Source organism: Pseudopodoces humilis, chromosome 27 (assembly GCF_049639895.1).
Source record: "Pseudopodoces humilis isolate 2021_Gansu_Grassland_sample_001 chromosome 27, ASM4963989v1, whole genome shotgun sequence".
NCBI classification, from domain to species: Eukaryota; Metazoa; Chordata; class Aves; order Passeriformes; family Paridae; genus Pseudopodoces; species Pseudopodoces humilis.
Window position 1 is genome coordinate 1,773,134 of NC_142226.1, and position 282,987 is coordinate 2,056,120.

At 46.7% G+C, this 282,987-nt stretch overlaps 11 protein-coding genes and 1 non-coding gene across 20 annotated transcripts; 8 read left to right on the forward strand and 4 right to left on the reverse strand.

Annotated features, from left to right (window-relative positions):
• Positions 1–80,196: 80,196 nt before the first annotated feature.
• Positions 80,197–82,353, forward strand: CITED4 (Cbp/p300 interacting transactivator with ED-rich tail 4). Its single transcript, XM_014258584.2, has one exon. The coding sequence runs from the start codon at positions 80,510–80,512 to the stop codon at positions 81,122–81,124; it is 615 nt and encodes a 204-aa protein (XP_014114059.1). The 5' UTR covers positions 80,197–80,509; the 3' UTR covers positions 81,125–82,353.
• Positions 82,354–95,879: 13,526 nt separating this feature from the next.
• On the forward strand, positions 95,880–109,665 carry STX12 (syntaxin 12). The gene is made up of 9 exons (XM_005529871.2): positions 95,880–96,005; positions 99,441–99,510; positions 101,309–101,408; positions 103,151–103,288; positions 104,215–104,258; positions 106,029–106,134; positions 106,577–106,649; positions 106,820–106,902; positions 108,236–109,665. Exons 1-9 carry the CDS (start codon positions 95,894–95,896, stop codon positions 108,323–108,325), a joined length of 816 nt encoding a protein of 271 aa, XP_005529928.1. The 5' UTR covers positions 95,880–95,893; the 3' UTR covers positions 108,326–109,665.
• Positions 109,666–110,936: 1,271 nt separating this feature from the next.
• PPP1R8 (protein phosphatase 1 regulatory subunit 8) lies at positions 110,937–129,345 on the forward strand. Of its 2 annotated transcripts, XM_005529872.3 has the most exons (7): positions 110,937–111,045; positions 118,533–118,593; positions 121,089–121,242; positions 121,845–122,065; positions 123,822–123,966; positions 125,102–125,166; positions 126,781–129,345. In XM_005529872.3, exons 1-7 carry the CDS (start codon positions 110,990–110,992, stop codon positions 127,132–127,134), a joined length of 1,056 nt encoding a protein of 351 aa, XP_005529929.2. In that variant the 5' UTR covers positions 110,937–110,989; the 3' UTR covers positions 127,135–129,345. The 2 variants fall into 2 exon arrangements, with proteins under 2 accessions (XP_005529929.2, XP_087923575.1); XM_088067449.1 differs by lacking the exons at positions 110,937–111,045; positions 118,533–118,593; positions 121,089–121,242; positions 121,845–122,065; positions 123,822–123,966 and adding an exon at positions 124,643–124,990.
• LOC148182525 (small Cajal body-specific RNA 1) lies at positions 120,339–120,503 on the forward strand. The gene has a single exon (XR_015774612.1).
• Positions 129,346–130,714: 1,369 nt separating the features above from the next.
• SMPDL3B (sphingomyelin phosphodiesterase acid like 3B) lies at positions 130,715–137,300 on the reverse strand. Its single transcript, XM_005529914.3, has 7 exons — positions 136,976–137,300; positions 135,487–135,584; positions 134,856–134,999; positions 134,134–134,306; positions 133,808–133,988; positions 133,088–133,221; positions 130,715–132,046 (listed from the first exon to the last, which is right to left on the reverse strand). The coding sequence occupies exons 1-7, from the start codon at positions 137,266–137,268 to the stop codon at positions 131,660–131,662; spliced, it is 1,410 nt and encodes a 469-aa protein (XP_005529971.3). The 5' UTR covers positions 137,269–137,300; the 3' UTR covers positions 130,715–131,659.
• A 452-nt stretch (positions 137,301–137,752) lies between these two features.
• Positions 137,753–142,217, forward strand: RPA2 (replication protein A2). The gene is made up of 9 exons (XM_005529873.3): positions 137,753–137,860; positions 138,005–138,117; positions 138,190–138,291; positions 138,379–138,492; positions 139,184–139,258; positions 140,300–140,413; positions 140,671–140,781; positions 140,867–140,961; positions 141,611–142,217. The coding sequence occupies exons 1-9, from the start codon at positions 137,845–137,847 to the stop codon at positions 141,693–141,695; spliced, it is 825 nt and encodes a 274-aa protein (XP_005529930.1). The 5' UTR covers positions 137,753–137,844; the 3' UTR covers positions 141,696–142,217.
• An 831-nt stretch (positions 142,218–143,048) lies between these two features.
• XKR8 (XK related 8) lies at positions 143,049–145,871 on the forward strand. Its single transcript, XM_005529874.3, has 3 exons — positions 143,049–143,344; positions 143,920–144,116; positions 144,834–145,871. The coding sequence occupies exons 1-3, from the start codon at positions 143,049–143,051 to the stop codon at positions 145,565–145,567; spliced, it is 1,227 nt and encodes a 408-aa protein (XP_005529931.1). The 3' UTR covers positions 145,568–145,871.
• Positions 145,872–146,779: 908 nt separating this feature from the next.
• Positions 146,780–189,058, reverse strand: EYA3 (EYA transcriptional coactivator and phosphatase 3). Of its 6 annotated transcripts, XM_014258644.2 has the most exons (20): positions 188,984–189,051; positions 186,522–186,641; positions 184,703–184,869; positions 175,818–175,912; positions 173,873–173,916; positions 171,754–171,833; positions 168,821–168,887; positions 167,991–168,133; positions 163,662–163,799; positions 159,002–159,084; positions 157,432–157,615; positions 156,519–156,658; positions 155,674–155,757; positions 155,016–155,105; positions 153,642–153,700; positions 152,477–152,634; positions 151,796–151,910; positions 151,310–151,431; positions 150,943–151,043; positions 146,780–150,074 (listed from the first exon to the last, which is right to left on the reverse strand). In XM_014258644.2, exons 4-20 carry the CDS (start codon positions 175,848–175,850, stop codon positions 149,994–149,996), a joined length of 1,722 nt encoding a protein of 573 aa, XP_014114119.1. In that variant the 5' UTR covers positions 175,851–175,912; positions 184,703–184,869; positions 186,522–186,641; positions 188,984–189,051; the 3' UTR covers positions 146,780–149,993. The 6 variants fall into 6 exon arrangements, with proteins under 6 accessions (XP_014114119.1, XP_014114118.1, XP_005529932.1 ...); XM_014258643.2 differs by lacking the exon at positions 184,703–184,869; XM_005529875.3 differs by lacking the exons at positions 184,703–184,869; positions 186,522–186,641 and having other exon boundaries at positions 188,984–189,058.
• A 1,687-nt stretch (positions 189,059–190,745) lies between these two features.
• Positions 190,746–200,819, reverse strand: PTAFR (platelet activating factor receptor). 2 transcript variants are annotated; one of them, XM_014258639.2, is made up of 3 exons: positions 200,405–200,819; positions 196,424–196,610; positions 190,746–194,211 (listed from the first exon to the last, which is right to left on the reverse strand). In XM_014258639.2, exon 3 carries the CDS (start codon positions 194,154–194,156, stop codon positions 193,101–193,103), a length of 1,056 nt encoding a protein of 351 aa, XP_014114114.2. In that variant the 5' UTR covers positions 194,157–194,211; positions 196,424–196,610; positions 200,405–200,819; the 3' UTR covers positions 190,746–193,100. The 2 variants fall into 2 exon arrangements, with proteins under 2 accessions (XP_014114114.2, XP_087923587.1); XM_088067461.1 differs by lacking the exon at positions 200,405–200,819 and adding an exon at positions 200,189–200,319.
• Positions 200,820–201,786: 967 nt separating this feature from the next.
• On the reverse strand, positions 201,787–212,162 carry DNAJC8 (DnaJ heat shock protein family (Hsp40) member C8). Its single transcript, XM_005529877.3, has 9 exons — positions 212,025–212,162; positions 211,002–211,103; positions 209,217–209,273; positions 207,560–207,626; positions 206,838–206,932; positions 205,946–206,017; positions 204,703–204,794; positions 203,690–203,765; positions 201,787–202,574 (listed from the first exon to the last, which is right to left on the reverse strand). Exons 1-9 carry the CDS (start codon positions 212,085–212,087, stop codon positions 202,452–202,454), a joined length of 747 nt encoding a protein of 248 aa, XP_005529934.1. The 5' UTR covers positions 212,088–212,162; the 3' UTR covers positions 201,787–202,451.
• A 105-nt stretch (positions 212,163–212,267) lies between these two features.
• On the forward strand, positions 212,268–213,076 carry ATP5IF1 (ATP synthase inhibitory factor subunit 1). Its single transcript, XM_005529878.3, has 3 exons — positions 212,268–212,396; positions 212,571–212,683; positions 212,800–213,076. The coding sequence occupies exons 1-3, from the start codon at positions 212,301–212,303 to the stop codon at positions 212,936–212,938; spliced, it is 348 nt and encodes a 115-aa protein (XP_005529935.1). The 5' UTR covers positions 212,268–212,300; the 3' UTR covers positions 212,939–213,076.
• A 5,357-nt stretch (positions 213,077–218,433) lies between these two features.
• Positions 218,434–240,790, forward strand: HNRNPR (heterogeneous nuclear ribonucleoprotein R). Of its 2 annotated transcripts, none has more exons than XM_014258637.2 (11): positions 218,434–218,540; positions 224,648–224,813; positions 227,093–227,211; positions 227,634–227,741; positions 228,244–228,357; positions 232,744–232,920; positions 234,821–234,956; positions 236,037–236,242; positions 236,947–237,096; positions 239,169–239,290; positions 239,468–240,790. In XM_014258637.2, the coding sequence occupies exons 1-11, from the start codon at positions 218,466–218,468 to the stop codon at positions 240,078–240,080; spliced, it is 1,986 nt and encodes a 661-aa protein (XP_014114112.1). In that variant the 5' UTR covers positions 218,434–218,465; the 3' UTR covers positions 240,081–240,790. The 2 variants fall into 2 exon arrangements, with proteins under 2 accessions (XP_014114112.1, XP_005529936.1); XM_005529879.3 differs by having other exon boundaries at positions 218,435–218,540; positions 224,645–224,813.
• Positions 240,791–282,987: the final 42,197 nt, after the last annotated feature.

Below are 282,987 nucleotides of genomic sequence, written 5' to 3' on the forward strand. Positions count from 1 at the left end.
GCCAGAACATCACTTGAGAGCTGACACTGGTGGTTGGATCTGAACTAATCCAGGTGAACTCCTTGCTTTTTCTCTCCAACTGCCAGTGGCAACTCAGCACATCCAGGTGGTATCTGGAAGGACAATGCCTGCCCTTCCAGAAGGATGTTAAAGTCATTTGATAGATAATTTGGCTCATTATCTGCTGAGTCCCTGGGTGTCATTTCAGCAGCTCGTGAGAAATAAATGACTTCAGAGCAGTGTACATTGCACACAGTTGCATGGAATTCTTTCCCAACCTTTTTTCCTTCATAGGAATCACAAAAATGCTGGATTTTTTAATGACTAAATGAACACTGCAACAGCAGAGATTGTCTGCCATAAATAAATGCCAAGACTAATTAGATTAGACACAGGTACAGTGATGAAGGCTTCAAAATCCACTTTTCCACGGGGTGTCCTCCTGCAATGTCATTGTTTTCAGACGTGACCCTCTGCTGACACAGCACAGGTGCTGTCCCAGGGCTATGAAGTTCCTCTCCCTGCCCCAGAACGTGAAGTTTTCAGAGAGGAAATTGCTGGGATTCACATAAAACCGTGTTAGTAACAGTTCATGGGTGTTTAGTGGATGCTGGATTTGCACCTATCCCCCTCCTCACCATTCATAAATATATGCACAAGCGTCATTTTATTCACACAGATTTTGGCAAAAGGCCCACTGAATTCAGCAGGGAGAAGTCCATTGACTTTGGTAGACTTTGCACATTGCGGGTGAGAACAGATGGAGGCTCCATTCACCAGTTGCCACTCGTTAGTTAAAGCTTATTATTGCTGAAGAGTTTTGTTAATGCGTTTACAAACGGAGCCCAGTGATGCAAGCACTGCTGAGAGCTGGAGAGCAGCAGATGTGCTCTCCCAACACGGGTGGAGTGAACAAAGGACACCCCTGCACACACAGGGCTCACAAACTGGAGTCTGCTGGCCCATCCCTCTCAGCCTCCAGCAGTCCTGCAGCCAGGGCCACTGGCTCAGGAGGAAAAGGCACTTTGGAACAGAGTGAGACAGCACAGACCTGGCATGGGAGCAGGAGGAAGGCACATGTGAGACTCTGCTGCCTGAGGGAGGTCCCAGGGGTTTGGGCAGGAGCTGCACTGAGCCTCTCACAAGCTACAGAGTGGAAACTCCCTTTCTGCAAGAAATAACATTTCCTGAGCACAGGCAGGGGAAGGGATGTCTTCTAGAGAACAAGATCTCCCTATGTCACCTTGAGAATCAGGCCTTTCAATATTGTTTTTGTAATTTTTAGCCATTTTCCCAGGAAAGTAACTATAAACATAGGTGTTTATACATTCCATTAAAGATATACCTTTTGATGGACGTCTCTCATGGCCAGTGTGGTTGGGAAGGTGGTGACCTGACTATCCAATCCCTGATCATTGTCAAAAACCTATAAATACTGAAAAAACAAAATAAACTGTCTTCTTTTTTCATCCCACTTCAAACTACGTCTGTGTGAATCATTTCACATCCGACAGTGACATCCCTACACGTGGCTCCTGCAGCTTTGGCCAAGATCTTCCCTCCAGAGACCCCTCACCATTGTGCTTCTCAAAGCTGGACCATGGAGCTGTTTCCATGGAGCTCCACAACTCCATGTGGCAGAGAAGGGAAGGTGGGGACTGCCCAGTGGCCCATGGGCAGACAGTGCTCAGCAATCAGCTTTTGCAAAAGGTGGGAGAATTTACCCTGCCCATGGAGCCACGGGGTTGTAACAGCCTTAAAATCATATAATGCCAGCATGGCTTGGTTTGGAAGGGACTTTAAAATTCATCTCATTCCACCCTCTGCCATGGGCAGGGACACCTTCCACTCGACCAGGTTGCTCCAAGTCCCATCCAGCCAGGACATTTCCAGGGATCCAGAGGCAGCCACAGCTTCTGTGAGCACCCTGTGCCAGGTCCTGCCCACCCTGACAGGGAAATGTGCCAAGGTCTGGCTGGGACAATGTAGAGCTGACTCACAAAGCTCTCATGAAGAGCTGACTGCCCAGAAAGCTCCTCACGAGGCATGGGTGAGCCAGTAAGAGCTTGTTGCAGTGGTCAAGCACTGGGACAGGGGCCCAGAGGGACCATGGAGGGTCTGTGCTTTAAGATTTGCCTCCACAAACACTGAGCAACCTGTGCCAGCGGGGCAGTGAGATCTGTCTGATCCCTGCTGGGACTTTGCACTCTATATTCCACATCAGAACTGAAATCCTTGCGTGGAATCATGCCAGAGCCATGGAAGATGAGCAAAGCCTGCTGTTTCTGCACTTCTTAAAATGGTTCAGGGAAGAAAGTGAACACATGAGTTTAGAGGAACTGGACCTTCCCATCCCTGCTTTTTCTTTCTGATTCAGGGCTTTTTGTCAAGACTACAGGAACAGCATCTCTCGGGGCAGAAAATGGCTTGAAGGGCTTGTGTTGGGTGACTTTTTTCCATCTCACACACATCCTTCCAAGGCTGGACTTTGTGCTGTGTGGCTTCAGCCGTGGCTAATGAGCACAATTCCATGGAGCTGATGTGTGTGAATGCCCTCAGCACAATAATTGAAGTGTGGATCTCTCAGGCTGACTGTAACCAAGCTCATCCTACAACAGAACTTTGGTGTCTCAGGCAGGTTACCTTCACCTCAAGTCTCCTCAGCAGTGAGCTCTCTTTACAACATCTCTTCTTTAACCATTTGGCTTGGCCAGGTACCTGCTGCCTTCCCCCTGTGCTATCCCACACGTCCTGCAGCCCACAGAGCACCTACACACATCATGCTTCCCCACCCTGCTGGGTTATGGAAGTCTCTGTCTTGCTTTTTTGGGCAGGCCCAAAAGTGGTACTGGGAAAACCATTCATTTCTAGCCAGGATTAATAATTCATATGCTCAAAAAATATCCCTTTGGTCTCTAAGGCCACGTCTGGCCCAGGCAGGACTCTCTCCATCACAGTCCCTGTGCTCTTCTGCACCCAGTGCAGCTTCTCAAAACTCATGGTCTCCTTCCAACCAGCTCCTGAAATAAAGGCAGAGGGAAAAGTGTTTCTTCTATACTATTCTATAATGCCAATTCTTTATAAACAAAGCATACAAAAATTCATGACCCCAGCCTCACCAGTGAAACCAGTTCAGGCAGGAGAGGGCCACAAGGTGCTTTTCTCCCAGGAGGCATCACTGTGCCAAGCTCAAATCCAAGTAGTTCTCAAGTTGTCAGGTTTGGGTGGTCGGATTTAGTAAATAAAACTCAAAACTTTCTGCTGCAAACAGTTATCATAAAAAAAAAGAAAACCAAGGTAAAATCAAACTCCTGCATTTTTGGGAGAAAATGTTGCAAAAGCCAAAGACAGCAGCTAATGCCTGTGCAGAACTGGCTCTTCTCACCCATCTGCCCTCGTGCTCCAGCACAGGGGGGCAACGTGGGCACAGTGACCCCTGGCACGGTGGCTATCGACTGGCACAGCTCCTGGGAGGGTCACAGCTCCATCTCCTGCTGCTCCTCTCCACAAACATACCCATCTGTGAGGCCAAACCAGACCCAGGGAGCACCACTGAGCCAGGAGCGAGGTTTTGCAGCTGTGAGTGGCTGTGGAAGAGCAGCCTGGCTCTGTAGCTGGTATCAGTTACTGTGTGCAGAGCCTAAAAATAGAGACCCTCTGCTCTCACAATGACTCAGAGATGCAGAAGGGAAACCCACAAGCTCAGTGCTTGGCTGTCCCCTGAGCTGATTGAAAGTTTGCATCTAAAACGTTGTTTTGACACAAAATGGCTTTTTGAAAAACAAACTAACAAAAATAAAAAAGGAAAAGAAAAGAAAAACCAAACCTCCTCTCTCACCACCAGAGCTGCTGGGAATTCTTCTCGTTTGGTCTAAGTTTGGAAGAGGTTTTGGGCAGTAAAGCATGGCGTTTTGTAGTTTTTAAGTGCTAGTTGGCAAAGCCCCTGCAAGCATTTACTTGCTAAGCTTTTTCTTGCAGACCTTTGAGAGCAGAAGACATGGTGCAAGGTGTGCCAGTCCTCTGGAGCTTTCATGGGAATACAATTCCTTTTCCAGACACATAATGGCATGAATGCTCTGATTCCAGCTCAGGATGAGCACATCCACCAGCTTCCTTGCTGAGTCCCATGGGGAGGGGATGCTTTAACTCCCTCTGTTTGTCCTGTGCATTGGGGGTTCCCACCCAGGTTCTGGCCATGCCATGGGTGATTGTAGCCTGGAGGGGAAGCAGAAGGGAACAGGGTTCCCTGGGGAGGTCATTACTGCTCCAGCCCTATCCTGCCCAGGATAAGAACAGGTCCTTCCTCCCCTGTGCCTGTTTACTTGCCCCTGGTCACTTTTGGGACTGGTTCAGCAGCTGGAATCCTGGAGATGTGCTGCACAGAGATTTTCTGGACAAGGCCAGGAGCGTCCTGCCCCGTGTTTGGCATGGGAAGTTGGATTAGTGACCTCCAGGGATCCTTCCAGCCCCGGTGTTTCTGTAGTGTCTCCTCTCAGGCTCTCACACCTGGTGGAGCTGAGCAGACACAGCCTGAACTCTGAGAGCAGAGGAGCAGAGCAGGCCAGAGCTCCCTCAAGCCTCCTCTGCTTCCACCTGGGCTCATTTGGTCCTTCCCCAATTGGAGGTGAGGGAGGAGAGGCAGTGCTGAGACACTCCACACTGGACACTCCACAGGACAAAAACCTCCCAAGGTGAGCCCTGTGTCTGCTCTGGCAGCTCCACCTCTGCAGAGGACCCTGCCACCAGCCAGGCTCTTCATCTTCTGCAGTCCTGGAAGGCCAGGTGGGCTCTGTGCATCCATCCCCGTGGCACACACAGGGCTGCAGAGGCACAGCCCAGCTCCCTGAGCCAGACCTGAGCTCCCTGAGCCAGACCTGAGCACACAGAACTGCTCTGAAGTGCATTCTGTGGGAGACAGCAGGTATTCACCAGGTAGGAGCGAGTCAGGGGTGTCCATCCTGCACTTCACACAGCCTGGAAACAACCTCGCTGCCATGAGCTCACGCACCTGCAGGAGGTCACAAAAAGCTCCATTAAACCCCTGCACTGCCAAGGACCTCAGGGAAGGGCTGGGGGGGACCACAGCAGGAGCCTGGCTCAACCCCTGGCTCATCCCTGGGAGGGACAGCCCAGATGTGGCACCAGAGCCAGCCTGGGCAGCCCTGGTCCCCCAGAAAGGGGCTGCCCCAGGTGCACCCACAACTGGAACACGTTCCCAATTCCAGCACATCGCCCTGCCTCGGGCACGGGAGGCAGCGAGAAGGAAATCCACCCATAGTGATGAGCTGCCAGTAATTCCCACATACAGCTGGGAGGAGAAAGACCTCAGGAAGCCTCCCCCCCTTCCCTGCCAGGATCAGCCCTACCTAAACTAATGGACCATCTGCCTGCTGGGCTGGCCTGTGACCCCAGCTAGGGATGGGAGGGAGCTGGTTCCTCCAGCTCAATCCAGAGCTCCCATGCTCAGCACCAGCAGCTGAGATCTCCCCACTGTTTACTCCTGCTGGGCCATTCCCTTCCCAGAAACCCATGCCCACTTTTCCCAGCCCTGGCTCTTGTCCCAGGGAAGCTGGTGAAGGCAGCAGGTTGTCCCTTGTCACCACACACAGAAGTGTCCCCTGTGTGGCAGTGGTCACTGCTCCCATGACCTTGGCGTGGGCTTTGCCATGTCCTGCTGAGCAGCACCTGGAGCTTCAGCAGGTCTGCCAGGAATGGAATGGCCTGTCCTGAGCCCACCTGGGAGCTGGCACTGCCACAGGCACCTGCCACTGAAGGAACAGCACGTGGTGAGCCCAGCTCTGGCTGGGAAGCAGCTGTAGGACCCTTGGCCACCCTTCAGCTCACCTGTGCCAGTGCCTCACAGCCAGTCTCTGCTCAGGACAGCCTGAGGTTTGTGACTCTGAGGAAAGCCAGAGTCAATTTCTGCCACAAGAACAACCAAATTATCAATTAAATCATTGAAAATTATTTCACGGTCAATTCAGATCTAGTCACGTTTATATTCCCTTCCTCTCGCCAGCAAAATGCTGTGTTTGAGATTAGCCAGGGACATTTTGTTCCAAAAATGCTGAAATGCTGAAACAAAACGGGGCCTCTGTACCCAAGTGAAGCCCTTGGCCCTTGGAGGGTTGGTGCACTTTAACTGAGACCCCAGGGCTCAGGCTGCTGAAGGACACTGGGTGTTTGGGCTGGGTTCTGTCCTGCATGGCAGCTCTGGAGATCCCCCTGAGCCCCTCACACCTCTCTCCTGGAGAGCCAGGCAGGGCTATAAACCCCAGGATGGCAATCTCACTCTCCAGGGGCCACTAAATACTTCATTACTCTTCACAGAGCAGAGAAGAGGGGCGATTTTCCACCCCTGGCTCTGCACACCCACGGCAGGACAAAGGCACTTCACAGCTCCACAGCTGTGGGAGTCCAGCCCCAAACATCTTATTCAGACCAAAAGGGCTTGTCCAGTTTCCTGTGACTATCACTGGCATTTCCACAAATGCCACTCACTGAGAGAAAAGTCACTGCCTGTTAATAACGATACTTGAGTTGGTGGAAAACACTGGGAATTTCTCCCTCATGAGATGAAATGGTATTTTGTTTTGATCTGAATCAAGATTTTCTTTTCATTTTAGTCTGAAAATTTTGGATTTGATGGCTCTGTTACATTCCTAACTTCTTGTCTGTTTTTCCTCTGAGCTGCCAACCCCCAGGGTATCCTGGATAAACTTCAGAAATTTGGCAATACAGGGCAGGATTTGGATTGTCAGTTGCATTTAAATGTAACATTTTTACAAATAACCAGAATAAATGTGTGAGGATCTGCTCTGAAATAGGACACTGGGCCAAAGAGAAAAGCACAGTGTGCCCAAAGTGTTCATGATGAATAACAGTGCAGAAATGTCACTGCTCCTACACACCAGCTCATCATTAAATACTTCCACTTTAGTGAAATGACAAAAAACCAGTTTGAGGCTTTCAGCACAGAACATACCAAACTCTATCCACATCTGCCTTACAGTGTCAGATTCATGCAGGAAGCAGAAGTGTTCCTGTGAGATTATCATCTCTGTCTAGAACATGTTTGTGAAAGGTGAGAACACAATGCCAGCACAGTGCAAGGTTCCTGTGTATTTTAATAGTGATATCACTGTTAAAATGAGATCTAATGATCTTTACTTCACTTTTTTTTAAAAAAAAAAAAAAAGACTCAAAGGAGTTTCTCGGCACTTGGTCAGAAATTTATTCATCCTGGACCTTAAAAGAACCCTTCCAACTCAGTCCTTCCAGACCACAGAAGAGCATTGCTGTGTGATGGTTAATACCCCTGTGGTAGCACTCCAGGGCTTTCATTCTGCCACCACTGTTTATCTAAATTCCCACAAAGAAATGGTGATTTCCAGCTCTGAACAGTGCACAGTGTGAAAACTCGAAGAATTTAAAAGTCTGCTTATTTTTAGGAGTTGATCCAAACTTCCCAAGTGCAGGGAAAGGAATCTAAGAAGAGAAGCAACAATAAGTTCTTCTGTCACCCTGAGAGACCAGAGGGGCTGTTCTGCCTCTGCCACCTTCTCCTCTGGCTGAGGGCAGGGCCAGGCCCTCCTGGGGCCAGTGATGTCCTTTTTGAAGGGTTTAAATCAGGCTCTCACCTTTCTGCCATGGCATGAGGTCTCCCTCCAATCAGCTCCTGAAGTAAAGGCAGAGGGAAAAGTGTTTCTTCTACATTCCAATGCCAATGCTTTACAAACAAAGCCAACAGCCTGGTGGTTGAGAGGCCTCAGGGGGACACACAGAATTTGGGATTATGTAGAAACACTCCTTTCCAAAGAGCTGCTCCAGAGTCTTGGCCAGGTGGGTGTCCTGTGTCCCAGAGCTCAGCTCTCCCTCACTGTGGTGCTTGTGGCAATACCCCAGCCTTGAGCAGCTTTGGTGGGTTGAGTTCTACCTGCAGTGGCCAGGAAGGTGTGCTCAGGCTCAGAGAAGTTGCTGTCCCACATCATTAATCAACAGGAGCACCCTGGGGACTGACTCCATGTCTTGCATTCCCAGGGGATTCTTTCCTGCCTCCAGCAGCACTGCAGGTGTCCTCTACCTGCCTGGCCTGTCTCTCAAACCCAATTTCAGCCTTTACAGATCCCAGGCATCAGGAGAAACTTTGGATTCGTGCTCATGAATGAATGTCCATCCATACACGAGTATAGATCCAGTGCAGGAAAAGCCAGGGGTGTCCTCCTGAGCATTCATCACCTCAAACCATTGTTTTTCTCCTTCCTAGGCTGTCTCATGGGAGATAGGAGAGCCAAAACACCTATAGAAGATTACTTTAGGAGCCATGGATATTTTATCTAGAGCAATCTAGTGGGTTAGGGAGGTATTCTGGTTTTGTAGGCAGCACTCGTGGACTGGGCTGCCAGTTATGGTGCCTGTGTTTCACAACAAATGTGGAAAACTTAGTACTTGCCTGGGATTGTTGGATTTCTTTGAAAATTTGCATCGAAAGTATTTTTAAAATACCCTGCATTCTTTATCTAGAAGAAAAAAAAAATAGTGTGGGGCGGTAAGCTGTGACGCCTGCTGAGTGGTAAATTACCTGACTCCTTCTTGTGGCTTTTCCCCAGATCTGCTGTGACTCAGTTGTCCCACACATGCCAGAAAGGATGGCCAGCTCTGAATTCCCTTCTGGGCTTGGCTGCCCTGCTGAGCCCAGGAAAAGGATTCACTTGGGAAGTTTCTGAGCGCTGCTCATCCAGCACCGAGCATCCTGCTGGTCCCTCTGCTCTGCTCCTTCCATCCCTTGTCACAGCCCAAGATAAACGGGCTTGCATCAGCCCAGAGGAGCTGAGATGATGCAGCTTGTGGCCCCACCAGCCTGGCTGAGCAGAAACATCTGGCCACATGCAATGGTCACAGTCTGGCACAGAAATCTGCCATTTCCAAGAGCTTCACTTCCATCCATAGGCAGCTCTATATTTAGTAATTCTGTTGGTGGCAAAGGCCCAGCCTCCAGGATGTTGATTCAGACACCCAGACACTCAGCCACTTCCTGTTTGGATGCACTAAAATTATTTGCATCATTTAAAAAGTGATGTTGGTTAAGGGAAACAAAGTGTTATTGTCAGAGTAGGCTGAGCTGGGTTAAGTGCCCATGCACAATGGAAAATAAAAAAAGGCAGAACAAAACGCCTCCATCTCCCAACAGCAGCACACTCAGCATGTCCTGGGAGCCACTTTCACCCCTTTTTTAGCCCAAAAATGGTGCTGTTGGCACACCAGTGCAGCAAAGCACTGGGATCCCCTGCCCAGCCTCCTCCCAGCATGACCCAACATCACCTGTACCTAAATCTCGGGGGCAGGGACATATCCTGGCTGGAACAGAACCTGCTTTCCCTGCCAGCCAAGCACCCACAGCTACAGACAAGCTTTTCCACTGCCACACAGGGCATAAAGGTGGCCCCCGAGATCTTCACAGACTTCTGGTGCCTCGAGGACCAGGGCATGGATCTGCACCCTGAGGTTTGGGTGGTGGCCGTGTCTGTCAGCTGGACTCAGCCCTGTCCCCTCTGTGCTTCTTGTCTTGCTGCAGAGTGAAAGGGCAGCCAGCACTCACTTTGGGCCAGCTGCTGCTGGGTGAGGGGTGATGGGGGACCCCTGCCCAGCTCTGCCAGGGCCTGTGTTTGTCCCGTCCACAGAGCCTGGCTGTGCCCCAGGGCCACCTGCTGTGGTGTCACCCATTGCTCAGCCAGGACATCTCCCAGGAGCTGCAGGCACTTGGTCCCCTGCCCTCCCAGCCTCTCATCCCAGCCTGTGCCTGCAGCCACTGCAGCTTCTCCACCCCCAGAAGAGAGGCAAGAAACAATTTGCAAAATACTTCCAGGGAACCCTTGCAAGTGATTCCTTCTCCAGTGCCTGCAGGACCTGTCTGATAACACCCAACTCCTCCATGCTCAGCTCCTCACAATCTCCCAGACACACAACACCCCCAGACATCTACATGAAGGGAGTTGTCCTGGATGCTTCACATCCCATCTCCAAAATATGATCAATTTAGCCTTTCTCCTGTTTTTTTAAAGCCTTACTAAGCTATTCCCAATGTCTAGGAAGGCTGATGACTCAATAGGTTTTTCCACACGGAGTCTGGACAAGCAATCTCTTGGCAAGGGTTGTTTGTGACTTAGCTGCAGATGGATTTACCTATCCTGCCTTCTTTTTAGCACAGATGTAATTAGTCATGTGGTCTAGGAACTTTAGAATTGGGTGGGTATCTTAGCGCCTCGACTTTCACACCCACCTTAAAAACATACAGCTGGACACCTAAAAGAGAAGGTGACCCTGTTCCACTGTCCTTTCTAAAATTCTTTGTCAAAGTGCATCCTCCAAGCCCAAACTAGGTGAGTGCACAGTTTAAGCTGAGGAATAAAAGGCAAATTACAAATAACAAATCTCAAGCAGTGGGTTCTGAGTCACCCTCAGTCAATGACAGCAGCTCTGAAATCAGCATTTAGGTCATAACTGCGTTGCTATTGTACGTCCAGGAATATCATCTGGCACCCACAGCTGTAGCTGTGTTGAGTCAGCAAGGCAAACAAGAGTCAAATATAGTTAAAATCTTATTTTGGTTTCTGGATTTAGCAACTGCTTCTGACTATCTGTCACAGCAAAGCAAACCTGCAAAGTCACATCCCTGGATTTCTCAGAAGAACTTTGATTGTTGCAAAATGTTTTAAACATCAGGTCAAAAGTTCCCAGTTTGTGGCATCCCAGAGCTCTTCAGGTTTGAATTCACCTTTTGATTTCAGCGTCTGATAGCAAAATGTCAGGACAGCACTGATCATACCAGAAACCAGCAGTGTGAGGAGTTGAAGCTGGAGCAGGGCAGTCCTTGTGCTGTTTAGCAATCCTAAACCAGCCTGCTACAAGCCAGGGGTGATGGCAGGAGCTTCCTGAGCAAACCTTCCCTGGATCTCAGCACTCAGGAGGGCTCAGAGAGGTGCAATGTCCAAACTCAGATTGCCAGTTCCAGCCCAAACTGCACGCCCTGAGTGCTGCCTGCACGTTTCCCTCTCCTTGTGCAAGGTGAGACTTTGTCTTTTCAGCTTCATCTGCTTCTCCTTCTCCCAGCACACACACTGGACCTGGGAGCATGCAAGCTGACCACACTGCTCTCCAAAGATAAGCCTCTGATTGCAGAGCTGAAAATAAAAACGTGGGAAAATACAAATACAAGGGCACAAGGCAAGGGTAGGGCCAAGACCATTGCTGGTTACTGTCCAGACTGTTTTCTGGGGAATATCCCAGCCTGTGATCCAGCTGCCATGCACCTGGACACTCTCTGCAAGAGCAGGGTCCTATCACATCTCCCTGCTTTTCCCATCACATCTCTTCTATTCATTTCCTTTCTGTTTGGCTCATGTTGGCATTTGATGCAAGTGCACAAGGGATTTCTTCTTCTCCACTCAAGTCTCCCTGCCCTTGCAGAACTCCTGATTTCTCTGCTGAGTTCACTCTTTCAGGCTTTAAACACCTTCTTGTTGCCTGCAGGATGGTCACACTAAACTCTCAAGGAGCCTGCATCGCCCTCAGCATCACTCTGGTTTTCTCCAGAGTTCTTATCTGTGCCCACACAGCTGCATCAGGGGCAGCCAAGAGCCTTTTGTCCAACAGCTTCCCCCTCCTTCTGCCACTTTGGGGGCTGCACTGTCACCCTGCTGGCACATTCCCTCCCCAGCAGGCTCAGGATGGAGGAGCTGGGTGAATTCCCGTGTGTTTTGAGCAATTGATGCATGCTCTGGCTTTGCAGGACTCCTGGGCTCAAGGCAAGCCAGCAATAACAGCACAGAGAAGCTCCCCAGGCTCCCAGCAGGCTGAGAGGAGCTGGGGTTGGACAGGGCTTGGGGAGGTCTGTGGATGCCACAGGCACCGGTGGAGCTGTTTGTTGAAAGAATGTGCAAATTACTGCAATTGATTAAGTAATTGTGCAATCTGCTGATTACAGAGAAAGGGGTGATTAATCCTCCAGACAAGCCTGGTAAATATTAGGGAATATCCCTGTCAAAATATTAGGGAAGATGCTGTGGAGAAGAAAAAGGTGTGTTAGTCACACCACACCTGACTGCCAGCTCTGCTGAACGAAGGATTAAAATGGTTCAGTGTCTGATTTGATCCAGACATCCCCTGGAGACCACTGGTTGGAGATTTCTCTCCCTCTCACCTGAGGATCGTGTTACAAACCATGGTGGAGTTCAGGTCACCCTCTGAGGCTGTTAAAACCAGGCTTCAATCTGATATTTAAGCACTGCTGTGCCCCCATCCATCAGTGGAGTTTAGGGGAAGCTGGAGGTGAACTTCAGGGTGAACTGACCTGCTCTTACATCTCTGCTCTGAATTAATCAGCTCTCCCAGAGCTCCTGGCTGATGGGAGACACTCCCCCTGACCCCCAGCCGGCTGTGATCACAACTTGAGTCTGACCCCAGGTGTTTTGGGAAAGGAAAGAACCTTCCCAGCCCGTGTCTCTCCTGCCCTTTTGACTTTCCCAGACCCCAAGATACACTGGCAGCAAAGCTCCTGTTCTCACCAGCAGGCACAAGCTCAGGGCTGACTCAGCTCTCAGCCTTCTCTGGCTGCCTGACCCCTTTCCTTTGGCAGTGTGTCCATCCAGGAGCGGGGATGCTCAGCTAGAGCCCCCCACACCCCAGACTCCCTGCCTGCACTCAGGGCATCACCCCTCTGCCAGAGTCTGTACCCAAGGCTCACAGGGACCAGGTGGCACCTGAAGACCAAAAACACAACCCAGACCCACCCTGGGGACACCCCGAGTGCCTGAGGCGCCCCAAATCTTGGCATTAACAAGCCCAGGGGCGTTATCCTCCCCTGAGCAGAGCAGGGACAGATAAAGTGCCGCAGCCTGCCCGGTTAATCTGTGCTCAGTTCTTTATCCTGTCTGCCCAGATTTAACCTCCCTCGCATCCTCCTGCATCCACGGGAGGGGGGAGCACACGCCAGGGGTGTGGGGGAACTGCAGGGAGCAGCTCCAGGCTGCTTTGGGTGGCACTGCCTGCTCTGGGGGGCAGATTTGGCATTTGGGGCAGTCTCAGAGCAGGATGGAGGTGGAAGGAGAGATGCAGAGCACAGGGGAATGGGGTAAAAAATGAACTCATGGAAAAAAAAAAAAAAGGGGGTTAAAAAAAAGCACTTGTAGGGGTAAAAAATCCATACAAATGGGAGATTTGTCTTCCCACAGAGAAGCTGGGAGTGCCACTTTGGATAGGGGAAAGTGATGGAATCTGTGTCGTTATTGTGTTGATAGGACATTTGTGGTTGGGTTTTTTCTCTTTTGGATTGACATTGATGAGAGAGAGGTAGATTTTTCTTGTTTGGACTTGGTTGTTGTTTTTTTTTTAATCTCTATTACATGTATCCAAGGTATAAGGAGTTACGTGTATTAAGATGTAAAATGTTTAATAAAAGGTGTAAAGTAAAATAAAAGGTGTTTAGTAAAAGGTGTAAAATGGTTAATAAAGATCTTTTTCAAGGTTTTTTATATGTTTTTTTGCTCAATTAACAAATGTCAAGTAAATTATTTTTCTTAGTGTCTTAATGACTTAATACTTGTGTGTTGCACTGCAGCATTTTTTATCTAATCACTTATTACTACTCAAAAACTTTTAGAAGAAGATGAAGAAAGAAGGAAAAGAGACAACACCCTAATTCTTTTATTTTGCTTTTTATTTTTTAAACTAGCTTAAATCTCAAAGTTTAACTTTCTCACTCAGTGACTTAAGAAAACTCTTTAATTTACACATTGTACTCTTAGTTCTTTTATTTAACTTTAACAGTTGTTTTCATGGTGTTATATGAAATTTAGTGTATCAGAGATAAGGGCACACTCTTTGTGTCTGCAGGGGAGGAATTGGGGTCCCACTGCAGGATATGAGTCTTCCTCACATTTGCAGGCACAATGTCCAGTGCAAACCAGTTTAAATCCTCACCACCTGCCCACCTCCAGTCCCCACCAGAAATGAAAAGTGATTTTTTTTTTGGGACTATTGAACGCTTTTGTTTTTCAGGACAATGTGTCATTTTTTTCAAAATTATTTTTTATTATTGTTAATAAAATATATAATATGTATATTTAAATATAAATAGATATAATATTTCTACTATGTAAATAATATAATATAATATTATATTATATAATATAATATAGTATAGTATAATATAATATAATATAATATAATATAATATAATATAACATAACATAACATAATATAATATAATATAATATAAATAATTATACATATAATATATAATTACATATATTAGTATATTATATTATATTATTATATAATATTATGTATTTTATATTATTATATAAAATATTATATATTTTATTTTATATATTATATACATTATACATTGTATATTGTATATTCTACATTATATATTGTATATTCTAGATTTTATAATATCTATTATCTAGTATATATTATATCATATCTATTATATATTGTATAATATCTATTATGTATTCTATATTCTATAAGATCTATTATCTATTATATATTATCTATTATACATCATATATCTTATATCATATATCATATATCATATAATAAATATAATTATAATTTTTTAAAATTTATTATTATTTATGTGTGTGTGCTTCATGGCACACACAACAGTGTGGAGCTGGCTGAGAAGCAGCTGGAAGAAAGCCTCAGCTCCCAGGGTGCTTCCTGTTGGAGGAGAAAGAAGAGAAATGCCAGTTCTCCACGCTGTCAAGATGGAGTTTTAGAAAATTCCCTTTCATCCTCACAGACATGTTTCCTATTTAAATATTGATCCTTCTACTTTGAATGTGCTCTGTACTCGCTTAGCCTGCTCCTCTGATGGAGTTGAGACAAAATGCTCAAGGCTGATCTCTTAATATGCTTAAAATACCCCAAAAACCGTGGTGTTCCTTGTCCGGGGTCTGTCAGGGGAAGGGAAACTGAGGCAGTGTCACCCCATCCTGCAGCCCCAGGGGAAAGGCACCTCACTGGGACCTGAGAGCTCCTGCCACAGCCTTGCAACAGCCCATGGTGGCAGCAGGGCAAGCCCCACCAAATCCTCTTTTCTTGCGCCAGGATTCGTGCAGGCTTTGTGCTGCTGCTTTAAATGCATTTCCAAAATGCAGATAGCACCAGGGGGGCTGGCTGGGCCCATTCCGACAGCCCTGTTTAAAGTAAAGAAGGTATAAACTACAAACTACCCTCACATTATGAGGTAATTCCTCATTAGACAGAAAACCCCAAAACTAAAAAACAAACAAACCTCTCTGCAGGCATCTCCAGGGAGAGAGGCACTGCACGGGGAGGGATGCAGGGTGGATCAGGGGATGGACAGCAGGGTTTTTATCACAGCCACATTCCAGGAGATCATCCCAGGACTGCCTGGTGCCTGCCAGAGGGGACAAACCACACCAGGACAAAATGTCAGCGTGGCTGGGAGCGCACCGTGCCGTGCACACAGAGAGAGGCAAATCATTTCATACAGGTGAAATCTGAAAGTTGCTCTGCCCCATCAGGAAAAGGGACAGGACAGCTCCAGACACCTGCATGGGTCCAGCCTTCCCACCCCCAAATGCTGCATCAGGCCATGTCCCTGTGGCACTCACATTATCACACCCTCCCTTCTTATGGATGTTCTGGGAAAGGGGAATTTGGGGTTATTTCTGATAGCTCAGTCCTTTTTCTTGCCTTTCAAGAGGCAACCAGGCAGAGCTGGCTGTGGGCCTGTGCCATTTATGCTGTGTGACATAAATGGCTTTGCTGGCCTTAATGCTCCAGAGCTGACAGCTCCTGATCCATGGACAGCCGTTCTGCTCAGCTCACTGATGGTTAGACATGGTTAGACAGGTGTTATAAACGAGAATAGTATTTGGAAAAAAAATTATTTAAAAGGTTGTGAGCTTTAATGAAAGCTGAATACTCAGTTAAAGTTTGTGGGTTGTAATGGAAATTAAATACTTAGTTAAATTGTATATCTTGGTAAAAACTGAACTTCTGGTGATTCTTTTGCAGATTCTGAGTTCAAGAAGCAGAGCATTCTCCCAGGTGTTTAGTAAATTCGACCCCAAAAAGAGAAACAGGAGGGGAAACCAGTTGACACAGAGGGAAGCTCGAACCCCTGCAATGAGGTAGGTGGTAAGAACACCAATCCAGGGCAAGGAGAAAGGGAGGCGAGACCGGGTAAGGAACAAGAGACATGAGTTCTCTGAACAAGAATAACAACAGGCACCTGGGGAGCTGAGAGACAAAAATGACTTTGTGGTCCTATCCTCCTGCCACCATCAGAAGAGGTCAGGGGTGTCCCAGCCCTCTCCTGAAAGCCCAGCTTCTGCTCCCTGCCTCGGTGCTCAGGGAGCAGGAAAGTCAGGCTGACCCATGAGCGAGTGCTGGGTTAAGCAAGAGGTGCTGATGGCATCTGTCCAGGAGCCAGCAGGTAAGTCAAGAATTTCCCCAGCACATGCCTCAACCTTGGAGCAGAGCGAGCCAAAGTGTTGTAACACCTCCTGCAAGCTCAGGAGACACATTAAAGGAGTTCACAGGATGGAAGCACTTCTAGGCCTGTTGCATAATCCAGATAAGTAGATAAGTCTGTAATATTTGCACAACATCGTGTCCCTTCCTTGGCCTTGTTACTGGTCTCGTTTTGCAGGACTTAATTCAGGGGATCTGATGGATTGAGGACACCTTTCAGGTCATCGATTCCTTGGGAGGTGGCTGTGACTCAGCTCCAGCATTGTGACATTGTGAGCATTAAAGGGACAGGGACAGCTTGCTGACACCTGGGCTTTGTGCTTTGCAAATCTGTCCCAAAGGCATTTTGGAAATGGCATTATGACACCTCTTGGGAAGCTTTTTGTGGAAAACCACCAGGGAAAAAGAAAGGTATCCCACCAAAGATGAAATAACCTTTGCATACACACACAAATACACACAACCTGAGCATATTCACAATTTTGCAGGATGTGGGAGTTGAATAGAGTCAGGACTCAGGTGCCAGAGAAAGAGGTGGGACACTGTTGAGTGCATTGACTGAGTACAGAAATGGTCCAGAGCCTGCTGGGATCTGTCTTGCTTCAGTTCCTCCCCTCTCTGGGATTTACCAGGCAGCCCGAGGCGAGGGCACGGCAGCATCTACCCAGCAAACGAATGGCATCACCTTGCACTTATCTCTGGACTGTGGGTGCAGGGAGGATGCAGCCAGCAGGCTCCAGGGACATGCCCTGAGCACAAAGGCACAGAACTGAGCAATCAGTGCTCTTATCTGGGCACTGGCACAGTCCTACAGCAAAACAAGGAACAGTGTTGTGCCAAATGCTGGTGCCAGCCTTCCTCCAGGAGCTTTCTGCAAGTCACTCCCACAGCTCACACTGGAAGGGACTGGGAGGTCCGAGCAGGAGGTTCAGGACTCGCTGGGACCCTTCTCAAAGCTGCCCAAGCCCCAACATTGTCCATGAGGCTGAGCTGACAGGCTGAGGAGCAGACAGAGCTGCATGTGCAAACTCTGACCCAAGGACCCCAGCCTGGTTTCAGGTCACACCAAATGGATTTTCACCTGCCAAGTGAAAATCTTCCCCATTTCTCTGTTCAGAGCCTGGGATGCTTTGTTCTTGAGTACAGATGATCTTCTTCAGGGATCTGCAGCGTCTCTAAATTGCTGCAGCATCCCAGGAGAGACCACATTGCTCCTCACAATTCTCAGATTCCCTGTGCCTGTGCTTATCCAACGCTGTTCTCCCTGCCTGTAAAACCACTGCTCTTTGCCCTTCCTTCCACATCCTAAACATGAGGCATCTCTTCTCCTTGCCTTGTTCCCCACCTCAGCCTGATCCACCTGCTGTGGGCACAGCCTGATCCTGGAGAGGAGCTCAGTCCTCTCCAGCTGCAGGAGATGAAGAAAGGAAGTAACAGAGCTGCCTCATGGTGTGGGTGCAGATATCTCCCTATCTTCCCCAAAATCTCTTCCTGGGGAAGTGCCAAGCACAGGCTAGACAGGAAGAAGACTAGAAAGGAAGGAGTTGGCATAAGTGATGGTAAAAGACTTTCCACTTGTTGCTTTTCCTTCTTAGTAGGGATTGCAGTGCTATTACAAGATTGCAAAATCCATGCTTGGGATGTTTTTTAAAATGCTAATTCTGGATATCCAATCTTGAGCTGGGCAGGGGGCCACACTGAAATAATAAAAACCCATTTGTTCTCCTGAGGGGGGAACTAGAAGCTTGTTTGTTTTTCTTCCACATCAGAAAGTCAGATCTTGTAGGTCTAACTTTCTGAATTCTTGGATGAAAAAGAGCAGGTGGTTTTGTAGCACCAGATGCACCAAGAAAACGTAGTCCTATTGCTTGAGTTGTGACAAAATGGTTAAACATGTCAGTCACTGTTGTTTGCTTCACTCAATAACTAAACAAACAGCTGGGAGGAAAGGTTAGTCCTCTGAAGTTTCAATGCTCGTAGTGAGGGTCAGATGAAGCTCATTTTCTGCATGTGGGGCTTCTAACAAGTCCTACAGGAAACCCAAAAAATGTCAGATGTGACCTTCCTGACAAATCAAATGTGAAAAACAAGGAAGCCATCCTGGGCAGGCTTTTTACGGAAGTAGAAAATGGGCACAGCCCATTTGTTTTTCCTCAGCAGATCTCTCTGAGGTCATTATACTCCTGTAAACTACATCTCTGTTTGGCTGATAAGAGAATTGAATACTCTGTGGCATTAGTCCTGTGTGGGTCTAAGTTCAGCCAGAGGAGAGCAGAGCCTTGGAGAAAGAGCCATGAACCTGTGTTGGCTGTGGTGGGGAGCATTAATCACAACCTCCTGGTTCTAGCCTCACCCAAACCCAAAAGACAGAGTGTCTGGGACTGGACCCAGTTAAAAAAAAAAACAATCCTGTGTGTTTACAGGAGCCAAACATCTTTTAGGGGTCCTCATTGTGAGGATCCAGCTTCCAACCAGGGGTGCAAAACTGGGTGTCCTGCCTAACTGCCCACGTTGTCTCCCCTTTTGGCCATGTTCCTTTTCAAAGACTCCAACGTGTCAGGATGTTTTGTGCTAATTAAAGTTGTGGCAGTCCCATCCTGGATGAAAAAAAGCCCAGAGGGACTGTCTGAGTCACCCCTGAACCACAAAACAGCCAAGACAAGATGGGCAGGGAGGTCACGAAGTGCAGGAATCTCCAGGGCTGGTATCTCAGGGGTTGCTCGAACTCTTGTGGGGCACATGCACTGCTGACCAGAGCAGGAGGAGGTACCCAGAGGGGGAGAGATGGACTGTGTCCCACACTGCCTGTGTGGGGAGGCTCCCAAAACTCAAGGAGAGCCACCCTTTGGCAGATGGATCTCATGTCCTGTGGGATGTGCAGCTTTCACTGCCAGGACACTGTGTGGCTGTGCTCTGCCTTTGCCTCAGCCCTCCTTGACTCCTGCAGCTGTTGGTCTCATTTTCTCCTGTTGGTATTTAGCAAGAGCAGTTGTGAGGACCAAATGCAGGATTTCTGCAGCTGGAGATGCTGTTGAGACAGAGAAGCAGTGGCAGAACTCCCTGACCACTGTGAGCTCATCCCCAGGGGAGCAGAGAGCTGCAACAGGAACACCACAGGCACAATGGGAAGGTTTGGATCCCCACAGAAACAGTGTCCTGCTGCTGGGATGAGCAGCTAGAACCAAGAAATGACCACAGAGAGGGAAAAGATGCAATACAAGAATAAGGCAGGAAGGATGGTGCTCTGATATTCAGTAGTCAACACCGAGGTCTGTTCTCAGACCCACAGGGAAAACTGCATCTCTTCCATTTGGGGTTGTGGCCACACAAGCCAAGCCAAGACTGGAGTACAGGCAAAGCTGCACCACAGAGGACGCTGGAGACACTGGGAGCTGTCTGCAGAAGCCCAGCACCATCCTCCCTCCTGCCAAGTGAAGGGTTAAACTCTCACCCTCAGCACAGAGGCAGCTCCCAGTCTGCCCATCGTGGCACTGCTCCCTTTCCCATTTATTTATTTATTCCCATTTATTCCCTTTGACAAAAGCAGAGCTGCTGAGATACTTTACCATGGAGAGGAGTAGTTGGGGCATTCCCTGAGTGCCAGGGAGGCTGGGCTGGCTGCAAGCCAGGGAAAGCAGTCACAGGAGTGACAAGCTCAGGTTCTCCTGTGTGATGCACTTAACCATCAAAATCAAAAAGCAAAATGATGCCTGGAACATGGAAGGCTGTCTTGGAGACAGAATGGACAGAATATCACAGAAATCCTGGAGCTGGCATGGCCCTGCTTTAACCTGGGATGGGTTTTGGTGCCTGTTTGTTGGATTTGGAAACACCTCAGGTCTCCAGTGGAAGTTGCATTATCTCATGCTCCTGGTGAAGTCTCCTAAAAGAATCCAAACCCCTTTTTGACGTCCAAACAATAAAGTTTTGTCTCTTAGTGGGGCTCCTTTGTCTCTTGGAGGGTCCCCTCCCTGTGGGGCTGTGTCCTCACTCAGCTGGAAGTGCTGCTGGCATTACCCAGAGCTGTCCCTGTGCCATGGGCAAGCAGGAGCATTTACACACAAGGAGATTTTTTTTTTATTTCCTCTGAAATTTGTTGTTTCAAATGAACAGAAATTGCAGTTGCTGGAGGGCAACAACCCAAGCCTCACTCAAAATATTTTTTTTTTTAACAACCCATTGTCCTAAGAAACTAAACCATTCAATAGTCAAAAAAAATCACTTTTCATTTAGACCTTTCTGGCAATTTATAATTTAAAAGATTTCTTTAAAAGGCTGGAAGAGATAAAATATTTATAAATTATTCAAATGAAATGTTTATGTTAATTCAAAGCAAACCAAATCCTTCTTTAAATGGCCTCTTCAATGACATTTTCAACAATTTGCCCTAATTCAAGTAGAAAAGGGCTTCAGATACTCATGAACTATGGGATGGGAAGTGAGAGCTAGTGAAAATCAGCTGCTAATTTCTTGTCTAAATCACTTGGCAAGGCCTCCTGAAAAAACAAGTCAGCAAAAGGAATGAGGATGGGCAAGATAAGGAGAAGGATTCAAGAGGCACACGGATGGATTCTGGCCTGCAGAGGCTTTGGTGACTCACGGGATTTCCTTGTCTCCTCTTTTTGGCTGATGCCAATACAGTCTGTGGTCTTTCCCCTGCTGGTTCTCTGGAAGCCCTGGCTCTGCAGGGCTGGTTCCAGCTCCTGCTCTCAGAGTTGGACACAGCCCACAGGAGCTCTGAACCGAGGTGGTTCCAATGGGGACAAGGAAAATTTAGAAAGCTGAGGCACAAGGAGGAAGCAATGAGGGAAGGGAACGTTCCTGCTGCCGTTTTCCTCCCGTGTCTCACAAAAGGAACGATGGATTTGTCTTTACAAACAAACTGTGGGTCTGCTGATAAGTAAAACTGGATACTGAGAGATGAAAGAAATGATGGGAAGAACCATAAATTCCATGGGAATGATTGGCACAAGGAGAAGGAGAAGGAGAAGGAGAAGGAGAAGGAGAAGGAGAAGGAGAAGGAGAAGGAGAAGGAGAAGGAGATGGACATGATGGAGATGGACATGATGGAGATGGACATGATGGAGATGGGCATGATGGAGATGGACATGGAGATGATGGAGATGGAGATGGAGATGAGATGGAGATGATGGAGATGATGGAGATGGAGGGATATACATTAGAAGGAGGTCTGTATTAGGTGATTGGAGAAGTCTGTACCTTTCAAGTACCTCAAGCAATGAGGAAAGAAAGCAGGACATGCAGCTGGGAAATTGGGATAAAAAGGAGGCTGTGTCCTCTAATAATTTGAGAGCCCAGGGGAAATGCCCCATGGCCTCTCCCTTTATTCAAATAAAGTTACAGGACTCCTCTGGCTGCTTTCTGAACATAAACCTCTGGTGTTTGTGGGTTAATTTTCCTGACACTGGCTGGGCAGTGCACGGTGCTGTGGGGCAGAATGAGCACTGATGGTGCCAGGAGAGCCCTCACTGAAGGGCCACGTTGGTGGCATCCCCCACTGCCCCCATTTCCTGCTCCTCCTGCTGGCTCCACTTCATTCTCCTTGGATCCCCCTTTGTTGACCTCTTCCCATTGCATTTTCCACTTGCAGCCTACAATCATTTCTGCATTCACTTCACAGGTCAGGGGTAAAGGAAAAACAGGCCAAGATACCCAGATACCCCAGAAACCCACTTAACTTCCCTGCATCCACTGCAGAGATCCTCCAGAAATTCCCCTGGCAAGGTTACCCTCTAGTCTGAGACACCGTGACTGCTGCCTCGGTTTTGATGTCCCTTGCAGGGTAACTCTCCATCCTGGCTGCTGGGACCCCTCCAACTCTGTGCTGGCTGTGTTCTGCAACCCAGATATTCCAGCAGGAGAGCTGTCCCCGGGAGCAGTGTCTGTGCTGAGCCCTGCGCTAGGTGCCCTTGTCTGGCTTAATTCAAAACAAAGCAGAGAGGGAGCTGCAACAACGGGGGTGTCAGGTCTTCAGCTACAGCCTGCCAGCTCCCACACTGAGCTTTCATTCCCCACCTCCACACTGGGGTTCCACAGGGAGATTTTAAACAGTTCCAAGTCTTGACCCAGGACAAAGGAGGCACTGAGCAGCTGGAGCTGGACAGAAAAGTTCTGTGCCACGATGCTGAGCAGTCAGATCTGACACTGGCCAAAACCTTCATCCTTCAGATCCTGTCCTTCCAAGTAAAATAAACTACAGCAAGAGCTTAAAAGGCATCACCTCCAGGTAAAAAAAGCCAGACCATAGCTGGCATAGTGGCTGAGAACAACGAGTTTTGGTTAATGGCTGGATCCTAAAAGTCTTTTCCAACCTAAGTGCTTCTATACTCTGATTCTAAGATGTGCAGAGCCCACAGGAACTTGCTCCTGTGCACCTCCTGGTTCCAGTATTTTTCAGTTAGTTCTGTCTGCAGAGGGTATGAAACTGCAGAGACATCTGAGCACTGTGTAAAAATGAAACTAATAAACCACATGTTTTTAATCAGAGGGTAATAGCAGCAGGTGAAAACAAAACAGTTTGCATCTCCTTTGAGCCTAAGGAACTGAACTGGCAACACCTGAGAGGCCCAGAGATGCTGGCTGGCACCCAGTGATTCCCATTCCAGGGGATGCAGACATGGACAAGCTCTTCAGGCCACAACACAGCATCCAGCAGCAAGTGATCCAGGATAGTTCCCAGCTGGTTGGGGCTCACAGAGTCCTCTGGTTTCACAGGGAGAGGCAGTGGGCCGTGCCTTCCCCACCACCATCATCTCACATTGCCTGGTCTGGTGATCTGCCACTGCCTGGGGCCACCAGTGACCCTCTGGACCATTTCTGGCTGGAGATGTAGAACTTCAGTCACTGAGAGCCCAAGGTCCAAAGTGTAAAATACCTGCATTTTGTATCATCCTCACTGGGATAAACTATCCCTGCTGATCACAGTGCCCCTCACTGCAGCTGCTGCTGCGATGGGTTTGATTTACTCCTTCCTTTCTCTCACTGGGGAGGGAATATTTGTCTTGCTCAGCTCTCCTAGGCAAGTAAATCTCAGAACTGCACAGTGAAAAGGAAAGGGGAAGACCAAGCCAGGAAGTGGCAAATTATTTTCCTGTGTCTCTGCAAGTCATCAACAGAAAAGGGGAACATCACTGGCCAGTGGCCAGCACAGGTGGAACCGCTCAGCCCATGGCTGGAGAGCATCCACATCTCCCAGGGAGGCAGGAGTCCAACCAGGCTGCCCAGAGCAGAGCACAGGAGCTGTTCAGCACCTGACAGACCACACAAGGTCAAGCCCTGTGTCATCAGAAGATGGCATTGCTCTCAGCAGCTTGTGGCTGTCAGTGGGGCACCCATGGCACAAAGCAAAATCCAGCAGCACCCTTGGTGCACAAACACCCCTGGAAGCTGCTGGCCCGGGCACCTGGGGGTGAATGCAGTGTTGGGTGGGAGGCAGAGACCCTCTCATGTCTGAGGGGGGTTTGGACACTGGAACTATGTGACAGCAGCACTGGAAGGGCATCTGGGCAGTAGAGGGCTGTGAGGTGACACTGGGGTGAGAGGTGCTGCCTGTATGGCCCAGCTGAGTAGAAAAGGTACAGCTGTACTGGTAAGAACACCCACAGCAAGGTACCCTCAGTGAGAAGGCAGGGCCCAGCACCTGGGGATGTTGTCCATGGGATGGAGAAGATTCCAGCAGCCACAGAAGGACATTGATGCTGTTGGCCATGCCACGCTTTCAAAAAAAAAGAGCTGGGTTTCAAAAGCTCCAAGCACTTGTCAGGATTCATCTCCCCTCCACTGGCAGAGAGGGATTGCCTGGCTCAGTGCAATAGCACTGCTGGTGCTGCTATTGCTCTTTCCCCTACTTCAAGCCTTAGAACACAAAATATTAAATAAATACATAATAAAGAGATCGTTTTCATCACAGGAAGAGGACAGTGAGGGCACATCTGCTGCCAAATATTTTTCTGTGCCTGCTGTGTCACTCCAAGTTGAGGCAGGTGCATTTAGAAAAACAGAACCATATTTGTGCACTCTTTAAACTGTCACTGAGCTGTGTTTAGGACCCAGCAGGAAACTGAAACTCCTTTTTTTGATGTGGAGGCTACCGATGTGTAAGTAAACCACACATTATCTGGTTCATACCATCAGAGCCAGGGAGTCCAGACAAGTCTGGGTTAAACAGTCCAAACAGTAGCATCCACATAATTACTATAACATTTTATATATATATAACTATAAAGAGAGTAAAGATGCAGGGAGGTTGCAGGTGGGTGAGGGCTTTCTCAGAGTAAAGAGGGCACAGAGGTGCACCAGTTACCCCAGCAGAGACATCAAAGGGGTGAAGGAGGGAAGTTCCCTGCAAACCCCCAGCCTGCTGCACCCCACCAGTGAGAGCAGAGTGATGCTGCAGGTGGATTGGCTCAGTGGAGCATCCCCAGAGCACAGAAGAGACCCCAGCCCCATGCTGGCAGAAGGGTCAGGCACACAGCCACATTCTGGCTTAGCCATGCAAATACACAGTTTTATTACAGGAAGCCCTGGCCAGCTGAAACTGGCCACAAACCACTTCATCTATGTGCCCACAGGGTATCTGTTAATGCCTCTGCCCAGAGAACCCATGGGAAAACACCTTCCCTGCAAAAGTCCCTTGCAACCTGCCACGGTCCCTGAGCTGCTGGAGGACCTGGCTGGGATTGTGGCTGCCCAGAGCCAGCCCAGCACTGCAGAGCTGACCCCGGCGTAAGGACCTGTCCTGTGCACAGGTGTGAGCATTGCAAAGCCTTTGGGTTTTGCTGTACCACTACTAACCCCTGGTGCACCCTACCTGTGCCCAGGGTTATGATCCAAACCGTGTCTGCCTCCCTCAAGTCAGAGCCCAGCAGCATCCACAGGGCCAGAGCTGTCACCTGCCTCCTGCAGGAACACAAACACAAACAGCCACAATGAGAAATAGCCCTGGAACTCACTGCAGAATGCCAAAATTGCAGCTGCAGCAGGAAACTCAACCCAGGATCACCTCAAGAGTGGATTTCATTTTTGACCAAGGTGATTCAGCTCACTGGCTCTCTCCTAGGGTTTCACCCAGCGTTCTTTCATGTTCACATACAAGAGCTGTGTGTCCAGGCAGCCTGGGCAGGTGGTGACATGGGAAAGGAGAGACACCAGCTCCCAGTTCCTCATCCACCATGGTGGATTCTGCTCAGGTGGGTGCCCTGGTTCTCAGGCACATGTTCTGTGGGAACAGACATGATTGTGGTCTTTTGGCTCTTCACTCAGTCCTGCCTGTGAGTCATGAGGAGCATGATTTACTCAGCTGGTTGGGCTCCTTTGGGGTGTGATCTCTCCTTTGTTTTAGGCTGTCCTTTGTTTTACTGCTCCTGTTGTCCTGAGAAGCTCAGGCCAATTGCTCTGCTCTCCTGACCTGCTGATCAGGCAGATCAGCACATGCCATTCCTTTAACCCTTCCCCTCGCTGTTTCTCCTGCTGCTTTCACACCCAGACATCTCCAGTCAGGGCAATTTTAAGTTTTTGTTACAAATCTCCACAGCCTGAGCTGGATTCCAAATTGCTGACACAAACATTACAGAGACTCCTGAAAGCACAGCAGGTTTGGGTCTCTCATTGCATTGTTTCACACATGGACAGCTACAACACACTTCCCTCTTTCCAGCTCCTCAGAAAACCCTGTCATCACCATTAAAAGATGAATTTAGCAATTAATTCTCTTTGCAGAATGATGGGGGGCACTGAGTGTACCACAGAACTGTCTTGTTCACCAGGACATTTCCTTTGCAATCATTCCTTGCACCAGTTCAGTGAATTCCTGAAATAGTCCCACGTTTTCTTTGCTATATTTTGTTGGAGCCCTGCAGCTTTGAAACTCCATGTTCAGTTGGATATGTGCACAGACAGAGAAGATCTGGTTTGTTTAAAAAGGATGAGATCTGACACAACTCTTAGATCCAGGAAAGGCTCTGAAAGCTCATATACAGCCTGTAGATGAGGCTCTTTCTGTGTGACATCTCCTCTCCTGTCTGATATCACAGAATCATAGAAAACCAGCTTAGAAGGACCTCAAGGATCATCTTTGATCCTTGGCAAAAATCAAGGACTAGACAAGATGGCCCAACACCCTGTCCAGCTGAATCTTGAAAGTCTCCAGCACTGGGGAATTTACCATTTCCCTGTGGAGATTATTTTCCTTGTGAGAAATTCTCCTCATATATCTCATCAGAGTAATTTGCACCTATTGCCCCTCATCTTTGCCATGTGGCTCCTGCTAAGAAGGGAGTCTCCACCTTCTTTGTAGCCACTCTTTAAACACTGTAAAATGGTGAAAAGGTCTCTCCTAGGCCTTTTTTTCTCAAGGCTGAACAAACCCAGGTGGCTCAGCCTTTCCTCAACTTCCCAGCCCTTGGATCATCTTTGTGGTCCTTCTCTCACTCCATCCACTTCTCTTTGTGTAGCAGAGGCCATAACTGTGCACGTTATTCCAGGTGTGGCCTGACAAATGCAGAGTGGAATGGGACAATGACTTCTCTGTCTGTCGGTGATGCTCTTCCTGCAGGCTGGATAATATATCCATGCTCAGGATTATTCCAGCCTCTCCCAACAAAGCTCTTAAGTGTTCCTACACACAAAGCCAAAAGCAGAAGACCCAGGTGGATCAAGGAGGATCAAAACTCAGCCACATGGGAGAGCACTTCCAAAAACGACCAACGAAAAATGAAGCTGCAAAGAAAGGAGAGACCAGAACAGGCTGAGGGAGACCACAAATGTTTTCAAGGAAAGGAATGTTTTCACAAAGGAATCTGAAGAAAGTACCATGCTGGAGCAATGTTTTTCCTGCTGGAAAGGGGCTCCAGCAGCCCAGGAGCAGAGTCACTCATATCTTATCCCTCAGCAGCACTGCTCAGACACTGCTGGGCCCTGTGCTCTGCAGGTCTCTCTCTCCTGGCCTGAACCCCACGAGGAGCCTCACAGGAAGGTTGTTCTTGGCTGGGAGGTGAAAGGAGGATGCACTGGGGACTGCACACACAGTCTGGAACACCCCTGAGCAGAAGGGAAAGGAATGAGGTGCCCCCTGAAGCCATGGAGGTGCCACATGAAGCCAAGCAGCTCTAGGGACTCTCCTGTGAGAAGGTGTAATGGTTTAGGTTTGCAAAACCAGCACAGAAGAGAGGATTAGGAGGATACAGAAAAGGGGAGATGGCCTTAGGCTGAAGAAGGGTAGGGTTAGGTTTGATATTGGGGAGAAGTTCTTCCCTGTGAGGGTGGTGGGGCCCTGGCACAGGCTGCCCTGAGAAGGCCAATTCCATGGATCCCTGGAAGTGTCCAAGGACAGGTTGGACGGGGCTTGGAGCAGCCTGGGATTGTGGAAGGTGCCCCTTCCCATGGCAGGGTGTGGAATGAGATGAGCTTTAAGGTGCCTCCAATCCAAAGCAGCCTGTGATTCCATGGCTCTAACACGTGATAGGAGGGTGGGTTGGAATATCTGCAGAGGAAGGGTGTTCACTGGCAGGGATGGGCTGTAAGAAAGGAGCTGTCCTACAGGATGCATGTGGAGATTGAGGCTCATGGAAGGACATCGTGGTCCTCCCCTCCAGCTTTTTAAGGACAGAAGAGCGACAGTCATCAGTGGCCCAACTCCAGCCGCCCCATGAGGAGAGCAGAGAGCAGCTCAGAGCTGCAGAGACTGCACCCTCCATCCCCTGTGTCCTCAGGGCTGGCACAGAGGTCAGGGGGTCTCTTATCCTCCTTTCTGCTTCTCAGTGGAGACACAGGACTCACCCAGAGGAAGGTGGTGGATCTCCAGGGCTGGTGTCCCCAAACTAACAAAGGAGCTCCTTAAGCCAAGCTCTCCTTTAAACCCCACCTGGCCCAGTGCTCCTGTAGCACAGCTGGGGCATCTCTGCTGGTCTGAGCAGCACAGGCCCCACCTGGGCCATCACAGGGACGTGTCTGTGCCACCAGCAGCTGCTGCTCATGGAGCCACTGAGTGCCTGAGCAGCTCCCACACCTCCAGACTGAGCCAGAGCTGCCAGAGCTGGTCCAGCAAGCCAGCCTGGGTTGCAAATCCACAGCTGACAGGACAAGCCCAGAGCAGACAGGACAGCATTCCTGGGCTGCAAGCAGAGCCTCTGGCACCCTCCATGAGCTGTTCTCCAAGAGATTATGTTTGCAAATGAGCTCAGCAGGCTGGGCTCACACAACAGCCCCTGTGCAGCCAAGGGACCATTCCCTGCTCCACTCCCAGCGTTTGGAGATTTCAGAGGGGGTTGTCACAATCAGATCCCACCCTGGCCCCTGCTCCCCTGGCCCCAGCCATGCGAAGGGTCTCATCAGGACAGCTCTCTTTCCCTGCCAAAGAGCTTTGCTCTTTGCCTCATGTCAGGTGCTCACACAGCTCCTGGCAAGGGCAATCATCTTGATTTTTTTTTTTTTCATTAAAGATTTTCCTATTTCATCTAGAAGTTCTCCTGCTCCCGTAGAACTTAGAGAAATGGGTCTCCTTATCTGCAAGCATGAGCTGATAGCACATGAACTCTGGCAGCTCTTCCAGGAGGGTGTGTGCAAGGTGATTTCAGCCATAAACCCATTTGTGGGTGGGGTGGGATATTTTTTTTTTACCCTTCTCATTCTCCAGTTAGAAAGTGGCACTGATCTCCAGATTCTCTGTGCCCCCGTGGGTTTATATGTGCTGAGGGACATTTGACTGTGAAAGCACCTGGTCTGCCACATGCTCAGGAGGGGTGTCCCCTGCAGGGTGCATCCAGTGACTCCAGACAGGCAGCCCAGCGTGGTGCTGCAGTTTTCCTCACAGTCCCCAGGCACTGAGCTGTGCTGTGATGGGGGGACAAGGAACCCAGCATCCCAGGGGTGTGGAGAGCCCCGCTGGGGAGGCAGGCTGAGCTCCAGGTGCTGCCAGTGAGCAGAGCAGGATGCAAGGGGAGGGCAGGAAGCCCCTAAAGAGCCCTTTTGGGGTGTGAGGGGTGAGAGGATGGAGCAGCAGGAGGGGTCAGGGCTGCTTCCTGCAGAGTGGGAGCTCGGGCAGGGCCGTGGCCACCCGGACACCCCCTCTCCCCGGCAGGAGGATGCCTTTGTGAGCGGTTTATGCATAATGGATCTTCCGAGGAAAGAGATACTGTCTCCTTGCTCCAAATACAATTCCAATTAGATGAATAGCAGCGTAATCCCATAGAGGCACTCAGCTGGGAACTGACCATGTGAGAGGCAGCCAGCCCTCCCCCAGCCGAGTGGTGAAAGGGGATCCCCCCCTCAACCTGCTGGCAAAGAGGCCCCGAACCCTCCAACAGGGACCATCTGCTCCTGCTGCAGCCCCTCCTCCCGCAGCCCCCAGAAGAAAGAGCCAGGGCTGCCAGTGCCTCCTGAAACAAAGGCAGCGCTGAGGGACCGGTGCCTTCGGCCCCTGGGATGGAGGAAGAGGAGGGAGAGCCCCAGTGGCTCCCTTTGGGCAGGCGGAATTGGAGGGAATGCTCCTGGAGAAATGGGGAGAAGCTGTTGTCCCCCTGCACCAGGTGATGCCAGCACAGGGGAAGGAGGACACATCACAGGGATGCTCCAAGCTCTCCTCCTTTTCTTCCTGCTCTGCTCCTGGCACATCCCAGGCCAAGGACTTGCTTCCCCTGCCATCCTGGCCAAAGGGCAGAGCTGCTCCACCATCTGCCAGCGACGAGACAGCAGCAGTGCAAGCATCGAGCTGAGCACTCTCTTTCCTCTGAATATCTCTGGGCTCTCAGAGGGAATTTCCTCTTGCATCGAAATTTTCAGACTTGTCCCTTATTGCCAGAGAGGTAATTTGGGGAAAGTCTTGAGAAACCCACATTGTGCAACTGGGAGTTTAAAGAGATTTTCAGCCCACAAGGCAACTGACTCCACTTTTGGCAGCAACTCTTACCAAAGCCCTCTGTTACAGCAACCCCTTCCCAGGCAGGAATGCACTTCACTGGCTACTCCGCAGCAGATGTGCTCCCTGGGATCAAACCACCAGACCCTTGGCTTTGTGGTGTCAAAAAGTGGTGGTGATCCACACGTCCCAACACCCTCCAGAACAAATCTCCCTCTCAGGGGCACCCTCCATCTCCTTGCCTCAGGACAGAGGGGAGAGCAGCTGATGAAGGAGCATCACCCAGCAGAAGGGGCAGCCTGGCAAGCTCTGCAGGGCAGCAGCAAGTCATTTTCTTGCTAAAGTCAACAGCTCGGAGCCTGAATACACACAGCTGGGCACAAAGTAGCTGGAGATCACATCTGCTGAATAAGAAGAGGCCATTGTTATGCTTTGTCACCCGTTTCAGAGCAGATAGCACTTTAAAAGCCATTTGGTGTTGCACTCTGAATAGTTAAAAAGGTCAGGCTCTGAGCATGGGCAGTGGGGTGTTTTCCCAGCGCTGGAGCGTGATGAGAATATTCCCAGGTGCGAATATTTGTCTGAACATCCGCTGCCTTCCCAGTCCCTCAGCTCGGGAGGGGAGGAGAGCTTTGATCTCTTCCCCAGCTGAGACCTGGAGCACGTTGCGCTTTCCCTGTCCCCACTCACCCTCTCCACAACCTGTTGCTGTGGAGCAGGACGAAATCCAGGACTAAACCCAGGACTAAATCCAGTGACACTGAACCACAGCTCTGCACGGGGGGGACCCAGGGGTTCAGCAGTGGGTTTCACCCAGCCTGACCCTGCAGTCAATGCCTTGGTGTGCTGTTGATGTAAGATACAGCAGAACATGCTCACAAAAGGCCGGGTTTTGGTTGCCAGTGGAAGGGATGCTGTTTTATCCCAATTTTGTGTCCTGGGATGCTGCTGGAAGCACAGCGGGCACCCACGGCCAGCCAGGCGTGCGCCCCACCACGCTGCTCCCACAGTGCAATCACAAAGCCAGACATAAATCGTGGTTAACCTTTGCTCTCTTCTCCTATGTTTGTCCAGAGGCTACAGAAATATTGCACAAGACACGTGATAGCCAGAGAAACAAAAATAACATTTATTAAACTGTCCCAGAGTGGGAGGGGTGGGGAAGATTTTAGAAAGCCAGTGTTTCTCACAGTAAGGGAATGCATTGGGGAAAATAATGCAGACCAGGTAGTCCTTTATCAGCAGGTAAAGGTATGTGTTGGGATCTCAAAAGGGACAGACACACCTTCTCGTGACTCACCTGCACTAGAGCTTTTTACTCTGACTCTGACTTTGACGTCTTTGCTAAAGCAAAACAACTCCTTTCCCATCAGCTCAGCTCCTTCCAGCTACCCTGACTTTAATTCTGACTAAAATGTAATTTTATTCCTGCTGATTCCTTTTTTATCTCCCCTCTATCACCGCTGCAAAGCAAAGTTGAACGTGTCCTAATACCTTGTTATTTCTGAACAACGCAGGATTAACCAGAAGAGAACCTGATTTTGCAAAACCGACTGAGATTTCAATTGCCAGAAAAACAAACACTTTGCTTTGCCCGGTACGGAACTGGCTGCGAGATGTTTGTCTACCTGCAGAGAGAGATATCACCCATCTGTACATGTATTTGTGATGCTAAAACTGGAGTCATACGGGCTGATAATCAGGGCAAAGAACATTCCTGTAGGCTGAAACCCATGAAAAGGTGGCAGAAAAGCCCAGTGAATATCCAGGCTGAGTTTATAGAGAGGAATCATCTGTACCAGGGCATGCAAATACAGTCTCATGCAGCTTTTTGTATTCACTTGCCACAAACCTGCGGCTGAATGAGTTTCACCAGCACAAACGTTGGAGGAAAGTGAAGTTCAAAGCTGCATGCATGAGTAACCATGGAAACAGAATTTTAAATTTGCACATGTATTTGTATCCAAAGTACTTTGTGCGCTCGGCCAATGCGGGGAGAGGGACACCCCCATGTCACAAGCGGCCAATGGCGACTCAGAAACACGGCTTGAATTTCAAATATCACCTACTTACAGCAAACCTCCCTGTCCCGAGTGGAGGAAAAAAGGAATGTGAAAAAACCTGCCTGGAATTGCCATCTGCTCGTGAATATTCCACAATTAGCAGGGACGGCGGGATTCATTGGATACATTATTCATTGTGGATTATTCGCCCAGATCTAACAGCAATAGTGGAAAGGGCATTTAAATATTGTGATGAGGAGCTATTGCAGACATAGAAGGTGTATGTGACTGTCCCCATGAATGAGTATGGATGTGCTCCTCTCCTGCAGGAATCTCTGGGAACAATAAATGTGTGGTAAATACCTTGTCTTCTGCACCAAGAGAAAATCTAGAACTCTGTGATAAACAGCATTTTTTAAAAAATCCCTTTTCCTGCTCATTTGTCCTCTGCTTCAATCCCTCTTCCCTCAGCTGGGCTACTCATGCCCCAAAATCAACTTCATTGCCATTTCAGCAATAAAGGCACTTGCTGTTTCCCTTGCTGTGGCTCAGGCTATGGAAGAGCTTTGGTGAGACAACGTTTTCCCCATTTCCTCCCCAGCCTCCCAGTGGGACCCACGTTAGGGCCGTGAAAATCCTAAAAACAAAACACAACAAAACCCTCCAAGTGCAAGGCTGTGTTCACACTTGTGGCTTTCCCAGGAAATCTCCGTGAGCTGCCTTGCAGCACAGATGGGTTTTTGGACCCTTTGCAGGTTCAGCTTTCACAGCACAGAACCAAATAATCCATCAGTGGCAGACTGACCCTTGCAGACCCGTGTGCCAAATCACAGCGAAACAGAGACACCCCAAAAAACCCCTCAGCTGAAAGTGCTGACCAGCAGGCACAGAAAGAAGCAGCCTTGGGAAAGGGGCAGGTTTGGAGGGCTGTGTGTGAGGCTGGAGCAGCAGGGAGCTGATACCATTAGGCTGTGCCAGGTTTGCTTAAGTAGAAGCAAACAGAAGCAACACAGAGAAAAAGAAAGAGGAAAACTGATAAGAAAAAGAAAAAAAAAATCCAAAAAACCCCACAAAACATACAAATCTAATGAAAGAGTCCAAAGTAGCACAGGATGGGGTTATGCAATGTCAATTTGTCCAGCGCTGCTCACAGACAAACACTCCCTGCAGCAGCAGGGACTTGTGCAAGTGAGGGTTGTGAAATCCCCGTGCTCTGCCAGCTGTTGCCCAACGCTGCTGGGTAGCAGGGCTGCACTCCAGGATAATCCAGGATCCTACAAACACCACAGCGAGGCTGAGCAGGGGTGGCAGCACTGCAGTCCTCTGCCTCTGCTGGGGTCTCCTGGGAATGGTGCAACCATCCTGCAGGAGGAGGTGGCCAAGAGCAAACAGGACAACCTTCCTGCTGTTACCAGCAGCCACTCCCAGGCTGCTCCTGAGGAAGGCTCTGATGGGCCAGGGTTCATACACAGGCACGAGGTGACTCCCCAGGTGATTATTTCCTTCCCCATCACCAAAAAAATTGTCTGCTGTGAAATGGTAGAATGTGAGGAACTCCCGTCCAAAAGGATTTGTTACATCCAGGACTGTTTGCTCAAAGCTGGCAAGGGAACCAACCTTCCTTGGGGGGCACAGGTACATCAGGGCTGATTTTTTGGTCCCCAAAGGTTTGAGACAGAGGGTAAATCTTGGGTCAGTGCACTGACATCCAGGTTTAAAACCTTGAACAGGATCTACTGAACCCACACAGGCCAGATAAGGATCTGGAGATGTTCCTGCGAAGGCAAAAAGGTAAAAATCATCATAGTGGGCTCCAGGAGTCTGGGAAATCTATAAAGGTTTCCTCTCTCATCTGTGCTCTTGGGCTGACTTGGGTGCAAGGTGCACAGATGTGCTCCTTCACCATACTCTGCAGGGATGAGGCAATTAAACAGCGATTTGGAAAATAGTTTATTTGCTAACAAAATGTGATTTATTGAGGTCTAACTTGCTGTGTAAATTTGGTTGAAGGTAATTTTTATTACCTGGACTTGCACTGCCTGAGGAAAGGGACAGTCCCCTTTCACACACACATTTGAGGAGCCAGCCAGCCAAGGTCAGGGGGTCTGAGCCCCATTTCACTGCCACTTTCCTTCATTCTTCAAAACCCACATGGCAGGGTTTATCCATTCCACATGAGCAAATTCAACTGGCATTGCCCTAGTGAGCTCTGCTGCCCATCTCTTACCCTAGGAGGAATTTCTGTTCTTGCTCAGAGCTGGATAAAGAGCTGCAGTTGCATTTCATACATTTGCAGATGTTTGCTTCATTTGTGCCAGGTCTGCAATGCTCCAGAGCCCCTTTGGAACGAGCCAGGGAGAAAGATATGATTTTAAAAAGAAAAGGAAGAGAAAAGATGGGTTTTGGAGAGATCTTATAGCACCTTAAAGGCACTAAAAGAGCTTTGAGAGGGCTACAGAGAGCAATTTTGGACAAGGGCCTGGACAAGGGGGAATGGCTTCCCACTGCCAGAAGACAGATATAGATCTGATATTTGGAAAAATTCTTTACCATGAGGGTGGTGAGACCCTGGAATCCATTTCCCAGAGCAGCTGTGGCTGCCCCATCCCTGGAAGTGCCTGAGGCCAGGTTGGACGTGGCTTGGAGCAGCCTGGGGAACTGCAAGGTGTCCCTGCCATGGCAGGGTTTGGATCCAAGAGGAGCTTTAAGGTCCTTTCCAACTCAAACTATTCTATGGTTCAGTGCCAGGGCAGCATCAGACCCACCTCAAAGAGCCCTAGAGCACCTCCAAGCCATGTCTTGTGCCACACAAGCCAGTGATTCTCCTGTCCTACAGCACTGAACCTCAGACCCTCAGCAGCCCGCAGAAGCAGCAGGCAAAGACAATTTGGCTCTGGGGCCAGATGAGGGGCACAGGTTGAGTCTGGAACCACAACAAAGAACCTTGGAGAGGGGAGATGAACACACAGCACATGGAGAGAGGCATCAGGTACCCAAAGGGATCAAAGCAGCAGCTCCACATCTCACCTGCTCCTGCTCCTTTTCCTCTCCAGTGCTGAGGTCTTCCCAGGTGCCAGTGGCACTCTTCTGCCTCTCTTTGCTCACCAGGCAGATAAAACTCCAGATGATCCAAAAACAGCTGTAACATGCCCAGAGTCAAGGAGAACCTCTCCAACACAAGGACAAAATCCACCAAACCCATCATCCTTCACCATCATCCTCCTCTGCATAAGCTGCAGCTGCAGAGCTGTAGTTCATTTGAAACTGGAGAGAGAATTAGTCCATCATTTTGTCCCCCTCTTGGAAAAAATCTTTGACCACACCCATGAAGGTAAAGGGTTGGGGAAAAAAAAACAGGAGGAATGATGAGAAAAACAACACATTCCAGAGAATTTAATGGAAAAAGAGGAAAGGGTGTGAGGGTGGAAGTGATGGGTTCACTGAGTGCCACCTGAACTTAGCACTTTCAAAGCTAGCTTAGGCCATGCCAGAGGGTGGTCAGCAGTGAGTTCCTGTCTGAGACCTGCGCACCTCAATAAGTTCCTGCTAGAAATACAGTTGGGCCAAAATAGAAATTTGATGTTGGAATGTGTCAATTTAGATCACATTTTCTACAGGAAAAAAAGTCAAAATAAATCAGTACATTTATCTCTTCTCGTTTCAGTGAGGTAGAAAGTTTCATGTGACCATGATTTATTTCATTTAAACCTCCAAAGCTAAATAACCTCTTGCAGAAGAACAACATAAATGAATCAGTATTAGATATCCACCATGTAAATCTCGCTACAATGAGCCACCAGTCCCAAATTACCAAGTTCTGCAGTCCCCTACACTTTGCAACTACTCTTTTCCTTGGTGAAACCTTCCAATTTGTGCACTGATGTGAACTCATGTGTATTTTCTTATGGCTGAAGCAACCTTGTCTAATAGGATCTATCCTAAAACCCCACCAAAGTGCACTTGGGATTGGATCACTTGATGAGCCTTCAGAATGAGCAGCATTTGCAGGACTTACCTGTGATTCAATCACTCCCCAAAGGTAACTAGGCAAAGTCCCAGCACATAAAAAGTTTTACCCTTATGAATCCATCCTGCTCCAGTGCAGACTGAACCAGACTGGTACACAAATCACAGTTAATATTCTCAGAATCCTCATGGTATGCAAAAATCATCTATTTAAATCTGGAACTGAGATTTGACTTTGTGGAGAAAGACTTTCCAAGCCTTGGGAAGAAAAAGGTTATTGCTGTCTCGTAGGAGACTTGTAGGAAAGCTTTTCTTTGCCCTCTGATCCAGGATTTCTGGGCCAGCTCCTCTCAGGGCTATTCCCTACAGGGAGTGCAGAGGAGTCTGCCCCAGGTTTGGTTCCTGTTGTTGTTCCCAGACCTCCACTGTCCCAGACACAACCTGACTTGTCCTCCCCCACCCACAGGAATTGCTGTGACTGTCCTGTTCCAAGCACAAGCCCTTTGGGACTAAAGCTGTCTTTTCACATGTGTCTGTACAATGACCTGGTAATTATAACAGAAGCTAAATTACTGCTAAAATTAGGTGCTTATTAACATCATCGCCTCTGGGCACCAGCACAACACTTAATAATGCTGCAGTGTAAGAGGAACCCAGGACCTATCATAATCTTCATGAAAAACTGTCCTTAGGGACAGTATTTCTGTACCAGGTCTCAGTATTCCATTAGGTCACATTTTCCTCATGGAAAAAATATCTGTTCAACTGCCTGAGGATTTCAGTTCAGCTCAATGGTTTCAACTGCAAGGTGAAGGCATGCATATGTTGTCACCTCTAAACTTTACTTTTGTTCGTAAGCTTTGAGTCAGTTTTGGGAAGAGTTTTAGGGGTTAAGGGACTTGGACTTTGGGGGGTCTCACACACACAGAACTGCAGCAGAATCAGCAGCACAGAGCCAGAGCCAAGCTGTGTTTTCTCCTCTTCTGGTTCCCACAGCCCTTTTTCCTGTGACCAGGATTCCTGGTGGGGTCAGGTCCGACCCCAGGGTGAATTTAGGAATGGAGCAGGGCCAAACTTCACTTTGCTACTCAAATCCAACCCGGTCAAGGGAGCTGCTGAAGATGAAATGTGGTCCATGGCAAGTCCCTCAGGAAAGGCTGAGGGCAAAGCCAGCTTGCTCAGGTGCCAAGTGGTGAGGCAAGGGGCTGGGTGAGCTCAGCATGCCTCGGGCTTGGAGGACAAGGAGGAAGGGTTTGGGGGCACTTCTGGGGTCCCAGAGCTGTCACCTGCCAGACAGCCTGGAGAGGACACAGACATCCTGTCACTGTCGGACACAAAATGATTCACACGGACACAGCTCCAAGTGTGGTGAAAAAAGAAGAGAAGTTTATTTGTTCTTTCAGTATTTACAGGTTTTTGACCATGACCAGGGATTGGATAGTCAGGTCACCACCTTCCCAACCACACTGGCTGTGAGAGATGTCCATCAAAAGGCATAGCTTTAATGGAATGTATAAACACCTATGTTTATAGTTACCTTCTTGGGAAAATGGGTAGAAATTATGAAAACAATATCGAAAGGCCTGATTCTCAGGGTGACAAACATCCCAGTGGGGACTGCCTCCCGCAGTGGGGGTGCAGAGACAGGACTAGAGCAGAGGACTGGGACAGACTGAGCGCCTCCTCTGAAGACAACCCCACCACCACCCTGGTCATCTCCCTCTGTCCCAGGAGAAGAAACAATTTGCACAGCCCCAGCCGAGATGGGAACATCCCTGCACACCTTCCCTCTGCTGCTGAATGAGGCTGGCAAGGAGGCACCGGGAGGCTCCTCCCAGCTCTGTCCCTCACCCCCCCCGCCCCACAACCACTCATATTATCTGTATCAAGCACATTTTTATGTAAATGCCCCAAGCATCCCTTTCAGAGGTACAATGCCTCCCAGACTAAGCCCCTGAATGGCTCCAGCACATTTCCCGTGCCTCAGCTGCTCGCCCAGACAAACAGAAGTGTGGCTCTCCACAAAGGGCTATGGAAATGCCGAGCTGAGCAGAGCTGAGGGGAGGGGGCAAGCAGGGGCCAAAGCTATTTCAATGACAGAAGAAAAGCCCAGCTCCGGTATCTGGATGAGTCAAGGAAGGGACAGGCTCCACAGATGGATAAATGGAGCCACACGAGGCAGACGGCCCAGCCTCCCAACAATGCCTCATCTCTGGGCCCCGGAGTGTTGGGGCTGCACTTACAACCTGGGATCTCTCCATGGAAACAGCCTACAGAGCAGGGAAGGAGGCAGTGGAAAATCAGGAGACACTGAACACCGTCACATGATGTCCCCAGCCTCCGCACATGCTGCAGGGAAGAGTGCAAGGGACAAGAGAAGGGGCAATATCCCACACTCCACCCTCATCATAACTGGGACCTTCCTTCACTCCTGCTGTGGTGAGACCCCGCCATCCCCTCATGGGCTGGTGGTCAGTGATGGGTGGCACATCCAGAAGTGCAAGAGTCCCCACTCAGGGCTCCTCTGCCAGGAACAGATCCACAAGAAACTCGTGTTCTCATGATTCTCATGACTCTCATGTTTCTCATGTTTTCGTCAGAAAGCTTTGAAAGCGTCCACAGACACCTCTTATCTCATGCCCAAGAGGTGGTTCCCCAACACCCACCCACCCAGAGGGACTTTCTAGCTTTTCTCTGCAGTGGTTTTGCAACAAACCAGGTGTTATAACAGTACAACCTCATAGGTTGTACTTTCCTGGCCATAGATTAGGAGCAACTTCATTAGAATCCTGCTCAAAGGGTGTACCAGAGATGTGGCTTGCCCTGGCCTTCCTGTGTGCTCCATCCTGTGCTCAGTAAAGCCTCTGTGGGAACAAGCCAGGATCAGCAGGGGGGTCCTGATGTGCATGGGAGCCTCTCTCTTTTGGAGGGCCCAGAGGAAGCTGAAGCTGCTGCAGAAATGCTGCAATTATGAGGTGCAGCAAACAAAACTCTGTGGGGAATTGAACGTTTGTCTGTGGGTGAGGTGGGTGTGGGGAGGGTTGGTGGGGAACAGGACAGGTGAACAGAGTGACATCAGGGTTTGACATTTCACCACCTCACACACTGGCTGGGGCAGAGCCCTGAATACCAGACCAATGTCTGTGCACACATGGGACGTTTTGGGGCAGCCCAGGTGTGTCACACCAGTGTCACCTGGCTCTCACAGGGTCATCTCCATACCACCAGCTTGATGGAGAGCAGAAACACCAGAACTCACCTGGCAAAATCTTCCCCCTCTGCTGTCACACATCCCAGTCACTCACATCAACTGTCTCAAGAGGCTGCTGAGAAAAACCGGGCAGGCTTTGGCAGGGATGAGGGCCAACACAGCATGGCTTTCCCAGCATCACTACAAGCCAGAGCACTGGCAAAGCTTGACAAGAAGGTCAGGATCCACGTGGAAAGCCCTGGGCAGCGTTTCCAGCTGCTTCTCATGCACAGAAACCCAGGCAGCACATGGCCTTACTTTTGCTGCCAGCCAAGCCGTGCTCTCAGTGTATCAGCCTCCCTCTCCAAAATCAGGCCAAGGGCACACAGCTATCCTTTCCATTGATTGTTCCACTCTGCTCTGATAATTCACCAATAAACTGGAAGGAAGTTTGCAGTGAGAGGCAGGGAGGGCCATGGAGCTGGCTCTGGTGTGACAGGAGGGGCTGGTGCAGCTGCAGACAGGGCCAAGGGACGGGCAGCCAGTGCCACACACCCAGGGCTGCAGTGCCCATGGGGACCTTGGGGACCATGGGCACCACTCCTGCCACTGCCATGTGGCTTCCTCCTGTGAGCTGGGTGAGCTGGACCAGCCTCCCCCTCCTCCAGCTCCTCCAGCATGATTTATTCCAGCCAACTTTGCAGCATCCACCTGCCCCAGCAGCGGGACAGAGCAGGAGGGACAGGGCAGCCCTGGGTGTGGGAAGGAGAGCCCAGGGATGAATCTGGAGCGGGGCTGGTGGAGAGGATGGTGGCATGAGGCTGTGGCAGCCTCGGACTCTGCTGGTGCCAGGGCTAAAACAGGCTCTGTGATTGTAAGTTAACTTCCCCCTCACTCCCTCCACACATGGAGCTCTCTGGTGTTCCCCAAGTCCAGGGCTTCATCCCACCAGGCTGGGAGCTGCAAACCCCAGCAAAGAGCAGCTGAGGTTTGGGTCAGCTCAGCAGCTCTGCCCTGGAATGTGGGCTTTGCAACAAACAATTATGATAATTGCCAGTGACAAAAACAGGCAGAAAATGTTTGTGTCATGGCAACACAGGAAATAAACCCTGAGCAGAGCCTGTGTCCATCAGCCACTGCTGCCAGTGCAGCTCATGCTCACACTGGTTAATGCTGTCTTCTCTAACAGGCTCTGTCCCCACTTTGCACCCCCTTAGGAGCCAAACCAGGGTGGGTTCCTGAACCCACTAGTTCAGCACAGATCCCAGAACTGTCCTGACCTGAGCCAGCAGACACAGGGCCCAGCGGGGCACTTTTCACCTGGACAGGGATCCCTGCACCCCACAGAAGAACCCCAGGCAGAGTTAATCCTCCAAAACAGGGTGCACCAGGTGATTTCACAGGGAAAAGCTGCTTTGCAAGCTCCACTGGGGGGTTATTCACCACCTGATAAAACACAGACCCCTCTTTCCCTCCAGCTCTCAGCACATCTCCCAGCCTGGGTGCTGGAGGAGGGCTGTGTCCCATCCAGCTCAGGCCTTCCAAAGATCATGATGTCCAGAAGAGAAGTCCACTCCCTGCCAGGTCTTTTGCCATGGGGAGGGTGGAAGGCCCAGCAGTGCAGGGCACCAGGCATGTAACTCCCTGCAGGCCTGCCATTCCCAACCTGCTCTGCCCCCCTTTCTCCTCACTCCTGCTCATTTTTGCGTAGTTTAGTCATGACTGATGAGAATTCCCTCCAATTTCCCATTATGAGAAAAGATAATATCTGGACTGAGGCCAGGGAAATAAAACTTCAGCTCTACAGGACAGTGATTCAGCAGAGTATAACCAAGGTTATAATTGGAGCTGCACTTACTCATATGGTTTGTGTGCTGGCATCTGCTCATGAGCACCAAACCATGTGTGTCAAATTACAAATTACAAACCAGGGAGAGGGCAAACCTGGCTGTTCCTGCACCAAAGACCTTCACCCCTCCTGTCCTCAGATGCCAGCTGTGATGTGGCTCTGCAGGTCTCACCCATCCAGGGAATGGACCTGGGAATGCTTCTTCCTCCTCATAAATCATCCTCACCATGCTCCAGGTGCAACTGTGTGGTTACCCAGTTGGATTCTTGTCACCAAGGGCATGCTTGGAGGACAAGGAAAGGGGAAAAACAAATTTCCTTGTTTCAAAGGAACTGGATGGCATTGATGTGACCTGCAGCATTTTTACTGCCACAATGATGCAAGGTGAGCAGACAGCACAGGTTGTTTCTAAGATCCCAGGCTGACAGGTAGAAAAGATGGTGACCCCTGCCTTGTTTGATCTCCAGTCACAGAGTCCAGGTATTTTCATTTCTCTGTGGAATTTGTGAGAAGCTGGATAAGCAGCTCTGCAGGTGGCTGCTGTTCCCTGACTCCCACAGCCCTGGGGAGTTCCTGAATTGCAGGTGAAGGTAACAGGGGCCACATGTGGAGCAAGGGGAGGAATAGTGGCTCAAGGCACACTTGCTCATCGGTCTGCCTTTGATGCCAACCACTCTGTTAGCAATGAATTAAAATAGGACAATATAATTAGGACCAATTACATGGTTATACAGAAAGGGATTTTGTCAGATTAGCGTGGTGCTTCTTGAGGAGATTAAAAGATTGGATGATCATTGAAAAGAGCTTTTAGGTGAATTTCTGGCAGAGGTGTCTGGGTTGGTGCCATGGAAATGCAGAAGCCTCTTTGTGCACGATGATGCCAGATATGGGGCATAACCATTTTTCTGTTTTCCAATCCAAGTCTCAGCTTTTCACTTCATTCATTACCTGTTCCCTGAGAAAAAGTCAAACCAGGAGTGTTTTCCAGGAGGGGTGTAGGGCACTGTGTGAGTTCTTGGTGTCAGAGCTCCCCAGAGGTCAGGACAAAGCCCTGCACTGGCTCCTCACTCTCTCACAGCTGCAGAGCTGCGGGAAGAACAGCCACACTTTGGGCTAGCAGGAGGTGTGGAGCAGGAAATCTTTCATGGGGATTCTTGTGGTAACTGAGAGAAGACTGGTGAGTCATAAATGGGGAGAAAAATCCCAAATAGTCAGGATGAAATACTGCCTGGACCCTGGCATGCGTTAGCCTGGTACTCAAACCTTTTTAGGGTGACAGTGGGACCAACTCCCTGAGTGAGTGGGGGCTGTAGGTGAACTGTTCAGAGACAGCCCAGTGCCTCTGGGATGGGCCCTGGGTGCTTCAGGGAGATCTCACCAAGGCTCAGAGACCGTCAGCAGGGATGGAGTGGGAGGCTCCAGCATCTCTCACTTTATTCACTTTAAATCCTGCACATGGTGGTTTTTCTCACTGCCCTGGGTCTCTCCAATGGTGAAGACATCTGTATTAGCAGATAGGGAAAATCTGTCTCGAGCCAGGCAGCAGCCCACACCAGCTGAATACTCAGGACAAACCAACAGTGAGAGAGGATTGTGAAGCAGCAGAGATGTGGCACCCACAGCCTGGTGCCTCTCTGCATACACTCCACACACCCAGCAGCTTCCCCAGGGTCCAGATTTGGTCTGTCCAGGCACTCCAGAGGTTCCTCACCCAACCTCCCATTTCAGCAGAAGTGTCAGGGGACCTCACCCACGGCTCTGAGTAGCAAAATATTTGGAGGGCTCTGAAAATCTGCTGCAGCAAGAGTCCAGAGATAAAGTGGCAAGTGGTAGAAGAGAAACCATCAGACAAATCTCCTCCAAAGATGATGATGATGAAGGGAAGAGTTTCTGGAGCAGCTCCCCCTTCACTCCTGGGCTGTGGCACCCTGTCACTGCACTGGTGATGGGGACAGCACCACGCGAGGCTGGAGATGTCCTGGGCAGTAGGGCAGAGCTGTGGCAGGAGCTGTGCAGTCACTTTGGACACTCTGGAGAGCCCATGGACTGGCTCCTGGATGAGGCACACATGCCTCTGCACAGGTGAGGAGCCTGTGGAAACCAGGGAACAGTGCTCAGCCTCAGGTATGTGCAAGGTTTTCCTGAGAGCAGGACAAAGCAGAGGAAAGTTTGGCAGAGGTGACAGGATTGCTGTCCTGGTGTTTACCTCCACCATGGAGAACAGAATAAAGCCCAAAACATGAGAGGCAAGTGAGGGAAACCAGACAACACCACAGCTGGGAGTAGTCTCTGGTGGGCAGGTGCAAGGGACTCAGTCCATGGAAGGACTTGAAGGGGAAGAAAAGTAACTTTTACCTGTCAAAGCAGGTGTGAGAGTGTGGAGAAGAACATGAGAGAGGGATTAGGCAGGAAAGCAGCTGACTTCACCCCAAAATTTTTTCACTCTAACGTCAGCTGAGCAGGAAACATTACGAAAACTCCAGGGAATCCCAAATACCTTTGGGGTTTTCCCTTAGCAGGAGTCAGAAGCGATTCCCAGGGCAGAAGCAGTGTCGCAAAGGCTGGCAGCCCAGATGCTGAGTGGGGTTTTCACTTCCTTGCTCTGTGCCACAGCCTTCAGTACTCCAGACCCTGCACAGCAGGCACTTCTTCCCAGCCAGCAAAGGTAGGAGGGCATGGATCAAGCATGGAGATTTTCTCCTATTACACCACCTTGCACTGACAAAGGGATGTCAGTCTCTGTGGGACTTTCAGCAGGGCTCAGCAGCCACGTGTTGCTGCTCACAGAATGTGGTTTTACTCCTTGACATTATGTCCATAGCCCTGCCCTGATGCAGAGGCTGAAACAGTTAATTCAAATCTTGTCCAACTTGCTGTCACCAACCCCACAGCTTTTCCTCATCAAGCCCTGTGGAAGCCCAGAACCCAGCCTGAACCTCACCCTGCAGCCTAACTCACACCTCTTCCCCCACACTGTCCCCACCCTGGGGGGCTGCACAGCCAGGAGCTGCTGCTCCAGGTGGGCTGTGGGCAAAGGGCAGGACAGGGCTTGGGGGGATTTGTGAGGCAGGAAAGCTCAAGGGTTCATGCCCTGCTAGCAGGAAGCACTGCCCAAGTTCTGCTGTGCCCCTGCTGTGTTCCCCCATCCCTTGGAGATCACCCCATCCTGTAGAGATCACCCCATCCCTCAGAGCTCACCCCATCCTGTAGAGATCACCCCATCCCTCAGAGCTCACCCCATCCTGTAGAGATCACCCCATCCCTCAGAGCTCACCCCATCCTGTAGAGATCACCCCATCCCTCAGAGCTCACCCCATCCTGTAGAGATCACCCCATCCCTCAGGGCTCACCCCATCCCTCAGGGCTCACCCCATCCCTCAGAGCTCACCCCATCCCTCAGGGCTCCCCCAGAGAATCAGGAGCCAACCAGGCCCCAGCCAACGAGTGTGGTTTTGCTTGGGCAAGCTGGAGACCCACTCCTGCCAAGAGCCACCCCCTTGCCTCTCCCTTGCACCCTGTTCCTCAGCCCCACTCCCCACTCGTGGCTGAGCCCTGCGGGGGCTGTGGCTCTGGCCAGGCTGAGATGATCTCTGCCAGCTTCAGGTAGCAGTTCAAAAGGCAAGCAGCCTTGCTTCTCCTCACCCTCAGACTCCCTCTCAGTTTCTTTTAAGCACAAAAACGGCATATATAAAAAAAAAAAATAAAGAAAAAGGGAAAAAAAAAAAGGGAAGGGAAGGGAGGAAAGAAAAGAAAGGGGCGATTTCCAGCCAGGCAGTAAAATGCCATCTGTCTCCTGACGGCTCATGTGACATTGACAGACGTCCATTGCCAGCCAGAGCCAAAGGCTCGGCAGCCCGTGGTCCCCAGGCCCTTTTCCCCTGCACACAGCAAGGGCTGCTGAGGAGGGAGCAGAAAATGCAGCAGGCTGGTCCTTGGTGCCCTTCCCGCAGTATGAGGTGCCCAGGGCGCTGGTGGAGTGGAGTGTCGGACTTTGGTGTGGGGCTGTCTGTGCCTTGTGACTTCTCAGCAGGCTGAGATCCCCTTGCATCCACCTGTTTTCCTCTCAAAAGCAGCTCCCAGAAAACAAAGGGGATGAACAGCAGGCACCCCACCACCCCCACAGCACACAACTGCTTAATTGCCTCTAGGAAAAGAGCCTGGCTGACCCTGGGACCCTCCTGGGCCAGGAGGGCAGAGAGCAGAAGGGCTGTACAGGACTGCCCGTGACCGCTGCAGGCTATCCCTGCCCACACTGCCACAAAGAGGGAAGCTGCAGCTCTCATTTCCCGGGAGCACAGATGTCTCTGGATGACACAGCCACATCCCAGAAAGAGATATGCACCGATTCAGTCTTGGGGGAGAAGGTGGGGAAGTCTCTGTATGGAGGGTAGAAGAGGAAAAGCCCCAAATGTTCCTGATTTCCCTGTATTCCCAACAGCAATGGTGTCAGGAGAGTAGGAATTGGGCGTTGGAGGTGTAACCTCCTTGCCCTACATCCCAGGCATCTGTGACTTTGCAGAGCAGCACAGCCCCTGGGAAGCTCAGCCCAGGGCACCAGCCACACAGCTGCCTGTGGCAGCCACCCTCGTGCCAGCCAGGACAGCAGGGCTGGCACAGCAGCCAGGTGCTCCCCCTGCCCTGCACTGTTGCACCAAGGAGCATCAGGAGGCAGCAGTGCAGGCCAGCACACACCTCCTCCTGCAGGAACCTCCTGTCCCCACACTGGGCAGCTCCACTGCCAGGACCTGCTGCTCCCCTGCTCCTGCTGGGCTGTGGGGAAAGGGCAGAACAGGGCTCTGAAGGGCTTGTCAGCCATGCCCACCACTGACAGAGGTGGGGGAGTGTTGAAGGGTGTTGTGGAACCTTGTGACACCATCCTGCTGGCCCCTGGCAGGCAGGGGAGGCCACCTCACATCATCCCCCCAGCTCTGTGTGGGGCTAAGTGGCTACTCCTGCAGCTCTGCTCCCAGCAGGCAGGTTTAGGATATGGGCAGCTCAGCTCTCAGGACAAGCTGCTCAGGTCCTGCACGTATTGGGTGGTGGGCAGTGGTCTGGATGAGGCTGGGGTGAGGAGTTAGACTTGATCCTTGTGGACTCAGCATCCTGGCAGTGGCTGCCAGCACTGTAGTCCTGTCGGGTGAAGCCACCAGAGAAATGACACCAGACTGGACACTGTGCTCTCCCTGCTGCCCTCAGAAACAGCCCTGGCTGCAGCAGGTCAGTGCTGCCATCAGGAGAAACCCCACGAGGAGCTGCTGCAATGAGACCCCCCCAGAGCACACCCTGAATGTGAAGCCTGGATAACCCTGGTATACCACACAAGGTGACAGAATCACAGAATCACAGAATCACAAATCACCAGCTTGGAAGAGACCTTCAAGATCATCGAGTCCAGCCCAGCCCTAACACTTCAACAACATAAAATGTTTTATGTACCACATAAACTGTTTTTTTAAACACATCCAGGGATGGTGACTCCACCACCTCCCCAGGCAGACCATTCCAATACTTTATCACCCTTTCTGTAAAAAACTTTTTCCTAATATCCAACCAAAATTTCCCTTGGTGCAGCTTGCGATGGTGTCCTCTTGTTCTGTCACTGCTGCCTGGAGAAGGAGATCAAGCCCACCTGACCAGAGCAACCTTTCAGAGAGCTGCAGAGAGTGATAAGGTCACTTCTGTGTCTCCTTTTCTCCAGGCTAAACAACCCCAGATGTGCCAAGCAAACCCCCAGCATCACTCCCCCAGCTCCTGGGCACAGGTTTGAGTTGTTTCACTTCTTCCTACACCATTCCACCTCAGAGATGTTGTGTTTGACCTCTGCAGCCAGCCCTGACACCGCAGTCACCCCACAGGTGACACCTCTGGTGACTCCTATCCACATCCTGCTCCCCTACCCTTGGTTCTGCAGTTTTTCAGGAGGGTGGTTTGCACAAGGGGACCAGGAGCTCTCTGGGGGATGGAGAGCATCAGTATCTGAACAGCTTTGAGTTAGGACAACAATGGTCACAGGGTGCAAAAGGTCCTACAGAGTTTCCTTTGTAGAAGAGGAAGAAGCTCTGATTGTGTTGTGAAATGGTGATGTGGGACAATCCTGTGGGCCACGGGAGGGATGGGAACAGGTCACTGCAGGTGGGGCTGGCAGGTGTGGGGCTGGGGAGTGTGGGGCTGCCTCCAGCTCAGCCCCACAGGAGCCACCACCCAGTCCTGGCACAGAGAAACACTCTGAAGCATCCTGGCCCTGCTGTGTTTAACCTGGCTAATGAGTAGCCAGGCAGGATGTGGCCAGCCAAGGACACTGGATGACAGCAGCTCTTCTGCCTCTGCTTACACAGCACACACAGCTGGGCCATTCCCACATCCCCAGCATCCTGCACATGGCTGCTGGGATGGAGGACAGGGCTTGGACCAGGGAATGTCTCCATCTCTGCAACAAGAGATCATCAAAACCTCTGAGAGAGCAAAGTGTGCCTGAACAGATCCCTGCCCACCTGAGAAACACACCCCTTCTAAAGTCACCCTCGGACCAAAAGCTGAGGGTAGTAGGGGCTGTGCTTCTCCTGAGCCAGCAAAAATGTCAGGACAGAGAGGCTGGAGGAATGGAGAGCTGCCCTGCCCCATGCACACCTGCTGCACGTGGGATCAAAGGGCCACAGAACGTGGCTGTGAACAAAGCAAGCACAGGAGGCCAGCCTTGGCTGATCCAGGCTTGGGTGATCCAGGCTTGGCTGCTCCAGCCTTGGCTGATCCAGGCTTGGGTGATCCAGGCTTGGCTGCTCCAGCCTTGGCTGATCCAGGCTTGGCTGCTCCAGGCTCCTGCTCTGCTTCACATGGACCTGTCCAAGGGACTCAGGAGCCATTTAGAAGGAGCAGTTCAGGATTTGTCTCTGGTGCTGAAGAAGGAGGGAATGTGTCCCAGTTTTAGAGACTAAACGTAGGACATGTCCTCTGGCAGGCACTCATCTGTCCTAACATGAATGGTTTGACACTGGGACAGACACACGGGGATGGTGTGGACTCCTCATCCTCAGAGAGTTTCAAAATTTTGATGGACTGGGCCTGAGAAACCCATTGAAGGTTTTAAGCCAGTTATTCACAGAGCAGGAGGTGGGACCAGGAATCTCCAGAAGTTCCTCCTAAACTAATCCTTACTGTAATTCTTTCAGCTCCCCAAACTTCTGATCTTTGCAGACCAGCAAAAAAAATTCGGCCTATCCATAGGTTCCCACGTAAGGCAAGTTTGGGTGAACCTAAGAACTGGATTTTCTTGGGTGTAAGTAGAATTGGGTTTATTCATGGGGTTTGCTTTGCATGGTTCTGGGAAAGCCAAGGCTTGACATGTCTCTCACACATGCCTCCCACTCAAGTTAATATTATTCTTCTTGTGAAGAGGAAACCACTTAAGGCTCTCACAAGTGCTTCTCATCAGCTTAAGTGAACAGAAAAGTGAATGTGAACTGATCTTAGGTAAATGAAGTCCACTTCAATTGTCAGTTAAGGGTTCAAAGCCATTTCATTAATACACTTCAGCTCCACCTCTGCACACAGATCCAAAGAGACACCTCACACCCACTTTCAGTGCTGTTCAGCAATTAACACCCCTACTCAATCCACAGGAACATGGTGAACCTCACCTGGGTCCAGATCCAAAATCCCCCTCTGATCCAGCAGACCCAGGACAATTTCCACCATCCTCTCCTCTCCTCTCCTCTCCTCTCCTCTCCTCTCCTCTCCTCTCCTCTCCTCTCCTCTCCTCTCCTCGAGTCTCCTCGAGTCTCCTCGAGTCTCCTCTCCTCTCCTCTCCTCTCCTCTCCTCTCCTCTCCTCTCCTCTCCTCTCCTCTCCTCTCCTCTCCTCTCCTCTCCTCGAGTCTCCTCTCCTCGAGTCTCCTCTCCTCTCCTCTCCTCGAGTCTCCTCTCCTCTCCTCGAGTCTCCTCTCCTCGAGTCTCCTCTCCTCTCCTCTCCTCGAGTCTCCTCTCCTCGAGTCTCCTCTCCTCGAGTCTCCTCGAGTCTCCTCTCCTCTCCTCGAGTCTCCTCTCCTCGAGTCTCCTCTCCTCGAGTCTCCTCTCCTCGAGTCTCCTCGAGTCTCCTCTCCTCTCCTCTCCTCGAGTCTCCTCTCCTCTCCTCTCCTCTCCTCGAGTCTCCTCTCCTCGAGTCTCCTCGAGTCTCCTCTCCTCTCCTCTCCTCGAGTCTCCTCTCCTCTCCTCTCCTCGAGTCTCCTCTCCTCGAGTCTCCTCTCCTCGAGTCTCCTCTCCTCGAGTCTCCTCTCCTCTCCTCGAGTCTCCTCGAGTCTCCTCGAGTCTCCTCGAGTCTCCTCGAGTCTCCTCTCCTCGAGTCTCCTCTCCTCGAGTCTCCTCTCCTCGAGTCTCCTCGAGTCTCCTCTCCTCGAGTCTCCTCTCCTCTCCTCTCCTCGAGTCTCCTCTCCTCGAGTCTCCTCTCCTCGAGTCTCCTCTCCTCGAGTCTCCTCTCCTCGAGTCTCCTCTCCTCTCCTCTCCTCGAGTCTCCTCGAGTCTCCTTTTCTTCTTTTCTTTCTTTTTTCTTTTCTTTTCCTTTTTTCTTATTTCCTTTTTTCATTTTTTCTTTTTCTTTTTCTTTTTTTCTTTTTCTTTTTCTTTTTTCTCTTATTTCCTAATTTTCTTCTTACTTTGTTTCCTTCTTTTTCTTCTTTCTTACTTTATCTTTCTTTCTTCTTTCCTTCATTCTTCCTTTTCCTCTGTACCATTTGAATGACAAAGGTTTCTGATTACAGTCCTCCTGGGGAATCAAACACCAAGGCTGCTGCTCATTTACTGACTGGCAGATTAAGATGGATAAAGGGAGAGATTTGTATATTGACTCTGTGTTTATGTTACTCATGTGCAAGGCCTGGCCAGAAGCAAAGGGGGATCTGACCCACATAAATAATAACGAGCAGAATTTTAAAACTAAATCATCTGGAAAATTCACAGACGATTCCATCGGTTCCTTCTATTGTGTCACCAGAGGGTCATAAATAATTCAGCCTTGCTCAAATATTTATGGAAATCAATTTAGCCCTCAGTCCAATGCCACCTCCCTGAGAAAACAGTTTCCTTTCCTATCACAAGTGCAAACTGACTGCCCTCTGTCCCTCGAGCGTCCCCAGGGCCGAGGGCACCTGTAACCTCCCACAGCACATCCAGGCGCCGCAGGGACCGCAGGGAACATGAAGCTGCACATGGTCTTCCAGGAGAGGAGCAGGTCCAGCACCAATCCCTCTGCTGCTATGACCACCCTAGGCTCCACCATGGACACCTGCCCTGGCCCAGGGCGGCTGTCAGCTCCAGAGCTGAGGAACAGCCTTCGGCAAAGCTGTGGGCACGTGGAGAGCAGCTCCTGTGCAGGTGACAACTGATGCTCGAGTCAACAAATCCTGCACAGGAGAGAGACACCTTGGTGAGATCAAAGGTCACAAAAGAAGCTCCCACAGGAGCCAGCAGCCCAGGGGAGTTCCCTGTGCCCACTCCCAGGGCAAGGTCCATGGCTCTGCTGTCCCCACTGAGGAGCAGCTGCGCAACCTGAGCCGTGACCTGGCACTCGCTGCTCGCTTCCGTCCTTCCTCTCTGGCTGGCACACGGCAAGGACTCTCTTGCCAGAAGCAGAGCGGCCACAGGGGCTGCTCTTGATGAGCAGTGAACCCACCATGCTCCTGAGCACCTTACTGATCCTTCTGGAAGCTCAGCATTTCAAGGGCTGTTCCTGTTTCTTGACTGAAAACCCACTTCCTGCGCACTGTGAATCTCTTCCAGCACCTTTATTGCACACAAACAGGACAAATTCCTGGGCTGCACACTCCTTAGGGGTGCGACACATTCAGAGAGTGACCAGACCACCACACTGATTAAGATCAAAGCTCCTCCCAGCCCAGCCACCAGCACAGGAACTGGGAGCAGCCACACACAGCCCATGACCACATCTCCTCCTGAAATTCCTGATCACCTCTTAGTAGGTCACTTATCTGGCCTCTCCCCAAGCTTCTCATTTCTCTCCCAAGGTGCACTTTGCCTGGAACAACATGCAGAACTGGGCAAAGGCACAACACAGACCAGATCCAGGGTTCCCATGTGGCAGACGCTGGGATATCTCCTCCTGGGCAGTCCCAGGCAGCAGAGCACTGAACCGTGCAGACACTAGCCGTGAATGCCACAGGGATCTGAGGAGATATGGACATGCTGCAGTGACCAGGAGCCCAGTGAAGGAGTGTTTTGGTGGTTTGGCAGGGATTATCCTCCTGTTTCCACCACAGGGGTATCTCTGCACCAAAAGCATCAGTCTACAAACTGTGGATGTGAGCACCCAGGGCAGGAGACAAGCCTGGTGGTGAGCTCAGGGCAGATGTCCCAGAGTGTAACTGAGAGCCAAAGAGGTGAAACACGAGTGTTCCCTCCAGCCATTCACACTGTTTAAGGCTCCTCCAGCTCTTCAGGGTAAGGAAGACAGAGGAGCTGTGGGAGGTGGTGTCACTTTGGGTTAAACTCTGCACCATCCTGGAAGGAACAGCAGAGGCACAGTCCAGTATCTGAGGAGGGGTTTTGAGCTTCTCCAGTGCCACACGTCTCAGCACAGGAGACTTCCAGCCAACTCCCTTCTGCTTTCCAGACTCTCTTCTTTCACCCTGACTTGCCACCATCCCTGGAGGGTTTTAAGAGCTGTGTGGATGTTGCATTTGGGGACATGGTTTAGTGGTGGCCTTGACAGTGCCAGGGGAATGGTTGGACTTGATGACCTTAAAGGTCTTTTCCAACCCAAACAATTCCATAATTCTATAAACCTACTTGACACAAATGCTGGGGCACCCCCAAGGCCCATGCAGATCCCACACCTGCACATCTGTAGATGTCACTAGCTGAGAGCACAGCTCTCTTTTTTCTCATAGAAAAGCACCAGTGGTCCACACAGGGGACACTTGCATGGGTTTGCATGTGCAAAATCTTTACCTCAGGTGACTCTCCCAAAATCACCCCCTCTGCTCTGCCTGCAGCTCCCACAGTAGGGGAATGCAAGCACCAGTGCTTCCCCAGCACACCTGGGCATGGGAGACAAAGGATCATGGATATTACTCACATGGGAGAGCTTCACAAAGGGAAATAATTTGCCCTTGTTAGGAGAAAATACTGGGAAAAAGTTAGGTAGGATCCTTTTCTGGTTTGGGTTTGGTGGTTTTTTTTCTCCTTTCCTAGCAAAGTCCCTCTCCTTGTCCAGCATTTGTGATTTAGGAGCTTGGAAAGTGTACTTCTCCTTGTTAGACTGGTGATTCATCACAGACTGGAACAAAACGGATGTCCCTGGGCTGCAGAGCCCTGAACTGCACGACATTTGGGATGCCATCTAACGATTACCCTTAATTCATAGTCTATTGTACAAGTGCCTGCCTCTGCAGTCAGGGCAAGGACATCACCTGGTCTCTCTGCAGAGCTGTTTCCTGACAGCATGTGCATTACTTGTGTTTTATTCAGAAAGGGGTTAATTTGTGCCCTCTTATCCCCCAAGCACAGGAACACAATCAATCTCAAAAGAGCTGCTTGGCTTTCTCCTCCCTTCTCCAGCCTCACTTCTTGGCTCTTAATAAATTATTCAGCTTTCCTAAATATGCATAGGGATCTCATTAACAACTAATTTTGCTTATTTAAACCAACTGCATAATCAAACCACTATAGTGTTTCCCCTTTCTTATAGCCATGAATTATTCATGTGCTGGGAATCTGCATACAAATTTATTGATTCTTAAAAGGGTGCCTTTTTCACAGCCTGGAAGAAAGAAACTCTGGTTATTCTGGTGTCCATCATTTTGGCCCAAACTCCCAAATCAAATGGTGTTTTTCTGGGAACACACAGCAGACAAACCCACAGCATCCCCAAAAGCACCTGGAATTCCTGAGTGCAAGGAAAGGGAGTTTTTCCAACACTGCAATTAATCATGCACAGAATCTCGAATTGCAGGCCTTTCCCAGAGTGTGAAGGGCTTATTGTTACAGCATCCATTTCACTCTGACTTCCTGGTGCCTTTCAGTTCTCCCACACGGGGCAGAAAAGACACCCAGATAAGAAATGGACACTTTGCAAAGGCCCCAGTATCCCCAGACACAATCTGGGCTTATCCCACTGCAGATAAAAGCATGCAGAGGGTCAAGAGGGAACATGGAGCAGTGTGTGCTTCCACACATTGGCCTGCTCAGCCCTACCACGGAGGGGAGCAGGGCTTTAGGGACGCCCACCTGGCCCTGCTCATGCACAGGATTCCATACTGGCCTGTTACATTTTGTCTCACCGTGAAGCTCTTCTGAAGACCTGTCCTCGGAGATCCCAGACCCCAGATCCTTCTGGCACAGATCCCTGAGGAGGTGGTCCCATTCTGCTCTTAGGCTCACAGAATTACAGAGGAATTCAGGTCAGGAGGAACCTCTGGAGGTTTCTAGTCCAACCTCCAGCTCAATGCTCAGCTGTGAGATCAGACCAGGCTGTCACAGCTTTACCCAGTGTTGTCTAGAGAATTTCCAAGACTGGAGACTGCAAAACCTCTGAGCAACCTATTCTACCACTTGACTGTTCTCGTGGCAGAGATGTTTTTCCTCATATCCATCCTGAAACTGCAGTTTCCAATTTTTGACCATTGTCTCTTGTCCTTCTGCAATGCAGTATTGTGAAGACCCTGTGTCTCCCTCATCAACTCATCCTTCCCAAGGGCTTCTGGTTATCATTGCTCTCCAGCCTTCAAGGCCTGTCTAAATCTCGGGCTGAGACCTGAAGGAGCAGATAATGACAGCCACAGCACAAAAAAACTTTCTACAAATGTCTCCTCCTCAAGAAGAGCATTTTTGGAGAAGGCTTTGACAGCCTCATCCCCTGAAAAGTGAATGTCAGGAATGGAGCTGTGAAGCAGTGACCTTCAACTCATTGTAGACACATGGCCCCTTTTCACCCTAAGAGGAGAGAGAAAGGTACCAGCATGCTGCTGGCCACCAAGGGTGAGGACAAGAAACAGGGAGTTTCATGCAGAAGTTAACATGCCTCCAAAAATCAACCTGCACCAATTTTATGAGGGACAGTTGGTCTCAATGTAACTCCAGAGAAAGTAGAAAAACTTGGAGCTTTTTCTCCTCTTTAAGATCAGGCTTCTTCTTGTCTGTGTCTTCACAGTTTGTTTCTTTGCTCACCTGCACATTATAAGAGCTAAGTTCATCCTGTGATCCTGCTGGTAACCAGGATCCAGTGGAGGGTGGAGAAGGCACTGTCCTTGACTCCTTTATGAGCATGAACCAGTCACCTTCCTCTTGCAGACCTCATTTTCCCAGCTGGAGACGGTTCTATTTACCCACACTTGTCAATACAGTTTTACAGCCTGGGTTAATATTGATTTCCAAGTGAATGCATTAAACTCACAGCTAATCCTCAGCACCCGTTCAGAGCTTCCCTCTTTCCCAGCACTCCACAGGTCAACTGCAAAGCAACACAGATGCATCGAGAAGCTTCTACCAAGGCACAGCTCTTTGCTGCAGCTGCTCTTCAGAATGATCCCTGGGACAGACCCCTCACACAGCACCCAAGAAAGAGATAATTTGGCTTCTCTGGATGCATTTTACTCATCACAGCTGTACCTTCTGGAATTTATTCCAGATCTGCTCTTTAGAAACATGTGGCTGACCTGCTCTGGACACTTGTGTCCAAGCAGAGCACACATCCCTCATTCCACCTACCCATGGTTTGGTAGGAGCAGATAAAATCCGAAATATTGTGAGAACAAATATACAAATGAGTTTTGTTTACATCCTTGCACATGTCTGAGCAGCTCTGTGGGTGTGTGCATGGTGCTGTCCCTTCCCAGCCCACCTGCTCTCTCACCCTCAGCCATCGCTGCCCTCTCTGCCTGCCCCATGGAAACAGGGAGTGGCAGAAGTGTCTGGATTCCATAAGAAGCTGAGATCCTCACATAGGCAGCATTAATTGCAACTTTTAACCTTTAATTATAGGTTCCCTTGGTTTCCACTGTGTATTTTCAGCTGATTGCCTCTGTGTTTCCATAGCTCAGACATGAACTCATGCTCTGCAATGGCAGAACCACTCCAAGTGAGCCAGGCCAGTTTGTGACTCTAATGATCTGCCATCCATTTATGGGCACCTGGAGAGAGCCCAGGTGAGGATCCAAGTGTTCCCCACCAATTTCATCCCTCGTTAAAGCAACATGTCCCAAAAATGGCCTCGAGCAGCAAAGGAGAACAAGAGTCTCCTTCACATCAGCAGAGTTGGGGAATTGAGCCTTTGGGGCCAGCAATCCACAGGGAAGTTGGGACCTTCAGTCACACAAAATCCTGCTCCAGTGGAGCTCCTTCTAAATGGACTGCCAGAAAGATTTGATCATATGTAAAAATATGCAGATGGAGCTGATTGCTCTGAGTCACAGCCTGTGTGCTTCTCCCAGTGCCCACAGTTTCACAGGAATGTGTGCAGCAGGGACAGCACAGGGACTTACCTGTGAGAACTGACTCATATCATTACATGTCCCATCCATATCCCTTCATTGCAGCTCCCTGCTCCCTTCCCAATCTCTGCTACATGGAGCTGCCCTTTTTTGGGGCTGATATAAGCTGCCAGGATGGGTCTGTACTCCCTTTGGAGCAGCATGGCTCCAGGCCTGGAGGGGAGCAACGCAGGGCACAGCAAGAAGGGAGCATCCTTCTTTCTGCACTAATCCCAGCACTCTTCCAGGAAGCTGGACCTGCAGATCTGGGCATTAATTAGGACTTCAAACACTGCTCTGAGCACTGGATGTCCATTATCTTTGCTGTCAGGGAGGCAGCTGCTTCCTTCAAGCTGAATGATGGGTTGTGTGACCCAGGAGCGAGAGCCCGTGGCATATTTTGTAAGATCAACTATTTTCCCCTGAAGATTCTCCCTCAGAGCTTGCCAAAGGGACAGGAGGCACCTGGCCATTCCCAGAACCCTTCTCACCAAATCTCAACTAATTCAAAACCAGCACACCCAGGGACAGCCTGGCCAGGCCCCAACCTCTGCATGCATTTTTCACCCTGGCACTGGGCACCACAAAATCATCCTCCAGACTCCTCTCTCTGGCTGAGCCTGGTAAAATGCACAGGTTCCAAGTGCCCCAGTGCTGTTTGCATCCCATCTGCACTGGCACACCAGCCAGATGCCTCCCAGCTCCTGGGATGCAGCCCAGAGCCCCTGGCAGGGCCACATTCCCAGGGCAGGCTGCAAAGGGCCAGTGGCACAGATGGGAGACAAAACCACAGGTTCATTTAGCTTGAAAAAGACCTCCAGGATCATCAAGTCCAACCTGTGACCACTCCCCACCTTGTCACCCAGCACTGAATGCCACTTCCAGATGTTCCTTGGACACCTCCAGGGACGGGGACTCCGCCACTTTGCTGGGCAGCCCCTTCCAATGCCTGGCCACTCTTTTCATGAAGAAATTCTTCCTGCTGTTCAACCTGATCCTCCCCTGGTGCAAACTATGTCCTCTTTTCCTGTTGCCTGGAAGAAGAGGAAGACCCACACCTTGCTACAGCCTCTTGTCAGGTAGTTGTAAGAGTGATAAGGTAAATCAAACCTCGTGGGACCTGCTAGAGACTCCACTGGGTACAGCAGCTCTCCCTGCTTTACCAGAGAACTGTCCCTGGGATCAGGCTGCTGCCATCCCCACAGAAAGGCCAGCCTGAAAACTTCTCACCAGAGCTGATAACTAAGTGCATACGTGGCTCCCTCCCAGAGAACCACCCCAGGGCAGCTCCACATACAGCGTGTTCCAGCAAAACATCTCACAGGGCAGCAACAGGACTGGGGAGGAACCAGAGGAACTGCACCAGTTGTGCCATGCCAGCTCCTTCCTGGCTGCCCCACCCCAGCCACTCATCCCAGCTGCTGCTGGCACATCCTGAATCACTGCAGAACACCACCCAGGGGGCACTTTGCAATGGGTCTGTCCATGGGATGGATGTTTCTGCTACACCTACCCAGATTCTCATCCAATTCCCAAAGGGCTTTCTCTTTCTTCTGCCCTGCCACTAACTCTGGTGCTGTGCCCTGCATCCTGTGGTGCCTGGGAATAACCAGGTCTTCCCCATCACAGCACCTCATCCCAGCCATCATCTCTCGTGCACAAGCTTTAAACTACTTCCCTGTGGCTCTGCCTGTTTACACTCACCGTGGCCACAGACTTCACTCAGCTCCTTAACTCACACCACCCTGGGTGGTGCTTTGTAGCCAAAATTGCAGGATGCTTTAAGCAAGGTGTCGTCCAGCTCTCATTAGAGCCAGAACAAGAACTGCTCTGGCCTTGGGAGGATCCAGGTGAATCCTCTCTGGGTTCTCTGTTCTCACAAGCTCATTCTTTAGCTCAGCCAGTCCCAAGGGGTTTTATTCACATGTAGGGAAATCACCACTTTTGCCTGTGTCTGTTACAAACATCAGAATAAAACTCTTCAAATTCCGTCTGAATGGAATCCTGCCCCTAAGGGACTAAAATCTTTTCTTCACAGCAGTCTCTGAGCACTTGGGGATCTTCCCAGTGTATAACCTGAATTTGGGAATAGCTGCAATTCAGTTGGACTGCATGAAGTCAAAGCCCTTATCAGACAGTCCGTGGAGGCTGATCAGGGTGGGTTCTGCACCCCCACGTCCCTGCAGCCACCCAGACTGCCCAGGGAGCAGCTGGATTCTTGCTCTGTGGCCTGTTCCTGCTGGGCAAGCAGGATACCAGAGTCCCTGCAGAGAACAGGGGCCAGGCCTTTGGCCCTACAGCTCTTAGACCTCTGTGCTGCCTTGGCTTGAACCAAACTCCAACCCATCACATTAGATAATTCAAACTCCACATGTGACTTTCCAGGGTGATAAAAGGGAAAACTATGGGCACTGGTATAATCCCAGTTGATCTGAATGTTGATAAAAGAAATAGCACATGGATAATATACTCTCAGCCACAGGACAACATAATTATTGGTTGTACTAATGGGACCACTGAGGCCCAGGGCATCACATGTCTGGGATGGTGGAGGCCTCTGATTCACGTGCAGCAGCAGCAGCAGCCAAATACTCACAGCTTCAGCAGAGAAGCCACCCCCAGGGGTTAGAGACAGAGGATGGTTTGGGTTTGAGGGGACCTTAACGCTTGTGTCATTCCACCCCCTGCCATGGGCACCTTCCACTATCCCAGGGTGCTCCAAGCCCTGTCCAACCTGGCCTTGGACATTTCCAGGGAATGGGGAGCCACAGCTGCTCTGGGAAACAGAATCACAGGCTCACAGAATTATTAAGGGGACCTCTGGAGATCCTGCAGTCCAACATCCCCCAGGGCAGGGTCATCTAGAGCAGGCAGACAGGAACACATCCAGGAGCATTTGGAATCTCCTGGTTTCCAGAGGGGGAGACCCATGACCTCCCTGGGCAGCTGTTCCAAACAGGGCCTGGCTTAGCAACAACCTCTGCCAGCTCTGTCAGCACCCATGGGTGCATGCCAGGAGGGCCTGTGGATTTATGGGTGTCAAGTCTGCCTGGCTGATCTCTAACCCAGCCATCCATGTCCAAGGGGAAATCTTCCTTTCTTCACCCTTCTCTAACTCCTGTGGGCCAACCTCAGCAGTAAAGACTGAGGCAAAGGAGGCGTTCCAGAATTCCACCTTCTCTGTGTCTTCCCTGTTCCAGGGCCTCACCACTTTCACAGGGAAGAATTTCTTCCTAACATGTCAGCTAACCCTGCCCTGTCTCTGTTTGGAAACATTCCCTGTTGTCCTGCAAAGGGCTTCAGGATCTCCTGACTGTTCAGGGCATTTCCAGGAAACCAAAAACAGAAGCAGGAGCTTGAAGGGTGTCAGACACCTCCCACCCAGGACAGGTCAGGGTGAGGCTGCCGATGACTGAGGGCTTGAAATCGATGGTTGAGGAGGGACCTGTCCCTGCCCTGGTCAGTGCTGTGCATTTCTGGAAATTTAAGGACAGAAAAACCCCCATTTCCCTGCACCTCACTGGTGCCTCTGCTTCCCCAGAGGCTCATGTCTTTTCCTAGCTCCACCTGATGAACAGCTGCCCCTTCCCGCTCTGTTTCTCAGCAGCAAAAGGACAGCAAATGATTTGTAATAAAGGAATTAAGGACAAGATTTTTAAGTGAGCCAGAGGGAATTCAATCCACTGCAGTTCAAACCTTCTGCTTTCAGGCAGAAAAGTTCTTCCAGCAGCACCAGCACAGTGTCTGACTTTGCTCCTCAGTGATGAGAAGAAGCCCTTTGCAAATGGGGTTCGACCTGTGCCTGACTTCTGCCACTTCACATTCAAAAGCCCCATGATAAAAGGTTTAGATGTCATTCTCTGCTGCATTACGTCACATTAAGTCATGTGTTGTCACCCCACACCAAGCTCACAACACAGCTGTGTCCTGGTGACTCAGTCATTTAGGCTGAAATACAGTCCCCTCTCCCGAGGCATTCGTGTCAGGGTGACATCTGAAGAGCACATAATATTCTGTAATTCTCTGAGTAACTGTTTTCTAGCTGCAAAAATGAAATTTCTGAAAATTTACAAGAAAATTATTTATTAGCACATGGGTTAACATTAATGCAGAAAATACCCATTAGAAAAGTGGTGTCAGGGAGCGTGTCCACCATTGATCCCATCAGAGGAACAGCACCCACTCTCAGCCTCTGATACTGAAACTCTCTAAAATCTCAGGGAGACATCACATTTCAAGAATACTTTCTCAGAACTAACAGGCCTATCTGCCTCTAGCCCTCTGAGAAATTTCCTTCTGCAACAGCTCTCACTCCTGACATTCACAGCTGTGTCACTCCTTATTCTCAATTAGCATGAAGCCACAGCACTGTTATTAGGAAAACTCATCTCTCGAAAGGGTCACTGCAATTTAAACCTGACTTTAGCCCTGACTTTCCCATTTGCTACAACTGAGTATAAATAACAGTGTAAATAAGTATAAATAAACAGTAAAACAGTATAAATAACAGCATAAATAAGTATAAATAAATATAGATAACAATATAAATAAGAAGTATAAATGCTTCTGAAAGCATTTTATCATCAAGTTTTGAACCTGGGCACCCCATCTAAGTAGACTGCTCCCCATCCAGGTCTTTACACCCCTGCTGTTTGCTCTGGCCTGTGCAGTGCTGCTTTCACAGGTGAGATTGCTCAGTGGGTAGGTGAGGGTTGCTCTCATTTTTCACATGCTGCAGCAGAGCTGCCTGAGCACAGCCAAGGACCACTGGCACTGCTGATGAGCTGGAAAGGAGTCATGAAGCTGATTATAGCCTGTCAGCCTCTCTAACCACTTCCAGCAATTAGATTTAAGGACTTTCTTACTAAATTTGCAGAAATTGCTTCCTTTCCTCCTGTCCCTCTGAGCAAAATCAGCAGAGCCTGATCCCAGATCTGCCCACTTGTACTGTCAGGACAAACAGTCCCAATGCACCTCCAGACTGTTCAGGCAGAGCCAGCAGCGACTCCCCCAAGACCCTGACCTTTACCAATAACCCCAGCAAGAGAGAGCAAGGATATTTACCTTCAGGCCAGGTGCATGTCATTCAGCAGCTCGGTGGGTGCTGGGTTCTGGTCAGGGACTGCTTGGATTGATGCCAGCCAGCTCCAGGGATTTGTGGACTAATTTCTTCCCCTTTCTGCTCAACCCTAGTCAGTCCTCTTGCAATTCAAACCCCACTAATTCTGCCAAGGCAGGACCTGCCTTCCCAGCCCCTTCCCTTGCACCAAGCACTGTCTGTGGCCATGCAAACAGCCATCACACAGGGCTGATTTGGCCCAACACAGAGCACATTTCAAGGTTATTTTTCCCTGAATTAGCTCAGCCAGCATGGCACAGGGGCAAGCAGGAAGACACCACCAAGGGCAGGAGCGCTGGCAGAGTAGTGGAAGCCTCCACTCAGATTAGCTCCAGCCACAGAGTGAAATGGATGCATGAAAGAGGAGATTTTTCTTGTGTAGGGGACAGTTCATCCCCTCCCTGCCACACTCGCTGTTCCTTCCTTTCACTCTGTCCTTGGCATAATACAAGCTGTACCTTTCCACTGCAGAACACATTTTTTTTTCCTCTTGCAAAGAACCAGGCAGCCCTGTTGACACCAGGCAGAAGCTGTACCTGAGTCCTTGTTTCCCAGAGGGTCCATCCCCAGGAACCAGACAGCTGCCACCCTGCAGAAGAGTGCAAGCCATGGTGTGCCCTTTGTACATCACACACAGAGAATGAAGAAACAGAGCTTCTAGAAACATTCCCAAATCACAGGGCTGGCAGAAATCTACCCAGAGCCTGTGTGGATTAACACAGACCTGCACAGGTAAGAGATTCAGGGACCTTTTGGGCTGGAGAGAGTGAGTAGAAACCTAAAAGTCTGTCCTTCTGCTCAGTTTTCTTCAAGTCTGACAAAGCAATCTCTCAGCCCATCCTGTTTCTTACAAGGTAAGTGGGAAGCCAGGAGTGATTTCTCATGCAGTATTTTGCCATCAGCCACTCCGCAAAGAAGAGGCAACGGATGTCAGAGAAATGTGACTGCATGTGCAGAGCAAGTGCTGCTACCACATCCCAAAAGAGAGCTCTGGCTGCAGCAGTTCCCATATATAATATATATTTCCTATTATTTCCTTTTTAGCTGTTTTACTCAGCACACATGTTCAGCTGACAGGGAAGCTCCTCATCACAGAGTAACTTCCCTCAGTGATGGGCTCAGGAAAACCTCCCCATCCTCTGATCTTGACCAAAGGCTCAAATTGCCCTTCTGTCTCTTCAGCTTTCCCTCAAAGGGAACCTGCTCTGTGGAAGAGTTCTGGATGGTTTCCTCACACCTCCCCGGCTCCTGTCCCCATCCTACACATTTTTCCCACTTCATGGGGGAAACACAACCAGCCAAGACTGAAGCCCCAACCCAGAAACCTTCTCCCCATGAGGGCTATGCTGTGGAGCAGCTTTTCTCTCTGTCTGCCACATCCCCACATTCCCTTGTCTTAGGAAATGCAGTACTTACAACTTAGAAACATTCTGTCAACACATATCAATTTTGGCAGTTTTTCAATTTAAAAATCTGTCACTTCCCCACCCCCCCCCCACCTCACCTGATCCCTGCACCCATGTCAAGCCTCCTTTTTAGCTGTAAATACAATGCTGCCACTTCCAGTCAAAGAAAAATATCCCCTGTATCCTCAAATTGGCTTAAAGGTCGTTTAGAGCATAATTGTAAAAAATTATGGGAAAATTAGCTTGGTGTACTTTGCTATCTGTTCTTGAGCCTGAAAAAGTTCATTTCTGTCCAAGTGTCTCCACCCAAGACCCTTTTTCCTAGGTGACAGCTAAGGCTCAGCTTGGCATCTGCTCTGGATGGAGCTTCCTCGGAGACCAGAGCTTTTGTGAGTACAGGTTTTGTTTTCAACTTGAGCCCTGGGGCTTCCCAAATTCTAAACCTCAGGCGAGTTCCCCTCGCAGTGGCATGCAACATCAGCTGGGTTCCTTCTGACATGGCTCTGCCTGGTGTAGGAGAAGCCAGAGCACACCCATGCAAATATGGCAAACCTTAAACTGGAGAGCAGGAGATGAGATGTGCCTGGCAGGCTGAGGAAAGGGATTATCTGCCCTGTTGGATTGTCTTCCATACACCTGGAATATGGGGTGCACTGGACCCCAGTTCAGGAGGGACATGAGGAAAGTGGGGAGGGCCAGGTCCAGGAACCAGGGCTGGAGGAAGAGGCTGAGCCAGCAGGGCAAAGAGAAGGCTGAGGGAAACCTAGCACCCACATGGGAAGAGAGATCTTCATCCCATCCTCATCTTGGGATTTTTCAAAAGTAAGGCAGACACAGTGCTGGGAATAGTCCTGCTCTAAGTGTGAGGCTGGGCTGAAAACCTACAGACATCTGACAGCAGCACATGAGTGATTCTGCAAGCCTCCTTGCCCCTGCTCTGAACCACTCAGTGCCACTGAAAAATGTTAGAGAGGAACCCAAACAGCTGTGTCCCTCAAAATGCTGTCAGGGTTTCATCAGTCCCAGGCTGCAACACTCTCAGTAGCTACAAAACATTGTGGAGAAATACTGGAGAGGCATGAAGAGCACAAAAGTGGTTTTTGTGGTGCCCACAAATGGACCAGGCACATCTCCCCAGCCTCTGGGGGATGGAGGGCAGGGAAGAAGAATTGAGGTGCTGCCCACAGTTCCAGCACGTGCTCACCTGGGCAGTGCAGCCCGAAATACCCACAACAGCAGCACGGGGACGGGGCCCTGGCCAGTCCTTCTACCCTGTTCCCAAGAGAGAGATCCCATTTGGACACATCCCCAAACATGGCTGTGGGGCCCAGTGCCTGCCCTGGAGTGTGCCCACCTTTCCCAGTCCAGGGCTCCTCCGCACAGCCCAGGGGCAGCAGCAGCAGCAGCAGCTCCCCCAGAGACCCCAGGCCAGCTGCTCTGACAGCCAGGACATCACTGCAGAAACAGCCGTGCAAAGCCACAGCTGGCAGCACTGGAAGCAGACAGAGGAGATGGCAGAGACTGTCCAGAACTGAGCTGAAGCCTTCATACCATCGGTGCAGCCCCAGAGAACATCCAGCAGCTGTGGAGTCTGCTGAGGACAGCACAGGGTGGCCTGTGGATGGCTCACCAGGTACTCCCATCAGCAGTTTGTAGCCTGGGAACAATCACCCCTGACACATTGCCTGTTCCTGTCTGGGTGCAATGCTTCCCTGAGGGCTGCCAGACATATCAGCAAGTCAAACCCACGGCAGCCACCCCAAAAGTCTCTCTCCAGGAGTGTCACCTCCTGCATCATTCAAAGCAGCATCTCCTCACCCCTCAGTCAGACAAGGGCTGGGTCAGCCCGCAGCAGAACCTTGCTGTCAGCTCCTGAATGCTCACCCCTCTCCTCCTGCCTCGACTCCCAGAAAGCCCCCATGGCTTCCCCACATGCTGCTTTCTAGAAATGCTGAAATATGGCCAGTCCAGCCTGGAGCAACCACCTGGGCTGGATGGAAGCAGCCAGTCCTGCCTGGGGATGAGGAGGGCTATGGTGCAGTGTGCCCCCAGTCCCTGCCCCCCAACTCACACACTGCCTGCACCCTGAGGCTGCTGCTGCCTCCTCCCCAGCGGGGAAACAGCTTCCTCCTCACAGAGCCCACAGGAAGCACCGTGGTATTTATAGAGCCCTGAGAGCATCGTGCACAAACTCGGGGAAAAACCTACGCTCAGTCACAAACAACCTCCTGCACCCAGAGCTGCACTGGGAGTTGGTGCCTCGGGATGAATTCCCAACACACAGGTCCTGGAAGGACGTTGTAGGACCTTCTCCAGTATAGAGATGGGATGTGGAGCCTTTCCAGGACTATTTCTGACCTTCTCCGCTGTCTCCTCCTCCTTCCATCTCCCACCATTTTAACCATGTTCTTCCCTCTTCCATCTTTCTCCTCCTTTCTCCTCACGATCTGTGTGATCAAGGCTGCTCCCACCTGGCAGCTGAGCAAGGAACCACCAAAGCACAGAGGACTCTGCTGCACAGGACGGGAGAACAAACCTGCTGCCCCGCACGGAGGGGAAGAAAAGCAGGAGAGTCAAAGCTGCTCATTGACAAGTGGCAACATGTGCTCATCTCTCTGGGACATCTCTCTGTAAGTGGCACAAAGATCCCTTCCACCAGGAGTTGCAGGATGTCAGAGTTTGACTTTCACCTCATTTTTTGGAAGCATCTTCCATCTCAATTTTTGGAAACAAAATTTTGCATTTGTTATTTTAGAGAATTCCAAGTTTCTATTTCTGTTCTGAACTTGAGATCATTTTCTGCTATCATAAACAGCAGGAAAACATTGAGATTTCAAAATATCCACTTCAAAAGGAAACCTGGAAGTAATTCATTCTGGAAGAGCTCTGAAACAGGTTCAGTTACAACCCTGAACTTTTCTTTCCTGAATGAATTCTGATTCATCTGGCCCAGTTCCATGAGTTCTTATGAAGTTTGTATGAGCTGAGGCAATAGCAGTTCCAGGAATTTTTTCCCAGCCACTTCTGGCCCTAACATGAGTCCACTTCCAAGCCCAGTAATGTTCATTTCCACCTGAGCTGGAGGTACCCTTGCCCTCAGCTGTGTCCTGCAGTCAGCCTTCAGGACACAGTGGGTGATGATCCTTCCACATCTCACTGCAAATGACCCCACCAGTGCTTTTGCTCCACTTCTCTCAGTCCTACAGCTAGCCAAGCACGCCCAGCAAAGCTCTCCTGTGGCTGGGAGAGGCACACAGCCAGGATTATCCACCTTCCACTCCAGAGGGACACAGGGACATGCAGAGCCCAGTTCTCAGAGCAGCAGCTCCTTGCAGGAGCTAAACTGCTGGACCCTTTCCTCACCAAGAAAGCTGCAAGCCAGAGGGAACCTGTGGTAGCTGGCTGTGCTGAATCTGTGTCTGGAAGTGCTGCTGTTACCTGAAAATCATCAGGGAGTCAGTGCTGCCTCAGGCACAGGAAAGTAGAGGCTTTGCTACATCGCTCAGCTGAGGAGACAAACCATTATTCCTTGTTCCTCCACCATGGATGTGGAATTGGCTCTCCCAGCTGAGCTGGAAATGGCCAGCATGGGCTGGGTCCACTGGTGGGCCTTCCTGAGCTGTTCCACTGGAATCAGACCCATTTTTAGGGACAGGCAGGCTGTCATGTTTAACAAACCTGCTGTGGCTGAAAACAGTCCACCAGAAAAGTGCTCTTTGCTTACCCCTCCTGTGTCCCAGCTCCACAGCAGCACAGGGAGAGCAGGGAGCCCTGAGGCTTTTGCTGCTTCAGAGAAAGGAGGTGGCAGATGACTAAATCCATCTGCACTCTCTCCACTTATCCCATCCCGTCCCACCCCATCCCACCCCATCCCATCCCATCCCCCATCCCATCTCCCATCCCATATCCCATCCCATATCCCATCCCATATCCCATCCCATCCCACCCCATCCCATCCCCCATCCCATCTCCCATCCCATATCCCATCCCATATCCCATCCCACCCCATCCCACCCCATCCCAATCTGTAGTGTCAGGGGCACAAACAAGGAAACCAAGAAGGACAACACTAAATAGCATTTTCCTTTATGGGCACAATGCATGAAATATATATTAAATCTCTGCTACAGCTCCATATTCAGGACTTTTTTTTTGGATTAGCAGGACCCATTGTCATAGCTGCAATGAGCTGTCAGTTCCAAAATACCAGTAGGGAACATGGAAACGATTTTTGATGTGACAGAACTCAAACTGGCATGGATTTTGCCATTTTGCTAATGTCATTCCTCAAAGCTGAGCCCACAGGGACTGACAACAAACACCGTACAGCCTTCTTTCACCTGGTGCCCTTCTCTCTCTGAATAGGTGCTAATGTGTTGTCTGAAAATTCCTGCTTGCAACTGGGAGCTGCAGAAGATGAAGCACTGGAGAGCAGGAGCAGCTTTCCATGATCCCAGCTTGTGCTGAGATGATCCTCCTTTGCCTGTAACCCGTTTTCTCTCCATCCTCTCTGGGAGGCCCAAGCTGTGGCAGCATCTTGGAGATGATTTCTAACCCAGGAATATTTGCACAGGTCTCTCACCTGGAGCCAGGCCAAGCTGCCTGTGGTTTGTGGCCGGCAATTACAAACCTTACAGCAGAAGACACTATTTGTTTAACTCCTTCTTCTGTCAATACTGTAGCTTGCAAAAGCCAGAGCTGGCAACATGCTGGAAATCATCTGTTCTTGCACCAAGAGTAGGGGCTGATTTCCTGCAAGGTCAAGCTTCACCAAGGGAAACATTGGTTGGATATTAGGAAAAAGTTTTCACAGAAAGAGTGATAAAATACAGGAATGGTCTGCCTGGGGAGGTGGTGGAGTCACCACCCCTGGATGTGTTTAAAAAAAGACTCGATGTGGCACTCAGTGCCATGGTTTAGTTGAGGTGTTGGGAATGGGTTGGACTCGATGATCTTGAAGGTCTCTTCCCAGCTGGTCATTCTGTGATTCTGTGAATTCTGTGAATTCTGTGAAGGTGGGACTCTTCCAGGCTTCACTGCTCTGGAGACCAGGGGGTGAGAGAATGGGATGGGAGATGGGATGGGAGATGGGATGGGAGATGGGATGGGAGATGGGATGGGATGGGAGATGGGATGGGATGGGAGATGGGATGGGACAGGAGTGTACCTTCTTTCCAGAAGAGGTGGCTCTGCTTCCCTGTTACACTCTGAGCTTGTTAATTTCCAGCATAAAACTGGCCTGCCCTGCCTGAGTCTGACCAGGCCTTCAGCAGAAGCTTCTGCCCCTCGTATCTTGCCCTGTGGAAACCCAAAGCTCTGGCTGTGGGACAGCCTGTGAGCCAGGCAGCTCCTATCAAGGCTCATCAGTGTGAAGCCCTGACAGCAACAACCCCCAAGATACACGACCTTCTCAAAATACAAATAATGATGAGTCTTGGGTGGCACAGCTATCTGCACAGACTTTTTGTCTGCCCTCAAGGAAGCTGCTTCAGGATGCTCCACATGGCAGCAGGCAGCTTGGTCCTCTCTTGGCGTGAACTGTAAAACTACACACAGAGAGCTGCAAAGGGCAGAGAATCTGGACTCTCAGCACACCCTGACAAGAGACCCTACAGACCACAGAACCTCATAGACAGGATGTGGCATTACCTTGAGACTAGAAGGGACTTTGGATGAAGACAGGCCTGCCCTCCAGTTTCAGGTAGCTCAGCTATCCTTGTATTGTCCTATTTTAAAGTTCTTACAAGATGAAGAGTTGTCTCCAGGCAGGAAAATCTTCCTTGAGTCTCACCTGAATCCTCCTTCCTGCAGCTGAAGCCTCTTAGTGATGATGTGCACCACGATCATGGCAGAAAGATCCATCCTCCACCCTCTCTGTGGATCTGAAGACTTCTCCTGCCTTCCTCTGCTGTCTGTTCTCCAGGGTAAACTTCAGCACCTCCAGCTCTCAGGGCTCTGCTGATGATTGCTCATCTCAAAACACTCTCCAGTCCATAAGATCCATATCTTTCCCAAAGAGCTGGGGCTTCAGGAATTCCCTTCCCTGGGGCTTCCCCATTCACAGCCATCCCATCAGATCTGCTCCTCTGTGCCAGGACAACACTGAGCCAAAAATCACCACACAAGTTTGCTGGTTTCAGCACTGCAGCACAGTTTGGCCCAGGTTCACACCCCAGAGCAGGGAAGGAGCAGCACCCAAAAGCCCCAGAGCAGGGCTGAGCCTTTGGCCAGAAACACAGCGTGAGCTCTGAGAAAACCTTCAGCAGACATCCCTGCACTCATTTCAGCTCCTGGTTTCCTCAGCATCCGGCTGAGGTAGAACACAGATCCAGATGGAGCATTATCCACTGCTATTAGTACAAAGCCTAGAGCCCTGGAATGGCCAGGCTGCAGAAGCAGAGGCTATCAGAAGCCGTGTGTTTTCTGGTGTAGCTGTGTCTGTGGGCTCTTGCCAGGGTGCAGGAAGGTTTTCTGGTGGAGCTTGGGAGTTCAAAAAGCGTTTGGACAACACTCTCAGGAACAGGGTGGGATTCTTAGGGCTGTCCTGTGCAGGGCAAGGAGCTGGATTGATGATCCTTGTGGGTCCCTTCCAGCTCAGGAGAATCTGTAATTCTAGGAAGAGTTAAGCACAGTGAGAGGGGCAGGTAGCCTCTGGCAGCCAAGACCCTGACTCTGTACAGCACTTCCATGACCTGCTTTGCAGCCCAGATCCACTTTCCTCTTTGTGAAAGGCTTCAGGTTTCTTTCTGTGATGGCCCTAGTTTGTTGTGAGCCAGAACTGAACCATTGAGCTGGACAAGCTGCTGGTTTCATTGCTCCTCAGAATAGCAGCTCTATTTCTTAAGCCTTATTTATAAACTGCTGCTGTTTGGGGTTTTTATGACAAAGATAGTGAGCTCAGGAAATCAGCAGTGGTTTCTGTTATCTGGAGCACAGCCACACGAAAGAGGGAAGAGAGTGTCATACTCCAGGAGCCTATTCATGGAAACTAGTATCTCACTGCTTTGCCCCTTGAGAGACAGATATTTATAATCCTTCACACTTCCTCTTCCTGCTCCTTGCTGTCACTGGCTCCAAAACCTGCCCATACTTTTCACCCCACAAAAGGACTAGCAGGGGAAGGCCACCTCTCTTCACTTCTTTCACTTCCATGTTTAATTCATTGCTCACACATTGTACAGAACAGCACACAACAGCTGCAGCACCTCAAGTTGTCTCCAGTGGACCTTCCCACCTACTTTGGTGATCTTTGTCCTGGCCTTGGGAGTCCCCACATCAACCCAGGTATGCCTCACACTCCTGCTCAGGCACAGCTCAGGCCCACAAAACCCCTGGCACACCCCACACTTCTCAGAGCCCAGAGCAGGCGGGTGCAGTGAGGAGCAGTGGGTGGATGGACAGCACAGGGGGCACCCAGGGCAGGCAGACCCCAGGGATGATGGTGGCTGCAGCACCAAGGACATGGGCACCCACGGTGGCTCCAGCTCCCTAATGCACATTGCAAGTGTAACATGAGACAGCAGCAGCACAATCCTCCCAAAGGCATTCCCAAAGGTACTTGGAAGCCCAAGGAGATCTCAAGATCTCTGAGAAGTGGTGCCCAGAAACTGCTGCACAGACTGCAACACAGAAAAGGTATGGAGTTACTGCAGCAGACAGGGCCAAAAAATGAAGGGGTTGGAGCATCTTCTCTATGAGGAGAGGCTGAGAGAGCTGGGACCCTTCAGACCCAAGAGATGACCATTCCCTGTGGCACAGAGCTGATGAGGACAGATGATCTCCTGGCCCAGGAGAGGAGTCCATGGAGGCAAAGGACAAGGCAAGGATGCCTCAGCAAGGTTTGTCAAGGTGGAGGACTTGAGAGCTCACAGCAGGCTGTCTCTGCCGGTGAGACCTGTGCTCCCAGCCCTGCCATCACGGCGAGTGTGGGCAGCCCCAGTGAGCAGAGCAGACCTTTGCAGTGATTCAGACCTTGATCTGCAGGTTTGGAGCAGCTTTGTTCTAACACAATGCTCCGGCCAGACCACTCCAGGGTGCAGCCACGGACTTTACCACATCCCAGGTACAATATCTTGTGGCAGCTGCTCTGGGGACAGCACCTGAGTGGGTGCCCTGAGAGAGCAGCAAGTGCATTCAGACACCAGAAACGTCCCTGTGCACAGACCCCCTCACCTGCCTCATCCTCCCCTTCCCCCAACATCACCTGATCCAGCACACACCCAAAGCTCAGGGACCCAAATGCTGCACAGTCCAGACCATGGGCAGCACCTGCCACATTCCTGAGCAGTGACACTGGGTCACCCAGCCACAAGCTCAAAAGCATTACCCCGTGGCCATGGAGCAGAGACAATGAAACACACACTGAAATCTAGATGAACCCATGGAACATAAGCATCTCCCATGTTGTCTCCAGTGGATGGTGATCATTCCAGGAGTGCCTGCAAAGCCTGTGTGCTGTGTCACCTGCTCCCACACCTCAAGGAGGAAACAGAATTTCTCATACAACTTTGGGAAAGGGGATTTTAGCTGGGAATGCTGCAGAAACCTGTGCAGCTTGGATCAGCTGCTCATGTGGGGAGAGCAGCAGCAGCTCTCTGCTGCCTTGGGCTACTTTGCAGGGCCCACATCCATGCTGGACCTTGCCAGAGCTCCTGAGTCCAAGCCCAGTCCAAACCCTCCTACCTGACAGCAACCAGCTGAAAATGCCCAGAGGAGGTCCCAGACACTGGTGAGGCTGCACTGCCCTGGACACAACGTGGCTCCTGCTGTTGCTCCTGGTTGCTCCAGCCTGGTGCTCCTCTTTGCTCAGCTCTGGAGGACCTCAGAGGCACAAAGCCCTTTGAACCTTGTCTTGGAGACTCTCTGAAGCACAGCTGGCAGGGGACTGCAGTACCACTGAACTGGAAACTTGAAGCTGGTCCAGATTGCTCTCCAAGGCTGAGGGTACATGAGATATAGTGGAGCAGATTAATGCCACATATCCATTGCAAGAAGGAGAACTTGCTTCCCAGCCCAGTGCCCTTCCTCCCTGCTTATCAAGAGCTCCAGCACCAGATGAGCTCCTGTGAGTGATGTTGGAAGTCCCTAAAGCATCAGAAAACTACAGCAGTGAGAAGGCAATTCAGCTGCCTGCAAAAATGCAGCCATGGAGTACAATTCTATGTGTTGTTTCCTCAGGACAACAGCCACCTCACCCCAAGATAAGGCAATGCTTTCACAGTGCTGCTGAAAAGTGCAGCACAACCAAGCCACAGCCAGGAACACAGGAAGACGTGTGGTGGCCCAAATCTCACCCAAAACCTCCAACTTTGTCCCAGGTGAGAGGCCTGTAACTCCATGCAGAGCTGTCCCCCAGCCTTACACTGGTGTCTCCCAGGGACTGTAGTTTTTTAATGTGGATTTTCCCATTTCAGACCCTCAGCTTTTCCCTAAACTCATTTCATGCCCTCAACTGCAGAGCCCAACTTAGACCTTGCCAAGGCCAGAACTGGCAGCACATGCCATCACTGGTGTCAAGAAATGAGATATTTAAAGGATGTCAACTTATGACTGGCACCATCTCATGTCTCTGCTGGGTGCATCAGGGAGCCCTCAGTGACAGGAGAACCTCAGAGTCTAGCCTTGGTGATTTCTTGGTCACTACAATCCTGTCATAAATTCATAATAATTGTAAAATAAATTCAGCAGCAGAGAGAGATGGATGGGGCAAGTGGAGGAGGGTGGGGGAGGAGGGAGGGATGCTGCTCCCACCCCTCCTGCACCCCCCATACCCACAGCACCAGCTGTCCCAACACTAACCCTAACCCTAACCCTAACCCTAACCCTAACCCTAACCCTGTCCCTGAAGCCAGAACACTGTGCAGAGGGTGGAACTACAGCACCTTTCACAAGCCCACAGCAGGCCCGTGGCAGCAGGAGGAGGGTTTCTCTCCCCACCTGACTGTCATCTACTTTCACCAGCTTGTCCCTTACACAACAGATGCCTTCAGCAGTCAGTGTTCCCAAAAAGGGCAATTGAGTTTTAATCCTGACAAAGGCAGCAGCAACACGAGCTGTTTTCCTAACATCACATATGCCAACAGCTCCCATGGATTTCAGTGCATACTGGCCACTGAACGTGCATTTTTGGGTAGCACACATTTTCAGCTTACTCCCAATAAGTGAATAATTCACTTAAGCATCCAGACGATTTTCCTCATGTAAAAAGAAGACCTGTCCACATGAGAACCAACCTTCCTTTGGCCACAAACCCCTTTGCTTTGGCTGATCTCCATGTGCACCAGGCCAGCAGTGCTGCTTGAGCCTCTGTCACACTGCCCTGGTGACATGACAAGATCACTAAAGCTCAGGCAGCAGCAGCAGCAGGGCTGCTCAGTGAGATAGGCACAGCTATGCTTCTCTCACCACAATCACCAACAGATGTTTTCTTCTGTATTTCTAAGATCACAAGCAGATCCTGCTCCCTGACAGCTTTTACCATGATAAAAAGGAGAATGGATGACGCAAGAAAAAAATTGTTTCTTTATTTCTTCAAAATAAAAAAAATATTTTCATGTGACTGGTTTGCTATTAAGCAAAAAAGTTACCTATCAGTGAAATCCCTGGTTTAGCTGGCAGGTTTTTCTGCTGAAGCTTGGCCTAAGAAGAAATATCCAGCTCCAGAACGATGTTGCAGATGAAGGAAACAGCAGAGTCCTGCCACAGGTACCTTCTCCCCAGAACTGTCTGCAGCCTCCCGAGGATGTTCAAGCTGTGTCAAGGGCCCCTGCATCTGCCTGTTGCCAGCTCTTTCTCCTCTCTATATAACCAGGGTGTCTCACCCAGCAGTGACTCTGTCCTGTGCTACCCCAACCCAGTGGTGACCCAGGGACCATCATCAGCCCTCAGCCTGAGCCAGGGGCCAGCAGAGCTCACCTCTGCTGCAGGAGGGGGCCAGCTGGAGAGAAAAACCCAGGGATTTTTGTCCCAAAGCCCAGTGAAGGGTCTAGACAAGAAGCAATATGAGGAGCAGCTGAGGTCACTTGACTTGTTCAGCTGGACCAGAGGAGGCTGAAGGCAGAGCACACTGAGAGCTACTCACGAGGGGCAGGGGAGGGGCAGCTCTGATCTCTGCTCTGGGACAGGGACAGCACCCAGGGAACGGCTGGAGCTGGGCCAGGCCAGGCTCAGGCTGCATTTAGGGAAAGGTTCTTCCCCCAGAGGTGCTGGCACTGCCCAGGCTCCCCAGGGAATGGGCACGGCCCCGAGGCTGCCAGAGCTGCAGGAGCCTTTGGACAGCGCTCCAGGGATGCCCAGGCTGGGGGTGTTGGGGGTCTGGGCAGGGCTGGGGTTGAACTCAATGATCCTTGGGGGTCCCTTCCAGCTCAGGAAGGTTCTACAGTTCTATGAAGTCCCTGCTGCAGGCTCAGCCCAGAGCCACCACACACAAAACACAGCACACATGAGAGTCTGAAGGCTCTGGTGCTTTGCCCTGGCTTTGGAGGAGCTGGTGGGGAGCAGGTCCCCAGGCAGCACCAGAGCTGTTCCAGGGGCTCCTCAGCTGTTCCTCAGCCCAAGAGGAGCAGCCACAGAACTGGGACAGCAGAGGCAAAGCCCAGTCACTGCAGAGCTGAGATCCAGCCACCCAAACAGGCTCGCCACACAGGACGCTCTCACATGCTCTGACGCCGATGATGCCAATCAGGTGACACAACACAATTTGTTTTCAGGAATACTGAGCTAGTGAATAACAAAAATAGGAACCTGACAAACAGGTCCCAGCGACCTGGATCCCAGGCTGCTCTCCCAGGACAAAACTTTCAGTTGCCCTGAGTCACCCGCCCTGATCCTCCCCTGGCCACGCGAACCAGAGCTGCCAGCACCCAGCCCATTCACAAGCTTGCATCTTCCCAGGGCTTTGCTGCAGTCCCTGCTCAACACCTTAGCTCATTAATGGAGTGGAAAAGTACTTGGGGATCCTAATGCAATCAGAGGGGGACAGGTGTGACGTTGGATGTTATAGCCATGAGGGTCTGGAAATACCAGCAAGAGTTCTGTTGCTACATCAACCCTGGAAAAACAACCACCGACATCTCAAGAGGAGGTTGCATAACACGAAGGAAAGAGAAGGCAGATAAACAGCGACAGATATTCCTAATGATAATGAAAGAAACACCATTCTATAGCCTCCCCCAAGACTCACCACCACTGCCCCAACCTCCAAACACAAGGCAGTTGTATGAGGCAACAGCAGGCTAGAGAAACCGCCACAGCTAATCTGCCTCAGCAGCACTGCAGGTGCCTGGAGATAACGAGAAATAACCCTAAGCCTCTCTGGCTGCCTGCCCCAGAGAACAATGGGTCTCACAGGAGCAGCACTTGAGTGAGAAGCCCCACTGCTGTCCATCTCCACTGACCCCACCACCACAGCAGGTCCTGGAGGAATGGGCAGAAGGACAGGGCTGGGCAGGGGGACCCAAGAAGAGGCAATCTTGACCCGTGGTGAGACAGGACACAGCAGGCTTCTTGCCAGAAAAACCACAGCCCTGCCCTGTCCACCTGGGCCTCAGATCCAGCCTGGGGGAAATCGTGGTGACCAGGACATCCAGCAAGGCCATGCAGTGATGACCACAAGCCTGGGCAGCGATGTGATCCAGGCCTTGGGCCAAGCAGCTTCTTACCCTGAAGCAGATCTCTGGGTCACTCACAGGAGAAGGGCTGACTCCTCGGCTTGTCTTTAGAAGGGAAAGAGCATGTTGGACAGGACAGCCGTGGGACTGATGGGACCGTGCAGGAGCAGAGCCCCATGACTTGGCATCACAATCCCTGGGACACCAGAGCCAGCCAGTTCATGGTCTGTGGAGCACAGACTCCATACAGAAAACTGGAAAAGTCCCAGGTGGAAAGGAAGAATAGAAGTGGGAAACACCAAGAGAGCACAAGCAAGGCCTGTGCAGGCTGGTGGCTCAGCTGTGGCCAGCAGCAGGACAGGATCAGTGCCTCAGTTTCCCTGGGTACAGCAAGGCACAGAACTGTGCTGGGGAGGGATGACAGCACGGGGAAGAGGTGAGTGGTGACACGTGCACCTCTCTGCTGAGGCAGGAGCTGGTGACACTCTGTAGCGTGTCAGAGGCTGTGCTGGCAGGCTGCCTGCTCCTGCCACGCTCCAAGCAGCACCTGGAGCACCTTTGGGCCAGGCTCAGGCTGCACATCCATGGCTGAGTGGCGCTTGGGCTGCCAGCCCTCTCCAAAGCAGCACAGATTTTCTGTTGTCAGACCCTACAGGGAGGTCCCTGAGGGTTTGAGTGGAATCTCTTAGGCAGGGTGGGGACAGGTGGCTGGGTGGGCTGGGCTCAGGTACACACCACCTGTACTGGGTTTGGCTCTGCCACAGGACAAGAACCCCTCTGGGCCTTTGAGGCTGAAGTGCAGCCCACCCCAGCCATGGTACAGGCCTAACCCCAAAGCAGCTGCCCTGTACAAAGTCAGGATGCAGAGCAGGGGCTCACCAAGTGCCAGCCCCGCTCTGCAGGGCATCAGTGAGGACAGCCCAGAGCCCAGTGCCCCTCCTGCTTCCTGCCAGCATCCCAGCCCCACAGGGACAACCAGGGAAGCACACGGTGGTGCTGAGCTTGCTCTGGTCACTCTCCATGAGACCAGGAACCAGAAGCAGTGATCTGAGCAGGAAGCAGGCCCAGAGGAAAGCAAACAAGAGAAAGCAATTGAGGAAGCTCGTGTCTCATTCATGTGCGTCTCAGCCAAAGTCCAAAGCAGGAGGCTCTTGCAAAGGACACTGGAAAAATTCCAGTGATATTATCTGCCCCCACAGAGCAAGATTAGCCCAGAGGAAAAAAACAAAAATGTTGTTTACAAGCTGGGCAAGCCAGCTTGGTGGTTGGAGCACACGGGGAGCTGGGATCAGCTGTGTCTGCCGCTCCCCAGGGAGCACCAGCCCCTCCTGCCTGGCTCTGGCCCCAGCCACCTTTGCACCCATCAGTGGCCCTGGCAGGTGAGATGCTGCTGAAGAGCAAGTGGGCCCACATCAGTGCACACAGGAGGCTGTGCACCCAGCAGGAATGTGCAGGGAGACTGCACACCCACCACCTGCACATTTGGCTGGCTCCCACAGAGCTGAGAGGAAGCACAGCCTTCCCATCCTTGGCATCCCAGCAGGGTTAATGGCTCCCCAGAGCTGGCTGTTGGCTGCAGACTTGTCCCTGCACCCATGGGGCTGCCAGGGCTCAGCCCACCCTTTGCCCCCCTCACGGGCTGTTTGCACCCCTGGGCTCTGCCTAGCACCTCCTGCTTTTTATGAAGTGTTTCCATCTAAATGCAGATGAGAATCACAGGCTAATGTAGCACCTGAATTCTGCTCTCCTGGAGGACCCTTTTAGCAGGCAGAAATCAGGGAGAGGAGATTTGGGGTTGCTGTTGGGTGAATGTTTGTGTGGCTGTGCAGTTACTTGAGAGGAGCCACCTCTGAGCTCTTTGCTTTTCCTCCTTAATACCTGGGGTTTCTAAAAACCTTAATGAAAAGTCTTTCCTGCTGCACACCCATTGCTTTCAGAGAAATGAGAAAACCCACACTCATCCCATCTCTCTCATCTAAGAGGCATTTGCTCAAGGAAGCTCCGTGCTGGCACGAGCCTGTTCCTGCCCTACATGTACCGAGGGATGGTACAACACCATGACTGAGCTGGGCAAAGTCCTTCCCTGTACATCACCTGTGGGGTGACAACTCCACCGACCCATCACCAGGCAGGCAGCGTCTGGGGCACCCTCCCAGGAGATGTTGCTCTGCTCACAGCCCCCAGGCAGCTCAGATCCACCACACCTCCTTGCTGGGCCGTGCTGGCACCTGTGGAACCACAGATTCCCCATATCCTGCCCAGTGAATGGTGGTTGTCACCTTAATTGTCCATGTCAGACCCATCTGGGAATAAGGTTTGGTAACAGGGTGTCTCGAAGAATTTGCTGTTGGCCAGTTCTCTTTGTCAGAGACACTTCTAAGTGTAACTCAGTGTAAAGAAGATTAATATTTAATTTAACTTCTAAATCTTGGCATGTTGACATACTTATTTAAAGCCAAACTGAAGAAATTCCATCAGAATCTGCTCCTGGTTCAGTATTTATAGCACCATAGTCTCTGCTGGACTTCTCAGCTTCAGAGTTGAGGTTTGCAAACTGTGATGGTCCTTAAACAAACAAAAAATGATAGTGCATTGCACCCCCTTCTCATCTCCTGGTTGTCAATAAACAAATCTGCTGGGAAAGCATTACATGTGTGCCAGAGACTCCCTAGGATCCTTCCAGACCTGGTCTAGAGACCTTCAGCAGCCAATAGTGAATATTTGATTAAAGTGTGTCCCAAGACTGTCAAACATTAGGCAGAAAAACTTTCAAGCCTTTGGCAGTGCAGGGAAAGGCAGCAGGTTTGTCCCCAGGCAGGATTTGAAGGAATCAGATTGTGACAACCCTGCCAGCAGAAAAGGCAAAGCAGGAGTGGGCAGTGTGGGCTCTGGGACCCTCCAGAAGTCCAACAGCTCTGTTCAGCCTCCCTCTGCCTGGCTCGTGGTGCATCTTTCTTCCCAGGAGCCTGAAGCACCAGCAGGGAGCTGGTGAACCTTGCTGGATAGAGGAGCACAGGAAATGTGGTAAACATGGAAGCTGTGGATCTCTGGACACCTCTGCCCATTGCAATGCCCCCCATTCTCCCATCCCCTTGTGCCCTTCCCTTCCTGCAGGCACTGGTTCTTCTTAAACACCCCAGATCATGCTGGGGAAGCATTTGGGGGCAATGGCTCAGAGCTGGCACACAGCTCTATTTCTGCTCAAACTATTTTCAGTCTGGATGAGTTGCTGATTGGTCTTACCCTTGCAGGAGAAGGATAGAGTGAGGATAGAGATAGAGAAGGGACCTTCCCATTTGTGTTCAGTGAGGGTGTTCTCATCTGCTGATTTGTCTCCAAAATAAAGGGCAATTTACCACCTTTGGGGTCTTCAGTAATGCAAATGCTGTGGAGAGCCCTTTCCCACCTGTTACTCCTGTCCAAGAATTCCTGCCTCTGCCCAGGTCTTGCAGGACACACCACACCTCTCCTCCAATGGAGAGATGTTTTCATGGCTGGATGCCTCTGAAAAGACACTGGCAGACACTCCCCTAGCATTTATTCCTCACCTGGGTGTGCATCTGCATGTGAACTTGTAGGCAGGCGGGTATATCTGTGTGAGTGTGTGTTTATTAGTACTAAAAATGCATTTGTCAAAATCTCTAGAGTTAAAAAACAATCATTACGTAATTATATTGAACAATTAACCAACTGATTCATCAGCTAGAGGCTCACCAACAACACCTGAAACCTATCCCAGCCACCTAACAAGGCAGAAGGTGGCACAAACAAAAGCAACTCCCAGAATGTCCTGGAGCTGTGCTCTGTCTAGGTAAGAGAAGACACTTTCCATTCCTGGCTGCATCTTGGAACTGAAGGCCCCCAGGTGTCACCTGCTCTGAGCAGCTGGTTTGGAGTGTTTTGATACAGAAATATTCCCTATAAGCAACCCTTTGGGTCAGTAGCATGGCTCAGAACCCCTCTAAGGTGCCCATGCTGCCTTAGACCTTCCCTCTGCTCACCAGGGTCTGCGAGCACCATGAAAATGCAGAACATTTAAAATTCCACAAAAAAAAACCTGCTCCAAGCCAGCAGAAAAGTTCTGTCTGTCACTACCAGTGCCACAGTCTGTAATGCTGTGGTTAAGAGCTGTCTGGGAGAAGACAGAGACAAAGAATAAAGTTGGGGAAGCAAGCTGAAATATGTCATCCCCTGCCTTCCAAGCAGGTAACTATGCAACACTAATATCTTTTATAAAGAAGCCTTTATGTTCCTTCAAAACACAAAGCAGACAAGGAAGATAATGCTGCTCTTTCATACGCTACTGGAATGCACCACGTCCTGAAGAGAGCACCAGAGCTGCTTTAGTCTAGAGGCCCACGGTAAAATAATCTGGCTAGTAAAGCTCAGTGGGTGGGCATTGGGAGTCTCAGAGGTGAAAAAGACATGGCTGCACACAGTTATACCAGCAAACCCTGTGGGTACAATATCCTTACTACCATCTGTGTCTGGAAGGTTGGTGCCAGCAGGTGTAAGATCCAGCTGACTTTCACCTCAGTGCAGAATTAGGCTTCTACCAAAAAAAACCAACCAACCAAAAAACCCCCATATATATATATATATATATATATATAAAATTTACATCTCTGTCAGGATACTGGCTATACTAAGAAATTTTTTTTTCTACCCTTTGCTTCTCTTTGGCCCAGATGTTTTTTTCCTGCTGCAGAAAGAGGTATTTGCTACCTCCTACCTAGCTACAGCTAGGAAGATGTTGCCGACCGAGTAACCAGCCTGATGCCACCAACTATTCCCGGCCACTAACCTCGGCCCTGGGAGCACCTGGCAAAGGTGCATCCTTCAGCATAAACAGGGAGCTCAGCAAAGCTCCGCAGCGGGACCTGAGGCCGGGCCATCCATTGTGCCAGCGGCTACAAGGACTTGGGCAGTGGCACTGTGAGCAGGAAGAGAGGCGACTCCAGGGAGGTGTCAGCAGTGTCAGAGGGATGCAGCGGCGGGACTGTCGAGCCGAGCGGGGCCGAAAGCCAGCCCACCGTGCCTCTTACCGTGCCTCTTACCGTGCCTCTTTCCCTGCCTCTTTCCCTGCCTCTTTCCCTGCCTCCTTCCCCGCTCTCCAATGGGCTCCGGGGCCGCCCCCGCCCGCCCCGCCCGCAGCGCTATAAGTGCGGGAGCGCGGCCGCGGCTCCCGGCCAGCCCCGCCGAGCCGAGCCGAGCGCTGCCGGGGAGGGGAGCCGCTGTCCGCCGGAGCCCCGGAGCCCCGGAGCGGTGCGTACCGTGCGGGCACAGCACCGTGCGGGCACAGCACCGTGCGGGCACAGCACCGTGCGGGCACAGCACCGTGCGGGCACAGCACCGTGCCGAGGCTCCCCGCAGCTCCCGCGGAGGGAGCGCAGCGCTGCCTTTTCCCCCCGGGCGGAGGTGGGGGCTCGCCGGGATCTGCTGTCCGAGCCGGCTCGCCGTGCCGTCCCCGGGAGCCGGGGCCGAGGCGCTGTCACCCGGCGGGGACCTGGAGCCATGGCCGAGCATATGATGATGCCGATGAGCCACGGCGGCGCCGGGCTGCAGAGCTACCGCATGGGGGTGAGCGGGCTGCAGGGACCCCCGCAGCACGGGCAGCATGTGCTGAGGACGCTGCCTGCCGCCGCTCAGATGATGCCCTACGGAGGGGCTGCCATGGACGGCGCCATGAGGCCGAGAGCCAGCCTCAGCGGACAGATGGGCCACCACCAGATGCAGAACGCGATGATGTTCAATGGCCCGGGGCAGCAGCAGCAGTACATGGGGCCGGTGGGCACCCAGCAGCTCATGGCCAGCATGCACCTACAAAAACTCAACACCCAGTACCAGGGACACCCGCTGGGCATGAGCAACGGGCCCATGGGAGCCGGTGCCCAGCAGTACAGAGTGGGGCCGGGCCAGCACCCAGGCATGCAGCACATGCCCTCACCGGCGCTGACGTTGAATGTTATGGACACTGATCTTATAGATGAGGAGGTCTTGACATCCCTTGTCCTGGAACTGGGGTTGGACCGGATTCAGGAGCTGCCAGAGTTATTCTTGGGACAGAACGAGTTCGACTTCATTTCAGACTTTGTTAGCAAACAGCAGCCCAGTGCCATCAGTTGCTGAGGGGATTTGAGCTCCTCCTTGTGTCTTGGTGGTTTTGAGTTTGTTTCTAACTTTTCCCCACCTACCATCCTCCCTTCCCCTGCCTTGCCCTGTCCTGGATTCCTGCCTTCCCCAAAGGGACAATCATCGGACACTGGCTTGCAATGGATTGCTTTTCTCTTCTGTGTGTTTTTTTCTGTGTGGGAGTTTCTGGAGTGGGAGTTGGTGCTCCCCAAACAAAGAGCAGATCAAGAGCTCCTGCTGTAGAACTGCCTCTAAATTACATTAACAGGATTTCTGGCTTAAGTAGAAATAATGGACTTACGACTTTCCTCAACTAGACTTGGAGCACAAGAAGCAATAGGCAGCTGGCAGCCCTGCTGTAGCTGGATTTGCTCGTGGATTCTGTGGTGCCAGTGGAGTTGAAGGATCCTGAGAGAGAATTGTCTCCCTGGTGCATGGTTTGAACCAGTTTTCCCTTGCAACCATGGGTGGGGGTTAGTTATTTGTTGGGATGTTTTACTGTGACAGTAAATAGGTCTTCAGTCATGTCTGTTCAGCTCGGGAAGGGGCACTTCCCCTTAGCAGGCTTTTTTTCTAGCTCGCAAAAATAAAGTATGCCTTGGGGAAGGGTGTGCGTTTGTGCCTAAATGTTCATCTCCGTGGAACTTCAGATCTCAGACCTGTACTGCTAATCAGCTGTAAAATTTACTAAGTGTTTGAGGTTGATTCAGGCATGAGGCTTAAAGCTGCAGTCTGGCTCCACTTTTTTCCCCCTCTGAAACCAAATAAAGACCATGTAACTGTATATTTCAGTTCTAATCTTATTTATTTTTCTGCGATTATTTATTTGCAAGGGCTCCTTTTGTTATTTGGCTTTGGGACTGCTGGGAAAGATGCCTGGAGAGTACTGCAGCTTTAAGATGCTGGCTTTGGGAAAAGCAAGCCTGGTTTAGTTTTCAAGCTGCTCTGCAGAATAGTCACTTCAACTCCAGATCGTTATGCTGAACGCGCAGGACTCTAAATCCAACACCTTTCTGAATGTGATAAAGATGACTCGATTTCCAATTACCTTGCTCAGAGAAGGTGAGATGTAAAAGCCGGCGGGGTTTGGTTTCCTCGGCTGGCTCCTGTTTCCAGGCTCCGGTGACTCCTGGCTGCTGCTGCCCCCTGGTGCTGCCGGCCCCTGGCAGCTGCCACTCGGCGAGTCGGGATGTACAGATGGATTTGCGAATAAAAGCTGAAATATCTCCCGTGTGCATTTGTTCAGTGCCCGTCTCCGGACTGCTGTGGAGCACTGGGAGAAGTGTTGCCTTTGCTCCTGCTCTGTGGGCCAGGTCACTCGAGTGCCCCACCTGATACTCGAGTTGGAAGGATTGGGTTTCTAGTTTAGTGCTTGGAACGAAGTCCTTGAAGTGTGGCTGGGAGCATGCTCCTTCTCTGTACTGAGCAGAAATTACAGACGTGGCTAGTGCTGCAGAATGGCTGCTTTTGCTGGCTGAGCCAGGTGATAGAATCATAAAATGGTTTGGGTTGGAAAGGACTTAAAGATCATCTGGAGTTGCTCGGACAAGTGAGTGGTGACTCCTTCCAGGCTGAGTGTACATCTGACAGCTGGGCTACAGCTCTGTGCTGCAGTTTTCTGTACCACAAAGGCTCTAAAAATCAAGACTTCTGTTGCTCTCCTACTCTTACAGGGCTTTGATTTTTTCTTTTTAGAGGGTTTCCAGCCAGTTCCTTTACAGAGCTGAGAGACACACCTGAATGTTCCTTTCCTGCCCTCTATTAATGGGGCTGTGGATGCTAGGATTGGAATGGCTGAACCACTTTGAACTGGATGTTGGTCTTGTTCCTTGCACAACTCAAGACCAGTTGTTAAAGTCACGTCCTTTTGGTGGTTATGCCTGTACAGTCTGGAGACGTCAAAAAATAACTGGTGGGGCTTTTGTTGAAGGTGGGAGAGTTTAGCCTGTCAGCTCTGGGGCAGTGGGCTGTTGGAGACCTGGAAGAAGTTTGTTGCCTGCAGGTTGTAGGTAAGCAGTGAAGAGTTGGCAACTTCAGAATAAAAGTAATTCAACCACCAAATAAGCATTTTCTAAGCTGTCAGTTCTTACTGGGGCGGTGTGTGTAAGCTCTGTGATACACACCACTGTAACCTACAGTGTCCCAGTACAAGTGGGGAGCTGTGTCCAGCCCACAGCTGAGGACTACCAGCAATTTCTGCTTTCCCAGGGACAGCTTTCTGTGTGAGAAGTGCTTGGCACTTGATGGCCAGAGGAACACGTCTGTACATCCTCTCCAAGGGCTGTGCAGTGCACTGGGAAAGGTGCTGGTGATTTAAGTCAGAGTACAGGAACTGAAAGTTCCAGAGCTGTGGAGTGACTGGGGGTTCACACTCAGGATTTTCCTGGGAGTCTGTCCCAGCAGGCCCAGTTGAGATTATTTCATTGCTTCTTGAGTATGTCACCCCTTCATTTCCCCAAAAGACCCTGCTGAACGTGGTCAGTCTGTCATTTTCTAGAAAACCCATGTAAAAAGCATTTATTTCTGCTAGAGGCTTATTGCTTCTGCCTGGGCTGGACTGGACAAGTGCTGTGATCACCACCTTGTAATGCTTTCTTAGTTCAGGTGCAGTTTGTCCCCTGCACCTTTGTGCTGCAGGCTCTGCATGCCTTGTATCAGGCACAGGGACCTGTACAGCAGCACAAGCTGCAGCTTGGACAGCTCAGGTGTCCCTTCCCACTCAGCTGTGTGCTGCTCTGGCAGGGTGACTGGCCCCACACTGTGAACAGAGGTGCCAGGTGGTACAATGGGACAAGCCAGCTACCTGGGTCTGCAGGAGAGTTCCTCAAAGATCACCAAAAATATAACAAAAATATAAAATCCTGCTTTTCCCATCTAGCTGATGCTGAGCTTTCCATCCCACAGCAGGCAGGAGGACAGCAGGGTGATCCCAAAGCTCTGGTAGGGACTGACAGGCTCTGCAGAGCACGGCACACTGCTGCTGAATGACAGTGCCTGTCAGTTTGGGAGCTTTGAGGGCATATAAGTGAGCTCCTCACATGGAGAGCTCATGTTTACAGACAAGCACCTCTCCTCTGAGTACCAAGAGATCATTTTCTGTATTGTGGAAGCAGGAAGGTTCTCAAACCTCACAATGTCCCCTCACCTGGATCCTCTGTAATGCTCCAAATAGGTTTTGTAGCCATTTGTGTGATGTCCAGGGGCAGCCTCTGGGAATATGTGAGTGTGAAAGCACAGAAAGACAAGGCCTTTCTCCACATCCCTGTCTCTGACCATGTGCTCTTGGGGTGATGAAGTCTGTTGATAGCTCAGGGTGATGGAGAGTTGCAAAGGTGAACTGGTGAAGGATCTAACAGTGAGTGCCCAGACAATAAAATGAGCAATGCCTGGTAAATACAAAATGATGGCAAGAGGGTTAATCCTCTTTGACTTCACACTCTAAATTAGCTACAGCCACTCAGCAAAGGTCTTAGTGTTACAATAAACGTTTCTATGAAAAATCTCAGCTTGCTGTTCAGGAGGAACCAGACAAGCAAAAGGAAGGCTAGAAAATCATTAGAAGATTAATTAAAAGTAAAATCAAACAGTGAATGCCCTACAGAACCAACAGACAATTCAGCTGCATCCTGTGCACTGCCCATGATGGTGAATTGTCAACAATTCTGGTCTGTTTAGAGAAAAATGATAATGTAAAACCAGAGGAATGATAGAGAAAGAAAAAACAACTGAGGCAGAGTAATGTCTCTCAGAAGAAGCCACAGAATAGCTTGGGACTTCTCAGTCAGGAAGAAGCTGGGCAACAAAAGTTTATAATGTAAGTGAGAAGAGAAGATGACAGGGAATTATTTTTCCCAAGTGTGATGGGAGGAAGATATCTGCTGATCTCTGCAAATTCAGCAGAGGCCAGGGTCAAACCCGAGTGAGCAGAGGTATTCCTGCAGGCAATGTGTAGCTCATTGAAGCTCTTTCTGACAGGATGGGAGGTACATGGGCACTCAGGGATACCTCAACAATTCTGTATGACCCAAACTACTGATCTGTGGTTCAAAAGATCTCCTGAATCAAAAGTTCCCGACTCAATAGGTTTTTTTGTTTGTTTTGGGGGGTTTTCTGAGGGTTTTCTGGTGGGGTTTTTTGGTTGGTTGGGGTTTTTTTTGTTTGTTTGTTTTTAATTCATAGATACATTTTAATTCAGTGATGTGCCAGTGAAATCCACAGGGGAGAAATTAAGATCTTTGTAAGAAGCTTAAGCTCTCTAAGCTCCTCTCCATTTTAAACCTGCTGCCCCCTCACTTTGTTCAGTGTCCCCAAATTCCCAATCATTTCTTGTTCATCTTCTCCATATTAGTAATGATTTTGGAGCTCCTGAGATGTTCCCTCCCTGTCCAAGAATCACTGTGTGTTGTAGATTGTGATCACCTTTTCCTGTCCTGTGTCTAGCTTTATGGGATGGGGGAGGGAACAGCGCTGGTTTAAGCTGTAGATAGATGTGTCATGGATTTCTCCAATGCTATAATTAGGTCTGGTTGTTCTATATTTCAAACATCCATCACAGAACCACAGAAATATTTAGATTGGAAGGGACCTTTTGAGGTCACTCAGTTCAATCCCCTGCTCCAAGCAGGACTGCATTCAAAGGCAGGGCAGGCTGCCCAGGGCTTTGTGCAGCCAGATTTTTAAAACTTGAAGGGATGGGATTTGTTTGGAGCCTTGTTTTAGTGCTGTACTGCTCTTATTTCTTTCCTAATGTCTCTCTTTCCCTTGGCTCCTGGCTGGCACAGGCACTTAGCTGCTCCATCTGGAGACCTGTGCAGAGATTCCAGATCTCTCTCCCAAGGGTTAATACGGTACTGTAGCCATGTTTGCATGTATTGGCAGGCTTCTCTCTCACTCCTGGCCTAAATACAAGTGCCAGCATTGCCCAAATACCCAGTTCCTAAAAACTGTGCCCCAGTTCTACCCCTTGTTATCCTCACAAGCTCAGACAACTCCCAGGGTCATCCTCAGTGAAGACATTCTGCCTCCCACACTGCAGCTGCCAGTGTGCACAGATTAACCCTGCCATGAGCAGTTCCTCCCTGTCTGCTGCTCATGGGGTAGTACCACACATCTCCTCCTTGAGCCTCCCCTCCACCCTGGCTTCAGGAGGCAGTGCTCTTCCTGTGAGATCCTGGATGCCTTCCATGGTATGACATGTACTCGAGGAACAAGCAGGCATACCCGTGACATTCAGGGTGACACACTCCTGAGCCCGAGGCTGGGTTTTGTTTTCATTTTAGGGCTCTTTTTCTTCATTCTTTTAAACCCTGTATTGCTGGGCTCGCATTTGCCTCAGAAGTTTGGAGTGAGGAGTCCCAGTGCTCCTCTTCTTCATGCTGCCATCTTGGGACCTCATATTTTCTGCACCGCTGTCTCAAGCCCATAGAGAAAAGCCTGAGTTTCCCTGAGCAAGGGCAAGCTTTGCTCTGTTTCTCTGCAGCACACTTCTGGGGCTGGATTGTTCCTACTCCAAACAGCCAGAGTGAGAATACAGTTTGTACTTGTGACATCTTGACTTTGCCCGTGAATCCTCTGGAATACCAGAGGGCTGAGGAAGAAAAGGGATTTTAGAATTTATCTCACTCTAAAACTCCAAAACACAGTTACTAAGAAATATTCAAATAGCTTTCATAATCTTGGCTACAACAGAAGTGTCTCAGATGTGTTTTTCTCCTCTAGAAAACTAGAGATATGCTCCTGGTCAAATACTGACAACTTGTAAAAATAAAACTATGGCTATGCCTGATGTCATCCTGTGCAGTTCCCAAAACAAGTCACAGCACGTGCCTGGAACACAAGCTGTCTGCTGAGGATACCCATCACACAAACACTGCAGCAGGGTCTGGGGAATGCTCCACACATCAGCTCCAGTCCTGTCCCATAGGTAAGTCCCTCCCGATGTCCCAGCACTTCTCCTGGGGTATATGGCAAGAGACAGAGGCAGGTGTCAGCTCCCAAGGAAAGCGTGACCCCACCACCTCCAGCTCCATCACACTCTGTATTTGGACAGCACTGAGCCCTTGATTATTGCCTGTTAGCATAGGCTCCCTGACAATCACATTGCCTCACTGCATTGCCAAGGAAAAGGAGCAATTTGGATTCAAGAAGCCAATGGCAAAGAGAAGACAAAGAATCTCACAGCTGCCACAATGAGGCAGAATGCCTTCAGGTGAGGGGACCAGGCAGGGCATCCAGGTATCAGGTTCTTTGTGCACAACAAAAACCAGAATTAAGTCTGGCTGTGTGAATGCCAGAAACTTCTGTGTTGTTCCCTCGTTGTCCAGATCCTCAAGTCACAAGCATGTGCTGATGAGGATATCTCTGAGATCCTACATGTGATTAGCATTGGTATGCCAGTGGAATAAGATGTCTGTGATTGCAGCAAAGCACGCTAGAGGTTTTCTTGGCTCCTTCTGTAAGAGCCAAATCTTTATAATGGAAGGCTTGGGGCTTTCCAGAAAATAGCTTATTTCAAATTAGAAAAAAACCTGCCTGGTGCAGTGGACTGTGAGGGCTGGTGTGACTTACACAGCACTGCCATGGCACTGGGTAGGAATGAGAAAGCCAGAGGCAGGCAAAGGTTGAACATACCCAAGAACATCCTCCTTCAGCTGCCAATACTCACATCCAGCAGCAGTCTGAGGCTGACAATGGTTTTTTTCTCATTTTCCTGCCATCAATGGAGGTGCCATGTGTGAGGAAACTCCCCATGCTCAGATGCACCTCATACACTCTGCTTACATAAACTGCATTCAAAAGGCAGCCTGCTCCTTTCGCTTCCTCCTCCTGGGTTTACCCTGCAATGCCACTAGCAGGGCAAAGAATCAGGCAACAGGTCTGTCTGGGGAAAACAGTGTGAGAAATAAGTAACAATTCACCTCTTTGTTATTAACAATGCACCAGATGGAATCTGGAGACACAACAGGGCAGATTTGGCCCTTTGCAAAACAGGGTCTCCCCAGGTAGGAACCAATAGGCAGTGAAGTGCAGTGTCCACGTGTGACACAGGGAAGAGCTCACACACAGCTCTGCCACATCAAAGTGCTCCATGATGCCCAAGACTGGGGATAAAGTGGGATGCTGCCTCTTCTCCACCATCTGCACAGAGAAGCAGTACTGGAGGGGCAGGGGAAGCTCCACCATTCATTTACGTGTCCCCATCCAGCATCCAGAGGAGCCAGCTCAGGCCTCAGTGTATGGATACACAGAGAAGGTTCTGGCTCATGCTTGCTGACTTGCTGTTCCATCTCCCAGGAGTCTGGATCATGGGGAAGGACATCAGGAAGAGCAATGCAAGGGGCTCTGTATCACTCCCCTGCCAGGCAGGCAGGCTGGAAGCCCTTGAAGATCTTACTGTGGAGTATTCCCAGGGAGTATTCCCACTTTGTTGAACCCAATTCCCTGGTGCAGCAGGGATTCCCAGAAGCCTCCACATGTCTCTGCACGAATAGGGATTAGGGAAAGCAGCTCTTTGCCAAATCCAAGTGATATTCCAGAGACAAAGACTAAGCCCGTAGTAAAAGCTATGCAAGTGACTGCTTTTGCAAGCATCTGATCCCAGCCCAATTCCCAGATCAACCCGGAAGAAGAGGGAAAAGAGGGATCTGCACCTCAAGCCTTTAATAACACGCTGTTGTTTAGAAGCCAGTGGTTCCACTGTGGTCCATCTCAGCAGTATTTGCATGCTGAGGGGCTCTTCTGGGGCATGTCGTTGTTCAGCACGTTACAACACTCCCAATTTTTAGATGCTGGTTACAGTCTGCCGTTAGGTTGCTTCATAATTGCTACACCAAGGTATGGACCAAGTCCTGCTTTTCCTGTTTCAACTGTAAATACAAAATTCAGTTGATTGCAAGGCACTGTAGTGAGTTGAAGAAAGTTTTGACAAGTCAGCCAAGTCCCTTGTCAGTTGTATGTGTGCAGCTCGGAGGCAGTGGGACCTCTCCATGTGCAGGGGCTGTGCTGCATCCTGCAGCCTCCGGATGGATTATTATTTCCTTTCCAGATTTGCCAAAAATATCCCTGAGTTCACATTTCCAGGGAATTCTGCAAGTTCAGCCTGCTACAAACATTCATGACCTGCTCATGACCACTGAAATACTAGGGGGGTGAAGAGACCTCAATGCAACAGTTTTCTGATCTCCCACACTGCTGGCTCTGATCCATGGTCCATCCTTGCTGCTTCAGCTGCAAAAAGAAAGCAGATTTCCCCGTGGAAGTCTGGCTCTCCCTGCATGGCTGAAGAGCTGTGTGTCTGCCCCATCCTCTCCCCATCCCTCTGCACACCTTTGCCTTTCTTTAACAGCACAAAACAAACTCCAGAAGGGTTTTATTTAATAATTTAATTGGACAGAGGATTTTATTTAATTCTTTAATTCTCATCCAAACCCCTATGCTGGGGTTTTACCAGGCACCCTGACCTTCTGTTCCAGAGCCACAACCAAAAGCCATCACATTCCTACAGGTGGAAGAACACAGGCACTGTGAGCAGTGCCAAGAGCAAACCTGATCTGTCAAGAGGGCACAGCTAGGTAAGGGAAGGAAGAGTAATTTTAATAACTAAACCTAGCTGTAGCTTCCTCAGAGATTCTGACAGTGTTCCAAAGAGGATCCCAGTGTCCCTGAAGGAAGAGGAGCTCAGCACTGCCCACAGAGCCACTGGCCTGCTGGGGTTAAAAACAGGGAGGGAGGGAGGGAGGGAGGGAGGGAGGGAGGGAGGGAGGGAGGGAGGGTGGTGCCCAACATCCCAACACAAACTGGGTAAAACCCAAAGAAAGGCATCTCATGGAGATGAGATTTGAAGGTGCCTATTTCTCTCCTTCCACAGGTGTTGGGAGCAGTGGGTTAAAAGAAGAAGACTGGTGAGGAGGATTGTAAATGCTCAGTTGACCTTGCAGCTGGGAATAACCCTTGATAAAGCAGTGTAAGCAGCAGACCAGTGTTCCTCCAGCATGAACCACATTTGTGTACCTCTGCCTGGGTGTTGCTTTGGGGATCCCTGGGACAGCTCAGTAATGGGAATAAATTTACCCTTTGTGCTTGAGCCATGTGTTTGTGGCTGTCCTGACTGCCTATCTGTGCTGACTCACACAACAGAGAAGCAAATGAGCCAAGGCTCCAAGACTGTGTTTTAGACCTCTTCGAGCAGCCAAATCCACCTCTAGTGTGTGGATGTAGAGAACACTGCACTGCTCAGCATCTTGGAAATATAGAGCTCCAAGTGCTCCTGATTTCTGCCCGTGCAGATCTGTCCCTTTAGACAAGCCCAGCCGTGTCACACATTAAAGGCACAACTGGCACAAATGGCCAATTTCTCCTGCAAAGCCTTTGTAAGAATTCAGGGCTGTGAACAACACCAACTGCACAGCCAAGGGATTTAGGGCTGAATTAGGTACTCACTGGAGTTTGACATTTCCAAAGAGTTTGTCCTGGGGTGACTTTATGATACTGGTATCCCCAATCGTCTGGTTTATGTTATATATTAAGTTCTGCACCTTTAAGACTGGCTTTGAGAGCAAGAGAGGGGGAAGAAGAAGCGCGCAGTTTGTGTTAAGGAAAAACATCACTCCCACACATCCCGCTCCTGGACTGTGGTGTCTGCAGCACGGACAGACAGTGGGACAGAGCTTCTCTCTGGCTTTTAGTTAGTTTTAGCTAGCTGAAGCAGAAGAGTTCCCTGGACCTTTGTTTGTTTTTTTCCCAATTTTCTTGGATCTGTGCAAGCCTGCTCTGGACTGAACACCCAGCCAAACCCCAGGAGCTCACGCCTGTGGCCCACCGGGGCCTGGGCCTCGGCACTTTCCAGCGCCAGAGGGACTGATAAGAACCTGAGCGAGCCGAGCTACACCACATGAAAAGGACTTTTCTTCCTAGACTTGCCATCCCATCGAACAGCAAGAGGTTTTATTATTTAATATTACTCAATTTCTGTTAAATAAACAGCTTTTTCCACTTCTCTCTAAGGAATTTTTTTTCTTTTCCCGGACCAGTTAGTGGGGAGGGGCATTTCCCTGGGGAAATCCCCATTTGGAGTTTTCCTTCCTAATTTGCCCTAAACTAAGACAGAGTTACTACAAGCTGTTGGTACTGGAGCGTGCCTCCAGCAGATGGGTAGCAAGACCTGCTCTATTCACTCCTGTCTGAAGGATGTCTGGGTGAGCTCAAGGCAGCAAAAGAAGAGCTGCAAGAGTCTCTGGCCCCGTGCAAGGGAAGGCTGTTTATAAATAGCCAGTTTCAGGAAAAGGCCCTTTCCGTTCTGGTGTCAGTACACTGTAAAGAATAAACAGCTTTCAGAGCTGAAAAAAGCCCTCCTTATCTTCCCATGCAAAACCTGCCCCCATAGGGCATAGCTGGGGTCCCCTCAGCCATCGGGGAAGGCAGGCAGGAGACCTTGAGTCACATCCTCCACAGAAAGGTTTGTGGCAGTTTTGACGTGGCCACCAGGCAGAAGGCAGGCTCGTTAACACAGGATGTGCAATCAAGGCCCTCATTTCTGGACTGCTGACCTGGGTTATGCTCAAGAGGGGTTGAGCACACTGGAGTAGTGCCCAGGGTGTGAGGGCACAGCCTCTCATTAAAGAACATTACCACACTTCCACAAATCACCTGAGCTAGATTATGGGCTAAAATATATGGTATCCCAGAGGAAAAACAGGTGAATATTCTGCCAGTGTGAGACTGGCAACAGATCTACAAGCGGTGGGAGGGAGCCTGAAGCTTCTGCTTTGAGCACTGGGCAGCTCAGCCCAGCAGAGCCCCATGGGAACTTCTTTATGGACTCGTCCAACTCAAAATAGCTCTCAGACCTCTCTAGTGAAGACACAGCTTCTGGAATATTGGCACTTTCTGGAAAGCATACCCTGACTTTTCCTTTTGTCTTCATCCCTGGGAACCCAGGACTATTCTGATGCCCAGTGCAAAGGGGTTGGAAGGGACAGGAGAGGATTGGCATTGGTAGGGGTGGAGGGGAAGAAAAGCCCTGTATATAGCTGGGTCCATTGCCACAGCAGCTTCTTGAAGTCAGCTCTTTGGAGTAGCCGGTGTAAAGCAGAAAAGAGTATGCCCAGGGTGTGATCAGGCTGTCCTCCCCATCCCAGCGTGGCTGTCCCCAGATGAGGAGGGACGCTCAGGTGCTGCGGAGCGATTGCTTGGGGGGCCATGGGTGGTACGGGCACCGCTAATCAGCCGTGGTGCTGACAGAGCCAGCGTGGGCAGGAAAGGTCCCCGGCACCCGGGGCCACCCGGGAACACCCGGAGCCACCCGGGAACACCCGGGGCCACCCGGGAACACCCGGAGCCACCCGGGAACTCCCGCGGGGCGCTGCTGCCCTCTCGCGGCATGGGGAGAGAGCCACCGGCCAGTCCGGCCCCAGAGCTGCGGGAGCGGGGAGCGGGGTGCGGGCTGAAGGGAGTGGGATGCGGGGAGCTGGGTGCAGACAGCAGGGTGCAGGGAGCGGGATGCAGGAAGTGGGATGAAGGGAGCAGGATGCAGGGAATGGGATGGGGGAGTGGGATGAAGGGAGCAGAATGCAGGGAACGGGATGGGGGAGCAGGATGCGGGGATCGGGATGCGGGGAGCGGGATGAAGGGAGCGGGATGAAGGGAGCGGGATGCAGGGAGCGGGATGCGGGGAGCGGGATGCGGGGAGTGAGATGAAGGGAGTAGGATGCGGGGAGCGGGATGCAGGGAGCGGGATGCAGGGAGCGGGATGAAGGGAGCAGAATGCAGGGAACGGGATGGGGGAGCAGGATGCGGGGATCGGGATGCGGGGAGCGGGATGAAGGGAGCGGGATGCGGGGAGTGAGATGAAGGGAGTAGGATGCGGGGAGCGGGATGCAGGGATCGGGATGCAGGGAGAGGGATGCGGGGAGCGGGATGCAGGGAGCGGGATGCGGGGAGCAGGATGCGGGGATCGGGATGCGGGGAGCGGGATGAAGGGAGCGGGATGCGGGGAGCGGGATGCGGGGAGCAGGATGCGGGGATCGGGATGCGGGGAGCGGGATGCGGGGAGCAGGATGCGGGGATCGGGATGCGGGGAGCGGGATGAAGGGAGCGGGATGCGGGGAGCGGGATGCAGGGAGCGGGATGCGGGGAGCAGGATGCGGGGATCGGGATGCGGGGAGCGGGATGAAGGGAGCGGGATGCAGGGAGCGGGATGCGGGGAGCAGGATGCGGGGATCGGGATGCGGGGAGCGGGATGCGGGGAGCAGGATGCGGGGATCGGGATGCGGGGAGCGGGATGCAGGGAGCGGGATGCGGGGAGCGGGATGCAGGGAGCGGGATGCGGGGAGCGGGATGCGGGGAGCGGGATGCGGGGAGTGGGCTGAAGGGAGCGGGATGAAGGGAGCGGGATGAAGGGAGCGGGATGCGGGGATCGGGATGCAGGGAGCGGGATGAAGGGAGCGGGATGAAGGGAGCGGGATGCAGGGAGCAGGATGCAGGGAGCGGGATGCAGGGAGGGGGATGCAGGGAGCGGGATGAAGGGAGCGGGATGCAGGGAGTGGGATGAAGGGAGTGGGATGAAGGGAGCGGGATGAAGGGAGTGGGATGAAGGGAGCAGGATGCAGGGAGCGGGAGCAGGGTGCCACGTTCTAGGTACATTGTGCTGGGTAGGGAATTCAGCACTCCTGGGTGATGAGTACTGAGGGTCCTGGGGTTCACAACATTGGGGTCCCTTCTCAGAAGCAGGTGCTGCCCTCATCCTTCTCACAGCCACGCTGTTTGCTCCAGAGACACGGAGTAGTGCGGGCTGTGTGTTATGGTGCTGATACCTTCACGCTGTGCGCCCTCAAAACACAGTGAGGAGCCAGGGCCCTGGGAATCCTCCTTGCTGAACACACCATAAGCACAGCAGCACCATGGGGATTCCCTTAACAGCTACTGCTGTCACTTTAACTCCTGCAAAACTCCTTTCCTGACCCATGAGCTCCCTGTGTCCCATCTTCCCACTTCCATTTATCTTGCAGGTTGGGATGAGTGACTCTCAGAGTCACACTGGGCGGGCAGACAGGAAAGTTTCTAGTGCCTCACCACCCTCACAGAGAGAATTCTTTCCCAATATCCCATCTAACCCTGCCCTCTGACAGTGAGAAGCCATTCCCCTTTGTCCTGTCCCTCCATCCCGCGTCCAAACTCCCACCCCAGCTTTCCTGGAGCCCCTTCAGGCACTGGAAGGCCACAATAAGGTCACCCTGGAGCCTTCTCTTACTGTATTACACAAGTATCATCCATGGCCCTGCTCCATATTTAGCATCATTTTGACCTGTTTTGGAAATCTTCTGAAATTAGAATTTTTTTCTTGTACCAAGCATTTCTCAAAGAAACATTTACACTCTTACTTTATGCACACATATGCTGACTTCTTACAGGGCATGACCCCAGGTTTTTTATTCAAAGATTGGATGTACTTTCCTTAAAATACCACAAACCCTGCAGCAGGGAGCAGAAAGGGATCTTCTCTTAAATTTCTTTGATCTTGATTTGCAAGGCCACACTTGCGAGTATTGCGCTCAGTTCTGGGCCCCTCACTTCATAAAGGACATTTAGGTGTCCAGAGAAGGGCAGCAGGGCTTGTGAAAGGCTCTAGAAAAACATGTCTCATGAAGAACTGGGTTTGTTTAGTCTCAAGGAGGCTCAGGGGGGATCACATCACTCTCTACAACTCCCCAAGAGGAGGTTGTAGTGAGGTGGGTGCTGGTCTCTTCTGTGCCCGCAGTGAGAGGGCAGGAGGAATCGGCCTTTAGCTGAGACGGTGGAGATTCAGATGAGATATTAGAAAAAATGTTCTGTCAAAGGTGTGAAAAATGAGGTTCACATATTTTTATAGAATTTAAAAGTTTAATAGAAAGACAATTAGGAGATAAAAATAAAGTATACAGATGCGGCCGGGTGTCTCTGCATTCAGCCAAGAGCACACCTTACTAACAAAGGATTGTCCCTTAGAAACAGAACTCTACTACATATCCATAAATTCTCATACATATTCATATATTCTTAAATTTTTTTATGGTCCTTTGTTTAGTTTTTACCTTGCCCCCTTCCCAATAGATCAATCTTCTTGGTGCCACTGGGTTTTATATTCTCCAATGAGGATGCAATAAATTCTTCTCTTGGAGGTCTTGGAGGACGAGATAATCTTAAGAATTCAGGGGGGGGTCTCTGACTATCTTTTCAGTCTCTGGGTTATATAAAAAAAAAGTAGTTTGTGCTTTAATATCATGTTATAGCCTAACATATATGCATTATACCACTATTTCTAAATTTCATCAATAACAGAAATAAAAGATATATTAGTACAACAAAATTTTCTAACCTTATACATATAACATTCATTATAATATTTGCGAAAAGCCAATAATATAATATGCACTTATAACAAGGGGCTGCCCAGGGAGGTGGTGGAGTCAAGGTGGTGGTGTTGGAAGAGGCGCCGGGATCTGGCGCTGGGCGATGTTTTAGTGGTTGAGGGGTTCCAGCGGCAGCGCTGGGCGATGTTTTCGTAGTTTAGGGGTTCCAGCGGCAGTGCTGGTCGGGCAGTGGGGCTGGATGATGTTCCAGGTGTACTCCCACAGCAGATAACTCCGCGGTTCCTCTCCCCGCGGCTCCGTCCCCTCACAGCGGCCGCGCCTGCCCGCGCTCCCCGCCCGCCCCTCACGCAGGCGCGGCGGGCGCGCAGGCGCGGGGCGGGCGGGCGCTGTCAGCGGGGCCCGCGCTCGCTCCGGCCCGGCCATGTCGTACGGGCCGCTGGACCCGCGCGGCCCCGGGGCGCCGCCGCCGCCCCGGGACTTCGGCGGCATCATCCAGACATGCAGCGGCAACGTGCAGCGCATCGCGCAGTACAGTGGGGGCGCGGCCGGGGAGGGACGGGGCGGCCCGGGCCGGCGGCGCTCCGGGGCCGGGAGCGCGAGGGTGCGGCGGGAGCCGGGGTGGGCAGAGCGGCCCCGGAGCGGTGCCGGGCGGGGCTGTCCGGGCAGGGCTGTCCGGGCCCGGTGGTGCCCAGGCCGGCTGCAGGGCGGGGTGAACGCTGCGGGCGCTCTCGGCGAGTGTCTGTCCCTGTCACCGAGCTCCCCTTCCCCCGCGGCACGGGCTCCTCATCGGGTGCCCTCAGTGAGGGGCTCCGGGGGCAGCATAGCCCGAGGTGTCACCGCGCTCGGGAGCAGCTGCTGTCCCAGGGATCTCGAATGGGGATGAGAAGGTGCGGCTTTCCCCCTCGCTGGGCTGGCAGTGTCCTGCTTCCCGGCAGGATGTCCCTAAGGACACAGTGTTGCGCTTTCTTGGTTGTCGTTAGAGGAAGTTACCGGTGTTGTATGATAATCATAGAAATCTCAGTACTGATCGCTGAAATGCTGCTCGTTAAAGCAGTCACGTCCAGGAGAGTCCTTGATACAATCTTTCCTAAGGATACGGCCTTTGCTAAAAAAGACATTAATTTTTCAAGTGCCCATGCGAGTCTTTAAGGGCAAGATAAGTTGAACATGTTGGTTCCTCAGAAAGCTGGTGATTTCTCTGATGATACAAAGCTATTTATGTTGCTGAAAATGCTTTGCTCAGTCATATTCATTTCTCCTTGATGTAGGCATTGCTGAATTGCTTCAAAGTTTGCCAAATAGCATGGCTTGTTGAGGTTTCTTCCCTTTTTCCCCCTTTTATTTTTTCCCTTTACACTCCTTCTTTCTTCCTTCCTTGGGATTGCTTTGAGCCTCGTGTTCTAGGCAGTTCATCTTCTCTCGCTCATAGGATGGGCTTTTGCTGTCTCATGACCTGCAGCCATCCTATCTCCATGCATTGCCTATCTCAAGTTAAACAAATAGCCTTTACAGTTTTATCAAGGTGGGTGGAAGCACACAGAACATCTGACTTAATGTTACACTAGCTAACTTTATTACACAGTATATAAAAGCTTTCCATTCAGCCTAAGAGAAAAAGATATATTGAAGCCTTCAGGCTGTCTTCATTTCTTTCCCTATAAGGAAAAGAGCAGGCAAACAGCTGAGTATTATTCACTTCTTTGGGGATTCTCTGTGGAGTGAGCATTTCACACAAAATGTACAGAAAACCAGTGGCCTGAGCTGGCAAAACTGTTGTTTGCTCAGGTAATGTAGCAGCAATGCTAGAGGAGAGACTGAAATGTTTCAAGAAATCTTAGCTGTCAGATCATGAATATGTGGGAGGCTCTACAGCCTGAAATTAAAAGGGCTTGGAGATGAAAAGCTGTTGACTGAGGGGCTCTGTGTGTTGGTGCATACTCATTATCCAAATAATAAAGAGCTCCAGCCTCTTCCTTTCTTTCCCCACACACTTTATTCTCATTTTGTGTAGACTGTGTTTGTTGCTGTTGGCTGAGATGCACTAAGCAAAGCAAACTGCTGAACCTGGCTCAGGGCAGGACAGACATTGCCTGGCCTGGAAATGGGACTGTGCAAGAATCTCCCCATGCAGAGAGAAATAAGTCACAGAATGTCTGGACATTATGGCACAAATGCTGTTTGCCAAGTGCTCAGCATCCGCACACAGAGTGCAGTCCTTGTCAGTTTGTCACCAGCTCGACTATGAGTTTTTCTGACCTTCCTGTGTCTGACAGAGCTGTGAAATATGTGCAGTCTTGCTTGCTGGAAGCGAAGCTCAGTACATGAGGAGCTGCCAACCAACTCCTCACTGTATAACCTAATAGAAGTCTGGAATTCTAGGTGAGAGTACACTTGGTGGATGTAAAAGCTAATTACTGGCTAATTACTGATTACCTCGTATTGCAGCTTTAGCTGAGCTGCCCTTATTATAAGCCATTGGACATCCCTTTAAAAGAAGTGACCATTGTAGGGATCTGATGCTTCTCCAGCAGTACATTTAATCAACTGCAGAGGCTCCAGGCTGAAAGCAGAAGTTACACAGGAGGGTGTCTCTGAATTGGAAGAAGCTCTTGTTAAACTCTTGGGATAATTCAGTTCAATTCAGTTGTCTGTGGAACTATTAAGGTGATCCTCCTTGGTCTTGCCTCTCAGTGCATGATGTGATAGCATAGATTTCACGATTGATTTGGGACAGTAAATCTTTGTGCTGCTGTTGTAAGTGCTGAGCCCAGCACTTCAGTAATGATAAAAACTGCTGCTGCAGAATAAAGTGGATCAGCTTCTTGATCTCTCAGAAAAGAATTCTAAGGTAGAGGGAGTGGGGAGGGAAAATGTACTTGCTTTTCAGGTAGGTTAATGGTTTGATGTGATTCATTGTGTGGTTTTATGATCATGAGTGCCTACACAAAGAAAATAGGGGGGAAATATCAGAGATAAGAGAGAACAAGGTCTAAAATATCTCTCTGCATTACAACATGATTTCAAATTGACAAAGGCAAACTGTGAAGTGCACATTGCTATCTGCTGTTCCTGAAAGATTCTGCCAATACTGTGAAAGGTTTGGACTGTCATGAGTAGAAAAATTCAGGTCTGGGGTCAGGGGGTTTTGAAACCCTTATAATAATTATATTATAATTAATAGCAACACTTGGCATTTTCTTTTTATTTTTTTTTTTTTAGCAGAGCACTAATAACTTAAGTAACTTAAAAATAATGTAAAAGTGACAACAGGGCATAATGAAGTTTTTCTGCAGCAGTGGTAATCTAAAATACTGGTAAAAGCAGCTCTGTTAATTGGTCTAAAAAGGCTGAGGAAAAGGAGTGCACAAGCTCTTAGCTCCACTGATTTCTTTTCAGGGTATCTATGCCTCACTATCACTTTCTTGTCTGAAAGTTAGTTTATTGGCTGGATGAGGTCTAGGTGGGGATGTTCAAAATACACTTTGCATTTCACATAATCCCAGAACTGTTTGGTTTGGAAGGGACCTCTGGAGTTCATCTGGTCCAGCCCCTGCTAACCCTGAGCAGGCTGTGCAGGATGGCAACCAGGCAGGGTTTTAATATCTCCAGGGAAGGAGACTCCACAGCTTCTGTAGGCAGCCTGTTCCAGAGCTTTGTCACCCTTTCAGCAAATAAATTTTTCATCATATTTAGATGGAACTACCTGTGTTTCAGTTGTGGTTGTAGTCCTGTGTTCTGTCTCTGGGCACCAGTGAGAAAAGTCTGGCCCCATCCTCATGGCATCCACCCATAAGATACTTGTATTTATTTAAAACAAAGAATGTAAGTGTTGCCTTACTAAGTTAAGTCAGATATTGAAATAAATTTAGCTTTTAGCTTTCTTTTGGGGAAAGCTAAAAGAATACATTCAAGAAGGAATAAAATAAGTTTGAATTTGTCTTACTGACTTGTCATCTCTTTATCTTCAGCTGCTCAAATAAAGAATTTGATGAGCCAGCTGGGAACCAAGCAGGATTCCAGCAAACTTCAGGAAAATTTGTGAGTATTAAATGAGCAAACATTGGTATAGATGTTCTTTGATTTGTGTCTGTGTTCTTAGGGATAGTGGGTTACTTGCTTTGGGGAGGTGCTTTATTAGATAAATTTAATACAGTCCTACAAGCCCAGAATGACTAGCTGCATTAAGTAGTTTACTAGATAAATTAAGGTGTTTCTGCAGGATTCTGGAGAAGCCATTCAAAACTGCTGGGTAGGAATAGTTCTTTCTATATTTTTCTTCTATATAGTTTTTCTCTAGTTCCTATTAAAAGTAGTAGTACCACCTCAGCCATGCATTAGCTGTCCTCTGAGGAGCAGTCATACTAGCTTCACTCATGATTCAGAAGAAATTAATGCCATACCAGGTATTTGGTGCTCACATGACCAGTAAAGAAAAACAGTCAGGCAGCCCCATAACTGGTGAAAAAGTAGCTTGTAGTACAGCTGGATGTAGGCAGTAGAAATATTAGTAATCATATATGGCAGACAAAATGTCATATGTAATTTCAGAAGAATAATGTGCCAGTGGGGGACAATATAGAAGACATTTAAACAAGTGTAGTTCAAACTGACCCCTGGAGAGACTCTCCAGGGGCTCTCTGTGTCTGTGCATCTTTTACAAACTCATGGAACATAAATAGCACGTGATGGAAATAATAATTTCTGAGGTTGAAATGACTTGAAATTACATTCTTGCACTCTCTCTTCATGTCACAGTACCTCAAATCTCTGAATGCACGATTAACCTGGTTTTTATAATAGTGATTTTTGGGTAAGTTCATGACTTGTGGTGGAAGATACACATACCACAGTCGAAGGATGAGATCAGAGTCCAATTGGGAGAAAAAGGGATTTGTTTCCTTGAGCTGCTCAGTTGACTCAATCTCTATTTAATCAGTAGATTAAAGATTTAATCACTGGTGACCAAACAAATGCCTTCCCATTTAACGTCACTGCATAATCTCTTCTCTTTGGGGTGAGAGTGGCAGCACCCCACAAATTGTCAGCTGCCATATCTACTTGCCAAAGTGCTTGGATGCTTTGTTTAGTTTACATATACAGCCTATACAATAATGGAGCCTTGATTTGTGTGTCCATTGGGCCAAGTAAATGACTTTCACTTAAGCATCTTGTACCCACTGAACCCAAAAGAAATTGCTTCTGGTTTTAGTATTCTTTAGTATTTCTTCTTCCTAGGTTTTATATAATAGTATTAGATTTTTCACAATAATAGCTTCATATTGCAATGTTGTTGGAAAATAGAATGGCTCAAGGGAAAGCCTTGCAATTCCTGAAGTAAAAGTTGGATTGTTCTTCTTTCTGACCACTGTTTTTCACAAAAATGAAGAATTTAATATCAGAGTCCCTGTACTTTTATCAAATGTACATTTAACCAATGGAGTTAGTGGTGGTCAAGTGAAGAGTTAGTTACTAATTGGTACCATAAAGAATTCAGCCTAAAAGAGGGATTATGTTCACTGAATAAAGTTGTTTCTCTCTTATCCCATTGGAGAAAAAGATATTTAAGCTATTGAATTATACTAGTCAGCAGGGAGCGAAGAAATTATCTGAATCTTTTCTTTTAAATGTAGTCCAGGGTCAAGTTGATTTTAAAAAAAACAAAGTACGTCTCTGACCCTTTAGGTTGAAAAAAACCTACTGTAAAGCTGTGTGATCTCAGAACCTCCATTTAGTCATTATTCTGGATGCTAAAATGCTCAGTGGCTGCTTTTTAGATAGACCTTGTGTAACTACTTTTGAACTTCTTTGTGTAACTGCTTTTGAACTTCTGTTTCAGACAACAGCTGCAGCACTCTGCAAACCGCCTTGCCAAAGAGACCAATGAATACCTAAAGGAGTTGGGGTCTCTGCCACTTCCCCTCTCTGCTTCTGAACAGGTAGGCAGGCAGAACTTTCTGGACATATTTCTAGATCACTCATTTCATGAAACTAGGGTAGACCACAACGTCACAAAGCCTGAACTGGCACAGCTGAAGAGACAGCAGCCTTTTGCAATAAAGGATGATGGTGAACTAGAGAAACTCATTCAGCTGGCTGCATCCTGGCTGTTTATATGACACTGTCACCATGTTTCCCAGGAACAAATAGGTATAAAACTTGAAAAAATAAGAGGCCCTAAATGTTTGGGGAGAACTCAGTATGCAATACTGGTTTTCTGAGTAAATTTCTTAAAAATGATGTTGTTTACAAAGTGCCTGGCGGTGCAAGGTAGTGTTTTAGGATAAGAAATCACAGCAGACTGCCTATCAGTATGAAATGTGAACATGCCAGAGAGCTTTCCCTTGCATGTGATTTATTAGTGGTGGAGGGGGGGAAAGCTGATTCACTTTGCTTATATTTGAATAAAGCAAAATACAATGAGGCAAAGATTATGATTTTCTCTTACCAAATAGTAGCTCCTGCTCCCTGTGGGAAAGGGAAGGGACAGTTCTCTGCTGCTAGTGTCAATTCACCACTGCCTGCTTTTAGGGTGCTGTTGTAGGATGATCTGGGGATGTGGGTCAGCAGATGTTGTCTTGGTCTAATTCTGTATTTAAGGTTTATATGCCAGTTAGAAGTATGGCCGTGCTTCGCTGGTTTGTTCAGTAAATATTTTTCAGTTAATCTTCTGTGGTGAACAAAATCCTGTCATGTGCATGTCACTGAATGGAGCCCAGGGAAAATTCAGTCAAAATCTGCAGAAGCTGGAATCAGCATGCTGAGGATCTGCTCTGGCAGAAGGACTGTTGCTTCCAGAGGGTTCAGATGGAAGCTTCAGTGTATTACGAGGCTGCTGTAGTGGCTTATTATAGAAAAAAAATAATTGAAAATATTTATTTCCTTATAATGATTGTTGAATTGGTACAAGCTCATTGCAGGATTACAGTCCTGGAAATCTCACAGTTTGAGCCAGCTGTTTCAAATCTCTCTATCTGAAAACATAAGAACTGACCTGATGTTGTCCTTGGGACAAGCTTTTCCACAATTTCTTATTTCCCATAACTAGAATGTCACAACACTCAAAGGAGATGTCCTATGGAGGCTAAATAAATTGACACTGAAAAATGAGGATGAAAAGGATTATTGCAGCTAAAGCATTTGGAGAAAAGATAAACTGAAATGGTTATCAGGACTAAGGATGTTATCTGATCTAATAACAGGCTTGTAGTGTGGCATGGTTGGGAGAGACAGCTTAGGAGACTGGACAATGAGTGTTTTCATTAGTTCTGAAAGTGTGGGACTTCCTGTATTTGTCAGAAGGTTAAGTACTATGAGGTTGGCTAAAAGGAATGGAGGGAAAAGGCATTGTAGGTAACCAAAAGGTATGTAGTTAAATGTGGTGAATTATTGGAATGTGATTAGAATAAATGTAATGGTACACCTCTGACTTTAGAACTAGATGGAAACTGAAGAATCTTGTTGCACAAAACCATTCTGAAGTTGGCAAGGCATGGAGCATTGGTTTAAGGAATTAAAACATGGTGGGCTTTTTGCTGTAGCCAGTGCCCCTGACCACTGGCACCAAAAGATGACTGAATGCCAGCATTCATTGTTGTTGTTATGGTGGGTTTTTTGAGTCTGACAGTCACTTTAGAATTATGGGAATGCCTAAACTCTTGTTTGTGTTTCGATTCTTCAGCGCCAACAGAGGCTTCAGAAAGAACGATTAATGAATGACTTCTCCACGGCCTTAAATAATTTCCAGGCAGTACAGAGGCGAGTGTCAGAGAAGGAAAAAGAAACTGTAGCAAGGGCGAGAGCTGGCTCCCGTATCTCTGTAAGTATTTATGGGAATTTTGGAGTGATACAGTGAACTGTGAGGCTTCTGAGAGATCTTGTACTTGCCTTCCAACCTCGTACCTGTCTACTGACACCTTACTGAGTGAAGCCAAGGCCTTGGTGTTGTAGTTTCCCATTCCAGGTGTTGGAAGCAATCTCACTTCAGTGTTGAGAAGGGAAAAAGTCCTGGTAGTTGCAAATATTACAGAAGATGAGATAGGGAGTGAAAGCACAGTGAATAGCGAAGTATTGCAGGCTTTGCTCTTCATGTCAGCTCTATGCTATAAAATTTAAGACTTTAGATGGAAGTTAACCACACCTTAAATTACATCTCAGATATCACACTGTGTTGCATTATGTTCTTATAATTTCTGTCCTGCTAATATTTCCAATGTATGTTTACTGTTACATTTTGACAAACCCCATGGCTACTAAGAATTCATAATAAAATGGCCAGTGAAAGCATTTCTCTCCTCTTGCCTCAGGGCTTTTTGATAGTTCTGAATTCTTAATTTCTGCATGGGACCACATTTATCCATTGAATTATGCTCTAAATTTTTTTGCTTCATGTTGGGAAAGGAGGTTACAAACATGGAAAGCTAATCCAAGAACATGGGCTGACTACTTTTGATCATTCAGTTGCCTCTGATTTGCAGAGACAATCTGAATCTAAAATTTAAATTTTAAATTTAAATAACAAAATAAAATTTAAATAATAAAAATAATTTTAAAAATTTAGATTTAATAAAGATGAAGCTAAAACTAATCTTATATAACCTGAGTTAAATCTGAAAGCTGCAGTGACAGTGGCATTCTCCAAGAACTCTCTGGACAAGTATGTGCCTTAGTCTTCAAGATACTGCTGGTGATTTTGTGCATGCTCCTGGTAGTCTGTGAGAGTAGTGACTCGTTTCTCTCTTCCAGGCTGATGAGCGGTTCAGAGAAGAACAGCTTGTTTCATTTGATAGGTAATAACTTTTTGTACTCTTGAAGTTTTCACTACATATAACTAAAGTTTTTATGGTGTGGTATTACTGTAACTTGGGCCAGGCTCTGCTGGATGAATGCAAAGCAAATAGAGATTAAAAGCAATTATTACAGCACATGTAATATACTATGTAAAAAACTGCATATGACAGTATTTTATCCTCCTTAAGTGTAGATTGTGTGATTACTACCCTGAGGGGACTAGTAGTGCCCTTAGGATGTGGCAGCTGGAGCTCCTGGTATTCTGGCCTGTAAACTCAAGATTATCAGTCAGGATTTCACTCACTGTGACTCTTTGCACAGCTGCATATTTATGTCATGGGTTTGGATGTTCTCTAGCAGCTCAGTTGGAGCTACATCAGAATAGCAAATGAGGCTGCCTAAAATTCCCAAGTCCTGGACATTGTGCACTGGCAAACTAATCCTGGAATGTGCACAAGACAACATTACTGTCACCTGTCAGTCAGTTGTACTGCTTCTGCAGTAACACTGTGCCTGTAAAATGTTACATCAGCTCTGCAGTGTGGTAAAGAGAGCCTGAGCCCCTCCAAAAGTATCTGTGAATAATGTATCAACTGGGCTGAATCTGTTGGCTCTGTCTGTGTAAATCCTTTCACTTTGTGAATCAAGAGATGTTGCTTACGTGTCTCATCCTCTCTCTGCAAACTGCCCTTCATCTGCTCAGCTGCTTGATGTGTGTCTTTGTTAGCCCTGGGCTTTCACTCTGAGCCAGGGGTGAAACCCCAAGTGTTCAGTTATGCAGGTGCTGGGATGGGTTTGAAGGCCTTGCACACTAAGGCAGTGGGACCCAGAGATAGGAGATGATGGCACACAGCAGCTATTCCACATTCAAAGCTGTTCTTGTGTGCTATGTGTCAGAAACTTTTGAGATCTGCAAACCCTGCAGTCATCTCAGAGCTGAATTACTGGAATAGTCAGCTGTGTCTGACCTATTCATGTAGTTTACTTTCATTTCTTTAGGCATTTTTAAGACTTTAAAACTTACTATTTAGTGTTGTACCAAACACTGGACTGGTACAATGTTTTCTGGCACACTTCTCTGTTGAAAAGATGGAGATGTTGCCCTTGAAGAACATTCTAAGCTGAACATAGAGATGGCCTTGTATTACGGATGCTGGCTCCACTCTAATTGATGTAACTTCTGCAGCAGTTGTGAAGAACCAGCTCATCAGGAGAGGTAGACTGGGATGCAGAGTTACTTGAGTTTTAATATCTCTTTTTGTGTGTAATTTAATTCAAAGTTCCTAGTAGACTAATGAATTAAAATACTAAAATACTTTAGTCTTACCTCCAAATGCCAGATAGGCAAAAATCTTTGAATCCAGATGCTTTTCAGGTGTTGTTCCATTAATGTCCTTGCAGGTTGCTCTCTATCAGAACTTTCACCCTGATTTCTCCCTTTTGGAGGGTTGGTAAGAAGCAAGGAAGGCACAAGTATTTTTTTAAAAAGCAGAATTGAAATAGGCAGGTTTCTTCTACAATGCTGTAGATAACTGTTACATTCTAGAATAGTGTGCTATGCATGTAACTGCCTTCCACTGTCTTCATGTTGCCTGATCTGTCCCTTTTTTCAACTGTTCCAATTTGTGACTGTCCTTGTACACAGTGACAGGGCCAAGAACCTTGGGGTTGTTCTGTAGGAACTTCTTCAACTTTAACTCACTTTGCCATAAAATGCAGCATGGAAGTACCTACAGTCAGAGAGACACTGACTTTCCCTCTCTTTGCAGTGGTGAAGATTGGAATCAGATGCAGTCTCAGGAAGAAGATGTGGCAATAACTGAACAGGACCTTGAACTCATTAAAGAAAGAGAAACTGCAATCAGGCAATTAGAGGTGACCAGTCGATGCTGCACAGTTAACAGTACTGGGAGATAAATCAAAGGATGCAGTGTTGATTAATGGGATGGGCTGAGGAGAGCTGATGGTGGAGGAATAGAGTTCCTAGAGGATTGATGCCAAGATAATCTCCCTGCTCCTGTTGAAGGAGGTTTATTTTCCCTCAGTGTTGACTGGTGATCCTTCAGATACGGCAGGAGCAACTCATGTTACAGTGTCCATACTATGCTAATTGCTGGTGTGATGAAACAAATATTCAGTAGCTGGAGTACTGTAGGCTCCTGTGTTAATCCCAAATTGCACAGGTGGAAACATCAAGTCAGTGAATGCTGGTGTCTATTCTGACCCTTTGAGTGATGGTCAGAAGAGGTACTAAGAATGAGGATTAGAAAATATTGTGCCCAGTGTTGGTTGTAACTTGTTAAACTGTTGTCTTCAGGCAGACATTTTGGATGTCAATCAGATATTTAAGGATTTAGCCATGATGATTCATGACCAAGGAGATATGATTGGTAAGTGCATTGGATAATAAATAGTTTTTTCTTGGTTCAGTTACACATTTTGCCTACATGGATTAATTTTTTCAGTATTTTGCATTAAAAGTATTGTCTTTCTGGCTATAACTTTTAAACACTGAAGCTCTGAAATATTTTTTCAATGAATTCTCCTATTTCTTCCATAGATAGCATAGAGGCAAATGTGGAAAGTGCAGAAGTCCATGTGGAAAGAGCCAGTGAGCAGTTACAGAGAGCTGCCTATTATCAGGTAAATTCTGTGTTTGCTTGATTGTCAGTATATGGTTGAGCAATGAAACAGGCAGAGCAAGACACTGAGGACTACAGCACACCAGACTAGTTATTAAAACCAGCTCATGTAAGCTGGCATTCATTCAGAACTGGCTGCAAGGAATATATAAAGCACCTGAGTCAAAAGGATGGTATTGAAATTCACCTTCTACTTTAGGTAAATGTGTGCCACTTCACACTCTGGAAGCCAAAGTGTTAACCTGTCGTTGTTGTTAGGAGTTAGCAGAAGAGACAAGAACAAATTCTGATGTTGTATCTAACTTGTAAATATATCAGCCAAGACACTGACATGCAAAAATCAGCCTTGGGTAACTTCTGGTGACCAGGATTTGCAACATTCCTGTCCAGCTGCTGAGTTTCTGTGCCACAGTCTGTGCTCCCTGTTCCATCAAATCTCTTGCAGTGGCTCTCATTGCTGTATGGTGGTTTTTGTAGGTTCCTTTCATCATCCTTATCCCTGTAGGTCCAGTTTCTGTGAAGCAGTAAGGGTTCTGCTTTAGTCAACCCCATTACTGCTGGGACTTCAGGCTCCCACACAAGATAAATACTGGACTCTTCCAGGAGGGTACTGGAAGGCAATAAAACTCCAATGCTGTTGAGTGCAAGGGTGGGAATGCTGCTTTTACAATCTGGCAGCATGCAGTAGTATGCTCTCTCTCCATGCCTTCCTTGCCAAAGTTCTGAGGCATTTATAAATCTAAGTTTGGGAGCTGTTGGACATGTTTTGCATGTGTTTTTTTTCTGGATGGAGAAAGAAGTGGTTATATATAACTATCCTCAAATCTTAGATGCCAAGTTAAAAATACTTGGTCTGTATGGATGGACTGTAGTTTCCTGTGATGAATGAAGTGAGCAAAGCTGTAAAATCCAAGTCCAGTAACTGTACATGGAAGATTTAAATTGTAGAAATGCAACACCAAGCCCAAGTGGCCAAGGGGAGATTGTATCGGAGAACTGCTTAGGAGTTTGATTAGGATTACCTGAAAAATCTAAATAGCTAGAAAGGTTTGGCTTTCTCTGAGGCTTGTATTTTCCTTAAGAGAAGCAAAACCTGTCACATTTGACTTAACTGCATCTCTTAGACCAGTGCACTCCCAAAATTAAAAACATTAATCTGTAGAATCATGGACTTTAAGGAATATGTAGAAATGTTCAGACTACACTGGTTAATTCTCTCAAATAACTGTGGGTATCAAGTCTTGTTCACCCAAGTTAGTAACATGAATGGTAGCCTTGCTTTTTCCTCAAGTGTTCCTGGTATTAGTGGCTTTTGTTTTTCCTTCTCTTATTAGAAGAAATCCCGTAAGAAGATCTGTATCCTGATTCTTGGCCTTGCTGTGGTCTGTATAATCATAGGACTCATTATCTGGAAAGCAACATGAAATCTTCCCATGGAACCCAATCTCACTACTGAGATACAGGCTGAGCAAACAGGCTGACTAGTCTCGGAGATGAATTGACCACCCTGAGAGAGCACAAGTTGGAACTACTTCTAGTAATAGATATTAGCAACTAATGTGCAGATAACTAGTATTTGGAATTAGTGAACCATGGAGACAGTATTTATCAGTTTATATACAAATTATATTGTTTTATGTAACTAAAATCTTGTGGTTTTGCTTTCTGTAATGTGTTATTCCCTGTCCCAGCTGTATGCTGAAGTGTGATCAATAATTGGAGATGTCTTGTTTTTGACAAATCGCACAACTTCAACATTTTGTAAGTGTACGTAACTTTGTTGGACTGGAATGAGAATGACATTCAAAGACAGCCCACCACCAAGTCACATTATGTAAATCCAGCAGTTTCTAAAGTCTCCAGTATCTGCCCCATGGTTTTATTGTCTCCAAGTGGCTGTGGTTCTAGATTCTCTTGAAGAAAAGGATGTTGTCACAGATTTGAGAGGCAAGGAGGGTATGCATGGATGATAATTTGAACCTCTACATGCTGGTCATTTTAGCCTTGAGACTCATAACGGTGTTGTTTACTTTTTTTGGGTGTGGTTGGGGTTGTTTTTTCACAAAATTCATCACTTGAGGACACAATGTTCTTTGACTTAGAATCTTCTCCTTAGACAAACTAGCTGGCCGCTTGCTGGTGGACAAATAAATCTTCCAATGCTGACTCAAACACTAACTATAAAAAGTTTAGCTGCTCACTCACAATTGTTTTTAGAAGCTTCCAGGGGGGAAAAAAACTTAAAAAATGAGGAAGTGGGCACCTAAGTTTACAAGCGAGCAAGATTAGTGAAGAGTGTTAGCAGAAATCTTGATTCTGAAGAAGTGCTCTTGAAGCTCACTTGTAGTGTTCTTGTAAATATTATGTGTGGCTTGTGAACATTTGGTATTTTCAATTCTTTATGAAACACAAGGTGCAGAAACTGGCTGAGTGAAGTGCTAGGATTTTCAGACTGAGGATGTGTGTGTAAATGAAGAAGATTGTTGGTTCCAGCTCACAGGGCTGGGCAGAACAAGCAGCCATTCCCCACTTCAATGTAGCTATGAACTGACATACACTGAGCAAACAGTAATCTGTCCAAAGCCCAATGGGGGTGGTAAATGCAGCATACTGACCCATTTTGTATTTAATCCTTATTCCATGTCTTGTCTATAATAAAGTAAACGTGAAAGCTGGGAAGGGAGTGTTCTCCCAATTGCACAGTGGTTTGCACTATTGCGCCATCATTCCATCTAATAATCATCAATAAACACTTTTAAAAGCCTGTGTCAGAGCTCATTTCTCTTGCAGCTTAGACACTGGCACAGGTGTGTTTGCAGTTCCTCCTCTAAGCAGAGTAGAGGACTTTACATCTGCACAGAGTGTTTCCTGCAGCTTTAGTTCTGTGGCCCCTGATTTTTCAGAATGAAACTACCTGAAAATACGAAATTAACTTCACAAGGACATATACAATACTTCTGTGCAGAGTCCTGTACAATACCTGATCCCAGAAAAATTAATCTCATACCTCAGAGCAGCATTGGGTCAGCTCTGACTATCTTCCTTGTGCTAGAACTTGGAACCATTGGTGAGCCTGTAGTGAAAAATCTGCCTTGAAAGCAAGGGAACTCTGTGTTGTTCTGCTCCTTTTTTAAAGTTTTCCTTGGAAATGGTAGAAGCTACTGATTTGTGCATGCTTGCTGTCAGGCAGAGTCCTTTGGGTATCACACTGCCATATCTTCACCAGACCTAAAACGGAGCATTATTTGCGGACTCCATCCTTCTAACCTGTTTTAGTCCTCTGGAAACTGGAATTGAGGGCACGGGTACAGCTTGCTGAGCTCAGGGTTTCTGTAACTGCTTGACTCCTTTCTCCTCTGCACATCGTTGATCGTGCCAGTAGAGCTGCTGCAGACATTATTTTTAACAGTCTTGAATAATGTTCCTGAGCATGAAAACTTGAAAAAAAAAACCCGTGGCGGTCGCTGCAGTGTTCGGGCACGGTGTGCCTGGCTCTCGGATGTGTGTTCTGCTCCTCCGGGAGTTTCTGGGAGCGTTCCGGGGAGCCTGGCTCGCCGTGAGAGCCGGGGCTGTGCCTGCGCTCGGGCTGCGGGCTCCGGGCACAGCCCTGGGGCAGCTGCGGTGGCCGGGGATACACGGGAGAGAGGCGGCTGCTCGCTCCCACCGGTGTGCTCCTACCGGGCCGTGCCCTGGGCTCTCTCTGCTCGGACAGAGGCGCTGTCCCCGCGTCCCGGGGCTGCTGCCGGGGCTGTCCCCGCGTTCCAGGGCTGATACCGGGGCTGGTACCGGCGCTGTCCCCGCGTTCCAGAGGCGGTACCGGCGCTGTCCCCGCGTTCCGGAGGCGGTACCGGCGCTGTCCCCGCGTTCCGGAGGCGGTACCGGCGCTGTCCCCGCGTTCCAGAGGCGGTACCCGTGCTGCCGGCAGTTCCCGCGCCAGGGCCGGGCGGGGGCGGGGCCAGCCCCTGGGGGCGTGGCACCGTTAGGTCCCGCCCAGTCCCCGCCGGCGCCGCGCGGGGCACGCCGGGATCGCCGCGCGCCGACCCCGCCTCCCATGGTGCCCCGCGCCGGCTGAATGGGGCAGAGCCAAGATGGCGGCGAGCGCGGCCCCGGCGGGCGGCGGGTCCCTGTTCGAGTGCCCGAGCTGGTGAGCGCCGGGGCGGCCGAGGGGGATGAGGGGCGCGGGACTGCGCTCCCCGGGGCCGCAGAGGGCTGGCCGGGCCACGGGGTCCGGGCCCGGGTTCGGGCGCGGCTCTGCGGGTGCCGCCATCGCCAGCGCAGCGGGGGCCCCGGGCCCTCTCTGGGGTGTCGGGGCTTTTCCCAAGAGCTCAGACAGAATACGTGGTGTGGTAGAAATTAAATACCCTCCTCAGGGGATGTATCCGGTACGGGAAATCTGTCAGCTTGAAACTAGCCTGGGGTTTTTATTAGCTTGAGTTAAGAAGTCGGGGCTGAGTGCAGTGTTGGAGAAGAAGCATCGCGACCGTGCCTTTGGCTGGGGTAGAGTCGTGGGAAAGCCCCCGTTGGAAGGAATCCCTGGAAATGTGGAATCCTTCCTCTCCTTCTGCCTGAGGAGAGCTTTGCACCAGGGTACCCTTGTTCGTTTGTTCTGAGTGTTTTGATGCATCACTGAAGAGATCTTGGCTCTGCTGCCTTCTCTGGGTGCCAGAGCATTGGGATGGGCACCGCTGTATTTTAAATCGCACCTGAGAACTGGAGCAGTTCTGTGTCCAGCCCTGCCTGTCCCTGCAGAGCTCAGGCTGCCCCTGATCACTCAGCTGTGTTTTACCTCTCAGTGCTTGACTGCGGTTTAATTTACACCTTGTTTTTAATTGCCTGCTTTAATTGGTAAAGCCATTTAACCCTCTCATGAAAGGTAATTCCTCAGGTATTATAGGGTCTTATTTGTGCTGAACATACACAGTAATAAACATCTACATGAGACAGGATGGTGTTCCATAAGATTATGACACAATAAACGAGATAAAGCCAAAAATTTTTCTGGATATTCAACTTGAAATGTGAAATATCATCCATTTTTTTTTTTCCTAGTGTTTTTATACAATGGTGATCACAATATTTGTTATATTCCATGGTAAATTGGGAAGTCTTGTACCTTTGAAAGCTGTAGATGGAGGAGCTGGGGAAGTACAGCTTGTAAAATGCTCAGTCTCAGCGGCTTGCATGCTATTGCAGAGGAATTCCTAAAGAAATCCCATCTGGAGGAGAGAACTATAACACCTGTAACTGTGAGGGCCTCTTCAGGTACCAGTTTGTGTCTTTAGCTGCAGCAGGGCAGGGTCAGACAGTGTTTCCCTGTGTTCCTGCCCTGCTTTGATTCTGAAGCACAATCTGTTGTGCTGGATGAGAAATGAGGTGGGATCTGGGAGATGATCCAAACCCAGGGGTAAGGGGGGCATCTCTGGGTGCCAGGTCTTGTTCTGTTCTCACATTTTCAAGATTATTTTGTAATTCACTTATTGCAATCTGAATATCCTTTTACAGTAATATTCCAAAATAGTTCTGGAAACTATTAATTATTAATAGTTCTGGTACAGCAAAGTTCCTGTCTGGACTCCTTCCTTATGCATTGTAAGGAAAGTTTTTATTTTCTCTTGGACTCTGTTGTATGTTTGCACACTGTTAATGGTTTTAGGGACCAAGTTGGGCAATTTGTTTGTTTGTACCTGTGAAGTAAAGGAGTTCCTCAGACAATTTGATCTTGTCCAATTGGCACATGCAGACATGGCAGCTAACACCAGTGAAAGCTTTGTGTATTTCCTTAATGCTTCTTTTGAAACCCAAAAGCTGTTTCATAGGAGTAAAAATAAAAAAGTGAACTAGCAGGAAGCCAGTCTGGAGAGCTTCCAGTCACAGTGGTTGTGTTCTGCTGGATAGTGAACCCAAAATGGGAAGTGTTGGTTGATCCTGACTGCTGATAACCATGGCCTCATCCCATGGAAGTCAGGAGCCCTCCTACCAGGTGGATTTATCTATTTCTGGTTATTTTCTCTTCTGCAAAACAAGTAGAGTATATTTCATGCTCAAGCTCTGGATGCCTTCTGCTGACATTTACTGAGCTGCAGATTCCAGCTCATGGTTTCAAAGTATTTGTTCCTTTCAGAGCCAGCCAGAGAGTGCACATGTGGAATCAGTGATGGGCCTTTCCCAGGTAGAGTTCTCCAGGGTGGAGGTGGTTTGCAGGACCAATAGTGGTGTCAAAGCTCTGACTTAAGAGGGTTTAAAGGTACCCTGCAGGAAGCTGGTCTTACACAAGCACCAAGAAGTCTCCTGCTGTGCAGGCAGCATTGTAGGGCTTCATTCCAAGTGCTTTAGGAAACCAGAAGCATGGAGTTGCAGAGGGTCTTCACAGTCAGAAGCAGATTCTTCTGTAGTGAATTTTCTTCAGTCTCCTCGACCTCTATTAAAATCAAAATCACAGTCTTTACCTGTTTATTTTCCTGTTTCTAAGGAAAGCTGGCTGGAGCCTGTGAACACCAATCATGTGAGAAATACATCTTAGATATAATCAAAAGGAGTAGCTTTTTTCCTTGCCTTTAAGTTGTTGCTCATGCTTTTGAGGTTTGCCTCTACCATTGTCCCTGTTCTTCCTTAACTTGGATAGCATCTGAGTGTCCCATTTCCAGAAAAGCCTTCTGCACTGTAATTCCCAGTTTTCATCCCATTTAAATTGTGGTTTTGATTTAGTTTTTGCACTGTTATGGGTTGCTTCTTCATAATCCATACAATACTTACTCTTTCCTTCTGTTTCTGGCAACTAAACTTAAGACAGATGAAAAACAGTGGTTGCCACCTGAATAGTACTTGCTGATGCCAGAATGTGTTTATGCATGTACTGTAACTCCTCTGTACACATTAGCCAAGATTTGGGCTGTGCATTTACAGTTGGCATAAAGGGTAATATATTCCTGTAGTTTAAAATCATTAGGTATTATTATTATTATAATACTATATATTATTAAAATGCTATAATTACTAATTATTAGTTATAAATTATTAGGTAATACATTCCTGTAGTTTAAAATTTAGCTATTCCATGAGATCAGAAAATGTCTTTAGATAATTACATGTCTTAGTTTAAGACTTTTGCAAACAGATTATCTGATGGATACTGCCTGCCTGTCCTTTTGTCCTAGTGTAACTCGTGTTTGGAATTGTGACTCTTTCTTTACTCTCTTTGACACACCAGTAGTGGGAATGTCAGGTTTGTTCTGGAATGAACATACTTTAGGAATAGTTTGTTCAAAAGCAGCAATTGTTTCTCTTCAGTTTCTTTGGCCAAGAACTGGAGATTCCTGGCAATGCTTTTACACAGATTTACTCTGAGCTCCAGAGTTCTGCAAATTCCACCCTGTCCTTGAAGCTGGACATGAAGGTGTGTACACTAGTCACAGAGGCCAAGATTTTTAGGAAGTGGCTAAATTTAGGTTCTGAGTCCAAGTTTAGAAACCCAAATAGTTTGACCTAATTTTAAACTAACACAATAGAAATATGGCTGTCCTGTCTATGTCCTTAATAGCAACAACTCCAAATTTCTTGTAGTGACTTACTTCAGTCAGGCTGCTGAGTTTCAGCTGGATATAGATACTGTAACTCTGTTGGCATGTCAGCATTGAATCTGCACTGTGGAAGAGATCCTGATTAGTAAAATTTCAGTTCTCTTACTTGGCACATTCCAAAGTGATAATGCCCTTGTCCTCCTTCTCTGAAAGGGTTTGTTACAGAGACATGGCCTGGCCTGTGGAGCATGAGGTAAAGAAAGCAAAGAAACCAAATTTTCTGTTTCTAGTACAGAGGAAAGATTTCTTTGCTTGTAGGTATTTAAATATTTTAAAAACCTATGCTGGAACCCAGTTTTATTCAGTGGTATCTCTTGTAAATATTTAAGTGCTGATCATTGTAAGCAGTTGATGTCTTCTCTAAGGCCAGCAAATCCATGGATGCAGCTGCTGTGGGAAATCCCAAGCATCATCATGTTCAGCTGCCTGGCCATGACGGGAAGGGACTAATTATTCAAGGCAGCAAAAGAGGTGCTGTGTCTGCCAAAGGCTGTCAGGTGGACCATCACACACAGGAAATTACCATTTTAGGAAGCAACAGAGGATTCAGAAAAAAGCTATGTATTTATAAGGAATTGAAGTAATAGCAGTTGAATATAGTCTGTGATCTGACCCTATTAGTGTTAGGGATTTTTATTAATTACCTTTACAAAAGTGATAACAATACTTGTTAGTGACATAAGTGTGATCAGCATAGAGACCAGATAATGATCCAGTCCTTTTGATATAATATGAATACCATGACAGTAAAAACAACATAAAATGCAGAGGTGTATGGTAGAAAATGGAGACTAAGAACAAGAACTTCTCCAAGCCAGAAAGTAACTATTCAGAAGTAAAAAGACACAAGTTTATCTTCAGAAATAAAATAACAGATACACAAGTATGTAGTCTGAGCACAGGATGACCATCAGTCCCCAGTAACACAAAACTGCTCAAAAACCAATGAAAACACTGCTACTGTACCTGATGGCTAATAATTTGGGGCAGTCCCAAGCACTCGTACAGGCTGGGTGCAGAATGGATGGACAGCAGCCCTTAGGAGAAGGATTTGGTGGTGCTGCTTGATGAGGAACTCAGCATGTCCCACCTGTGTGTGCTGGCACCCAGAGCCACCCCCCTGTGTCCTGAGCTCATCCTCCAGCCTGGGCAGCAGGGGAGGGGGGGATTCTGCCCCTCTAAGGTGAGACCACACCTGCAGAGCCACCCCCAGCACAGGGAGCTGTAGGAGCCAGTCCAGAGGAGGCCATGGAGATGCTCCAAGGGCTGAAGTATACAGGCTGGGAGAGCTGGGGGTGCTCACTTTGAGAAGGCTGCAAGGAGACCTCAAAGCCCCTTCCAGGGCCTAAGGGGGGACTTTGGACAGGGGATGGAAGGACAGGACACAGGGAATGGCTTCTCACTGCCAGAGGGCAGGGCTAGATGGGATGTTGGGAAGGAATTGTTCCCTGGGAGGGTGGGGAGGCCAGAGAAGCTGTGGCTGCCCCTGCATCCCTGGAACTGTCCAGGGCCAGGTTGGATGGGGCTTGGAGCAGCCTGGGATAGTGAAATGTGCCCCTGCCCATGGCAGGGGTGGAGTGAGATGATCTATAAGGTCCCTTTCAACCTAAACCATTCTGGGATTGTGTGTGAGAGGTAAAGAAGTGTCAGTGCTGTTGTAACAGGTGTTCATGAAAATGCATAGTCTGTGTTACTTGTACTTGATGAAGCTTACCTTTACTTAGAAAGGGAATATTTTTTATAACTGAAGGGAAAGAATAAGAAAAATTAGAATGAAAATTAAAGGATGTGATGAAAAATTATATGGAAATGAAGCTGTCAGAATAAGAATGTTTTCCTGGTAGACATAAATGTTACAGTCCTGTCTTCCTCTGATTTCTGCAAGTAAATTACACTTTCAGTATATCTGTTCCCACTCTGAAAAGATAGGAATAATCTTATGAAACAATTGTTCCATTGTTGCTCACTACTTAATACTAATTTTCCTATTTAATTCAGTGTCATTTGAATTAATTTTTGATGGCATAAAACCTGAAGTTCTCTCTAATAGAATATTCATGGCCTTGCTCTCAAGAATTAAATTTTTATACAGTTTCCTAATTTCACTGTATTCCATGGAGATTTTGTTCCTGAGTAAGTAACCAAGGGAACCAAAACAAGCCAGTAAAACCTAGTTCTGTGTGGAACTGCATTATAACAAGAAAAGGTGCACAGTGCCAAGGTGAAGTTGGGCAAATGCTTCAATCCAAGTGGAATGCTTTGTTCAGTTGAAGCAGGTACATTTCTCATCAGAAATCTTCCAGAAAACACAGTGCATTTTTTTTTAATTCAGGAAATGTCTGTAATCATACAGTCTGAACCACTTTTTAAGCTGAAAGCTGTCTGAACAGCTTTTTAAACTGTTGTTTACAAGTGGAAGTTTAACAAGAAGAATGCTTCTAAGAGCACCCTGACTTTGTTGTATGTTATTTCCAGATCACTCCTGAAATACACTTTAAAATTAGCAGCATCAGTTGATATCTGCATTTCTGACTGACTGTGGTTTAAGCAATAGGTTGCTGAACTGTTAAGTGTAGAAAATTGGTATTTGAGTTCTCTGCCTGCCTGGGGTTTACAGTTTGTCACTCCATTTATCAGTTCTTTATTTTCTGACACTTTTTTGAGTTACTTGGACTCACTGATAGAGACGAAAAGCTCTAGTGTGGTATATCCTCTCATCTTTTCTCTGATCCAAAGAGTTTCTTTAATGATACTGGTAATGCTCATGTTCTCCTTGCCAGTCAGCTCTGTTAATTCTCTGGAATTCTCTTCACATCCTCCCTGGGAGCTCTGGCGATTCAGGAGGCACTCAGAGCATCCTGTGTCTCAGTCAAACTCACTCAAATAGTGACCATCACAATCAGTGCCTTTGCAAGTGCTGTTTTCAGGTCACTTGCAGGACGCTGCCCTGGGGAGGCACTGGGGACTCTGATGCACCATCTGGAGGGTACAGAAGAAACTGCTTGTTTCTCATTTCAAATACAAGCACTTGTGCTGGAGCCAGGCTGTGATAGGAGAGCGTTGGCCTTGGGGCAGTGCTAAGCACTCTGAGCCAGGACAATCTGCTGATGTCTTCAGAACAGTGTAGGAAAATTAGTCTAGTGGCTATTTTAGCACTTCGTTTACTGGAAAAGGACTTTTTTAACCTTGGACATAAGATGGGAATAAACTGCTCTCTTGTAACAGCATAAGGCCAGCTTTCTAACAAACTTTCTACTAGGAGATTATTGCAAGAGATTTCCTTTCATGTTTTACTCCTTGATCCATGAGGTGAGAGGTCTGATGGGGCAGAGCATGTGAAGAGTGACTGATACTTCCAAATCCAGGCATTACTTCTGATCCTCGAGATACTAGTTTTGAATATAAAACTGAAAAAACTTTCTACTTTTTTCATTAAAAGGCTTTTCAAGTATCTAATTTGGGCAGCCTGAACTATGACATGGACTGCACCGAGCAGAATGGGAACATGATCTCTGCAGAGTTCCTCAGCAGGGCAGCGGTGCAGCCAAGAATTAGGTCACTGCTGCTGCCTGGAAAGCTGGTCCTGCCTTAGAGACAAGCAGCAGAGATGTTATCTGGGAGGAAGTACTAGAGATGCAGATTCTGAGATATCTCAGCAGCCAAGGGTAGAGATGGGCTGTTTTGAGGGGCACATGAGAAAACAGAGCTCTTCAGCAAACAGTCCCATGTCTAGCTGTTGGTCTCTTCCTGCCTCATACCATGTGCTCTCAGGACTTGCTCTGTTTATTGCATAAATCAGACGGTTTTCACCCAGAAAGGTAAAGCCTGAGATGCTTCATGTCCTGTTACCTTCACTCCTGCCATAAAAAAATCTTGCTTTATGTGTTGTCAGAAGGAATTGGCAGGAAGGAAAAGAAAATTATGGGATTTTCATGTTTTCCCCAAAATACTTCTGCTTACATTCATGTAGGTTTAGTCTGTAGCTCAAGCAGCTCTAATACAAATAAAATTTTTATTAAATGTTTTGATACTATATTTTTCCTTTATTTTCCAGGGCAGGGAAACCACCACCTGGCTTACACCTGGACGTAGTCAAAGGAGACAAACTCATTGAGGTATGGAAGTAGGATTTGACGGATTTTGTGTCTCATGTACATAGGCACCAGCAGCAGAACATTCCCTGTCATTTTCCACACTTATTCATTAATATTTCCTTTCTCTCATGTATTCATTATTTTCAAATCAGTTTGTTTTGCTCTGAAACAATGAATGAAGTGACTTTTCCCTTGCCTGTGCAAGGCAGCCTCATGCCATGCAAAGCTTCCATCAGTTAAACCTCTTCCCTTTGTACTGCTTGTTTGAGAAACCTCTCTGGTCAGTCATTTTTTTTTATTTTGCATTACAGTCAGATTTTGCAGTATCCTGTATTTTGCAAGAGTGCTGCTCTGTCCTACAGCATGAAATACAGTTTGAGTTGATTTTTCCTCCCACATTCAGGATCTTTGAAGTGTTGTGATCAGCACAGATACAGCGAGTTATTTTTATTACAGCACCACCTCATTTTCGATTTCATATTTTGTCTTAGATCACACTGAAAGTAATAAATAAAGTCTTTACCATTGTTGACAGAGACAACCCAAACAGTGTTTCAGCTGTGGAGAATGTTTCTGGGTGTAGTGGTTTGACACTGGCCAAAGGCCAGGTTCCCACAAAAGTCATTCACTTATCCTCTTCTGCTACAGTTGGGCAGAGGAGAGGGGAAAAAAGCTATTGAAAGGCTCATGAGTTGCGATAAGGATTGGAAGAAAATAAACACTCTAAGGGCAAAACAGGTTCAAATTTAAAGGTATAAAGTGAATTTATTATTAGCAGAGTCAGAAGAGGATAACAAGAAGTACATTAAGCCTTTAAAACACCTTTTTTTCCCTCCTAGCCCCTCTCTCTTTCCTACCAACAGCACAGGGAGACAGGGCATGAGAGTTTTGGTCAGTTCATCGCTCCAGATCTACTTCTGTTTGCTCAGGGAGAGGAGTCTTTTCTGTGCTGTGCCATGGGGTCCCTTCCATGGGCAACAGTCATCCTGAAACTGTTGTGGTGTGGGTTACACGTGGGTCCATGGGGTCCAGTCTTTTAAGGCTAGGCTGCTCTAGTTCGGAAGCAAGAGTCCTCTCTCTCCATTCGGGTCTCCCACTAGATCACAGCTTTCTGTGGCATCCACCCACTCCATCATGGGCACTTCCCCCACGGGCTGTGCATGGATCTCTCAATCCCCTGTGGATCCCCACAGGCTGCGAGTGGATCTCTGGATCCCCTGTGGATCCCCACGAGCTGAGTGGATCTCTGGATCCCCCATGGATCCCCACAAGCTGAGTGGATCTCTGGATCCCCCATGGATCCCCATAGGCTGTGAGTGGATCTCTGGATCCCCCATGGATCCCCACAAGCTGAGTGGATCTCTGGATCCCCCATGGATCCCCATAGGCTGTGAGTGGATCTCTGGATCCCCCATGGACTTCTGCATTGCAGGGGGAGTTTGTTTCACCACAGCCTGCAGAGGAACCTCAGCTCTGGCACCTCCTCCCCTCCTTCTCCACTCTTGGTGCTGCCATGTTGTTTTCCCTCACATGTTCTCACCTCCTCCTCTGACTAGAACAAAAACTGCTGCTCATAGGTTCCATTGCCAACAACTTCCACTGATTTAAAGACACTCACAAGATCCCGTAGCGCTGAGGCAAACAGCGCTTGGATGTGATCCTTGTGTTTCCCCATTCTATACAGGTTTTGCAGGTTTGTCTTTTCTGGTATCCAGCAGTAACCATTGATAACCAAGGAAAACCACTGTTAAATCCTGTGAGTTACTGAGCACTTGATACTAACCGAGCCATCAGTGTCCCAGCCTCGTGCAGAGGCCTGAGGGTCACCCTGTGATTGCTGGGTCTGCAAAGTGCAACAGCAAAACAAGCCATGCAGTGTTTAAGCTCAGTGTGTGAAGGAAGACACTGGGTTATAGCTCAGAGGCACAGCACATTTTGGAAACGTTATCTTGAATTAAAGACAATAAAATATTATCTTGAATTAAAGACAATAAAATTATCTTCTCTGTTGATGATTTGTTGCGGTACATGCATGAATTTGTGTCTTTGCAAAATCTCTTAGAAGTGCTGCCCAGTCAGGGCAGTATTGGTTGTGTGTAACAGGTGCAGATGAAAATTTACAGGATGCTTTTGGTTTCCATTGTGGGTGAGAATGAGAAATGGTTTGATTTGTCATCCATCGAGGAATGTGTTAAAATCTCTGGGAGCAGATGGCAGAGAAAATTTCCTTTAGGAGGTAGTCTAATGCTTTGAAGAGTGACTGTCCTTCCCAGACTGTCCAGTATTGGCTAAAGAAGGGAATAATTGGGACTCTCCCATATTCAGCTGTTCTGATTTTATAAAGAGCAGACTTGAGTTTATGTATTTAACAGTGCCAGACTAAACTGAAATATTGATGAGCTGTTGCTGCTTTGTTTTGAATTTGTTCTATTGATTCATGTTCTTGAATTTTTTTCAGGAAGATCCAAAAGATTCTAGGAGTCTAATATGCTTCTCTGTTTAATATTCTACCTCAGAAACTCATCATTGATGAGAAGAAATACTATCTCTTTGGGAGAAATCCTGATCTGTGTGATTTTACCATTGACCACCAGTCTTGCTCTCGGGTCCATGCTGCCTTGGTCTATCACAAACATCTCAAGAGGGTTTTCCTCATAGATCTGAACAGCAGTAAGTAGTGTGGCATTTAACCAGACAGAAGAGCTATACTTCAGAGCTTAAAACATTCTGAACCTGAGACACTTTTTCCTTTTCCATTGTTGTCTGCTCTGTGGGCAAATGGATATAATTTGAATTTGCATCATAGGGAAAGACAAGGGTTAGGGCAAAGGAATGTTTGCTTCAGTCAGCCTACAGCTGCCTCACTGAGCGTTTCAAACATTTCTAACTTGTAAGAGGCCAAAGGAAAAGAGGAAAGTGACTTGGCCTTCCTGTCACAATTTTAGTGAAGCCTTGTCTTCTGAGGGTCATTTCCCAAGGTCTAGAACCTGTCAGGTGGTTTTTTTGCACTGTCCAGACATAGTACATTGGGACCTGGAGGAATACAGAAAATAACAGGTGTTTGTAATTTATTTCCAGTGATTTTTTTGAGGACTTCTGGTGTGTGTTATCTCAGTTTGTGAGATGGTGGGTCTACGTAGCTGATGCTTTCAGCAGTACCTCAGTGCCTTGTACCTTGTAACAGTTGTTACAGTTTCTGAGATTCTCAAACTTGAACTGGAATCCCATGATCCCAAGCTCAACAGACTTATTCTGTGTTTTGATGTCCTCAGCACATGGCACGTTCTTGGGTCACATCCGTTTGGAAGCTCACAAACCCCAACAGATCCCCATTGACTCCACGGTTTCCTTTGGAGCCTCCACCCGTGCGTACACTCTGCGAGAGAAGCCACAGACGCTGCCCTCAGCCGTGAAAGGGGACGAGAAGATGGGTGGTGAGGATGAGGAGCTGAAGGGTTTGCTGGGGCTGCCAGAGGAGGAGACAGAACTGGACGTGAGTATGATGGCACACTGCCTTGATGGCATTTCCAGCAAGGACAGCATTCCCCACTTATTTGTGTAGTCATGGAATCATTTAGGTTAGAAAAGATCTTTAAGATCATCAGGTCAATAAATCTAACACTGCCAAGCTGTTACAACCCACCCCTGAAGATGAGGTTAACTCAGGTTCTTGTTAATAGATCCCTTGGGACAGATTGGAGTGAAACAATGCTGAATAACCAAAGTTTATACATATATATATACATATATATATATTTATATCTATATATAGGATTTATTTTAGAATCATTAGGTTGCAGTGGAAGGAAGGTAGGTATCCATTTTGGTTATAATTATCTATAATAATACAGAAAAATAAAAGTATAAAAATAACACTTAAGAAAACATAAAACAAAAAGAAAGAAAGGATATGAGTAGAAAGATCTCACCACCCATGGGTCCAGCAACAAGACTTGATGTCCACTGGGTGAAGTGATGGTTGCAGTCTTGATCCATGAAGGTGAAAGAAGCCCTCAAACCAGAGTTTAATGGCTTTAGGTGGAACACCCAGGTACCTCTCCTGGGCAGGGAAGTTTTACACTGTCTGTTGCAAACGGTGGATCTCGTGCAGTCCTCTGGTGAAAGGCCCAGAAATTATTCTGGGGGCATGTCAGGGAACTTCGATGGTTTATGACCCTTCCAATACATGACCCTGGCTCTCACATCTGTGCAGCTGAGCCAGTTATGCCCCATCAGAGGGAAGAAAACCTTCAGCTCTAGGTGGGAATGGGAATGTCCCAGTACCTTCCCCAGAGGGGGAGTGGTCAGAGTTGAGGGATATAGTTTTACACCTGAGCCGTTGTGTAAGGCAGGGCATTGCCCTGATAGAAAGCACTCACAGGATCTGCTTCTCATCAGCTTCTTCCCATAATCAGGTTCAAAACCCAGCCTGATGCTAAACAAGGGTTGATTTGACAGTCATCCTCTGGTGCCCACACCCTCTGTGCCTCTCTGTTCCTTCATGCATGTCAGCAAAGCACCCACTGTGTTTGCAAATGGCCAATTGTTTAAGGCATTGACACATTTCAGTCTGTCACACAAAAGACCCACAAAACCCTAAACCACGTCCTTAAGTTCAATATCTAAATGTCTTTTAAATACCTACAGGAATGGTCACTAAACAACTTCCCTGGCTAATGCTTCCTTAGGTTCAGGGTTTTAATTTCTTGGTTTTGAAGACAGTTTGAGGTGTCTTCTGCTGTCCAAACCATCTCATCTGCAGTGATTAACTTGCTGCTTCGCAATCGTGGATCTAACAATCTTACTATGCCAGTGGTCATCTTACAGGGTTTGCCAGAGACTCTCCAGCTGACATTGCCTCAGTTTGGGGTGATTTCCCACTCAGTTCCCATTGCCAGATAGCTGTGAATGCTGCCCTGTTCCCTGAGTTAGCTAGTGAGGAGGGAGAGCAGTGTCTCTGGCATTCAGACTGCAGATGTGGGAAAGGACCTCTCAGAATCATCAACCAGCTCAAGCAGGGCCACCTGGAGTAGGCTGCCCAAGATTGTGCTCCATTCTAAATATCTCTGCAGAGACCCCCACAGTCTCCCAGGGCAGCTCATTGCAGCCCTGAACCTCTGCTTGTTCCTTGGGGTCTGAAGTGGAAACTAAACAATGTCCTGTGGTCTTCTGATGTGCACAGTCGTGTGATTAAATCGGACTTCATACACTAGTTGCTTAAACTCTTTTGTTTGTAAATTTGCAATTAGAATCTGACAGAGTTTAATACAGCCCACAACAAAAGGATCTCCACACTGACCATTGAGGAAGGGAACTTGGACATCCAGAGGCCAAAGCGAAAACGGAAGAACTCCAGAGTGACGTTCAGTGATGATGATGAGATCATCAATCCAGGTAAAGAGTGAGCTTTAATCCTCAGCTGATGCCCTTCAGGACCTCCTTCCAGTATGCTCATAGGGATTCCTCATGGGTGCATATGGATAAGGAGAAAATTAATTTGGCAAGTCAGTATTTGGGATCTGCTATTTCACAAAAGCTGCCGCCACATCTCACTGAAGTCTGTGACCTCTTTCTGTTTCTTCTGTTCTGCCTGTAAAGTACCTGCAAGCTCTGAGCAGGATGGGGATATCAAACTCAGCTTCATTGTTCAGTACTCTGTCAGATTCTGAAGAAATGTCATGAGTCCAAAAGGAGGAAGGTGGTTTACAGTTTTTGCCCTCTTTAGAATCTCAGTGGGAACAGAATTTGTTTGCTTTTCACCTGTCCTTTAATGCTTTCTTTACCTATTGCCTCTGGGATGTCTCGAGCTCAGAGGGTTTTTGCTACTTCTCTGCACATCTGAACCAAGTCATCCCTAATCCTCATTCAAACTGATGCATTTGAAGATGTATCCAATTCCAAATTAGTCCTTTTTTCTCCCTTTGCTGCTCTTAGCTTATCAATCATACTTTATTTGGATAATATTCCTGTTAATAAGAGCAGCTAATTAATGAGCAGGTATTTTGAAATACACTGTGGAGGCGGTTTCTTTGGCACCCAGAGTGAGCATTTTGGTTTATAATGTGATGCAGTTCAGCGCTCAGAACATCCAAATGCAAACACCAGTCATTCTCATCACAAAAAAAAGATAATTTTTCTGGACTTTAAGAGACTGACTGCTTCTGACTCCTGCTTCAAGGCCCCCCCAAGGACTTTAGGAACCAACTGCTGTGCCTTTAGCACTTGCAGTGCCTTGTCAGCAGCAGCTTTCAGCCCAAACTGATCCCAAACTCATCCAGCTGCTCCCATTCTCCATTTGAGAGAAAGCCAGGATGCCTGATGAGCCACCTGGAGACAAAGCCACTGGATATTTCTCCCTTTATCTGGTCCCACTTGTGCTTACTGGGAGCTGCTGGAGCACTGGCTTTGGGAGGAGAAGGTCTCTTCCAGATTTTTCATATAGATTCCATTACCCCCACAGGTTTTGTTCTTCCCATGGTTCTGTTTTTCCCATGTGCTCACTGAAGGCATCACTGTTGTTGCTTTGCAGAGGACGTGGACCCATCTGTGGGCCGGTTCCGGAACATGGTACAGACAGCAGTGGTCCCTGTTAAGGTACGGGGTGACTCCTGGCTTTCTCATTGGCACATTACATTGATGAACTCACTTTATGATTTATGAATTGAGAGTGCTCCCACATGGAAAGTGTTTCACTGTTAAGCAGAAGTCCTGTCTGTGTTTCACAGTTCTCTTTTTTAGCAAATTTGACCATTTCCCTTCAAACCCAGCTTTGACTTTTTTCTTTAATAACACATGGGATCAATGCTGTTGGTTTTTTTCCTCACAAAAAGAAACACTTTCTAGAAATTTAGTGTGTTAGTTCCAGGTGTCAGATAAAACTGTGGGAAATGTGGAAAATAGAAGGGAAAAAGGAGTTTGTTTATTTAAATGCTGTGTTTGACATTTTATAACTTTGTGTACTAGAAAAAGCTAGAGAAAAGAAAGAAAAAAAAAAAGGTTTAGGCTTTGCTCCAAGATGAGTGTGTTGCCAGTATTCTATTTAATTGGAATATGCAAGGAGGGAGATCTGTAGAACCTCAAAGCAGCTAAGCCACTGTTTAACAGCAATTTCACTTGTTACTGGTATAGACTAAATAACATCATGTGGAGAAGGATAATATTGCATAAACCCAGACTGCAGGAGAAGATTCCAATGATCAGGAGAAAAAAACTCGAGTGATGTAGAAGTTGCAGTTTCTTTCTGTGGTGGGGGGAAGGTTTGTGTTTTAATGCTCTCAGGCACAGGGTGGGATAAGGGGTGTTGTGTGCAGGGCCAGGAGTTGGACTCAGCGAGCCCTGTGGGTCTGTTCCAAGCCAGGACATTCTACTCAGTTTTTGTCCAGGACAAGCTTGAGACTGGCAGGAGTGTACAGGAGGTGAAGAGGTGCTCAGGCTTCATCTGAGTTACACCTGAGTGTCAGCTTTCACACAGTCACACTCACAGACACACCACAGAGAGCTGAGTGACAGCAGAGAGCCAGGAAGGGTCTCTGGATGGAGTTCCAGTGGGGTTTATTGCAGCCACACACTGAAGGGGTCCAGGAACAAAGACAGGGAGCCATGGAGGGGCCAGGGATATAAATGGGCTGGAGGGGGTGGAGCTGAGGATCAGGGTCCAATAGGAACAGGGGAAAGTGGTGCATAGGCGGGGCCAGGGACAGGGAGAGCCAATGGGATCACAGGGGCGGAGCTCTGCAGCAAACTGGGGCCAATGGGGAAGCAGGGAAGGGAGAACTTTCTAGAGAAAGGACATATAAGGTAAAAAGGGGAGGGACAGCCCCCAGGCCAGCTGGGTACATAGAACTGGGGTACAGTAATGTGGTGGGGCAAAGAACCAGGGGAAAAACCTTTTCCTTCAATATTTATGTGGGGGAAAACCTTCCTTTTATGCTTTAAGTGCACACCTTAGAGGCCTCTTTCCACACCATCACTGCCTCTGGCTCCGGAGCCACCACATCCCTTCCTGCACTGTGCACCTCTAAGAGTTTATTGTGGTTTTCAAGGGAACCCAGAGGAAACCTTGTAGGACAAAGACTGGGACATGGTCTGTTAGCACTTTGCATGTGGCAGATTTAGGTGCCTCTTGGGGGAAATGGTCTTGGCACCCAGTTTAAACATGGCGATGGTTTCACGCACTGTGAGTAATTCTTTAACTACTTCTGTCTACAGAAGAAGCGCCTGGAGAACGCGGGCTCGCTGACCACGGACGAGTCTGCATCGCGGCGCATGCAGAGCTTCCCCTACAGTGGAGGATTGTACGGGGGGCTGCCCCCCACCCACAACGAGGCGGGGTCGCAGTCCCACAGCGTCCACGGCACCGCGCTCATCGGGGGGCTGCCCATGCCCTACCCCAACCTCGCCCCCGACGTGGACTTGACTCCAGTTGTGCCCTCCACAGTGAACATGAACCCAGCTCCAAACCCCGCTGTCTTCAACCCTGAAGCTGTGAATGAACCCAAGAAGAAGAAATATGCCAAGGAGGCCTGGCCGGGCAAGAAGCCGACCCCGTCCCTGCTGATCTGATCCGGGCTGAGGGAGGGTAGGAGTTACCAACTCCAGAAACTTTTCATGTGCGGTATCGTCTTTTTAAAATTTCGGTGTCCTAACAGATGTAATACCAAGAATGGAGGAGTGAAATATCCTTTAAAGATCTGTCTTCAAATGTTTTTATATGTCTGTTAAAAAAAAAATACAGTTCCCATCTCCTTTTGAACCAAAACCCCTACAGCCTTTTCTTAGCCACCACTGTCCCAGAGGTCTTTATGCTGAGTTTGGATCCGTAAGTCAAGGGGCAGTGACACAATTTAATTATCACTTATGGCATGACCCTGCAGGTCCGTGTATTTCAGTGTTGAGCTCTTTGTGGTGACACTGTTCCTGTTGGACATGCTCACAGCAGGCAGCTCTGTCAAGAGGAAATGTTTGTGGGGCCAAGTCTTGCAGAATCCCATTGGAAGGAGTTGTAAAACTTGCAGAATATAGGTCAGCTTTTATTTTTTATATTTGCAAAACTCCACTAATGTGGGACATTCTCTTTTTTTATTATTATTATTATTATTTTTAGTTTGGCTACAGCTGCTTTTAATTTCCTTATAAAACACTAGATCATCCCACAAGTCATGAGTTGAGATGGATGAGCAACAGGTGGGTTCCTTAGCTTTATCCAGTGCTGCAGAATGGGGTCTGTGGGATGGATACAGGCTGCAAACCGTTGGAGCATCCGAGGATCAGGCACTGTGTGGTGACTCCCCTGGATAACTCGGGGTGTAACACAGTGGAGTTTCTTTTAGACTTGGTGGCCCATGTAACTTAAATAGTTTCATTTTTATTTGCAAATGGAACTTTAAAGTTTAGATTGTATGAGATTCAACAAGACAGAGAGCTGGAAGGACTAGCACGTTCCACACACACAAATATTTTGGCTGCTGGGAACTGCAGGTGAGACTTGAGTGCTGCAGAGCGCCAGAATAGGGATTCTCAGTGGACTTGGGTTGTTGCTCAAGCCCTTTAATTCCTTAGGTTTAAATTTGAAAGTGATACACATACTCAGACATATTGCGGCTGTACTTTACACAAGATAAGGCCAGAGCTCTATTATTGTGTTTACTCTGGATTTTTGTACACACTCTAAAGCAGTTCAGCCACAAGTCACATTCCTTTAGTGTTTGGGGGATCCAGGAAATGTGCACCAAAATGAGAGCATGTACCTGGCTGTTCACTGTGTGCAGGACTGCAGCTACTTGGGGAACTAGTGCCAGGTTGCTGGATCAGGCTGTGTTCCAGTGAGCTGGGATGGTGCAGGATCAGGGTTGTGTTCCAGTGAGCTGGGATGGTGGATCAGGGCTGTGTTCCACTGAGCTGGGATGCTGGATGGTGCAGGATCAGGACTGTGTTCCAGTGAGCTGGGATGCTGGATCAGGTCTATGTGCCAGTGAGCTGGGATGCTGGATGGTGCAGGATCAGGGTTGTGTTCCACTGAGCTGGGATGCTGGATGCACCTGACCCATTTTCAGACAGATGCCCCAAAATCTCTGTGAGTTCTGTTCCGCAGTGATTGCTTCTATCATGTCCCTGAGGTGCCAGCAGGCAGCCTTTTCTCTTCCCTCCCCACACCATCACATCCAGCTCAGACTGTTCCATGTGTGGATTTAGCACCTGCTCCATGATCCAGCTGCGCTGCTCTGTGTTTAAGTTGCCATTGATGATTCAGCCGTTGGGCATTTGTTCTGCTTCCCAGTGCTCCCACAATGACTCAAAATCTTCCTCTCTTTAGTCTGGCCTATAGGATTTTCATTTCCCAGCCAGTTGCTTTCTGAAGGCAACTCTTTAGGGTAAGACTAGTCAGGACAAACAAAAGTTGAGCAGGTTTCCTTATTTTCCTTTCTGTTTTGGGTTTTTTTGTTTGTTTGTTTGTTTTATTTTGGGGGGAAGAGGGTTGGGTTTGGGGGTTTTTGGGATTTTTTTTTTTGCAAGTGACTCTTTGCAAGATTTTTCTTGACAAGGAAAACTTCACTGCTCGTTGTTTTTTAAAGCTCTTCTCCTCCCAGACTCTGAACCAGCTCTTATTATTTCAGAGCTTAGGGGCCACAGCTGGCCAGGAGGGGACAGGAACATCGAGGGGCTTTGTACAGACATTTGTACACTTGTGTAATATGTAATAGGCCTTTTCACACTTCTGTTGAGCTTTTTACCTGTAACCTTTACTATGTTGTAAATTAAATGCAGTTTTTGCCAGGTTGGAGAGTGTAGTGTGTTTGTTCCAGTCTGCACTGGTACAGCTGCCCATTGTGCTGTAGCTCAGGGGAGGATCCTGCTGTGGCAAAGTGCCCTGCTCCCTGCAGGCCTTGTCCTTGGGCTGCAGCTCCTAAAGCTGCCCCAGCTGCTTTGCTTGTCACCTGCTCTGCTGCCTCGTGCTGCACTTTGGTACACGAGCAACACTCAACAGTGGATTTTGAACAGTGGTAGCTTTTGTTTTCCAAGTTGAGTTTTATCTGGTTCTGGCCTAATCCTCTTCGTAAGTTGTACCCAGAGCCCAGTTCTGCTGCTCTCATTGCTCAGCCTGCTCCTCCTTGTGCAGGCTGAGGGCACCATGCCCTGGCACTGGATCTGAGAGCCCTGGGCTCTCTGGGGAGAGCTGAATGGCAAACAGCAAACTAGACACAGGTAACCACAGGGCCTGCAGTGTAGGGTTGAGAGGAACTCCCCAGCTTTGCTGAGTTCAGTGATATTTAGGGCATACATAAGTTTTTTCCCAGTGCAGCAGCAGCAGCTGGGGCAGGTGCACTTGCACTGCAGTGTTGACAGAAGGCTGAAGTTCACAGCTCGTGTGCCAGCTGCTCACCCACTACAGGCAGAAATAGCTGGAAGAGGTGAAGGTGTTCCCTCTGGGGTCTGACACTCAGTCTGGGTGTGTTCATCTGTATTAAATGAAGGATTAAAAGGGAGGAAACTTGCATAATAATCTGAAGCTCTCTGCACTGCTAATGCAGAGATGGGAACCAAGTGGAGACTACTTTGCAGCTGAATTAATGAACTAAAGAAATTGGTAGTAGTGTCCAGGAACATTTGGCCTTGCAGAACTTGAGTTACCACTGTAAACCCTCCTCCCTGGTTTGGAAATTCATAAATAAATAAAGGGTGCAGCATCCAGCCCAAGAGCTTGATGTGAGGTACCCCATGGACACTGAGGTACCAACACATCAGCCCCTGTGCCAGCAGGCCTGGGACAGGACTTGGGGTGGAGATGAGATCTCCTGGGGCTCATCAGGAGAGCAAGAATAGCTTCCAGTGCAGAGCAGGTGAGTGGCCAGGTGAAGTGTGTACTTATGGAATTACACCAGGAGAGGCCCCCAGGACTGCAAGACATAGCTTGGGACAAGCCAAGGACCTGGGGCTGTGCAGTGGCTGATGCTGGGCTCAGATGTCAATTGCTGTTTATAATGTGTTTTTTTCAAAAAATAGCAAATACAATCAGATCATCTGAAATTTTTTACTCTCAAAAGTCTCAATCAGTGGTAGATAAAGGGGGAGCAATGTTTCTGTACAGGTCTTCACACATAGGAGCTGTGTGGTGGCTCTGGGCTTTACCTGCTGGGTGTGGGAGAGGGAATACTGGAGAGAGTGTGAAGTAAGAGCCTGGAGTAAGGATCAACACCTTCAGGTTTGGGTTGCAGTTGTTAAATAACCTTTCCCCAAAGGTCCTGGAACCTGTAAAGCAGTAAGAGGTATCTAACATTCCAACATCACAGAACAGAGCTTCCTCCCTTCCATCCCCCCGCATCAGGGCCCCAGGAGAGCCCAGAGCCACTTTCACACACAGAGCACTGATCCTGCTCCCCCTCCACCCACACCTGGAGTCCAATACCAGCACTGCACTGGCTCCCTCCAGGGCCTCAGCACAGCTGGCAAACCCAAGGCTATAAATCACCACCTCAGATCTCACTGCTGCCAAGCCCAGCTGAGGGAGGGAATACAGTGGAGCTGAGTGAAGAGAGCACAGAAGAGAGTGGAGAGCTATTTATGCTCAACAGTAAGGCACAAATAATCATCTGTACTTCAGCACTGAAACACCAAAGTTTGCAGAAGTCCAGACACTGCCACCCCACCTTGCTTTGCTCATAAGCCACAGGCTGCTGTGGAGCAAAACCACCACAACACGACTTCCTCTGTGCAAACTTGCAAAAGTGTGTGCCAACATGAGGAATGTTGGCAACAGCCTCTGGAACATGTGGCAGCTCCTTACCCTCACCCCTTGCCAGTTCATGCCCACAGGGAGGACTGGTCTTAATCTGATTTGTGAGGCTGCCCCAGCAGTCCCAGCAGAGGGGAGACACTCCTTGTTGCAGTCACTTTGGCACAGCAAGGCTCTCAAAAACATTGCTCTTCATACATCAAGCTTGTCTAGAAAAATTCAAATCAGAATCACAGGGCTTTTAGTAAACACTGACAGTTTTGTCCTGGTTTCCAAGCAAGTTCTCAATGCCAAAATCACCAATTCATGTGCAGTGTAGTGTGATCTCATGCCCTCCTTTTCTCCTGCTCTTGGCCATCACAGCACTCGCTGAGGACTGAGAAATCCTACGCAGAAAACCAAAAGCCAAACACTGCTGGCAGCAAGGGCAGAGCTGTTGGTTTTCACACACTCATCATACTTTATAAAATCAACTTCCCTGATGGCACACACATGATCCACATGGCATTCCTGCCTGCACGGCTCCAGGTCATATCTGGCAGAGTTAAACTCATAGTACAGCTGCAAATAGTGTGGATCCCTCGAGATCCTCTCCAGCACCTTCTGCATGGAGCTTGCAGAGCCATCAGGGACCTGGAAGGCTTCTGTCAGCCTGTACTCTTCCTCCCACACTGGGAACTCTTCCTCCCGTGGCAAGGCCATCATGTTGGCACGAGTAAGGTTCAAGTAGTAAGTCACCATATCCTGAGGGAGAGAAAAACAGAACTGGGGAGACACCAGGACAAGATTAATCCTGGAGTGAGACACTGGGCTGGGCTTGCCCCCCCTGCCCCAGGGCCCAGCCACCCTTGATGTGGCTTCCTACTGAGATGGGCACCTGGGGACACCTCCGGTGAGGCCCTCCAGAAACCACCCCAGAGTCTGTTCTCCTAAAGGGTAAAGGGGTGGCTTTGTTCTGCTTGACTTTGACCTCCAAACATCAGAAGCTTTGAGCCTGGACTGCTTCAGACATCAGTCAGTTACTATCAACACTGTCCAGCAGCACAAGCAAGGGCTGCAAGGAGCGTTACTTACTGAGCAAAGTTATCTTCTCAGCTGTGAACAAACTGAAGAATCAAGTTTTTCACAGCTTCTGTTCTCAGTCTCTTGCCCTTTCTCTCTCTGCTTCACTTGCTCCCCAGGTTGCACAGCATATTTTAGCGTTCATTTCTATGTTATCAATATGTAAACTGAGCAACTACAGAGAGCTTCATCCACTACAAAGCAGGGCTTAAGCACCAGTCCTCCACCTAAGCAGCCATCCTTGGCAAACAAGAGATGGGAAACAGAAGTTACCCCTGCAATTCACCTCAATTCAGATCCACTTTTTGCCTCACTTTAGCAAGTAGAGGGACACAAATAATTTTTCAGATGGTTTAAAGGTCTTGGAGGGGGTCTGACAAGTCTGTTATTACTCAAAAAGTAATTCTGTGATCCTTATCTCGGGAGAAAAGCAAGTGTCAAAGGAAATTTGCTAAGGACACGAAAAACACCACAAAAACTCTGACCCTGCCCAAGGGAATTCATCCCAGCAGGATGGGAAGCTGCCAGGGCCATGCTTCGATTCACTGACGCTCTGACTAAATCTTTGTGCCTGACACGAGGCTGAAATATCCTGGGTCAGTGCCCTTCCCTACAGTCACTCAGCTTCTGTGGACTGAGAAATCCTGAAAAGCCTGTTCTTACTACAGGGAAGAATTAAAGTTGCTCCAGAGCTGCAGTGTGGTACACACAGGGATCCCCTACCAAGACCTGAAGGGTGTCCTGATCATAGTGGACCACCCGAATCGCAGGGTTGTTGGCTCCATTGCTCACTCCAGGTAATGTTGTTTTCCAGGGAGTCACTCCAGGGGCCAGGAACATGACATTGATTGGAGTACCTTCACAGAAATGCAAAGCAAACTGTGACTACATACCATGGCTTGTCCCACACCCTGTCCCCATCACTGTGAGCACCTGGAGCAGATCGTGCTGCTGACAGCACCTTTGTCACCAGCTCCTGGTGCCACCAGACACACAAAGATGATTTTGGAACAATACTGGGGACTGAGCACAGGGCTGCTGCAGCCAGGAACGGGCTCTCCAGTGCTGGCAAATGCTCTTGCAGTGAGGGTGGCCAGGGAACCACACTCAGCAAAGGTGTTCACCCAGAGCATGCCACATGCACAGATTCAGCACTGCTCCCTCAGCAATGCCCAAACATTGCAATGTCCAAGTGGGAACAGGCAAGAAGCTGCCAGGCATTGAGGGGAAACAACATATGAAAGTGAATAGGAAGGAGGTCAGGAGCTACAGACTGGGGGTAGAGATGAGAACCACTGTCGCCTCTTGTTGCCCAAAGCATTTCAGAAGCTTTTGCTGGCTTCTCAGCTGCTTTCAGCCAACAGCCACTAAAAATTCCCATGACAGTGACTCTGGGAGCTGTCAGAGCTGTCACACAAGCGCTTGGGTGACCAGAACAGGTACCTGTGTCGCTGTAGAACATGCGAAAGCTGTCAGTGTGGTGGTGCCCAAAGAACTGGGCAGCGATCACCCTGTGGTGCTTCTGCACAATTCCCAGGTAGCGCTCGTTAAAGCCCTTCCGGAACCAGGGCTTGCCCCGTTTCTTCTCGAAGAAGCCAGGAGGGACGTGCCCCACAATGTAGACCTACAGAAGCAAGAGCTGCCCTGAGCACAGAGTCCACACTACCCATGGAGCAGCAGCCAGCTGCAGCTGCATCCAGAGGGAGCAGAGCAGGAAAAGCTTCTGGGCTGGGGAGAAGCCCAGGTTGTTTATTCAGTCCTTTTAATACCATTTCATTTGCTCTAGAGGCATTGGTCAGGGTTTCCTCCAGCCACTGGAACTGCCCCCCAGGATCCTCCTCACCAGCTGTCTCATCATTCTGGTCATAGTACAGGTTGGTGTTGAGGACAACCATCCGTCCCCTCATCCCTGGGCCAGGCAGCTTTTCGCTGTAGAAAGCTCCTTAAAAACGCAACCAACAGAGAAAGAGCTGGAGGTCTGATCTCACTGGTGGCTGTGATCCCAGATCCCTTTGTTTCCACCTCTCTCTGTTCTCCTTAACAATAGCCACAGCAGGGTCACTGCCTGGAACAGTGCTCTGACCACTCCAGGATGTGGAGTGACTCTTCCCTGTGTGTCTCTTGTCATTCTCATGCCTCTCCCAGTGAAGGGAGACCTGAATGGGTAAGATGGGCAGCACCAGGAGCTGGGCAGCTCTGGAGAGCCCCAGCACTGCCTGCACCAGCTGCTACCTTTAAAGGTATTTTTCCTCCCTCTGCAGGTCACCACTCTGCATTCTTCCCAGTAACTTGACAACGGCAAGAGAAACTAAAGTATAAAATAATTTATCTTCTTGCAGAACTCCAAGACAGAAATCAGCATTAAATTGGACCCTACCTCTGCAAATCCTTTATTGCTCTGAGCGTAGAAGCAAGGAAAATGGTTCATAGTATTCTCCTACCACTCCTCATATCCCCAGCATGCTCTAAACATGAGCCAGTGGTGCCAGACCTGTTCTAAAGAGAGGAAGGGAGGCATCACTCAGCCAGGGCCGCCACAGTTCCGCTGTCTGGTTGTAGATCCTGTGCTTCTTCCCAGGAAATTGATTCTTGGGGTGGAAGTCATGATTGCCCATCGCTGCATAGACCTTGGTACCTGGAGACAAAACCAAGGAAGTACAGGGGAGGTCAGTGCTGCAGAGCTCCTCCAGGCTCCCCGAGGCACTCCCAGCCTTGGGAAGAGAGCTCTGCAAGCCAGTCACCCTCTACCCCCAGGGGCACCACACGGCTCTGACCCGCCCTGGGGACAAGGCACCCACAGCCAAGGGACTGAACTGTAACCAGCAGTAATGCTCCTTGCCCCCTGCTGACACAGGTTATGTCTGAGGGTACCTTGCAGCCTTTTCTGCCTTCAGTACTAATGACAGAAACCTTTCTTTTCCTCTCTCCTGAGTGAGCTTACCTGAAACATGAGTATGCATCAATGCTGTATGGCACAGCAGAACTGAGGCCACCAAACAAGCCCCAGTGACCACAGCCCTTCTGTGCTTTTCCCTGTTCCAATTTTGTCATTTCTCCATCCTGGTTAACCCTTCCCATGAATCTCTATGCCACACTCCCTTTCTCACCCCCTCAAATCCTACCTGGAAATGTCTCCTTTATCAGAGAAGTCAGATTTGCTATTATGTACAGAACCTTTTCTTCTCCAAGTTGCTCATTGGGGACATGGGGAGTGTCATCTCTAGAAAAAGAGAAGCAGCACAATCACTGTCTGGGACTAACAGGGCCTGTGCTTACAGCAGTGAGCAAAGCAGAGAAACTTTCCAACTCCTCTCTGTGCCTCCTAGAAGAGAAAGTTTAAGCTTTTGGGTGCAGAAGTCAGTGCTATGTTGACTGGCCAAGACACTGAGGGAGTTTCAAGAAATTCCTCACAGGGAAAATGAGCTCCACTCCAAACTTGCCGGTCAAGGAGTGTTCAGCAAAACTGTCAGGGATGCACAAGGTGGGATTGTTGGTGTGTCTGTGCAGGGCCAGGAGTTGGAATCCATGATCCTTGTGGGTCCCTTCCAGCTGAGGATATTCTGTGATTCCATAATTCACTTTACCTTAAAACTCCTGTGCTCAAGGGTGTGAAGGGAAAGCTCCCTCTGCACGGGGAGTGTCACAGGCACTAAAGCTACCTGGAAATACTGCAAGGATCAGCACTTGGCAATCTGAGGGCATCTGATCTGCAATAATGAAGCAGAGCTGTTTGCACAGCTGTGATCACCATGAAACAAGGGAATGCCTCCAGTAAGGCAGCAATCTAGGGCTGCTCCCTGTCTGTGTTTGCATTAACATGCTTACAGTATTTGTAGAGGATGCTGGGCAGTCCACAAGCCCACTGGAGAGAGAGAGAAGAGCATTCAAAATCATGTCAATGAATTGGGGAAAATTGCTTGACAGAAAATACTCAACATAAGGTCACAAGAACCAATAACTACATCGAAGCAGGAACAGGCATCTGCAGGGGCAGAAAATGAAAACACAGGACAGGTAACAGTCCTGCAAACTGACCTGGAGGTTACAGCAAGCTGAGGCTGCACTATCAGAAGAAAGACAATATACACAATCACCATGCAAAATAAAACTTTTACCACCTGTAAGTGCTGTTGAGGCCTCCCATAGGAGACCCACCCCTGGAAACCATACCAGGGGAGAACATCCTCCACTGGGGAGGTTCCTCTGACTCTTAAAGCAAAACCTGTCTCCCTGGCACCTCATCAGAGCCAGAAGAAATGCTGCAGGCTGCTTGACACTGCTCTGACTGGCAGTGCCGGATGCAGGGACACACAGTTCCTTCCCCTGGGCATTGCTGGTACTCGGAGTCACTGTGGAATCAGACACGGCAGGACAGGATGCACAAAGGACAGACAGTGAGTAGTGATCCTTTTGTCACCTCACTGCCAGGAGCTTCTTGCCAGTGTCGAGAGCCCTCGCTGGAGTTGTGCTTTCCTCCAAATCCCTGTTTTACATTACGAGGCACATTCTCCCCTCTCCTTTTCAAAGCGGGGACGGTAGAAAGAGCCCTGACACCCCACGAGCTCCGTACGGGCTCCCCTGCCCCTCTCCCGCCCGGCCCTGGTGTCTCACCCGGTCCAGAGCACGAAGTCCGGCGCGGCCAGGCGGCCCCGCATGGCCCGGGCAGCCGAGCCGAGCAGGCTCCAGGGTGCATCGCACAGGTAACTGCCCCACGGCCCGGCCGGCCCGGCCCGACCCCCGCCCGACGGGCACGGCCGTCCCGCTGCCGCTGCCGCCTCGTACCCGGGGTCCCAGTGCAGGTCCGTGAGGTGCCAGAACCTCCCGGAGGCGCCGCTCGCACCGGGCAGAGTCACGGCCAGTAGGCACAGCAAGAGCAGCACCACGAGCCGGTCCACGGGCTGCATGGCAGACAGCGCTACCACTGCCTTCACCCTGCGCTCAGCCCTCCTCTGTGCCCGGTACCGCCCCTCGGTACCGCCCCGGTACCGCCCCCGGTACCGCCCCCTCATGCGGACCTGGCCGGGCAGCGCCCGCTATCAAGATGGCGGCGGCGGCTTCGCGGCGGCATCTTCCCATTGGAAGGAGCGGGAGCGCGATTGGCTGAGGGCGGCAGAGCGGCGCTCCGGGATTGGCTGAGGGCGGCAGAGCGGCGCTCCGGGATTGGCGGCAGAGCGGCGCTCCGGGATTGGCGGCAGAGCGGCGCTCCGGGATTGGCTGAGGGCGGCAGAGCGGCGCTCCGGGATTGGCTGAGGGCGGCAGAGCGGCGCTCCGGGATTGGCGGCAGAGCGGCGCTCCGGGATTGGCTGAGGGCGGCAGAGCGGCGCTCCGGGATTGGCGGCAGAGCGGCGCTCCGGGATTGGCTGCGGGCGGCAGAGCGGCGCTCCGGGATTGGCGGCAGAGCGGCGCTCCGGGATTGGCGGCAGGCGGGGGGGCGCGGGTCCCGGCCCGCCGGCGGTGGCGGCGGGTCCCCGAGCGGCGCCATGTGGAGCGGGCACGGTGCGCGGGGTCGGGCGGGCCGCGCCCGCCGCCTCCGGGGGGCCCGAGGCCACCGCCGCCGCCCCCCGTGATGGCGGCAGCGCTGGGAAAGGGTGCTGCGCCCCCGCCGCCGCCGCCTCACGGTCCCTCTCTCTCCCCCCTTAGGGAATTTCGATGGCGGGTACGGCGGCATGGGCGGCGCGGGGCTCCCGGGCGGCTACACGCAGTCCCCAGGCGGTTTCGGATCTCCCGCCGGCGGCCAGGCGGAGAAGAAGCAGGTAGGCCGGGCGGGGGCGGCGGGAGGGGCCGGGGGCCGGGGCCGGCTCTGACGGCCCCTCCGCCCCGTGCAGCGGAGCCGCTCGCAGAACATCGTGCCCTGCACCGTGTCGCAGCTGCTGGCGGCAGAGCAGGTCGACGAGACCTTCCGGATCTGCGACGTGGAGATCTCGCAGGTAGGCTCCGGGGCGGTCGCGGCCGGGGCGGACCCGCGGCCGGCCCGAACAACCCTTCCTCCTCATCATCCTCCTCCTCTGCCGCAGGTCACCGTTGTGGGCATCGTCCGGCACGCGGAGAAGGCGCCCACCAACATCCTCTACAAAGTGGACGACATGACGGCAGCCCCGATGGACGTCAGGCAGTGGGTTGATACTGATGTAAGAGTTGTGTTTGCTATGAACAGGCTTCTTTGGCAGCTTTTGAGAGCAGTGGGTAGACAGAAGTAGAATTATACAGTGTCTCGGCTGGAAGAAACCCGTAAGGATTATTGATCAGCACCAACTCCCTGCTTCTCACAGAGCTTTTTTAATCCAAAAGATACTGCTTTTCTGGAAAGTATTTTAGGGATAACATGTCCCTGAAGTCCAGGGGAGATGCTGCTGCAGCAGAGGTCACTGGTGTTGTGTGTGACTGTCTGCCTGTTTAGTACAGCTGAGTTCAGTTGAACAGTTTCGAGAGGGTAATCAGGCAGTTTCCTTACTGCAAGTTTAGCGTGAGTTCAAAAAGGGCTCTGGCCTGCCCCACCCTTCAGCCAGATTATGGAATTCAACACCTAGTCTTTTATTGTTCAAGTTTCCTTTCCTCTTGTTGCACTGTGAGAATCTCTCATAAGTGGACAGAGACAGCAGAGCAGACAACTGGCTTTGACTGCTCTGAAATGTATACCAGTGTTTTTTTTCATTTTTAATTTACAGTTATGTTTCTCTAACTGCTCTTACTGGACATAGGAATGCATGTTGTTTGTGCTTGCTTGAGATGAGCCGGCTTTGCTAAGTTGCTTATTGTAATAATTGAGAAATGGAAACATGAAACAGCAAACCTCTCTTTTTTTTCCTCCCTCTCTGTTAGGAGGCAGGAGGTGAGAATGTTGTGGTACCTCCAGGAACTTATGTTAAAGTAGCTGGTCACCTTCGGTCATTCCAGGTAAGCTCATGTTACCTGTGAATCGTGGCCATGGGGCTGGAGCAGGGGTGTGAAGGATTGGTGATCTGCCTTAGTGCTAGGGGGCTGCTGAAAAATGACTACTCAGTTGTGGTCTCTGAAAAAATCCTTCAATGTCTCTGCTAGGGTTTTATTTAATAGTGTTCTAATTGTTCCTGAATGGAGAGGACTATTTAAAATGAGAATCCTTTCAAAATTCCCTTTGTCATCGGTGTGTTTTCAGCAGAGCAGAGTTCTGGCCACCAGGTTCTGTAGTGTTGGTACTGTGAGATTTTAACCAAGTTCTCATGGGGAGACTTCATGTAGCACTTAATGTCATATCTGTGGTTTGAATATTCAAATAATGGTGCATGTGCATTAAGGCAAGGTGCAGTTAATTCCCAGCTGGTTAGAAAGAGGAGTGACTCTGTCTCCATTGTCTTTCAAAATCACGTCCTGCTTTCTTGCTCCCAGTGGGATGTGGGAGGGAATTGGAAGGGTCAAAGTGAGAGAACCCATGAGGTCAGATAAAGGCAGTTTAATAAGTAAAGCAAAACAAGGAATTCATTCTACACTTCCCATGGGCAGGCAGGTGTACCTCTTCTTCCTTCTTTCACCAGTTTTATAACTGAACATGACACTGGCTGGTCTGGGTTCTCCCGTGGGGCACTGGGGATCCCAGCTGTTTCTCCTCACAGCTTCTTGTCCCCTCCCAGCCTGATACTGGTGGAGCTGTGTGAGAAGCAGGAAAGCCCTTGGCTCTGTGCAAGGGTTGGTGAGCAATGACTAAAACATCCCTGCATTACCAACACTGTTTCCAGCACAAGTCCAAAACTAGCCCATGCTACTGTACCCCAGCCAAAACCAGCACAAGGTGAAGGTCAGAACATTTTGGAAGAACATTTCTCTGCATGCAGAGCTCTCTCCCCACTGCTATCCCACTCCTGGAGGGGATGGCTAGGTTGGCTGTTAGGTATCTCTGTGTTGCTGTGCTGTAAATTGTTTTCTTTGTTTTGTCTTTGTATTTTTTTTTTCCTCTGAAAGAATAAGAAGAGCTTGGTAGCATTTAAGATCATGCCTCTGGAAAATATGAATGAGTTCACCACACACATACTAGAAATTGTCAATGCACATATGATGCTCAGAAAAAATCTTATGGTACGTACAAAATCTTGATTCCATTGTGGTCCTTCCTGGGTGACTGGTGACCTCCCAAAGAGGGACCTTTTGTTGGGAAAATTGCCTCACTGTGGGGCTGGAAAGCTTAAAGCTGGGCAACACTGAAGGTGTAACAGCAATCCACTTGTGTTCAGAAGCTGTTTTTACTTACTGGCTTAGAGATAACAGTGAGTCTTGAACTCAGTGGGCTTGGGCAGCCGGGGTAACCACAGCATTTTTTATTCTCATAATTCCAGTCAGCATCAAGAGTGCCACAGTCATTTTCCTCCACTGGGGTAAGTGACATGGGGGGCTACGGAGGAGGTGGCAGCCTGCCAGTGAACGGACTCACAGCAAACCAGAGCCAGGTGGGTGCCAGCAGCTTTCCTTGGAGCCCAGCAGTGGCAGCAGAGGTTCCTCAGATGTGATGTAGTGTGCTTCTTGCTCATCCAGGTGCTGAACTTGATCAAAAGCTGCCATGTCCCAGAGGGGATGAGTCTACAAGACTTGAAGCTCCAGCTCCACAGTATGAGTATGTTAACGATCAAGTAAGTGTGTAGAAATGAAGGATGCTATGGAAATCCAGGCAGTCCTTCCAGAGGCAGAGGGGACAGTGGACAAGCCCAGACACCTGTGAATCAGGGTGGGTAATTCAGGTGGTCCCAGCACCACAGGAGCCAGAGATTTTAAATGATTCACTGCCCTGAATGAATGAGCTTGTTGCCAGTTGCTCTGCTCCTTGTTTTCAAAACAAGCTGTTTATCAGTTCAGTAGCATTTCTCCTGCTCAAGGACTACCTTGCTCTCTGCAAACTGATAAAAAATCTAGGAATAGGCTGTTCTGTTCTCCTTCACTGTCTCTTATAACTTCTTTCTGAGACTTACAAAAGTAGTCATTACCTTCCATGACCTGCGTAAGTTCTGTCCCCTCTGGAGCAGGGTGGTGGGTATTATTTAGGAAGTGCAGAGTGGTGGCTCAAGCAGAGTGGGCTTCAGTGGGATTGCCATATCTTAGCAGAAACTCCCTGTGTCACACTGTCCATGAGACAGAAACACCAAAAGTTTCCCTTGGCAGCTGCCCAGAGGGAACTGTGGGAATGGGGTCTGTAAGTGGGAATTACCTGGCAGAAAGGTGGTGACTTACTCCCTTTGCTAACTAATTGCTAACTACTTACCAACTGTGGGGTTTTTCTTCAAGGCAAGCTGTGGAATTCCTCAGCAGCGAGGGACACATCTACTCCACAGTGGATGATGATCACTATAAGTCAACAGATGCCGAGTAAAGTTCCTTCCATCTGATTTTAGTTCCAAACAAATGTTTGTCCGTGTTTCAAGACACCTTGCTGAGCTCTGTTACATGAAGGGTGACCTTTGCTCTTTGTGGGAAGTCCTGGTTACTCAGGTGAATGCCAACTCCTTGGAATTCAAGGATGAGCAGATTGTGTGTGATTCTGGTAATTGGACCTGATTGTATGCTGTGACCATGTGACAGCATAAACAAACATGGGAAAACTGAACTCCTCAAAGCTTCAGAGCTTTCACTTTGTTTTGGCTCCTTAGAGAGTGCATGTTAAAAAGAGCCTCTTTATTTGTCCTTTATTTCTAGAGCTGTTTCTCCTAACCTAGCTTCCATTCCATTTTCTTTACAAAGTGGGTAGCCAAGAGTAATCTTCCTCTAATGTACAGCAATCATGCAGAGATGTTTTTATTTAGTTCATGCATTTAAATCTATATTTGTACTAGAGCTAATCTTATTACTAGAACTTTTGAACTTTTCCAATAAACTGTTAACTTGGGGCACCTTGTATCATGTGTGACTCTAGAGGCTTCTCTGCCTTGAAGAAGAAAACTGCTTGATAAAACCTGGGGATAAAAGCACAGCTCATACTTCCAGTTTAACTACCCTTATTTTTTCCTTAGCTTTTTACTTTGAAGGTTCAAACTGAAGTGAATGTTTAGCCATTAAGAAATTAAATAATTGTACTACTGAAGAAAACAACACGTATCAGTGTTCCAAACAGGGCCAGAACCATTTCTGCCACAAAAACAGACTCCCCAAGGAAGGGGTTATTTGCCCTAAGGCTCCTAGAGCTCCAGAAGTGTTTGGACAACGCCCTCAGGTTCAGGGTGGGGTTATTGGGGTGTCCTGTATAGGGCCAGGAGTTGCACTTAAGGATCCCTGTGGATCTCCACCAACACGCTATCCTGTGCCAAAATACATGCATGCTATGCTTTTAGCTGAAGCTCAAATTCATCACACCCATGTGTGATTAATAAGGTTTTATGCCTCCTGCCCTGGCCATGCCGGGCGGTCGGTGGGTCAGGACTGAGCCTCACGGGGACCCAGGCGGGCCCGGGGGCGCAGGGCTGCGGGAGGAGCGGGCAGAGCCGGCTGCTGCTTCCCGGGAGGGGCCGGAGCGGCTTCGCCCCCGCCCGAGGCACCGGCGGAGGGAGCAGAGCCAGAGCCGCCGGCCCGGGGTGGGACCCGGAGCCCGGGGCGGGACACACAGAGCCCGGGGCGGGACACACAGAGCCCGGGGCGGGACACACAGAGCCCGGGGCGGGCCCTGTCAGGGCTGGGCCCGGCCCGTGCCGGCGCCGCCACCGCCGGTTCCGGGCCGGTCCGTGGGGCCCCGATGTCTCCGCGAGCTGCCCCGCCGCGGTTCGGGCCGCTGCAGCTGGCGCTGGCGGCGGCGGGGACGGCGGCGGCCACCCTGGACCTGTGCATGGACGGGTGGGTGGCGGCGGAGTACGCGCGGCGCGGCCACCCCGGCTGGGCCGCGCTGTCGCTGTCGCTGCTCGCCGCCGCCTCAGCCGCCGCCCAGGCCTGCAGCTGGCTCTGGCTGCGCTCCGACCCGCCCGCCCTGCGCCCCGCCGTGCCCCTGGCGCTGCTCGCCGCCCTCCACCTCCTACAGCTCGGCTTTTTCTTAAGGTACGATAGCCCGGCAGCGAGTTCACCGCGCGTCCCCGCTCCGCCCCGGCCTCCCCCGGGTGCCCGGCCCTCCGCAGCCGCCTCTCGGCTCCTCCCGGCGATGGGGCGAGCGGTGCCGCGGCTGTGGGGAGGGCCAGGAGGCTCCGGCGCAGGGCGGTTCGGCCCAGCCCCGGGCTGAAGCCGGATAAAGTGTGCCGGAGGCAGCCACCTCTGTCCCTGCAAGTGAAGTTTCCCTCCGCCTCTGCTGTCTCCCGGTGCTGTTGCCCTCTAGACAAACGGAACAGCGCCCCGAAACCTTGAGGGGAGAAGCGAGGCCGAGCCGGAGGAAGGGAATAATCCAGGCAGGTCCGCTGAGGTCGATGTGAGCATCGAGTTTTTCACACTTGCACTTCACCCATAGCCGGACATCGTGTGGTTACTGTGATGCGTGGTTTGGGCAGGGGTAAGGAGGGGTTTGGGCATGAAGCAGCGGGGTTTGTTGTCCTGTCAGGAGTTTGTTGAGCTGTCAACAGCACGGGGACCAAGGTGTGTGGTGCCTTGCGTGGCCCCTCACCAGCAGCTGGGTCCCCCCACAGGTGCCTCCATGCTCTGAAGGTGGGCTGGAGGGTGTGCTGGGCGAAGGAAGAGGAGGAGGATGAGCAGAGACACATGGCCTTCCTCTCCCATGACATCAGCATGCTGCGTCTCTTCGAGACCTTCCTGGAGAACACCCCGCAGCTCACCCTGCTCCTCTACATTATCCTGCGGACAAACAAGGCTGAGCTCTCCCAGGGTGAGGGGGCTGGGGCCAGGGGAGGGAGCTGTGGGGGTGCAGCCTTTGGGTCAGAGTGGGCTTGGATGGGGCAGATCAGACAGGCTGGAGGACTCGGCAAGACACTTGTAGTGCCATTCTGCTCCCATGTCTCTCCTTCCTTTGACATGTTACACTATAGGGTGGACCTCTGTCCTGCACTCACATGCCCCAGTGGATCATGCTGGGCTTGGGGTGGGGGTTTGAAGCTGGGGGACCACTGTGGTCATTCTCTTATGTGCCCCAGGAGAGGCTGAGGGACAGGTGAGAAATCAGGCACCTTCCGGGGGAGTAGGGAGGTAGGGAGGTGCTAATGTTGGTGTGGGTGAAACACAGGCCACTGAGCAGGTGATGTGGTGTGACTGCAGGGAAATGGGGAGCCCAACAATGTGGGAGCCAGCACTCACCTGCTTGTGTGGGCTGAGGGCTTCCATGCCTGGGAGATGGGCTTTGCAGAGCTGTTCAATCCCAGCACTTCTTCCTCATCTTCTGAGAAGGGCCAGGCACCAGCCTCCTTGTCCTTGGGGAGGGCAGAAGGCCAGGGGAGAGATGCAGGTGCTGATGCTCTGACCCTGACAGCAGCTGCTTTGTGAGCTGGGGGGGGAAAATTCATTTTAGTAGTGGTGGGCAGGGAGGGGTTTGAGCCACACTGGGCCACCTTTGGGTCCCCCCTCAGCCTTTCCACCTCTGTGTTTGCAGGCCTGGGGATGGGCACTGCATTCCTGTGTGTGTCCTGGTCTCTGCTGGACTACCACCAGTCCCTGCGCTCCTTCCTGCAGGACAAGTACGAGCTGAGCCTGGGCTCTTCTGTCGTCTACTTCCTGTGGAACCTCTTCCTCATCTGCCCCCGCATCCTGGCGGTCGCCCTCTTCGCCCTGCTCTGGCCCTATGGTGTGGCTGTCCACTTCCCACTTGTGTGGCTGGCCATGTTCCTCTGGGTCAGCCTGCAGGGCACGGACTTCATGGAATCACCTGGCCCCGAGCAGCTTTACCGGGCCGTGGTGGCTGTGATCCTCTACTTCAGCTGGTTCAATGTGGCACAGGGGAGGACGCTGCACCGCAGCATCATCTACCACAGCTTCATCCTGGTGGACAGCTCGCTGCTGGCCCTGGCCTGGCTCTGGGGCCGGGCTCCCTCCGAGGAGCACTCATACCTCCTCCCGGTGGTCTCTGCTGCCCTGCCCTGCTACCTGCTGGGGCTGGGGCTGAGGGTCACCTACTACAGGTGGCTGCACCCCAACGTGCAGGTGCAGCAGGAGGGCAGATATGACGAGGTGGATGCCAGTGGAGGGAGTGATGGGGTGAAGTTTCGCTCGTTTTTAGAACCAGACCTTGTGAACAGGAGGATGCAGTGGCTGGCCCAGACCCATTTCTCCTTGTCCCAGCCAGCACAGCAGCACTTCCTGAATGGGGCTGTGGAGTCTGCTATCTGAGGGCAGGTCCTCTAAAGGGACATGAGGGCGAAGTAGACTTGTTGGTTGTGCCCCCCAGGCTGTTGTTTTGGACAGCTGGAGGGGTCTGGCAGAAACCAGGGGTGATGTGGAAACACCTGATGAGTCCCAGGGCATACAGCATGAGCTCCCATGGCTGGACCCTCAAGGAAAACCAGTGTTTGTGATGAGTCCATCACAATGTAGCATATACCTGCTCTGCTGTGTTAGGTTTTCTTGTTATTTATTACTAGGTTTTTTTTTTAAAAAAAAAAAAAAAGAAAATAAAGAGCACTGGTTTATTTTCTCCATGCCTCTCCTGTGCTTGCTGCTGCAACTCCTGTGCAGGAATATAGCTGGTGGGTCAGGGAGAATTTGTTTTCTCCATGGTTGTGGCTATCTGACCTTTCTGTTTCTAGCCAGGATTTTCCTCCTTGTGTTAGTTTTGGTGTTAAGGTCAAAGCTCACCTGTTATCACTGTGTTCAGGGAGGGATGGGGAAGGAGGCCTGTGCTGGCAGGAGTGGTTGCAGGGTGGGTCAGGGCTTCTGGCTTATTATGGACACCTCATGCTCCCTTTGCTGCCATTCCCACCACCACAGCCTGGGCTGCGCTCCCAAGGCCATGACCAGGCTGGAGTTGGCCATGGCTTTTCTCAGCCATAGGTGGCTGCTGATGTGGCCAGCACTGGGGTCCGTGCTGTGCCAGCCCCTGGGCAGACACCCCTTCCCAGATGGGGTTGCCTCCACCCAGCTTGGTGCCCAAACCCAGGCAGGCCCCAGAGCAGCCCCTGCCTTTTGCTGTTGCCCAGCTGGCAGCTGTGGCACATCCTGGCTGCCCACAGCACTGACCTTGGGCTCTTTCCCCTCACCTCCCTCCCAGCACCCCATCCCAGGAGGGAGCTTCCATAACAAGGAGCAGCTGAAATGCTCAGCCCTGCCCAAGGCCAGCAGCACCACAGCAGAGGGTGGGAGAGGGCCTTGTGCAGAAGAAAACGGTAATGTTTGTGCAGGAAGCACCATGTGCCTCCCCTGGGCACCTCAGCAGGGCCCAGGAGCAGGTCCATGGCTCCCCAGGACTCCCCAGGGGCACTGGGGGCTCTGGTGGCTGCACTGTGACCTGTGACAGCCTCAATGCTCCTGGTGCTGCCAAGCCTGGCTCAGGCTGTCACAGGGCAGGGACTGGCACAGGGGCAGAGAACAGGCTGAAGCACTGACTATAGAAAATAAAGACTTTATTATTTTTTTTCCAGTTCACAGGACAGTTCCCATTACAGACCATGAACAGGCAAAGGCCCCACAGCCAGCAGCACCTGGGACTCCTCGTCCCTTGTAGCACAGCAAAAGAGGTGCTGTGGGCTCCAAGGGTCCTACTGCTTCCCACCAGTGCCAGCACAGACATCTCCCCAAGGGCTGTTGAAGGCAACAAGTATTAGTGAATCAGGTGGTTTTTAAAGCCTCTGTGGCTGTGTTGAAGCCAAAGGGGAAGCCAGCAGCACCCAGGTGAGCTCAGGTGCTCTGGGCCTGCAGGCTGACTGTCCTTCAGGTGTTCAGGTTTGCTCTCCCATTACCCCTGACCTGACTGTAGCTGAACTGGTGACAGATGCAGGAGAAAATCAATGCTTGGACAGAGATGATATTCTTGTCTCGAGACAGGAAAAGGCTTAAATTCAGCCAGTAGAGGAAAAAATAAAATAGCCAGGTCACCCCTTTATTAACAAACACAGAAATGTACCATCAACCTCCTGTTATAAAAGTACTTTACATACATTCAAGGAAACATCATATAAATACCAGTATGAAATGTCAGTGGCTGCAAGTTCCACACTCAGCTAAAATTTTACCAACATCTTAAAATTTCCTTAAAACATTTGAAGTAAACAAACACAAAGCACAGCCAGCTGCCAGGCAGCTCAGGCCAGCAGGTCCAGCACCTGCTGCCAGTGCCTGGGCAAACCCAGCCCCTCTCCAGCACGGCTCTGGTCAGCTGCTCCTGATGGGAGTGAAGCACTCGGGCTGCTCGGCCGTGCCAGTGGTGGGAGGTTAAGGCACAGGTTTTAATCCCAAAGTTCAGCCAGCTGGAGTACGAGATGTGCTCCTGACAGGCTGCTGCACAGGTGGGACAGCTCCCAAACCTGCATACAGGAGACCTTTGGATGGGCTGAGGGATGTTCAACATCAGCACAGATTCTTCTATGACTACAACTGAGCCCTGATCCTCTGGTGACATTTCCAACCCTGGGAGCAATGAGGTTGCTCCTCACCGCAGCTCTGGCACTTCACAGGGACCCCAGAGGAACTGGACTCTATGGACTCAGCAGTAAGGGAGCTGGAGCTGCCTCAGCTGCCTTGGAGCAGGTGTGAACACCTTTGGTGTAGACAGAGAACATCCCTGGGTCCTGCTCCCCTTTCCAGATCCACTGCTGAGCACTCGCAGCCCAGCCTGTTTCCCCCCCAGACTCTGCTGGGCCAGCAGCCCCCAGGGCAGCCAAACACCTTTCCCTCTGCTGAGCTGCCCAGTGACACCCACAGCAGACTCCTCAGATTCTCCTCATGGGATGAGCAGTTCAGCTGTTGGCAGGCAGCAGCTCCTACATGGACAGCATGTTCCTGCTGCAGAGCTCCTGGGGAGACACAGACCCAGCATCCACCTGGGATCAGAGCACAAGGCCAACACCTGGCAAGGAGCTGAATGGAAAAGCAGATGACTCCTGACTCCAGTGACTACCATGGAGAAAGAGAATTCTAATTTAATTAATCTTAAAAAAACCCCCAAAAACCCAAAGAGAAACTGGGGCTGGTACCATGTGAAACAGACCTCCCAGGTCCAGTCCCTGCACACGAAGTATCCAAACCCCTGGCTCTAGGCACCTTCTGCCCCATGGTCACTGGAGCTGGCCCAGGAACAGCTGCTCCCAGGGCACAGCAGAGCCTGTGCCAAGCTGGCCCAGCAGCTCCTTGATGGAAATTAACCCTCAGTAATGAATGCCATGAAAGGAATGCAGCAAACACATCCCTTCCCTGCCTGTATGGGCACAGCAAATGGGTCCCCCCTGCAATGACAGACTTTCAGCCCAGTCTCCCGATGGCTGATGTGGGGCTGATGACCATGGCTGGATGCAGCCACAGGTCTGGCTCTGCAGGAGCAGCAGCAGCAGGTTCTGGGGCACAGCACACACCTGTCCTCAGGGCACCTGATCTGGTGCCATCAGGGTACCTGGGGAGACCACCAAACACAGCCTGAGTTGGCACAAAACCAGCTCCTATGCCAGCCCCAGTCCCTAGCTGGCTGTTCCTGACCAGGGCAGCTGCAGGTCACTGACTCCAGCCTCTATTCTGACACAGTAGCAGAAAAATCATCATCACCATCCTTCCCAAGTGCTCCATGCTGCCAAGTCACAGTGTCTTAATTTTAAGTCCCTCTTAACAAGGCGTTTGTTTTTCACTATGTAGTTAAGCTAATGCAAAGAATATAAGAAAATTTAATCTGATTTTACTAAAAGGAACTCACAAATAGGGTCAGGAACACAGAGGTGAAGGTTATACTGTAGCCAGAGCCTATTCTGCAACATTCTTGAGGATTTAGGAATTAGGTTATTCCTACTCCAGGTGAGGACTCTGTTCACATCTGAGCAGTCTGCACCAGTCTGCTGTACAGGCAGTTTCATTTTTCTTTGCAGGGAAAATCTGTGAGATGTACAGTCCAGACCAAGGCTGGAATCCAGTGATCTCCTGCTGGCTAAAAGGGCTTGTGCACACATTGAGTAGAAGCCACTGGGATCAACTTGGAACACCAATACTTGCCTCTACAAGGAACCACATATCCCAGAAGCATTCCCTTACCTTTTTATCTTCCAGTAATCCCACACTGAGGAAATAACATAAGGACATTGTAATAAATAACTTGTTTTGAACACCCAGGGAAGGAGAGAGGACACATTTTACAGCAATAGAGGTATTTTTGACATTTTCATTAATATTTCCTATGAAAAAAAACATAGCTCTTCGGCTTGCAAAACAAGGGAGGTTTAAGCTCTGCCATCAGCATTTTCCTATAAAAATAAAGTTTTGTGTTTACTTGGGTTCTACAACTAAGCTGAATAGAAAGGAGAAGGCTCTTACAAATAAATCTGCTGTTTTATGGCCCCTCCCTCTGGAGACACCTGCCAGAGGTATTCAGCTGGCTCTGTAAGTCCCTTCTGCAGACAAGCTCTAGCTCTGCTGAGTCTAGGGCTTCTTTACAGGACACCTCTGGACTTGGCAGGGCCCGTGCTCCCAAGGAACGACCTGCTATCATACTCCACTGTACAGTTTGCATTAGGTATGTTTTCTTCATCAAGCTGAAAAGTGACTCCCCAGACATGTGAGATTTCTGCCCCCCAGTGATGGAGAGGGCCTGTGGGAGCTGCAGTCACGTCTTTGCTCCAGCTTCTTACAGGAAGTCTAACTCAAGGGCTTGGTGAAGGGACACGAGGTCAGCGTGATTCGTGATCCTCCAGAAGGGCATGTTGTGCTGTAAAAAGAGAGTACAGTCAGGTTTATGCAGGGATTTTCAGCTGAGGTGGAAGCTGGGTAGAGCTGCAGGGCTGTGCAGTGTGGTGGTTCTGTGCACAGCACTCTCAGGACAGACCTTGGCCACATGCACATCTGTATCTGGAGCCCATCTCATGTGCACATCTGTGTGTGCCAGGCACCAGCACTGACTGCCAGCTGCTCATGATGGAAACCTTGGCTGTGAGCTGCTGCTGCACCCAGGAATGCCAGGGAATTTCCAGGGCCCCAGGAAACCTGCACAGGCAACAGCTCTGGCACATGGCAGAATGTGCAAAGTCTGCAGAGTCAAGGTCCTGACAGTCATCTTTGCACTTTACTACTAATCAGCACAACTGAACAACCCATCCAGGCCTGTCCAAATCAATCAAACTCTTTGCTCCTTGTTTGCAATCCAGCCTAATGTCAGGTGCTGTATTGTTCTGCTGCTGTTCCTGAGCCCTGACTCCTCCACACTCCTGAGAAACTGCAATATCCTGATAGTCACAGGCCGTGATCAGCATATAGAACCATAGAATCATCAAGGGTGGAAGGGTGGATTCCAAGATCTCTGAGTCCAGCCTTTCAACATGCTACATCCAACATGCCACACTAAGACACTGCTGACAGGGACAGTGTTATATGCAATCCTTAATAGTAAAAGAAACTTTAAACACCCAGGAGCCAGAAAACTGCCCATCTTAACACAATGGAAGATCTCTTGCATCAAAGGCAAACTTTGCTCCTGGCTGCCCTGGCCTGAAGAGTTTAGCCTTGGAACAAGAGTCCTTGCAGGCAAAGCTTGCCAGCAGCTTCCCCTTGCATTGTCCCACCCCTGCAGTCAGACCCACCTGCTTGGCTGCAACCTCCTCATCACGCCCATCTCCAATCACCACGTAAGTGACCTTCTTTCCAAACCGTGACACGATCCTCTCAAAGCAGCTCTCTTTACCTGCCAAAGACAATCCCCCTGTAAGGAGCCTCAGGCAGAGAGAAATGGAGCCTGAACAGGTCCCTTCCTCCCAGTACAGAAACACTTGTCTTACTGAGCAGGGGTAGCACCCCTGCTCCTGAGTTCAGCTCCTGAGGCCAGAAGCCTGGACCAGGTGGACCACAGCATGGAGCTGCTCAGCTGCAGAAATGGCAGTTCCCCATGAAAAAATCCCAGCTAATCTTCAGCAGATGCCACAGAGCCAGAGACCTGTCAAAACCCCTTACCTATTTTTGTAGCACTATAAATATTTTCAATGGGAAACACCTCTCCCAGTCCATACAGAAGAACTTTGGCAAGAGCTGGCATCAGTTGGGTGGTTGTGATCAGGATGTTCTCACAGTTTTTTCTAAAAGAAGAAAAACACTTGTAACAGCACATCTACAGGCAGTGCTGCCAGGACTGCTCTGGGAAGTCTGATCAGCTTCTCCATGTGCTTTGCTGTCCTGCTTTCAGAAGGCATTTTAGGACAAGTTTTTGTAATTTTTGCTTTGCTTCTGGCAGAATTCCCTGTCAGAAAAACCATTTGGTGAGCATTAGCCTTGCTAATTACAGTTGTTGCAGCAGAGAAACAGGGGTGGAGTTCCTGCCCTCAGTCACTTGGCACCTGTGCCAAACAGCAGCAGCAGTGATGGGGCAGTGCCCAGCACAGCACTGCACCCGAGGGCCAGAAAGGGCTGAGAAAGCCTCACAGGCACTTCCAGGTTCCATACCTGGACTGGATGAGCAGCAGGGATTTTAATGCAGTTTCCAGCCAGGAATCTGTCAGCACTTCTATGTCGGTCCTCAGTCGCTGCAGAGCTTCCCTCTTCTGTGGGCTAAGCAGGCCTGGAAGGTGAGGAACACGTTTGCATGGCAAGTCTGACACGGGGAGGGCTGTCCCCCAGTGCACCAACTGCCTGCTCTGCAATAAATAACAGAACAGAAGGCCTCTGGAAGCTGGACTGTCTCAAAGCAATGAAAGAAACCAGCTCCCAGTGACATGAATGAGCCCAGACATCCATCCAGGAGTCTGACCGTGGGGAACTGGGCAGACACTTCTCTGCAATTATTTCAAAGCATTTCTCAGGATACAGGCAAAGGCTCTTCTCTCATACAAAGCACTCACAGTAGCAGGGATCCAAGGCCACAGAGCAGGGGAAGGAACTCCTACAGTCACCCTCTCTCTCTGCTTTCTAAGGACCCTTTCCATTTTATTAAGTGGAATATCTTAAGATATTAAGCTCTTTCACATATTGTTTTTAAAATCACCCTCCCTTCTTTTATTCCCATGTTTGTAATTGCTTTTAGATACCATTTTCTTCAAGCCTCCAGTTCTGAATTAAAAGCATACAGAAGTGGAGACCACTTCTTCTCCTGACAGTGCTCAGACCTCAGTGCAGGTGACCACTCACCTCCAACGTTAGTTTTGTATTTGTTGTAGATCTCGCGTACCCTGCGGTAGCGGAAGGCCAATTTCCTCATCCAGTCCACTCCTTGCACACCCACTGAGGAGCTGTGGTTTGCATTGCTTCCCGAGCCACTGAACCCATCCGTGGAGAAGTTGTAGTTGCTGTGCCAGGAAAGCAGATGCGTTAGGTGTGCCACAGCAGCAGAAGCACCCGCGGCATTTCTGGCAGGGCTGCCGATGGCAGTGCTGGCAGCAGCTGGAGAACACCTCGGAGAGGAGCTGCACAAGCACCGTGGCACCTGGAGAGCAGAGCCTGGCTCTTGTGGGAATGCTGACATCCAGCTACAGCTGCTGCTGGCTCTGAACTGCTGCACTGATACAACCCCTTTCACATCCTCCACTACAAAACCTTCCTTTACTCTTTGGCTGCTCACTCCTCAGCCATACGGAGCATCCTTCCCACTGACCCCTTCCTCATCCTGCAGCAGTTAACCCCAGCACATCTTCCAAACATAGCATCCATGCCTTTCCACCACAGCTGCAGCTCCACAAGCAGATGAGCTGCTTCACCAGTTTATGACTGCATAAAGCAAGTCCTGCTTCACCACTTTCCCTGTATTTCCTTCTCCCTGACAGATCTTTCTCAGACTTTTTAATGAGCCAATTCAACTCAGTTAAAAAACCTTCCTCCCCATGTTTGATAGTGAGCACCATAAGGTCTCAGAGGGATGCAAACCACAGGGAGATTTTCAAAGGTCAAGATAATTGAACCACAGGATGGTATAGGTTGGATACGACCGTCAAGATCATCTCATTCTAAACCCCTGACACAGGCAGGGACTTTTCCCACTAATCTAATTAGATTGACCATTAGATTAGGTTACTAATCTAATGCTGTCATCATGAGATCTGGTGAGTTGTTTCTCCATTCCTCACTTGTCATTGAGCACAGAGGCAGCATTCAACAGTGGACAATGTAATTCACAATACAATTTCAAAACTCTTTACATGCTTTGTAGGTCCTCAAAGAAATGCCTCCCAGCAAACACTTTGCCAGGTTTCATCCCCTGCACAATGCTGAGCTCATCCTTTAACCCCACCTGCATTTGAAGGCTTCACAAAACCTGATTACATCAACAATACATCTCCTGCATTCATCACTACAATACCTTAGGTCTTGGCCATTGTCATCAGATGCCACATCTTCTATGTGTACCTGGTCACACTCCTGTTTGAAAAAAAAACCCAAAAATAAAGTCATGTTGTGGTAATCCAGAAACACACTGACATTTGCAGATTAAAGAAACTGTGATAGAAACCAATCCCTTCACACCTCTCAGCAGCAACATGTCATGCCACACTGCCTCCACAAACCCACAGAGCTTACACTAGCTTCATCTGCCACTACTGGGTTTTAATTCCCAGCCCCTAGAGGTCCTTGCCCAGCCTGGGATCTTAAGCACCAGAAAGGATTGAAACAAGAGCATTTCTATGGCATTTTGAGTTGTCTGCCAAAAAAGAACTTCAACACTCACTGAATAGGTTGCACTCAAAGCTCACTTGTCAGTTGAAAATCTTCTACCATTTCAAAAAAGCAAACACAAAACAAAAATACCCCGAAAGCACATGATCTGGTCAAGCATTGCTATTCCATTTTCTCAACAAGGGTCAGTAGAGCCACAGCAGTGTGGTAGCACTGACTCTAGTGCTGAGTGCTGCTGATTTAACTCACTAACCAACACCTACAGCAGTACATTTGTGGCCGAGCACACAGCTAAAACACTGATGAGTCCCCTTCCAGCACAAGCACAAATTTGGCATTTTCATTTATTTTTTTGTTGCTTTTTTCCCTGAGGTAAAATGAGGGAGGTAACTCATTACCACCTTTGCCAGTAGTCACAGCCACAATGGAAATAGCATTTAAGTCTCTGTTCGCATCAACAAAAGCATCAGTGACACATCTGCAACTAACTGGTACATGTTCATATTCACCCTTCCTAAGCCTAAAACTAGTGCTGTCAATTCTGAAAATTACATTGAGTGGAGTTACATCAAAGACAACACAGAAGAAAAAGAGAGGGTGTTGTGGGTCCTGCATGGGTACAGCCTGCTTATCTATGCAGCATGTCCTTCAAAGCTGTTCCACAGCCGAAGTCACCTCCTGCATTCTGTCCTTGGCTTAGTCACAGCCCTTGAGAACAGACATCCTCAAAACTGCCTTTTCCTCACGTCTCTGCTCTCCATTTCAAAAGAAAACCAGTGGAAGCAAAGTGTTCACCAGTCCAGAAATGCAAATACAGAATTGATCAGACATCACTCTATTTATTTGTACAGGTTCAATCAAAAACCCAGAAGAAACTGAGAGAGCTCCTGACACTAGAAGGCTGCAGAATGCCTGTCTCAGTTAAGAGTGCACCCCTGATTTGGCTGTGCTTACAACAAGCAGTTAAGAGGCTCTGAAGCACAGAGCCCTCACAAGGAGTGAGAAGCAATTTTGACATGGTAATGTGGAATTCTGCCTTTTAAACACATTTGCCATGTACCTCCAAGTCATTGAAAAACAAGTGAGTATCAGCAACTTCAAAAATCATCTCCTCCATGGACAGACCTGAGCCAATCACTAGAGTTGGATCCTGGAAAAACACAAAAAGAAAATGTAAATGCACTGTGGATATGGGCAGAAGGAATTGTCATACATCTCTCATCAGTTAAACTGCACAGAGTTTTCCACACTATATCAAACCTGGCATAATTCCAGCTACATTCAACGGTGTGAACTACATTTTCCCTAATATTTTAAACAACTCACTTAAAAAAAAAAAACAGAAAAACCAAATACTTCAGTGCTCCACAGGAGAGACTGATAAATTTTCACAGTCACATACAAAACATTCAAAAATCTACAATGTATTTTAAAGGAGAAAAACCACTTCTTTTCCCTAAGTACAAGGACCTCAGTTATTCCCAGTAAGGATGAAACCAGTTTGACAGACTTACATTGTAAGAAGGGACATGTTGGTGATGTCCATGTCCTAGCTCTGCATAAAGCCAAATTTAGTACTTTCCCAGCCCCAAACTGGCAACAACTTAAAAGTACCACCATAGAGAGTTTAAAAAACCCCAAACTAGTCCTTTTCCAAAGACTAACATTTAATTCTGCATAACAGAAATGGGTTTTCTTCAATGGAAAAGCAGGATTACCTTGCCATATTTTTGAGCATAAGACCCTGTGAGAAGAGAATGAAAGATGATGATGGTCTCATCCAGGTCCCAGAGAAACACCCGCTGCAGAGAGAACAAGAGTAGGTTAGAGCTGAGATATTCCAGGCGCTGAACTGCAATAAAGGAACAAGTTTTAGAGTTAATTTTGTGGTTAGCTGCAGTATGCTTTAACAGGTATAAACAACAGTCGTCATCTTACAGGCTGAATACATTCAACTCTTCATTTTATTGCAGTGGAGCTTATTTACTGCCATGGGCAGGGACACCTTCCACTACACCAGACTGCTCCAAGCCCCATCCAACCTGGCCTCAGATACTTCCAGGGATGAGGCAGCCACAAATTGCCTGGGCAGCCTGTGCCAGGGCCTCCCCTCCCTCATGGGGAAGAGATTTTTTTCCTAATATCTGATCTAAACCTACTCTCAATTTGAACTCATGGGGACTGACCTTTTAGTAGGGGCTGTAGTGACAGAACAAGGGGAACGGTTTTGAACTCAAAGAGAGTAAATTCAGATTAGATGTAAAGAAGACATTTTTTACAATTAAAGTGGTGAGGCACTGGCACACAGTACCCAGAGAGGTGGTGGATGCCCCATTCCTGAAAACATTCAAGACCAGGTTGGAGCTGAGTGGCCTGACATCTACTTGAAGATGTTCCCGTTCATTGCAGGGTGGTTGGACTAGAGGACCCTGAAAGGTCTCTTCAAGCCAAACCATTCTATAATCACCTTCCATTTTCCTGGAGATGGAATGAAAAAAAGGGAGGAGAATTTTCACCATCACACTATTCTGCAATGCTACCTCTGGAAAAGATCACTATTTACCTCCAGTTCACTGTCCTGTGAGGAGGAGGTATCTGCTTTCCTCTTCCCTCTGTTCTTTCCAGGGATGTTTTTTCTTGCTTGCTCATCTAACTCTTTACTAGCTGTTGCTCTTGGTAGCAGAGGACTTGTGGATGCATCTCCTGGAAGAAGAAAAAACACACAACTCTCATCCCCTTGTGTCTCAAAACAAACACCAAAACAAACATCATTGACCACAAACCACCTTAGCAAAAGCTAAGATGCTACTTTACTATGTGGATGCAGTAGTAGTTAAACCCTGATTGGAACATAAACCATGATTTCTTTGTCCCATCATTTCAAAACAGCTCTGTCTGCTCAATTCAGTCCCCCAGAACTGAGCTATTGCAAGAGCTACTGCCCTGCAGAGCAAAGCCAGAGCAGACACCCTCCATCCTAAGGCCTGGAACCCTGCAGTCATTCACTACCCTGGACTTACTCTATCACTCAGCTATGTCTATTTTATTTTAAAGACAGTTGAACATAAAAGAGTAACAGTAATGATGTTGGCCATGGACACACAGCCTGGCCATGACTGACAGGGACACTTGAGGGAGCCTCTTCTGCTCCTGGTAAGAACACCCTTCCTAGGGAAAGAGTACACCACCACCACCTCCTCCTGCACCTTTCTCCCCTGCAGCCAGGTGTTCAGGGTACTCCCTCTCCCCGGGGCACACAGAGTACGTGCTAGGTGTCTTGGAATGGCAGCAGTAGAAAACTTCTGATATCTAAGTTTACCTGGCCCACCTTAATACTCTGCACACCAGTGAGAGCAGCCTGACAAGTGTCCCATCAGGCCCAGCATGACAAGATGCTGCAGGCACCCTTTGGAGATGTTTCCCCACAGCTGCCCCCTGCACTGTTTAGCAGAGGTATTTTACAGACCCCGCCTCACCAGAGGAAGGTCTCTGCACCGCCCGTGCCAGCACCAGGGCATTTGGTTTCTCCTCTGGGTATGTGGTGGTGGCTAATGCCAAACTCTCCGTGTTGCTGTCTGCTGGTGGCACCACTCCGAAGCCTGAGCTCGGGTAACAGGTCTGGTACTGACTCTGGCCGAGGATCGTGTACGTAGGATATTCCTGTTGGAGGAAAGAGTTAGTGATGGTAGGACACCTCATTCAGAAAACACTCTGAATCAGGATGATTTTTGTATTAGAATATCCTGTCCAAGAAAAATCCCAGCAAGAACACAGTCTGACTATGCTGTTTCATTCTGCTGATGTAAGATGCTCCCAAAAAGGGCTGAGAGCTCTCGCTGCCCAATGGCTCCTGCACAGGCAGGTTTTGCAGAGAAGACAGTGATCACAGGGCCATTCCTCTGCTTCCAGTGTCTGCAAATATTAATTCATAATGAATTCATGAAATGACAGTAACAGGGGAGTTGAGTGGATGCCAAGACATCAGTGCACTCTGTACTCTGGAATGTGTGGTTTTGTCTTGCATTGGACAGTGACAAAAAGTGACCTTGGGCCTCGCTGAGGGCACAACTACAGGATAAATGGCCCTGCCATCCTGACTTCATCAAGCAATAATTCTGCGTGCTGGAAGGTATCCATTTATGAAAACTACTTAAATCATTTAGATCACTCAGCATCTGGAGTTGTGCTTGAGGATTTTAACTTCTGCTACTGACAGCAAAAAAAACCAGTGACCTCAAATGTCACATCACACCACTCTGTTAGACAGTGCTGTCTTGACTCCCTTGAAGAGCAGCCTGGGTTTGTGAACCAGGTACCTTGGTCTGGAATATCAAAAGCAACTCTTCTTTTCTCCTTACGGTTCCAAAAAAGTTTATATTTAAAAAGCAACAGCATAAGCACAGAAGGATTTTTGTGCATCCATTGCGTTTTCCACACTTCCTGTATTTTCATGCTAAAAAGCTGGACACCAAAGGCTTCCTTTGTATACCCAAGTACTCAAACGGCAATTAATCACCCATAGAGGAAAAAGGCAGGGGGTAATGGTCTTTGCTAGCTTGCAGGGCTGTCTCACTTTGTTCTAGTGAGAACATGCTGATTCTACCATCAGAATGCACACCATACTTTATTGGGTTGGGGTTTTATTTGTGTACAACCTCATTTTCTATTCTTCTTAAGGGAGAACAAAAGCATCCAAAAAACATCCACCTCTAACCCTCCTCGCAGGTTTAGTCCTCTAAATAGCTGAATTGTTTCTTCCTCTCCATCTCTCTTGCAGGGATCTCAGTTTTAAGACACACCTCACAATTTGCAGATGAGGCTACAGCTTTGAACAGACGAAGTGAGTTTGTTGCAAAGGCCAAAGGGAGAAGCATCGTGGTCAAAGAGACACAGGAGGGATTTGGTGACTTTGAGTTACACACTGAGCCCCACAACTCCAGTACCACTGTGCTCCACTTGAAGTGACATTTCCATGTTAGTTTTGAGCAATGTGTTAAACAAAGGTAAAGGAGATGGTGCACATAAATTGACCAAGGAAGTTTTTACCTGTGAGATGCTGGCTACTGCTGATGTGGAAATATTGACAACAGTTGAGGATGTAGAGACTGGACTGGCATTGGTAGTTGATGCTGTAAAATTGAGAATTACTGCATTAAATATTCTAGAAAAGCTTAAGAAATGAGAAGTTGTGAAATAAATACTTACTGCTTCCAGCAGCAGCACTCTGCTACTAACAGCCAAAAAAGGACTGGGCTGCATTTTGACACCAGTCACATTTCAATTGGGTTTACAGGAAAGGAGAGCTAATATATCTTCAAAAACAGTCCTTTCAAATGGTTCAGAAACCTTTTCTCTCCACAGCTGCTAAGCAATTGGTGTAGAATTAGAAAGGTTTTACATCTTTACTAGATGTTTTGATAAGACAACAATCCCATTCTGATGATCAATCAGTAGCAGTTGAAAATTAATCAAAATAAATTGAGAAAAAGGACATAAATGTGTTTAAATCAGTTCTGTTAAAAAAGAATCTGCATCAAACTTAGAATTTTTAATCTAATTAGATTTAAAATTTAAGGAAACATTAAGAATGTTTCAAATAGTAGAAAAAGAGTGTTTCCTGCTGGACAAAGTGAGCATCTCTCCCAACATCCCTCTGTCTAGAACTACTTTTTGGATGTGACTTTCTGAAATAATCTGTCAACAGCTCATAGGGCAAATTCTTATAAATGTGCAGTTGTTAGTACCAATTTGAAGATGTTTCATAAGCTTTGTGTCACTGCATTCCGATCTCCCAAAACACAGAAGAAGCTGCTAGAACAGCACTTGGGAACACCAGCTGTTTAACAGTTTTTGGGGGGTTGCAGACACAGGGCCACTCCATTAAACATTCCTCAACATGGGGTTTTGGGACTCACAAGGATACCAACAAATAATTAAATCAGCAGGAACAAAACCAGATGCCACCAAGAACTATTTTCTTTCCTAAACCACCTTCCTCTGCACACAAATAAAACCAAAAAATCACTTTTAGATGCTTATGTAAAGAATTGCAGAAATTCACAGTATTCCTACTTTACCATGCCTCTAAGAAAAACCCTTATTTTCTGCAAATACCACCATGCAGAATTCACCCCAAGAACTCAAGCTTCTGAAGGCTTCAGTCCTGCTCCCCCAGGGAAACAGACCCACCGTGAACTCCTGAAGAGTGAATGTTGTGCTATGGAAAGCACCAGTACTACCTGGTGCCTCCTGGAAAGAGGAATGGATCCAAAATATGCCTCAAAAAAGTTAAAAAAATAAAAGAAACAAATCTTAAAAGATGTGTAGAAATACACAGTATTTACAGGAGATGAGAAATATGAAGGGTGTCATCTCTGTGGAAGCAGAAACAAAGGGAAGTAATTAGCCCCAGAAATATTTAGAAAAAGACAAAAGGGCTGCACTGAACAGAAATAATAGCAATGAAGACACTCAAGGACCTACAGTAGCTCCACAGCTACTTGAAGCCCAGCTGTGCAAGCCAAAGAACCTGTCACAGACACTCTTCAGAAAGTGCTCAAAAGCACTCCTCATAAACACTGCTCAAAATCAGGGGGCAGTTTCCAAATAAAGCTCTTTCCAATTCCACATTATGGAAACTATCAAGGCTGTTATCACCTTAAGAGAAGGTCCCTGCCTAAGCCCCTGTGAGGCTTTCCAGAAAAGACCCTTGCTACCTGAACAAAGCTGCCATGCAGCTGGGACAGAGCAACTCTCTGGAAGATGCTGTGACACCACTGTTCTCAAGACTATTATGGAGAGGAAACAAGATTATTCTTATTTGCAATGCTCTGCAGAGGCTGCTTCTCCACTGAGACTGGTTACAGAAGTTAAGAAATGAGAAAAAGGGTTTCAAGGTTTGGCGTTCCCTCACATGAACTTCATTGTGTGTTAACTCTGATCTCCCTCCAACAGGTCCTTTTAATAATCCTGTATCTAAACAGTGCTACAGATCAGATTTTTTCAAACAATTCCCACCACACAGATGAACCAATTGTTTCTGCACTGTGGGCCACTTCCTTTTACCTGTGAATGGGCCAAAACCATTCAAAAATATTTGGCACAGATTTTCCAAACATGACTTCAAGGGCTGGGGTTTAAAGACCAGCAAGCACAAGTACTGCATTATTAAAGATGCCACGACTTTTTTCCTTCCTTTATCCCCCACTTCAGACCTCATCCTCAGACATTACATCCCTGCCTCCCCTACCTTATTAATAATCCCAGTCTGCTTTGCTTCATTTTCAAAGAGCCAAAACCAGAACCATGCACTGAAATTCCCCTCCAGTGGGTCAGCATCATTGTACAACTGTGTCTCACCCTGCTGATTTGAGTGGACAGAAAAGACAGATATTCCAGGGATTACTATTAAAACAACTCTGTCCATCCTTCCAGCTCTGCTCTCCACCACCTCCCTGGCACCAGCCCCTGAACTGACCGGACCCCTTGGTTTGCTGCTTGAGAAGGAAATGTAGCAAATCTGAAAAAGGAAAATTTTCCTGCAAGTCTGCAAAAAGTTGTTCCAAAAAGCAACAGCATTTGCACAACTGCAGTGAATTTTGCACACTTTGGGGTGACTTGTGCACACTTTCAGAGAGCAGCCTGCAGGGAAACTTCTCACATCACACATTCTCCCACCAGCACAGATTAAATCCTTTTCCTGTGTGAAAGCCTGACAAAGCTGGGGTTGAGCTGTCTGCAGAAGATTCCAGGGAGACCTTAGAGCCCCTTCCAGCACCCAGAGGGGCTCAGAGAGAGCTGGAAAAGGACTTCAGACAAGGGATGGAGTGACAGGATAAGGGGGAATGGCTTCCCATTGCCAGGGAACAAGGCTAGATGGTATATTGAGAAGGAATTCTTGGCTGTGAGGATGCCCAGTGAAGCTGTGGTTGCCCCATCCCTGGCAGTGTCCAAGGCCAGATTGGACATGACTTGGAGCAACCTGGTCTAGTGGAAGGTGTCCCTGCTCATAGCAGAGGGGTTGGAAGTGAATTATCTTTAAGGTCCCTTCCAGCCTAAACACATTTGTGATTTTATAATTTTACAGAGCGAGGCCTGACATGTGTCTGTCACCTCAGCAACCCCAGGGAGCCACCTGCTCCCCATGGGACATCACTGGGAAATCTGGCAAGGGTCATGTTGTACAGAACCATTCCTGACCCTTGGCAATTAAAGCTGGTTTTAATTAAAGTAATTAAAGTGACACAGTAAGTCGCTCTGCTGGTGGGACTACAGGAAGGAGGGTTATGATGGGAGGAAGAGAGTATTTCCAGTATTGCTTTCCTCATGTTATGAACGTGAAAAGTGAATTAAGGATAAATATTACACTGGGCCATTGACTGTCATAATAATGCAAGCTGAGCAAGCACCGTGACATACCACATGACTTTTCTCCATGAGAGATATGCTAGAACCCACTCACTGCTAATTTTAAGAACTATCCTCCTTTTCTTGGCTCTCATGAGACCACATCTGGTTATGGCATTCAGTTTGGCCCCTCAAGCACAAGAAATGTGTTGATAAAATTTGGTGGGTCTGGTAAAGAGACACAAAGCCAGTAAAGCATCTGGAGAACCTGCCCTGCAAGGGACATCTCAGGGGAGAGGAACTGTCCAGCCAGAAGAGGTGGTGACTTTGGGGGCTTGATGCAGCCTATTGGTACCTGCATGGGCATTAGTGAGAGGACAGACACAGGCTCTTTTTGCAGGTGTGCAGCAGCAGGAGGAAGAGAGAAACGGTCAGAACATTAAACAGGGAAAGCTCTGAGTTGGCAAAAGAGAAAACTCTTCATTGTACTGACAGCCAGTTCTGGAACCGGCAAAATTTCCATCCTTGGAGAACCAACTGGATAAAGCTCTGAGCAATCTGGTTCTGAATTCTGTATCAACTACTCTTTGAGCAGGAAGCTGAACTAAAAATTTCCTGAAGTCCCTGAATTATTCTGTGAAAATATTCCACAAGAAATTACTAGTCCCTGAAATGCTTTATAAAATTTCCAGAGAAAGAGACAAATTTTCTCAATTCCTCACCAAAACATAAATGATAAATTCCAGCCTAAAGAAAAGGTATAAAATGTATTTGTACACATATGCCATAAGCAACAACATTCTATTATTCAGCTATCTGACACATTCAATCCTAAAAACTGCAGTGGAAGTTGGTGAAATTCAGCACCTGCTTTCTTAGATGTGGCACTTCCAGCAATTGTAATATTTGAATGGTAGTTCTATACTGAGAAATTCACTTCCTAGCAGGTCGACAACCCAGTGTGTGTGATATGCAAGAGCCATCTACCTCCAGAAGGAATTAAAAGCAAATGTTTAAAAATCTCACTGCAGTCAGCATATTTCCTGACATCAAGTTAAAGACCACAAAAAGAGAAATGCAAGAGCATTCCCAGAAAAGCATGCAGGAACACAACATGTAGTCTCTTTCCCCTTCCCACTTGCTCTTCACCCTGTTCAGCCCAGCAGCATGGCACGAGCCAGCCTGGAACACACACAGGTAAGAGGCAAATACAAACCCAGAAACACAAAGGCACAAAGAGAAAAGAGGCAAAGCATGAAGAAGCATGCACAAACCAAGGACAAGCGTGCAAGCCTCTCTAGTTTGGTATCTGGACTCAGTTAGGTGGAGAGAGATGCAGATAAAAACCATGCCAAGTTACCTTCAATGGAATAAGAATAATGTGCTGGGCTGGGCTGGCTTGTGGTTAACCCTGTAGTGCAGGTAAGAACACTGTGCTGACTTGTAGATGGAGTCTGAATTAAACCACTTTCAGGTTTCATACCTGGCCACAGTGCACCTGAATCAGATAAATTGGACCAGTTACAAACAAATATGCTGGGACCAAACAGCATGCTCCTACCTGAGATTAAGATTTTTGCTCATCACAAAAGCAAGTAACAAATGACACATGGAAAATGTTTAATTTCAGCAATAGTAAGTGCTGTCAGGCTGTGCAGGGATTAGAGCTGGTGACAAAATGGCTGAAAAAGAGAAAATTAAAAGCACCAAGAAGACTAATTTGAAAAGGTTTCAACTAAAAATCTGTTTGTGTCACTAAGATTCACTGCCCATGCAGGTAAAGGACCTGCCAATCGCTGTGATTTTGGGCTGAGCTGCACAGCACTGCAAGTGACCTCAGCTGTTCCACAGCGAGGCCAAAGCTGGGATCTATGAAGGCCAAGCTCAACGCTTCCACTACTTCACTGGGCTTCAGGATGAATATTTTAAACCAAGCCACAAGTCAGGAATTTTCCTAGACTGACAACAACAAATACAGAGCTAAAAAAACAAAAAAGAAAAAATCCAAATGTTTCTTCAAAATTTCCTGTTGTTTTGGAATGCTTTTGTAACAGTCCTGGGCACAGCATGGAGAGCAGAGTGACTGTAATTATGTGTACACGGCACACATAGCATGTGGCTCAGCTCAGGTGCTGTGTTAAGGTCGAGGTCTGTGCACTGACGGGTGCCAACAGTGTCCAACTGAGGCAGCTCAGCTCAGGCCTCACTCTTCAGGGCTCTTCAGGCTTTCATTTGAGTGTCTCCAAATCTACAGCCAAAGTCAAAGACAGTTCTCCCTGGCCCTGGTTAGAAAGCAGAAATATTTTGAGAGAATCTACATAAAAACAAGCAGGAGTGTGCAAAGCAGAAGGACAAAGGACGTTTGGAGCTGGACAGAGTTCAGGGCTATCAGAAAGACCACCTTCCTTTTTAAACACCCTGAAAACAGTACCAAGGTTGCAGAAGCCACCTGCAGCCCTTCACCCACTCCAGCAGGATTGAGCCATGGGCTATGAGCTCTAGGTTTCTTACCTAGGAGACATGGGAGACTCCATCAAGTTGGACATGAGCATCAGCTCCAAGAGGTCGGTCCATGCTGCAGCTTTGTCAGAATTAAATTCTGCAATGGCCCTTTGATTATTTACATATCTGATCTCAAACTTGAGACCTGTGAGTCAACTTAAATCACTCCCCTCTGCACAGCCACCCCAGGGTTTGACTCTTCGACTCTCAAGTTGTGTCTTCGTTAAGGTTTCAAACCTCCAGAACCTCTTAATTAGCAAACAAAAATGAAAGACTGATTTAAGAAAGACTGCAGATACACTGCAGAAACTCCAGAACAAAATATATGGGAAAAAGATCCTCCAAGGAGAGTAGGAGTACCTGTGTTTAGTCTGGAAAGGGAGTGCCACCATCTCCAAATGGATGAGCAGTTTTTACAGGGGACAGTAATCAGAAGCTCTTTAGGGCACAAGACAGAGGGACAAGAAGCAACACAGTGTGATGGTCTCATGACATGCAGAAGTGCCAAACAACCTGAGAGTGAAACAAAAACCCACCCTGAATGCTCTAGGATAATGCCCACAGTGTGGCACCAGGTCAGACACAGGCAGAGGGGTTGGCAGTGCGGGAACTGATTCAGGTCATGTGCTAAGGCATCTTTCAGCCCCTGCCTTCCACAACTGCCTTGTTGTTACATGTCCTTCTTTCTATAGAGCCAGACACACTCCTGGAGTGGTGGCTTATGTTCTTCCCCTCTCATCCTGCAGGACAGCATTGTAAGATAGCACAGCTTCAAGGATGATGGAGAAGAAGCTGTGAGAGGGGGAATGAGACTCTTCCATGTCCCACGGCAGCACTGTATGCCACAGAATGTCACAGCACACATCTACACACATGGAAAGGCCCCACACAGGACATCCCATCACTTGTTGGTTTTTCTTGAGTTAATGTAAGCCATCACAACCATGGTGTTTCTCATACCAACTTACAGCTACACAGCCTGGATGTCACTACTCTTATTTTAATGCTTCTTTAAAAAAATCTCCCCAGACCACAAGGGCATCCCATGCAGAACAATGCTCTGAACACCAAGAGAGGTGACAAATCAGCAAGGGCATAAGCCATCCCTTCTCTAAAAGGAGCACCCTGACTCCAGCCACCTGAAGACTATGGTGTTTGTCAGCTTGCTTGAATTTCATGCTGGTTTGTTCCAGTTAGATAACCCATGGTGGCTTCCTTCTGGCATAGAAACAAATACTTGGTAGAAAGACACACCAGCCTCTGTAACAAGCCCTCTGGTAGAACATGTGACCAAGTTGTTGGCCCCCACCTGCTCACTGGAGATTTTGTGAGCAGAAGCAGTTTCCAGAATTCCCTCTGCAGTGTGCATGTTCAATCCTCTACCCTCTACCTCTCCATCAAACCATGCAAGGTCCATCTTCTCTGCATGACTCAGCAGGTACCTCTCCAGTATGATTTCCATTACTGGAAATAATGACTTTTAACATCTTCCTAACACTTGATTTCACACTGAAAATTCAGGTGTTTAAGAACAGACCTCAAAATCCACACTGGACATTTCAGTAACTGATGACATTTTGGATATTTTACAGATTAAAGCTCCTTTGAAGTCAATAGAAAATGCAGATCTTCTTCCAGATCTTCAGAAGAACTTCCAGTGTTACATTTAAACTATAATATTGAAGCAGCTGAATATCCCCACACTCCAGAATCCTTTAAAAATGGCTTTTTTAAAATGAACACTCCCCCCCAAATATAGCCACCACTACTGCCACCAACAAAACATCACACACACAACACACTAACAAAACCCCTACACCCTCCCTCCAAAATTGCAGAAGTCTAAACCAATGTTTTACGTAACTTCACTGGAGCACTCCACATATTTACAAATATTTCCCTTTAAAAACACCAACATGTGACACATTAAAATACACAACAGCACACAAAGCAGCCTCAATGCACCATGCACAACACACTATCAAGAAACACTAAATAAATGAGGCAAAGAAAACCATCAGCCACTGTTCAGATACAGCACAAAACAGCGCAACAAGGCACTGAAACCAAAGTGCAGGCACCCAGTGAAGAGGAATATGTTCCAGCAACCATTAGTAATTACAGTATTAGTAATTTAACTTATGTTTAACAAAGCCAAGTCTGGATTTATTATCTTTTCTACACCATCTTTCAAATATATCATGACAAATCAATTGTTTTGTAACTTTTAGAAAAGTCCATGCTCTGTCAGCAGCTAACAAAAGCCAGAAATGTAGCTGCTCTTATTCAAAGACATCTAATTCTTTAACTAAAGAAAAATTCATCCTTATACACATCAAGGCTAAGATTTTAGCACTACAGATAAATCTGCAAGAGGCTCAGTGCATATGGTTGTGCAGTACAACCACAAGCTCCTGAGACATATACTTAGAATCACAAAATTGGAAAAGTTGGAAAAGACCTTTAAGATCAAGCCCAACCATTAACCCATCACCACCACATCCACCACTAAACCACATCCTCAAATGCCATATCCATATGTCTTTTGAACACTGCAAGGAGTGGTGATTCCAAGCACTTCCACAGGCAGCCAGGGTGCTCCCCAGGTTCCCTGCACGGTGGCATGATGCTCTCCCCTCTCATCACTGTTCCATGCTAAGGGATAAAACAGCCTCTGCTCCTTTCCATTCTTCTAGAGCTGCATTTGCAAAGACTGGAATGGCTATCAAGAGGGCTCAATTATCAGAGCAAATTATTTGCCTTGTGAACTTGGAGACATTTTAGCATGAGCTCTCATTTGGTGAAAGATGAAATAAAAATGTCTTAACCTTGGACAACAAAAAGGAAATGAAAAAGCAGAGTTGTGGTAAGGGGTGTTGTGTCATTTCACTAACAAGGAAACAGCACAAACGTAGCTATACCACAACTAGAGACAATTATGATCCCAAACCAAGAACCATATGGCAAACGTCATGGGGAGATCCGAAGTAACAGCTTTATAAAAATCTTATTTTTTAAGCTGAAGTCCCATCAAGAGCTCAGTGCCCATCTACAATTTAAGCTATGCATACGCTATCCTACAAACTCTTCTCTCCAACACAACTAGTTAAGCTTAACATTGGCTTTTTAATGAGACATAAAACAGTAATTGCAGGCACGGAGAAGTCTTTGAAAAGTCACTTTTTACCGAAAGGAGGTAGTCCGTAGGTCTGGGTGGTCTGGGGGTAGATGGTGTAGGGCTGGGACTGCTGTAGTGCTTGGTACTGAGGCTGACCAGGGTAAGGGCTCATTGTTTCCGATACTGGTACAGAAAGGATATGTGCATATGGCCTTAGTGGAAAGAGAGAACAAAAGTCAGAAAGAACTATTTACAGTATGCATCTTTCAGCCTTCAAACCAGAAGACACATTAAAAAAATTGCTCCAGAAAGGAGGAACTACTCAGACTGACACATCCTCTTAGTGCAATAAGCTCCTTGTGCTTCCCAAGGCAGGCTCTTAAGTTAACAGACACTGCCAGGAAGTTCCCTCCTCCAGGATGCCAGAGCATCCCATTTTCCTGCCTTACCACACCAGACCCCAAAGCTACTGTAATCTAGCAGTATCTGTAACAAACAGTGGGACACACACAGCAACTGCACAAAAATAAGCAGCAGGGGGTAAGGCCTATCCTGCTCCAACAGCAAGAACTAGAAAGATCCCTAAACACAGTGAATGATGAGAAAATCTTATATTCTCCTTATATTTATTCATGTTCAATGTGTTTATTTGACAAATATTATGTGCATTATTCACCAAGTCTATCATGTTAATTACTTGAAGGGTCTCATTTATCTTTGTGAACATAAAACAACAGTCAATAAATCCAAAGGATGAGTTCTGTAAGTTCAGTGTCTTCAGCAATGAGTATCTGCTGCCAGTAGTGGGATTTACAGCATTAGAGAAATGTATAAAGATACAAAAAGATTACTTCAGAGAGAAGTAAGTTACAGAACTCAGTAACAATTTCTTGACTTACTTTGCAGAATACATTTGTGAGGTATAATCATTTGATGACCTTGGGATATAATCAGTGCATGTCATAACTGAAAAAAAAATAGTTTGTGTAATTACAGAGGTGCTTTCAAAACTTATATATATATATATATATAAAATAAAAGAAAGACAAATATAAATAGTCATGGTACATTTTAGTCAACACACAGTATTTACAAACAGTTTTAGTGCCCTGAATACCTGTTTCAAAGCAAATTCTCAAAAAATACACTGTTAAACTGGCACAAAAATGTTTTGCCAGCTCACAGCAGGTAGATCAGTCACATTCCTCCTTGTGAAACAGTGTTCTTTATCATTTTTTGCAACTATTATAAAAACACTTTGATTTCAGTCCTCCCCAAAACCCTGCATATTTGCCAAAGGGGCTTCATCTGCACCAAGCATAACATTTCTGTGTCCTGGAGCAGAGACCAAACACCTGTTTTGCCAAGGTTTCCTCTTCCCCTACATACACTACCCATGCATGGCTCCAGCAAACAGTCTTTCCTGTAAAAAGGAACAGCTCCAGCTCTATGACCTTAATCATACACATCCAGTGAAGCACAGCTGCGGTGCGCAAGGCTCAAAGTCCTCTAAAGTAATCCTGTAGTTACATTTAACCAGATGTTTCCATTTTTCTGCTTGAATAAATCCACAGCAATTGCACTCTGAAACAGGTAAGACAGAGTGGCTCTGCTGACAACCCACAGAGGAAATGTTTCAAATGTTGTCACTCAGCACAGCCTATGGCTCTAGCACACATTGTGTGGGAGAGCTCTCTTACAGCATTCCAGGTTGGGGTGGAAAAAGGGGATTGGGCTCCAAGAGCCACTAAACACCCCTTGGATTCACACCAGCTGACCTGATTAAATACTCACCTGTCCATCAAACTAGGAAAGCAATGATGGGCAGGAGCCCAGCACAGAACCTGGCCCATGCCACCAGCACAGTGCAATTGGCTGCTGGGAGCTACAACTTCTGTGACTGTGTTATCTGCACACTACATGGGTTTATCAGTTCAGGCCTAGAAGCACCATAGCCAAGCCCTTAGCAAACACAGCTGCACTGCTGTGGATCCAGCTGATTCCCCCCTGAAAGCAAAGCACCCAGGGCTTGCCCAGGAGGTACTTCAGGCTAACAGTGTACCCCTTATGCGGGCTCAGGGACCCTGCTCCCCCACCACTACCATTACAAGAGACCACACTTTCCCTCTCCCTCTGGAGTGACTCGATTAACAGCCTTCAAAACGGCACAAGGTCACGGGTAACAGCCTACTCTGCCTTGGAATTTGATCCAAATGCCAATAATGTGCTAACAAAAAGTCCATACTGGACCAGCATTATTGCTCTTGTATGACCACGTAGTTAACTCTGAGTTACACCGAGGAAAGCAAGACAGTCAGCACAGGCAACTCTAACCCTAATGTGCATTCTGCCACCTCAGTAACCTTCTCTTTGTGTAATCTGAACACAAGAAGTACAAACCATCAACCACATGTGCTGAACCTCCCAAATGATCCATGAACCACCTTCCTCTGCTCCTCAGTGTTTGCCTTTACTCACGGTGTGAAACCCATGTAGCACAAGGATACAAGAGGAAACACAAACTGGGAACTTTCAGAGCTAAAGGCTTTCCTTTAACACCTATCAGTTCCCACACCCCTCCTGCAAAAATGTTTAAGATTTGTGGGGGTTATTTTTAAGAATTTTCATCTGAATAGTTATGTAGTAATGATAATTCTAGAATTTGTAGCTATAAAATTGCATACAAAGAATTAAGCATACATAGGCAGAAGAAGCAATTATTTTCTCTGAGTTTCTGAAACCAAATTTATTACATGATGACCTTTTCATTTTAAATAACTGCCTTCTTCTTTTCCAGATTAGCTGATTTCCAAATAACTGATTTTTAGTAAGTCTTTCATCATTCACTCATCTCAGAAGCTCCTGTGTACAAGCACAGAGAGTGGCATAGGTTTTCTGAAAATAGTTAATATGTGTTAATATGAAAAGAGGTGAATATGTTTTTTGAAAATAGTAAATAGATGGACTGATCTTAGACTGAAATTCCATTTACTGTCTCCCTATATTTTTTTCTTCATTTAAACACCACCATATAATCTGGTTACTCAATAGCCTTTATGGTGTAAAAACCAAAAAAAATCCCACAGTAACACTGCACGCAATTTCTGGGATTTGTAAATGGCTTATCCAGTTAGGCAGCAAGTTTTGTAGGCTGAAATTTCTCATAACTTCTGCAACACCACAGTACATGGATTAAAATAGCAAATATTAAATCAATTACAATGGAAAGTTACACCTTACACACTTTCAGCTAAGATGAGCTGACTTACACTTTGAAATATGTACTGGCAGTCAAAGGTATTCCACACAGGAATCTGACTTTCCTACTAACTTCCAGCCCTCTTTTTCCAAGAGAAAGGACTCACTTTGCACTTACTATGCAATCTTTGTATTCCCTGACTGTTTCCTCTATGTTTATTTCCTAAGAGCTTTCTGCAGACACTCAATAAATACAATGCAGAGTCTAAGATGAAGTGTGTGGTATATTGCTACAAAGGACCCCACCAGCTGTGTAGAGATGATGATTTATCAAATATATTTACAACAGGCATTATAACTGATATTGACTCAACCCTCTAGAAGAATCATGTCTAAGGCAGATAAGACACAGCAGTACTCAGAAGCTGAGGGGCAGTGACACAAAAATACTTGTTAGAAACAGATATTTCCTTACCATCAGGCATTAGCACTTTGTAAACACTACAGCAAACGTTCACGTTACAACTGATAGCGAGGGCAGGCTAAGAATTACAAGGAGGAGACAAAGCTTGTGGTAGATGAAGCCAGGGAAAGACATGAGGACAGACAATGGGAGAACTGCAGAGATACTCACTCTCACTGGACATGGGAAGGTTTGAACCAAGGTTTGAAGATTCAGTTTTCTGATCGCTGACTTCTGTGTTGCTCACATGACTGCCAGGACAACAAAGGATCAGAATTAGCATTATGAATTCTTAAATTAACATCCTTGGGCATCATAACCCCTGGGTTCAACCCTTCTGAGCAAGGGAAACTAACTCTTCACAAAACCTAGCCCTGTGCTCTTTGCTGTTTCATTAAGAGATTCTGAGAGAGAGATCTGCAGCTGGAATAAGACATAAATGGGACATATATATAGACATATATTAGATTTATATGGGGTTTGAGTGGCCAGGGTTTGGTAGAGGGGGGACTGCACGGGTGGCTTCTGTGAGAAACATCTCTTGGCACCTCCATTCCCCCAGGAACTGCTGCCAGAAGTGGTGTGTGGCCCTGCTCCCCTACCCATGGGCACTGCCTCACTGCTGGATTTGTCCCTGAAGACTGGTGTTGAAACATCCTTGAACTGGGGGTCACTTCTGTACTTAAATATTTGCAGGTTACTGGATTATTTTGGATCTGTCCCACATTGTTTCAGTTCCATGTCAATGCTGCTTTGTTCATGTATAGAGTAGAAGGTACAGGTAATTTCTGAATTAAACTGTTTTCTTCCTTGATGACTGCCTTCCTGGCTTCAGTTTTATTATTGCTAGCTCTGCAACACAGCTTTTCACAAGGTTTTGAGCCACCTGTGTTGCTGTTCTGACATTCTGAGAATGCAGTTTCTCAGGGGTGGAGGAGCCAAAGGAAATGTTTATTGCTGCTGAGGGGAGACTTTCCCCCTTGTAGCTCAGCTGTGCACCAAGCACGGCCCTCTCTCCCTCCATGACCTGACTCCACTCAGCATCCCAATAAAAAATAACTGCACAGTTCTGTGTTGGATGAGCAAATTAAACTCTCAGGAAGAGTCTAAAGGTGCCTACACTGAACTACACAGGGAGCAGGAGGCTGTACAAGAAATAAACCCAAATCTTACAACACCTTCCCCCTCCCATCCCTGCTTTCTAGGCTCAACTAAACTGATTTTCTCTCCCTCCTCCACCTCCTGTAGTGCAGGGGAAAGGGAGAAACAGGTCCAATAAATTCTTTTAAACTAATCCATTGGTCAAAATCATGTATAGCTTTATCAAAACAGAGCCACATTATTTAAACAGAATATTTAATCAAGTTAAAAATGCAACTTTATCCCTTCCCTCTCTTCTATTTCTAAATACTAAAAATAGATTTTTAAATGTCTACAATTTTAAAAGACAAGGATGTTTACACATCCATAGGGAAGCCGTGGTTGTGCTGAAGCAGGGTAACACAGAGGGAGAAGGGAGAGCAACCTGACACATTCAAACCTGTCATGCTGCCCTCAGGCCCTCTCTCTCCAAGAGAGGGAAAAATCTCTCCCTGGGATCTGATTCCTCTGACCTCAGATGGGCCAGAAAGGGAGCTTGTGTGATTAGATCAAAATTCTAAATTTTAGAATATACCACGTCCACTCCTGAAGAAACAGCGTTTCCTCCTTGCTCTTATTGGAATGGCAGAGACTCCAAAGAGAAATCTTTCTTCACTGTATTTGCTGCTACTCAGAGAAACAGAGTAATTCCTAATAAAGCTATTCTCATTAAAAGTAGTAATAATAATAGTTAATTCCTAAATACAGTATCAGAAAGCATCTACTGAGGCTAAAAATAGTATCACACAACAGCTTTAAATAGGAGAGGCTACCAACTCAAGAGTTTCATTTCTAATTTTCTCAATTTCTCCACAGTTTCACTAAAAATAGTAGCACAGATATTATTAAAATATCCTGAATCTCACCAAATTAAATGCATATTTTGTCAGTCTCATTCCGTAAAAAATGGGTGTGATTATGCCATTAAGACATTTTGTGGCCACTTTTATAAAGCTTTATACCATAGGGCCAGTTAACTATTTTTTATTGGGAACTTAATCAAAATTATACCAAATACAAATGCAACTATATCTTCCATAACCCTGTAAAAAAATAAATCAAGAGGCAAATTTCTAAAATGAAAGCTTTATAATTGTAGAAGACCATAAAGAAGTGTTCCACACTAAAAAAAAAATTTAAAATCTCATACCTCAGGTTCTGTTCTCTGGATTCCTGCATCTTGGCTTTTTTCACCTACAAAGACAAAAATGTTAAGAGCTACAATTAACACAAGCTGGAGGGTTCACAGTGGTGACTGAACACCCAGTTTTGTCCTGCACTCCAGTGTAACTACAGGCTCTTCACCTCAAAACAAGCCTTTTCCTAATTAGAAAACAAGAACTAACACTGGGTCTTGTACAGCAGAATTGTCAAGTTATGTTAGTAACAGGTGCTGAGATATACAGCCACAAAAATGGCTGGTAAGGACAATTTTGTGGAAATTGAAATAAACAATTGTAAATTCTAAGAAAATCTTATTCTGCACAGATTCAGCACGACAGCCACAAACTTTGCTCTTTGTCCCCTATATTTTAATATTGCACAAAGATAGGAACATTAATGCTTTTTCTGTAATAAATTAGAAGTTTTGACTCCTGACTGAAATCAATACAGCACTTTTTCTCATTTTGTAGGAGCCAGCTGGATCCTGTTCCTGTACAGGGTATTACACTACAGACAGCACTGGCTTGAACACAAATTTGGTATCTGCAGGCTACAGACATTACTGTGAAACCCTCAGTAGCATGCCAGGGTGAGTTTCTCCTGCAAGAACATGCCATTAACACCCAAAATATAACCTCATTCATTCATCATGATCCATCTATTCTCATATTCTGTCACAGAATGACTGACTGGTTTCAGGTACTTAAATTAAAGGAAATCTTTAGCTGAATATTGCAGCAGAATCTGCTTAAAGGACATGCCACTGGAAATTAGCTGTACCCCATCTCTCTTGCTCTGAAGAATAAAGACAGGTTTTATTACATAAGGATGTATTTAGAGAGATTTCCTTTTTTAATACAGGCAATTCATTTTTAAACTACTCAAACAGCTGGAGTACAAACTATAAGGTTTTGCTGCTTAGTTTCACATTTTGTGGATATTACTCAGGCCCATCATCTGCAGGTGGTGGCAACCAGGTTCTGAATAATTTTAAGTTTACATCTGCACTTCATTGGATTTTGTTCCTAAGTCACAAAATTGCATAAATGACATTACAATGTATTTTCTAACTAGTTTAACTGAAGTACATTAAATCCTCACACTAAAAAGGCATCAAAATCTTTTCAATTACAACACATCCAAAGTGCCCTCAAACACATTATTCTGTTTCTCTGTGCATTTGACATGGTCTCCAAGATTACAAACATCACTTCCATTGTAACTTGGCAATTTCTTGTAGAATTTGTACCAATTATATTTTGGGAACAGAACATTAATATAAACATTTCCCCTTAATTCCTATGCTATTGTGTTTTAGATACACAATTTAATTCATCTCACACTGTATTGATAATTCTCTATCCAACACTTCTATGCTGTGATAATATCAGTTATTGATAATGCAAACAGAATTGCAAATACTTCCTTCATATACATGTAGCAACTTTAACCTTCAGACAGGCTTCCAACCCCAACATATTGTTACACTGGTGATTAAAAAATGCCTTCCACTTGTGGAAACAATAAATCACAGGATCTTTTCAAGATCTCAAGCATAAGAAGAATTAAAGACTATACACTCTGTAATAACCAGCATGCTGATTCTGTCCCTAAAATAGTGAATTGTATTATTTCTACAACAGGCTTGAAGTAAGTCTGGTTTTCTGAGCCTAACAAGTAATCATTTTGCGTAGAAACACCATAGAGTTCAAGTACTAATAACTACTCCTTTCCTACTACTGCCTGTACAATTATAGTGAGTTAAATGTACAGCACATTTTACAAAGAACAAAATGCTTTTTGTCCTCTGGATAAATACACTAAGTAAAAGCCTTCTTTTCCAATATTTGCAAAAATAACTGTATACCAAAATTGTGAGATCACCAATTTGCTTTATATTTTAATCTTCAGCCTTTTTAAAATGTACTTACTGGTTGTTCAGGTAAGTCTTGTGGCTCTTCCATGGGTATTACTATTTTAATGCTTAAATGATTCAAATCGTGTGTTCCTCAGCAGCCTTCAAGCCCTGTTAAAAAAAGGTGTTCATAGCTTTATGTACTTTTGGGGGGCTTATCATGTAGACTATCAGAGAATATTAATTGTTATATACTCCTCCCACAAAACTCATGTGGCCATCTCCCAAATAAAATACAAAATTCATATATGGAAAGATTTCATAAACAAGGGATTTAGCTTTAAGCTTTGAAGATACAGATTCTTCATGCACATGGTACATTTCTACATCATTTACTCGGACCACACTGACTGCAGAAGCTAACACACTAATCAGACACGTGCACCATGATTTTAAAGACACTTTAAATGATCAAGTCTGGTCTACTAGGTCAGTAAACAGCATGATTCAATCTAACCTGTTTTAATTTAGAACATTTATATAACAATCAAAAAAAAAAAAAATCAGGACAAGACTGTACACCTAAATGCATTTACACACAGTGCTGTTCCCCACCAAATCCACAAAGCAAGTTCATTATTTCAACTGCACCTTTCAAAACGAGAAGTTTGATGAAATTTTATAAAATCACTTTTATTTTGGAAGCATTTAGCAGAGAGATCTTATACATCAAAAAGCTGCTGCATCCCATGTTCTTAAAATCATGAAAAATAAATTTTGCAGAATATTTTCACAACCTGATTAACTTCTGCAATTTGCTGAGCAAAATATAAAAGCCTGTGTCCTCCTGGCTTCTCCCTCAGCCCACCTGATGTGCATGAGCAGTATGATGTGTGTTCTTGCTTTCTCCCTCTCATTTTGGAGCCACTTTATTAAAACCAACCCCAACCTCTTCAGAGCAGCTTTTCCTGAGCTGACTCCTCACCTGCTCTGCTACACGCCCTCACAGCACAACTTCAGGGGATTGCAGAAATTAGAAGAAATGCTGAAAAACACTTAGTGGGTTGGAGAAATTAAATCCAGTGACTTTCTGTGCAGAGGTATAACTTATTCCTGCCTCCAGAGCCACGAAAGTCTAGCTCTGTCTGTAGTGAAAGGGCTATTTTACACACCACTCCTTCCTCTACCCACCCTCTCCGCAGCACTCAGGCACCTTCAAATCATGGGATTATCCCCACACAAAACTCACTGAACTCGTTTTTACAGAAACAACTTTCTGCTGTCCTGAAAACCATGTCTGTGTCCCCTCCCTGGCTCGTGCCAGACCTACTTAACGTGCCAGCACGTGCAGCCTGCTCGCAGCCCGGTCCCACGTGCCAGCCACAGGGATGCTGTGCAGCCTGCCATCATTTCCTATTAACCACGAAAACACAAAAGGTTTCCTCCTCATTTGAGGACAGGACTTACGTACCAGGGTGTATTGTATGTGCCAGAATAAAATTGCATTGAGGGTTTGAGGATTTTGCAAGGCTGCCATCCCTAATCAAAGCTACTGTTACTGCCTGAACTCTGAACTGAATTCACAATTAGTCTCTTCCATAACTCGTGTTCTTTGGAAATGAGCCTATTCACAACACACAAGACTACAATACAAAGCACTACTGTCACCTTTACAGTTTTTCCTCCACCAGTTTCAGTTTTAAATATAAATCTTATTTATTTTTTGTAGGAAATAACAGAAAAAATAGGACTGAAGAGAAACTCTGCCACTCAGAGATCATAAAAAGGAGTACAAAATACAATGGCCAAAAGCAAGAAGATTTGAAATTCATACCAAGAGGTCCTGCCCCTCATCCTTCACTTCTGCTATTCAACACTGTTTTGTTGTATAATTTCATAGAAGAATGCTAAACTAAACTCTTCAGCATGGAAAAATATTTTACATTCCACTGATGCATAAAGCAGTAACTTCCCATGCCATGCTTTGCTTAAAAGCTGTGAGTAGCTCTTTGACTTTGGTTTTGAGAAGAATTTAAATAATTACAAAGACAAATCTGAGTCCCACTGGAATATGTTACATGTGTAAAGAAAACATTCTTCCCAAATAAGCTGGGCACCTTGTAACAGACGACTGAACCAAAGCAACGAACACAAAGTGCCTGCCTTAATAGCAGGCAGCACTTGACCTCTGGTGGCTTCATGCCTTCTCCCAGGGAAGTGAGAATTCCAAGTGAGAACCTGGCCTAGGGTGGCTTTGTGCTTTCCCTGTACCTCCAGAAACAGCAGCAGACACCTCACACAGGGCAGAGGACACCTCACACTCGGGGTGTGACCCCACAGACCGAGCAGCAGTGTGTGTCTGGCAGAAATGGAAGCACTGAACTCCACATCTGGGAGCAAGGGGTGAGGGATCTCCCTCAGGCAAGGCCAGCAGCAGCTGACAGTGGTGTGGGAGAAGGGAGAGCTCCTGCCTCTCCCATCCTCCTGCACCTCCTGCCTGCCTGACACTCCCTCCTTCATGAAACCAGAGGCTTGTGAGGTTGAACAGAAGTCTGGATGTAGGATCTGTCAAGGGAAAAGAAAAAGAAAAGAAACACCAGAGAGACCCAAGCACAGTCTGACAAGATGATATCAGAAAGATCAGCTCTGGCTCTGCTCAGCCCTGTTCCAGGGGAATGCGCAGGATGAGGGTCAGGAAAAACAAGCAAGCAGGGCAGCAGGATGTCCCTTTTCAGCCACAGCCACAGTAAATGAAACCCTAATTTTATCATCTACTTGATGTTCCACTTTGATGAAGCAGACATGATGGTGATAAATATACAGCAGCCTTTTCACCTCCCCAGTCACCAGGTTCTCACGCAGAGCAGGCACACCTCTTCTCATGGCTGGGCACAGAAAACCCTTGGATCAGGGCATGGCAGGAACCTCTCCCTGCCTCTCTCCTGCTGCACTGAGAGGCTGAGTGAAGCTGCTGTCAGCTCCAAGGCTGAAGCTACCAGAGGAGGATCCAGGGAGCAGCTGCTCCTGCCCTGCTCATATCCCTATCAGCCCTCTCCACCACAGCTAATCCCAGCTGCCCTCCAGCCAGCTCGGTGGGTACGTGCCCCAGGGCCCCGAGTCCCCCCAGGTGCTGTTGGACACCTCCTCACCCAGCATGAGAGGTGTGAACCGCCCAGAGCTTGGCTTTCCCAAAAAACAAACCCAGCTCTTGCACTTGCTCAGCCTGAGCTGCCTCACAGGAGCACACAGAGCCAGCAGCTCACCAGCAACAAAGGTGATTTTTAAAAGCTGAAAATACACAATACTGTTTTTTTTGCGGGGGGGTGGGTTCAGGGGATTTTTTTGGTTTGTGGTTGTTTTGGGGTTTTTTTGCACATCACACTCAACATTAGATTTTAACTTGTGTAAAACTCAACTGCACTTCAGGTAAGCTTACCACACATTATTACAGAATATTTTTAAACTCTAACTGAACACAACAGAGGTATCAAAGAGTCAGGGGGTGAGAATGCTTCCGTGGGCCGCTGTTTGTGAATGAGAACAACAGGACAAAATGGAAGCAAGTGTGCAAGAAGCCCTTAAATGAGTTGCTGCGATGAAACAAACATTCAGAAAAATTAGTCCATTGTTCTGCTTCTGGAAACTAGCAAAGTACCACACTTTTTTCCTTTATGGGATGATTTTTACTAATTACCCAATGAAAACTATTCTGTAAGATGTGAATTAAACACCAGGTTTTATTTCATCTAGACTTGTTTTGAATAACCATCCTGTTTAATTCCAACTTGCATGGAACACCAGCAATGCAAAATATTAAGAATTGGGTTTGCATGTAACTTTATTTAGTTTGCTCAATTTAAGGAGCCACATTATCTAAACTTCAAACCAGAAGGCATCAGAGCAGAGGAATGGGCTGCAGAATCACTCTCAGCAGCTGTCTTCTGCTCTGCACAACATCTTGATGCTAGTAATTCATCATTAAAAGCCCTGGAAAGTGATCTCCAGTTTCTTGCACTAAATCCTGTTTTAAAAATCCTAAAATACAAAGTCCAGCTTAGTCAGACCTTCTCAAACTAGATACTCTGGATAGAATTTCTGAAAGCTGCCTGCTATGAGCAGCACCTGGACAGACTGCTATTTACTTTCAGCTTGTGCTTTCAAGCCCATCTGCCTTGGCTTTGAATATAAAGTTTCATGCAAGGAAACAGTTCTCCCAAGCTGCAAATAAATTAACATCAGGATACTGTGATAAAACCAACACACAGTAATTATACTGATTAGAAAAAAAAAAAAAGCTAATTGACTATGGTTTTATATTACTTTAAAACAGTCACTATTTCCCTAAGAACAAAGCTTTGATTGGGGAAATGAAATTACATCTATTAAACAGAGTTGGAATAAAATCATAGATTCATTTATTTTGGAAAAGACCTCCAAGATCATTAGGTCCAACCAACACCTAGCACTGCCGAGGCCACCACTAACCCATGTTCCCAACACGTGTCCCCTTGTCTTTTAAATCCCTCAAGGAATGGTGACACCTCCACCTCTGCCCTGGGCAGCCTGTGCCAGGGCTGAACAGCCCTTTCAGGGAAGAAATTTTCCCTAAAATCCAATCTATACCTTCCCTGGCACAGCTTGAGTCCATTTTCTCTTGTCCTGTCCCTTGTCCCCTGAGAGCAGAGAGTTGTGGAGAGCAAGAAGATCCTCCCAAGCCTCCTCTTCCCCAGGCTGAGCCACACCAGATTCTCCAGCTGCTCATCAGACTTGCCCTTCAGCCCCTTCCCCAGCTCTGTTCCCTTCTCTGCACACACTCCAGCCCTTCAATATCTGTGTTGTAGTGAGAGGCCCAAAACTGAACCCAAAAGAGGGGGACAATCACTTCCCTATTCCTGCTTGACACACCATTTGTCACACAGGCCAGGATGTCCTTGGCATTTTTGGCCACCTGTGCACATTCAGCAGCTGTCAACCAGCACCTCCAGGTCCTTTCCAGATGGGCCCCCTTCCAGCTACTTTCCTCCCAGCCTGGAGTGTTCCATGGGATTAGGATACACTCCATTCCCTTGTCCAGAACATTCATAAAGATATTAAGCAGGTCTGGTCCCAATACTGAACACTGGGGAACTCCATCAGTTCCCAGCCCCAGGGATGTAGTTCCGTTCCCCTTCACTCTCTGGGCCCAGCCATCCAGTTTTAAACCCAGCAAAGAGTACACCTGCCCAAGCCCTGAGCAGCCAGCTTCTCCAGGAGAAAAGGTATCAAAAGGTTTACTAAGGTTCAGGTAGATACATCCACAGCCCTTCCCTTATCCACCATGCAAGTCACCTTGTTGTAGGAGGTCAGGTTGGTCAGGCAGGATCTGCCTCTCCTAAACACATGCTGGCTGGGACTGACCCCTGGTTGTCCTATACGTGCCACATGATGGCATGGAAGATGGTCTTTTCTACAAACTTCTGTCCACTGAGGTCAGGCTGTAGTCCCCAGATCCATTTTCTGACCCTCCTTCTAGATGGAAGGTCAAGGAAGGTCAACAAGCATTCAGTCAAGTGGGACCTTCCTGGTTAGCCAGGATGGCTGGAAAATGATGGAAAGAGACTCAGTGAGCACCTCTGCCAGCTCCTTCAGTGCCCTTGACTGGATCATTTCTGGCCCCAGAGACTTGTCTAAGTGGTGTAGTATGTATTTATAGAAACATTTTTTATTGTCTTTTACGGCAATGGCTGTAATGTTTTGTACTAATTATTTTGTACGAGTCACCTACGCAGTTAGGTGAGGATTTTCACTCCTCAGTTATTCAAGGACCACCAACCAACAACAAACAGCAACAGAAATGCATGAATTAGGCAGCAGAATAGTACAGTCTTCCCTTATTTTCTGATGAGGTATTTCATGACCATGTGCCCCATGCTGCTGCACTACACACACACACAGAGGATTGAAGCATGCAGCCAGAGCAATCCAAGACATCACCCAAACTGGAGCAGAGCTCTTCCTCACAATGTTTTCACTCCGTGCCACTCATCACATGACAAAACAGCTTCTGACAGAAAGGAGCAAAACTTGGCAGAGTGCAGCATGGCAGATCTACCCCCCCTTCTTTTTTGAGATTTAATTAAAATACCCAAATAAAAACAAAAGTAGAAGAGACACATACTGATATTATTATGTACTGCACAGCTGATGAGTGCTTTTTATTCTGAAGGTTTGACTTAAGTTCTAATCTTCAGGCAAAACGTGGTTTCAGTCATCCCCTGCACTGGCAATGGCCTGTGCTCCTCCACATTAAGGTGTAAGCAGGCATGTGAACATGTTCTATTCTTCCCTGTATCTCAGCTTTCCTATATCCAATCATGATAGTATTTCACCTGCCAAGCTGATGAAATATTTCCAACTTATTATTCAACACAGGCAGATCAGTGTTCTGACTATACCAAGGCAGCACATCCAACCTGCTGCCCACTCCTACAGGATCTCTCCTGAGGATTTGGCCAAAACAGTAATTCCCTAAAGTTTTGAAGAACCTCCCATTTGGTTTGAAACAGCTTGATTAAAGATCCCAGGAAATGACAGCATCAGTCTGGTTTACAGAATAAAACAGCCCCTTAAGGAACTGCCAGGAATTGAACAATTTTGTGTACTAAGCTTCATTTTTTTCTTCCTTCAGGCAGAACCAGAATCATGGAAATTCTTCATGCGATTCTTGCATCATCACACTGATGCAAACAAAATGAGTAAACTGGCACGTAAAATATTCCATCTGGTGAAAAATAAAAAAAATGTTAAAGATACTTAAAAGAAAAAGACTCCCCATAGCAGTGCAACCCTGCACAGAGACAGGAGCAAGCAGGAGGGGCTCAGTGAACTTTCCTCCTCCACCATGGAATGAAATAACTCACACAAGTCACTCGCTCTCAAGCAGAATTGGCAGTAGCACAATACATGCTCTCTTTCCCATGACGTGCAGGAGTTCATTTGTAACTGCCAAATCCAGGCTGCACATCCATGTCTGTGCCTGTTACCCCACAGCTTCCAAGCCAATGGGAATAGGAAACCTTACTGCAGTGTTTGAAAATCAGCTGAAGAAGGAAAAGGAAGTGTGATTTCCAACTTCACACTGCGGTGCCAACCCCTCTGCCCCAAGTCCTACTTTCTAATACTACTGACTCCTCAAACAGCTTTGCTCTCCAAAACAAGTCTTGAAAATGCCCTCTAAAATCCATCTTCAAGACACCAAGCTTTCTCTCATTAAATCCATCTCCTTTGTAAGCAGTTTTCTCCTAGTTTCTTTGTCCTGAAGCAGAGCTGAAAAAGGACTCAAGTTCATGAATGGAAGCTGGGCTACACACCAGCCTGCTGATTCCCTGTCTTGAGCAATCCAGCAGAGCTCACAGCAAACACTGATATTCCACTATTGGCTTTTCTCTTCCTCCACACACACCCACATGGCCCTAGCTACAACACACACAGGTATCTGCAAAATACTGTGACAACCAGAAGAATAAACCTTTGTGATGAGTGCTGCTGGAGGATTACCCGCTCTTTCTCCATGCTCCTTCCCTTCCTTATCAACCAGGAAATTTCAATATCAAACACTGTAAAAGTTATAAAAAAGGCATTTTGTATGCCCTATTTCTGAAGGTATGGATGGTCATGACAAGCCTCCAAATGCTGTCCTGCAGGACTGAAAACTCATTTCCTTAAAATGGAAAAAAAGTGCTGTGAGAAATAAAATAAGAAATAAACACAGTGAGAAAAGAACTGAAATCAAACATGGAAATACAAATCTAGTTTTCTCTTCAGCAATGCCTGTTCCATTGACAGGAAGCTCCCCATGATTTTTAGATCCTTGAAGGGCTATCAGTGTTCTGACTGTCTACAGCTCACTCTACTTGACTGATGACACATGCTTGTTTTCCCAGTTCTTATGCAATGCTTTTTCAATTCGATTTTGAAACACAGCAGGGAAAATTTTAATGGGGAAAAGAACTGTTTTCACAAAAGGAAGATTTGGAAAGAACAACTTTATCCACAAGAAAAACAACTCCCACTGAGCCCAAAAATCATGCGGCAACTCCTGCTAGACAGAGCCAACATGCATCACCCACAGGGCACAAGAACACAGAACTGCTGCTACTTTTTAGTGACAAAACCACAGTACATGATGATTCACAGAAACATCAGCCAAGCAGAAGAATTTATTCCCTCCTCTCTTCCTGAGGATATCACTTGCAATGAGACTGGATAGATTTTCTCCTGAAGACCCCACAGGGTGGGATACCTGAAATCTCACAGCCCATTACATTTTTGTGTTTCTGGAAATCAATAAACAGGTCACAAACTTCTAGAGCTGTAGCCCTAGACAGAAAAAAAAATGCTGTCTGATTTCCATGGTTTTAAAAACAAACTTCCCAACAGCAGGACACACTGCCTTTAATTCCTAAAAGCCACTTCTGACATATTCTAACAGATTAGGACATTTCCTGAACAAAAGACTGAACATTTTTAACTTCCCTCAGTAAGACAGCAAAACTGCATCACAAAAAAGAATTACTGACATTATGCAGTTCTAAGTTTTATTTTCAATAAAAGATTTGACTCATACATATCAAAAAGTCACATAGCCAGCACCAGAGGCTACCATGAAATAAATGCACCTGTACTTCTATTAAACTCTTTCAGTACTCCACTGTACCAGGAGAACTGAAGATGACAAATAACAAAATAAACAGCCAGCTTACAGTTTGTTCAGAAGGCTGATCTGATCTGTACAGTGCTATGGAGGGACCTGAAAAGGCAATGTCTGATCATCAAGGACAGCTTTCCCAAGCACAAAAGCCCAGTCCACCCCAAGAGGCAAGAAAATGAGCAAATGCAGAGGGAGGGCAGTTCGGCTGGACAGACAGCTTCTGACTAAGCTCAAAAAGGAAGAATCTGGGAGGTCAAGCAAAGACCAGATACCTGTGAGGACTTCACCAGAACTGCTGAAGTGTGGCTTCCAGGAGGAAATGAAGATCATGGAGATATCCTCATTGCTATAAATATATTTTCTTCAGACCTTGAGAATCAATCCCCAATTGGATAACAAACAAATCCCAGTAAAACCAGTGCTGTATGTCCTGGAGTGCCTGATGACCACAGAAAGAGTGCAAGAAGAATGGGCAGATTAATGACCTGGTCATTGCTTTACTAACAGATCTCTAATTAGCTGACCTGTGGCAGCGATAAGATTGTGCACTTTCATTTCAGCTGACACCAGAGCTGTCACATGATACAAACTCCTGCAGTGGCAATCAAAGCACATCCAACCCAACACTCTGCTAAGCTACAACCAGTTTTATTTGACAACAGGGACAGGTGAGGAGCAGAGCACAACTCACTTCCCCAGCTCCTGGGGCTTGGCAGCTCCTGTGGCACCGGAAGAGTGAGGAACAGGACTGAAGTTTGCACAGAACCAGGGGGCTGACACACATCTTCGGGCTGAACGACAGCCCAGGGAATTTTTGTCTTCTTGCTCACCATGTGTACCAGGTAACCTCTGTGAAAGAAGAGCCCACAGCACTTTCTGCTAAATTTTAGCTCTAAGATCTGTCAGTATCAAGACCTTACCCTAAGGGCTGTCATCTCTGACTTAGGCCTAGTCTGCCAAAATCGAGAAACATCAACAGAGCAGGACACCTGGCATGTGAGGTATTACTGGATAGAAGGGGAACAAAATTAAGTAGAATAAGAAGAATTAAATCTCATGAGTCTTTGTAGATCCTCAGAATACCAGCCAAGCTAATGAAGAATAGAAGTGCCTCTGTTAACTCTGAATCACATCTTCTAGAAAGGCCAGCTGTCCTTCCTATACACCAAAAGTTCTGGATGGACAGGAAATGAGGATTTAAAGTACACAGAATAATCAAAGCAACAGCTTCTGAAATTCCAAGAGCTATTATAGAGGTGGAGAACAAAGCACCAAGTATGTTCTGTAAATGGGACCAGACTTGCATAAACTTCAAAGTCCTGGACCAACAGTGTTGTTTTCCCCCACAGGTAGATAAGAACAACTATGCCTTTACCAAAAGGCCAGCATGAGGAAATCTGAAGTACAGAAAACAAGTATCACTGTTTTTTCTACTCAAAACACCTCCATGTGATTTTGAAAACAGCTGCTACATTCTTTTCTGTTCTGAATAATTAATAATCACCTTTTCCTGAATATTCATTTTTCTACCCTGACCATCTTAAGTCAGTAATATTTAAGCAAGAATTTCTTAAGCTCTCTCAAAAAGTAACAGGGGAAAAAAAGGTGTCACAGAAAAGACACTAGTATGGGGCTGACTTGTAGAATCCCAGAAATGGAATAATAGTGCATTCTGTATAGAATTAGGAACCATCACCCAAGGTTTAGAGCTGCCACACGCTTCACATGATGTTCCAGCTGGTGACTCTCAAGATCTGTCAGTATTCAAACACAACCAACAAACATTTCAAGACACGGCAGGAAGCTCCTGGGATGTAAGAATAGTGTTCTGCTCAAGTCTTAACTCAGGAGAGACCCATCTGCTGCAGAAACTGTTCCATCACCTCTGAAATTAGTCTAGACATGTCCTTAACCCCAAATAAAAGTCTGTTTATGAGATGGAAGGAGTCCCCAGTCAGCTCCATCACAACATTATATTATTTTTCTAAATATAAGGCTTGTTTTTAGTTAGCTTGTTCAGTTACAGGACTGATGGGTGACAACCTGGAAAAGACAGGGCAGTGATTGGTGTGAATCACAATGGCACCATACCCTGAAGAGGCTGCTGTGCCCTGCTGTGTCACAGCACTCTCCTAAACACCATGTTGGGTAAGGCATCAGGAGGAGATCCAAGCCCTTGCAACATCACCTTCACTGAGGCTCTGGAGGCAGCTGCAAGAAGAAAGAAAGGATTTGAAGTTACTCCCTCGGGTACTGGAGTGCCTCCAGTCATGGCATCTGCACAAATCATCCCAGAATCACTGCTAGAGAGGGGCCACCAGAGAATACTGCTGAAGGGATGCTGGCTTACCAACAAAAAAAAAATCTATACAAATTAGGATGAAATAAAGAAAATAAATTAAAAGTAAGACAAGGCAAGAAAAGGCTGAAAAATACTTTCCTCAATACATAACCAACCATTGAGTGCCACTGGTCATGGTATAGGGGCAAAAACCACTCCCAAGTTCCTGTAAGAAGATGTCTGGAGGTGGGTGGTCTGTAGACACTGCTTGGTCCAAGAATATATATAAAATACCAGTTGTTAAGTCCTGACACAATTCCATTTCAGGCTCAAAAGTTTCCACACCTCTCCATCCTGGCAGTTTCTTTTCCAATCACTGGATTTTGCAGACCCAGTAAAAGTTTTATCAAACATCTGTTTTTCTAAGAGCAGATTTCAGGGAGGAAGAGCAGAGACTTGCCAAGAGGGGAAAAAAAAATAACCCTACTTCTGCTAACTGAGAGTACAGGCATGGAGCTACTCAGATCCCAGTGACAAATTATCTGCTTTATGCCTTGAGTACCATGGCTTGCACACAGGAACACACTACTTGCCTGACTTTCAGTTCAATTAAAGTATTTCAGTATATTTTACCTAGTTTTATCTTTAGCCATCTATAACCACCTTTTGGCACACAGAAGTTACATGTTAGAACTTAGTTAATCTACTGTAGAGGGGCTCCAACTCATTCACACAACACATGGAAACCCATTTAGTATCCTCTGATATATTCAACTTAAAATTCATTCAACAGCTGGATATTTCCGGGGCAAAGTTTTGAGAAGTTACAAATACTTCCAAAGTCACCAATTACTTTGGCTATTGCATACATCTGTAACAAGATTTCAAACTACTTGAAAAGCAAAAATTTTTCGATCAGATGTGTTGCACAACTCAACAATGCACAGTTCCCCAGGTGCCATAGCTGCTGCTGAGGTTGAGGGAAGAGCTGAGGGGGAGACAAAAGCTGCAGGCAAATACTTCAGGAATTGCAGCAGCTTGGAAACTGCGGGACCTCAAGCTCAGCAACCTTTCAAACACAGCAGGGAGAATGTACCAGCAGATCACTGTTTGTGTGGCAAAAGCTGGATAGCAAAACTCCACAGGTAAGAGGGATCGCACCATGAGGTGACAAGGAAAATCCCTCAAACACAGTAGACTCAGCCCAACAAGCCTGTAGGCTTGCAAGCTGAGAAAACCACTATGTTCATTCATTTTTAAAGGTAACTTCTTATGAAACCACTGATTTGAGGCACATGAATTGTGATTCTCAACTAAACATACATTATTCACCTTCCGGAGTTTAAGATAACCCACAACAGACAAAACTGAAGAAAACCAAACAAGTGGCAGATAAGATTTATATGATTATCATTATCTTAATTAACAGTTGACTGTTAATTACCAGTAGAAGGTTACTACAGTACAGATTAAGTGTACCACAGAAGCAGAGCTAGCTCCATTCTGAAAGCAAACTCCACCACGACTCTTTGTTCGATGCTCCATCAGAATGGCTATAGCTATGTTCCATCAAGGAACAGCTCTAGTCTGGAAACCATTCAGCCGCACCATTGCAGCACAACAACCAACAAGGCCTTCTGTACTGGAGCTGGCTGTACATAAAGCTCCAGCAATTCTGCACAGCATTCCCAGAACCAGGAACATCCAGAAGAGCCGATGTGCATCCAACCTCGCTTGTGAGGCCCAAGCCCAGCCCAAACATCCTATTAAACTGCACAAGCTCCAGCACAAGCAGCTAAACCCACCCAAGAGCGATGCAGGTGTGCTGAACTGTGCCCTGGGGAACAGCCTGCGCTCGGCCCGGGAGCTGCGGTCCCTCCCGCAGCCATGTACCGAGCCCTGGGCAAGTCGCGGACCCGGCTCTGAATCCAGGCTCCCTCCAACCGCTCCTGGGCGAGCCCGGGCAGCCGGGCAGTGCCCCCCTTCCCCTACTGCCTTTCTCTCAGCTCTCCGCGCCCCAGCAGCGGCGAAGAAGCCGGGACAGCCGGGCACACCCCGCCGGGGTCGGCGGCGGCAAGACAGGGTCCAGCCCCGCGCCAGCGGTCCTGCCGCGGCCCCTCGGGCCCTCGCTCCGGCGGAGGCAGGGACAGGAGCACGCGCGGAGCACACGCGTCCGTCTCGCCGCTCCGGCCCGCCGGTCCCAGCCCGAGCCTGCGAACAGCACCTCGGGCTGCGGGAGTGCTCCGTGCGCAGGGCCCGAGCAGGTTCTTACCGAGAGGCGGCTCCGGAGCCGGGCCCGGGGCCCGCAGCGGACATGGCAGCGGCGCCCGCGCCCCCCGCCCGCCGCCGGAACACAGCGCGGCGCCGGCAGTGGCGTCACTGCCCGCCCGGCCCGGGGCGGGGTGAGGGCTGGGGACTGAGGGCTCGGGGCTGGTGCAGTGAGGACCCGCCGCTGCGGGTCTGTGCTGTGTGACCCGGTTCCCGGGACTGAGGGTCTGGGCTGTGTGGCCCGGTTCCCGGGACTGAGGGTCTGGGCTGTGTGGCCCGGTTCCCGGGACTGAGGGTCTGGGCTGTGGGGCCCCGTTCCCGGGACTGAGGGGCGGGGCTGTGTGGCCCGGTTCCCGCCGCTGAGGGCTGAGGGCCCGGGCCCGGGACCGGAGCCGTGCGGAGCTGCCTTAGCGGGCCTGGGCCATGTGGCCCGGTTCCCGGGGCTGAGGGCCCGGGCCCGGGGCTGAGGGCCGATGCCGTGCGGAGCTGCCTTAGCGGGTCTGGGCCGTGTGGCCCGGTTCGCGGCCACTGTCGCTCACTGTCCCAAGGGGTATTTAAACAGAGCGGGGCCCGGCCAGCCCGGCTGGCTGCCCCCAAAGCCGCTGCATCACCTCTCTCCTTAGCCGGGCCGGGGAGAGAAAACACAACGAAAGGCTGGTGAGGCGAGAGCAGGGCCTCTGAGGAGAGATCTCTCACCCAGCACCGGTACGGCAGACATGAGCATGAGCCGGCTGGGGGATGTTTAATTTATTGCGAGAGAAATCAGAGTAGGGTAATGAAAAATCCACATCTCAATCGCCAGTCTCTCCGGGTTTGTCGGACTCGGCTGTATTCCCGATTCGCTCCCTCCTCCCCCGAGCATTGCAGGGGGTGAGGAATGGGGATCACACGCTCTCTCCCTCTCTCCCTCTCTCAAGGGATGGACTCCTCAGAATTTAACCCGCTCCACCGTGGGGTATTTCCCACGGGACCAGTCTTCCAGGAGCAGGCAGCTCCACTGCGGGTCAGCAAACTGCTCCAGCCTGCTCTTCTCTCTCAGGGGTCCGTGGGTCCTGCCGGGACCCTGCTCCAGCACGGGCTTCCCAAGAGGCCGCAGCTTCTCGGGCATGGCCCTGCTCCGGCCTGGGCTCCTCCAGGGGCTGCAGGGGAATCTCAGCCCCAACAGCACCTGGAGCAGGTCCTGCCCTCCTTCCCCACCGAGGCTGGGCTCTGCAGGGCTGTTTCTCACATACTCTCACTCTTCTTTGGCTGCGAATTGCTCCTATGCAATAACAGTTTTTCCTTTCTTATTATGTTATCCCAAAGGTGCTGCCACCATCACTGATGGGCTGGGGTCTGCCCTGGAGCCAAATAACTTTGGCTTCGTTGGACACGGGGAAAGCTTCTGACAGCTTCCCACAGAAGCCATCCCTGCACCCCTCCCCACCTCCTCCAGAACCACATCCTAGCCCTGCAAAAACCGTACATTAAAATGGTTTGTCACATCACAGCCACACAATTGGTCTGTGTAAATTTCCCATATGCAGGTCAGAGAGTTCAGGGGGTTTTGTCTGGCTCTAGCAGATTTTTCAAAAGTTTTTCCTATCTGAAATTATTTCTTCCCCTTCACTCTCAGCAGGTAGAACCTTGCTGAGCCTTTAATTTCACCCCTCCCAAGGGTTCACATGATGTTTTTTTTTTAAAAAAAGATGCATTGAAGCTGTTCCAATGTAGTACCAAGGTTTTCCCTCAAGTATAAATACAGAAAGATGAGAAGGTGGGAAAAGTTAAAAGGCAAAACACTTGGGGAACACATTTTATTTAAAAGAGCTTTTGAGGATCCATTTCATTGCAAGGTAAAGCAGAGTAATGCAACATTGTGGTAAGAACAAGAAAGTATTTCCAGGAACAGAAAGTAGCAGCTTAGCCTGGTTTTTAGAAATGCATTTTTACTGATTAATTAGCGTAACATCTCCTGAAGTAGCCTTGGGGCTTTTCCCTCTGCTTTTCCTCTGATGCAAGTTTATGTTTGTTCCCTGAGCCCACAGTGCTTGTTGTGGAATAAAGCCTGTTATGTACCCATGGTAAAGAGCTAAACTGTAAACTTTTGCAAGCTTTCCAAGAATCAGTAGATCATGCATCTGCCAGCTTTCCATGTAAAAATCCTTTCCATTTCCTCCAAGAGTTGCCAAACTCCATCTATCAGGGCTTTAGGGTCTGTGAGCTCTGCTATTGCTGGGAGCCAAGGGGGGAAAGCAGGACCCCCCCTACCAGCTGTGAGAGCTCCTCATCCAGAATATGCCCACAGAACAATGCAGAAACAAAAGCAGATTCATCCAGCAAGCCAGATTTAGGCTTTTAAATTACAGAAACTTCTCCCTTCCTGTGTGCTGTGGATCTGCAGATTCAGGGTGCATCTTTGAACATGTCTGAGGGGCATGAGGTACTGGCAAGTGTTTGTTGTGGGTGGCCTTTTGTGGAGCAGAGCCCAGGAGTAGGAGGGAGATGCATTCTTATTGTGATCAGACTCTTTCCTCTGGCACTGGGCCTGGAGAGCAGGGCTGGCCCTGGCAAAGGCCTTACAAAAATAAACATCTTAGTTCTTTTCCTCACTGGCACAAATAAGGACAAAAGCTGCCTGAGGAGCTCCAGAGGATACATCTGAAGGACCTGTATCAGTTCAAGCAGGCAAAGCAGTACAAATACTGGTCCTGTCTTTGGAAAGATTTGAGCTTATCTTTCCCATTCTTGGGCAGGTGTGGAAAGGCTACCCTGCACATGAATAATTGGTGTCACAAGTCAGATACACTCTTCCTGTCATCAACAGACTAGGACTTTTAGAGAACCAACAACTGTTGTGAAAACAAGTAAGTTCCCTTCCCTGCCCAATTTCCTGTGCTAGATTGAGTAATTTGGGTCACAGAAGGAACCCCAAGTATCTCATGACTGGTAACAGAACTCAGCACTCATGGAAAACCACTTTTCTCTGGGCCCCAGTAGACTGCATCCGGCCCTGGGTCAGTGGCCTCCAGTGCTGTTGAAGTGTGTGAATTATTTGTCTGTCAAGTGTCCTGACCTAACACTTCACTTGCTGTAGATCAAGAACTAGTCAGCTTCAATTATTTGCAGCAGAACTGGAAAGGCTGGAGGAAGGAATATGTAATGGCTACAACCCTAATTTGAATAAATAAGTACAAAGATACAGAAGCATTTTAAGCTTTTTTTTTTTTTCTTTATCATAATGCCCATGCTGACAGTAGCCCTCTGTTATCTGGAGCCTCCTGAGCAAGACTGGCTGTCTGTCAGAAATTTCTAAATTGAGTGCATGAGGCCACTGGCTGGCCAGTTCTGCCCTCACACAGGAAGCCAGGGCAGACCTTGGTACCCTTTGGCCATAATGCTGATCGGGTGGAGGGAGAGGGGAGGTGTGCTGAGGCCCTGCCAATTTCTCTTCCTTTCCTTCTCTGCTTTACTGACTCAAGATCTGGAAGCAAAGATTCATAATAGCTTCTCCCAGACATCTATCAAGTTTAGATCCCAGCAGACCACATGAGTCACTAAGAAGGGATGAAGGGATTGGAGGTGCAGATATTTGACAGCAGTTGAGGAATTCCGTGGACTACATCCCTTACAGCCACTCAAGAGCTTCATCAGCTCATACTCTCTTCACAGGATCATGTAAGCTGCTTAGAAAAGCCACACAATGATACTCAGAGCTCAATCTGTTCTTCCAGGTCTTTTAGAAGTCCCTTACAGCTCTAATACTGGATCCACTGTGAGAGCTGGGCAGGCAGAGGAGCAGGGATGGTGCTATCTGGACTGACTCAATGGCTAATTTTGGTGCACTCAGCTTCTAGCTGCTCACTGCAGAGGCTCAGTGATGTGCTTCTTTCACGTTAAAACTGACATCTGAGCTGTTCTCAGTGCCCATAAGAGCACCAGCCTGGATAGAAGGAGCTTTGCTGCCAGATTATTGCAGGTTCCAGCTCTGCCCGTTGCATGTGACAGAAGAAATTAACATCCGTTCTTCTGTCTAATGGGAAGAAGAAAATGTAAAATCCTTGTCGTCTGTTGTGTCAACAACTCAAGATGAGCAAATAATTCACACCTCTCCATGTGCAATTAGAACATACAGAGTGGTCCTAACCTATCCTAATGGCATCCTCTTGGTGAATGGTGCCCTCAATCACCGTGTCTGTTGTTTGCCTGGAGCATTTGCGACTCCCTTTCATGCTTTTCAGGTTTTCTGAAACATGCTTCTGGAACTTCTTGGTGAGGAAGCAGTAAATGATCGGGTCCAACACACAGTTCGTACTCAAGAGACACAAAGTCACCTGGTGAACATCATTGAGCTGTTGGCGCAGCTGACAGTTTTCCTTCTTCCACTGCTCCAGAACAGTCAGAGTCCAGGGCAGGTGCACGATGTGATGAGGCACAAAGCAAATGATGAACACAGCCAGCACTGTGCACACCATCCAGAGGGCCCTTTGCTTGACGTGAGCGCTCTTCCGTGGATGCACTGACTTGGAGAACAAGGTCCTGATAATGACAATGTTCCAACCTAGTATTAAAAGGAAAATTATATAGAAGAGGATGCAGATGATGACATGAATGGCGAGAACAGCTGAAACACCACTCGAGGAGTCATAGCGCTCAAAGCACCGTGTGAAATTCCTGGAGTTAACCTGCTCCTGATTAGTATTATTGTCAAAAAGGTAATACAAAGAGCTGCCCACTATTAGGATCCAGATAGCTGCTGAGAGGTAGATTCCTCTTCTCTGGGTGGTCAGCTGAGCAGCTTTAATAGGATTAGTCACAGCTTGGTAACGGTTGTATGTGATGACCATTAGAAAAGCAACAGAGGAGTAGGTATTAACAAAAAATAAACAGCCAGCCACATTACAAAGGAACTCAGGCATGATCCAGTCTCCATGGTGGTGGTAATAAACAATCCACATTGGCATTGTAACTAAGAAGAGCAAGTCAGCTACTGTTAGGTTCACCATGAATATCTTGATTTCATTGAGTTTCTTGGTGGGGTAAATACGGCTGAAAATCCAGAGAACATAGCAGTTGGCAACAAAGCCCAGAATGAAGATAATACTGTAGAAAACAGTGAAGAGGTTGTAGCGAAACTCAGAGTCTATGTGGCATGAAATGTAGGAATCAGCACCTCCTTTGCCCTTTCCAGACGTCATGGTATTGAGTGGGCACGTCTGAAGCACAGTTTCCTGCCACAGCTTTTCTTCTTACCTAGAAACAGACAACAGAAATCAAGCTGATGGATTGGCACCATTGCTAAGCCAAACCCCACCTTTCATTGTCAGTTATCTATGACCATAGGAGTTCTGCTGATGCCTTGGTTCCACTTAGACACCTGCCCTGTCTCCTTGGTCCATAATCTGTTACTCTGCCCTGCCTCAAGCTTCTTAATCTTTTACTAGACTCAGGAGTGTTTTCTATGACTCGTCCTGTCCCTGCTTCTGGTTCTCCTTTCTTCCCCTGCCACCTCCCCCATGCCTCTGTGGGCTGAGTCCCACCCTGGGTGCCCTTGTGCTGTTGTTCCTCATTTGCACATTTGCACGTTGGCAATTTTCCTCTGCAAATGGGGAAGTCAGCTGGAGCTGGAGCTTCTTCTGCCTTTTTCTGCAGAATTGCAACTCTCAGTACTACTCTCCAGTCATGAAAAAGGAAGGCAGCAGTCATCTTCCTGAGAGTCCTGTCCTTCCTCACCCCTCTCGGGTCCCCTAAGGACACGACAGTGACAAGATTTGGACCTTCCCAGGCAGCTGCATGCTGGGCAGTGCTGAGTTCCAAGTGTCCTGAAGCTCAATCTTCCAGCCACGGTCTGTGCAGAATGCACACACAGTCCCAGCAGTGCTGGGAGTTGGCCCCAGGTGACACATGTACTTCTCCTCATTCACCTTCATCTTCATCACCTTCAGTCACAGGGAGTGTAATGTTTGATGCACTAGTCTGACATTAGAATAAGGAATAAAAACCCAGTAAGTCCTAGTTACCTAAGATCATTAGAGAACTTCGGGGTTTTTTTCCAAATCTGCATCATAAACTCACACTGCTGTGTCTATCTGCAACACCAGCAAATAGTTCTGGTGCTTAGGGCTGGGGTCTTTGCAATTAAAGGTGATCTATTCCTGTGGCAGCAGACCTGAGTATACCAAGAGTGGGGGGGATAAAACCAGGTAATGCATCTCTGGCAGGATTCATGAGGAATCCAATACCTGGGCACAGCTGTTGTTCACGGTCCCTTCAGATGGTGCCCCAGGGCACTGTCCACCCACACCTCCATTTCTGGTTCTGCACAACAGGATGGTGGCCACCAAACTTTGCCCAGGAGCTCTGGTGAACTTTACTGTCTGCAGACTGCCAGGTTTAGCAGATGTTGTGGAAGGGAGAGTGAACATGCACGTCCCCTCCATGGCAGAGGCTGCACAGGTGGGCTTGAGCCACAGGGCTGTGCTCTGAAATGGAGAGGTGGGTGTAAGAACATGCTCTGTGGCTGCTTCCAGTCTGCTGAAATCTCTGGCAAAGAGATTTCAAGGTGGTCTGTGGGACATGGCAGTGCCATCTCCTGGCCCCAGCACCACCTGGTAGAGCTCATCTATCTTTGCATTAGGAGGAGTGCTGTGCCAATGCCAGGGTCCTGCAGGGAATCCCGAGAGAGGTGTCCTTTCCTTCTCATGAGCCAAGTGAGATGTTCTGCTGAGCACAGCTAGAAGGGAACATAGCACCATTCCCCATGGAATTTACCCAATGTCCAATTCCCTCTTCAGCCCGAGGAACCCAGGCTCATATCTCCATATGCTTGTGAATGCCCTGAGCCCCGGGCTCAGAGCGCTCTGCAGGGGCTCCTCAGCCTGTCCTGCTGAGGCAGTTCCCCTTTCTCTGAAGCCTGTTTGTGCTGCCCGTGCCAGCAGAAAGGCAAGCAGGCACCACAGGGAAGGTATGTGTGGCTGTGGGTCCTGTTCTCTGCTGCAGTAGCCTGTGCCACCTGGCCAAACCTCCTGAGACCTCCAGCCCAAGCCACTGCCTTTCCACAGTCCCCCAGCCAGGAATCCCAGGTACCCTCAGCTTCACTGGATGCAGGGCTGAAGGTGGAAGTAACCAACATGGACAGAGCACCTGCTGATCCTGCTCCCGGTCCACAGACTCTGCCATGTGCCCTCCCAGGCAGGATTTACTGGCTTACCGAGACAAGCAAGCTCTGCCATCAGCAAGTGTATATTCCAAGAGGAATGTATTTGTTTTAAGAAGAATAAGGAATTTAAGGAATAAAATTTGTTTTATAAGCAAATATCCAGAGATTTCTTCCCAAGAGCAAGCTACACCGTGTTGACAAAGAGCTCTCCAAGGAGTGCAAATGGAGGAGCAGCATTGCAGCTGATGGGTCTGTGACTGCCCTGTCAGTAGTGACACAAATATATAAAGTATATTTTCTACTTACCAGAGTTGAAAAAATTCAGCACAATATGTCCATCTTCAGATTTAGTAGCAGTGGGGGTTTCACTGAGGATGCTTGGTTGTCTCCCAGATGTTATTTTCCTGTCCCTGAGGCTGGACAGTCTCCACACTGGCAGCTCTTAAGAACAGGGCACCAGAATGGAAGCAACTGTAGCATGACTGCAGAGTCACTAGAGGAGAGGAAATGTGTGACATCAGCAAAGGAAATGAGAAATAAAATAAGCTGTGGAGGAAAGACAGCCACAGCAAAGGTCTGGAAAGTCCTTAAGGCTTTTTCCTCAGAGTATCTCTGCTTCTGATGATCCTGAAAGATGGCAAGATTGGGATTTTCCTCTAAAGGCAGAATAGAAATCCACACTGTGTCCCCAGTTAGATTTGGGATTAGACAACTTTTTGAGCATCTTCTGCCCAAACAGATGAATGGCAGCCACTTAATAACTTCCAGGAAAGGAAGAGATAGGAAACTCATATATGAACAGACTCATTTCCTAGTAGTCTCCTTCAGACTTGTGTTGGAACTAATTCAGGGATTCCACCATCCCAAGTCTCCCTTTATCTCAGGGATATCAGCAGACAGAGACAGCACAGCAGTCCCATACACCATCACATTACGGCCACTGTTACCTGTGGCAGCCTGAAGCTTGTTCAGCATGGTGACACTGATGGTGGGGTGCTCAGAGCCACCACTGACAAGCAAAGCTGCACACACATCTCAGCCGAGCTGTAAATCCCAGGCTGTCCCCCCATGGAGATGATTAACCCGCCCTCTGTGTCTTCCTCTGTTCTTACATCTGCATGCAGCACGGATGTGAGCTTAGAGCAAAAACCTGGCACACCTACAGCAACCAGAGCCTTGAGTCTGGTGTTTGGGGTAACAGCTGACAGAGGGGCCAAGGTGGACAGCAGCAGTGCTGCTCTGTGCTGCCTTTGGCTCACCTGGTCTCAGAAGTCCCAAGGTTTTGGGCTGCACAGTACCAGGCTGCCATGCCAGAACCCACCCACTGTCTGTGCCAGTGCCTGGATGTCTCCAGCCAGGGGCAGGCAAAGCCCCAGCACCAGCCTGGGCTTCTTTGCCTAGATTGGCTCTTCCCTGTCCCTTCTCCAGAGAGTGCAGGTGACCTTACCCAGGGCCACTACACAGGGAAACACCTGGTGTGCACTCAGCACAGTGCTCTGAAGGTGTAATCCAGGTGGCAGGCAGCCCCCAGGATCCCTAGGTGAGCTCCAGACAAGCTGGAGATGTGCAAGTGCTCTCCAAACTGCTGGACAATCCGTATCCTGCTGCCCTGAACCCCGCTCAGGGAGAACTCCAAGACAACCTGAAGTCCATGGACACCACAGCTGGCAGCACAGCATAGGGTGGCCAAGTATTTGGAAGCCCCCTGAGCAGAGTGGAAGTCCTGCAATGTGAGGGAGCCCCATAGAATGGCACCACATGGGATGGAAGCCTTGGCAGGGTGGGCTGCATTGGGGGTTGGCATGAGGAGCAAGGGACAGCCAAGCTCTGTCTGTCCAGCCACACGAGGGAGAGCTGAGGCTCCTGCAGTGACGCTCCAGAGCTGTGCTGGGATGGAAGCTGCCACTTCCCTCTGCCGCCAGACATCCTCCCTCCTTTCCCCTTCCCATCAGCTGCTGTAAGGATGAAGGAACCTGACCCTTCATGGATGAGACAGAGCCCCAGCTCTGCCCTTTAGGTTGCTCCTGGGGGTTTAAACTTCAAACCAAACAAGAGCCTGCTATGGAGGTTGGCTGACAGCCAGTCCAAGTCTCTGGGGAGAGCAGCCAGCAACGTCAGGGGCAAGGGGAGTGCTCGCCGCTGATGTGGCAACACTTAACAAATCTTGGCTTGCTGTCCTGCCACAGCCCAGCCTTTAGAGGAAATGAAAGCCCAGGGGGTTTTGGGCTGAGGAGGAAGCTTCAGAAGTCTTCATCCTTCCTCTGCTCAGCCCTGCAGCATGGCCATTCTGCATCAGCAGGTCCCTTTGCCCCCATACAGTTCCCACAAGCAGCTCCTCCCTTTTACTCCCTTCCCACCTGGGAGCCCCTTTCCTTCTCTCCTGGCCCTGCTGCCGATTTCTGAGCATGTAACTGACTCCAATATTAAGATGGATTTTGCCAGTGGAGGCTGGGCTCCTTCAGCACTCCTGGCAGTCTGACTGCCCTGTGCTAGACACTATTTCCTGCTCTTCCCGCCCAGGGAATGCACACACCGGCTGACACTCTGACAGCTTTGCAAGGCTAAGTTGAGAAAAAAAACAACCTTGATTACGCCTATGAATATCATCAGGCTAACTTGCAACCTAATAAAAAATAAACTTCTTTTACTCTGATTCCCATAGATGCTGTTAAGGAGAGCTGATAGTCCCTCATGTTGTACGTGCTGGATCCCAGAGCAGCTGTTCCAAATTCCACTCTCTGGGGATAGTCCCACACAGGCTGACTGGTGGGCAGCAGCTGTTGCCCATGGGTCTGGCACCCAGCAGCATTCTTGTGGCAGCACATGCTGCCATGGCAGGTGCCCAGTGCCTCCTGTAAGCCCCACCTGCCTCTGGCACATGTCCTTGTGGTTGTTTCCTTCTTAGAGGTAGCCTGCTGGGAACACGCTCGCTTTGGATAACCAAGTGTAAATTTTGGAGGGATCAGAAACCAGTTGTTTTATAAGCAAATATCCAGAGATTTCTTCCCAAGAGCAAGCTACGCTGTGTTGACAAAGAGCTCTGCAAGGAGGAGCAGCATTGCAGCTGGTGGGTCTGTGACTGCCCTGTCAGTAGCAAACGGACAAGATGAAATACCAACATGCAGCTTGTGACAGCACCAGCCACTGGCACACACATGAGCTTGGTCCCTGCCGATTCCAGTCCCCAGGACACATTCTTGAGTGCCAGGATGGGTCTTTGAAAAACCATGAAATTCTTTTGGAGCCGCAGCACACGCTCAGCTGGTGCTGAGTGTTACTGTCTGTGAGTTCCCACTACTCATGTAACACTGCGCAGAATTTTCTTTTGCTCGTTGCAGGAAAGAAACACTAAAACTCACCTTCCCCCCTCCTGAGCACTTCAGAGCTGAGCACAGCATGTCCCCACCTCGTTACCAACCCTGCAGGAATGTGCCCCATAGCTGGGCTTGCTCAGCAGGAAAACACACCAAGCCATTGGCCAGAAGCCACTCCTGGGACAGTGGCAGCAGCAGTCCCTGGGTACCCTCTGACAGCTGTCAAGGCTTCTGCTGCTGGCTGTGCCACAGGGAGTGACAGACTGGCAGAGAATGTCACTGCTGGTAGCTGGACAGGGTTAGTGGGTGAGGCAGGGAACAGGGCAGCCTCCAGCTGGTTTTGGTTCCCAAGCCCAGCCCTGCTGCACTGGGCAGAGGAGTGAGTTCATGGGCCACCGTATCAGGATTTGTGTTCAATAGCCCCAGGCTGTCACAGCTCTGCTGGAGGCAAAAGCCACATCCTGCCTGAGCTGCCACAGCTGGACAGCACTTCTGCTGCCCTCAACTGCAGTGAGACACCTCCTGCCACAGCTGCCTGCCCAGCCAGGGGCTGTGCATGAGTGGCATGAGGACCTGGCCTCCTTGAGAGGCTCCAAGCACTCCCTCCTCTTCCTCACAGGAGTAAGGTCCAGGCAGGGCCCCTCACCTTGCTTCACAGCATCAAGCAAAGCCAGGGTTGTTGTCACTCAGGGGTGGAATAGGACCTGGGTGAGAGCAGCCCCCTCCCCACAGCCCCAAAGGCACCAGCAGCACCCACCTGACTCAGCTGTCACCATGCACATCACCTCACCCCTGCTGGCTCAGCATGCAGAACAAGGAGTGTCTTCCCACACCCATGCTGGGAGGATGAAGATGTCTCGGAAGCCCTTGGCCTTGTCAGAGATGTTGTGGCTCAGACCCAGCCCATAGCCTGAGTTACCCAGACATAGAAGGAGCTTGTGGAGAGCAAGCAGAAGGGAAAGGAACATCTTACCTTGGGGTCACAGACAGAGCACCTGCTCCAGCTCAGTCACAGACCCCAGCCCACCAGGTGTGTGCTGCAAGTGGAGACACCAGCAGGGCCGAGCTGTGTGTGCGCTCCTGCCTGGGAAGAGGCTCTGACAGGAAAGAGGGCGTCGTGCTGGCTCCCCAGGTGAGTGACTCACTTCCCTCTTGGCACTTGTGACATGCTTAGCCATGCCCTGGCTGCACGCTGGAGCTTGACATCAGTTCCTGTAGTCCTTCCTCCGGCAGGCAGCAGAAGGGACACAGTGGTTGAGGCTCACTGGTGTGACACCTGGTGCCTCACTGGCCATAGATGGGGTAGCCCAGCCCTGGAGCAGCTCTAGGGCAGGGACACTCCCTGGTTGGGCCAGGGGCACAGAGGTGGTCTCAGCTCAGCAAGAGGGGGGCCAGTACCCTCACCAGATCTGTCCTCCTCATTTCCTTCCAGAGCCTGGGGTCAGCACACTACTTGTTCCAAGGCTTCCATGACAGGTACATTCATCGGGCAAAGTGCCAGGAAGGGCACTGCTCTGCTGTGGGAGTCCCCAGATCAGAAAACATCAGCCAGCAAATGCTTCAGGCAGGGGCAGCTTGTTCCTGTACCCCTCCTGCAGCATTGTAAGCCCCACCTTGGTCCTTGTGCTCCTTCAGCCTGGGAAGGAAGGGTGGTTGGGCACATGTGGGACCCACTCCTTCCTGATGCCACTGGCACTGCTCTGCCCAGATTCCACGTGGGGATTCCCCCAACATATTCTGTGGCATTGCTATCGCTCAGGTCAGGGGCAGAGCATCCACCTGAGTCACTCATAACAAGAAAGCACATGTGTTTGTCTGCTCCCTTTATGCCCCATGGGTTGTTTAACAAGGAAATAATGTTGGGGTTTCCTTGTTGGTAAGAATTGGCTCTTATTTTGGCAGGAAAGGAAGTGTGAGGCTTTTAAGACAGTCCTGAAGGGCAAGACTGTCACAACCCATAGGTGCACAAAGCACTGCTGTTAGGATCTGACTGGATGCATGCCCTGGAGCTCCCAACTGCAGAGCTGCAGCAAACATCCCAACAGAACCAAGCTGCACCAGTTTAACTACAGCCTTTCCCAGCAGAGAAGGTTGCCAGCCAGGTTGTGAATTAAGGCAGCCAGGCTCTGCCAGGAGCACAGCCAGAGAATGAGGACAGTTAATGTCCCCTCTGTGTCAGGCTGGTGACACTGCACTTGGAACAGCTTAGGCAGCTTAAAAGGGATGTGGAGAAAGGCAGAGAGCTGGCACCACAGTCTAAGCTTGGGGAACAAGCTGAACAGCAACAGCATCTCAGTGACAGCACTCCATTCACACTATTGTATTTTTTAATAATTCAAAGGAAAAAAAACCCGATAATTTGGGTAAAAATTTATTTTACATACAGACCATTGCAGCTTAACTATTAATCAAGAGAAGTTATTTTCCTTTATAAGAATTGACCAGCTGGTCTGAGATTAACAGAAGTCTAAGCCTGAGAGCTGGGATTTTAGTTTGGAAATCAGATCTTGGGGGCAGGTTCCTTCCAAGCACCACTCACTCAATGCAGTGAGAAGCTGCAGGCCTTAACTGCAGGCCAGCTGCACTACACAGTGCTGGAAGCATATTCCTAGAGTCAGTCCAGATCTTTCCCAAGCTGAACTCGCTGAGAAAGATGGTTCCTGGAAGGGTTTGGATGCATTTCCAATATTTTGTTCAGCTCTCAAACTAGAAACAGAAGTGGTGAAACAGCACAGTCTCTGTGAAGTACAAAACACCGAGTTACAGGGCAGCAGACACACGGGACAGCAGGAATGGCAGGGACTCTCCTAAGCCAAGTGTTCTACGTGTAGCGGGGCCCTGGCCGGGGTCATTCTCTGGCCCTATTTCAAACAGACAGAGTACAAAAAATACTTCGACTGATAATTAATTGTACTGGAAACAAACAGTCTACTAAAAAGCAAATCTTACTCTAGGTGCCAATGAGTCCTTAAAAGCAGAGAAGGGACTTGAGGAGCTGCACATGGGCAGTGCTTCCAGGATCATTCACGCTGCTCCATTTTTACTTTGGGAGGTCTCAGGAAGGTCCTGTTTTTCTTTTCTTTCTTCCCCTTTGTATTTGCCTGGAAATTTCTCCAGCTGTCTACACGACCATCCCGACTTTCCTGGGAACAACAGGGAGGAAAAGTGGAGAGTTAACAAGTGCAAGAGCCAAAGCACAGGTAGTACATACCAGTTTCAAGAGATCAGTAGCAATTTCCCCTTATCCAACATGCAGTCCCTGACAGCCAGGACACAAAGACACTGGGAAGAGCCAGAACAACACAGCACATTGGAACTACAAGTGAGCTTACACACAGCAGTAGAAGCACTATGCTGGATTCTTGCTTTAGAAACCACCAGATTGGGTTGGGCAGTCCTTACTCTCTACAGAATCCTCAAAGGAAACAAGAAACCTCTCAAATGGATGTTCCTAATCTGTCAGCCCAGAATGTGCCATGTACTTTCTCTAGCTCAACTCCTTACTCAGTCTCCTGGTGCTGCAGATTGGAGGCAGGGAGAACAGAGAAGGGAAATGTACTGCTGCCTTCTCTCATGCTTCTTGCTCAAAGTCTCATCACATTGACACAATGAGAAAAAAAGGCATCTTCTTTCCAAGAAAAAAAAACACAAAACAAAACACAGACCAACCCACAAAACAAAACCCATAAAAAAAGCCCCCTAAACCCCCAAATCTCAGCACAAAGCCAACCTATGATCCCTACAGGCTGAAGGTTTCACAGCAGGACAGAACAAGTCTAGGAAAGATCTACTTCACAGCATGTGATCCATCCACTCCAGGCCTATCTCTGCAATACCAGTGCTGCAGATGGGCTCTGCCTATAGCAGCTGTCCCATAGCAGGGATCTGGATGCTGGGGCAACCAGACTGGAAAGTATCACCAACAGTCCACATAAACACTTTCTAGATTAAGTTTTAGTGGTCACCAGTGACCTGGGCTAAGCAGCAATTCTATTTTACAAATAAAGACAAGAATGAACTGCTGATAGAGATGAAAAATAGTATACCTCAATTTACCAGACCTGTTCCTGCACAGTTGATAACAAAGCCTTACTGATGGGCTCTTCTCCACACACATGAACAAAACCCAGGCTGGTGCAGATCTATTAAATTATCTTACAGACTTGCATACAAAAGGTCTCTCATTTCTCTAGAGGCATTCCCTGCAACATGGACAAGAACTGCTGAGGCCTATTCTGTAAGTTCAACTGCTGAATACCTCAAAGTTCTTCTGCCACTCCCGTTCTCGTTTAGCTTTCTCTTGTGCTTCAATTTCCTCTTCCCTCTGCCTTTTCCTAGAAGGGAAGCCACAAAAGTTATGAACCCACAAGCATCCACTTTAAAAAGCAAGGCAATACTTGCAAAACATCTTGGAAAGCCCTCCTAATTTTTTGCCAGATTACAGAAGAGATAAATACACACACCTAAGATAGCACAGCAAATAGAATTTGGTTTCAAATTTGGAAAAGCAGAGAAGATGGTTTGGCCCCACTGAGAGCAAGCATACAATTAAGGAGTTGGCTTCTCTTGCTCAGCAAAACAAGCTGGACTTCTTCATCCAAGAAGGTTATATCACTCTAGTGGTAGGTCTCTAAAACTGTTGAGGGCACACATTCTGAGAAGTTAATAACCACTTCAGCATGCAAAGTACAAATTAAATTTTTAAACCCCTACTTTTCACCTGTAATCAAAAGTAATGTCCTGCAGCCATCTCCCACCTCACTGAGCAGCACAGAACCCTGCTGCAGGAAGTGTATTTGCAGTGAGCTGGCAGCATGTGATCAAAACACCTGAGATAGCTCAGGATCACACATGCCACAGCAAATTAAAATTAAAAATCAATCCTTTGCAAGCTAATAGCATGCAGAATTGTGTCACCATTTCACTGCTGTGGCTGGCCTCCATGTGTACACATAAGAGAATACAACCATATAAAATATGTTGGCATCTTCAACACAGGAGGGAAAATTTTCTGTGTGCTTTTCTCAAGTGCAGCGCTCTACAATCCACGGGCTACCCAGAGAAGTGGCAGAATCCACATTATAGGAAATCAGCTTGACAGGACCCTTGTTAATCTAAGCCAAGGCTCTGCTTTCAGCAGATCAGACCAGATGCTCTCCAGTGGTTTGTTCCAGTTTAGACTATTCTAAGACTCTCTGATCCCTCATCTTTTCTGAGGAAACATGAGGGGGAAGAAGAGCCTGAATTGCACAAGTGGAACATCATTTATACCTTTCATGCATTTCTTTTGCTTCTCTTTCTTTCCTCTTAATTTCCAGTTCAGCAAAGAGCTTCATTGTCTGTTTGTATACAGCTTGTTTGAACTGTAAAACACAAATCCAGTCTTAAAATAATGCCCATCAACACAGTTAAAGTCTGTTTTACATACAAATGTAAGCTAAGAAGAAAGCAAACCAGAGGTGTGCCCACATAACCCCTATCCTGCCCTGACAATAGCAGCAGCACAAAGAAAGGCATAAACCACTGCTGATTAAATTCTGGCCCTGGCACCAGTTAACAATAGCATATTAACCTCACATTAGTGTCATTTTAATTTGTATTCATGAGGCTGTGCCTAACAGAACTGTTCATTTCAAACCCTCTTATTCTCGGGTTCAGTCTTGCATTGTTACATTTGACAAAAAAAAAAAAGGCAAAATGGTCACTGTTTTAGAGTGTAATTTTCCAGCAGATCTTCTTGATGTGTTGTAAAAATCTAGCATTGGCTTCCCAGTAGGAAATCAGTACGCTTAAACCAATCTTCATTACTAAAGAACAGCAAAAGACTTCTGAAAAATGAAAAATAGGATTGTTATGGGATTACTGTGGTGATATCAAGAGGAAGAACTCACTTTCCAGGAAAAAAAAAGGGTAATGAGACTAACGAAGTCAGTGTTTGGCAATAACCCATCATTGTTACAGCCTCTCATATCACTGGATTTCTCCAGACTAGAACCCAAGTAAAAAGAACTAAGTTATGCCATGCCCTTTTTAATACAAGTGGTTTGTTGCAGAACAGCAAATCTGTCCCTCAGTGCTACATGAACGAAACAGATGAAACCACTCTTAGTCACAAGCTCATTTTAGCCACGCTGCAGTGAGTGCCACAGGTTCCTCTGCCAGCAGCAGGAATGCCACAGTTCCAGCACTCAGAAAACAAGAAATTCCATTCAAAAAAGAGTGTATGATGCACAGGCAATGAAGACTTGCTTTGAGAAAAGAACAGGTATTGTATTTTGAGCTATATAATCTCACAATACATTTATTCTTTAAACTACAGTGAAGCTATTTGTCACAGTACACAGTTATCACCTGACGTGATACTCTACACTTGCAAAGCAGAATTTGTTCTTCTGTAAATGTAAGGGTTTACAACATTAACAAGTCTAATAAGTACTTCTGTACTGGCTTTGAATCTTAATTCCTCAAAACACACTTCAAACTCTCCAGTTTCTCTGAACATAGTGCAACTTACAACTTCAGGATCATCCTCCTCTACAGTGGGAGGTTTTCCATCCTTCTTCAGCTGCTTCTTTTTTTCTTTCACCTGAAGATTAAGAACAAAAATAAGAACCTTAAAAATTTTATAGGGCTTATATAATTGTATCTAATTGGTTCTGCATTCCTATTCCAATGTATAGAAAGAACTCTGTTCTTGATTGATGTTTTGTTTTACACCAAACCCTCCTAGGCCCAGACACATACAAGATTACTATCACATGAACTGTAGTAATTAACCACACTGTGTTGGATACTATTCCTTCAACATAATCTCTTTTGGTTTCTTGAAAGATGCATTCTTATTCAATATAAACCATCCAAACCAGCAGGAAGTTTATTGTGCTTCATGATATTCAAGTGACTAACAACAACAGAACAGCCAGTGTTCCTTGTGTTAAGAGCATCTGAGTTCTCCCATATCTCTGCTTCCTCAAGCTTTCTGTGTTTTAATCCACCCACATCACTCTAACTTCTTGGCCAATGCAATCCAAGCTCCTTTTCTTATAGGTCAGTATTCCCCAAACTTCCCAGTCTCCTGCTGTCACCACCTATTCTCTTCCACCTACACATATCTGAACTGCATCATTCATTCACAGACTCAGAAAAAAATATTTAGGTCAGATCATGTGGTCTGACCTGATTATTTCAAGTACTGAATTTCACTGAATTATCTTGCACTGAGCTCAATAGCAGTCCTGGACACAGCAGCCTTGTTTCTGCTGTGAAGACCTGGGAGCCCACCTGCACAATGCCATTATGAGGTTTGCCCAGTTTAGTGACGTAAACATCAATCAAGTACACCAAAAAGCAAAATACGAACAATTACCACTCACCCCCAACTCTGGATGTTCCCATAGAATACTCACAGTGTGTTCCACATATTCTTTTCCTGCCTGTATCACATCCAAGGCTCTCTTCTTTTGCTCCTGATCTAGTAGCAGCTTGTAAGCTTTATCTACAGCTAACAAAAAGCATCAATATTAATAGCACCAGTAGTCATGTTCACAAGGCATCATAAGACTGCTACTTGTTGGCATTACTAATTTGGCTTCTAGAATTTGTGGAGGTCATTTGTTTGGAAGTCTGTTTTGACTGGGCTTTTTTTTTTTATTAACTACATCTAGGGAAGTGATAATATGATTAGCTGAATGAGTTTTGGGGTACAGTAATGGCAGGAACTGTCTGATACCTTCTGAAGGGAGCAGGTAAAAGCATCAGTCCTACCATCTGTAGTAATGGGTATGAACACCTTACTGCGATGCAAAGCCCACACCTAAAACTATCACTCTATTTATGTCATATGGTCTTTGAATAAAATCTAATGCACGGATTAAACAGTTCTTCTTAAACAATCCCAAAACCCCATGAAGATGTCTGTCCCTGTTGTGACATGACAATGCCATTGTTGCCACCTAGTGCCACCTGCTGAAATGCCACCACCTCACACAGCTGCTGCTATCACAGTTGCTTTTGCCCCAGCTGAAGCACATCTGAAGCAGCCTCTCTGCCCCCTTCACCCTAATGAATTTTTAAACCAGCACCAGAAATCTGCAACTACTAACCCAGAGCAGCCCAGAGAGAGTATTACCTTCAAACGCCTTCTGGGCTCTATCTGCATCATCTTGGTTTTTGTCTGGGTGCACCAATATTGACAACTGTAAGAAAAAGGATCTTGCTGTCAAGATCATGGTAAAAGATGAAGAGTATTTCAGAGATTTTTGAGGGAAGGGAAATAGTCTCAGAAAGAATCCAAAGAGATCACATTCCTTTGTACAGGGACAAACCAGATGACAACATGCAGAAGTATGTGCCAGTATGAGCTGACAGAACAAACAATCCCTGTAACAAAAAGGCTGTCCAAGAAAAGCTGTAGCTTGTGATGAGAGGAACAATTTAACACCCCTGAGCTGCAGTGCCTGGGCTGATATGAACCCCATCAAAGATTTGTATCCTTGGTCTTGACAAGAAACAAACAAAAAGATCATCTTCAAACAGTCTCTCAGGAAGTTCTCCAGCATACCCAAGGCTGTCCAAATACCAAATTTTTTTTAAGAGTGGTCATTTTTCCTTAGGCTACTTTATTGAAACTTAAGAAAACTCCTGCCTGTACTCTACCTGGCAGATGCAGGACATGGATCATTACCATCCTGAGGGAAACCTTAACTGGGCTGGAAACCACGTCCTCCACATTCTGCTTCAGAAAGTTATTTCAAACTTTCCCCACATGGCTTCGTTTAATTTATTTTTTTTTATAGAGACCTTTTATTTTTGTCATTGTTGTGCAGAGCAGCAACTGAAACCACTTTAGTGCTGAAGTATACAAAATAACTACTTTTGGAGCTCTACAGCTGCCAGTTTGTAGCTCCCAGGAAAAGGTTTGCCTTCAATCCTGAGCAAATTTACTTCAGACAGTGCCTTTTTTCCCCCTTTGTCGGCCGTTTCACATTCTGCACTTAGGTGTTTGACTTCTTCAATGCACAATTCCATGCACATTTTTCATTTCATTACCCTGAATTCAAAACATCTCCCTGTAGTGTTTTACCAGCCCAAGGCTGAGAACATCATACTCTATTATCTTGCAGAAGTGAGAAGCAGCAACAACCAAAAGGTTATTATTCTCTCACTTCCCACATACAAGAGTAGCCCATATTCTGTTCCTCTGCCACCCAGCATCTTCCCATATAAAGACACTCACACCATTAATCCAGGTGGAGGTTGCAGCCCTCCAAATACTGTTTCTTTGCTATATGTCCTGATTAAACTCAGAACTTTTCCTGCAGGTCTGTCAGCAGAGGGAGGCTGGGGTAATGTTTCCTGTGTTGCACAACTGCCAGTAAGCAGGGCTGCCTCTTTTCCAGGTGACCAAGCCATTACAAATGACCATGGAAATTCTTAAAGAAACTTCAGAGAAAATCTGGATCCAAGTCCATATATTTGAGAAAAATACATTTTGATCTTCCTTTTGAACTCAAGTTCAAGAAGCTGATTATACATGGCTATATTAGCTTGCAATAGCTCCATCATACATGGCAGAGGCAAAGCAGCCTATCATGCTTGGACCAGGGACACTGCTGCAGCTCTCCTCTTCTTCATACAAGCATTGTTCTATGCATTTCTGCCAAAAATAGAACTCCTCTACCCAGAAACAGCTTTACTACCATTCTTCTTGTGCTCACACTCAGCTGCACAATCGCTACAGCACTTCTACTTCCCTTCCACAGACTTTGAGTGCAAAAGCTGAATACCTGTCGGAATCTTTTCTTTATTTCCTCATCTGTGGCTTCAGGATCCATCTGCAACACCTAAAAGAGACAATGAAAGCAGAGCAAGTTAGATGCTACTCTCCATGTTTCAGGTTCCTGTCAGCAAGCTCTAATACTCTCATGAGGAGTGGCTGAAGTCACTTGGTTTGTTCAGCCTGAGAAGAGGAGGCTGAGAGGAGAATTCATTACATTCCTAAACATCCTTCCAAGGGGCAGCTCAGGGGCAGATACTGATCTCTTCACTCTCATGACCAGTGACAGGACATGAGGAAACTGCATGAAACGGAGTCAGGGGAGGTTTAATTTGGAGATCAGGGAAGGGTTCTTCCCCAGAGGGTGCTGGCACTCTCCAGGCTCCCCCAGGAATAGGCACAGCCCTGAGGCTGCTAGAGGTCCAGAAGTCTTTGGACACTCCCAGGGTGGGATTGTTGGGGTGTCTGTGCAGGGCTGAGTTGGACCCAATGATCCTGATGGGTGCCTTTCAACCCAGCTTATTCCGTGATTCTTTAACACTTGGTTCACTGGCACAGAGACACACACCAGAAAGCTTTCCCCACAACAACATGAATTTTCACCCAGTAAAACAGAAACATTTCACAATCTTTTTGACATTTGTGACACCTCTTTTAGCAATGCTAGATTCCTCTGGCTATGCCAGTGTCCTTTCTACTTTCAAGTCTTATGTAGACAGCTACAATCCATAAATTGATCTGAGCCTTCAACGAGTCCTATAGCAATGTTCAGTCTGACCAAAGCATATGGTGGTGTGGGGACAATGTCAGGTCACTCAGAACGTTGGACAGGAAACAGACTACTTTTAAAGAATTAATTCATTTTATTATTTTGAAAGAAGACAGTAGAGTTTTACTGTTTGGTTTCCATGAGTGACACCACTTGTTTATTGAACTTTACAGATATGGCAGAGTTTAGGAACTCTTTTGTGAATTCATTTATTGAATGCAAGATTTAAGCAACAAGTGAGCAGATGTATGCTTGTCTGACTCAAAGAATCTGTAAATAAAAAACACTTTCCCACAGGAAAGCTACAGTCTACTCTGAAACAGTTTTCTTATTTTAGTCTTCAAGTACTAAGACCTATACAAAAATGAACATTGTCAAAGTGAATCTGCTGATTCATCTGGCTGACCAGCCCTGAATTGGGACTAAAAAAAGCACCTGAGGCTTGAAAAAGTCAGTAAAGATAACACCAGGGGGAAAGCCAAATCCAGATGAATACCATATTGTTTATTTACTGTCTTCCTCAGGCTTTCCTACTTACTAAGACCTTATAACTGACTGCAACAGGAATCAAACATTATAAAGTGCAAGGAAATTATCCATTAGCCAATGGTTCCTCATTGGTGTGACCACTGAGAGACCTTTTCTTACCCTATCCACTATACCAGTTCAGTGGGATGGATACCCAAAATAAAATACATAATTAGAAATGCTGAATTAAGAGAGCTATGACCAGAACCTGCCAAGTTGCCATCTCCAGCTACCACCTTCCTGTTCAGAAAGTACACAGCCAAATTTTCCAGTGCTGTTGAGGGAAATGTGACAATATCGTTTGTGCTGCCATCAAACACTAAGAAAGACAGTAAGCACATATTCACCATCCTGCTGTCCTTTGCAAACCACTTGCACAGGAATCTGTATCTTGAGATTTTTTTTCTTTCCTTATGTTGTCTTTTACTGGAATAAATACTCAGGAATCAGGAAGCTCATACACCAATTCAGAAAGGAGTGTAGAATGTTCAAACTAACCTCAAAAGGGTTTAAGTTGAAATATGAAGATCCAGGTCGGGTCAGCCGGTCAATTTGGTTTTTTGATGTTAAAACAGAGTCTCGTTTTTCAATTTGCTTTACCTGAAGAACAAGAGTGATCTGTATCAACTGACCACCACAACACCCTCACCTGTTTATTCCATGCTGTTAGTATGCCAGTCATCTTTGTCATGTACTACAATTCATAATGCCTCTTGCTTACCCCAAGCCTGTAGTTATTTTCGCAGGCACTAAGAGCAGATATTTTTTATCCTTTCCTGCAGCCCAGTAGTATTTTCAACATCGTATTTTAACGATAAAAAATACTACAGAACAGTTCTGCCTGTTTCTTCTATGGCCTGTTCTATAGCTATGCCTTCCCTCCTCCCCATGCACCTCCAGCAGTTCTGTCACTGTGATTCCTTGGAAACCACGGCATTTTTACTTTTAACCTCTTGTTGGCAGTGCAGCCCTTTAAACACATTAAGTGATACTGGTGCAAATACACAGGCCCACTTTACTCTGACCACAGCTTCTTTAGTTCAGTTTTTACCCTTCACAGTACTATGCCGAACCAAACCACGTATTTACGTTTAATGTTCACCTTTATTTAAAGAAACACGCATCCACCGCTCAGGAAGCACGTTCAGCTGGGCCCCCAGAGCGGGCCCGCGGGCGGAGCGGGGCGCACGGCCCTGCCCGGTGACAGTTTGCCCACAGCGAGGCCGAGCAGGAGCACGGCGGGGCCACACGCGCAGGGACCGCGAGCGCACGGCTCCCCCCGGGCTCAGCCGAGCGGAACGAAGCCCAAAGGCGGGGTCCCGTCCCCCGCCACCACCAGGGCTGTGGGAGGGCCGGACCGAGCACGAACCCACCGGCCCCCGCCGCTCGCCCACCCCCTGCCCAGCGCCGAGAGCGGCTCCGCCCGTCCCGCCCGCCGGCGGCCCCCGACCCCTGCCACGGCCCGGCTCCGCAGGGCGCGCAGGTCCCGGGGCGGCGGGCGGGCGGGGGCGCGGGCGGGACCTCATTGTAGAAGGTCAGGAACGCGTCCTCGGCCGCGCCCGCACCGGGCCCCGCCGCCGCCATCGCCACCGACACGTGACCGCACCGTCACGACACGTGACCCCGGCGCACGGCCGGATTAAGAGCGCGCGCGGGGCCGGGACCCCGCCTTGTGACGTCACAGAGCCCGCCCCGCCCCCGGCGCCGCCGGGCCCTGGGGCGGGAGGAGGGCGGTGCCGCGGCGGCGCACGCGCGGCCCGCCCGGGGGCCCGTCCGGCGCTCCAAGGGCAGGCGGCTATGGCGGCCGTGGCGGCGGTGGCGGCGCGCGGCGGCCTGCGTGGGGCTCTGCTGGCGCAGCAGCAGCGCTGGAGCTCGGGATCGGGCGCCGACCAGGTGGGTGTTCCGAGAGTGTCTCTTCTCCCCTCCGTCTGTCCGTCCCTTTGTCCGTCCTGCCCTCTGCCCGTCCGTCCGTCCCTTTGTCCCTCCGTCCGTCTGCCCGTCAGTCTGTCGCTTTGTCCCTCTGCCTGTCCGTCTGTCCTTCCGCGCTCACCGCCGTCTCTCCCGCAGCTGGGCGAGCTGGGGAAAGGCGCTGGGAAGGGCGGCGGCGGCGGCGGTTCCATCCGGGAGGCCGGCGGCGCCTTCGGGAAGAAGCAGGCGGCCGAGGAGGAGCGGTACTTCAGGTGAGCGGGGCCCGGGCCTGTGGAGCCGCTCCCCGCGAGCCCCGGGCAGGGCCCGGCCGGCCTCTCCCGCCGGCGCTCGGCTGCGGGGCTTCACTGCCTGCCGTCCTCTCTTGCAGGGAAAAGGAGCGGGAGCAGCTCTCTGCCTTACGGAAACACCACGAGGAAGAGATCCACCACCACCAAAAAGAGATTGAGCGTCTGCAGAAAGAAATCGAGCGCCATAAGCATAAGATCAAGCAGCTTAAAGATGACTAAGCTGGTGCTGTTGTTGAATGTGCATGGCCAATAATGATCATGGTGTAAAACAGCGTGAAGACTGTATTTTTTGGTCAACATAATCCAAATCCATCCAATTATGGTCTGAAACATCATCAAATAAACTACTCAGTCTCACTTTCTTGTTCAGTAACTGTTCAATGAAAACAAAAATAACCAACCTCACTCTCTGGTTTTAAACTATACTCCAAAGTAAAGCTGCACACTCGAGTAGTCAGGCTTGTACAGGACTGGTTTTTTTAGATTTGTATGAAAGAAATGACCATTTGTGCCTAGTGGGATAATTTTAAAGCTGCAAGAAGAGTTGGGGGGAAATGGCACCTGCGTAGCAATCCATTCTCAGAGATGTAACTTCGTTTCAAGAAAACTCTCTTTGTGGCCTAGGGGGGTGTTATCTCCACTGAACTAGCAGAGGACAAAAAAAATAAGGTTCACTTGTTGCACCTAGTGTTTACTGCCATAAACCAAGAGAGAAAAATTGTATTCATAAACTGAGAAAGAAAAATAGTGTTCTAAGTTATGCTGGTGTCACTTGTGGTGGTCCTAGTTCCTGGACCAAGACAGCCGAGATCCTGGCTTCCATGTGAATGTTCTTTTCCACAATGAATTTTAACTGCCCGGTAGATTAGGGTTTTGTTTTTTTTTACGGCCTCAACTTCTCTATTCCTTAGCTAATTCTCTTTCTAAAGATGGATGGATTAAGACTAATTTTATGTAGCTTCAATCACTATTGACATTTTAATGTAAGGAAGCACATCATAAAACACACAGTAAGTAACCTGAAACAATGTGGCCTTACTGCGGTAAGCACTGACAAGAAGGGGACTTTATGTATCAACAAGCAGGTAAGAAAACATCTTTCCTTGTATACCTGCACTGTCATGTCTGTAAATCTGCCCAAACAGGCTTACTGTGCAGCACTGACAGGGTGGCAACGACACTGAACTGGGTGGGTCTGTGCCTGGAACTGCCCTGTCTGAAAGTGCAGGAGGCAAATGATGCCTTTGAAAGTGGTTTACAAGGGTGTGACTGGCTGGCTGAAAGTGTCCCAGTTTCTCCTGTGTTCCCTGGTACATCCCCAGCCAGCTGCTCCCTTTGGGCTGCCCTCACTTGGTGAATATTGCAGGTAATGGTACATCTTGTCTGCAGAGTAAATGACACCACTGTCACTCTGATGCCCTTAAACACTGTTCTTCAGTGAAGGTGTCACCCATGTGATCAGCCCTGGAAGAGAGGCTAAGGAGTGTCCTTACCTGTGCTCAGGCTGTGGGAGATGGTGGTGTGGCGAGTTTTGCCAAGGCAGCATACAGAGCTTTGCAGTGGCCTTTGTTCCTTTCAGCCGCGGCTAATTAACGAATAATTAACAAAATACAAGTACCTTCCCTTCCCCACCTCTGAACCTGGTGACACAAACTGAGTCATGAAAAGCAATATACTATTGACCTGTTTGGGTTATACCTATTTAAAAATCCAGTTTTTTACCTTTTTCAGAGTATTTTTCCTATTGTTTCTGTCAGCTGGGGTTGACTTCCCCAAAAGCTGCAGAGTCACTAGTGAGATGCTTGGCATAACAGCTTCAGTGGACTGTGGAGAGCTGAATATATAAATATATAAATATTAGGACAACTCTGTAGTCAGAAGGGAACAGATGAGGGTTTAAATTCACATCTCTGGGTTTTATTGTGCATTTTGGTGCACTAACCGTGTAAGCTCAGCCACAGAGCCTCTGCCCAAACAGGGCAGGGATTTGCTATGGGACTGGGAATGCAGTGATTTGGACCTTTGTGATCTACTGTGCCACAGAGAGAGGTGTTACAAACTCTCTGAAGCCACTCAGGACTGTGGTGTGTAAGTCAGAACCTTGCTACACCACAGAGCTTTCTTGCCCATCGGCAAATGACATGAGCATTTGAATGACTTGCAGCAAGGATTTTGTCTGGGTTCAGTCACCACTTCCAGGGCCCATGGATGGAAAGATGCCAACTACAGATTGTTTGCTGCAGGATTCCAGAGCAGGAATGCAGGGGAGTAAAACAAGATTATAGCTTGGACCCAGGTGATTGCTGGGTAGTTAAAAAGGCACAAGTCATCTAGAGACTTTTTCAGGACTCCCCCTCAGTTTGTGCAACGTGGAAGACAGGGCTTAGCTGTCTTTTGGAGAAACCAAATTCTGGTTCAGAGCAAACCCAAAGTTGATGTTTGAAACTGGTAAAGCTGCAAGGATAGTGCTGAACTCAGCTAACAGGCCATAGAGGGACTAATGGTTCTGGGCTTCCTCAATTGCTCTGGAATGGCTGATGGCATGACTAGTCCCTGCTTTGTCTCACAGGCACAGGTGTACACAAAGAAAGGGATTCTTCTCTCTTCTCTGCCAAAACTGGTGTATCTTGGTTATTTGCTAGTTCCTCAGGGTTGGCCTGACCCTGTTCACAACACCCCGACTTCCCATAGCCACCTACAGCACAGCTCCATTAAGAGTTTCACTTCTTAGAGCAGTTATTATGTCTCAATAAGATGCTTATCCTTCTTTAACACCAAATCTTCTGTCTGCACTTCTAAAGATCATGGCCCAACACTGCTTGGCCACTGCAGGAGCAGGAAAAGTGCAATTTGTTTTCGGCTCAGACTGAGCTGGTGATTTTTGCTGCAGCAAACAGAAGCTATTTCCCAAGTTGCTCGGTTTGTGCTGCATCCTACACAAATATGATGGAAATTGCCAAGAATCCTTGGCTCAGGGGTGGAGAAAAAAATGAAAAGAAAGTGAGATCCAAGATCTTTAGCAAGCTGGTTTTAGTGCAAGGCACTCAGGTAGCCCAGTCTGGTCTCTTTGGGCCTTTTTGTCACACTCAACCTCCCCACTCCAGAGCAGATAAAGGGAAAGAGGCAAGACAAAGCACATGTGTGTGTTTTCCTAAAAATCAAATACACTGTCTGTGTGCTAGGCAAAATAAACATGTGCACAGGGTAATAACAGTAGCATGGCCTCTGCAGGCAGAAACTTTCCTGAGCATTTCCCTGCTGTAGAGGCAGTGGAACACACTGGGGGTGCTCAGAAAGTTCCTTACTGATACATAAAGTTTGAAGTTTATTTAAATAGGCATCTCCCTGAAAGTCTGGGATTTAGCATACATGTAAGAGCTGCACCCAGAGCTCCAGAGAACAAGGTATTTGCTGGAGGTAGGCACATCTGTAACATATTATCCATAATATGCTGCACTAATGATTGGTCAGGATAAGAAGTCTAGAGCATCAGGAAACATCATATTCCATATCTAAGTTAACAGCTCACCTACAAATTACAGCAGATTCAACTCTGTCATCTTGCCACTGATGTGGCACACACAGGAATTTCAGCCCAGTGTGGAAGAGAAGTGACAGACTGATGGGAAAACACTGAGCCTCAGCAACCTCTGGCCACTGAACATAGGAAAATGTCAACAGGTTGCGGAGTAAATATATAGAGCTGTGGAAAAGCTGGATCACTTCACTTCCTTTGCTCTGTCCCCTCATGGGTTTGGTCAGCATTTCCCCTCGCAGGACTCACAGAAGGAGCAGAGCAAGGCAGACTCCTTGCCAGAGGTTGGCTCTCTCTCTGCATGGTCAGGGGCAGCAGGACTGTCCTGCCCTCCCAGCTCTCAGCAGTTGAGATTAACTCTCTCCTTGGTTCCGAGACAATTTTTGCTTTGCCTTGGCCCAGGGCTAAATCAGATCTCACATGTACCTGTTTGGATCCAATCACAGAGAGCTGTAACTAGTCTCATTGTGGCATTTTCTAGCAAAAATTAAATTTGAGAAATCTAGCAAAATCTAGGGCCTCCTCTCAGGTACAACTTGCTGTCTGGCACTAATCCAACTACCTGCAGGCTATAGCTTGTTCCTGGCTAGAGGTGTCCGAAGTTCAGATCATTTTGGGCTGAGGCTGTAGTGTGGAACATGAGACCAAAGAACAAAGCACTGCAAAGCACACAGAACCTAGGATGGTAGTTGCTAGAGATATTCTGGAAATTATTTTCAATTTATAACACTGCAGAAACATACATACCTCAATATACATTTTTCTCATTAGCCTCCTCATGTTCAGTTGCCAGCTGACAGGACATACATCATTATACTTCATAATTCAATCCTGGATACTATATTATAAAAAAATTAAGAGCTTTGCAGGACATTTATTAATTGTCATTTACTAAAGATGCTCAGCTCCCTCAATTCCTCTCAATACTTGTATTGTGAGAACTCCTTTAACCCATCATTCTCAACTCCCAGAAAAACCACTGCAGTGAACTGGGATGGACAAGACAATGAATGATTAGCCCTCCTTCCGTCTCTACACCACAGCAGACCCTACATCCAGCACTGAAGATTTGGCTCCACTGCCAAATCTCAAGTCACTGAGGCAGTGCCAATTCTACAAGAGAAGCAGCATGTCTCCCACCAGACAGGTTCAGCAACTCAGCCTGAACCTCCAGTATCTGCACAAATTTGCCTCCAACTTCTGGTTTGGAAACATTGGACACCACATACCGCTTCTTCCCCACATTACCAGCGCTGGGGTATCACACATAAGTGATTCACCACACAGGTTCATGCCATCTTCAGGAGAATAATTTTGGGGTGAAGGTACTGGAAGAACCTTCTCCACAAGTACATGAGCTGCTCCTTTTGTTTACCAGACTCCAGATACACAATTTATACGACCGTAGGTTCTCCGGGTTTGGTTTGACACAGCACTCCGGGACTCAGCCTGACCCAACCCAGCACACGTTGACTTTCACGTTATGCAACAGCAGGACAAACACGTGAAGGCAGCACAACACCATCGGTGCCAACAGGCTGATTTCTTCCCGACTTATCTATTTATTGTGTCCAGTCTGCACTCATCGAGAGCCTGATCAAGAAAATCTGGTGAGCAGGCAAGTAAGACCTAATCACCGATTAATTACAGATTAGCATCTGCAGAGCCCCGCACGACAGCGTCCTGAGATGAGCCTGACCCTCAGCTCCCGCAGCCGCAGAGTTTCTCCTCCTCGGGCCTGGAGGGCCACGCGGCCAGTCCCGGTCCGGGGGCTCACACTTGGCACGGCTCGGAGAGCGCGAGAGGCCCCACGGGCAGACAGGGCCGCGCCGGGGTCCCGGGGGCACCGCGGGGAGCGGGGCCCGGGGAAGCTCCGGCTTCTCCCCCTCAGCACAGGCCCCGCCCCGGGCGCGCGGGGCGGAGCCGAGCGCAGCGGCCCCGCGCGCTCTCTTTGTTCGGGCCGCGGGAGGCGCTGCCCCTTTAAATGCCCCCGGTCCGGCCCTACCGGCGCGCCGGGTGGAAGGCACCCCGCGATTGGTTACTGCGCCTCCCTCTCATTGGCCGCCGGGAGGAATGGCGCGTCCCGCCTCTCGCACCTCATTGGTGCTGCCGGCTGCCCGTCTGGAGCGCGGGCTCCTGAGTGGGCGAAGCAGCGGTCCCTGGAAACAGTTCCGGGAAACCCCGCGTGCTGCCGGGGTCGCGCCGCCGTCCATGAGGAGAAGGAGGAGCGCGCGCCATTTGCCGTCGCTGCTTGGGCCCGAGCTGCGCCGCGCCGGCCCCGCTCCGGTGAGTGCTGGGGCCGCCCCGCGGGGCAGGGGCGCTCCGCGGCCGCGCCGAGCCCTCCTGCGTGGGCCCCGCGAGGGGACGGGCAGCGCGGGCTGCGGGCAGGCCCGGCGCGGGCGGGGACGGGCCCGGGGCGCTGGCACGGCGGAGCGGAGGGGGGCGGGGGCCATCGCGGGTCTGCTCCGCGGGCAAGGCGGGCGGGCGCGGGCGCGGGAGCGGCGCCGGGGAGGGGCCGGGGGCGGGCCCGGCGGGTGGGGGTGGGGGGCGGACCGCTCCGCCCAGCCGAGCGGATCAGGGTTGCATGTGACGGGCGGCCGGGACGCGCCTCTCCTGGGGCTGTGGGTCGGGTCGGGTCCCTGCTCGGTCCCTCCGGGCTTTTAAAGCTGCGCTAGACCCGGTGGTTGCGGTTGTGCCCGGTCCGCTCTGCCCGCGGGCACAGAAGAACGCTCTCAGCTGCAAATGTGTCGCTGTCGCAGCGCGCCCTTAGATCTTAGGTTAGGTAGCGCATAATGTGGTAGAGCTGGGAGGGACAGCTGCACCCACCCGCAGCGCTCGGGTCTGCGCTTCCTACTTCCATTGAGGGAAAAACGCTTGTCAGGTACTTAAAGGAGAAACTTTCCGAAGTTTTGTTGTTAAGACATTGTTTTTCTTACATTAGCTTTTGTTAAAAGTCTTTATTAAATCTTGAAAAGTTTTGCTTAAATGCGTCATTATTGCAAATACTTTAAAAATACTTTGTTTATTCGGTCTGAGCAGCCTTGTTACCTGTCAGTTTTTGAACATGCTACTTAAGTACATCAGCTGTGCTGGACTACTCTTTTTGAAACAGTGTGTTGGGTTCCCTTTTCCACGTTAATGACTCTAAAGGATCCCACTGGCACTTCGTGCTGCAAACGACATTAGTGCTCATGAAGCTGGTGCTTTGGTTTTTTGATTGGTTTTTTCTTCCTTTGAGGCTACACTTAAACACAGTTTTTTGTTTTTTTTTTTTACTTGTAGAAATAATATAATGAATTTTGCATCTCACAGCGTAAGGTTTTTGTAACCTGTACAAAATGTAGTGTTTGTGAACCAGCAGTGTGTGCTTGATAATTTGCTATCCTTGAAATTCCCACAAGTATTACATGTACTTACCTTTCAGTTTTTCTGTCTAGGTGATGAACACTGTTGAAATAATACTCGAGGCTCCTCAAATTCCTAGTTTAGTCAAAGATCCCAATACTCCCTGCTTTGTTAGGCAGACATCTGCAAAATTCTTTGAGGATAAATTCTTCAGAACAAAGCTAATTTTTGTTGAAGTGTTTCTTGGAACTGGAGTACCAGGATTGTTGTTTGGTACAACCCAGACAACCAAATAAGCTATGAATAGCCAACTCCAGTGAGAAATGAGCATGAGCAAGCTTTATGGTTTAGGTTAGCAAAACATAGGAGCTGTTAGTGCAGTCAGTGTTTTTTAATGGCACTGATGGGCACGTTGCTAACCTGCTGTGCTAAAGTCATCTCCCAGTCACAGTTGTATGGGTACTGAGGCAGAGTTTGTTTCTCTGTGGGCTGTGCTGGTCTCTTGCTTAGTATGCTACTGGAGGTTCTCAGATTTTTCTAAGAGGCTGTGGAGTGAGCAAGGCTGAGCTGGGGAAGTGAGGGTGCTGGCTGCATTTTGGCTTACAGGTAGTGAGAAATCCTGGCTACTGTGTAAAGGTCTTCAGGCTGTGATGACTTCAAAATAGGGTTTCTTGTAATTCATGCTAAGAAACACTTAGCATATCATAATTAAGCTATTAAAATATGCTTTCTGTGATTGGATAAGCTAAGGTATAAAAGAAATGGCTATAATGCCTTCATGTACAGAATAAAGGGCCTGCCCTTTTGTACATGCCTGCATGTACAGAAATGTTTCTGGACAAGTGAGGTTTTAATTAAACCCCAGTTCGGTCTTTAAATGTGAATTCTCGTTTTTCCCCCCCACTTACATGTTTATCTTCCTTGCTTGACAAGAACCTTCTTGAAGTGTGAGGCATAACTATAGGGACTGCATTTGTTTTCTTGTGGTCAGTTAAAACAAAACCAAACAGATGTCCCCCAAACTTCCTTCAGTGTTATTTTTAACATGGTTTAACTTAACTGCTCAACACAGATAATATATTGGTTAGGAGGAGTAGCAACATAAACAAGTGGAATGACTTTGGTGAAGTGTTTTTATGTGTGCGTTACTCGGCTTCCTGTGCACCTGAGCTAAACAAGTTCCATTCCTGCATGAAACTTAAGTTCAGCAGCAAAACCAGTATTGATATATAATCATTGTGAAGTTCATTATGGTTGTTTGAGATACTGTCCTTTTGCCAGAATTTTTCTGTTCCTTCTCAATTAAGCTGTTCCTAAGCATGTTTTGAGTTAACTAGACTGAATTTATAATTAATTGGATGGAGTTATACTTAGATAGTCTGTAGGTGGCAACCTCTGTTAGAGGCATGGTATAAGATAAAGAGAATAGTAACATCATGGCTACTTAACCAGTGATTGTCAGATTAAGGCTTGATCAGGTATCTCTTTCTAAGATGCCATACACTGTCAGGACCACACCTCTGTTAATTTTTTTGTTTTTTAGAAATATAAACTAATTGAGCCCTTTGATTTATGAAACACTGGAAGCACCTGTAGTTTTAACTTCCTACTTGTCATATGAGAGCTTATAAAAGAGGCTAACAACTTTGTAAATCACTCTCAAGATGCAGGAATTTTGGATGAAAGATAGCAAACAGCTAAAACCATGCTTTATATCATGAAGTATTTACAGTCTTCAGAAAAGCATTGTTTGCAACAAAAGTGTGAAACTTGGAACAAGACCGTTCCTGGTATGCAGTTAGGAGGTGGTGAGGCACCAGTGAGAATTCTCCTTGCCTATGTAAAATTGCCCCCAATGTCTTTTAATTTCTTCTGCTCATTTGGTAAGCATGGTTTTATGTACACTGCTCTAAATTAATCAATTTATGCATGTTTCAAAAACAAATACATATCCCACATGTACTTATATACATAATTCTTTATTTATAATCCACCTGATTCAACAGTCTCCCTCTTTTCTAGCTATTTTAAAATCTGATTTAATACAGATGAAAAACTGAATGTATGTGGGTGCTCCTCTGCATGGCCTGGCCTGTCATAGGCTGAGTCACATGGACACACTGCGCTTGCAAACAGAGTGAGCACTCCTCTTTAACATGCTTTTAGTGTTTTTTTAGAGCAGGATAAAAGTGTTAAAGTAATCATTGTGTGTTTTAACTACTGGATAAAATTAAGTTAAAAATATTTTTCTCGTTAGCTACAACTAATTGATGTTACCTTGAGGGAGAGCTAAACAGTGTTTTTCAGCTATGACTTACACCCACATATCTCTGCTGAACTCAGAGGGAAGATTCAGTGTTATAAGAGATGCAGTTTTGCTTGTTGGTGATTGTTGTGGAAGAAAAGTCAATTTAATCTCAGATTTCAGGCCTAGCTTGCCAAGCCATTAGGGGATCTATTGCTATATCTGTGAGAAGAAATGTATGGCTTCTGGATGTTCTTGGTACCTGAATATTTTGGCAGCTTTCAGATTTTCCTACACTATATTTCTTTAATTAATTTCCTGTCACACAAACTTAATTTAAAAGAAATAGCTAAAATTTGAGCACCCAAACTGATTATGCGTTGCATTTGATTTTAGTTCTTTATGAAGATACAAATTCTTCAGCAAAAATAAACAATACAGCTAGTGAATTACAAAGCTGACTATTAATTTAAATTACCTAAAAAGCCTACTTTAAGAAGCCTTTGAGCTGTGATGCTGTGTAGTAATCTGTTTTGTAGGGTTAAATATTGCTCCCCACACTGGTGTATGCTTGTGGTCAAGGCTAATGTCTTTTTGTGCAGAGAATTTTGCCTGTCAGAAATTTGAGTCACTGTACTCCAGAGGAGGTGTTTCTACCTGGGCACAGCATAGCTTGTCAACCTTTTGTTCACTTATAGGCAACACTGAAAAAAGTGTTAAACTTTTGGGTATGTGCCACTTGGGTTATCAAAAAACTGTCCTTTAGTGTCACCATAAGCCCTTGTAGTTCAGATGGTCCCAGTAATTGCTTCCAGTAAATTTTCTGTATTTATGTGTTGCTATAGCCTCTTAGTTCATTGTAGTTTGGTTTGTTTCTTTTATTTTTCTTTTCCTGTGTACAGAGAAGACAGTATATGTGTAATTAAATGATTTTATAAGAGAGTAGAAAGGTGAACACAAAAATGCCCTCCTCTTTATAGCGTTTTTGTGTGTTTCAGCTTGTGAGTTTTTGAGAAGAGGGGTTAAGCATGGTACTGTACCCAAAGCATTTTTGGTGTAATTAAACCCCCTCTACCCTGCACTGTTTCAAATTTGAGATCTTGCCGAGTCTGTCTAGCAAGCAGACATGTAGCTGAGTTTTGCCTTCTGTGATGTTCATAACCTATAGAAAATTGATGTTCGTTAGTGTTTTGATAGTTAATACCTGTAAGGATAGGTTAGCATTATTGTAACTTCAGGTAGCATTTTTTTTTCTTCTGTAATTAAGCTATAGTTGCTTTTAAGTAAACTGAATTGGTTAGAAAGTGATTTTGTCAAATAACAGAATGTGTGTGTGTATTTATATGTTCCATGTAGCTATGGAAAACTTCCTTTCTTTTCCACATGAATGGCTCAAAGTGGCATCTGACAGAAACAGTGTGAGGCTGCTTTAGATGTCTCTAAAATTGCCCTTCAAGATAAGACAGCCTGAGTAAAATCATTACTGTCTGAAGAAAAATGATTTGGTTCTTTTCTTCCCTTGCTCTAGCTTGCAGATCTTCATAGGATATCTTCCAACCAGTTCATGAGATGTAGTCTGGAAGGGCTGGGTGTTCAAGGAACTGTTAGTGGTGTGCTTTTACTTGGAGACTTGTTTTGCAGCGTAGTAAATAGCTTGAGGCCTCAGCAATTTTTAAAAAACCTGTTCTTGAATCATCTTCATACCTGTATTCCAGTACTTAATTGCATTGCTCCAGCCATGCTGCATTGTCTACCTGGTTATCATTTCGCTGCTGCTCATCAACTTCTGCCCTGTCATTTAAAGCCTGAGGCTTTTTTCATTTCTGAACCTAACAGCTGATCATCCTTATGTTCTCTGCCGGGTAGTTGAATTGTCTCTTGTCAGCCTTTTTATTTGAAAGCACTGAATATCAGCTGGCTGGCTAATTGGGAAATTGAAACAGTCTTTAATGAATTGGGCAAAGCCCACTGGAATTGTCTGAGAAGATAGTTGTGCATTTTTCGGTGCACGTATTTGGAATCAGTTTGTTAATTCTGAAAGCAAGTACTTTTATTAATATTAAGAGCTGAAGATGCTGCAGTCATGCCTTCCTTTTAAACCAATGAGGTATATACTATTGAAATAGTAGCTGTGATTTGTACAGCTCCTATTTGAGGGAAACTGAAAGCATGGAAACTGTTGCGTTGCAGCTTCAAATGACAATGTCCATCAAAGTGCAATTTTTCTCTTTCTGTCCTTGAGTTCTGACAGCGTCGTGAGAAAGCGTGTGGCTAGTCTTGTGCAGCATGTTGGGTTTGAAGGAAGACATGGCGACAAGCCAAGCAAGTGGAAATAAGTATTAACAAAAAACAAGTATTAACATTTTTATACCTTAAGCTACTCTGCAGGGTTATGTGTTCACTACATTTTAAACAATTGTTTTAAAAGTAGCAGAATGGGAAATGGAAATAGCAGTAGATCTTCTGAGTCTTTGCTGAAGGATGTTACTGCCGTGTCCCCTTACATTCTAGCTGCTATGGTAACCAGTTAATGACAATCAGTAGACGGAGTTTAGACATTGTTATGTACATGAAGTACATTTTTAAAAAGTTATGTAAATTCTTCCATGTACATTTTCCACAGTATTAAGGGTTGTACTTTCTTTTGAAACTTAGATCAGCTGCATCCAAAAAGTATTAAATAAAACTTGATACAGGTGATTTTGCAGCATGTATACAAATTAGTTTAGATAAATCATGCATTGTCCTACAAACTAGTTATTTCTGGCTTATTGTAATATAGCTCCTGAATTTTTTCCAGCAGCATAATAAAATGGCTAATCAGGTGAATGGTAATGCGGTACAGTTAAAAGAAGAGGAAGAACCAATGGATACTTCCAGTGTAACTCACACAGAACACTACAAGACACTGATAGAGGCAGGCCTCCCACAGAAGGTGGCAGAGAGACTTGATGAAATATTTCAGACAGGTATAATATGCATTTCTTGTTTCTGATTGGTTATGAAAGTGAGGGCATACCATTTTCAAATTTTTATAGATTACGATTTAAAAATTCATTGTTTTTGATCTGTGTAGCTCTGAATGTTTTGCTACTTTGATTTCCCTAAAGGCAAATTGGGTCTGACATTGACTAATTACTTGACACATCCTTGGAGTTGTATGTGATATCTTAGTTGCTTTAGGGCACAGAGCACTAGTTTCTTAGACATCAAATGAAGATGTATGTTTCCACATACTAAACTGTACATTTTTTTTTTCTTTAGTCCGAATCATCATTTTGCTTTTATGTTTCTACTGTCACTGTCACAGTGATTCTAAAACACTCAAAGGCTGGATAGGTGACTTAGTGAAGGAAGCAACTAGCTTGTCTTGCCTGGGACTACATTTGAATTGAGTCTGCCTGTGGATTTTTTGTTCTCTCCAGTTTTGAGTGGACAGTTTAATCCATGTTGGTTATTACACTGAAATGTTCAGCCTGACACTAGCAAAGTTGAGGACTAAGCTATCTAGCAACTCGAGTAATACCTTGCTGGTAGCAAGTGGTCTCTGCAACTTCTAAAGAGGTTTCTTTATATACAGAGGTTTCCTATTTTGTTTTTACAACCACCCTATTTTATCTTACAGAGAGAGGCTTTCTTTTCCTTTTTAGAATGTGTTCTGTGAACAGATTTACAAGAAGCAGTAGAACTGCTCTATGTGCTTACCTTGAATGCCTGGATGGCAAGATGACAGTTTTTGTTGAAAAGAGTTAAAATTACACTGATCAAGTGAAGGCAGTTCAAAGTCAATACCTTATCAATCCTCAGTGTGAAACTGGCTCATGTGGGTGATGTCTTTTGGAAGTCATTCACAGTGAGCTTTCTTCGAGCCTTTGCCAGCTTTTATTGGCTATAGAGATACACTTTCCAACTGTGGGTCATGATGATGTGCACTTGATGGTCTGAGAGAAGGTGTAAATAAATACCTGGGCAGAGGAACTCGTGGGGTTCTAACATGTGTTGCAGTTAGGTTGTGTTGTGAGGAGTTCTTAAGGAGTTTGAAAGCTTTTCAGCCCAGAACCTGACTACCAAATACAATTCCACTGCATGAGTAACCTGAAAACATTTATTTACACTTCATTAATGCCACTGAAGATGTTTGCATTGTGGAGGGGTTTGCCAGTGAAGCAGACTAGTTTTGACACTTGAGCCAAATTTGGGGTTGAATTTAGCAATTTTTTTATCTGCTGAAGTCTTCTGTGAAAATACAGGTGCCTTCCAATATGCAGGATCACTTCTGAAATGTAGTCCTTGGGCTTGGCACTACAGTGCATTTTCAAAATCAAGTAGCAGTGAAATAATCCATGTATTTTCATCGTCAAGCTTTTGCAAAGTGTGTGGAGTTTTTGGTATTTGCCCTAAATTTGGATGTATGATTTTAAAAGTGTAAATCTCATTCTATATGTCTGACTCCACAACTGATGCAAGTGGATTACAAAAGGAAAAAACCAAGACCTTGTAAAGATCCTTAAAAAGAAAATGCTTCAGAACTGGTCCAATGTTTCTTGGGGGAGTCTGTACCTGTAAAGTTAACATTAGCTTTTTCGGGTACATCTCAGGGCTCAAAATAATACCTTTTTGAATTCTGGCTCTTGGAACTGCATAGAGCAACAAAATTAGTTTAAAAAACACCAAACACTGTTTAAGATACACATGAAATCACTGACTCCTGCTTTTTTGAAGGTGGAGGAAAGAATGAACAAACAATTTTTGCTTCCTAATATTTTGTGGGGTAGAGCTTCCTAGGTATCATCAGTTGGGTAGCTCCTTTTTCCCATACAATAGGATACTTGTAATGTTCACCTGTCAGTTTACTCTAGAACAGCTCAACTCGAGAGAAGGAAGTGTGGAACTTAAAATGAGGGCTAAATGAACAAAATTCAAATTATTAAAAGTGAGCCAGAGTTCATTGTTTCAGACCCTGGTGTGTAATACTGCTTTTATGCAGCAGATTGCATTCCTGAATGCTAGAAAACTGTTACACATGGGATATAATCTTGCACATCAGTTAGTGTTTAGGTATATACATTTTAATTTAACTTTTTCATTGTACTCATATTCTTTCATATACTTGTGTAGGAATATATAATTAAATGTATAATTCTGTTGCTATGGAATGTAACTTTTTGGCTTTAAAAGCAAAGTGCATAGTTCTTAGTTTGTATGAAATTCAATAGAAATCTGTAACTTCTTTATCTTTAACTTTTAGGCTTGGTAGCTTATGTCGATCTTGATGAAAGAGCAATTGATGCTCTTAGGGAATTTAATGAAGAAGGAGCCCTCTCTGTATTACAGCAATTTAAAGAAAGTGACCTGTCGCATGTACAGGTAAGGTGAGAGCCCCAGGAATGTGAGCACATAAGTATAAATAGTGTCCTGGCACTACTGGCAGGAGAGTTGTAACTTAGAAATTTACTGATGTTGCTGTATTATATTTCAAACCCAAATAACAAGTCTGTTAAAAATTGCCTTAAATGTGTAGGTATTTGAGCACAAAGCAAAAGCTCCCAGATAATAAAAATATGTGTGCAATAGAGAAAATAGGTTAAAATGCTGTTTGAAATATAATGACTTTTTCAAGCTGACAAGTTTATTCAATTAATTATTGTGTTTTCCTGAAGGATTCTTTTGACATTTGATTTATTGCATTGACTTGAAGTAGTGACTTCATGGTATGGAGTGTAAGATTCGGTGGTTTCCCAGGGCTTGTCATACACACAATTGAATTATTTTGTAAATTGTATCTACAGAACAAAAGTGCATTTTTATGTGGAGTTATGAAGACCTACAGGCAAAGAGAGAAACAAGGCAGCAAAGTACAGGAATCAACGAAGGGACCAGATGAAGCAAAGATTAAGGTAACACTGAGAGATACTGATTATTCTGTGCTAGCTGATACATTACTTGTACATGGACTGAATATGAACTTAAAAAGCATCAGTACCACCTGGATAAGTATATTCACACTTGGCTTTAAAGAAGTGTATGTATGATGGAGATTCTATAGGGAAGGGTTGTTGGAAATGCAGCTCTTTCTCATCACACAGTTGCCAAAATTGTCTCAGTTGTTCGGTGTTCTGCACTTCATGGGATGCGACATATAAAATAGAAAATAAGAGAAAAGACAAATTTTTTCTAGCAACCTTGTAATATAAAACAAATGCTGTTCTTTATGATAGCTTTTTAAACCCACAAAGCAACAGGGTTTTTTGTAGGTTCTGTCTCTTCATATATACCTTATCAAGTGTGGCAAGGAGCACATAAAGAATTGCTTATCTTGGAATGCTTTTTTGTGTTCTGTAGATTTTATCCCACTGCCCTCTCTCTTGTAAGTAGTCTGACTTTTTTTTTTCTTTTCAGGCTTTGCTAGAGCGGACTGGTTACACTTTGGATGTAACTACAGGACAGAGGAAATATGGGGGTCCTCCTCCAGATACTGTATATTCTGGTGTTCAGCCTGGCATTGGAACAGAGGTTGGTATATACAGACGAATCTGATAATTGCTTTATATACTTAAATAGGAAATACTTGAAAGTAAACTATATTACAAGTTTAATGTATTTTAGAGGAAAATATTCTTCTGTCTATGTCTTAATTAGTCTTTCTTACTCTTCAGTATTCTGAAAAAGACAGGAAGATAAGTTAAAGTGGAGAAAAAAGTGGTGGAGTATACTAGGAAAGGCTATACAAAATTTCTTATAATTAAATTATCTTCATGTTTCACCATAAAGTTTATAGTCCGTCTTTTGAAAAGTGACCATGGATGCATGAGTAGGTAACATGTGACTTCGAGATGTTTACAAGAAATGGAATTTAAGCAACACTGGCTTGGTTTCATGTAATGTGCTAAAAATGAAAAAGACTTGGGTGTTGTATGAAGGTACTTACATAAAAAATTTTGAGCTGAGATTAGTAATAGTTAAGGATTTGTATATTTGCTTTTGTTTCAATCTATATGAAAAAATACTCAATGGTTTTATGGACCAGTAGTGAAACTAGCACAACTACTGAAAAGAGACCATGTAGCTTCAGGTTTTTGGTTTTGTTTTTTTTATCTCTGCATTTAGGAAGGTGACTTAGAGGTTGTTGACCAACCTAGTGATGTTGCCAGGGTGATTATGTGATGTATAAAGTTATTCAATTGCACCATGTCTCATCACATAAAGAAGCATCTCTTTACTGAGAGGGTGGTCAGACATTGAACAGGCTTCCTAGAGAGCTGGTGGGTGCTCCAGGTTTGTCAGGGTTTAGGAGCATTTGGACAGTGCCTTTAATAGCATGATTTATCTTTTGGTCAGCTCTGAAGTGGAAAAGCCACTGGACTGGCTGTAGGAGGTCCCTTCCCTACACTGAGCTACTCTCATGACTGACAGTCCTTATACTACTCTTAAGTATATTGTCCAGTGGTGGTTTGGCTCTTCAGGAGTTCACAGGAAAATTTAGGGGCCGTAAATTCAGCTGCACTTTCATACTATGAAGAGTATGTTTTTATATTTCTAAGTTTCCTGAAGCTAGAACAAGTAACTTGTAGAAACTCCCTTAGTGGAAATATTTCTGCCTTGAATCAGCTTTAGAAGCAATAGCAAACCCCAGCCAGCTAGTTCCAGAAATGATACCTCTACCAAATGAATGTATTGCTGGCATTTTGTGGGATTTAAGGACTGATTACTGACTTAGACATGCTGTTTGGTTTGACAGCCTGAGGTACTGAATATGTTGCTGAAACTGGTGTATGTTCTATGAAATGTAGACTTTAGCTCCTGCTGTTGAGCTCTGAGGCATAGCAATCAATTTAAACAGGATCCTAGGATGTGGTAGAGCATGTTTGCACATAAGTGATGAGATCATTGTGGGCACTTTCTGCCACAATGACACAGATGGGTTTTTTAGTTTTTTGTGGGGGTTTTTGTTTCCTTTTTTTCTTAAGCTTTTGAGAACCACTTTTTGTTTGTTTCTGACACTTCTAATTATATAGCAGCATATATGCTCCTTTTCCAATGTTAGGGATAAAAAAAAATTAAGAAGTATTACTTTGGATTGTGACAGTGCATTTTTTCTGTCTGAAACTTAATTAAATTGTACTGAAGCTCTTGTAGCTTGTGTCAGCTCAGATACATTGATGCAGAACTGTCACGTGACAATAATGGCAAACATTGGGTTCTTGAGGATACCCAAGTACTGTTACTGATTTGGAGATGCATACTAGGTAGACTTCTTTCTCTCTAAGGTTCATCAGGCCTTTCTAATGTAAATATCTGTACACCAACTAATTTTTAAAACATAAAGTGGAATTAATTGCATGTTAATTGTAGCTTTAGCTCTCAAGACATAGGTGAGTATCTTGAGAGCTAAAACTGCATTATGCAATAAAGTATTAATAAACTGTCATGGGAAGCAGTCCCATGTATTTTTTTGAAGGGGATCAGCTTTAGGAGCAGTTGGATTTTTTTGGAATGTGATTCTGTAGACAAATAATGAAGATAAGGTTACAGCTGTGCAGGTTTTAAGGAAGAAAAGAATGGCAATAGGATTTCTTATATGTGTTATTTTGTATTTCCATAATATTATATTATACACTATACTATTATATATATTATATAATACTATATAATACAGTATTATATAGTATTACTACAATATAACGTTCCTTTTACTGAAGGACTTGCTGCTCCACTGTAGTATTTTACTTATAGTGAGGTCACATGATGTTGATGCTATGTATTTGGGGTGTGTATTGATGAGAATAAAAGCAGTTATTTGGGTGTTTCCTTCTCTCATTACACTCACTTTGTCCTTTGCATTTGCACACATTGATAACTGCTTATCCATAGGGGCTTGTGCATTGCTCCTTTGTTACGCTTTAAATTTCTACTACCTTAGTTTCTCTGCCTTTTCTTACCTCATGTTACACCTGCTGTTCTTTTTAAAGTTAAATGATAGTTGGAAGAGTTTCAAGGACTTTAAAATGTTGTTTCTTTTTTCTTTCCAAAGGACGAAGTCTAGTCTCTAAGCAATTATTTGGAAATTTATGGTTATAATTGAACCTGTGCATCTTCCTAGCAAGCTGTGAGCAAACTTAGGTTTGGTTATGAAAATACTTGAACTGTGTATTTCTTCACTTAGCTATTCTTCAAGGTTTTAGTTCCTAGCAGGTTGTTTTGTAATACATGCTCAACACTTTAAATACTGTCACACTGCTGCATGTCTGATACAGGAGTTCTTTCAGAGATTTTTCTATAAACCACCATACTGGATTTGAGAATCGTCAATCTCCTTAATGTCTTTCAATTTATAGATAAGTTTTCCATTCTTTGAGATGCTGAAGCTCTTGCGTTTATTCTCAAGAAGATGTCAAGAAGTATCACAGTAAGAATGATTTCTAAAGGGAATGTTCATATTCCATGAAGGAAAATTAATTCAGTAGTGGTGGCAAATAATTAGAATGAATCCTTGAACTGAAAGATGATAACTGACACGTGTAACTTCTCAGTCTCTGCTTAGGTCTGTGTGCTCTATGCTGACTGAGATTTTGTCTTTAAAAGCTGCAAATTAGTTAGAATTAACTGTTGTAGAAGTAATGACAATGTAAATACCTATCTAGATGAATACCTTGAGCTTTCTAGGGAGATAGTGGGGAAAACCTTTTGGCTCTGCCATTAAACTTTCACCTAGTATGATAAATCAGATCCTTTCTTTTTTCTTCAATAAGTAATGTTCAGTCAACATTCACACTGAACTGACAGGGTAAGCTTTTAAGAAATGTTCTGGAAAGTGAATTTCAGGAATATCTGTATAACATGAAATATCTAGAAGTTCTACCTTGTTCTATGTTTTTCAAGTTAGTCATATTCTCCTCATGCGTTTGTTATATGCATGCTTACATGGGCATGCTGAGTGTCATTAGTTCTGAAATTCTGCTATGCCTTCAGTGTGAGGTACAGTTTTGACAAGGCCTTACTGAGAAGGGAAATGTTGACTTGTGGCTTTTTTTTTCTACAAAGAAGTTAAAATAATATATTATTTACTATTATTATATCTATTACTATATAATAATATATATCAATATGACATATAGTATTATAATGTATTATTTATTTATTTAGATCTTAATGGATTCTTGGAATATATGTTTGTATTAACAAAGAAGAGGCTTTTAAAGTTCAGAGGAGAGCTGCAGTGTTTAAACAACTGGGAGGATCTTTCTAGGGATCTCAGCTAAAGATATTAGCTCCTTAACAAAACTTAACCCAAGTTAATTTTAAGGAACAAAACCACATGACCTTGCAGGTTTGCTTAAGTAAATATTAAACATTCAGTTGGTGGAAGCGGAAACAAATACAGACAAGAAACAAGAGTACAGTATATAGTAAAAGTGGAAAACATGCATCAAGCAATTAAATGGAAATTATTAGTAGTAAATTATTTTTCCATCTCTGTGGCTTTCCAAGGAAGATTAATTTAAAGAGTTACTTGAAAATACTGTAAGAGCAATTAAGTGCTTGGCCTGCTTTAAGATATGATACCCAATTAGATGGTCTCTAAGGTCTTAGCTTTTAATTGCCAAAATTAATACCAGGTAAGAACCATTTATCTCTTCAGCAGGGGAAATTCACAGCCTTTTCAATATAAATAACAAATCCAGGATTTCTATGTGTAAAACCTCATACAAATGGCAGGAGGATTAGAACACTCGGGACATACAATAACGTCAGCTGTTGTGAAGTCTGCACTGGTGACTGCAATCTTTCTGCTCTGCTGGTTTATCTGCATTGTTCTTCCTTTCCCAGCAATTTTCAAGTGTTAAAAAGAAGCTTGTATTTCTGAAAAAGCTTTGTTTCAAGTATCCTCTTCCTTTTTAGGTTTTTGTTGGTAAAATTCCCCGAGACCTTTATGAAGATGAATTGGTACCACTCTTTGAGAAAGCTGGTCCAATTTGGGATCTGCGTCTCATGATGGATCCTCTTTCTGGTCAAAACAGAGGTTATGCTTTCATTACCTTTTGTAGTAAAGATGCAGCACAAGAAGCAGTCAAACTGGTGAGTTAACTTAATTCCAGACAGGTCAAGACAAAGCAAACAGAAAACATATTGATAATTTCTTAAGTAATGAAGTCTTTAAAGCATCCATTGATAGACTCAAAATTTTACTTTTTTAAAAATTGCCTCCTGATTTCATTAGTAAGTACAGATACTTACAATTTACAAGACTGTTATCTGTTGTACTTTACTGTGGGTGATCAGAGTACTTAGGTAATTGTTAGGAGCATACTTGATTCCAGCTAGAAAATACATTTTTGAAGCTTCAGTGTGTTTTAAGTTTCATCACCCTTTCTACTTGTAAAGAGTTAACTGGAGATGCCTTGTTTAGCTGCTGATGCCATGGAGGAGGTCTCTGAGTTAGTTCCTTCAGTTGTTTCCAGTGGCCTTTTGTTCTTTCCAGTCATGCAGTCTCACTGCTCACTGTTTGGAAGCTGACATGCACCTAGGCAATTTGGGAAAGGACATGGAACAATAGGGGATTAAAGGGTGAGACAGCAATCTGATTGGGGTCTTGCCTCTGCCTGAGAGGAAGAAGTAGAATTAGGCAGATTGGGGTTTATCTCCCAAGATTTTGAATATGGGTATGAAATACTGTGTATACTTTGAACCAAAACAGGTCAAATGCCTAATCTCAATTGCTTTAGTGGAATTCAGCTCATCCTGAATGAGAGATGAAGATGAGGGATAAAATCTGAACACCTTAGTTAAGCCGGTGGGAGCAGGGAAACCTGAAACCTGGAGAAACTTAAAAGCAGTTAAAACCATGTGGGGCTTTTCCTTGTGTCAGCAAGGCACCAGTGGGAGTGGGATTGATTGTAAGCAAAATGGCTTTGCGTAAGACACAATGTGAAAAGCAGATTGAGGTTAATAAGTTCATGGCACCAGAACAAAAAGCTTTGCTGTGTTAGGAATCACTTAAGTATGTGAAGCAAATTTCTGAAATGCTTTTGTCTTCCTTGGAGTGATCTTGTTTGATAGTCTGTGGGTACCTTAGGATTTTTCTAGAATATGAAGAAGGTTCCTGAAGGTATTGCTGTCATTTTTAGGGCTTATGTATCAGCTGGAATTAGAATGGCTAAAAACCTACTTTTAAAGAGTTGCATGAAATTTTCAGAAGCTGGCTGATGATAAAACATCCATCCTCTTTGCTGTGTTTGAAAATCCTGACTAAAACAAAGACTATGTCTATCTTTTTGTTGTTGTTGTTGTTTGTTTTTTTTAAGGCTGAATTCTTGTACCTTTAAAGGCCTATTGGGAGTCTTGGTTTTCACAGTAATCCAGCTGTGGGTACAGCCATGAAACAGTGGACTAGATTTTTTTTTTTAATGGAAATTTTAAATCTTGACAGTAAAATTTTTTAATCCTATCATATACATAGACAAAAATTGCCTGCTATTGTGGTGGGGTAGAAGCCAGGTCACAGAGTGATTTAGACTGTTGATTGTCTTGGCAAACCTTTTCAGTGTTCAAAGCTATCCAAGGAAAGAGGAAGAGCTCCCTGTATCTTTAATGCCATGTATTTGCTTACTCATAACAGCAGCAGCAGTTGACTGACAGCAGAGGTAGCAGTAACCAGTTGCTAGAAAGCTCTTTCAAGTCTGAGATAAACAGTAGGTGAATTTGTATACAGTCCCATGTTGTTACTGTTACTGCAGGTTTTTTGTAGCTTTCCATTCAACAGGACTTTTGAAGTTTGTAGAAATCCTAAACTTGGCAGTGTTCTTCCAAGTGAATGCCAACACAAAAACAGCTGTTCTAGGAATTCTCTTGCAGTGCAAATTCAATATGCTATGTGTAAAAGTAGTAAAAAATGAAGATAATACCTGATTTTATGATTTGGGGATATTTTTATGCATAGTATTGTGGATAAAACAAATGAATGGCTTTGTTTTTTCAGTGTGACAACTATGAAATCCGTCCTGGAAAGCACCTTGGAGTGTGCATCTCCGTGGCAAACAACAGGTTATTTGTTGGGTCAATTCCAAAGAACAAAACTAAGGAAAACATATTGGAAGAGTTTGGTAAAGTCACAGGTAAGACTTAATGAGTCCCAGAATACCATTTAGCCTCTGTTTTATAGGTCTAGTTATTTGACTGATGTGTTCAGGTATCATTTAAATTATTTTCAAGTTGGATTCCAAGTCTGATTTTGTTAGAAGTTTTATATATGTACTGTATCTTAAGGTGAAGTGTAAAGGGACTTGTGACTGTTAAATGAATGATAATGTAACTTTACAATTAGAGACACAAACAACTCAAATGAACTCAGAAAAACCAGCACACGTGAGCTCAGTAAAAAATGGAGGTCCCAATTCTGTTACTTGTTTTAGCTTTCTGTTGAAGGCTCTGCATTTGTTACTGGATCTACAGGAGGTACTGCTGTCAACATGGAGAATTTTTTTGGGGAGCCCGAAGCAAACGTATTCCTGAGCAGTGAAGGGACAGAGGGAATACTAAACTGGTTTAGAGGGAATATTATTAGAGAAATAGTTAATAACAGACTAATTTTTGTCCCAGGTTTTCAGCATTCTCCAATATGTGCAGCAAGTAGGAAGAAAAGAAGTCAGCTCATCACTGAAAGGGTGCTTCTGCTTTAGATAAGAGATTGAGTCACTTGCTCTTGTTCCTGTAGGAGAGCTTTAACCTCCTGCTTCTTTTTTAGGATTGCTATTTATAAGTATTTCAGGGAAGTGGTGAAAACAGAAGGTGAATATTCATTTAGTTCTCTCTCCTCTTTTTGGAGAGATGTGGAAGATGTTCCTTCTAGGTTCTGCAGGAGGCAGGGGAGAGATCATGTGTTAGTGCTGGCTGCCTTTCAAAGATGTAAAAATGATTTAAAAAGTATAGAAAACTTAAACTGTGTGAGTTGCTGGGGTTGATGTTTTGCAGAGCCTAATTGTGAGGTAAGTTTGTTCTGTAGAATTTCACTTGCTAGGTGATGTGTTTCTCGGTAAATTGGATGGATATCTATTTGTTTTGCTTTTCTTGTGCTCCCACTCCCTTTCAGGTGTAAAATTCAAATTCACTACAAAACACAAGTGAAGGCATTTTAGGCTAGACACTAGATTTTTATCTTTCCTTTTGAAGCTCAGTACTAAAGATCTGTTTTTCAGAGGGTTTGGTGGATGTAATTTTGTATCATCAACCTGATGATAAAAAGAAGAATCGAGGATTCTGCTTCTTGGAATATGAGGATCACAAGTCAGCAGCGCAAGCTCGCCGACGCCTGATGAGTGGGAAAGTAAAAGTCTGGGGAAATGTTGTTACAGTGGAATGGGCTGATCCAGTAGAGGAACCTGATCCAGAAGTCATGGCGAAGGTCAGTAAAGATTTCACTGGATGCTCTTGTGCTTTGGGAGGAATTTCTTTATGCCACAGTAACAAAGATTTGTTCCAGCTGAACAAGGCTAGTTTTGAGGCACAAAACGCAATTAGAGGGCATTTTCACAGTAAGCTGTGCAAATGGTGTGGTCTGAGCACTGCGGAGGAGTTGCCATTGGAAGATGTTGGAAATGTGCTGTTACTTACTACTGTTAACATCTAAACTAGTCCTGTGCAGGGTTATCCTGCTGGATTGGCACATCAGGCTGTGCATTTTCTGCTTTAGCTGTAATCAGTACCAGGTAGGTATTGCGTAAAACTATTTTCCAGAGTGACATGAAGGTGAAATTCAGCGTGGGGAATGATGTGCACTTTATCCCAGTGTTTTGGGGTACCTCTTTGCTGTCCTTGAGGTCTGTTACTAAAATTTTGCTGGGATTTGTAGCATCCCAGAAGCAGAAAATCAATGTTGGATATTCTTCTGGTTATGGAAGGGAACTGTGGAAGGAGAGAAGTTGTAGAAACTTCATGCAGGTAACTACAAGGCACTTTTTTTTTTCTTTTTTTTTTTTTTTTTAACAGATACAGAATTAGTGAAGTTACCCAAATTTCTTAATGCAACAAAAAAGGGAATAATATCTTGATAGTTTCCTTTGAGGTTTGACTTCTGAAGATTACAGCTTTGTTTCATTTTTTCACCAGGTTAAAGTTTTATTTGTAAGAAACTTGGCCACTACTGTGACAGAAGAAATTCTTGAGAAATCGTTTTCTGAATTTGGAAAGCTGGAAAGAGTAAAGAAGTTGAAGGATTATGCGTTTGTTCATTTTGAAGACAGAGGTGCAGCAGTGAAGGTAGGTTGATTATTCTTCCCTTGCTAAGTTGGTGAGAGCACTTTATTTTGTATGAATGGTTTTAAGAAATTTCTTTACAGTAAATACTTCAATAAGACAAACCATAGAGCCCATTTAATAAAGTTCCCATTGTGAGAATTTTAATGCTAATAATTTTGTTCCTATGATTTCAGTAGCTAGGAGGATGTGAAACTTGAAAGGACAAAACTGTAGCAAGTTAACAAGTAGACTGGAAAAGAGGTGTAGAGCAATGCAGGAGAGTCTAGAGAAGAGGATAAAAAAAAGATCAACCTAGACAATTTTTCTGAGGAAACACTGGCAGAAGGTATCAGTTGTCTCTCAAAAGACCCCTGTTTAAAGGCTCTGTGTAGTTTTGGAGTGACAAAAATATCAAATAGAAAGTGGGAGGTAATTAAAAAATGCTTTGTGAAGGAGAGGAGAATGGTGTTGGCAGCTCTTTAAGCATTACCTGTTTTTAACTCTACATGCACCCGAGCTTTCTTCTCAATGACTTGTTAAATATTGAAGATCATTATTGTAAGCTTCAGAGGGCTCTTCCTTTGTGTCCATGAGCTGTTGAGAAGGTCATTAATATCTTCTGTCTGTGCTTCAGTGTATTGAATTCTGTGAAAATTACTCCCATCTGTTTTTTAAATCCTTGGTTCATGGGGGAAGAAGGCGAGTAGGAAGTGGTTTTTACATTTGTGAGTCTTGAAGCAGATATGTTGTATGTGGTGTATGTGGCTACATGGACAGTTCAAAGACTCTGTACACGATCTTATTAATGATTTTATAGCCATTTAATTGCTTAGGCAATTAAATTAATTTTGCTACACCCAAGATTAGGTTTTAGAATACTCTTGAGTATGGCTTTACGATGAATATCACACAAGGTTGAAGTTGGTTTGGATAGGTTTAGACCATGTCTGAGGGAGGACAAGAAATTGTTGAAACAAGGGTTAAGTCAGCAACACCTCTGGATGTGGTTTTCTGTAGCATGTCCGTAAACACCCTCCAGCCTCTTCCCAGTACAATTACCTGCTAAATGCTCTGTTAGATTTCAGCAGCTGGAAACTTGTAGCAGTTAAGAAAAAGACAGATCAAATGCATCATTAATGCTCATCTCCAGCTGCAAACGGCCACATCTGGCCCATGTGACTGCTTCATGGCCACTAAATTGTCTTATGAACTTCATGAGATATTTTTGTGTGTGGGCGTATTTTGGCTTTCAATGAGATTGTTACGGTATTTATGTGTGGAATGCATGGAACTGGCTGATTGATTCAGGTGTCCACTGATTTTCATACCTTCTTGGAAATAAATAGCCATAATTTCTAATGCTTTTGAGCCATGTAGCTGTAGAGACACGTAGGGTCTTCATTAATGTAAATCTTAATAACCAAAAAAGTTTAATGCAAAGTAGATGATACCTTCAGGTGAGGAGCTGGGGGTCTAGTACTGATTGTACTTTATGTACTAAGTTCTCTTTGTGGATGCATTTAATAATAAAAAATTGCACATTAATTTTCTGGAGGATTCAGGGCTTGCTTGATGAGATCACCAGGTTTCAGTAATCTTTTTTGGTTTTTTCTCCTCAAATATGTGTCCTCAAGAACTACTTGATTTTCTCAGTCACTTGACTCACATTCAGCTACCTGGGAACCCCAAATGTAACAGTTCTTTCTCTTGTATGCATATGCTCTACCAGGCTTATAAATATCAGTGTGAGTAGTGAGAACTTGCGTATTTCTGAAAGGTTTCCAGGAGATAAAGGAACATAAAAACTGATGGTCTGACTTTATAAAAATAATGCTTAATATGATTTAATCTTCTTTTTTAATCTTATGATACAAAGAGCATATTTTTTAAAGAAATACTATTTCCCTGTAACTGGTGAATAAAGTGTGACTTGGAAAAGTGATGTGCAACATTCTATTTATGTAGCACAAAGGCAAAGCACATGGCATAGCTCAGTCTGGAGCAGGCCAACTGTCTGGTTTCTTGCAGAAAGTTTTAGTCTCCTTTTGAATGGAAAAAAAATTTTAGTTATTTCTTTTTTAATTTTTATACAGGCTATGAATGAAATGAATGGGAAAGAGATAGAAGGGGAAGAAATTGAAATAGTATTAGCAAAGCCACCGGATAAGAAAAGGAAAGAACGTCAGGCTGCCAGACAGGCCTCCCGGAGCACTGCGTGAGTGTCACCCTCGCACCGTGGTAATGCTGCACAGTGAAGTTGTGCTGGTTTAGAAGAACCTGAGTGACTTGACTTTCCTTCATGTTGTGTATTGTTAATCAACAAGGGCAAATGTATACTGTACTTGGGGTGAATTTTGGAGGTAAATAATTCTGCGTTTCTTTTTCTTACCAGGTATGAAGACTATTATTACTACCCTCCGCCTCGCATGCCACCTCCTATTAGAGGCCGAGGCCGTGGAGGAAGAGGTGGATATGGCTATCCCCCAGATTACTATGGCTATGAAGATTATTATGATGATTACTATGGCTATGACTATCATGACTACCGTGGTGGCTACGAAGATCCCTATTACGGCTATGATGATGGCTATGCTATAAGAGGAAGAGGAGGAGGAGGAAGGGGTGGGAGAGGTGCCCCTCCACCACCTAGGGGGCGGGGAGCACCACCACCAAGAGGTAGAGCTGGCTACTCACAGAGGGGGGCACCCATGGGACCGCCGAGAGGAGCCAGGGGGGGGAGAGGGGGCCCTGCGCAGCAGCAGAGAGGACGCGGTGCTCGTGGAGCCAGGGGCAACCGTGGGGGCAACGTAGGAGGCAAGAGAAAGGCAGATGGGTACAACCAGCCTGATTCCAAGCGCCGTCAGACCAACAACCAGCAGAATTGGGGCTCCCAACCCATCGCTCAGCAGCCGCTCCAGCAAGGTGGTGACTATGCCGGTAACTATGGTTACAATAATGACAACCAGGAATTTTATCAGGATACTTATGGGCAACAGTGGAAGTAGACAAGTGAGGAGGGATTAAGAATATTGGAAACATAGAATTGGCTATAGCTCTACATCTTAAAAAAAAAAAAAAAAAAAAAATTGGCTTAATGTTTCATCCTTCAGTAGCGATTGGCTGCCATTTGTATTGGGCTGAAGAATCACTCTATTGTGTATATACTCGAGTCTCTTAGTTTTCTTTTTTCATAAACGCACTTGGACATTACTGGGCTTGCAGAATTCCTGAACTCCATTTGGGGTTTCAGTGCTTTTATCATTTTAGGCTTCATTTTAGCAGTTTAAAAGCAGGAATGGCACACTGTTCAATCATGATTTTGCAGAACCTCTGGTTTTGGACAGTTTCTTCTTTTTCCTTTTTTTTTTTTTATTTTTAATTTTTTTTTTTTGGATTTGGGATAGACTACATAGGAGTATGCTGTACATAAAAGTAAAAGCTAGTGCTTTGTCTTAGTAGTTTTAAGAAATTACAACAAATTAAGTTTTCTTGTATTGAAAATAACATGATTGTATGTTTTGCATTCCTAGAAGTAGGATAACTGTGTTTTTAAATTGTTATAACTTCACACCTTTTTGAAAATCTGCCCTACAAAATTTGTTTGGCTTAAAACGTCAAAGCCGTGGCAATTTGTTCCTTGATGTGATTGTATTTCCAATTTCTTGTTCATGTAAGATTTCAATAAAACTCAAAAATCTATTCAAAACATTACCTATTTCAAATTCAATTGTGTCCTAAAACATTATTTCATTGGTAATTCTTGTGAAAAATACTGTTTTCAAAGTATAACTGCCTATGTGAGTGATCAAATTCGTGCAAAATTTCCTGTGCTTTCCAGCATGTAGCACTGTGGACATCAGACTGAAAACTAGGAGAAATTACAGACAGCCCAAAAGGCACTCACTGTTTAATTGCTGGTCAATAATTTATCAGCATCTAATTTTGAAACTTTTTTTTTTCCTATTTATAAGTGTTGAATTGTATCCAAGCATTCACAGAGATCAAATTTAAATATAAGTCTTCTAATGTAAAGTGGAGAAGGAAGCAGATCCTACAATGGTGTTAATTTTGTTCCTTTGATGATGTCCTGTGGAGTCCCTGTGGAGGCTGTTCTGGTAGGATCCAGCCTTATTGTATAACTGAGCATACAAACACACAGGGAAGTTATTTTGATCTCAAGCATCTTAGTCTAATCTAAAATAATATTTGACTAGGAATGAGAATTACAACTTGGGTGCTGTGGCACCCTAAGCTAACCTCTTGCTACAGATAACACAAATGTGCTCTCCAGATTCTGCTTATTTCTATCTTGACATTTTAATTTGATGTTCTGCCATGATGAACAATTTGCCTTAGAATTCTCCTGCCTTATAATAAAGGCTGTTAAAAAGTTTAAGACTTTATCTTTTGAGGGCATTGCTAGCTACATTATATTATGTGTTGCTTTGACCCTTGTCTTGGACATTCCCAGATGTCAATTTTAACTGGCAAATCATGACATTACTCTTCTGTTGCATCTAAGCCATTCTGTACCCCAATGAAGAACATTTGCTTCTCAAGAAAAGAGAGAAACAAACGGATTTATACTTTCTCTAAAGAAAACTATTGCCGGACCTCTAAATATCCAAATCCAATACATTGCTCATACTTGATTTACAGCATTCCAAACACAGACTATTGAGGAAGTTAAACTTCAGTGGTCATACTCCTCCCTTTGTCTTCTATTCCTGTCTGGTGTCTCAAGTGTGTTATGTCAGAATATACCCAGTAAGATGAGCCTTCCCACACTGCTATGGATCTGGAATGGGATTGCAGGGTTTTGAGTTGTGACCTGAATCGAAGATGTCTTTATCTCCTTCTCAGAAATGGGTTTGCCCATGTCAGGCTCTTCCAATTAATAGAATTGGTCATAAGTAGCTTAAAAGTGCTTTTAAAAAAAAAAATCAGTATCTAGTATGTTGGGGTTTGGGGTTATTTTTCCCCACTTCATAAAGTTAATGGGGCCAAGTCATGTCCTTTCTGTTTCTTACCTGAGCAGTGAACTCAGAGTGCTATTGCCTGAGTATACACTTCAGGCTTTGGCTTGTGATAATGTTCTGGTTTGTAAATCTGTTTTAACACAAAAGTTTTGCTGCCCTATCTGTATGACTTTCTGGTAGTTCTACAGCTCTTGTAGTGCTTAGCAGAACCCTGTAGTCCCAATAAATACTGGCTTTTCAGTATTCATTGTAAAGGGGATCTAGTGCAAGGAGCTTAATTGGAATCCTGTTTCAAGTCCTCTCCATTCCATCTTGGAAGAAGGTAGTTTTCCCATATTGCACATGTTAGCCTAGGAGAGGTGAGGTGCTAGTAAATCCTGTGGGGGGCGTGGGGAGGAAGTGAAACACCTCAGTTATAGTGATTACAAAACAGCTGAGAAAGAAAAAAGTTAAAATTGTCTTCCTCAAGAACTGTAAGGCTGAATCTTGTATTTATTTCTGCCCAAATCACCATTTATACTAGTAAATATAAGTGAGCTATGCATTTTTATAATTGAAAATCATAACAATTAAACTCAGTAGAAGTTTATATTTACAAGAAATAACAAGTTCTTTGATTTACATGGTTTATGGCTTCTCAAATTCACCTTTTAAATTTGCAGCAGTACTTTCATTTAATCTTTAGATAAGGGGTGCTACAGCTTACTCGAATAGTGGTGTGTGCTGAACTTGAAGAACTTAATGAAAAGATGGAAAAAAATTATCAAGCAAAGATACTATAGTACAGTGGAAAACTACCATGCCTGACTCAAGGGAAGAAATTCTCAGCACAATTTTGACATCTAGTTAAAAAATAAATTTAAATTTACTCTTGTGCATTTCTTTTGATTGTTTCTTCAGTATAACTTAGCAAAGATCCTCTGTAATATGTTGAAAATGGATTTCAACTTACACACCAATATTCAGCTTTTATGTCCTGCTGGCATTGGAGGAGGAGCCATGAAATGGAGTTTTAATAATTATTTGATCACTCATTTATAGCAGTTGTTTAAATGTCTGTATTGATAAGGTGTTTGACTTAAGAAGCAAGTTACCAGATTCCTAGCAGTTCCAAAACTTGAGCAAAATACTTTTACAGCTACTGTGTTATTATATACTTAATTTCACTTTATTAACAAGTTAGTTTACTAAACTCAACTTATAATTTTACTATTTCATTCAGCACAGTTTGCATTTTTTCAAAGTGTTAAAGGTTTAATTTTTTCTAGCAATTGTTTAAGTGTCAGCTTCTGTAGTCTGATTATTAAAGAATGACAACTGCATTGCTTAAACCTTTCCAAAATAAACTCGAAGTAGAAGATCACCGCATGATTTTGGTGACTCTGTATAAAAACCTGACCATTTTTTGTCCCTTCTATGTTTGGACATTAAGCCCATTTCTGTAATTTGAACTACACAGAAAAAAAAAACAACAGAGGGCACTCTTATTATAAGGCTAGGAGGGAAATAAATGTTAAGTGCTGAACAAAAAGTCTTAAACGTCTCAAAAATATTTGGTGCCATGACCTATAGACCCTACTGAATGAATGTATTTTCAGCAAAGACTTAATTGTTATCCAGAAATGCTCGTGGCTCATCCATAGAACAGCAAGGACCTATTCTAGAAATCTGTCATCAGCAGTCTTTGATCATGCATGACTTGAGGTGGAGTATGTGTGTGATTAAGGATTGCTGGTATGGTGGATGTTGTCAGTGGAATTCTGTCACTCATGTGAACTACGTGAGTAGCTCAGAGCCTTATAGAAAGAGTGTACCACATTGTGTTCCTGTTTTTTCTAAAACAACAACAAAAAAAAAAGAAGTTAGAGCTTCTGTTAACTTAGAATTTGAATGAAGCTGTTGTAGTCTATTGGCTTAAATTGTTCTTTTGAAACCCAGAGCAGTTTTGTTGAGCATGTGTTGGTTGATAAAATGTGTAGAGTAGGGAGAAAAAAAAATCACTTGTACTAAAGGGGAACCATAAGTTTTTGGTCTCATTCAAATAAAATAGTCAAGGTGGATCTGCGATACTTGGTTATTGATCAGGAACTTCTGAAATTTTAGAACAGGAGAATCCCTCTGAAGAAATGTTTTAACAACTTGGAGGTTACCAGAAGCTCTGAAAGACAGTTCAGAATATATTTTCTGATGTCCAGAAATCTGCAAGTGTCAATTTTGTATTTTAACTCCTTCCTTTTACCTGACTATCAGGGAAGCGTGATTGAGGCTGACCTGACATGTCATGATGTCGACTTGCTAGGTGGGGTTCGCAGGGGACATTAACCTTGGAGTTATCGGTAAGACAACTTTCTTTCTCATTTCCTTCAGTAAAGTGAAAGGGTTGGTGTGGGAGGAGGGAGGATATGAGCTCCACAGACCTGAGCACTGGAATAGCTTTCAAAATCTGCCATTACCATGGAGAGATTGCAATCGTGGAAGGTAAAGGTTGAGGTTAAATTTGTCCATGTTCAAGAGAGACGTGCCATAGGTTCTTGAAATTAATTTGAAAATAAAGATGACTTGCACTTCAGAAGAAAGGTGGATGCTCTTTCAGGGGTGCTGGAAGCATAAAACATTTTAAACATTTAAATTTTTCCTCTCTAATTAAATCCAGGTATGGGTTGGATTTCTTTCCCCAACTGTGAAAAAGCAAAGAATTTGCAGCACACTTCTTCAAAGCTTAAGAATGCTGTTAAGAAATGTGTCCAAGTAGATCTCTGGAAAATAATAAAATTTTGCCTTGGAAATAACAAAACTGGCATATCATGACTTTGCATCATTTACATATTGAACATGATAATGCTTAGAAGGCACTAATTGAGTATGGCTTTTGTACCAAGGGACAGTTGTAGTTGATCCCATTATGAAATCCCACTGGATTTTAATAATCATCTCTTTTTGTGGAGGGCATATGTTGATTCTAGACAAACAAATAGCAAAAGCTGAAGAACAGGTTTGCAAATCAAATACTTGGACATGTTGAATTCTTCATGGCACCTGCTCATCTTGCACCTTTCCTCAGCCAGCAGACTTGTCTTTTCCTGCTTGTACGTTCATGCAGTACTTGGAAAGGAGCAGAGAAGTTGGAAAAGCTTACTAGGCTAGAGGAGCATTCCAGGTGCAGTCATTGTTTACCGTGGGACTGAATAGCATGCCAGTTCTGACACCAACTGCAGAAGAAATGTGCCTGGTGAGTACAGGTATTTTGTAAGGATTTTTCAGAAATGAAGTGTTTGTTTAATTCCAGATGAACTTGACTCGGCATACCGCAACTTGAGAACAGTTATGATCACACAAAGTCATCAATGTTGTTTCACTTGAAAGATCATAAACAGAAAAAAGAGGATCTCTTTAATTCTGGATTTTCCAACCTGTGTGTCCCATAGAGCTGCTGATAGTGAGTGTAGTAGGATGTGTTGCACATGCTCAGGTGGCCTGTCTGGGAAAGGAAGCAGATGGCAGGGTCCTTACAGGAGAAAAAAAACACTGAATGGATCAGATTTTGCACATGTAGAATTTGGAGATAGCTGGAAATAATTGGAATGGGACATGCTCCTTTCATAAAACATCAGTCTCTTATCAGTGAAGTTTGAGTTTAAAACACAATGTGAATATACATATTTATGTGATCATAAGTTGCCAAATTGCATTAAATACAAAAAAAAAATTAAAAAAAGAGAGAAAAAAAGAATGAAAAGCAGACCAAATTCCAATTCTGCCCTCCTCACTTCAGACACAAGATTCACTTTTTTCCTTCTTTAGCACCAGTGAGTGTACAGTCTTCTCATTGAATTTTCCTGTTGAACTTCCTGCAGAGCTTGTGTAAGTGTAGGATATACAGTCTCTTCTCTCTGTTTTTAAATCTTCACAGCAGCCTGTGAGAGATGATTGTATTTCTGATTTAATTTCAAGGAATGAGCATCCATTTCATCAGCACCTGTTCACATGCCATTATTCTTTCTGACATACTTTCAGATATTTCAGATTTGGTGTGCAGAAGGTGCATACCCAGCTGGAATTTCAGAGGAGATGTGGTGTAAGCATTAATTTCATGATAGGAAAGGAATCTAATTCTGGAGAGCATTCAGCTGTCTTAGCAATGGATGCTTCTTTCTGTTCTGAAGTTCCCTGCTGTGCTGCTTTAACTGCTGCAGAAAAAGGGAAGTAAAACGCTTCATGGGCTAAAAGTCCTGTGCAGTTTTTTAAAAAAGCCAAAACCAACCAACCTTTACAAAAAAAACCAAAGTCCCAAACAGGGAAAGCCAGCATGGCCATGCTCACAGCACCCTGCAGACTGGGCACCTTTTCCTTCTGTCCCAGGGAAGGGCAGAGGAGTTGCAGTAGTGTCTTTGCAGGTAGGTGGTAGCTGGTCAGGTTTGGGAAACACCCCACTAATGCAGCAGAAACAGCTGGATCATTTTTCAGTAAACATGAGTTATTGGCAAAGATGGCTGTAGTCTGATATCGGGTCTGGGGCCTCTTACCAAAGTTTGCTGAGTGCTGCTCCAGGAGGAGGAAAAGAACTGTGAATGCTTTCTGTTTTTGCTGGTATGGCCACTTTTCAGGTATTTTATGAATCTGTTTGTGCTGCAGTGGGCGTTCTCTTCCCACCTTGAAAGTGTCCTTGATGCAGTATCAGGAAGGTCAGAGTTGAAAGGGTTATGGTGAGGTGTTCACAGAACTCTGCTGGGAATCCAGAGGTCTTGTACAGTGCTAAAACTTAAGCCAGGAGGATATTAGCATACTACAAGTCAAGTTCAGCAGGGTCAAAAACTGGAGGAGTGTAGATCATAAAAAGGTTCTTTAATACCCAGCTAGCTGAGCAGTAACCTCATAAGTAAGGACAGTCATGCTTACCCCGTTGTGCTTACTCCAGAAAGTTGAGCAGCCACCTTTATTCTCCTGTTTCCAAACAGTTCTGGATTCAGTTTAAAATTTTTGGTGGACACAGCTTTAAAGATGACTCTTCACCATAACCATTTCTGTCAAATTTGTTTTTCTTCCCCACTGTTTTTCTTTCAGCTATTATTTAGGGGTTCACTACAAAAACCATATTAATGAATACCTAGTTCGTGTTTATGCCATACATGTTGTTTTGGATTTCTGTAGCTTTGACCTTCCAAATTGTTGTACATTTACAGGATGCTAATACATTGCATTTCATCTAAGAAGCACCCTGTAGACTTTTTGATAGAGCACTGCTGAGCTGAATACTTGGGTCAGAGGCAAAATTCAATTTCAGGTTGAAGAGTGAGTCTGTAGCAGTTCTTCTGGTGAACTTGCCAGCAGGATTTCTCATCTGCTTCTTGTTCAGATCCAAAGCAATACTTGGCCATCAATGCTGTTCCCCTTGTTACAACGAGGCTGCTCTCTAGAAGCAGTTCTTGCTACTCTGATACTGTACAAACCAATAATTACAAGTAGAGACATTGAATTTAAGGTTCCTGAGAAATGAGGATGCTTAAACCCTTAATGGTAGCATTGTAGCTTCTTGCTTCTACTCTTTCTTTCCTCTCCCATGGTTGGTTGGATGTTCACCTGCACTTGTCTCCTTATGCAGAGAGAAAGAGGAGAAAAGTGTTCCCTGCAGTGTCTTGGATCTCTTGAGCCAACAAGCTGCTGGTGCAGATGCAAAGCCTCGTTGCAAAGTTTGAGATTTTTTTGAGTGGACTTTGCTGTTTTTCAAAAGATTTTTTTAATGTGGTATGTAAAGGTAAAAATACTGCAGGATTCTTCAAATTTCATTGATACTATTCTTTATCTACATGAAGTATGAGAATTTGAGTTACTAATTTTGTCAGCATTTCTAAATGATAGAGAGAAATGTAGGCATGCACTTAGGAGCTAATTTGCTCATAAAATCATTTTATGCAAAAAACCATTCAGCTTCATCATGTTTGTGAAGCATTAGAACATATATTTTGTTTAATGTTCTGGTAAACATTAAATCTTCTCTGTTTCTTTCATGGCAATTTACAGAAAATAAATGTGCTTTTTTCCCTCTACTTTTTTTGCTTGACTGACTGTTGGTTGTAAAGTTTTAGCCTTTTCTGTCATGTCAGATAGATGTTTTCATTTACATGCCTTAGGAGTGGGTTCAGAAGGGTTTGCAGTGTAGCATGCAAAATCTAAAGGTCACAAATTAAATCTATTTCACTGGACCAAAGTGGGGTCTGTGCAGTGAAGGCTGCACCTTCTCCACTGTAGGAGGCTGTGTGGCCAGAGAGGTATCTTCACCAATGTAGGTCATCTTTTTTCTTTCACTTGAAATAGCTTGAAAAATCCTTTTTGCAACTAGGCTGGGATTTAAAGTAGAAGCCGCTAAAGAACATCAAATGTGTGGCTGTATCACTAGAAGCTGCTGAAATGAGATACAGATGTGCAAGTATTCAAGTGCTCTTTGTGATTTTTCTGGTATGAGATGTGTGCAGTGTGGGATGGGCTGAGTGTTTGTTTATACATATGGAAGAAAACTAATGTGGTTGTTCAGCTCTTAATTGCTGTGATTAGCTCTACCCCTTCTTTGACCAAGGAATAAGTAATAAAGGAAATTTGCATTTCAGAAATGTATGAAAAGCAGTGCTCTTCTGTTCTAGCAGAGTCTAGACTCTAGCATAAGGGTTTAGAGTCCAATTGTGCAGTGGGAATAATCATCCTTCTTCTCAGAGGCAACACTTGGAATGTTTATTCCTTTAACTTCAGTAATTTTCACTCTTAGAACTTTTTATACTGATTCTGTTTTCTCTGTTCTCTTATACAAACGCCATATATTTGAGTTCTTGGGATTCAGGTGTGATATTCACGAAGATTATCTCTGCAGGGTAGAGTTTTTTTGCGTTCTGAAGAAAATTGCTTAATTTTTTGGTAAACTTGTCTTGTTTGAACTGTCAAGTGCAACTGAAAGCATGTGTCTGCAGGTACGATCTTCTGAGCAGTTCCTACTGAGATAGGCTATTTTCAGTGTTGTTGTTTAAGTGAGTGAAGAGTAGAAGTGAGTTTACTCAGAAAGTTTTCTACTTGATACTTCTACAGAATGACTAACCTTGGGAAAAAGAGGGGCCATCAGACATTTTGGAAAATGGTTGTACATTAGACCAGTATGGGCAGTCTTCTTCACTAATGGACTTTATTCTCCCTTCTGAAGGTCTCTAAGTAGTGAAGAGTGGAGTTTGTCTCAGAGGGCTGTAATTTGTTTGAGCTGGCTGGAAAAATATTTTGTGCTTAAGTGCACACAGGTCCTTGAAAACAAAGCTGACTTCATTAATTTCTCACACTAACACTGGTTTCTGGTTTGGCTGCAGTGCAGGTTTTGTTTGGGGTTGAGAATGAGAGGCAGGGAGGAGCCAGGATACTGCATTTTGTGTGCCCCAGGTAGATTGCTGTAGGAGAATGAATCATACAAGAGGGTGAAGTGTGGTGGATCCCATAATTTACCACATGACTTTCCAAATGGGAAACATTTCTGCTAGTCTAATTTTACTGGGAGAGTGCTGGTTACATCTCCTTGATATTACATGTGGCCATGTTTCCATAGGCTGGCAGCCATTCCTTGCCAGAACGAGTAGCTACGTTAAAGGAACCGTAAAGAAGCTTCCAGGAGTTGAGCAGGAAGGCAAAGACAGTGAAATATGTGAAATTATTTCAGGTGCCCAGTTTAAGACGCAGGCAGGTAGTGATGGAGAATTCCCCAGCTGAGGACAAGTGCTGCAAGTTATTTGTAGGTTTTCCTTTCAGTTAAAGAATAAAATTATCTGGTGATAATACCCATATGCAAGCCTGGGAGAAATGAGTGATGCATGTGAGATGCAGATAGTGGCTGCTGTTTCTACTAGCTGTAGACAGGGAATAAAGCAAGTGACACAGATCTGTGTGGGTGAGCAGGGGAATTCCACCCAAAGACTGGAAAGACAGTGGCACCCCTTGTGCATTACAGGATCTTGTTGAAGGACTGCTCTAAGTGTGCTCTGGAGTTGTCTGGCAGGCAGCATGCTGGAGGAGCTGGCTGTTTGACTTCAATCTCCCTGTAATATCTCTGAAGAACACATTTGGGCTGTGCTTCTGGAGTGGGTCATCTTGCTTTCCTGAAAGTGTGCCCATCACAGACCAGTAGACTCCACTTCTGAGATGTGCATATCAGGCAAGTAAAGTCATCTCAGGTTTTTGAAGCAAAAATGTATGTGAAGTCTAAAACCCTGAATTGAAGTAAAAAGTTTCCAGAGGAATTTCCATGGGCAGTTAAAGGATCACTTGAAGTAATATCAAAGTTGCATTAAAAGAAATCTGACATACTCTCAGTCTTCTGTGTTGTTATGTCTTAATTTTTTCTAAATATGATGGCTGGGTACAAAGTAGCAGTATTATTTAGGTAGGGAGAAGAAAGCTGGTAAAGTTGCAGGGTTTTTTTAGAAAGTAACATAAGCTTTTTTTTTTGTTAACAGAATGCTTGCAGTGGGCTGTATCTTTCTATTTTCATCTCTTCCTCTCAGCTCAATTAGTCCCACTAGGAGTGCACCCTTTGGAGAAAGGATACAGGATAAAACTGCTTTACAAATGTATGGTGACAATCATGGCAGCAGTGGAACAGCTTTTTCCTAGCATGAAATCCAAATCCAAAGTAGCGACTTGCTTGTAGGCTGGGTAACCAGGAGAGGAGTAGGAAGTACACTAAATGATATCTGTGCTGTCTTCTGTGGCTGTTTCAGTTTGAGCTCCTGCAAGCTTGAAATGCAAAGAAGTTGTGTGTTCTACATCTTTTTAACCATTGTGTATTTCTTACAAAGCCTCTAGTAATAAGTTAATTCATGCAGGACAGACCACAAGGATGTTCAGTTTAACTTTTTTTTTTCTATTTAAAAATACATGTTTTGCAGATACTGAGCTGGATCTGGCCATAGAGACTGTGAACTTTGCTCTTGGTATAACAGAAACTTGGGGTACATAATTCACATTGATTCTCTATTGTCAGGTACTGTGTTGGTAGGTGAAAATTAGATAATGGTGCCTGGATTGATTAATCCCCTGGGCACGGAGGAACTGCAGTGTATAAATATGTAAGAAGACTTCCAGGAGGAAGCGTGGGATTGGCAGAGCCAGGTGGTTCTCAAGCAAAGACAGACTCCTTTTTGATGCACAGAGCCTCTGCTTGTGTTAGCAAAAAATTCTTCTCTGTTCCAAGCTGAGACCACAAAACCTTTAGTGAAAAAAAAGCCCACAATCAGACTTTTAATACCAAGAGCCTGAGAATGATTGCAGTTACGTACAGAGATAGGATTGCTTGATGAAAATTGAGATGTAAGTGTGATTAGATGTTCATTTGCTTGTTACACTCATGGTTCAGTTATGTCATTATAACACTTCAGCCAGTGCAGGCGTCTTACAGCTGCCTGTAAGAGGATGGCTGGTGGAGAATGAAAGGAGAAGCAAAAGCCTAAAAAAACACTTTTTTTTTTCTCGATTAGTTGTCTAAATAAGCTATTTTAGAAACTATAGTTATTAACAGCAATCAGAAATCAGGCTCTGAAGAAGTTAAACCTCATTTTTATATCTTCAGTACACAAGTGCCTGCACCCCTTTATCTACCAATAAAGTTTTAGCTTCCATTCTTGTCTCATAATCCCTGAAGAACATTCATGATGCCATATGAATTGAGTTGGTAAGTTACCTCTCCTTGTACATGTGGAGAAATTTGATTGCTGGATTTGCTGAAAGGATTTCAGGACTTCATTTATGCCATCTGGTATTACAGCCTTTGCACACACACTAGGATACTAAATCTGTGGCACAGTATCAAGTCAGTTGGAGCCTGGATATGCTTTTAGATTTACAAAAATCTAGCAAAATTCCTACTTCCCTGTAGGGGACTCTTGGCCTGTGGCAGTGCTGTGGTTGTAGCCTGCAGGGCAATGCTGCTCTTCACCACCTGACTGATGCAGCTGCTGGCTGATGTCTGGCAGAACAGGAAACAGGTGGAAAGGAATTACTAGAGCACAAGTATCAATCACATCCTGGATTCTTGGGATTCGTGCTCCTAAACTTGTTAGAATAATACCTGGAATGATCAAGATATCCTCCACTACTTAAATAAAGTTTATTTTTAGCCCAGTGGTTTTTGAATTGAAACTGCTCAGGCAAAACTTGTTTTTGAAGTATTTATAATTGTTTCTTACAGTGTTGTACACAAATTTAGCTGAATCTGGACTGAAGGGATTTGGGCATATCAGTAGATGGCTTCTCAGTGCCCCTTTGCAACCTTACACTGAGGAAAAACTAAAAAAATGAAGAAAACTGATGAGAAGTTAGAAGATTGTATGACTCCCTAATTTCTTTTCAATACTTATTGCTACATTCTTTGAATATTTTTCTGTTCCTAGGTGTTTTCTACATTTCCCAGATTTAGGCTTTGTCCCTCTCAATCTCTCACAGTTCATCATGCACCCATAGTCAGCATGGTCAGAAGGCTTGGCTCATATTTACCTCACAGTTTAGAACTGATACTCCTTGCAAACATTTTAAGAAGGAAAACCAAAAAAGTTACTAGTATTTCCCATCTTCCTGGTTTTCTATTTTTTAAATTTAAGTGATTGGTAAGCTGGGTTTTAATGAGCTTTTAGCAGAGGTGAGATAGAGAAGTGTTTGTGTATCTGCTCATTGTATTTGTCTGATCTGAAAACATCTTTTTGGGTGTCAGCTGACTCGGTGCCTTCTCAGGTACCTGCTACTTTGCCAGGCTCAGGAAGAATATTTGTGAGATTGACACAACAAGAGAGGCAGAGGAGGATAAAAAAAACATTGTGTTCTCAGAAGTGGAGGCTCAGTGCCTGCTTTTTTCACATGTGGTTTGGGTTGGGAGAGGAATTGAACTAAATAGTTCTGGTGTTTTGTTCATTGATACCTGGTGAAGAGCAGCACAGAGCTGCATGGCCTGGCTGAAGACCTTGGAGCTGGAGAGAGGTAAGGCATTGGTGCACCTTTTCCTTGCTCAACCCTTGCTTTCTTTGTGCTTGACCTATGCCTGCAGCCTCTCTCCCTTTGGTCACAAAGGTGTCAAGCCCCACACACCTGCATCCTTTCCAGTTTATCTCAGGGAAATTCTTGGTCTTGCCAAAATCCAAACAAAAAGTGTAGCTTTGCCTGCAGTTTTTCAGCTTTTATGTGTTCTGCCACAGAAGTCTTTTATTGTCTGTGTTTCCACTTCATGTGTGACCCTTTCCTGCTTGGGCTTGGACCTGTTCCCCTTTTTATGATGGCTCTTCAAGGCTTGGTCTTCCAGCCTCCTACCTGGCTGATGTTTACAATAAATAAAATATTTTCAGACCTTTTGTTCATTTTGGTGGGTTTTGTCCATGAATAGGACCTCCTGACATCATTTAGAGTCCCGGATAATGTCTGAGGCGTGGCAGTAGTAGGTGATATTTGAGGTGGTGTTGTTAGAGGTGATTCTGTTTCATTGACTAAAAACCTTCCCATTCTGTTGAGGTGTTCCCATCTCTGTAGTACTGCCTTCCTGGCACTGCTGAGTTGGAAGAGTTTCCACCTTCCAGGGCATTACCAGAGGTAACAGGAAGGATGAGATCAAGCCTTTTTTTGTAGTCTTGCTCTGTTGTCTGAGCCCTTTCTGATATAAATTACATGTCTTGTGACCCAGGAGTTTTAGGTCCAGAAGACAGCTTGGTTTGAGTGAGCTTTAGAGCTTTATATCTGCACACTGATGGCAGGACCCCATCAACCTTCACAGCTTCTTGGAACAGTAATTTGTTGGTTGCATTCATTTAAGGCAAGTGATTTTCATCTGGGTTCTTTGATCCCAGGTCTCTGGCATGTGCTGGATCATCAGCCTAATTTAGCTTATGCCTCTTGATCTCTTTAGGCTTCTTTCATTTTTTTGAGAAATAGGATGTTGTCATCACAGCTCTTGAATCTTAAAATCTCTAGTTTCTCTGGAATTGGCTGTTTTGTATTCATAGCTTTTGGCTGTTAGTCTGAGCAAATGCTCTTGGAGAGTGTGGTACTGCCTCCTGTGGTAGCACCTTGCTGGTGACACCTTGACAGGTAACATCACTTGCATAAGCAACACAAAATCTTGCAGCCTGCTTATTTGTCATTCATGTGAGTATGTCAGAGTCATTTAGGACTTCAAATCCTTGCCTTGTCTTAAAAAAAAAGACTAAGAAAACACCATTTAATGTCACTGCTGCACAGTATTATACATTGCCTGAGCAGATGTTAGTGAAGTGATTGTTGCATTTTATTTCATCTGCAGGATGTTCAGGTTGATCTATCTCTGAATAGTTTCTCTCTCTTTAATGGCCAGTTTGGAAAAGATGATCTGTTCCACAATAGCTGGTATTTCTTCTTATTCTTCATGCTTAAGCATCTAAAAAACATCAGGTGGAACAGAATTAAAAAGAAGAAAGCCTTACCACTAAAGTCAAGAGATGTGGATATTCATTACTTACCATGGACCAAACCTCCAAACTGGTATTCAAAACCTGAAGTGTAAAAATAGCTGAAATCAGCTCTGGCAGTATGTCAGATTTCCTTTAATGAGCTGAAGCAGTAGCTCAGGTGAACATCACCTGCATTCTTGTTTCCAGTCAAGTTTTAGCTTACAGATAATTGTATGATGCAACAAATTGTAGCTTATTTTGAAAAAAAACCCAGAAAGGGTCTTTCCAAGTTTACCTCAGTAATTTGGGATATTTGGTGCTATGTAAAATAGGTGACTTTGTTTCACTTACCTTTGACTTTATAGATAGGCAGGAGGATGGTGTAACAACTGCTCATGCTCTGCAGTTCTGTAAACTGTGTGTGTGAGGGTTAATTAACTATTTGCATATTAATATTGCTCCCTAGCAATCTCAAATTATCCACCATGTTCATGAAGAGCCTTTCCTGAGATGGTGAATTATATTTTATTCATGTTTGCTGTTTTTGTGTCTGCTGAATGCCAGCTCCCTCTTTTCCATGGGGCAGGATCTGTGCTCTTTGTTTTAATAATTTTCTCCTCTTTGAAATGCCATTATTTCTGGTCTGTTTTTAGATGGTGAAGGATACACACTGTGATGGGCACTAAAGCATGGACTTGAAGTGTGCACTCTGGTGGCAGGTACTCCTGTTTGGTTCCGATGGTCTGATGTGTCTGAGGAAGGCTTAGGTGCTGTGTTTTTAGCTGTGGTTTGCTCCATTTATTCATTTCAGTGTTGATTGAAATGTTTGTCTTTATTTATAGCATATCCAACAGCTGTGTTGCAACAGAGAAGGTAAGTTCAGAGCTTGGGGCTGGGAGCGAAGGGGTTGACAACCAGGCTCTGGATAGTTAATTTGTTTTGGTTTTTTTTCTGATACAATCCTTAAAGTTTGTGGATAGATGTTGGATTTATGGACATCTATCAGACAGCTGCTAGAACCATTAAAAATGGCAAGAAAAAGGGCATTTTTATATGTTATGTGGGGAGGAAAAGAGACTAATTTGAGAATCAGACTTTTAACCCTTCTTGTGGTATTTATTTGTCCTTTAAGATACAGACACAGATGCAAATTCACCAATCTGTTCAGTGAGAGATTTTTGCCCATTCATTTTCCTGATTGAGCATTAGTATTAGTGTCGCACTTGTTGCTAGAAACTAATGAACTGGTCGTGCTCATTTTTCTCTGCTGAGCTCAGTGAGTTCTGCTCTTCACTCTATGATGGGAGATTGCTGCTTGCTATTAGCTGTGCTTTAAAGACAAGAATCTCTGGGTTTGGTCAAGGTTAGGACACTTTTGTTCTAAAGCCTAATATAAACATTAGCTAATATACATCTTGATTCTCTGATGTGAGTTACAAAGGACTCACCTGTCATTACATCTGAATTACCTTGTTTTGACAGGTAGTTAAATCTGGATCTCTTCCTTAGCTAACAAAGCTAACAGTCTCAGATATGCTTTGCTAGGCACAATCACATATAGACAGCAAGGTTTTATTATCTGTGAGGAAAAATGCATTATAACAACATGAAACCTAGATGACCTTGAATGAAAACAAAGAAATAAAGTTTTATGAGATACAGTATTTTAATGCCCCAACTTGGATGTAGGAATTCCTGAGTAGTAATTTTATTTTAACTATCATTAAAGCTCTGTGTACAATCTGTACTTCTGCAGGAAGTGTGAAACATCCCAGGGATTGGCTGGCTGCCTGAAGAACCCCAGCACCTGCCTTTCATGGCAAGAGACCTGAGCATTGATGTGCCCATGGTAGCAGTTCAGGTGGGTGTGTTACCTGTATTAACAGACTTTTCTTGTTCTCTGCATTGTACCAGAAACTGCACATGCCTTGTACAATCTGTTTGGCCCTCTTGTAATGTCTGGATTTCCTAATAAACATCTTTTGAAGTCTTTGCTTTGTGGCTGATTTCCAAGGGTCCAAGTTCCCATGTGTTAGGTACATCCTTCTGATGTGTTCTTTGGATTGTGAAGGGAGGAGAGGAGAAACTCACAACGGCTTCCATTGAATAAAAACCTTATTTGAAGCTGCTACATCCACACAAGACCTTTGCTAGTAGTTTCTATGTTTTGAGTATTTTCTTAGAATGTCCTGATGCTTAAGATCAGACAGAAAACCGTTGTAAGCAAAATCAAAGAAATTTGTTATGGAACAAAAATAATCCTGAATGTTGGTTTGGGACATGATGGTGTAACAAATGGGAAGTTGTGATCTTGGGCTCTTTTTCCTGTGATGTGCCAAGTCCTGTGGGGAAACTTCAGCCATATGAAGGTGAAATACCTTGCACTTACACGAATACCAAGAGTTTGGCTTCATCCTGGCTTGCTAGTTTTTGTTTCAGAGGAGGACTGCAGAGAGAGTAGAATGCACCCAATGGTGTGTTTTCAATGTTCCTCCATTTGGTTCTTTCCAGGAAGGATGGAAAGTAGCCTGTGTGCCCATGCAGATCTGTTTTCAAGAGGTGAAAATTCGTGTGCATGTGTGTATTGACTTCAAAACCCCTTTTTTTTCTATAGCAGTGTTCTGGCATGTCGTGGAGATCAGTTTGGCTTTGTTTTTCAGTTCAGCTGGGCAGACATTACCAGAATCCCTCAGAAAGACACTCTTTTTTCCTATGCTTAATCCTTTTTACATGCAGCATTGTACTAATCTTGCTGAATAGCAGGAATGTACGTTTCCTAACAACAGCTACTACAGAAGTGTAAATTAAGAAGCTGGCATGAGGTTATTTTGGAGTCTTGGCCATGAAAACAGGATTAGAGTTAATCCTGTAACAAATATGTTTGGCAACTTAAAAAAACATCCAAACCCAAACATGTTTGGCAACTTAAAATCCAAAAGTTTTGATGTTTGATTCAGGTCTAACCCTCCTCAAACAAATAAAATCTTCTTGAATGTCTCATTTTGGCACATTGTGGTGTCAGTGCTGTGTGTGCAGTCCCTGGTGTGGCCTGCTGGCAGGCAGCTTGCTCCGTTGGAACAGGATGGTGTGATGTTGGATTCAATCAAAATTCAGTGAATGTTTCCTTTTATGGAAAATGTTTATCCTGTGAATAACCAAGCAAATCACTTTCATGGGGAGAGAGGAGACACTTTTCAACTAGGACTGGCCTGAAGGAATTATTGGCTACGGATGAGGAGTCATCCCCAGCCCTGCGAATCCACCAGAACAGGAATAAACTTACTTTGTTTGTGTTTGATTGTGGGAATTCCTGCTTTTTCTAAAGGCACCTGTGAATTGGAAATGAATCTCATGTGTAAGTTGTATTCATGTGAGACCCTACCTGTAGTGCTGCATCCCCCTCTTTGAGGTCCCCAGCACAAGGAGGACAAGGAGCTTCTGGACAGACTCCAGAAGATGCCATGGAGATGCTCTGAGGGCTGGAGCCTCTCTGTTCTGGGAGAGCTGGGGATATTCATCTGGAGAAGGCTTGGGGGAGATCTCAGAGCCCCTTCCAGTGTCTAAAGGGGCTCCAAGAGAGCTAGAACAGAGTTATATTCTCAGTATTTTGCTTTTTCTTTTGCTCCTGACAATTCAACTTGATCAGTCATAGACAAAATTCTTCATGGCGTGCAGTTCTTGCATTTTAAAAATTAACAAGCAGCTCTTTACAGGTGATTTTATTGCCACCTGCTGGAGTTTAAATAAAAATTCAGGTGTTTTTTTTTTTTATATTTTGGCTACCTGAAATGCCCTTGCATGAGGACAGGTGCATTAGAGATGTACTCACAGAAATGCAGGCTAACCTGTCCCTTACCAAACCACTCATTGACTCATCATTTTGTTTGTAAAGATTAACTGAGAAAACAACCAGAGGCCAGTATTTGAATTTTATAAGGAAATCAGAAAAATTTGACAGTAAATGGAATTGGAAAATAGTGTGCAAATGTCAGTGCTGTCAGCTGAGGTGGCAGATGCAGCCTGGGGTGCAGCTTTGGGAATGAGGACAGCACAGAGACAGGGCAGTGCTGGGAAACTGTGACCTGCAGCTGCAGAAACAAATGTTTCCAGACAACTTCAGCAGCCTTGGTGATAATTTTGGGGATTTTTGCATTCCTGGGCCTGCCCTTCATCCAAGAGGGGCTTTGGAATGGAATTGGACAACTCTGCAATATAAATTTGTTACTAGTCCTTTCTCCTGAGCTGTGCAGCTCTTAACTCCGCTGGTCAGACTCTGCAGGAACCAACGCCGCCGGCAGCCCGAGTCCCTGGGAGTTGGTTATGTCGCTGCCTTGATTTTTGGGTGAGTGTGGAAGATGTGCCTGGAAAGCACACTCTAGCCAGGATCACTAAAAATTAGCTTCTTGTCCCATTGTGTGGCCTGTGCACCAGGAAAGGGAGTACAAAGTTTCCTGGCATGGATGGCTTGGAGGAACCTGACCCACCTGCAGCTGATGTAAAAACGTTAAATTAAAGGACAACAGGTGACAATGATTATTTGTATGTTGATAATATCATGAACTGTCAATTGTGATCTAGTTTAAACATTTGCCCTGTGATCACTCCCAGTGCTCCAAAGATTTGTGTTTGGTTTCTGTCTCAGGCTTCGCTGTTTCCACTTCTGAATTCTGATGCTTTTTCCTGTATTTTCTCTATGCTGCTGCTTTTTGCTATATGAAAAAATGGATTCCCTACAGAATCTTGCAAACATGAAAAGTAATAAAATCTCTTTGGTTATGACCTCCCCAGAGCTTTACACACCTCAGGTTTTAGTGGTAGTTACTACAGACCCCTCTATCTGTCCCTCAGGGGCTGTGGGTGCTCAGAGATGGCTGGGTGGGGTGAGGATGTACACAGAGGATGCTCTGAGGGCTGGAGCACATGTGCTAAGGAGATGGGCTGGAAGAGCTGGGGCTGTTCAGCCTGGAGAAGGCTCCAGGGAGACCTTAGAGCCCCTCCCAGTGCCTAAAGGGGCTGCAAGAGAGCTGAGAGGGACTTTGGTTAAGGGTCTGGAGGGACAGGACAAGGGGGAATGGCTTCCCACTGCCAGAGGGCAGGGCTAGATGGGATACTGGAGAGAAAAATTCCTCTCTGGGTGTTGGGATGCCCTGGCACGGTGCCCAGAGAAGCTGTGGCTGCCCCATCCCTGGAAGTATTCAAGGCCAGGCTGGATGGGGCTTGGAGCAACCTGGGATAGTGGAAGGCCCTGCTCAGGTGTGGTCCTGAACTTCAGTGAAACTCCCATCATCCCCTCTGTGAAACAGCCACATCCACATGGCTGCTCTTCTACCTGAGTATTGTCTGCTGTGATGATGTCTCATTATCTGTCTGCCATGCTGCTGTCATTGCCTCCCACATCTGAGTTCTATCACTGAGCTCCCTCCTACGTCAAAACTTTCAGAGCTTTCAAGGGAGGTCTTCACACTGAATTTCTGTGAAATCTGAATTTTTGAATGTTATTTCTGTGACCTGGCTGCCTCAGCTGGGAACCTGTAGCTCTGTCTGCCTTTTGCTTTGGGAACCTCCAGTCTGGGATCTCCTGGCTCCTTGCACCCCTGTGCAAACTGGAGCCACCTCCTGTGGGGGCAGTGAGTGTCTCTAATCAGAGCAGAGATCCTGAGGCCCTTTGAGTGCATTAAAATACTTGGGGATTCATGATTTAAGTATGCAATTGCCCTCATCTTCCTTGTGCAGTGTGGGAATGGTTTTGTGCACCATGTGTGCCTGTGCCTGTGCTGTGGTGGGTTGACTGCTTCCTAGCCCCTCAAGCTGGGTCACATCTGGGCTCCCTGGAGAGACTCACTCCTGTCCCACAGTAAATCCCTGCTGGGGCTAGTGCTCTGGTTTTTCTCTTTATTTACTGTTTATTAGCAAAAGAGTGTTTTCCCGGTGGGTGGGAAGTATGGCCTCTGGCTGCAGCAGGGGAGTGGCTGCTGTGGGATCTGCCCAGACAGAGATGAATATATTAATCTGTAGATATGTGCTAAATGCAGGGAGGCTCCTGTTCCAGGCAAAGCCCCCCTGGAGCCTGTGCCTGGAGAACTGCCCGAGCCAGGCCCTGCAGGCAAGGACCTCCTCTTCCAGTGTGCTCCTTTTCAACCCTGCTGTAGTTTTCTGTGACTCAGCAGGCTGGAGGTCCCTGTATTTGGGAAGCACAGGACACACTGTGTTCCTACCCAGCTGTCACCTCCTAAGCAGGGATATCCCTACAGCTGCTGGTCTGAATGCAGCCGGGGATGACCCTGCCAGACTTCAGAGGCTGGGCTGGGGACAGCTGTTCCCACCTGCAGGCTTTTGGAGGACTCTATTTCCCTCTCCTGGTGGAGGTGTATCCCTTTGCACGGATGTAGCTGCGGGAGGGCTTGGCACTGCAGGAATGGCTCTGGACTGCTGATTCCTCCTGAGCAGTGGGTCCTGGCAGGAGGGAATCGCTGATGGGATAATGTGAGCAGTGATGATGCTCTTTCCAGGCAGCTCTGTGCAATGGGGATGCTGTGACCTGAACACACAGCTCCAGTGTGTGGCTGCAGGCAGGACATGACTGTGCTCTCCAGCCAGGCTGAGAGCTGCTGAAGAGAACCAAGTGGGAAGGTTTTTCACCTGGGATCTGATTGCTTGGCACATTCAGAAACCTCTGAATAGGACAAGAGGTATACCAGGATCTGTGTGTCCCCTGTTTCATTGAAGCATGGCCTTGGCATCTCCCTGGTATGTGAGCCCAGGACCCCTGCTCCTGCTCTCCTGGCTGTCCACAGCAGAGGAACTCCAGCCCTGTGCTGCCCTAGGCCTTTTGGTAGGCTTGGAGGAAGTCACACTCCTGCTTTGGGAGGTTTGTGTGAAACAGAGACATATCCTGGTGGTAACATTCCTGAGGACTGGCTCAGTCAGCAGGAGCTGGGGTTGTTGCTGCTTTCCCACTAAACACTTCTGTGGGGAGGAGAGGAATGGAGTGGGCTGGACTCAACAGTCTGAGTCCCACGTTCACTATCCCTGTAAGAACTGAGCAGGACTGTTGCAGCCACCACATCATAGATGTTGTCCAACTGGGACAAATCCCATTTACCCAAGACAGTGAGGCTAGAGAAGTCCACCAGCTTTAGTTAGAAATCTTCAATGATTGCTCCTAGTGAGGGGAATGACTTTACGAGCTCCCCAGGACACACATACAGAAAAAACTCTGCAGCCTGCAGGGCCAGGCATCCTGACACTATGCAGGGTGGCAGGAGAGAACAACCTAATATCACCCTTGCATAGCCAGAGCAGTGACTAGAGACCCTGTCCTGTCACTGCCCTGGAGGCAGGGGACAGGACACAAATGGCCATCTGTCAGGATCTATGACACTTCCTGCAAGAGTCCCTGGGTCCTCGTGGCTTGTGGCAATCACTCACCCACCTCTTCAACTGCTCAAAGGCTGTGGAATTCAGCACAACAAGCCACTAATTGGCTGCAGCTCTTTGCTCTCATTTCACGGTAAATACATATTGGGGGTGAGACAGAGCTCAGCCTGGCTGCAGTCAACTGGGCTGTGCCAGCTGCAGGCACAACAGCCTAAAGTTTTGCTTTTAATATAATTTTTTCCTACTTTTTTTTAAAAAAAAAATTGTACAGAAAAGCTGTAAAATAAAACAGGTATTGTTCATGTACATATTTTATCTCTTCTTTTGACTGTCCAGGTGATTTGGGGTGAAGTGAAATCAGAACAGACGTGAGTTTGGGGGAGTTCCTGACGCAGGGTAGGATCTTAAAATATTTTCTGTGTAGTCCTGACATATTCTGCTCAAATGCTGTGGTATAGCATCCTGGGGAGGGTGGTACTGCATATCAGAGAGGAGGAATTTGATGATTTTTAGGTCTACAGGAATAGAAGTAGGACAAATGCAAATGTGCTAAGCGAAAGCACGGTCCTTTCACAGAGTGATTTTGCACCATCCTGGGTCTGGAGTGTGACACCTTCTGAAAAGTATTCTAAAATGGCACTTCTGAAAACTATTATAAAATGCATTTGCCCACAAGTCATCTTTGTACTGGCACATCTGCCTGATCTAAGGTTAATAGAGACCCTTGGGAGCATTCTGAGGAGCTGCTGGAAAGGTTCAGGTGGTCGATGTCGAGCAGCAGATAAGGAAGGCTCTGCCTGAGCAGTACCTGCAGTGGGAGCACACTGGGACTGTGGCCAAGGGGGTGCGTGAGTGACACAGGAAGGCTGAGAAAGCCTGTCCTGTGAAGCCATGCCCTCCCACGTGCTGCTCCTGAGATGACAGGTTGGCAAACTATGGAAAAAAGTGTAGGACTTGATGTGGAAAGCAGGAATCAGCAGAATTAGCTGCAGCTGAAATGAAGAAACCATTTCCTGTCCTATAGCTGCTGTGTGCCTCAGGGGGAGACCTCTAGGTGCACTTGGGCAAAGGAGACCTTTGCTGTCAACTGTCTTGGACAGCTCAGGTGTTCCTGTCACCTCTGCTGGTCTTTTCTTGGTCATTGCTCTGGCCATGGGCTTCAGGACTTCAGACTGGCTTTCTGCTGTGAGCAAGAGTCTGTCTCTTGCCAGGACAGGGACAAGGTGCAGAGACCTGTCCCCATGGTCTGTGTCCCCCTGGATCAGGTATGGCTGGGTCTGGAGTTGTCTGCTGCCTGCTGGTTCCAATGAGGACAGAGGAAATCCTGGCTCTGGTGCATGCAGGGATGTGAGGGGAGGATAATGACCGAGTTGCCACTGTAGAGACCTTCCAGCAGCAAGTGTGAGGAATCAATGCTGAGAACAAGCTTACATTATTGTAGTTCAAAGTCAGCCACTGAGATTTAAAAAACTTATTTGATTTAGGAGTAGCACTGCATGATGGCCAGTGGAATATAGACAGTCATGTGAAGCTCTTGGATAACAGAATCCCAAGTTATTGGAGCTGTGATGCTTCACAATTAAGGCCCACTAGCCCCTGAAGTGTCTCGTTCTCCCTCACAGATGCCAGAAGAGAAGAGCTGAAATCCTAGTTTTAAAGGAGGACACCAGAAAGCACATTACAGCAGCCACCTGGTGCGAGGAAGTCACTGATGCTGGGATATGTAACACATCTCCAGTGTCAGTGTCATGTGGTGCCATGTACTAAGGAGTGCTGAAGTTGCAGTCGTCAAATAAGTGGTTCAACAAACAACACCCATTTGGAAAGAAGTTAAAGGCTTAAAAGCTAAAGGAACATTTAGAGCTGGCTTGGGAAACAGAGGGACATTGGAACAGCTGAAAGCAAGAAAGGTGAGTGCTTTGTGCAGCAGAGAAAGGGAACCCACAAGAGAAGTGACTTTTGACATGGCCTGGATTTGCAGAGGGCTTGATTTGCCTTCTGCAGGGGCAGTGAAATGGTAAAGTCATATGCAGTAGTGTTTGATGAAAAATGATAACAAAAGGTCTTGTCAAAGATGTAATGAAAGAACAAACCAAGGGGTGCAATACTTACAGAAGGTTTGGAGCCATCAAGAGCTGGGTTAGACAATGCCATGGTCAGCCTGAGAAGGTTTGGGGGATAGCCCTACTCCACGTGGGAGGGTGGACTGGTGACCTCCAGGGTTCCCACTACAGCACTGCTCTAATTCTGTGACTCACCCCTTTGGGTAAGACAGGCTCAAGGGGACTCAGCTCAGCTAACCCAGGTTAGCAAAGCTCCTCAGGCAGCTGAGACACCACTGGCTGTACAAGGGGTACAAGGGTGTTTTCAGGCTGTCCCCTGCCTGCTGCCTGCTTAGAACCGGCCCTGAACACATCCTGCAGTACCAGACCCGTGTCTGCACGTGGGACCTGAGCTGGTATTGCCAGGCTGCAGAGATGGTGCCTTGTGTGTGAACCTACTTCTTACCTGGAGGACACCCAACTCATGGCTCAGTCCTCAAACAGCAGCTTTAACTGGATGTTTTCCACAATGTTCCTCTGTCCCAGACATCTCCAGAGCCATAGGAAGTTGGTTCTAAGATGACAACTTGGAGAAATGAAAGTGTATTGTAAGCACACTATGTTAAATAATGCAGCATATGTACAGCATGGAAGTTAATTTTTAAAAGGTTTGTCTGCACTAGTTCCTGATTGCTTTCTCATCTGTGGCATATTCTCTGACCCTCTTCCTCTCCATGTTGCTCAGATGCTATTGTTTCATGAGAATTTCTTTGAGTTATTGGTACTTTAATGTGGTTTTTTTCTTATATATAATTACTGTTGATTTCTTTCTGCATTAAAAATAAGATTATTGTGTAATTTTTCAACTTAATGTCTTGGTTTCTTATGAGGGAATAGTCATTGAGTTAAATTATTGATGAAGGTAACATTACTCCTGCTAGAAAGTGCTGTGACAGCCAGTAAGTGTGTGTGAATTGCTCAGGATCGATAACGGGGTTTTGTCATGCCCTCAGTGCTGACCTGGAGCTGCCACATGCTGGGTGCTGTGACAGTGCCAGCCCAGTGGAGCAGCAGCTCTGCTCCCAGCACATCTCCACCCTCAAAGGTTTGTGTTACCACCTCAGGGCCATGTGAGCTTCCAAAGGAGATCCTGGGATGAACGAGGGCACGGTCCATTCACCTTGGGAATGAGCAGCCAGGAGGAGAGGAGGTAACTGATACCACAAGGTCTGGTCAGCTCAGCCATCCCAGTTCCTGCACTATCAGGGTTCCAGTAGATGCAGATGTCCCAGCCCTTGGTGGAGAAACTCTGCTCCAAGGGTGGACACTCATGGCCAGAGCAGAAGGGTGCGTGGGTTCATCCTTCATCCACTCCTGCTAATCACCAGTGCTGTTGTAGATGTAATAAGGAGCAGGCAGAAATTTGAAAAAGGCATTAAGTGATGAGAAACTGGCTGGTGCTGTTTGACCTCATCACACCACTGCCAAATCTCTGAAACAGCAAAACCAAGGTGTAAGCTGGAGGGCTCACCAGGACACAGGGAGTGGGGGGCTGTCCTCCCTAGTGCCTCTTCCCTTCTGGCCAAGGACTGGATGCTCATGGAGGAGGGAAAGGGGATGCCTAGTGCTGGGGCCATGCCCTGGGGTGTTGGGATTGGAAGAGAGAACATTTATACTTGTGGGAATGGGGTTAGCAGAGGTGAGTGCTGGGAGAAGGGAGAGCTGCCTTGTAGCTCAGGGCTTCAGTGTGGTTTTGTCCTTTTGTTCTGTGAGTTCCCCACAGCACAGTCTTGGTTTTCCACATCAGGTTGGGTCCTCTCCTGTTCCCATAGCTGGGACATCACCACCCCATCCCTGCAGAATTTCTTGCCAAAGCACACCCTCTCTTCATCTCCACATCTTCACAGACATAAACTGTTAAACAAATGAGCTCTGATTTGTTAAACCACCCTTGCTGTGTTCTGCTCTCAGCTCCTGAGTTAATATGGACTTAAATATGAGAAGCCAAGTCAATAGGTCAGGAATGTGTCAGAAGTGGTGCAGTCAGCCCTAGGAAATACAGCTGCCAGTTAGAGATGTCTCAGTAAGCTGGAAAAACGGGTCAATAGGGATCTTATGGAGTTCAACACAGAGAAATATCTGCTCCTGCCCATGGTATGAATAACTCTGTGCAACCATGACAAGCAGGGGACGACTGCATGGGGAGCAATTGCCTTAAAAGACCTGCTGCACAGCATCTTCACCGGTGTCTGAGGAGAACCACGTGCTTTTCACTTCTCAGCAAAGTCATCAAATGTTCTGTTCTTTCAGCTTGTAGCCCATTGTCAAAGGGAAAACTAAGCATGATTGTGGACCTGTTCAGTAGTTTCCATTTAAGACAATTTAAGACACTCTCTGGAGAGGAGGGTTCTAACCCTGCTGTCCATTCAGCCTCCTTGTGCATGTGCAAAGAGAGAGGCAGCACCTCTGGTCCTGGCATGAGGCTTAGCTGGGCTGCCCTAAGCATCACAACCTTAGTCCAAGGGACAGCCTGCCTTGAAAAGTGCTTCAAGAGCAAGTCCTAAGAGTTCCAGGAAAGCTGACTTAGTGCCAGTAGTTCCTTTGGGTGGAAAATTCTCAGTAAGGCTGGTCCTGACTATTACTTTAGTTGAAAAGAGCACATTCTCATTTGAGCGCTTGTGTTTTGCATTCTGTGTCATTTCCCATTTTCTCCTTGCAAGGTTTCAATGTTCCTGTTTTACTGATGCAAATACCCACTCAAAGCACTCATTGAGCTGGCTTTAATGAGCACTTTAATGAGCTGCTGAAAATTCAGGATTGCATTTGAAATGCTAACAAAAATGTCTGTCACTTTATTCCACAAACCGTAAAGGACTGTTTAATAGATCGTGTGTAGTCACAGAATGAAAGGACCTGGAAGGAACCAGCTGTAACGGCTTGCTTGGGACTTTTTCCAGTTGGGACCTTTTGACAGGCTAATTCATCTATGGAAATCTTTCACATATCCAAGCCAAAACCAGTGATTTTTGACTTTACAGTCTTCAGACTAAATTTAGAAGTATATACTTGACTCTAAGTGCTATTATCAAAATGCTCTGGATGATAAATCTTTCCCTTAGGAAACTCATGATACCACCTCTGTAATCCATTTGAGAACTTCCTTGAGTATGGTTGTTGAAAGAAAATAACAGAACCACCAAGGACACCATTAGTACTCCAACCATCCTATTTTCTGAGCATCAAGTGCAATACATTGACTTAGTGAGTATGTGAATAGGAAGATTAATGTGCAAAGAGGAGTAGGAGGGTGTCTGTACCAGGAAGGAATATGGCTATGGAGGCGGTGAGTGGCTAAACAGAATATCAGTTGAATAGTGCTTTGCAAAGAAAGGGAGCATCAATTCCCACCTCTGTGACAGCTTGGATGTCAATCTGAGTAACCACAAAAAAGTTTCGCCCAGGTTCAGGCTGTCACCGGAACTGCAGGAAAAACAAAAACTCTCCAACAACATTTTTAGTGTTAGAGAATCAAGGCATTACTTTATTCTGGCCAGGATGTGCAACAGAAATCATTTCATTCACACACAGCCAAAGTTGTGCAGAGAAAATCATTCCATGGCACATGACTTTGACTGGATTCTTCACATGTCTTGTGTGCGAAAGCATCCGGAGAAAACCAGGGTAAGGACCATGCAATAAAATTGGTTAGCACTGGGAAAAGTGTCATTTGTACCAAGACAAGATGCAGATGAGCTCAACAGAGCACACACACTCCTACAGCAGGTGGATGACAACAAAGTACCACAGATGAAATACATATTTTCTCTTCCTGTTATGTTGATTGGGTGATTTGAGATTGCTGCTCAAAAGACCTTGTCAGGAAAATTAATCCACAAACACCAGAGGTTTATGTCCAAAAAGAAGACAGAGGAGTAACTTTATTTGAATGAAGGGAGAGGCCATGGGGCATTTCCCCTGGGGTCTCTCAAGTCGTTGGAGGACACAGCTTCCTTTTTACCCCAATTTCCCTACTGCATTTCCCTCTCTCTTTCCCACTGGCTGAAGTACTTGAGAAGTACATACTCCCCAAATCGCCTAGTACAGAGCCCCTTCTAATGTATAACCCCCTTTTCCTTTTGTTTCTCTTATTTTTCTCTAAATCCAGGGATTTAACACAGTCTTGAGTAACAGCAATTAGTGGAATTCCCATGGAATTTCTGGTTCCTCCCCATCGCTTCTTCCACCTATCAGTATCTGGCTTTATCCAGCAGCAGGCCCACAGTTTGTTTGTGAAGACACCTCCTTCTCATTCCTTTCAATCTGAAATGAGGAAGCACAAAGAAAGGGATTGTGTGAATGGCTGAAAGGGAAAAGCTACTTAAATGGACCACTGGAGTGCTTATGAAATTTGGCTTTAAGAAATATTGTTTATTAAATATGCTTATTGTTTAAATTATCATTAGGCTGATTAAATTTTATATTTTTCACAATATCTGATTAATTACATTTAGTAATTAGTATGCAGGCTAAATCCTAAGACCAGAAGAAGATGACAAACTGGTAAAGTTTTTGGTGCAAAAATTTTTTGAAGCAAAATATTCAACATTTGCTTAGAAAAATGAGTTTCATGTAAGTGAAAGAGCTAAATAACTCCAAAATATAAACCTGAACTTTTATTAATGCTTGAGAAAAATACTCCAGGTTTACTCAAAAGTTTAAAATCTCCTTAAAAGTTCTGCTGGACTTTGATTGCAGGGAATTTTCAGTTAGATGCTTGGATTGACCACAGTCAAAAATGTTCTTTTGAGATCTGAGCAATGGTGGCTCATAGAGGGTGATGTAGGGTTAGTTGTAGACACAATTTGGGGAATGGTTGTGCCGGCTCTTGTGTCTTCTGTGGGAACCAGACATCAGCAGGAGTCTCAGGGAAGGGATGGCTCTGTAGAGCAGCCTAAATTTGTCCCAGCGGGTGTGTGAGCACACACAGAGAAAGCAGTTAACACACACGACACATTTAGGTTTTCTATACATGGAGTGGGTGAACTTTCCTATCTGTGCACAAATATAGACTCAGTGCTGCATCACAGGACTCGCCTCTGCTAGAAACCTTCTCTGCAACACTCAGCTGACACTGAGTTAAGCAGCAAGGTTTTCAGTGGCAAAAGTCTCACTTGGAGAACTTGGGATACCCTTTGGATGCTCCTGACAGTGTGAGTGGGGCTGTACGGCCCTGAGTGCTTCATCTGCCCCCACCCAGCCCCACTCTTCCTTGGGGTGCAATGTGGGGACAGGAGGGCAGGGTCCAGGTAGAATTGAGACATTTTGCAGCAGACAAATGCAAACAGTTGTATGTAGTGCCCTCTTTAACCTGTGGATAAAGAATAAAACACCTCAGTGTACAGAGCTGCAGGAAGAGGATTGCTTTGGAGAAACAGAGAAGTTCTGGAGAGCCAAAACACTCCAGGCAATTCTAGATGCAGCTGTGGATCTCATGGGGATAAGCTCATATCACTCTTTAGAGACTCTCTCCCTTTCAAAATTCAGCCCAAAAGCAGATGGTTTAGTCTGGTAGGGCTGAGCAACACTGCTGTAAAGAGATTCCTGCACTTTTCTCTGAAACATCTGCTTGTGCACAGGAGGGAATGCAGATACTGTGGTTTCAGCATTCATTACGTTTAATACTGGATTTAATTTAATTTGGAAAACCAAAATGTTTTCTTTTGGAACCAACAGAAAACATTCTGTTTTATCTGAAATAGAGTATTTGTCTCCTGCAGCAGTGCTGGGGTGAGAAGCATATTTGTCCATTTTTGGACAAAGGAGGCATATTTGTCCATTTTTGTTGACACAGTTTGCCTTTCACTCACACTGATTTTTTTTAAAAATTTATTTAAAATTTTAAATTGAAAATTTGAACACAAAAAACTGGGGGGAAGGGGAAAGCCATCCTTTTCAAAATGTCAAAAAGGAATGCTTCTGTTTCAAAATGTCAGAAAAAAAATCACTTGTCATGCCAGGGCTCTGTTCCAACAGAACCATTTATCTCTGTTTCAGAAATGGTAAGAATTTGCTACTTAATTTTCCATTTCAAGTGTCCAGTCCAAGCCTTGATGCAAGGGAAATAGGGTAGTTCAAAAAACTCAAACTACTGTGCTGGGAAAGACCCTGTTATACACGTGCTGCCACTGCCCTGGAGCACCTGAATCCATGAAGGCCGAGAAAATCTGGTGCCAGGGTTCCTCTGAAACTGGTCTTGCACTCTCTGCCTACACGTGAAGAAGACACCTGTGTCTCCCCTTCTTTGTGATGAATATCACAGAATCAAAGAATGGTTTGGGTTGGAAAGAACTTTACAGAATATCTTGTTCCAACCCACACCTATGGACACCTTCCACTGTCCCAAGTTGCTCCATGCCCTGTCCAGCCTGGCCTCGGACACTTCCAGGGATCCAGGGGCAGCCACAGCTGCTCTGGGCACCTGTGCCAGGGCCTGTCCACCCTCACAGGGAACAATTCCTTCCCAATATCCCATCCACCCCTGCCCTCTGGCACTGGGAAGCCACTTCTCCTTGTCCTATCACTCCAGCCCTTTGTCCAAAGCCCATCTCCAGCTCTCTTGGAGCCCTTTAGGCACTGGAAGGGGCCCTCTCTGAAGCCTTCTCTTTTCCAGGCTGAACAATTCCAGCTCTCTCAGTCTGTCTCAAAGCTGAAGAGAGATGGATTTGATGAGTGTACTCTTGGATGGATCAGAAAGGGGTTGGATGATCACATCCAGAGGGTTGTGCTCACTGCCTGAGAGTCCTGATGGATATCAGTGACAAGTGGTATCCCTCAGGGGTCTGTGTGGGACCAGTGTTATTTAATATTTTCATTAATAACATAGAAGAATCAAGTGCACCCACGGCTGATTTGCAGATGACACCAAGATGAGGGGTCCAGGTGAGACACTTGAGCAATGGGATGTCATGCAGAGGAACCTGGAAAAGCTTGAGCAGTGGCCCATGGGAATCTCATGGGGTTAATAAGGCCAGGTGCTCATGCTGCTCCTGGCTCGGGGCAATCCTTGGGATCAGCCCAGGCTGGGGGATGAACTGATCCAGAGGGGCCTTGCTGAGGACACATGGCTGCTGGTGGATGAGAGACTGGACATGAGCTGGGACTCAGAAACCAGCTGTGTTGTGGCTGCATTCCCAGCAGTATGGGCAGGGTGAGGGATGCTGTGTTCCCCTGTGGGTGAGGGATGCTGTGTTCCCCTGTGGGTGAGGGATGCTGTGTTCCCCTGTGGGTGAGGGATGCTGTGTTCCCCTGTGGGTGAGGGATGCTGTGCTGCCCCTGTGGGTGAGGGATGCTGTGTTCCCCTGTGGGTGAGGGATGCTGTGTTCCCCTGTGGGTGAGGGATGCTGTGTTCCCCTGTGGGTGAGGGATGCTGTGCTGCCCCTGTGGGTGAGGGATGCTGAGTTCCCCTGTGGGTGAGGGATGCTGTGTTCCCCTGTGGGTGAGGGATGCTGAGTTCCCCTGTGGGTGAGGGATGCTGTGTTCCCCTGTGGGTGAGGGATGCTGTGTTCCCCTGTGGGTGAGGGACACTCTGCTGCCCCTATGGGTGTTCTGCCCCTCTGCTCTGTTCAGGTGAGACCCCCACGTGCAGGGCTGCCTTCCTCCCAGGGAAGACACAGACCTGTTGGAGCAAGTCCAAAGGATCCCACCAAGTTGATTAAAAGGATAGAAAGCTTTTCTTACAAGAGAAAAGGCTGAGAGAACTGGAATTGTTCAGACCGGAAAAGAAAAGTGACCTAATTTCTGCCTTCCAGCACCCAAATGGAGCTGACAACCCTTTTTACAAAAGGCCATGTAATGACAGTGCAAGGGGGAAAGAATTCAAACTAAAAGAGAGCAGGTTTAGATTGGATATTAGGATGAAATTGCTGTGAGGATGGTGAGGCACTGGAAATGTTTGCCCAGAGAGACTGTGGCTGCCCCATCCCTAGAAGTCTTCAAGGCTATGTTGGATGGAGCTCTGAGCTAACCTGGTCTAGGAAAGATGTCCCTGCTGGTGACATGGGGGTAGGAACTAGATGATCTTAGAGGTTCCTTTTAATGCAATCCATTTTATGATTCTTTGTCTCCACAGCAGAGGGGCTCCAGCTCTCAGAGAATTTTAGTTGCTTCCTTTGGATTTTTCCTTGTGTTGGGGGCTGCAAAGCTGGATGCAGCACAGCAAGTACCAGGGTCTCCCATCTAAGGAGGCACCAATTCAAGTGCCTGAACCTGCAAAAGCAAGTCGTGGTGCTGAGGGAAAGCAGGACAGTGAAGGGATGCAGCTACCAAAAGCTGTACAAGTGTTCATGGAAAGAGAGGAGAGGCTGGGCTGTCCCTGGGTGGAACACACTGAGCAGGGAACAGAGCCAGTGGGGAGCAGCCAGGAGGGACTAAATGACCTGCCAAGATGCTGCATGGCAAGGGAGACCCCATGACACACTGCCAACAGTCTGCTCATCCTCTCAGACAACTTTGGCAGCTGTTGCCCACCTCCCTCTGCTGGTTGCTGGAATGGGAATTGTTCTGGACCTTGTGCAGACCAATACTGCAGCTGGGACAACATGGATGTGGCATGGACATGGATCCCTCAAAAAGGAGATATTATCCCAGGATATGAACTGGCACCCCCAGCTCCAGGAAAACCTGGTGCAGAGCCTGCTTTAACTGCTAGCCCAGTGTTTGGCTCCCATGAAACCACATCCTGTGGGAGCCACTGTGGACTTTCCTTCCTTGCACATGATAGACCCACACATCCCAGAGTCTGCCAACATTATTGCAGAGTGGCTGGGTCTGCCTGAGCTGAAAAACTGCCTGTCTGCTCCTCTACTGCCAGCCAGATGGGCCTCTCTGATTGGAAGCGAAACATTCAGTGCCTCTGAGGGTAACACAGAATCTCACTTTATTCGGTCATGGGGTGTTCTCTGCCATGGTGGAGCTGGATCTCATCTCAAAGATGTCTTATCTTGAATGCAAACGTGCTCACAGGCAGATAGGATCAATTAAAGAAGTGGAGCACTTGCAAATCAGCTGGCTCTGAGAGCTCCCCTGGTCTCTTTCAGCAAGTGAGTCAGAGCACATGGACTCAAGATTGCATCAGGCATCTCCAGAGAACACAGCAAGTGCAGGCTAACGTGTCCTGCCCAGGAAACTGATAATGGGGATGAGTGCCACCTGGTTTGTGCTGAAAATGCTCCAAAACATGAGAAAAACAGGCTGTTTGATTGGGATCTTCAGGAGCAGGAGGCTCTGATCTCATTAACTATTTCATGAGCCTTGCTGACTTTTCAGTTCTGTGAAGCAGTCTGGAACTTGCCTGCTCAGGCTGTTAGAAGAATTACCATCTCCAGATTTCTAAATACCAAATGGTTCCACACTGAACTGGGGAATGAAACACTGCAAGAAGAAGCCAGTGAGGGTGTGGAGGCTCCATTCTTGAAGATATTAAACATTAAAGGCCCTCAAAAACCTGAATTAATTTGAAAACTAATTCACCTCTAAAGCTGGTCCTGCTTTAGGGAGGTTGGTTGGACCATGTGGTCCCTAGAAGTCTTATATCACTCCATATTTCTGCAATTTATAAACAAAAAACAAAGAAAACTATAATGAATTGGTCATTCAGGTTTGAATCAAAGTCTCAAGGGCTTGCATTTGGACAAAGCTGTGATAGATGTTGCTTTGTAATTCTTTTTTCCCCAGTAGTTCTTGTCCAAAGCATTGCCACCACTCTGTGCCAGAGCTTTCTCCACACAGGTCCTTCCTCACACAGCATCCTCAGTAAAAGATATATGAGGCCCTGTCCTCGTGAAATTTAGCATGTTTGACAAAATGTTGGCTTGCACCTCTCCCACTGACATGAAAACGCAGTTAGAACTGCCTTTTAAAAGTGATTTTTTTCTGGCATACTGAAGAGTGATTAAAATACGACATTTCTGTAAATTGGTCATTGTATAATTAGAAGTTTAAAGTCAATGTATTTTTAATATAACAGATGCTGTTATCTCCACCTTTCCATTTAACAGTAGGAAGAAGGCTACACAACTACAAGAAGAAAATAAATGGGTTTTCAAGAATGTTCAGTGAATTACATGTTGCAAATTTCCCCTCCATTACAGCAGCTCCAACTCCCCACCAAGTCATGGCAGCTCTCAGAATGGAACAAGGACTGTTCCACATCCACAGTCTGCACATTTCTACGTGTTTTGTGCTTCACAACGAGGAGAAAATCCCATGTTTGCCTGGTAGGATTTTTGCCCCTCAGGGAGAATGCCAGACCTTCCATTACCAGATGATGCCTGGAGCCGGTGATGGTTTGCTTCCCACTGGTGCAGCGTGATCTCTTCTGAACCCAGAGCTGTCCCTCTCATCTGTCATTACATAACAGCACCAGCTCAGCCCAGACATGGCCTTTGACAGCCCATGGCTTTGGAAGGACTAAAGTATTGCATTTAAATAAAGGGTGAATTTAAATAAATGATCTCATTGATCATGAGACAAGGTAAATAAAGCCAGACATCCACAATGGCTCAGGAATCACACTTCAGGCAGACACAAAATTTTTCTAGTTAAAAATATTTTGTTTTTTTACTTATTAAAATAATTTTTAAATTAGTTATTGAAGAAGCTCCAAAATAAAAGGGGTGTGAGTGGCTTCACAGGTGTTGTCTTGGTTCCAGCCAGGATAGGGTTGATTTTTTGCAGCAGCCAGGAGGGGCATGGCTGGGACACTGGGGTGATTCTGTGTCGCAATGGATGAGGGTCAAGGCAAAAACTCTGCACCCAGGGGTGGGTCCTGCCCCTGCATCTGGGGCCAGACTCTGGTGAGAGCACCTTGAGCAGGACATGGGCCTGCTGCTATTACAACCACATTTTCTTAGAGAATGGCCATCCTGTCCAGATTCCTGAAATAATGACTGACTTAAACAATGCTTTCCTACAGCTGTACTGTATTTCTGGGGCATTTTAGAGAAGGGCTATTAATTTGTAAACTCAGACAAAGTCATGATGGCAGAAACAGCTGAAATATTAATTAATTTTTCCACTGGAATTATAAAAGTTCTCCTTCCTCATTCAGAGCATGACAAAGAAGCTTCTCAGGCCCATGTTGGAGATGGAACCTATTTCTGTTCACTTCTTTTTAATTGCCATCTCTAGTAAATTGTTCTTATCACAACCTGTGATCTTTACCTTTTGTGTCTCCAATTCTCCTCTCCATCCCAGCGAAGGGGGAGGGTGGGAACTCTAAATTGGGGAATACCATTCCTAAACCACAGGGGAGAAGTAATCTCCATTGAAATAATGGTGAAATACCTGTGGAGGAGTCACAAGGAGCAGGGATCATCTCCAGAGCCCTCCTGGATGGTCCTTCTGTTCACCACAGGGCTGTTGCATTTAACTTATCTGCACTGTGTAGGATGCTGTGGCACTTGGACCTTCTAGATGACCAGAATTAAATTTTTCATGGAATTCCAGCTATGGGGAGCAATCATAGCCATGCCTTCAATTAATTTCCTTCTCTTGAGCTCATAGGCTGATGGTTTCAGAGCGAGATGCTCTGGAGTTTGAATTTAACTTAAGCTGATCATTCCTTTCTCTATCAGGGCAAAGGAAAGGTTTGTTGTAGGAACACGTTTGTGCTGCATAGGAAATGTTCCCCACTGGCAGCAGAGTGAATCACAAAGATTTTATATGAGTGAGGCTCTGATGCACTCTAGGTTTTGAGAGTGTGTGCAGAAGATGTTTTGAACACTACAGTGCATAAACAGCTGAGATGTAGAGATTGTTTCTCCTGTTTCAGAGAGGAAACCCCATTAAATGCTGGAGCCTTTGTGGTTTGTCACTCCAAAGCCAGGCAGAGTAAATGTCTTGATATAAGACATCACTTTGAAAGAGGTTTATCACACATACTTGATTCTTTACTAGATCCATTTCTCATACCTTGTAAAGCAGGTGGGTTTAATCTCATAATTACCAGAAGGACATTTTAACCCTGTCCTCCTGAGGGCAGCTCAGCTGACTGCTTTTGAACATCCAAGTGACCCCTTCAGATCCAGCCCATGGATGCCTGTGGTGAGACCTTCTCCTGCACAGTTCCTCAGCATCCCCAGGAGGAACAGAGTGAGGACTCCCTGCACCAAAAGGAAAAGCCTTTGTGTCTGCTTGTGCTCTCCACTTGCCTGCAGTGCTGAAGGGAGCTAAGACACTGAGATGAGTGCTTCCAGCTGGTGACTCAGCTCTCCCACCCACCCTCCCAGGCAGGCAGCTGTGCTGCCATGGCTGCTTGTGCTGTGGTAGCAGCAGCCCAGAAAGGACTGAGCTCTCTCCACTATCTCTGAAGCATTTTTGAACCCATCTGCCAGAAAGAAAAATGAAGGATTGCCCTGTGAAAGTGATTCTTGTAAGACATTTTTCAAACTGGAAATGAGTTTCTCTGGCTGTGTCTGGTAGTAATTCCCATCAGTGCCTTTTCACTCTTCACTGCAAAGCTCTCCCAATCCTGCAAACTGCAAAGTCAAATCAAAACACCGGTGAAAAGTAAAAGCCCAAGAAATAGCACACCCAACAGAGCAGGGAGTGATAATAGAAAACTATGCAGACTTTTCCACTGTGGTTGACAACCAAGGAAGGTTTGGTCAGGTACTACCTTCAGAGGAGCAGTGTAATTGGAAGGCATCATATCTGACACCTCATCTTGTCTGGAATATTGCTCTTTTCTGTGTGTGTAGAACTAGAAAAGCAGAATAACTGTTCAGCAGAAAGCAAGAAACCAGCCTTGTGGTGTGTATTTAACTCAAGAGCAAGAAATCTGTGTGCTGCAGATTTTGAGGGAGCAATGGAAAGCATGCAAAGTATAAGCCAGTGTATCTTTAATTCCCTGAATAATAGCAGTGTGATACACTTCAGGATGTAGAGTATGAAATACAGTAATTGTGTATAGAAGCCAGTGATCCAGCAAGTTTCAGTGAGGGAGATGTTAATGAGAGGGTTCAGACGATTCCTCAAACTGAAGAATTGCTACTGAACATTTAATAAAGCTTCTTACACTCCAGACAGCTGTGGGAGCAGACAGGACAATTTCACCTCATCCACCACATCTACAGTGAGAAGAATTAAGCAGAAAGCAGTGATATGACATGTCCCAGTGCCACTGGTGGTGTGTTCTATCTTTCCTCTGATCTCTCTCTACTCAAATGAATTCTTCTTGTTATGGGACTGCTCCCTAAATTGCACTTTGGAGCGAAGGCAGCTTTAACCTTCCTGCTCTGTGCAAGCAAAACCTGCTGCACTGAGCCTTGACCTCCTGCTCCATACTCTTCTCTCCTCTTCTCATGCACTCTTCTGAAAACTGGAAGAAGCATTTTCACTTTGGGACAGCAGAGGAGGTAAGGGAAAGCCCAGTATGCCCCAGACCCAAAGTCAGCTGAGGCACAGAGTGGCAGCACTCGCTGTCCCTGCCCAGGCAGAGGGCACAGCCAGCACCACAGGGTCACCCATCTGTGGAATCACACAGCAGAGAAGACAACTGGTATGGCAGGTCCTACAAAAGTATTATCAACAATCAAACAGCGGTGTTTGTGTCACATCTGTGTGGAATTGGTGTTACTGTGGCATCAGAAAACAGCTCATGCCCACGGTCATCACAGAGTTTCTAACTCAGAGCTGTGGAGCAGCTTTCTCCATGCCAAAGTCCCCTTTGCTTTGACAGCTGCAGCTTCACCCAAGGGAAGCTTCCACCAGGAATCTTCTGCCTCCCATGGAAATAGAGTGGAGTGCTTATGCCTGAGAAAACTGTGAGAAATGGGCTTGGTTCTTTGTACCATGTAATAAGAGTCTGGTGAAGGAGGAGGAGGAGGAACAGGATGAAGGCCCAGCCCGCCAATGCCCCAGGCATTTGGCACCCTGTGGCCGAAGCTCCACAGTGGAGCCTCACTCTCTGCCCTGCAGTGTTTTCCTGTGGCCAGACCTTGCTGGTAGCTCTGGATCAGAATGACCCTCCTGTTTGAGGTGCCAGTCCCAGCTGGATCCTCTCTGCTGCGATGCAAAGAGTGCCTGGTGGGCTGGGGCTCTGGGGGATGTCTGGGGGATGCACAGTCCCCAGAGGACACATTAAAGTGGTGGAGCAAAGGCAGAGTTCCAAAGGAAGGCAGCTCTTGGTTTTCCTGTCCTTCTGCAGGGGAGGTGCTGGGGTTAGAGGAGTTGTGGAGGATGCCCCAGCTGCACTGTGGAAGTGCTGGATGAAACTGGTGGGTTTTGTCCATCTCCCTTTAGCAGCAAACTGACTGGAGGGTGCAGTTAGCCAAGCCCAAGGTGGATCAGATCAGTCACTTCCTGGGAGACTCTACTTTTTTCTGGCTTTCCAGGGTGACTCATTCAGACAGCTGCAATGTGGAGGCTTAAAGCAAGTGATGTAAATTCTGCTTCATGAGGAAAGCTAAAAAAAGTTGAAAAAAGAAAGAGAGCAGAACAAGACAAAAAAAGGAAGCAAGGAGGGTGTGACTTCACCCACAGCAAGGACCATGAATTACAATCTCAGCAGGAAAAGGTGCTCTGTACAGAGCAGTAACTCACAACATGCCAGTGCTCATTTTAAGGGAAAGATTACTGGTAAGCCCTGTTCCTAGCTAGAAGCAGAAATCAAAAGAGAGGAGTGAAGCATCATTCCAATTTTCTCTACTTTGTGCAACTAGTAAGGAAACTCTCTGTGGAAGAAATTGTCGCCCTGAAAACTCAGCTTCTGAGCTTGCTAACATGGTTTTCTAAGGACTTTCCCAGGACAGTAACTGTAAACATAGATATGTGTACATTCTTTCTGTTATACGTCTTGTGATGGGCATCTCTCATGGCCAGTGCAGTGAGAAAGTGTTATCCTGACCATCCAATCCCTGGCCGTGGTCACAAGCCTATAAATCCTGGGAGGAAAAATAAACTCGTTCTTTCTTTCACCACACCTCGACCTGTGTTCACGTGATCTATTCATCTTCAGTGGTAACGAGAAATCACTTCTAGAGGATCCTTGTGAGAGCAGAAGTATCTCCAGACAGCTGGGTAGCCACTGAGGAGATTTCTGACAGCATGAAAGATCCAAAAAGTTTTCAAAGTGAACATTTTCTAGTAATGTAGCATATAGCCCATGGACATTGGATATGTATGGCTGCAGCCTCAGTATTCCCACAGGGAGGGAGGGATGCCTGGTACCTAAGCCCCCAGGGAACTGCAATGCAACTCCAGCACACCCATTTCTCAGAAGATTTTGCTGTCAAGGTGACTGCTGTGTATGCAAGGGTTGGGGCAGGCATAGCAAATAGAAGAAGGAAGCAAAATAATTAGAAAATATCCTTTAGACATTTACCTGGTGATGGTCCACCAGCTCTGCTTTGCTTTGTGCATTTCACCTTGCTTCTGGGCAATATTCAGCTGAAATAAGCTCTTCTGTAAGTGATCACAGAACTGTTGGGCCAGGTTGAGCTCAGCAATCACAATTGTCTGAGAGTAACATCTGCAGACCTTGCTCTGGATCACGGTCCCCTGGTGCTTAATCCTTAAACTCTGTGATACAATGCAGTGCTTACCTTGTGTTTGTGCAAAGAGGAGAAATTCATCTTCCAGGGGCTGGGCCAAGCTGCAGTTCATCTCCCAGCTGGGAAATAGGAAGCACAGATGGAGTATTCTGAGTTTGGAATTTGTCCGGATTTGGATGTGCTTCTTTGTCTCCAGGGTCTTTGGAGTGTCCCAAAGGAGCAGCCCTTTCCTCTGCTGGGTGCTGCTGCTCAAGGGTTGTGCAGAGCCAGCTGCCCATCCCAGAGTCCTGTCTGAGGAGCAGTGGGCCAAGAGGTTCTATTCCAAAGGCAAACTGCACAGTATCTGCTTCTTTATTTGCTGTTTAAGTGTTATTATAGTGCTTAGATCTTTCTTTCCTGCCAGGCTTTAAAGTTCCTGAGGTATTTTTATCCAGTGCTATGAAAATGAACAATGTCTTTAGCAGTCTGCTAAAATTTTAAAAGGTAAATTACTAAATTCCTTAGGCACTAAATTTCCATTGTGAGGGATGGGGGTGCTTGCTACAATTCTCAGGAAAAAATTGGATCAGACCCAGGGGAAACATCCAAAATACCTTCCTTTAATGACAATGACAGATACTGAAGCAATTATTTTGAAAGCATGGAATCTAAATATGATACTAAAGTGAAAGTAGCTCCATTGTTATAAAAAGGGAGATAATAATGGTAAGAGCCTCTCACTAACATCATGAACAATAGCAAGTATCTCAGACTCTGATACTGAGATTTGATACAAATATACACAAGGTCAATATGTTGTCCTTATTTCATCTGATCAGATGGGTTTAATCCTCTCCCTTCTTTAATTTTCTTTTTCCAGTGTAGTTTCAGGCAGGATTTGGATAAGCACAAGTAGTTTCTTTCCTTCACTGTTCAGTTTGCCCACACAAAACCCAGTAAGACAATTCCAAATGCAAGGAAAAGAAGATGGAACAAAAATAACAAAAAATCCATTTAAAATTTTAGACCAAAGGGAAAAAAAAAGACAGAAAACAAAAATTAACCAATAAAAAATTTAGAAACACAAAGTGTCAAAAATTTAGTGAGATTTTGGACAAAAATGTCAAATTTTTTTTCAAAATGTACAAAATGGAAATTATTTTGAGATTTTTTCCCTTCAGCATTATTTTCTCCATATGGTTTCTAATGTGTAATTACCTATAAATTCACAAAATACAAGGAATTATTTATTATGTCTGTACATTCTGTTTTTCTCCTAGACTATAAACAGGCAGGACTAACTCTTCTAGGTGAATCATGAACGGAAGATCTTCCATTCCCAGGCTGTCCCTTCTCTTTTTCTACTCCAATTTTTTTTTGCCCCTGAGAAAAATCAAAAGTATCATTTTGAAACATGCTTTAAAGACGTGAATATTCCATTTGCTCTGATTTTTTATCTGTTTTATCTCCTTCCTCTACTATAGTCTGTAACACCTTGCTGGCTGCTTCTCTGGGATATGTCCATGGGCCACTGGAATCGCTGCTGGTTTGCCTTCACAGGAGCACATTTCCCTTTTTCACACCCTGGTATTTTTTTTCATATCTGGATATGAAAACATCTCACATTTTTTTCATATCACATATCTGGAACTCTTTATGATCCTCCACCCCCACCAATTTTCGGGTCTCAGCTGGATGGGGCTTTGCATAACCTGGTCTAGAGGTTCTAGGCTTCCCAGCTTTCAGCAGAAGATTGGACTACAGACCTCCAGGGATCCCTTCCAGTTATCCTGTGATTTGACTTGTGTTTCCTTGCACAGAGACTATTTCAGTCCCTGACATTTATGAAAATAACGGCACTGGCACAGAGGACATCTCGCTGCTGTTTGCCCGGGTGCCTTGTCGCATTGCTGGCACCATCCCGCACGCTGCAGCTCTTCACTGGAGAGCAGGGGAACATGGACTGCTTCTCTCACTGTTTTGGGTATTTCAACTCCTCTTAGCAAATTATGTTGTTAGGAAAATCATGGGAGCTGACAGGGACAAGTGGGTTTTTAAAATAAAATCAAAGTGTATTGTGCTTCAGTATTTTCCCTTATTCCTCTCTTCACACACATTAACTTCATAACAGCCTGTAAAGCAAGGGAAGGATGGCAAAGAACAGATCCAGATCCATCACTTTTATTCAAGAATATGAATATTTATTCAGTAGCCTTCCCATTAATGAGCACCTGGGGCAGACAGACATTTCCTCCACATTTGCCACAGCATCAGAGCTGAATGTCAGTCTAAAATCCAAGGTTCTTGGTGGTTGCATGCAGGGATCACTGTCAGAAGAAATAAATGTTGACTCAGCCTGTTCACAGCCCTTTCCTTACCTCAGCTGTGGCTGATGGTTGCTTTCTGAGACCCAGCCAGAGGTGGACACAGCAAAATGCCCACACTGAGATGTCACACAGATTCTGGCACCTTCCATAACCCCGTTATTAACTGAAGATGGCAGTTCGATCCCTCTTGTATTTTCCAAAATAAACGTGCCAGGTCCTGCAGTCTTTCCTCAATGTCTGATAGGCAGGACCATTCACTCTCTCCAGAATGCTTCACCAAGTCAGTGGGAGAGCACTGATAGAGAATTCCTCTCTTCTGTGGAAGAAAATGAATGTCTATGTACAACAATATTGTTTTGTTGGATGTGTAAATAAGACCTCATGGAGTTCAGTGAGCACACACCATTTCCTAGGAGCAGACTGCCTTTCTCAGCTATATTTTGCATAAATCAGCAGAAATCTTGTATTTTGATTATGTACAGATTTCTGAGCATTTTTCTACTTGTTAGAGAGAAAGAGAGGAGCCTCAGAAGAAGGAATATTGGCTAGGCTCTTGGTTCTGCTCCTTTGTAAGACTGAGAATAAAGCTTTAAAGCCAAAATACACCTTCTGTAGAGAAGCAGTGCCTGAAGAATTCTCCATATGTCAGCGTTTAAGTGTGAGGTTTGGAATGTGACAAAAACGTGGAATTCAGAGGAAAATGGCTCATGTAGGAAAGAAAGTACTGTGAGCTTCCTTTTTTGGAATGTCTGGGTCTTTAATTAAGTTTTCAATGATAAAGTAAGGTGACATCAAATATCAAAAAGTAAAGAGAATTCCTGAACCAAAAGGAGGGACCTCACGTGATGCATCTGTCTTCCTCAGCCAAAGTAAATTTCTGTGACAAGAAGCCAAAACATTTTGTTGCCTCAAAAAAGAGTTGGTTGGTAAATCATGAGGGTAAACCTCAAGGAAGGTCCTGCTGGATGCAGGAGAAACAGATGTAAATTAGCAGTGGGCAACATTAGACTGAAAACCAGGAGGGTCTTTTGTATTAATGTTCTCACCACAGTTTAATGGTGAGCAAAAGCAGTTTTGACTGTAGGACTCAGGATGACATCAGCCTTCTCTCCTTCTCTAGTCTGGGCTTGGCAAGATCTACAAAGAGTAAAAGCAGCATCTCTGCTCACATAAGCAATGGATCTGACTGTGCTGCATTCACAGGGAGCCATGCTGCTGCTGAGGAAGGAGGT

Bases quoted from the DNA above. Each gene is read 5' to 3' on its own strand.
- SMPDL3B (XM_005529914.3), bottom strand. From the start codon at position 137,268: ATGCAGCCCGTGGACCGGCTCGTGGTGCTGCTCTTGCTGTGCCTACTG. The intron at 134,307-134,855 runs GTCTGGCACCAC...TGCGTTTTTAAG, and splicing joins CCTTCCTCTCTTTAGAACAG to GAGCTTTCTACAGCGAAAAG. The intron at 132,047-133,087 runs GTAGGGGATCCC...TCTCTCCCTCAG, and splicing joins AGGACACCCTTCAGGTCTTG to GATATGGTGACTTACTACTT.
- CITED4 (XM_014258584.2), top strand. From the start codon at position 80,510: ATGGCCGAGCATATGATGATGCCGATGAGCCACGGCGGCGCCGGGCTG.
- HNRNPR (XM_005529879.3), top strand. From the start codon at position 218,466: ATGAGGAGAAGGAGGAGCGCGCGCCATTTGCCGTCGCTGCTTGGGCCC. The intron at 227,742-228,243 runs GTAACACTGAGA...TTTTCTTTTCAG, and splicing joins CAGATGAAGCAAAGATTAAG to GCTTTGCTAGAGCGGACTGG. The intron at 236,243-236,946 runs GTCAGTAAAGAT...TTTTTTCACCAG, and splicing joins ATCCAGAAGTCATGGCGAAG to GTTAAAGTTTTATTTGTAAG.
- ATP5IF1 (XM_005529878.3), top strand. From the start codon at position 212,301: ATGGCGGCCGTGGCGGCGGTGGCGGCGCGCGGCGGCCTGCGTGGGGCT. The intron at 212,397-212,570 runs GTGGGTGTTCCG...TCTCTCCCGCAG, and splicing joins CGGGATCGGGCGCCGACCAG to CTGGGCGAGCTGGGGAAAGG. The intron at 212,684-212,799 runs GTGAGCGGGGCC...CCTCTCTTGCAG, and splicing joins GAGGAGGAGCGGTACTTCAG to GGAAAAGGAGCGGGAGCAGC.
- STX12 (XM_005529871.2), top strand. From the start codon at position 95,894: ATGTCGTACGGGCCGCTGGACCCGCGCGGCCCCGGGGCGCCGCCGCCG. The intron at 106,135-106,576 runs GTGACCAGTCGA...TGTTGTCTTCAG, and splicing joins CTGCAATCAGGCAATTAGAG to GCAGACATTTTGGATGTCAA. The intron at 106,903-108,235 runs GTAAATTCTGTG...TTCTCTTATTAG, and splicing joins AGAGAGCTGCCTATTATCAG to AAGAAATCCCGTAAGAAGAT.
- RPA2 (XM_005529873.3), top strand. The intron at 140,782-140,866 runs GTGGGTGCCAGC...TTGCTCATCCAG, and splicing joins TCACAGCAAACCAGAGCCAG to GTGCTGAACTTGATCAAAAG. The intron at 140,962-141,610 runs GTAAGTGTGTAG...TTTTTCTTCAAG, and splicing joins ATGAGTATGTTAACGATCAA to GCAAGCTGTGGAATTCCTCA.
- XKR8 (XM_005529874.3), top strand. From the start codon at position 143,049: ATGTCTCCGCGAGCTGCCCCGCCGCGGTTCGGGCCGCTGCAGCTGGCG. The intron at 143,345-143,919 runs GTACGATAGCCC...GTCCCCCCACAG, and splicing joins CAGCTCGGCTTTTTCTTAAG to GTGCCTCCATGCTCTGAAGG. The intron at 144,117-144,833 runs GTGAGGGGGCTG...CTGTGTTTGCAG, and splicing joins CAAGGCTGAGCTCTCCCAGG to GCCTGGGGATGGGCACTGCA.
- EYA3 (XM_005529875.3), bottom strand. From the start codon at position 175,850: ATGGAAGAGCCACAAGACTTACCTGAACAACCA. The intron at 156,659-157,431 runs GTGAGGCGGGGT...TTCTTCTTCCAG, and splicing joins GGTGCAGAGACCTTCCTCTG to GAGATGCATCCACAAGTCCT. The intron at 153,701-155,015 runs GTACATGGCAAA...TTTTTCAAACAG, and splicing joins TGTTTTTCAATGACTTGGAG to GAGTGTGACCAGGTACACAT.
- PTAFR (XM_014258639.2), bottom strand. From the start codon at position 194,156: ATGACGTCTGGAAAGGGCAAAGGAGGTGCTGATTCCTACATTTCATGC.
- PPP1R8 (XM_005529872.3), top strand. From the start codon at position 110,990: ATGGCGGCGAGCGCGGCCCCGGCGGGCGGCGGGTCCCTGTTCGAGTGC. The intron at 111,046-118,532 runs GTGAGCGCCGGG...TTTATTTTCCAG, and splicing joins CTGTTCGAGTGCCCGAGCTG to GGCAGGGAAACCACCACCTG. The intron at 118,594-121,088 runs GTATGGAAGTAG...ATTCTACCTCAG, and splicing joins AAGGAGACAAACTCATTGAG to AAACTCATCATTGATGAGAA.
- DNAJC8 (XM_005529877.3), bottom strand. From the start codon at position 212,087: ATGGCGGCGGCGGGGCCCGGTGCGGGCGCGGCCGAGGACGCGTTCCTG. The intron at 204,795-205,945 runs GTAAGTTGCACT...TGTGTTTTACAG, and splicing joins AGGAGGATGATCCTGAAGTT to TTCAAACAAGCTGTATACAA. The intron at 202,575-203,689 runs GTATTCAGCAGT...TGTTGTTCCCAG, and splicing joins AGTGGCAGAAGAACTTTGAG to GAAAGTCGGGATGGTCGTGT.